General features: G+C 42.3%; 2 protein-coding genes across 3 annotated transcripts; one reads left to right on the top strand and one right to left on the bottom strand.

The window, feature by feature from the left end:
* Positions 1–21,695: 21,695 nt before the first annotated feature.
* LOC124544701 (UDP-glucosyltransferase 2-like) lies at positions 21,696–95,457 on the bottom strand. Its single transcript, XM_047123340.1, has 6 exons — positions 95,282–95,457; positions 77,384–77,618; positions 64,040–64,623; positions 44,020–44,242; positions 39,716–39,935; positions 21,696–22,430 (listed from the first exon to the last, which is right to left on the bottom strand). The coding sequence occupies exons 1-6, from the start codon at positions 95,294–95,296 to the stop codon at positions 22,130–22,132; spliced, it is 1,578 nt and encodes a 525-aa protein (XP_046979296.1). The 5' UTR covers positions 95,297–95,457; the 3' UTR covers positions 21,696–22,129.
* A 234-nt stretch (positions 95,458–95,691) lies between these two features.
* LOC124544802 (UDP-glucosyltransferase 2-like) lies at positions 95,692–226,226 on the top strand. 2 transcript variants are annotated; one of them, XM_047123487.1, is made up of 6 exons: positions 95,692–95,867; positions 173,614–173,857; positions 193,391–193,974; positions 207,017–207,239; positions 222,508–222,727; positions 225,605–226,226. In XM_047123487.1, the coding sequence occupies exons 2-6, from the start codon at positions 173,626–173,628 to the stop codon at positions 225,903–225,905; spliced, it is 1,560 nt and encodes a 519-aa protein (XP_046979443.1). In that variant the 5' UTR covers positions 95,692–95,867; positions 173,614–173,625; the 3' UTR covers positions 225,906–226,226. The 2 variants fall into 2 exon arrangements, with proteins under 2 accessions (XP_046979443.1, XP_046979442.1); XM_047123486.1 differs by lacking the exon at positions 95,692–95,867 and adding an exon at positions 141,619–141,779.
* The last annotated feature ends 5,956 nt before the right edge of the window (positions 226,227–232,182 follow it).

The raw sequence follows: 232,182 nt of genomic DNA, 5'->3' as shown, positions 1-232,182 counted from the left end.
CACTACTGTACATTTCACATGTCTATTTATTTATTAAAAGCACATAGTCCATGTGTGTCTAAACATTATTATTATTATTATTATTATTATTATTCTTTCTTTTCTCAGACATTATGTATGGTCAAAAATGGAAAGTGATGCGGACCTTGATCAAGCGTGACTTCCTTTTGACTGTACGGTATATGTTACATTGCATTTAGGAACTTTTGGGTAATTGAACATGTATCAATAATTACAGATTACTGTAGTTGTATATATACGTATGGATGTAGCTGTATTGTGTTCATGTACTGGTGGATATTGTCTGGTATGACTCCTGTAGTTGATAGAATAATTGGTATAATGTCAACTTTATCCTGATGCCACATGTCCTTGACTTCCTCAGCCAGTTTGATGTAATTTTTCAATTTTTTCTCCTGTTTTCTTCTATATGTTTGTCGTATTGGATATGGATATTTCGATTGTGTTGTTGTGGTCTTCATTCCTGAGACTGGTTTGAAGCAGCTCTCCATGCTACCCTATCCTGTGCAAGCTTCATCATCTCCTAGTACTTACTGCAACCCACATCCTTCTGAATCTGCTTAGTGTATTCATCTCTTGGTCTCCCTCTATGATTTTTACCCTCCACGCTGCCCTCCAATCCTAAATTTGTGATCCCTTGATGCCTCAGAACATGTCCTACTAACCGGTCCCTTCTTTTTGTCAAGTTGTGCCACATACTCCTCTTCTCCCCAATTCTATTCAATACTTCATCATTAGTTATGTGATCTATCCATCTAATCTTCAACATTTTTCTGTAGCACCACATTTCGAAAGCTTCTATTCTCTTCTTTTCCAAACTATTTATCGTCCATTTCACTTCCATACATGGCTACACTCCATACAAATACTTTCAGAAACGACTTCCTGACACTTAAATCTATACTCAATGTTAACAAATTTCTCTTCTTCAGAAATGCTTTCCTTGCCATTGCCAGTCTACATTTTGTATCTTCTCTACTTCGACGAACATCAGTTATTTTGCTCCCCAAATAGCGAAACTCCTTTACTACTTTAAGGGTCTCATTTCCTGATCTAATTCCCTCAGCATCACCCGACTTAATTCGATTACATCCCATTATCCTCATTTTACTTTTGTTGATGTACATCTTATATCCTCCTTTCAAGACACTGTCCATTCCGTTCAACTGCTCTTCCAAGTCCTTTGCTGTCTCTGACAGAATTACAATGTCATCAGTGAACCTCAAAGTTTTTATTTCTTCTCCATGGATTTTAATACCTACTCTGAAATTTCTTTTGTTTCCTTTACTGCTTGCTCAATATACTGATTGAATAACATTGGGGATAGGCTACAACCCTGTCTCACTCCCTTCCCAACCACTGCTTCCCTTTCATACCCCTCGACTCTTATAACTGCCTTCTGGTTTCTGTACAAATTGTAAATAGCCTTTCGCTCCCTGTATTTTACCCCTGCCACCTTTAGAAATTGAAAGTGAGTATTCCAGTCAACATTGTCAAAAGCTTTCTCTAAGTCTATGAATGCTACAAATGTAGGTTTGCCTTTCCTTAATCTTTCTTCTAAGATAACTCGTAAGGTCAGTATTGCCTCACGTGTTCCAACATTTCTACGGAATCCAAACCGATCTTCCCTGAGGTCGGCTTCTACCAGTTTTTCCATTCGTCTGTAAAGAATTCACGTTAGTATTGTGCAGCTGTGACTTATTAAACTGATAGTTCGGTAATTTTCACATCTGTCAACACCTGCTTTCTTTGGGATTGGAATTATTATATTCTTCTTGAAGTCTGAGGGTATTTCGCCTGTCTCATACATCTTGCTCACCAGATGGTAGAGTTCTGTCATGACTGGCTCTCCCAAGGCCATCAGTAGTTCTAATGGAATGTTGTCTACTCCCGGGGCCTTGTTTTGAATTTTTATATTTTCTCCTTTTGTCAATTAAGCTCAATATTTCTTCTGTTACCCAAGGAGTTCTACTAGCCCTCGTCTTTTTACCTACTTGATCCTCTGCTGCCTTCACTACTTCATCCCTCAAAGCTACCCATTCTTCTTCTACTGTACTTCTTTCCTCCATTCCTGTCAATTGTTCTCTTATGCTCTCTCTGAAACTCTGTACAACCTCTGGTTTAGTCAGTTAATCCAGTTCCCATCTTCTTAAATTCTCACCTTTTTGCAGTTTCTTTAGTTTTAATCTACAGTTCATAACCAATAGATTGTGGTCAGAGTCCACATCTGCCACTGGAAATGTATTACAATTTAAAACCTGGTTCCTAAATCTCTGATATCTTCTAGTATTCGATTAGTTGTGTTAATTTCTTCTTTTTATTGGTGAGTATGATGTCAGGTTTCTTATGTGGTGGTGTTTTATCTGTTATAATGGTTCTGTTCCAGTATAATTTGTATTCATCATTCTCCAGTACATTTTGTGGTGCATACTTGTATGTGGGAACGTGTTGTTTTATTAGTTTATGTTGTATGGCAAGTTGTTGATGTATTATTTTTGCTACATTGTCATGTCTTCTGGGGTATTCTGTATTTGCTAGTATTGTACATCAGCTTGTAATGTGATCTACTGTTTCTATTTGTTGTTTGCAAAGTCGGCATTTATCCGTTGTGGTATTGGGATCTTTAATAATATGCTTGCTGTAATATCTGGTGTTTGTTTGATCCTGTATTGCAATCATGAATCCTTCCATCTCACTGTATATATTGCCTTTTCTTAGCCATGTGTTGGATGCATCTTGATTGATGTGTGGCTGTGTTAGATGATATGGGTGCTTGCCATGTAGTGTTTTTCCAATTTACTTTCTTCGTATCTGTTGATGTTATGTGATCTAAAGGGTTGTAGAAGTGGTTATGAAATTGCAGTGGTGTAGCCGATGTATTTATATGAATGATTGCTTTGTGTATTTTGCCAATTTCTGCTCGTTCTATAAAAAATTTTCTTAAATTGTCTACCTGTCTGTAATGTAGGTTTTTTATGTCGATAAATCCACTTCCTCCTTCCTTTCTGCTTAATGTGAATCTTTCTGTTGCTGAATGTATGTGATGTATTCTATTTTTGTGGCATTGTGATCATGTAAGTGTATTGAGTGCTTCTAGGTCTGTGTTACTCCATTTCACTACTCCAAATGAGTAGGTCAATATTGGTATAGCATAAGTATTTATAGCTTTTGTCTTGTTTCTTGCTGTCAATTCTGTTTTCAGTATTTTTGTTACTCTTTGTCTATAATTTTGTTTTAGTTCTTCTTTAATATTTGTATTATCTATCCCTATTTTTTGTCTGTATCCTAGATACTTATAGGCATCCGTTTTTTCCATCGCTTCTATGCAGTCGCTGTGGTTATCCAATATGTAATCTTCTTGTTTAGTGTGTTTTCCCTTGACTATGCTATTACATTTGTCTTTTCCAAAAGCCATATTTATATCATTGCTGAATAATTTTGTTATCTTTAGTAACTGGCTGAGTTGTCGATTTGTTGCTGCCAGTAGTTTTAGATGATCCATGTATAACAAATGTGTTATTTTGTGTGGGTATGTTCCAATAATATTATATCCATAATTTGTATTATTTAGCATGTTGGATAGTGGGTTCAGAGCAAGGCAGAACCAGAAAGGACTTAGTGAGTCTCCTTGGTAATTCCACGCTTAATCTGTATTGGCTGTGATGTGATATTATTTGAATTTGTTTGGATATTAAGTGTGGTTTTCCAATTTTTCATTACTACGTTTAGGAACTGTATCAATTTAGGATCTGCTTTGTATATTTCCAATATCTGTAGTAACCATGAGTGGGGTACACTATCAAAAGCTTTTTGGTAATCAATGTAAGCGTAGTGCAGTGACCTTTGTTTAGTTTTAGCTTGATATGTCACCTCTGTATCTATTATCAGTTGCTCTTTACATTGTTGTGCTCCTTTGCAGCAGCCTTTCTGTTCTTCATTTATAATTTTGTTCTGTGTTGTATGTGTCATTAATTTCTGTGTAATGACTGAAGTTAATATTTTGTATATTGTTGGTAGGCATGTTATGGGGCGATATTTAGCTGGGTTTGCTGTGTCTGCTTGATCTTTAGGTTTCAGATAAGTTATTCCTTGTGTAAGTGTATCAGGGACTGTGTATGGGTCTGCAATGTAATTGTTAAATAATTTAGATGTGAATGTGTTGAGGTGAACTTCTTTAGCCAGAAATTTGCTATTTTATCATTTCCAGGAGCTTTCCAATTGTGAGTAGAATTAATTGCTTGGGTGACTTCATGTTGCAAAATTATCACTTCAGGCATTTGTGGTATCATCTTGTATGAGTCTGTTTCTGCTTGTATCCACCATGCGTGTCTGTTATGTTGTACCTGGTTTGACCATATGTTGCTCCAGAAGTGTTCCATGTCTGTTATGTTTGGTGGATTGTCTATTTTAATGTGTGTGTTATTTATTGTCTGGTAAAATTTCTTTTGGTTTGTGTTGAATGTTTGGTTTTGCTTCCTTCTGTTTTCACTTTTTTTGTATCTTCTAATTCGTTTGGCCAATACTTGTAATTATTGCTTCTTTTCATCTAATTGCTCTATCGCTTCTTGTTGTGAGATTTTACCTAACCTTTTTCGTTTTTTGTGTGATATTTCATTTCTTAAAAATTGTGTTAGCTGTCCGATGTCTTTTCTCAGTTTTTCTATTCTGATCTGTAGCCTGTGTTGCCATGCTGGTTTTGTGGGTTTCTTCTGTGTGTTGGTTTGTTCTGATCTCTGCCTAGTGTGTATATTTAGTGTAGTGAGTGCTCCTGTATAAACCAGTAGTTGTAACTCTTCCATAGTTGTATTTTCATTTATTTTGTTGTGTATGATTGTGTTGATGGTGGTTATTGTTGTTTCGACTTGTGGGTTATTTGGTGGTCTATACAAGAATGGTCTAATGTCTGTATTTGTGTCTTTGTATTCTATATATGTCAACTGAAATGTTTCTTCTATATCTAATATGTGTGTCACTTCATGTTCTATTTGTGCATGTTCTGGTGGCTGTCTTAAGATTTTGTTTTCCTCTGATTGTTTGATTGATGTGTGTTGTTCTTTGTTTGTTTGCTCTGGGATGTTTGAGTCCAGTACTGTATTTTCTTCTTCTTCTTCTTCTTCTGATTGCACATTATTTTGTTCCAGTATTTGTTGTACTTGTTTGATGTTTTCTAATTCTGACTGGGGTATCCTGTTATTTTTGATTATTACACGAATCTGATCAGCTAGTCGCTGTTCTGTTAAAAATTTTAATTCTGGGTATCTGGAAATAAATGTTGTGTATACTTGTGATCTGTATCCAGTTGTCTTGGTTCCTAAGTTTGTTGCTTGGTAATAACAGAACATGAGGTGTCGGTTAACTTCATCTGACCATCTCATCCTCTGTCTTTGTTTTCCTTCTAGAGTGGTTGCAGGAAGCATGTCCTGCAAAACACCTCTATTTGGATTTAAATCATTTTCCGTGTGGCTAGCAGTGTCGTTACGATTGTGGACGGGCATAGGGTTCAAGCGTCGTCCCCGACCATGACAGCGCTTGTCCAAGGCTTAATTAGTTCTGTCCTGAACCAACTAATCACACTAAAAGGGGGGTTAGCCCTATTAGTGGTTTGTTCTTTTCATCGCCTTTTACGACTTGCAGAATATACCGAAGGCCTATTCTTTTCCCGAGCCTTCACGGGTATTATTATTATTATTATTATACCTTTTTGTCTCCAGGACAGTGGTAAACTTGAATGTTGCATAATTATTCACTTTTTCCTTGTTTGGTTCTTCTTTTTCTCTCCCCAAAAACCTCTTCACTCTTTTGCTGTGTTCCTGTTTCCTTTGTTCTGTTCATATTTTGCTATTCTTCTTCCTTTCTTTTACTTCAGATTCTGTCCACAGCTCATGGTCTTGCGGTAGTGTTCTCGCTTCCCGTGCTCGGGGTCCCGGGTTCGATTCCCGGCAGGGATTTTCTCTGCCTTGAGATGACTGGGTGTTGTGTGTCTTTCATCATTGACTTGCAAGTCACGGAAGTGGCGTCAGCTGAAAAGGACTTTCGATATGGCGGCCAAGCAAACCCGTATGGGGTCTCCCAGCCAACGATGCCATACAATCATTTCATTTTTCACTTCATATTTCGTCTTCATAGTTTTGTTTCTGAATCTGTCTCTTTCATTTATCATTTTGGTACTGATCCCTGATTGTTTTAGGTCTTCTATTACTTAAAATCACCTCATTATATTTCAAGAGGGATCACTCTTCACTGCAGATGTGATGTCCATGGGTGGCTAGGCTGTATGTAAGGGACTTCTCGGTATGGAATGGGTGGCAGCTGCCGAAGTGGAGCTATTGCATGAGGTTAATAGGTTTGATATGGACAGAGGTACCAATGTAGCCATCTTTGAGGTTGAGGTCAACATCTAGGAAGGTGGTCTGTTGGGTTGAGTAGGAGCAGGTGAAGAAAATGGGGGAGAAGCTGTTGAGGTTCTGGAGGAATGTGGACAGCGTGTCCTCATCCTCGATCCAAATCACAAAGATGTCATCAATGAATCTGAATCAGGTGAGAGGTTTAGGATCCTGGGTGTTTGTGAAGGATTCCTCTAGATGGCCCCTGAATAGGTTGGCATATGATGGTGCCATGTGGGTGCCCATAGCCATACCCGAGATTTGTTTGTAGGTAATGCCTTCAAAAAAGAAGTAATTGTGGGTCAGGATATAATTGGTCATGGTAGTAGGAAGGAGGTTGTTAGTTTGGAATCCATTGGGCATTGGGAAAGGTAGTGTTCAACAGTGGTAAGGCCATGGGCATTAGGGATGTTGGTATAGAGGGAGGTGGCATCAATAGTGACGAGGGCACCGTGTGGTAAAGGGACAGGAACTGTGGAGAGTCAGTGGATGAAATGGTTGGTATCTTTTATATAGCAGAGTAGGTTCCGGGTAACAGGCAAAAAGTGTTTGTATATGAGAGCAGAGACACTCTAGTTGGGAGCACAGTAACCAGCCACAGTGGGGCATCATGGATGGTTCAGTTTATGAACTTTATGGGGCATGTGGAAGGTAGGAGTGCAGGCAGTGGTAGGGGTGAGCAGAAAGATGGACTCCAGGGAGAGGTTCTGGGATGGGGCTAAGGATTTGAGGAGAGACTGGAGATCCTGCTGGATTTCTGGAATGGGGTCACTGTCGCAAGGTTTGTAGGTGCTGTATCTGGCAGGTGGCGGAGTCCTTCTGCCAGGTAATCATTTCGTTTCAAAACAATAGTGGTGGAGCCTTTGTCCACAGGTAGGATTCATAAGATCACCTATCCTATCAAAGGCAGGGCTACCAGTGAAATAACTCATGTTGTCTACAAGCTAAGTTGCAACCACTGTGCTGCATTCTATGTGGGCATGACAACCAACAAGCCGTCTGTTCACATTAACGGCCATCAACAATCTGTCACCGAGAAACTACTGGAACACCCTGTTGCTGAGCACACTGCCCAACACGACATCCTTGATTACAATGACTGCTTCACAGCCTGTGCCATATGGAACCTTCTCACCAACACCAGCTTTTCTGAATTGTGCAGGTGGGAACTGTCTCTGCAGTATATCCTATGTTCCCTTAACCTTCCTGGCCTCAACATTCATTAGTCATTGTTCTCACCAATTCAGCCCCTTCCCTGTTTCCTCCCTGTGCCATCCACACACACACACCCATTTCCACAACTATCCTCTCTACACCCGGCACAAGACCACCCATGCCAACACTTCCAACTTCCAGGGATTGCCTCCACTCCAGGCTCTGCACTACCAGGAGGATGCATCACCAGCCAGAGAAAATGTCTTGCAGTCTTATCTCCAATGGCTGATGGGAGTAATTCAGTTCCCTCTGTGACTCAAGTCCGTTAAGTTGCGTGTCCTTCTATGTACTGAGTTTTTATAAAATAAAGTGTGTTGTGTACTCTGTGTGACTGTCTGTCTGTCTTTTGCTATCACTATTGTGGGCGCATAAACTATGGGGGAAGACTAGAGTGGCAGATTCCCGCTGCAGAACACATGGCTGGCAGTAGCTGTGGGGCCATGGCGAGTGGCTAGCATGTATGTGGCCTCGGAAAAACATGAATGGACGTTTGGCAGGGGCTCGTATGGCCATGTTTCCGCACTTGAAGAAATTTATATGCCACAGAATAATTGATAAAAACAAAACTGAGAGTGACATGAAGGTGCTAGTTGGACTCATGGATAGAAAACTGTGTAAAACTAAATTATCTAGACGCATCACAAAAATATATATTAGTTTAAAACTTACTGTCGTCTTAAAAATTGTAAATTTATGAAAGTTCAAAAGCTAGTATCTCGGCAATGCTTTGGCCGATTAATATGAACAAAGTGTGTACGAATGCGGCTAGTAGAGCTGCATCGAGCAATCGTAGCCAATTAGGAGAATCTATACCGTGTCAGAATATGGGATTCGTCTGAGAGACACTGTGTTTTTGGTAATAAATATGTTTAAAGAGATGACATTAGCAGCAGCATTCTAAAGTTTAAAGAGGTAAATGAGTAATTAGGTATGTGTTTTTATTTGTTTATTTATGTTTAGTATCAAAAATCCTGGAAAAGAAATATCATGCCACGAGAAAATTATTATTATTTTTTATTTTATTTACATTTTCTTTGCATGGAGCCATTGTAATGATGGCTTTTGCAAATGTCACTTAATATTATGGTTATATGTACACTTATAAAATACACTATATTCTGTAGCTGTTGCTTCTTATGTCTATTTTTTACATTCATCACATTACAACTGATATGCTAATGCCTCATATTACAATCACTATCTTAAAATTCTTTGAAAGAATATAATCATTTTTCTATTAGAAAAGATTTTAATTTTGTTTTAAAAACATTTCCCGTGTACGTTCTTAGAGTGTTTGGTAGCTTGTTATACCAAATCAAACCACTGATATATGGACTTCTATGAGTCATTTTTAACCTTGTTCTATTACAGAAATAGTTACTTTGTTCCAGTGTTGTGATCATGTACGTCACTGCCCTTGATAGCGTCTGTTCATTGACTTATAAAAATACAACTATTTTGAAGATGTACAGAGAATATATTGTCAGATATTTGTGCTGCACAAACACTTCACGACATGAATCTCTATGTCCCATCCCATGTATATGTCTTCTTGCTCTTTTCTGTAGTAGTAGTAGTAGTAGTAGTAGTAGTAGTAGTAGTAGTATTTTGAAATGTACATCAGCTGCACAGCCCCACAGTTCAATTCTGTAATTGAGAAAGGGGGTCAAGTGTTCCATAATATACTAATTTCAGTGCTTGGCTAGGAACTATCTTTGCGAACTGGCTGAGGAAATATATGGCACTACTGACTTTTCCATGTACGAAATTAATGTGGTATGTCCACCGCAAATTCTCATCAACACACACCCAGCAATTTACAGCTACCATTTTTTGTTGCAGGGATATTACACACACTATTCATATTGTTGTGGTGAGAACTGCCTGTTTTAAAAGTCAGTAGTTGAGATTTGGTGACATTCACCTTGAGTCCCTGATCATTGAAGTATTTTGTTACTTCTGTTACACCACTGATAGCAAGAGATTCTAACTCATTAGATTCACTCCCATAGAATAAAATTGATGTGTCATCTGCATAGCTTACAATATGGGAGTTAATGGGTTGTGCAATGTCGTTAATATATGTAAGGAAGAGAGAGGGTCCAAAAATTGAGCCCTGTGGTACACCTCGCAATACAGGTTCACTTGTGGACTGGGAGTTCATGATTTTATTATCTAGTTTGTATGACAATTTAGTGTTTTGCTTAAGATTCAGCAGGTACGTGGTTAGAAGATTCATGGCTTGATCCCCAATTCTATAAGATTTTAGCTTTTTAAGAAGTACCCTATGGTTTACCATATCAGATGGTCTTGTCAGGTCCAAAAATATACCTGCAGTCTGCATCTTCTGGTCCAACAGACGGTAAACTCTATGGATGAACTGTGTAACTGCTTTGGTTGTACTTAGCTCTTTCCTTAAGCCATGCTGCGAATCTACAAGCAGTTTGTTTTGTGAAAAAGGCACTTAGCTGAGAAAGGATAATGCCTTAGAATAACTTACTGAAAGTGGGAATTAATGATATTGGTCTATAGTTGGAGACGTCTTCCTTACTTCCCTTTTTATACGCTGGTTTCACTACACTCATTTTTAGAACAGTTGGATACATGTTTTCTCTAATGCTGCAGTTAATCAGGTGAGTAAAAGGTTTAGAGATTTCTTTAAAGCACACTTTAGTAATAGCACTGGATACACCATCCCATCCAGGTGAAAATTTTTTCTTTAGCATGTATATTGCCCTGCGAACCTCCTGCTCATTCACTTCCATAAATTCAAATTCAGTACACTGGGTGAGATGGCATCGGATCTCTACCTGTGAATCTATAATATGGGTTGATTGTTTGCCACAAATGTAGTAGTTATTCAAAATATTACAAATAGTATCTGGGTTTTTTATAATGTTACCATCATGTCTTATGCTGAGTGGTTCCATGTTCATCTTGTTGGGATCTTTTCAGTATTTGTCAATCAGCTTCCAAGATGCTTTGCATGTGTTGTCTGACTGTTCTATTGTTTTGCTGTTAATCTGCTTCCTTAGGTTAACAATTTCAGTTTTGGAAGTTTGCTTGGCCCACCAGCCATAGATGGACAGACAGCATCAAGTTACAACATTATCAAAATACATGAATACAACTCTACTATGATAGTAACTTAATACTGCAAGTCATATTTAAGTTATAAATTAGATTACAAAAATATCACAAGATTGACTCCCCCCCCATGAAACATGGGCCTTGCCATAGGTGGGGAGGCTTGCGTGCCTCAGCGATACAGATGGCCGCACTGTAGGTGCAACCACAACGGAGGGGTATCTGCTGAGAGGCCAGACAAACGTGTGGTTCCTGAAGAGGGGCAGCAGCCTTTTCAGTAGTTGAAGGCGTAACAGTCTGGATGATTGGCTGATCTGGCCTTGTAACACTAACCAAAATGACCTTGCTGTGCTGGTACTGCAAACGGCTGAAAGCAAGAGGAAACTACAGCCGTAATTTTTCCCGAGGGCATGCAGCTTTACTGTATGGTTAAATGATGATGGCATCCTCTTGGGTAAAATATTCTGGAGGTAAAATAGTCCCCCATTCAGATCTCCGGGCAGGGACTACTCAAGAGGACGTCGTTATCAGGGGAAAGAAAACTGGCGTTCTATGGATCGGAACGTGGAATGTCAGATCCCTTAATCAGCCAGGTAGGTTAGAAAATTTAAAAAAGGGGAATGGATAGGTTAAAGTTAGATATAGTAGGAATTAGTGGAGTTCGGTGGCAGGAGGGACAAGACTTTCGGTCAGGTGATTACAGGGTTATAAATACAAAATCAAATAGGGGTAATGCATGCGTAGGTTTAATAATGAATAAAAAAATAGGAGTGCGGATTAGCTACTACAAACAGCATAGTGAACGCATTATTGTGGCCAAGATAGACACAAAGCCCATGCCTACTACAGTAGTACAAGTTTATATGCCAACTAGCTCTGCAGATGATGAAGGAATTGATGAAATGTATGACGAGAAAAAAATAAATTATTCAGATAGTGAAGGGAAACGAAAATTTAATAGTCATGGCTGACTGGAGTTCGAGAGTAGGAAAAGGGAGAGAAGGAAACATAGTAGGTGAATATGAATTGGGGCTAAGAAATGAAAGACGAAGCCGCCTGGTAGAATTTTGCACAGAGCATAACTCAAGCATAGTTAACACTTGGTTCAAGAATCATGAAAGAAGGTTGTATACATAGAAGAGGCCTGGAGACACTTGAAGGATTCAGATAGATTATATAACGGTAAGACAGAGATTTAGGAACCAGGTTTTAAATTGTAAGACATTTCCAGGGGCAGATGTGAACTCTGACCTCAATCTATTGGTTATGAACTGTAGATTAAAACTGAAGAAACTGCAAAAAGGTGGGAATATAAGGAGATGGGACCTGGATTAACTGACTAAACCAGAGGTTGTACAGAGTTTCAGGGAGAGCATAAGGGAACAATTAACAGGAATTGGGGAAAGAAGTACAGTAGAAGAAGAATGAGTAGCTTTGATGAATGAAATAGTGAAGGCAGCAGAGGATCAAGTAGGTAAAAAGACGAGGGCTAGTAGAAATCCTTGGGTAACAGGAGAAATATTGAATTTAACTGATGAAAGGAGAAAATATAAAAATGCAGGCAAAAAGGAATACAAACATCCTTAAAATGAAATCGACAGGAAGTGCAAAACGGCTAAGCAGGGATGGCTGGAGGACAAATGTAAGGATGTAGAGGCTTATCTCACTAGGAGTAAGATAAATACTGCATACAGGAAAATTAAAGAGACCTTTGGAGAAAAGAGAACCACTTGCATGAATATCAAGAGCTTAGATGGAAACCCAGTTCTAAGTAAAGAAGGAAAAGCAGAAAGGTGGAAGGAGTATATAGAGGGTCTATACAAGGGTGATGTTCTTGAGGACAATATTATGGAAATGGATGAGGATGTAGATGAAGATGAAATGGGGGATACACTACTGCGTGAAGAGTTTGACAGAGCACTGAAAGACCTGAGTTGAAAGAAGGCCCCAGGAGTAGACAACATTCCATTAGAACTACTGACAGCCTTGGAGAGCCAGTCCTGTCAAAATTCTACCATCTGGTGAGCAAGATGTATGAGACAGGCGAAATACCCTCAGACTCCAAGAAGAATATAATAATTCCAATCCCAAAGAAAGCAGGTGTCGACAGATGTGAAAATTACCGAATTTTCAGTTTAATAAGTCACAGCTGCACAATACTAACGCAAATTCTTTACAGATGAATGGAAAAACTGGTAGTAGTCGACCTTGGGGAAGATCAATTTGGATTCCATGGAAATACTGGAACACGTGAGGCAATACTGACCTTAAGACTTATCTTAGAAGAAAGCTTATGGAAAGACAAACCTACGTTTCTAGCATTCGTAGACTTATAGAAAGCTTTTGACAATGTTGACTGGAATATTCTCTTTCAAATTCTAAAGGTGGCAGGGGTAAATTACAGGGAGCGACAGGCTATTTACAATTTGTACAGAAACCAGAAGGCAGTTATAAGAGTAGATAGGCACGAAAGGGAAGCAAGTGGTTGGGAAGGGAGTGAGGCAGGGTTGTAGCCTCTCCCCAATGTTATTCAATCTGTATATTGAGCAAGCAGTAAAGGAAACATTAGAAAAATTTGGAGTAGGTATTAAAATCCATGGAGAAGAAATAAAAACTTTGAGGTTCGCCGATGACATTGTAATTCTGTCAGTGACAGCAAAGGACTTGGAAGAGCAGTTGAACGGAATGGACAGTGTCTTGAAAGGAGGATATAAGATGTACATCAACAAAAGTAAAATGAGAATAATGGAATGTTGTCGAATTAAGTCGGGTGATGCTGAGGGAATTAGATTAGGAAATGAGACAAAAAGTAGTAAAGGAGGTTTGCTATTTGGGGAGCAAGATAACTGATGAGGGTCGAAGTAGAGAGGATATAAAATGTAGACTGGCAGTGGCAAGGAAAGAGTTTCCGAAGAAGAGAAATTTGTTAATGTCGAGTATAGATTTAAGTGTCAGGAAGTCATTTCTGAAAGTATTTGTATGAAGTGTAGCCATGTATGGAAGTGAAATATGGACGATAAATAGTTTGGACAAGAAGAGAATAGAAGCTTTTGATATGTGGTGCTACAGAAGAATGCTGACGGTTAGATGGGTAGATCACATAACTAATGAGGAGGTATTGAATAGAATTGGGGAGAAGAGGAGCTTGTGGCACAACTTGACTAGAAGAATGGATCGGTTGGTAGCACATGTTCTGAGGCATCAAGGGATCACAAATTTAGCATTGGAGGGCAGTGTGCAGGGCAAAAATCGAAGAGGGAGACCAAGAGATGGATACACTAAGCAGATTCAGAAGGATGTAGGCTGTAGTAGGTACTGGGAGATGAAGAAGCTTGCACAGGATAGAGTAGCATGGAGAGCTGCATCAAACCAGTCTCAGGGCTGAATACCACAACAACAACAGCAATATCACAACTATAAAATAGATAAAAGTGTATAATGAAATTAAATATAACGGTTTTGTTGGAGTCATGAAACTGAGCTGCAGCTCAAGTGAACACTATGCTATTACTAGAGAAGAATTCTTCAATATTGTGGAAGGGTTGCTCTTTTAGCTTACACAAAATAGTAGTTTCAAACTGCTCCCATGGTAAAGACTGAATGTGATCAGGTAGAGCACTAAACAATTTTAGGGCCACCATTGGGAAGCTGTTTTGTGTCTTTGCTAATAGACACCTTAGCATGTCGATACTGTCTTTGTTGCTAGTGTTGTATTTGTGAACTTCATTTCTCTTTCTGTAACTATCATGATTTCTCTTTATGTGGAAGAGGCAGTTCAGTATATACTGGCTGCAAACAGTCAGAACTCCTAACCTGGTGAAAACGGGTTTACAGTGGTCTGTTTTTTGCTTGAAGTAATGATCCTCATTGCTTTCTTTTGCAGTAAAAGCACATTCTTGCAGCCTGCAGAGTGGCCCCAAAGCAACAGCCCTTAACTGATGTGGCTGTGGAACATTGCATAGTACACAGTTAGGAGGTACTGTTCTGGTACTATACTTTTCAGTTTCCTCAAGAGGTACAGGACCCGTGAACATACACAGAACATACATGTTTCGTGCGCTGTTGCCAGGTTAATTTGGTCTCAGTGAGAAAGCCCAGAAGTTTAACATCTTCTGCGTTACCCAGTGCTCCAGTATTGATGAGGTTGCATGTCAGCCTCTGAGATTTTTCCTCATTAATTTTTATGTTGTTCATGATAAACCAGTCCTTAGCTTCATTGAACGAGACTTCTGCTTGGACTGCCTGTTCAACATTCTCTCCTTTTGAGAACAAGGTTGTATCATCCACAAACTGCAAGGTGTGCCCATTGGAGCCTATGTTATTTACGAAGATAAGGAATAGCAGGGACTCTATTACTGATCCCTGTGGCACACCATGCTGTAGCTTTTTCTCACCTGAATTAGCTCCTTGCTCAGAGATAATCTGTCGTCTGTTTCTCAGGTAGGATTCAAGAGTTTGCAGGACAGATCCCCCTATACCATATGTTTTTAGCTTTCTGAGCAGGGCCTTATGTGGGATGCAGTGAAATGCCTTACTAAGGTCATGGAGTACTAGTGCTATAGACTCTTTGCCTTCAAAACCCTGAATTATGCTTGTAACTAAGTCAAGTACAACTGTTGTTGTTGACCTGCCCTTCTGAAAGCCATATTGTGCATCAAAAAAGAGACTATTTTCTTCAAAGTAACTTAATAGTTGTACTTCCATTATCGATTCCATCGCCTTCGTTAGTACTGGTATTATAGATACGGGCCTGTAGCTTGACACTTCTTGTGGACTGCCTTTTTTGTAAACAATCACTGTGCGTGCTGCTTTCAGTAAGTCTGGAAATTCCCCTGCACGGAGGCTTTTATTTATTACTACTGCTAATGGCTGTGCAATTTCACTGATTATAGTTTTTAACATAGTACAGGACATGCCATAAATATCAGGGCTCCCTGAAGATTTGTAGCTTTTTACAATTTTTATTATTTCTTTTGGATACACTCTCTTCCACATTACCATGCTGCATTTATTCTTAAATTTCACAGCAGCTGCAGGATCTATTCCAAAGTCAGGAATTTCATCCACTGTGTTTTCCACTATTTTTATAAAATAGTCGTTAAACTCATCTGGACTGCAAGAATTAGAGCAAGAGGTGGGCTTTTTCCTGTGCTCATTAACCAGGTCCCATGCTGCTTTACAAGGATTGTGAGCTTCTTAAGTAAATCTGGCATTGCTTTCCTTCTTTGCTTTTTCTACTTCCTTCCTGTAGATCCTTTTGGTCTGTAAATAACTAGATTACAGTCTATCCTTAATATCTATATCTTTAGCAGCTTTGACCTTGTCATTTAGTATTTGGACAATACATTTTATTTTGGCTAGTCTAGGAGTATACCACATCTTTACTTTGTTAGTTTTTTGTCTACATTTTGATTTAGCATTTGAATATCTCTAGTGTTTTAATAGGAAATGTTCATCAAATTTCACTTTAAGGGTCTGGAACATGTGATTGAATGCAGAATTTGGTGGCAATTCATCAATTATTTGGTGCCAACCTATAGAAGACACTGTAGTTTTGAAATCATCTAAGCTTTTCTTTGTAATAACTCTATTTCGGAATACATAATTTGAATGCCAGCTGGGAATTTGTCATATACTTACTGAGTTTGTCCATAACTTCATGATTACTGCATGGTTATCTGCTAGTATAGGATCCACCACACTTACTTTGTAGTCCCAACTATTTAGGTTTGTCACAATTGTGTCAAGACAAATAGCTCCTCCTGTTGGTAGAGAGTTTCCTACAAATAGCCCATAGCTGCTTACTAAGTTCATGAAAGTTCTTTCTTTATCATTAAATTCTCCAATATGAATGTTGAAGTCTCCACATAAATCCCATTTCTCATTCGCTAGTTTGTCTTTAAGAGCATTAATATTTGAGGTATTCAGCACTTGTTTTTGTAGCACAATTTTTGTTGTTTTAGGCACAACTGAATTTTTGTATTCTGTCACCTGACAGAGGTAGTCAGAATAAAGAAAATCTAAGTTACTGTAATTTACCTTATCTATAACATCTTTGTTGATTATAGCATAAATTATTGTAGTGGAACATGTGTCTGTCATCCTGGTGTCAGAGTTCACTATATTTACAAGATTATATGAGATCAGTACAGTTTCAAGTTTACTATACTATTTGAGTTTGCATCTATATTAAAGTCACCTGATATAGTAAGGTCATTAGAACTGGCCTGACCAACAAAACTACTAAGTTTATCCGTAAACGACATTATATCAGCATTTGGTGGCCTATATACTCAAATCACTTTATGCTTTGGTAACTTAAGACCATTGCTGTGGAGTACAATACATGTAATTTCAATTGGTCCTTCTTTGGTGTGGTGTTCAATAAAAGGAAATTTTTTAGCTTCTATATCCTTATTGACATAAACATTTTGGCTATGGCGACAGACCATGCACAGAAAACTCCAACTTATTATGATAAGACACTTTTATTAAGGTTTGTATAATTACAGAAAACACAAGAAAAACAATGCAGAAATTCACGACACGCATATCACTCAGTCAAGTAGTAGACAGGACGCCCAAAGTATCTTGACTCTCCAAAGACCATTTACTATTTACTCTGCACTTCGCTAGTGGAGTTACTGGCGGTCGCCGCAGCCCCCCCCCCCCCCCCCCTGGGAGTGCGGAGCACTGGGGGAAGGATGTGGATGTCTTCCTGTGTAGTGGCGTTGTGGGATGCTCACTGGTTGATATCAGCGTGTGCTAAGAGTCCATACTGTTTGTGCAGGGTGGACTAGTGCTTGTATTGTCCACCATCCAGTGGGGTGGGGGGTGGGAGGGGGGGGGCAGACTGGTTGACCTGCACGTGTGAACTGGACTGGCACAGAAGATGTCGTCGTTGCAGTACAGGCGGAGACGGGGATGCAAATCTTGAGCATCCCACCAGTGCTGAACGTTGCAGCTATGGCAGATGTATCCATCCCATTTGGGTAAGGGACTGTGCACAGGATAGTGATATGTGACGTGGGTGTGGACCCACGTGAAGTTTCCCTTATGCGGAGGATGAAGATGGATCCGTCGTGGAGCTGCAAGGAAAGCTCGTCACTTCGGCACTCAAAGGCGTTTATTGAGATGCGAATTTCATTGACAGTGCATGTAGAGGGCACTAAGTGGGGTGGGAAAAGTAACGTAGTTATGGAGAAACACTGGAACACTCTGTGGGGGATTGGGTGCCAACACTTGGGATGGGGTAATGTCCCACACAACATGTGGTTGAGCCTGAGGTTGTGGATTATCACACCGTGTGAAACAAGGGTAGAGTATTGTCATACCTAACCACTGAGTTGCCCACAGGTGTAGGCTCGGTGCACATATGATAATGGTGGGGCGCAGGGGAGTGGGCAGTCTGTATGAGATCGAGGTCGTCACCTGATGGAAGAACCCTCGACTCGAGGGGGTGTGGTACAGGTTCCTCGATCGTCCAGGCTGGTTTCATGCATTGGAGGGAAACTGTCTGCTGGCAGACACTGACAAGGATGTCCATAGTACTGTCCGTGCGAGACACTACTCGATGCGGGCCAGAGTAAGGTGGCTGTAATGCCGGTTTGACTGTGTCACCCCGTAACATAACAAACTTGCAAGAGTCCAGTGCCGTATGCAGGAATACCTGTGGACGGGTATGTGGTCATGGAGGAGGTGTGCGGATCACGGCTATGTGTGTCCGGACACGCTCAACTATCGTGGGGAGGTCGGATAGATCGGCGATTGCTTCATCACTGACGAACTCTGCGGGGAGAACTAGGGTCTCACCATACAGGAGCTCTGCGAGTGAAGCCCGCAGGTCTGTCTTGTGAGCCGTACGTATTCCTAGCATAACCAAGGGAAGGGCGTCGCACCACTCACCACCGTGGCACACGAGTGCCGCTTTCAGAGTCCTGTGCCACCACTCGACCAGTCCACTGCTCTGAGGGTAGTAAGCCGTAGTGCAGAATCTATCAGCCCCACAGAGGATGAAGAATTTGTCGAACAACAGGAATTCAAACTGTCTTCCCTGGTCGGTGGTGATGGATGTAGGGCAGCCAAATCGAGCTATCCAGGAGGATACGACTGCGTGTGCTACGGAACCCGCTGTGATGTCCTGCTGGGGTATTGCCTCCACCCAACGTGTAATGCGGTCAATGATGGACAGGATATACCTGAAACCATCAGACACGGGTAACGGTCCTACGAGGTCCACATGTACACGTTGGAAGAGGCCTTTCAGGATGTCAAATTTACCTAGACTGGGTTGTGTGTGCCTGCCGACTTTGCTGCGCTGGCACAGTAAACAAGCACAAGCCCAAGTACGACAGTCCCTCTTCACATCTGGCCACACAAAGCGTTCTGTAACCAGACGTGTAGTAGCCTTAGCACCAGGATGTGCCAGGTTATGTAACGTAGGGAACACTTGACAACGCAGCACAGGAGGAACAATAGGCCGGGTGGTGCCCATGGCTGTATCACACCACAGTGGCGTGCCCGAGCCCGGTAGGTTGCACAAAACGATCTGAAGGGAAGTATCTGGGTCCTGTCGGAGGTTTTACAATTCGGTGTCACTGTCCTGTAAGTGAGCCAATTCGTCGAAATTAATGGCGGACGAAATTCCAGTGATAAGTGATAGGTAGTCAGCCACCACATTTTCTGAACCTCGAATGTAACGGATGTTTGTTGTGTAGTGGCAGATTAAGTCCATTTGCCAAAACCTACGTGGGGGAAGGTCAGCAGCGGGGTTACGGATAGGCTCCGCGAGGGGGCGATGGTCTGTGAAAATTATTATATTCCTTCCTTTGATGTCTGTGCAGAAATATTTTACAGCTTCATAAACAGCAAGCAATTCTCTGTCAAATGCTGACGATTTACTTTGAGCTGTAGATAGTTTTTTGGAAAAAAAAAAAAACCGGAGTGGTTGTGTCGAGTCATTGACATGCTGTTGGAGGACTGCACCTATTGCAAAATCACTTGCACCCGCTGTAATAGAGATGCAGGCATCTGGCAAAGGGTGGGTGAGAGGGACACCACGTGCTAATGCTGATTTAAAGTCTTCAAAAGCTCTCACCATGTTGTCAGACCACTGTACTCGGCGACTGCCCGAGATTTGTTTCCCGGCCAATGCATCAGTCAAAGGGGCTTGAATTGCTGCTGCCATCGGCAGGTTACGACGGTAGAAGCTGACAGTTCCTAAAAACCGGTGTAATTCACCAAACGACACTGGGAGAGGTAGATCACGAATGCAGTCAAACCGCTCCTGCGGGGGGGGGCCTATACCATCCGAAGAGACGGTGTACCCCAGAAAAGTGACAGTGTTGCAGCGGAGTTGTGACTTGTCATGATTGTTCTCGACTCCGTTACGTGTCAATAAGTCCTGTATCATGGCCGGGTGGAGTTCATGTTCCCTGTTGGAGAGGGAAAAAATTAGTGTGTCTTTGAGGTAGGCGTAGTAATATGTGGAGTTAAACAGGAGTGAGTCTATAAAACGCTGCCAAGGCTGGGCCTCGTTTATGAGACCATAAGGCATGTAACAGAATTCATACAGGCCAAAGGGTGTTATCACTACTGTCTTTGGTATGTCACGCTGTTCCATTGGTATCTGTAAGTATGCCTTGCGGCAGTCCGAGACACTGAAGATGCGTGCTCCACTAAGTACTTGCACAAAGTCTTGTATGTGTGGTATCGGGTAGGCTCACTCATTGTTTCCTCTTGCATAACGAACTACCCACACAATATGGTTGTGGAGCCAGACTGACAGTATCCCATACATTGGTGTAATGTTCCCTTCTTTTTGCACTCCCTACTAAGTATACTCTTTCAGAATCCCTAAATTTAATATTAGCAGAAGATTAATGGATGGCTGAACTGGTCCATAAAGTGGTTTATATTTTCAGATATAAGGTTTTGCTTCTCTCCTGGAGCAGGGGCAGGGTGGTTGTGGTTGGGGCCTCTCTTCATGTTTTCTCAGTCCGGGATCAATGACCACTCCCCCTTGCAAAGTCCAATCTTTTACCCCTCTGTTTTCCCAATTTTTATATTTTGGCTACCGTTTTTTTACCTCCTCCTGCATGTGTCTTAACTTCCTCATTTTTATAGTTTGACTCCTCTAACTGGAACCGTCCACTTTTAGCACACCCTCTCCCTTCTGCTTCGGATTTGCAGGACTAATGCCCTCACCGTTTAGTACTGTAACCTTCCTCTCAATTAATCGATCCTAATCCTCTCCAGTCCTTTTCCTTCCTCTTCAATTCTTCTGCCAGAAGAAAGAGCCTGGAGGAGAGGCGCTGTGTGGACCTCACCAGCAGTTGAGCTCCTGTGAGGAGATTGTATTTGGTATTTGGAGCTTGCTGTGAACAGTTATCTGTGTACACATGTTCATGTTGTATCTTCATTTTGTAATATAGTGTTTTGTAGCAACATTATTCCGCTTTCTGTGATTCATTGCAAACAATCAATCCAGAAACTCCACACCATTTTAAGAACCAAGAGTCTCTAAAACATTTGTAATCCATCGTTACATATAAATTTCGGAGTGGCAGAGTCAGAGTCAGACCCAACGTCGGCACATAGTATACTCTTCTCCAGAAGCACCAAAGGAGCCACAAACTTTAACTTCCCCTTCCTTTTGGCGATCATCATCTGTTGTCACGTGCATTCTCTCTGTTAGACACTGTGACAAGTTTTGGATTTTACCCGGGTTACTAGTGTGTAGTTAGACGTCAAGAATTGTACACTAAAACCTAGAATTGTGTACTACTACCTTTCTTCCTAGAGCCTAAGTAGTTTTCACCCACTATCAAGACTTGAATCACCACTTCTACTCTGAGAACCACCCCTCTAGCTTCATCTCAGCTGTAGAGATAAGTTTATTATAAGAGCTTTCGACAGATAAAACAATGTATGGATAGTTGCATAAAGACATTGTGATTTATGGAACATTTGAGAAAAGAAAATAACAGATTATTTTAAAATGTTGGTTTATATTTTTATTGTAATATTCTAGTGTTTCCACTTTTTGAATATTGTACATAGCACCTAAAACAATCTCAGTTATGTAGTAAAAAAACGTAATTACATACAAAACTTCTGTAAGTAAGTAGAAAATACGAAAAGTATTTTTTTTGAACAATTATTAATTAGTGAACAGTCTGTATTAGGTCATTCCATGGTTTTCTCTGATATTTGAGACGAACATAAAGTATTCTTGTACCACTTTATTTTGTGTCCGTTCTTATATCAAGAGGTAGTTTCTGTTCCAAGAAAATAAATAAATATTGAACATTGGTGTGTCATTTCCTCTCTAATCACTCTGCCTGCAGCTGGCAGACTTCACTTTGATCCATCCTACAGCTTGTTACAGTCTGTAGGTCCCTGGGACCTCAACTTGACAGCTTCTAATCCTTCTTAGCTCCTTTCCCCTTCTTTGAGGCTGAGCCACTCTTGCTGGAAATAAGCCTCACAATGACCTTCACTGCCACGACTGCTGCCGCTACAGCTGCTGCTGCGCACGCCAGCAGGAAGAGGATGACATCTAGCAGCAGGTACTGGTACCACGTCAGGTCCAGAGCCGCAGACCGCATGTGGCGCGCCCCACCGTGGCGCAGTACGTACTCTATGGAGTTGATGGCCGTATCCAGAGGCTTCTCCGGTCGGTCGTGGAACAGCCTGGAGTACTTTTTTGCGTTCTCCATATATCTGAAATAATTTTATACGTGTACCCAGTACAATTAGTGTGCAAGGAGAGATAGAAAAGAAAAAAAAATGATATAAAATTGGTTTAGGGAGTGTGTCAACAATATACTGACTGAAATAAATTCTCTGACCACGAATATCTTGGCATCAGCTGTACTAGATATACTACCTACTGGTGACACGCACAAATTTGTGCCGGACTGGGACTCGATCGTGGATTTCCTGCTTATCGCGGGCAGTCACCTTAACCACTTCGACTATCCGTGCATGCCTCGCAGACCGACCCAAACTTCCATGTGCCACACTGTCCACATTCCTATATAGTAGTCCCCTAAATTCATCATTTAATGCTCACAGCTTTACCCCGTACTTTATGCCTACAGTAAAATGTTGAAAGAAACAAATCTCATTAACTGTTGTTGAATTATATGAACAACATGCTTTTCAGAGAGATACTGATGTATAAGTAGGGTCCAGAATTTGAAAACAGCTTTTAGAACACTCTTGGCAACATCAATAATGTGTACTTCTGTCTTAATGACCACTACGAAAAAATTTCAAAAATGCAAATTTTGTTCATTGTTGGTTGACTGTTACTCTCAACTCATAAGTAGGGCCCTGAACCTCAAAATACTGAATACAACGTTCATTGTGGAAAGTAACATCAGTTAGCCTACTGAGATTTAAAATTTTGGTCTAAGTTTAACTCAAAAATTTAAAACCTCCGAATTTATAGGGAATCAGGTAGAAGGATTAATTAAAAACAATAAAATTAGAGGACTGACTCTGCTCTATTTTGTTGTACAATCACCGTAACTTATAAAACATATGATGACACAAATTACATGTAAACATGTTCAAAGGTTAAATATTCTATTCTATTTTATTTTATTCAGAATGGGAGAAGCCTGTACCACTCAAATGTTACTGGAAAGTGACATCAGAATGAGATGCACTTGTCCAGCACATTTTCCAACTGCTGTAGACTTTCGTGGTGGCATAGACTTTTACAGAAGTAAGGTGTGAGTGCTGATGAGCGGCGGTGGGGTGGGGGGGGGGGGGGGGGGGGGTGCGGGGGGTGTCATTTGTAGGCTATTCTGAGCTCAGTAGTGAAGCGGTGAGGCATCCCCTTTAACAATACAGCACTGTGATCGTGTTGATATGATACCAGCAGCTAGGCACAATAATTCTATTTAGTCCCACTGTGACGTGAAAGTAATGTTGCGTCTGCTCCGTGCTGTGAATGGAACTGATGAGAATGGTTGCTGTTTTCAATATTACAGTAAAGGTTGCGTGGTGGACTCCCCTTGCGTCAATGTGTCACAACTAACATTTTACATTCTTAATGCAGAAATGGAAATGACTAGTAGGTTATAGACCAGTGAATAAGTCACATCTTTGTTTTCCAATCAGACTCAAGTGTATACTATGCAAGAAATTGCCTCATTTCTTTTCCTGCCAAAGTAATTACACACCTTTCATTTTGATGTCAGTTCAGAAGGACAAATGTGTAGTTAATCATAGATAAATAATAAAGCCTTCTGTTGCATTCCAATTAATTATACTGTCTGTTGATTCATTCGTGGAACAAAATCTATACTATAAGTGTCTTCTAGTTATGTTTACAGAATATTACGTGGCCTCCACACCTCATAAATGCAATGCAGTATTAGCATGTGCACTCGAAAAATAGTGCATGTAGAATTCAAATATGTGTGTAGTTGCCTTGGCATAAAGAGAAACAAGGTAATTTGTTGCAAAGTGTACATTTCAGTCTAAAAAAAAAAAACGGAACTTGTCACACAACTCTAGTGTCACATCCATATATGTTGGTGAATATATGAACCTACTTACATTAGCACATTTTTAACTCATTTTCGCGTTACCTTCGCGATTTTCCCAGTTAATGTAGGTGGGGGTTCAGACTATTGTTCTTAGAATTTGTTCAGCCCCTTTCCCTGGCATCGTCAAAAAGTCGAACAAACTCAACACAGACAGGCAGAGATGTGTAGAACACCAAATATTAAACAACTTACTTCAATTAAATTAAAAAGAAAGTACCAGAATGTTTTACAAATACGTTGGTGTCTAAAAATATTTGAAAATAGCAGGACCCAAACCTGCTCCTTTCGAGTTGATAACTACATGTCTTTACCCACTATAGTGCAGTGTAGTCACTGAACTTCTGACACTGCGTCTCATCACAATCTCCTGAAAGCTTTTACCGGCGATGGGACATTAACAGAAATTTACTTCTAACAAATCGTATCGAAAGTGACATGTTTGCGATAAATGCTAAATGCACAGTTGCCGTGAAACGACATGGTGTCACATGACGTAACTTAAGTTAAAATACAAAAGCAGTGAAATACGTTAAGTAAAAACGACGTCTCCGGAGTTATTTATTAGTCGACTGCTATCGAGTTTTCATGGAAGACACGAGATTTTGAAGTCATTTCCCAGGAAGCTTCGAGTGACACTGTTTCCTCCCTTACAGAATACATCTGTTTTCATGTTGTATTTTCGTTAGAAGTACTGCATATCAATGAGTGACAAAGACGCCTCTCTTCCTAAATTATTTTCATTTACTTTTTTTGATATTTCAAACATCTCAAAAGTAAAGCCACTTGCTCTAATTTCGACTTTAATTTAGTTTATTTATTGATCATTTTAACCGAACTAACAGAACAGCCGCTGAGGCTAAATAATATCTTCGAGACGGAAGAAAACATCAATACATATCCGTGACATCAACAAGGTTACTTTGCAAGAGCAGTATTTGGTATCATTGAGAGGAGCAGAAAGGGTTACTTCTGTTCCCAACAGACTGAAAATTCGCAGTAAGTAGCAAGTCTAGTACAAATTTAGAAATGGCTGATAATGAAATTTTCACTGACATCAATAAATGGTCTAAAGGTGAAATTAAATTTTGAAAATACCCACTATATGCAATTCAGAATCTGTAAGATTTCCTTCCAGCATTGGTTTAACGTGAAGGCATGCAGATTGAAGAACTTGACAATGTTAAATTTCTGGAATTACAACTCGATAATAAATTCAGTTTGGAAGGGCATAACACAGAATTGCTGAAGCTCCTGAACAAATCTGTACTAGCGATGAGAATGATGTCGGACGTACGAAATACATAAAATAAACTTGCATACTCTGCTTCCTTTCTCTCTAGTATGCCATACGGGATCATATTGTGGGGTAACTCGTCATACCGAGCAAAAGTTTTTAGCGTGTAATAAGACTCACTTTTGGTGTAAATTCAAGAACATCATGTAGAAACCCGTTTAAGGAACTTTGAATTGTAACCACTGCTTCTCAGTATATTATTCCTTAATGAAATATCTCTATTTCCAACCAATAACTCAATACATAGTATCAATACCAGCAATAAGAACAATCTACATAAAGACCTAAAATCACTTAGTATTTCAGTTTTGACAGCACTTGGTCGCCGGCCATTGTGACCGAACGGTTCTAGGCGCTTCAGTTTGGAACCACGCGACCGCTATGGTCACAGGTTCGAATCCTGCATCGGGCATTGATGTGTGTGATGTCCTTAGGTTAGTTAGGTTTAAGTAGTTCTGAGTTCTAGGGGACTGATGACCTCAGATGCTAAGTCCCATAGTGCTCAGAGCCATTTGAACCATTTGAGCACTTCGCCACAACAGTCAAGAGGCTTATACCATGTGAGAATGCTAAAACTTTGCTATCGAATCCCTGTCTTGTATATTATGCTTTAATGCTTTAATCGACGTTCACTATTTTGTTTTGAAATCGTTTTAGATACTTGTTTCTCTTCTTCCATTGGCTATTCTAGCCACTGTTAATACAAGTTTGGAAATCTCCCACCAGAGTGCATTAGAATGCTGTAACGTAAGTATCCGTTCATCATAAGACAATGATTGGTCAGAAGCCGCAGCACACGTACTGTGGTGTTGTTACGCTCTTGGAAATACGTCCTACTTATGTATGAGATATCTTATTACTAAGTTACGTTAAATGAAACTTTAAGATATTCAACTGTATTAACAGTCATCAACGTTTTTCTTAATCTCGATTTAGCTACGTAGTTTTTATTTCAAAAATCGTGTAGTCACGGCTTCTGCAACGTTGTTCTCCGATTGTCGCGCTATTAATGTGCAGCATGAAAATGGCTGAGCCTGCTTTCTGTTCCGTAGTCAAACACGCGCGTGGAACACGGTTAAAAAGTGCCGAGAAATAGGCTGCTCTTAATCTTTTTCATAAATTTACGGAGATAATAGGCTTTGAAGTTTTCCCAGTGACATATATAATGCAGTTGTTACACAAACCCTCCTTGAATGTGTAGTGCAGTCGCTAGCGTAATGGAATGTGAACCAGTTGAGGTTAAAAGTGCGTTGATTAAAATCTTCATGGCATCATCGTTGTTTTTTTTTTTTTCTCGCTCAATGTGAAATACCCACATCTCGTAATTATAAAACTCATCATCATTTTTTATGAATAATGGACGTCTTCTTGTTTCTAATTACATAATGGACGCGAAATTCCTGTTTCCATTTCAAATACAAATTCTTAATTATCGTTGTTTTATGCAAGACTTCATAGAAGTTGTTGAAGAAAACATAACAATTTAATTTCCAGAGCGTCGAGTTATGGAGAGTCCAGTTTTCGGAGTTCTAATGTTGATCATATGACTAAAATGCGTAAAAAAACTTTAAAACTCACTATTTTTCATCTAAAATTTAGAAAATTTCCCAGGGCAAAACCCCCAGTATAGGCTCCCCCAATATTTTTTATAAGTCGGGGCCCCTGAGTCCTTATAATACCAAACGTGGCGTGATTTGATCCCTAGGTTGAGTACCATTGAAAATTGCTTAAACTTATGTCGTAAGTCCTATTTGCTGCCGAATCACAACATTAGAAATTGCCTGGATTGTTATGGGGACAACTGCGTCATACTTGGCTGAAAAAGTAGCTATCTTGAGTTCCCATTACAGCTGTATTGTAGCAAAAGCCGGAAAAGAACGAGTATAAGGGAAAACACATTGTTCGATAATTTTAAAACTGACAATGAGCAGAGCGTCATCTTGGTTTCCTACCGGATTAAAGATTACATGCTGGAAAAGACAGCATCGGAAACTGGACTGTCGATTACTACTGTTTGTGACTATTACGGTTTCTGTCGAGAAGTGTCTTACGTAATTGTGGCTAATGATGGTAGTGGTCCAATAGATGATGTCAAAAAGTTTGTAGAAGCAGATGAATTGCACATAACAACTCGAAAATATGGGAACGGACGACTTCTCAAGAACGAAACTGAACCAATTAGGGTACTCAGAGGCATAGAAGGAGCTTGAAGAAAATGTTTCATTGTGAAAGTGTATTCCAGAACTAAATTAACTTTAGTGCCTTTTGTTAAGAACTTAATTTGCCTGGCACCAAACTCATTACAAATGGATGGAAATCGCACAACGCTTTGAATGAAGAGGGATTTCACCACGAGTTTGTATTCCATTCTGTCTTCCGATGATCCGTCTGTGCACACACAGAACATAAAGCGATTATGGTAATCCCTGAAATCATCCGTCTGAAGAGAAGGACGATGGGGAGACCGAGATGATCTGTATTTTTCTATACATCTACATCCACAATTTGCGGTTACATGGTATAAAACTTCCCTGTGAGACTTGCCAGTTTCCTTAAGAGATGTTGCTACAATGCACCCTCGGAATTTCCCAGTACGAAGATATGGATGACAAGCAAGGTATTGAAATAACATGTAACGTCGTCATTGGACAATTTTCATGCATTGTTTTGGTTGTTGCCAACGCTATAACCGAAATCCACATCTTCGTCTTTTGTTCTAATAGTTCCGATCGCTGTAAACAAAATCGATGTCTTGTTCCAAAGACCTTGTAAAATATAACTAGACTCACTGATGGCACTGCAGTCGCGGGATAATTTGAACCTTCGGCTGGACGCCATTATAGTGGTTGTAGTCTGATGTGTTGTGTAGTATTGTTGTTTATGAAGACCCCTGATTCTACGTTGTATATTTGTTGGGGCGTACATACAGTATTTGTTACTCGTAATTCTACTGTCTGTACATTCCAATCAAAAGAAGTACAATGGTGAAGAGTTGTGCAGCGATTAATTGTACAAATAAATTCGAGAAAGGAACGAACATTACATTTCACAGGTATGTGGATTTTAAGTTGTTTTGTATGTCAGCGCACTTGCTTAATAAATGTTTTTGTAACACGGTATTAGCATAATGTCTGTGCATCTATTTGAAGGTTTCCTTTCTCAAAACCACAGCTGTTACAAAAATGGTTACACGCTGTCAAGAGGCAAGATTTCCGACCGACAGAATACCATTTTATATGTTCTCATCATTTTGAAGAAAGTTGGCTGATCGGTAGTGTTGTCATGGTCTAGGCTAGGTTGAAACATGATAATTTGGTCGTGAGTTGCCAAAGCACTATGCCATATATAACGCACTTCTCGTCATAAAATCTGAAGCAAGGTAGAGTCAGAAAATGTCTATATAGTGGGCAAATCTTCGAGTATTTTGATGCATTTTGCGTACATCTATCGTAAATGAACTACGAAAAATGCTAGGGGTCCAGTACATAACTCTTAGCTACGGCAGATTCCATGTAGTACGTAAGATAAATTCATAAACAGTGACTAGTTGCTGTTTGTTCATAAATTAAAAAGTATATTGTAGTAAGGTATTTAAATGAGGCATTACGTTTGTGACCTAACTCAACGGAAGGCATTTTATAACAAAAAGCGATGTATAAACATTCGAACTCCGCGCGTCAGTTTACCACTCTAATGGCCGCCGGCCAGCTATTCAATTTGTCCGCTCTTCACAGTCGACCACTCGTGCGGTTGTGGGGGCCTGTCTTGTTCCGCGACAGTCGCGCGTTCGATATATATCGCTTTCATACGTTCTTGGAAATTACCCAACAGCGATTTTCGAACAGCAAAGTGATGAAGTTGCGGTTGCTAGAGTTTAATATCTGCTAAACAACGTCCAATTGAGCTTCGTGACCAGTGAAAATCTTTCTAACGTGGATGTTTCGTAGCGAGTTGCAGAGAACAAGACGCAGCAGCGCTGAGTCAAGCGGTGCCACAGTACGAGGGGAACAGGAATGGCTGGTAGCGAAGTGTGCCCAGCAACCTCGCCGAGTACGCGGCGTGCGTGACTCAGCGGAGGCGCTAGGCCGCGGGCACTCAAAGCGAGATAACGTTTCTGGCATTGGGTAGCGACGCTGCTTATCTTGACCGTGATACCGGCCAAGGTCTCGTGATATCTTCTGCGGGGTCTCGAGGGAGCGAGATGGCGCGTGATTGGCACACTGGACTCTTATTTGGAAGGACGACGGTTCAAATTCGCGTCCAACCATCCAGATTTGTATGTTTTTCGTGATTTCCCTAAATTGCTCGAGGAAGATATCGCGATGGTTCCTTTGAAATGGCACAGCCAGTTTCCTTTTACATCCTGAAATCATTCCGAACGTGTGCTCAGTCTCTAATGACCTTTGTGTGGACGAGACGTTAAACCCTAACCTTTCTTCCAAGGCCTAGAAACGGTGCTATATGCTCCTTTGTCTCTATTCACCTGCGTCCACCCTTCAACCTCCCGGTCATGCCGCGTCTCGAAAGGGCACCCAGATGTGTTTGCTGTGCCATCTTACCCCCCACCCCCCACCGTCCCCACCACCGCGGCTCAATTATTCTACGTCAAACGCACGCATCGGTAATTTGGAAGAAGCATTGGTTACCGAAGTCGGGGACGCAATAATAGCGATACAACGAATGCCTCGCTGTCGTGACGGGCGAATCTGGATCTTGTTTTCTACGTTGCCAGGGGAATATCACACAATGGCGTAAATAGTAATGACTGAATCTGTTTTGATATCTACCAAAAGTAAACTTTTCTTGCCGGAAATTAATTCGTCGAATATGTACATTGGAAAAGTTCTTCGGGTTTTGTTGGAACTACAGCTTGTTGCCAAATGCGGAACAAAAAAAATTGCGTCGAATGGCACGGCCAGACATGCGATAATCTTTACAAGACAATCTGTGGTGTCGAGTTCCCCTTCGAGCTGCATTGGATAAAATGTAAGAAAGGGACATCAGCAAGGAAGAAGACTCGGTTTGACACGTCAAAACTGAGCACTGAAAAGAGTGTCATTATCTTTTCCTGCTTGGTGTAAAGTTATACATTAGAAGCAACTGCTTCTGAAAGTGAAGTGTCTGTCACGACTGTGGGGCTATTACGGATTCTGTCGCGAAGTGTGCTATGTCTGTGTTACAAACTAAAGTGTCCCCAAAGATGGTCATAACAAAACAGTAGAAACTGACGAGTCGCAGCTCGCGGCAAAGGACGGCTCCTGAGAAACGAAATCGAACACATGTGTGTCTTTGGTGGCATAGAGGGAGAATCGAAGAAGTGCTTTATACTTCGTTTGTACTCTCGGATAAGGTTCCTTTTAGTGCTTCTGATAAGGCATTTATCTGTTATGACAATCATAAGAGATGGATGAAAGTCGTAGTGCAATTTGCGGAAAGAAGGTACCGACCATTTTTTCGTCAGTTGCTCTACAGACCACGTGTCATCTGATGATCTGTCCATCAACACTTGTATGGAAATCCTTAAAGTCATCTATTAAGAGTGAACGTCATTCGCGGGAAGAGATGAGCTGCACATATTCCAGTACATAAACATTTCCATAACTTAACGCCGGCCTCAGAAATATCTTCCATCTGAAACTCTCCCCATATTTCTCAGAGATGCTGCGCGAGTTTATCCTGGCTACGGAAAACAAGAAATTCTGCTGCTTGTCTATACAATACGTTGCATTGTCCACAGTGAGGATATCGCTGACGAGGGAAGTACGCGTTCGTCTTTTGTCGTCTATGTTGACAACAGTTACACAGATATGCATTGTTATTCTAAATGATGGACGCATTAAAAAATTTCGTATTTATTCAAGTACAAATCAAAAATGAACAAGCTTTATACCAATGGAAAGAGGAAGTTTCAAGTTGTTTTCATAATGTTTGATATTAGTCTAATAAATTTAATAATTTGTAAATAATTAGGTTTTAATAATTATTTAACACTTAAAAATGTAATAAATGTTCAATGTGACCACCTCTGGCTGCACGGCAAACATCGACGCGGTAGCCAAAGCCGTCCCACACACGCGAAGGCGTGTCTGCTGTTACTGAGTGCACGGCAGCAGTGATCCGGTTCCGCAGATCGTTCAGAGTGGTTGGTAGAGGCGGGACGTAAACAGATTCCTTCACATAACCCCATAAGAAATAGTCGCAGGGTGAGAGATCAGGAGATCTCGGCGGCTAGAAGTGCAGAGCCAGGTCCTCAAGTCCCCTGCGACCGAACCAGCACTGACGAAGGGAGTCATTCAAAAAGCCTCGCACAACACGATGCCAAAGGGGGCGAAGCTCCATCCTCTTGGAAAGTGAAGTCCTTGGAATCTTCCATAACTCGAGGGAACAGCCATTCTCCCAACATGTCCAGGTACGGGAATCCTGTTACAAATCTTTCCGCAATGAAAAATGGTCCATAAACCTTTGTACGGGATACGGCACAGAACACGTTGAGCTTCGGTGAGTCTCTTTTGTGGTGTAATGCTGAATGTTGTGTCTGTTGACTTTTCTACTAAGGTGGAACGACGCTTCAGCGATAAATATTACACATCTACATTTATACTCCGCAAGCCACCCAACGGTGTGTGGCGGAGGGCACTTTACGTGCCACTGTCCCAGAAAGCCTGTGTGAGCGCTCGAATCTCTCTAATTTTCTTACTTTGTTTATCAGGCGATGGCGCGGAACTCTATCGAACGCCTTCCGTAAGTCAAGGAAAATAGCATCTACCTGGGAGCCTGTATCTAATATTTTCTGGGTCTCATGAACAAATAAAGCGAGTTGGGTCTCACACGATCGCTGTTTCCGGAATCCATGTTGATTCCTACAGAGTAGATTCTGCGTTTCCAGTAATTACATGATACGCGAGCAAAAAACATGTTGTAAAATTCTACAACAGATCGATGTCAGAGATATAGTCCTATAGTTTTGCGCATCTGCTCCACGACCCTTCTTGAAAACTGGAACTACCTGTGCTCGTTTCCAATCATTTGCAACCTTCCGTTCCTCTAGAGACTTGCGGTACACGGCGGTTGGAAGGGGGGCAAGTTCGAATTGGTATCCCATCAGGTCCGGCGGATTTTCCTCTGTTGAGTGATTTCAGTTGCTTTTCTATTCCTTGGACACTTATTTCGATGTCAGCCATTTTTTCGTTCGTGCGAGGATTTACAGAAGGAACTGCAGTGCGGTCTTCCTCTGTGAAACAGCTTTGGAAAAAGCGACTCGTTGTAGAAATGCGCCATCCTCCATCTTTGCTAGCACATAACCGCAAAATGCGAGATCCTTTGTCATTGCGGTTGAGAGCCTGCACACGTTGTAGTCGGTAGGGCTTGCACAGCAAACGCCGTCTCAGAACTATCCATACAGTTGGTTGGGGTCTTCCAAGTTCTCGACTGGCTCTATTGGTAGACTTACTGGGACTGCGCACGAAACTTTCTCGAATCCGTGGGACATTATCCTCTGACACGCGCAATCGGCCTGTGCTTTTTCCTTTGCCCACACTCCCAGTCTTTTTAAATTGCTTAAACCAATGGGTAATGCTTTTGCGAGTTGGTGGTTGAATACTGAATTTGGTACGAAATACCCGCTGCAGTGCAATTTGCGACTCACTTTTCGCGAACTCAAGAACGCAGAAAACCTTGTGCTCCACAGTAGCCATCTCACTCACAACTGACAATGAAACGAAATGACTGCCCTATTGCCGCGCGAACTCTACCGGCCGCTTCTGAAACCACCATCGCCCGCCCGCTGCAGCCCGCCGAAAACTTTGAAACATCCTCGTTTCATTGGTATAAAGCTTGTTCATTTTGGATTTGGACTTTACATACGAATTTTTGAAAATGGATCCAGCGCTTAGAATAATCCTGTATATCGCGCTCAGTGCACACGCGACTTCGATGCCCAAGGTTTCTCCTAAATTACCCACGCATCTATAGATGAAACCTCTGCTGAACTCAAAACCTCTTTCCCGCGCCCGGGTTCGCGGGTTCGATACCCGGCGGGGTCAGGGATTTTCTCTGCCTCGTGATGACTGGGTGTTGTGTGATGTCCTTAGGTTAGTTAGGTTTAAGTAGTTTTAAGTTCCAGGCACTGATGACCATAGATGTTATGTCTCATAGTGCTCAGAGCCATTTGAACCATCAAAACCTCTACCCAAGTGGACTATTGCCAACACACCCATACTGCTGTATCACGCACCCGTGTCTTCCCGCCACAGCCTGGCCCATAAAGGGCAGCCGTGATGCGGTGTTTTCAGGTACATACCGAAGATTTCCCTGAGACCTTTACGGCTGTGTCGCTTTCCCTTCTTGTCCAGTCCGATTTTGCGGCACATCTCTAACGAACTCGTGATGAACTGACCCTTTTTTGCAGCTGGTTTCAGTCAACATTATCATCACCTAACAACATTACATGTCATTAAAGCATATCTGATATTGGTACGTTATCATCCCTTGATAAATAAGGTATTAATGCAGCTTACGTTTATATAATGAGAAACAGATGTGTTTAAAACTGTTAGTCAGGATAATGGAAAAATCAGAATTGAAAACTGGTCCAGGGAAGGAGATCGTGAAATTCAAATTACTGAACTGAGAAAACAAAGAAGAAATACGATTTTTAAAAAAAGGTGCCTAAACCAAGAGCGTGACTAGCGAGGAGCAGGTAAGTGTCAATGCCCTTCTAGACCCCTTAGAAAAAGCGAACTCACACTCACTCCAATAAAGCTCACACAAGTGTAAATCAGCATCAGTTTTAAGAAATTGAGAGTATTTAATGGACACTGATTAGAAGCGAGTAAACTAACAACTATTTATCACGTAATCTCAAAATTATTTACTTGTTAGCTGAGTAACCATTCTATTAGTCCATCTCCCTCTTGCCCCCCTCTCTGCCCATCTCCTCATCCTCTATCCCGCTCTCTCTGTCCACTTCCTGCTGCTCCCCTTCTCTGTACATCACCCTGTTATCACGCCCAACACATCCCAATGAGAGTTGCTGCGTTTTACCTGCTTAGTATTTCTTTCCAGATAACAACGGATGGTGTACCAAGTTTCGTTGAAATCGATCCTGTAGCTTAGGAGGACATGTTGAATATTTATAATACTTGGAGATTTGCTGTTATTTTCACTGAAAATGGAGATTCTAGAAACTTGCAGTACCGTTGTGTCTTCAATTCGTTATATTGCTCCTATTTTTAACCAGTCGATGTCAAATAGGAAGTGCGTACATGTGTCACAACGTTACCTACCTGACAGCAAAACAAGATATACAAATCTCAGACAAACTGTACTCTCTCCCTTAAGAACGTAGTATGTAGTAGGAACCAACTATAAAGTTGTATCCGGAATGTGTTTGGTGATTAATAAGGACACTGCCGAGTTTTATTTCATAAGAAATTGTGTTTCGTTCCCTTCACTTCTCTTCCTGTATTGCCCCTCTCCCCATCAGTTCAGATCCTGGGCACGCTCTCGATTTCAACTACAGTTGTGTTGCTGATGAAATTGTATTGTTTGCCCTAGTATTGGTAAGCGTCGTTAGTGGAAGTAGTTAACAGTAAGTTTGAAAGAAAGACTGAGAATCAAGTCCACCAAGGCTGAAATAATGCATAATTATCGCGTCGAAAAGGAAATCGACGTGTTACTATTTTCTTTTTTTATGGGGGGGGGGGGGGGTATTGTATTTATAACCCTGTATTCACCTGACCAAAAGTCTTGTTCCTCCTGCCACCGAACTTCACTAATTCCCACTATATCTAACTTCAACCTATCCATTTCCCTTTTTAAATTTTCTAACCTACCTGCCCGATTAAGGGATCTGACATTCCACGCTCCGATCCGTAGAACGCCAGTTTTCTTTCTCCTGATAACGACATCCTCTTGAGTAGTCCCCGCCCGGAGATCCGAATGGGGGACTATTTTACCTCCGGAATATTTTACACAAGAGGACGCCATCATCATTTAATCATACAGTAAAGCTGCATGCCCTCGGGAAAAATTACGGCTGTAGTTTCCCCTTGCTTTCAGCCGTTCGCAGTACCAGCACAGCAAGGCAGTTTTGGTTATTGTTACAAGGCCAGATCAGTCAATCATCCGGACTGTTGCCCTTGCAACTACTGAAAAGGCTGCTGCCCCTCTTCAGGAACCACACATTTGTCTGGCCTCTCAACAGATACCCCTCCATTGTGGTTGCACCTACGGTACGGCTACCTGTATTGCTGAGGCACGCAAGCCTCCCCACCAACAGCAAGATCCATGGTTCATGGGGGAGACGTAGCAGTGTTAAATATGGTATACCTAAGATCGGCCATAAAGGGAAACATTTATGAAAACTATTTAATTCTGTAGTAATACAGGGGATCAAGCCACAGTAATTTTAATCTCCCATCCTCCATAAGTTTTCATGGTGATCCCAATAAAACTTAAATATTTATCATATCTATAATAGTTTAGGATTTACTGTTGAAGTGAAATTAACAAAGACCTGAATGCTAAAATTTGAACGCTTTGGTCGATCTTAACGATCGACATTTCAAATTGAAGCGCATCATTAAAATGACAACCGTAGTGAATATCAACTCTGTAACTTTATTTGTTTAAAAGATATAGTAAATTTAAATTATCAGTATTTAAGTTAAGCATCAGATCATCGTTTCCTCCACACAAAACACATTGAACGATGACAGCATGACAACTTATTCAATCATTAGGTAATAGAATACTTGTTGTAATGTTTAGTGCATAACAGTTACTTTAGTTCTTTATTTATTTATCAGAAAGCACATTGGTGCAAGGCTACTCGCCGTGACATTCAAAGTTTAGAAGGATATTATATTGGTTTTATGTAAAAGAATTTAACGTTTATTATCTAATGGATATCACTGTTACTTTATTTAGAACGTGAAAGTGGTCAAGATTTGACAATGAAAAGTAATGTAGAATAAGTTGTAGCCAATCAGATGGACGGCTTCAGGAAAGGGAACTGCCCTAGTCAGTTGAGTGACGATGTTCGACGCGCGCGGAAAACACGGCCGGACACGGGCAGAGAGGGGCAGTTCTGGTCGGGACACCAAAGGGGACGGTTCGGCTGGAGATAACAAAAAGAGACAGTGCTGGCGGAGACGCGGAAGCGGACGGTCGGTGTTTAGGTTGCTGAGAGATGAGACGACTTAGAAAATTTCGCGTTGTGTGGTACCGCGGGATTTAGTCTCTGAGCGCGAAGATAACGAGGTGGAATATTAGACTTGTATTTCGCGATGAGATTGTGAATGAACGAACTGTGTCAAATGGATATGCGTTCGAGTGTAACAGTAACTCTAAATACGACCACTTCCGCTATTAGTTTGCTTTCTGAATAAACATTATTCTAACCAAATCGCAACTGTTTGGCCTACATCATTTATGGGTCGTTAATTTAGTTCCCGATATTATTACTGCTGTTATTATATGTTACGTTAACTTTGTATTTCGCAAACTTGCCATCAGCCAGAAAATTTAACCAAAGGGTCACAAGTGTCTAATTTAGGGCGTGTAATGCGACACGTGCGGTTCACACCCTAGACGAGTTTTAGCCAAGACATTTCGACGAAGAGGAACCGCATGTGAGACCGAACATCTTTGGGATGTTAGCTCGCACGGAACAAGACCGGTTTATGACTTCATATCACACCTTCACGTGTACATACATCAGTAAAACATGAAGACCTGATACGGAAGGAGGGGGACTCTACCTTCTCAAAGTAAAATACTATTACCTTCAACAAGCAGGACTTAATAGTTCAAACTGAACAGTTGAGAAACTGACATGTTAAAAGCACATTTACTTCACACCAGGAAGCGGCGACAGCGGTTTATTTCAGAAACATGGGCTACTTCAGCTGCGGTTGTCATCAACAGAAAACTATTTGAAATTTTCTTGTCTCTTAAGAAATCTGCTTGCAACCTTTTTAGACAGGCTTTCTTTCCCGTACAAGCTTATTTTGTGACTCGATTTCTCTGATGGGCTGTAAGGAAGCATCTTCTTTACCCGGGAAACAGCTTTGCCAAGGGACTGAAGACATTTGTATGATCCTATCTGGGAAGCACAATTCTTCAACTCATCTACAGTGAGTACAGATTTTAGTTTATGCCAGTACTTCCTTTTTCTTTCAGTTTCCTTCTTACAATGAGTAATTAAATTTTTATCAGATGAGGATGCCTTTATCTTCGTGTTTTCCTATCTTTTTCTACCCTGTTTGCGTTCTTTTCCTTTACGGGTGCTGTATTTGCTGGCATCTTTCTGCAGCTTTTCTCGAAATCGTGTCTTATGCTTTGCTGACATTGTTTTTCCTTTTTCCTGAATAAATAAAAAGTCACTATTAGTATAAAGGATTAAGGCACTTGCTGTACCAACCAGCATAGCTTGAAAATGACAAGGAGTGTTAAATGGTTTAGATTTTAGTAACAACCCAAAAACACTGCCACAGATGGGACACAATTACTTTCAACATTCATACGTTGCCATTTACGTATTAAACACTACTTTATGTGTCACTGCGTGTATTTATTGAGTTTTCTCACTCCTATGCTAAAATCAATAGAATTTTTATAATTGCTTCTTCGTGTTTTTTGTCATGTATGGGACACTAGAAGCGTAGCTGTTTTTGTAAATTGCTGCATACTTTTCTTTAAAAACTGAAATTTGTTCAAATGGCTCTGAGCACTATGGGACTCAACTGCTGTGGTCATAAGTCCCCTAGAACTTAGAACTACTTAAACCTAACTAACCTAAGGACAGCACACAACACCCAGCCATCACGAGGCAGAGAAAATCCCTGACCCCGCCGGGAATCGAACCCGGGAACCCGGGCGTGGGAAGCGAGAACCTGAAATTTGTCTGAAGGATAACGTACTGCTCTTGAAACTCAAGAACTGAAACAACTGTGGCTGCAACGTAAATTTAGATAACTGCCAACGTATAAAGCAAACATTTTGTCCTCCATCCTCATCTACTGAAGTGCTGACTTGGTTTAACTGTATTTCCTCAAATGGTTTCGTAACTCCGGTAATTTTCTCACGACACGCAAATTGAACTTTTGTAGATTCAGAAAATTAGGACGTAAATTTAATTAAAAATAAAAATCAAAAAAGTCTCTGACTTTTTCACATGGAATCACCCATATGTGTTGGAGTTCCGTTCCTGTTTTGAACTTCATGTAGAGCGGAATGGAACGTCATATATGTGTCCACATAAATCTGTAATTCAAATACTGGCTAAGTCTGATGACCGTTAGGAAGATTGGAAACTGGCGGCAATAACAAAAAGTTAAGAGAATGTGACAACGGTTTAACACGACTTGAGAGAAATGCCTGCTAGCTATAGGGCGCTCCAGCTACAGAAAACGTATTCCAAAACTTACGTTGTCAGCCTAATCCAGATACATCAGTTCATTAGAACTTTTGTTAACTCAAATAATTGGGACGCTCTATCAGCGTTCTGCAAAAACTGCGCTTGACTTGGTAGATTAGAAGTCTCATAATTAGACCCAGTGAGCACTTTCGTCCATGGCAAGTCAGGACCAAATGATGGTAGAGAAAAAGGGAGGGGGAGCGAAACGAATATGCATTGACTCTGACGTGTCTTTCTCTCGTATCAAGACAGCTGACGATCGAACCGTATCGTGTTGCTGAAGCGCCATGTGTTATCCACAGTTTTATGTGGCAGAGTATTTAGAACTAGCCAGATGTAACACCAGGAAACCCTTAGGCAGCGTGTAGTTCAAATGGCTCCAAGCACTATGGGACTTATCATCTGAGGTCATCAGTGCCCTTGACTTAGAACTACTTAAACGTAACTAACCTAACGACATCACACGCATCCATGCCCGAGGCAGGATTCGAACCTGCGACCGCAGCAGCCGCGTGGTTCCGGACTGAAGCGCCTAGAACCGCTCAGCCACAGCGGCCGGCGTAGCATGTAGTACATGATAATTTGTTATTTACTGTGAAAGCTACATCCTAAGAGTTTCAAGCACCAGTTTCAACTGTTTGAGAGCTTCCAACAGCTGAGACAGCAATAAAGAAAGTATCTACTTACGTTCTTGTGCAAGCAGATTTAAAGTAATCTGTAGATACATTACCTTGGATTTGTGAGAATTTCTTTTAGAGCCCAACTCAAAGATTCTTCTGTGACATTGTTAAAGTTGAGCATAATGCCGTATCCAGAGTCTTGTGCTTTGATAAGATTTGGTGTTTGGTCACCAAACACAGGAAATCCAAGTAGAGGCACGCCATTATGGAGAGCTTCTTGCAAACCCATCATTCCTCCGTGAGTCATAAACAGCTTTATGTTTTTGTGAGCTGAGAAAGAAAGAAAGAAAGTAACATCAGCAATTGTCAAGCATGTTGATAAAAAGAGAAAACAATTTATGACCGTTTGTAAGGAATTAATAAGCAGCAACTGATAATTTTTTATATTTTTGTGAGCTGAGAAAGAAAGAAAGTAACATCAGAAATTCTCAAGCATGTTGATAAACAGAGAAGGCAGTTGATGACCGTTTAGCTGAGAAAGAAAGAAAGTAACATCAGAAATTCTCAAGCATGTTGATAAACAGAGAAGGCAGTTGATGACCGTTTATTCTTTGACATGTGAAATTATGTATGATTCTGATACTTCCATTTTCTTAACTTTTGCTGAGTACCAGTCTCTTTAGGATACAATGATAACGTCCATATTTTGTTTCGCCTCTGCTGACTTATATGCACGTTTAGAACGTTTCACCTGCGAGTTTAAGGTTCGGATTGGTACGCAATTTAAGAGAGAAGCCGCTCTTCCAATCTGTTCGGCAGACACTGTTACCGAAATAAATAATTTTGTTCCGTGAAACCTCCAGACACAGTTTTGTTCACCTGAAGCAAAGGTCGGTTAGCCCACGTCAAGCTAATCACGGCACAGTTGTTAACCCTGTGAAAAATTGTCTTTATGAATGAAAAAAAGACTTTACAACTTTGTAATGATATAGAAATTTATTGAGATAACTTACGAAATCGGTAGATGTGTCAATTTGTAGCAAGCAGCCACAAGTTTGTGAATCAGTATCCCATTCCGCCACCGGGAGCGCCAGTGTAGTGCACAGTTAAAATGTCTGCTTTCACTGCTGTGGAGCGTACTCGATGTGCGCTTTGAAACTTTGTTTGTTCCACAGATCGATGAAGAAGACCGAGATTGGAAGGTTTACTACCAGCAAGATGGTGCACTACCACATTTTCTCACGGAAATTTGATGTTTCCTCGATAACCGCTTCCCAGATCGGTGGATCGGCTGTGAATGTCCAATCGTACGGCCACCTCGCTCCCCAGACTTCACACCACTGGATTTCTTTCTCTGCGGTTTCGTTGACCGTGTGTGTGTTTCTCCTCTACAAAACAAGAGAGCCGACCTGAAAAATCGTTTTTACGCTGCCATGCACAAGTTGCACCCGATTTGCTGCGACGAATGTGGGAAGAAATTGATTACCAGTGGGAAGTTTGCTGCATCACAAATGGAAAGAACATATGTGATATAAAAAGAGAATTTTATCAATTTATACTATAATTTTAGAGAGACTACTCTTGAATCTCTTGTAGACAGCTCTTTAATCAGTTCAGTATACTGACAACAGCATCGCATTACATTTGCTACATTATGAAGTTTGTCACCAACCCATCACACTGTGCAAGCATTCTCTTTCATAAATATAGCACTAGAAGAAGAAACGACTTCACTATCCATCACTCAGTGTGGCTCAGAAAGGGGAGAAGTACTAAGTCATAAAAATCTGTAACGACCTAGATAGTGGTGCAAGAATTTAATATATTATAAAATTAAGTTCAGACATGGACTGAATTAGTTGTGACAACTCCTTCTCCATCATATAAGAGTGCCTAAATGCTTAATAATGTGACGTCTCTCTCTCTCTCTCTCTCTTTCTCTCTCTCTCTCTCTCTCTCTCTCTCTCTCTCTCTCTCTCTGTGTGTGTGTGTGTGTGTGTGTGTGTGTGTGTGTGTGTGTTTTAGGTTAGGTTATGACTCCATTACATGTAAAAATGTAGGTTACGACAATCATGCAAAAGGGGAAATGTTCTAAGTTTTTGCGTCAAGAAGATTTACAGTAACTATGAAACTCACTTGGAGATCATAATTGTGACCTATTGAAGATACAACAAATAAGTAAACTAAAGAACTGTGGTAGCAAGATCTCAAAATTCGGTTTGATTACAGAAGAATGTTGGAAAATGGTATCTGCAGTTAATGCTCACACAGTTTCGGTTCTAAGTTTTTCCCTGTGTAGGGGAACTCGGGGCAGAACGGGATAGCGGGGCACAATGGGAAATTGCTCTTTTTCAGATTGGACAGTGTTGCAACCTGTTGTATGGTCATGTAACTATTTCTCCGAATGGAAGGGAAGTGAGGGCAGCCATTTTGATTTAGTTTGAAGTTGCGTTGTTCTAACGTTTGGTGACTTTCAATGCCAGGTAAGCTGTTAACTGTTAATTGTATACCCTAAAATGACACATTCCCTTAAAGTGCATGGCATTTGTTATACTTTAGTTATTTAATGCGTTTAAGTACGTTAGTGATTACCCTCCATGACAGTTGTTAACCGCAAAAGTGCTCTTGGGGCGGAACTGGACGGGGCAGCGTGGTATAGTGTCCCGTGATGTTCATGGATACCAGACTCTCCCAACCAGCTGTGTTCGCCGAACGACTCAGCTTTCCAGATATCGCCCGAGGCTGTCATTTCAGTCCCATTAATCTGTCAAAATACTCGGTGGACTACAAGACGAAAAGGAAAAACCGTCGTATTAACAAATTCTCCTTATAAGAAGGAACTGCAGAATGCTGTCACACGTAAAGTAGGCCTACAGAAAGGAGGAGCGTGCAGAAATATGAACAATGTCAGGACAGAGACGTCAGGTGCAATGCAACTTGAGGCAAAAATATCAAACTGTACACCCAAAAAAACCAAAACAGAGGACATAAAAGGCCTTAAGAAAAATAAAAGGAAGAAGATGATGGAGAAGAGAGAATCAGAGAGAGAGAGAGAGGATGCTGAGTGTCTCTACTGTGGGGACTTCTACTCCGCTTCTAATGAGGGCTGGGTCGCATGGCACAGTGGGCACACAATTCATGTGCTGGCAGAGACAGTGAAGATTGAAGAGGAAATACTGATTTGTGGCTATTTTCGAAAGAGCTAGTAGTTAGTGGTTTCTTATTTTGAATAATGACTTTTTAATTGTTTAAGTTACACATTCCTTAGTGTTATACAACATTTTGTCATAATTTAATACGATATTCGTTATTCAAATTCAACGTTTATGCAATAATTTAACAAAAAATACCCTTACCCCATTCTGCCCCGTGGGTGGGGCGGAACGGGAAATATGCAAGACTGTCTTGAAAAAATGGAAAATGTATTGTTTTAAGTGATTTTAAAATAAGGTACTTTAGGTTACACTACAAGGTGTTTTTTTATCACTTTAAGAAGTGTTTCCTTGCGTTCCCTTATTTTATAGAAATTGTTCAACACTAAGTATCCCGTTCCGCCCCGAGTTCCCCTACGTAATGTTAATTGTTTCACTCGCACTCACTTGTCAAGAAGCACAAGGAGCAGTTTGCCGACGTCCTGTCGGTAGTCGCTACCTATACGCACTAACGCGTCAGTTGGACACAATTTGGCAAGATGTCCCTCGGGGAGCCATCCGACAAACTTATAAATCCATGCCAAGCCGAATAACTGCTTGCATAAGGGCCAGATGTGGACCAGCGTGTTATTTACTAACCCAATTTGTGAAGCTTTTTCTCCTGAATGGATCATCAAATTTTTCTGAAATTTTAATCATTGATTTGTCAATAAATGTACATCATATCTACCGAATTGCGTCCCATTTGGATAATTCCTTCGTGATGTGTCTTTTTTTGGTCTTACATTGTATTTGCTTTACTGTTGCTCGTAATGCTTAGTTTGCCAAATAGAACTTGGAGAATTAACTGGAGAATGGCTGACTGCCAGATTACGTACCTCACATAAATGTACATGAACCTAGTCGAGTGACTCAAAAATATTTAAAAACAATGAAAACAGTTCAATACGGTTGATGTACTTTGCTGGCGAGTAGTGTTGATCATTGATGTGATCGTCTCATCGACGCCATATTATCGATATGTTCGTCCACTCAGAAGTACGCTTGAGGATGCTGGAGAGAGTGGAAGAAGAGGAAAGAGAAGGTGATTCACTAGAATATTATTGATCTTTAATAATGAATGACAAGATAGGTGAAGAAGCAAACGTAGGAGAGTAAGAGGAGAAAAATAGACTCGAAGTGAATTTAAAAAAAAAAGGCAGGCGATGCTGAGGATGTTTTGTAATTCTTATTACAGCCAAACGGCAGGTATACAGACTTACCTAGTATGTCACTCTGAGGAAACCATTTTCCAATCTTGAGGTTGTGTGGCGGATTGGCGAGAGTATCTGTTTCAAACTTCCAGATGATTTTCTCTTTGAGCTTGGAGAACACACCGAGGAAGACGTTAATTATGTCTTCTGGCAAGTCTGCACTTTGTACGTTGCTACCCAAGCTAAAGTAGATCACACCGTCTGTTGCAGCATCCAGAAATTTTTGCAGGTCCTGGAATGAAACGCATCTCTGTAGACGACACATTGCGATAATGTTCGGTTCACAGTTTCGCTATAATTATAGTAAAATATAATTTTAAGTTTTTCCTCGCAGTACAAGTTACCACTCTTCACTCGTTGTGGTCTTTTTCGAAATTATGGATTAACGTAACTTTCAGCACCAATCTCTCCTGTGCAACTTTCTTCATGTCTGCAAAACTACTGCGACCTGCATACATTTCAGTTTGCTTATAGCATTCAGTCTTGCTCTCAAGAATTTACTTCCCCCCAGTACCAGGGACGCTCCATTACCAAATTAACTATTCCTTGATGGCTCAGGATGTATTCTTCTGATCAATTTTTACTATAAATCCATTCTCTCGCCGATTTGATTGATTATCTCTGGACTGGTTAGCCCATGTACCCATCTAATCTTCAGAATTCCTGTACCCCTCAAAAGCTTGTATTCTGTTCCTATCTGTTCTACCATAAACGTATCAGTTCCATATGACGAAAGTTTTACAGAAATGCTTCCAAAAAGATCTGCTAAAATTTATATTCTCTGTTAACGTATGCCTCTTTTTCAGAAAAGTTTTTTCTTGTTACTGCCGATCTGTTCTCTACTTTGCTGGCGCCAGTTAGCTTCCAGTCCAAATATCAACACCCATCTACTACATTTTGCCTCTCATTGCTTAACCTAAAACTCCCATACATCACCAGATCTAATTCAGCTACACTCATCATATTACTATTTAATATTCATGTTATCTGTTGATGACACTGTTCGGTTCTACTATTTTCCTAGTCCTTTACCATCTCTAATAGATAAACATTGCCATTGGTCTAGTTGAGCAATTTTATTTTTTCCCCCTAAACTTTAATTCCTTTTCCTTTAGTGCTGGCTCTGTTCACAGTCAGTAAGTTACACATCCAGAGTATTTCATGAACAGTTCAACATACTGCAGCAAGGTGAGAATGACCCTTCTCGCGACGACGTCCTTGTGTAAACGTTCTCCGTTTTCTGGCCACGTTAAGTACAACCTCAAGCTTTTGACGATCACCACTGTCACCTTTATCAGGAGCAACTGACTGCCGAGACTCCTGTTGTGGAGGCCTCCTGCAGCCGACAGTTGGCTGGTCGGCAAACGTGATCATTACGTCATGCCACGAGAGACTGAGTCAACGTTTACATCTATAATCTGTCAACCACTGTGAGATGCAAGCTAGAGAGTAACCTCCAGGATTTTTCCCCATTCCATTCAAGGATCGATCGGGAAATGACTGTTTCAGTGCCTCTGTGTATGCTGTAATTAATGTAATCTTGACCTCATGATCGCTATGGGAGCGATATGTAGGGCGTTTTAGTATTTTCCTAGAGGCAGCATTTAAAAGCAGTTATTAGAATTTATTTAGTAGGCTTTCCCTGGATCTTCAAGTGTGAGCCAGTTGTAATGGGAGTGGTCAGTCCACCTATTTCTGTCATATCTTGTACGATACAATACTCTAAAATTCAAGTAATGAAATAAATCTTGTTTCAGTCTTATGTATTAGTTCTGTTTATGAAATAATAGAGGGTGTATCAAAAAATATCATCCGATTTGGTACATCTATATTTCTGAAACTAAGAAACATATACAATCAATTTTGTTTTTTTGATTAATAGGGAACTCAAAAAGCTTTTTTTTTCATACCTTCTCACAGGTTTTACAATATGGCCCCCTTGAGATGCACGGCATATATCAAATCGATTCTACACTGTAGTGAGCATGTCTTCAGTTGGAGCTTCGACAGCTGCTGTTATATGATGTCTCAGTTCATTAATTATCGTTGGTAACGGAGGCACATAAACAGAATCTTTTATTACAAACCCCCACAAAAAATAATCACACACGGTCTGGTGCGGCAACCTTGGAGGCCAGTAATGTGAGACTGAATAAGTTGCTCCAGTGCTAGCGATCCATCATTCAGTAATACCTTGCTTTAAAAATTCCCGCACTTCCAAATGCCAGTGCGGCGGTGCGCCATGCTGTTGGTAGATGAAATCGTTCGAATCAGTCTCCAACTGCGGGAAAATAAAGTTCTCAAGCATAGCGAGACATGTGCTCCCTGTAACAATGTTCTTAGCGATGAAAAACGGGCCATACACCTTCTCCCTGAAACTGCACAAAACACATTAAATTTTCAAGATTGCCTCTCTTGTTGGACAACTTCATGTGGTTGTTCAGTTCCCAAATATTCTCACATTTATAACTGTTCATCTTACACTTAAACGGAATGTTGCCTCGTCACTAAACACTAAGCGTGGAAGAAAACTGTCATCCTCCATCTTGCCAAGAACGAAATTACACAACTCCTCACGTTGTTGTTTGTCACCTTCACTAAGAACTTGCGGTAGTGAATTTTGTGCCGATTCATGTGTAAACGTGTATGCAACACACGCCAGACGGACATCGGGGGCGTGAAGATCTGTCGAGCTGCACGGCGAACGGATTTCTGCAGACTCCTTGTGAAACTATGGCGGATGCTTTCAACGTCTGTGCCAGACACTCGGGGACGGCCCGGCGTCTTGCCTTTACGCAAACAACCTGTTTCTCGGAATTGTTCATGCCATCGTGTAATGACCTGTGCTGTAGGAAGATCCACAGCGTATCTAGTACGAAAGTCACGCTGAACAATTATTATCAACCGGCACTGCGCAAAACGTGGAACAACAAAACGCTCTCTGTTGTCGCAACAACATTTTTACCAGAACTGGAATGGGTGCACTCAGCTGCTACCTAGCGGAACCATCTAAAACTAGAGTTTTTTTTCTTTCCAACAGTACATTTTTCACGCACTTATCTCAAATAACATAATAGTTCCAATTTTTTTTTAAATCGGATGATTCTTTTTGATACGCCCTGTATAAGAATTAATTAGACTTTTATATCTACCATCATATAGAGATGACCCACTCTAATCAAAACTGTAGATCTGACATTCTAATTCACTCTTATATTATTTCAAAAACAGAACTAATATATAAAACTGACTCAAGATTTATTTCCAGTTTAATTTGAAGCTGTAATTACAATTTAAAATTGCTCTCATTATTTGTATTTGTATAATTATTCCGAAATACCTACGTTTCTAGAATTTGTAGTTTTAGAGAAAGCTTTTGACAATGTTGACTGGATTACTCTTTCAAATTGTGAAGGTGGCAGGGGTAAAACACAGGGAGCGAAAGGCTATTTACCATTTTTACAGAAACCAGCTGGCAGTTATAGGAGTCGAGAGACACGAAAGGGAAGCAGTGGTTGAGAAGGGAGTGAAACAGTGTTGTAGCATATTCTCAATGTTATTAAATCTGTATATCGAGCAAGCAGTAAACGAAACAAAAGCAAAATTTGGAGTGGGAATTAAAATCCATGGAGGAGAAATAAAAATTTTAAGGTTCGCCGATACATTATAGTTCTGTCAGAGACAGCAAAGGACCTGGAAGAGCAGTTGAACGAAACTCACAGTGTCTTGAAAGTAGGATATAACATGAACATCAAGAAAAGCAAAACGAGGATAATGGAATGTTGTCGAATTAAATCAGGTGATGCTGAGGGTATTAGATTAGGGAATGAGACACTTAAAGTACTAGATGAGTTTTGCTATTTGGGGAGCAAAATAACTGATGATGACCGAAGTAGAGAGGGTATAAAATGTAGACTGTCAATGGCAAGGAAAGCGTTTCTGAAGAAGAGAAATGTGTTCACATCGAGTATTGAATTAAGTATTGGGAAGCATTTTCTGAAAGTATTTGTATGGAGTGTCGCCATGTATGGATGTGACATATGGACAATGAATAGTTTAGACAAGAAGAGAATAGAAGCTTTCGAAATGTGGTGCTACACAAGAATGCTGAAGATTCGATGGGTAGATCACGTAACTAATGAGGAGGGGAACATTGGGGAGAAGAGGAATTTGTGGCACAACTTGACTAGAAGAAGGGATCGGATGTTCAGAGGCATCAAGGGATTACCAATTTAGTACTGGAGGGTAGCGTAGAGGATAAAAAATCGTAGAGGGGGACCAAGGGATGGATACACTAAGCAGATTCAGAAGGGTATGAGTTGCAGTAGTTACTCGGAGACGAAGCTTGCACAGGATAGACTAGCATAGAGAGCTGCATCAAACCAGTCTCTGGACTGAAGATCACAACAACAACAATAATTATTCCGAAAAAAAATAGATAGAAGTATTCGATTGTGAATGTATTGGAGTGTTACATGAATGCGTAGTGACTGGTCTTTCGAACATGTCGGAAAGAACAGACACTACGCGGTATCACCAGCTGTGATACATATTAAGGAAATTCAAGGTGGAGCAGGGAGAAAGGAGAGGAAATTGGACGAGCTGTTGATGTCAGCTGCATAAGGACTTTCTGCGGCATCGGCAGCGGAGAGTGAGAATGTGTGCCACATCAAGATTCGAACCTGGGATCTCCAGATTAAGGGCTGGTGTGTTAACCAGTGCGCCGTATGGACACAGTATGTACAAAAGCTGCGCGGACTTTCTCGGCCGACCCACATTCCCACCCGGGGTCGCCTACATGCGGTCCCCCGTCCACTTCCTCCCTGCTCGCTTCTGGTGAGATTTCCGCAGGAGGTCGGGCGTGTCTGGGCATTCGCACTGAAGGTGGTGGTTACATTGTGTCCATCGAGACGAATCAGTTATATGACTGCGGACAGGTGGCTCTAGAGGGAATGGGGGTCGGCCGAGAGGCGTGTCGAGGTAGTCCATAGTGGTTAACGCAACTGCGTAGTAAGCAGCAGATCACGAGTTCAAATCCCAGTGGGGCACACATTTTCACACGTCGCACTTATTCCGCATAAAGTCCCGATGCAGATGATATGAGAAGTTCATAGTTCCTCCTCCCCGCCCCCCCCCCCCTCCCCTCCCCCGCTACCAACAATTTACACAGTTTTCAAATATCTCTGAGCTGTAACCTATTGCTTGTTCGCAGTTGTTGATTTTTGAGTCTCAGTGAGCTATGTAGTACTAACATGGAGGAAGTAGTTGGAGGATGGTTGCTGACGGAAGCAGTAGGAAGTTGTCAACAGTGTGACATATTTTATTTGAGATGATTTAGTCTGTGACAAAAAAAATTGAGAGACTAAAACTTTGTGTTTTCTAAGAGCAAACACCAGTAACTGGTCATTTGATAGTGCGTATCTTAAACATCAGTACCTTACCTCCAGCATGCACTTAATCAACCTTAATGGACGGTGGGTAACAACAAAGGAGGAATCGAAATTCTTAAGTTAAGCAATTAGTCGCTCATCAGCGTTATCGCAAATTTCATTATACAGTCAACCTATCTGCGAATCCAGCTATTAGGTCTATAAGTTTGCTTCCGCCGTTTTGCAATAGGCGGCAGTAGTGGCCAGTGGGGTTCAGGTGGTCGGCCATATATGTAATACAATAAGCTTAGGCATCTTTAAACATAAGGTCCGCAGCTCGTGGTCATGCGGTAGCGTTCTCGCATCCTGCGCACGGGGTCCCGGGTTCGATTACCGGCGGGGTCAGGGATTTTCTCTGCCTCGAGATGACTGGGTGTCGTGTGTCCTTAATCATCATTTCATCATTATCATAGACGCGCAAGTCGCTTAAGTGGCATCAACTAAAAAGGACTTGCAATACGGGGGCCGAACTCTCCTGCATGGGGCCTCCCGGCCAACAATGTCATAATTTCATTTCATGTAAACATAATGCCATAAAATATTAGTCGATTTGTGATTGCATCGTAAGGTTATTCTCGATTAATTACGTCAACTTACGTACCCATTTTTCGCCGTTTGCGGGAAGTTTTAATTTTCTGCTTCAACATGAAGAAATCGTAAGACCAATGGCGAGGGAGCTATTAGTGGAAGAACGTGCCGAGAATGTTTTCAACGCCTTAAGAACGGGTGATTTTGATGTCGAAGACCGACAGAACGTTTTCGTAGCTACTGAAACAGACGAAGACAGTCACAGGACATCATTATCGAAAACAATTGATGCGTTCGAGCCCAGCACTGAAACAAAAACGACCACAACACACCGACACTCACGTAGAGGTTATTTTGCAGCATGTCAGGACTCGACCCCAAGTCGCATAACCCGTCAAAATACACATGGAAACGTTGAAACGACAAGTCGTATCCCTCCCGCCGTATTCTCCTTACGTTGCTCTCTCTGACTACCACCTTTTTCGATCAGTGGCGTACAGTCTGGCTGACCAGCACTTCCGATCATGCGAACAAGTGCAAAATTGAATCGATTCATGGATCCCCACAAATGACGACCAGTTCTTCCGCCACGGGATTCGTATGCTATCCAAAACATGGGAGAATGTAGTGGCCAGCGATGGGCAATACTATGAATCATAATTTCTTGTAAGTTTTTCACAATAAAGCCCCGAACTTCGAGAAAAAACGACGGAAGCAAAGTTGTTACCTTGTATTAGTGAAACAGTTAATTACGCTAACGCAAGTAGAGATACAATCTACAACGTTTGCAGTAGCAAAGAACTTTTATGATGAACTACAGTTTTCGGGGGGGTATTAGACAATTCAGTTCTTTCAACATCTCTGACACACTCTCCCGCGGGTCAAACAAACGGGTCACCCTCTCTATGCATTCAATATCCCATGCCAGTCCTGTTTGGTAGGAGTCTAACATACTTGAACAACAGTCTACGATGAGTCGCACAAGTGATCTGTAAGCAGTCTTCTTTGTAGACTGATGGCATTTCCCTAATATTCCACGAATAAACAGAAGTCCGCTTACCCGCTCTACCCACTACTGAGGATATGTGATCGTTGCACTTCATGTCTACATCTACATCTACATGATTACTCTGCAATTCACATTTAAGTGCTTGGCAGAGGGTTCATCGAACCACTATTATACTATCTCTCTACCATTCCACTCCCGAACAGCGCGCGGGAAAAACGAACACCTAAATCTTTCTGTTCGAGCTATGATTTCTCTTATTTTATTTTGATGATCATTCCTACCTATGTACGCTGAGCTCAACAAAATATTTTCGCATTCGCAAGAGAAAGTTGATGACTGAAATTTCGTAAATAGATCTCACCGCGACGAAAAACGTCTTTGCTTTAATGACTTCCGTCCCAACTCGCGTATCATATCTGCCACACTCTCTCCCCTATTACGTGATAATACAAAACGAGCTGCCCTTTTTTGTACCCTTTCGATGCCCTCCGTCAATCCCACCTGGTAAGGATCCCACACCGCACAGCAATATTCTAACAGACGACGAACGAGTGTAGTGTAAGCTGTCTCTTTAGTGGACTTGTTGCATCTTCTAAGTGTCCTGCCAATGAAACACAACCTTCGGCTCGCCTTCCCCACAATATTATCTATGTGGTCTTTCCAACAGAAGTTGTTCGTAATTTTAACACCCAGGTACTTAGTTGAATTGACAGCCTTGAGAATTGTACTATTTATCGAGTAATCGAATTCCAACGGATTTCTTTTGGAACTCATGTGGATCACCTCACACTTTTCGTTATTTAGCGTCAACTGCCACCTACCACACCATACAGCAATCGCTTTGCAACTGATACTGGTCTTCGGATGACCTTACTAGACGGTAAATTACAGCATCATCGCGAACAACCTAAGAGAACTGCTCAGATTGTCACCCAGGTCATTTATATAGATCAGGAACAGCAGAGGTTCCTGGACGCTTCCCTGGGGAACACCTGATATCACTTCAGTTTTACTCAATGATTTACCGTCTATTACTACGAACTGCGACCTTCCTGACTGGAAATCACGAATCCAGTCGCACATTTGAGACGATACCCCACAGGCCCGCAGCTTGATTAGAAGTCGATTGTGAGGAACGGTGTCAAAAGCTTTCCGGAAATCTAGAAATACGGAATCAACTTGAGATCCCCTGTCGATAGCGGCCATTACTTCGTGCATTCTGAAATCATGCTGATTACGTATCAATAGATCGTTCCCTTCGAGGTGATTCATAATGTTTGAATACAGTATATGCTCCAAAACTCTACACCAAACCGACGTCAATGATATAGGTCTGTAGTTCGATAGATTACTCCTACTAGCCTTCTTAAACACTGGTGCGACCTGCGCAATTTTCCAATCTGTAGGTACAGATCTATCGGTGAGCGAGCGGTTGTATATGATTGCGAAGTAGGGAGCTATTGTACCAGCGTAATCTGAAAGGAACCTAATCGGTATACGCTCTGGACCTGAAGACTTGCCCGTATCAAGTGATTTGAGTTGCTTCGCAACCCCTAAGGTATCTACTTCTAAGAAACGCATGCTAGCAGCTGTTCGTGTTTAAAATTCTGGAATATTCCATTCGTCTTCCCTGGTGAAGGAACTTCGAAAAACTGCGTTCAATAAGTCCGCTTTAGCGGCACAGTCGTCGGTAACAGTTCCATCGGCACTGCGCAGCGAAGGTATTGACTGCGTCTTGCCGCTTGTGTACTTTACATACGACCAGAATTTCTTCGGATTTTCTACCAAATTTCGGGGCAATGTTTCGTTGTGGAACCTATTAAAGGCATCTCTCATTGAAGTCCGTGCCAAATTTCGCACGTCTGTAAATTTTAGCCAATCTTCAGGATTTCCCGTTCTTCTGAACTTCGCATGCTTTTTCCGTTGCCTCTGCAACAGCGTTCGGACCTGTTTTGTGTACCATGGGGGATCAGTTCCATCTCTTATCAATTTATGAGTTATGAATCTCTCAATTGCTGTTGCTACTATATCTTTGAATTTGAGCCACATCTCGTCTACATTTGCATAGTCAGTTCGGAAGGAATGGAGATTGTCTCTTAGGAAGGCTTCTAGTGACACTTTATCCGCTTTTTTAAATAAAATTATTTTGCGTTTGTTTCTGTTGGATTTGGAAGAAACGGTATTGAGCCTAGCTACAACGACTTTGTGATCACTAATCCCTGTATCAGTCATGATGCTCTCTATTAGCTCTGGATTGTTTGTGGCTAAGAGGTCAAGTGTGTTTTCACAACCATTTACAATTCGCGTGGGTTCGTGGACTAACTGCTCGAAATAATTTTCAGAGAAAGCATTTAGGACAATATCGGAAGATGTTTTGAGCCTACCACCGGTTTTGAACAAGTATTTTTGCCAACATATCGAGGGAAGGTTGAAGTCCCCACCAACTATAACCGTATGAGTGGGGTATTTATTTCTTACGAGACTCAAATTTTTCTGAACAGTTCAGCAACTATATCATCGGAGTCTGGGGGTCGGTAGAAGGAGCCAATTATTAACTTAGTTCGGCTGTTAAGTATAACCTCCACCCATACCAATTCGCATGGAGTATCTACTTCGACTTCACTACAAGATAAACCACTACCGACAGACACAAACACTCCACCATCAGTTCTGCCTAATATGTCTTTCCTGAACACCGTCTTAGACTTCGTAAAAATTTCTGCAGAATTTATTTCAGGCTTTAGCCAGCTTTCTGTACCTTTAACGATTTCAGCTTCTGTGCTTTCTATTAGCGCTTGGTCAGGGACTTTCCCAGCACAACTACAACAATTTACAACTACAATTCCGACTGTTCCTTGATCCAAGCACGCCCTGTATTTGCCATGTACCCTTTGAGATTGCAGCCCACCCCGTACTTTCCCGAGGCCTTCTAACCTAAAAAACCACCCAGTCCACGCCACACAGCCTCCGCTACCCGCCAGAAAGTGTAGTGAACTCCTGACCTATTCAGCGCAACCCGAAACCTCACCACCCTATGGCGCAAGTCAAGGAATCTGCAGCCAATACGGTCGCAAAACCGTCTGAGCCTCTGATTCAGACCCTCCACCCGGCTTTGCACGAAGGGTCCGCAGTCGGTTCTGTCAACGATGCTGCAGATGGTGAGCTCTGCCTTCATCTCGTAAGCAAGACCGGCAGCCTTCACCAAATCGGATAGCCGCTGGAATCCAGAGAGAATTTCCTCAGATCCAAAGCGACACACGTCATTAGTGCCGACATGTGCCACTACCTGCAGCTGGCTGCACCCTGTGCTCTCCATGGCATATGGAAGGACTCTTTCCACATCAGGAATGACTCCACCAGGAATGCACACGGTGTGCACACTGGATTTCTTCCCCTCCTTAGCCGCCATATCCCTAAGGGGCCTCATTACGCACCTAACATTGGAGCTCCCAACTACCAATAAGCCCACCCTCTGCGATTGCCCGGACCTTGAAGGCTGAGAATCATCCTCTGAAACAGGGCAGGCAGCTGCACCTGGCTCAGCCAGAGACAGTACCTGAAACCTGTTTGGCAGACGCACCGGGGAGGCTTTCTGATCAGCCTCCGGGGACGTCTTTCGCTGCCTGCCACGCCTTGGAACGACCTCCCAATCAACCACAGGCGAGGGCTCAGCCCCACTGCGGGCAGCAACCGGGGCAACCACAGCGGCAGACCGATCTGGGAACAGACGGGATGAGGTTGACATCCCTGTGATACCCAAGTCCGGCTCCCCACAGTGGTGCTATCCGCTATCATATAATCGTACAATAATGGATCCTTCTTTCTACGTATTCGCAAAACATTACATTTATCTATGTTAGGGTCAGTTGCCACTCCCTGCACCAAGTGCCTATCCGCTGCAGATCTTCCTGCATTTCGCTGCAATTTTCTAATGCTGCAACTTCTCTGTATACTACAGCATCATCCGCGAAAAGCCGCATGGAACTTCCGACACTATCTACTAGGTCATTTATATATATTGTGAAAAGCAATGGTCCCATAACACTCCCCGTGGCACGCCAGAGGTTACTTTAACGTCTGTAGACGTCTCTCCATTGAGAACAACATGCTGTGTTCTGTTTGCTAAAAACTTTTCAATCCTGCCATACGGCTGGTCTGATATTCCGTAGGCTCTTACTTTGTTTATCAGGCGACAGTACGGAAATGTATCGAACGCCTTCCGGAAGTCAAGGAAAATGGGATCTATCTGGGAGCCTGTATCTAATATTTTCTGGGTCTCATGAACAAATAGAGCGAGTTGGGTCTCACACGATCGCTGTTTCCGGAATCCATGTTGATTCCTACAGAGTAAATTCTGGGTTTCCAGAAATGACATGATACGCGAGCAAAAAACATGTTCTAAAATTCTACAACAGATCGATGTCAGAGATATAGGCCTATAGTAGTGCGCATCTGCTCGACGACCCTTCTTGAAAACTGGGACTACCTGTGCTCTTTTCCAATAATTTGGAACCTTCCGTTCCTCTAGACTTGCGGTACACGGCTGCGGTTGGACAGAAGTCTAGAAACGCTGCGGGAAGTGAGTGCTCGAACATGAAAGCCAAGCCTACACGCTCCACCGTTGTGAACGGCACCTGCACGATGTGGTCAATACGTCTTAAGCGTCAGCCGTGGTCACAAATGTGTAGTAACTGAGGGAGCCGAAGAGTGTGGTGTTTCAAGAGGTACCGTATCGAAGATTTATACCGCATACGGGGAAAACAGAGAAACGTCATCCGCTAAGTCACAACGCAGACGAAAGTGTGTGTTGAGCGATCGTGACACACGGTCACGAAGAGGATTGTGACGAAAAGTAAGAGGATGACCGCTGCGAAAGTCACTGCAGAAGTGAGTGTCTCACTCCCGAACCCTGTCAGCACTTAAACAACACGAAGGTTTTCCAAAAGCACTCACCAGTGACGCAAATGCCCGTAACAGGAAGAAATGGTCCCGCAGACACAAAACCTCGGCTGTGGAACTGTGGGAGAGCGTCATTTGGTCGGATGATTCTCATGTCTCACAGCTTCCAACTTCTGGCCAAGTTTACGACACATGAGTGAAGAATGGCAGGGTTCGCTAATGATTTGGGCAGCTATTTGATGGTACTCCACGAGTCCCATAGTTACCTCTCCACATTCACATTACTGCCGAGGCTTAATGGTTCAAATGGCTCTGAGCACTATGGGACTTAACATCTATGGTCATCAGTCCCCTAGAACTTAGAACTACTTAAACCTAACTAACCTAAGGACATCACACAACACCCAGTCATCATGAGGCAGAGAAAATCCCTGATCCCGCCGGGAATCGAACCCGGGCGCGGGAAGCGAGAACGCTACCGCACAACCACGAGCTGCGGACTCCCGCCGAGGCTTATGTGACCATACTGGCTGATCAGGTCAACCCCATGGTATGAGACTCGTTCCCCAACGGGTATGCTGTGTACCGAGACGACAGGGCCCCAACTGACACATCCTGCATATTCCAGGACTGGTTCTGCGAACACGACGATGATCTGTCGCATGTTTCCTGGGCGCCAAAGTCTTCCCACTTCCGTCATCGCTACCTGAAACTGCGACTGTTTAGCAGGAAGAATTCCTCTTTTTTTATGTTTACATACTTTCCTCCATCCCCTGTATCTGTATCGCACAACCAAGTCTCTTCAACAACATTTTGTTGTCGAGAATTAAATACTGTATTTTTCCATTTCAATGTGGGTCATGTACCCTTGGCACCCAATGATCCTTTATTAATAAAAAGCACTTAATGTTGTTTACCACTCCTGTAAATAATTACCTTGTTATTTCAGCTAAAATAAGAGGCTAGCAGATTTAATGCCTTACAGCTGTATCTTGAATATGATAGAAAGTATTTTCCTACTGAAGCTTTCTTGACGAAAATAATCGTGTCCTTCGTAAGGAAAAAGCTACATGCTCAGTGATATCCAGTTGAAGGAAGAGGAGGTGCTCCCACCATCCATAGGGAAGGAAAAACTGAAATACAAATCACAAATTTTTGTTCCGTGGAACAAACTTTTAAGATTAACTCGACGTTATTTTCCAACACTGAAGCGCCACAGAAACGAGTATAGGCATTCGTTTCCGATTTCAGAGACATTTAGAAAGATAGAAGACTACGCTGCGATCGACTACGCCTATATAAGACAACAAGTGTCAGGCGCATTTTTAGATCGATTGCTGCTGCTACAGTGGCAGCTTATCAAGATTTACGTAAGTTTGAACGTGATGTTATAGTTGGCTCACGAGCCATGGGACACAGCATCTCCGAGGACATTTTCCCTTACGAGGATTTCACGAGTGTGCCGTGAATATCAGGAATCCGGTAAACATCTGACATCGCTGCTGCCGGAAAGAGATCCTCCAGAACGGGACCAACGACGACTGAAGAGAATCGTTCAACATCATGCTAGTGCAACCCTTTTGTAAACTGCTGTAGATTTCAGTACTCGGCCATCAAAAAGTGTCAGCGTGGAAACTATTCAACGAAACATCATCGATATACGCTTTCGGAGCCGAAGACCCACTCGTGTACCCTTGATGGCTGCACGACACAAAGTTTTACGCCTCGCCTGGCCCCTTGGACTGTTAATGACTGGAAACATGTTGCCTGGTCGAACGAGCCACGTTTCAAATTGTATCGAGCGGATGGACGTGTACAGGTATGGAGACAACCTCATGAATCCATGTCAGCAGGGGACTATTCATGCTGGTGGAGGAAGCCGAAAGGCTCGCGTTTTAGCTCACGCAGGCTGGCGTGAGGTCTGGAACAGGTCAAGGAAATTAGACTAGCAAAAAAGGACGTAGCTGTGGAATACTTAAATTTAATCCATAAATGGTGAACATCGCTCTTGACGGTACATGTTTTACAGCATCAATAGTAACTGGTAATGGCGCCTTGCTAGGTCGTAGCAAATGACGTAGCTGAAGGCTATGCTAACTATCGTCTCGGCAAATGAGAGCGTATTTTGTCAGTGAACCATCGCTAGCAAAGTCGGTTGTACAACTGGTGCGAGTGCTAGGAAGTCTCTCTAGACCTGCCGTGTGGCGGCGCTCGGTCTGCAATCGCTGACAGTGGCGATACGCGGGTCCGACGTATACTAACGGACCGCGGCCGATTTAAAGGCTACCACCTAGCAAGTGTGGTGTCTGGCGGTGACACCACATCCGCATCCTGTCTGATCACCTGCATCCATTCGTGTCCATTGTGCATTCCGACGGGACGGACTTGGGCAACTCCAACAGGACAATGCGACACCCCATACGTCCAGAATTGCTACAGAGTGGCTCCAGGAACACTCTTCTGAGTGCTGGCCACCAAACTTCCCAGACATGAACATTATTGATCATATCTGGGATGCCTTGCAACGTGCTGTTCAGAAGAGATCTCCACCCCCTCGTACTCTCACGGATTTATGTTCAGCGCTGCAGGATTCATGGTGCCAGTTCCCTCCAGCACTACCTCGGATGTTAGTCGAGTCCATTCCACGTCGTGTTGCGGCACTTCTGCGTGCTTGCGGGGGCCCTACACGATAGTAAGCAGGTGTACCAGTTTCTTAGGCTTTTCAGTGTAAAAGTAAGCTTCTGAAATATTCGGTTTCCATTACATTAGCATTAGTAAACTTGAGATTGTATTTTATCGTTTAGTTTATATTTACAGTCACATTTCTTTGGCCTGTTTCCCGCAATACTTTTATTTTCGCGTAACCTAGATTTGGGTTTACTGTCTCATTTTCTAATGAAAACCTGCGGTCGTTAGTGGAGCCGGTCTGCGTGCACGCCCAATATTACTCATCAGTGCTATTTGGTAGTGGTACCAGACACTTGAGAAATATTCTAGAGTGGCGAGTGGCTCGCAAGCGTGTTTTTGTGAGCAATCTCGTTCGTAGACTGGTTATATTTCTGGAGCATCGTGCCAATGAGCCGAAGCTTCCAACCTACGTTGGGGGCTACGAGATCATTTCATTTCGTATCCCAACTAATCGTCACACCCAAGTATTTGTATGAGTTGACCTTGGTGGTTACGACTTCTCGATACTGCTATCGTAGGATACTACGTTTTTCCTGTTTCGCAAAGAGCACAAATTTACATTTCCGAACATTTAAAGGAAACTTTCATTCCGTGCACCATTTCGATATTTCATCCACATTTGAATGTAAATCAGAGGAATTTTTTCAGGTAGTACCTCATCAAAGATAAGCAGCATTATATGCGAAGTCAGTGCAGTTCATGACTTACGTTAGTGGCTTGTAGAAAATAAACTAACGCCAAATCACAGCAAGACTCAGTTTTTACAGTTTCTAACACACGATTCAGCAAAACACGACATTTTAATTTCACAGAATGAGCATATGTTAGTGAAACGGAACAGTTCAAATTTCTAGCTGTTCAGATAAATAGCGAACTGTCGTGGAAAGCCCACGTTCAGGATCTTGTTCAAAGACTTAATGCTGCCACTTTTACTATTCGAACGGTGTTTGAACGAAAATTAGTCCACTTTGCTTATTTTCATTCGCTTATATCGTATGGTATTATATTTTGGGGTAACTCTTCGCATTCTCAAAGGATATTTCTGGCTCAGAAACGGGCAGTTCGGGCAGTAAGTGGTGTAATGTTACGAACCTCTTGCCGACCCCTGTTCTCTAGTCTGGGTATTCTGACATTGACCCCTCAGCATACAGGTTGCGCCATTTATACTGATCACCCTAAGTAACTATTTGCGCAGATGCAGATTACAAAATGTTTCAAGCAAATGTTCTTTAGTCGTCAGGGGGACATCAATCAGCATGATTGCCTTCGTTGTAGCTTTCTTTTTTAAAAAGATATGAACAGCGTTATGACTTTTTTAAATGGCACCCTGTATTTTTTATTCGGTAATTCATTTCCTCTCCTAAAGACCTATTCAGAAATGTATCACAGTGTACCATTCACTAAAGCACAACGTTATTAATTACATAACACAACATTGACGTTGGCGCTCCCAGTGTTTAGTGCAGGTACTGGGGGTAATGGAACACATCCATGTGCTGACGTTGACAGAGGAGAAATGTAAACATTAGTAGAATGCACACCCGTCATTCCGTCAACCATCGTCAGTTGAAGAGTTGTGTGAGTAGAATTTAAGCCAACGAAGAGAAGGTACAAATGCTACTCATCTATGGGGAATTGAAGTTAGCAGAACAGTAATTGCAGTACTGTTTTCTTACGTACGGGTACATTTAGTACAGTGGTTTAGTTCTTTTAAAGACTGCTGTGTAGAGTAGGGATACAGTAAAGGCTGTCCTTCCTACAAACTGCATCGGAGCTGTACAGAGAGCGATATCCTGACAAGAACCCACCTTCCCGACGAATGTTTTCTCGTCTTGTTGCGACGCTTCAGGAAACGGGAAGTTCCAACCCACGACAACGCAATAGTCGTAGCACTCGCACAGACGAAGCTGCCGAAGTTACTGTTCTCGCTTCCGTTGCTATGAATCCACATGTGAGCACACGACAGCTTGAACACGAGATTGGCATTCCTAAAGCCAGTGTACATCGTATTCTTACACGTCACTGGTCGCATCCATACCATGTACACCTCCATCAAGAACTGCATCGGAATGATTTCCAGAATCGTGTACCGTTCTGTCAGTGGGCACAGCAGCAAATCCTCGCCAACCCGAACTACTTCTCCAATGTTCTATTTACCGATGAATGTTCCTTCTCAAAGGACACGTAAATACAAGGAACATGCATTATCGGTCCAGCGACACCCCACGATGGCTTAGACAGGTGGAACATCAGCGTCAATGGAGAGTTAACGTCTGGTGTGGGATGCTTGGTACTACAATTATTGGCCCTTATTTCATCAATGTTAGTCTAAACGGCACAGCGTATGCCAACTTCCTCAGACGAATTCTTCCTCCTGTTCTCGATGAAGTGCCGCTAAGAACCAGAATACTTATGTGATATCAACACGATGGATGTCCAGCACATAATGCCTTGCGTGCACGTCGTGTTCTGAACCGAAGGTATCCTGCCAGATGGGTTGGTCGTGGAGGAACAGTTACTTGGCCTGCTAGGTCTCCTGATTTAAATCCTCTGGACCTTTTTCTTTGGGGATGCATTAAAGACGTTGTCTATCGCGATATTCCAACAACTCCAGAGGACAGTAGGAACGTATCGCTCTTCAGCAGCCAACACTGGAAGCAGTATAAATAATTCTCTCATTCAATGAGTGTGTAACGCCGGAAATGCATATCCTCCTATTTCCATCTATTGCACTGCAAATTTTTTTCCTTATTTTGTTACCTGAAGATATAACATTTCTGTGTCTTTTTATATTATAATTGTTTTACTATTTGTATATATATATATATATATATATATATATATATATATGCATTTATGTTGATTTGTTTTGTGAATATTATTTGTATTTATACGCTGGGTCTGGCCTAGGGAAAACTATGCTATCGAACGAATACATCGATAGGTCGTGTGGAGAACAAAAGTGTTTAGGATCTTTAGTAGTGTTAACTCTGTCGCGTGGAGCACGGGAAGAGGAGTCTGGCTGGAGGACTGCGGTTGAGCAGGTGTGTTGTGTGACGCTCCCGCGAGTTGCCGCGCTTTCGGGGTTTGGCAGCGTGTAATTGCGCTCGACTTGCGATGATAGTTTCTGACATGATGTCGCGGACGGGAAGCATTAGCTGGCGCACATCAAGAGCCCGTTTCGTCTGGTGACCGTGTCGAGAAGAAGGCGCGCCAACATCCAGCTTCTGCAACAGCGACGGCCGACAATGAGTGACTGTCGCCACCTCCTCGATCGGCGGCTTAAAACCTTCAATCAACCAACAAGGAAGACTGGAAGCACGTAAAGTTTTAGAACTGTATGGCAGTCCTCAGCTTTTAAAACTGTTCAAATCACAAAATTATAGCACCGTAGCATGAACCTTTGTTGCTCATTGTCCCAATTGCATTACCAAGCAGGGTCCCTTCCTTTTCCGGAATGAACCCGAGTGTCGTTGAAATTCAAACGCCAGCATCATTCGATTTCACTGCTTTAATTTCAAAGTTCAGTTAAGGTATTCATAGCTGGCTACAATATTTAGATTACACGTTCACAAATTAAGAGTGCGAGTTTTGTTACCGTATTTTAGCTTACCTGTGACTGCAGCTCAGCTTGGTACGTACTAAATTTTACTACTGTTAATTGTTCAGAATCATTTAATTCAAGTTCAAAGTTAAATCCCTTATTTCTAAATTGCGTAGATTCAAGTAGCTTTTGAAATGATTGTTGAGGTAGTCCAAGACTAACCGTATTTTACTGAATTTCGATGTGCTTCAGAAAGAAAGCTCACTATTAACTTCAGTCACTAAATTAACTTTCGATTTTCCCGTTTTATTAATTCTTTTGCTAAATTAAGCCAGAGTGTAGCGAAATTTATTACTTCTGACAAACTTTCAGTTTTCACACTGCACGTGTCAACCTTCAGTTGCCACGCTTCTAGTGCTAATTATATGTGTAATAACCTTTCTTTTTCAGTTACTATAGTAATTGTCCTTAGGACTGGCGACCGTAATTTTCCCCAAATCTCAAATATCTAATTACCGCTAGTTAATTGTTAACGTAACGGCCGCACATTTACTTTCTTTCTTAACTTTACCCCTTTTCAAAATTAATTTCCACCTGTTTCATTAGCATTTTTCCTTTAATTTAGATGTAACCCTTTCCTCCCTCTTTACCGACAGATTAACTTCGGTGACGATTGCTTTTTCCCAAATTTCCATTAGGTACACGCGGTTTAATTTTTCACTGTCATTAAGGTCGATAAGTGAGGGGAAGGTTACAAGTGCACCAGTGTATCGGTGTCCAGGGTCACCACTTTGAACACCTTTGAATGTTCTACACCTGGGCAATGGTACAGGAGAGTCAAAGTAAATTTTGTGTTATGATTTTACTTGGTTTTCATTTGTTTTCTGACAACTCCAGCAAGTGAACGAGTTTTTGATTCCGGGCTCAAAGTCAATGTTTGTTATGTAATTAGTAACTTTGTATTTCAGTGAGTGGTACACTATGATACATTTTTGAATAGGTCTTTAGGAGATTATATGAATTACCGAAAAAAAATACAGGGTGCCATTTAAAAAAGTCATACCGCTGTTCATATCTTTGTAAAAACAGAGCTACAACGAAGGGAATCATGCCGATTGATGTCCCCCTGACGGCTTAAGAATATTTGCTTGAAACTTTTTGTAATTTGCATCTGCACAAACAGTTATTTAGGGTGGTCAAGAGAAATGGGGCAGCCCGTATATGTATTATTTACTGTCGTTTCTTGTTAACGATATCCACTTATTCCCAAGAATTAGCAGCTTTCACTCAGTTAATTCTAGACAGAATTCCAATCTGCCATTTTGGATCGCACTTTCCTAACTCTTGTGCAGAAAGGTGTGCAGTACACTGCAGCACTCATCTTCAGTAAGGTAGCAGAAGAATTTAAAAATCTTAGCAGTAATCCACGCGCTTTATAATCGAAACTGAAGAGTGTCCTCATGGGTCACTCATTCTATTTTGTAGCGGAGTTGCTTGAAGAATTAAGCTGATTCCTATGTTATATTGTTGATGACGTTCACGTAAACTTAGGGGTTGACTTTTTTTGGGTTCATAAGCATTTTATTTTAGCTGTTGTTACTTTTATGTTGTAATTTCATGTACTGACACGTTCCATGACCTTGGAGGTTTGCTCCTCAATTTGGTTCTACGGAACTAGACGTGTAAATAAAATAAATAATACCATTAGTATTTTTGGCTAGGTCATTAACGTACAATATGAGCAGCAAGGAATCCAAAACACTTCCTTGGGGCACATCCGAGAAAACATGCTTTGTCTTGCCTACCAACAATAGGCCGTTTGCGGTCGTGTGCCTTGGTCGCATAGTTCCGTTTGTAGCTTCATTTCCCGTAAGGAGTAAGTATTAATACGTGCTAATGTTTACAGATATGAGAAAAATGTACACAACTTACTTGTGGAAGTTTCTTAGGGGGTCTGATGTGCATACCGGCGACCTCCACGGCGTTTGGTACGAACGGCCTCGCGTATTGGAAGCTGAAGTGCGAATTGAGCAGCAAGAGGGAAGTATTGCGCTCTAGTTCCGCTATAGGAGGCACCGTGATGTCTTTGATGTACTCCTTGACCACTCTGTCCATAGCTGGGAGATAAAAGAACTGGCGGTAAAGCCTGAAAAGCGATGCGGTGAAGACGTTGTTGGCACGCTGGAAGAGGTTCATGTTGCTGGTGTACGGTAGGCAGGTTTCAGGGACGTAGGCCAGCGGGTAGGGGTTCCCGACCATGTCGTTCATCCAGCTGGCTCCACCGCCTAAAGCGACCGCCTGCACGACTGGAGTCCCAAACTTGTGCGCGAAGGCGAGCAGACACTCGTTGAAGAACGTCTCCAGTATGACGAGGTCGAACTTCCGGTCCCGGGAGTCGATCAAGGTCCTCAAGGCTTCGTCTTCCATATACTTCCGACACTCGTCGGCAGAGCCGTAAAGCATAAACATGATTAGCAGAGCAGGCGGAAGCCTACCGAAGGAGAAAAAAGTGAATCCTGCAGAAAAGAGAGAGAGAGAGAAAAATTAGCATATTAGTATTCTGATTGTATCGACCCATCATAATAACGCAGTTCATGCAAAGTCTGAAGGAAAATAAGAGTTCAGTGTCCCGTCGATAGTAACGTTTCTAAGGACCGAGTGCTTGACGATATCTGGAAAGAAAATCGGACGCTGCTCCTTGGCTTCGCATGAACAGCTAATGTGTTAGCGTCACACAATATTAAGGAAACTGGAAAAGTCAGTGATAGCCGAACGAACGGACATAAGATCTCGTACGAAGATACGAATTTCTTCAAATGTTCAAATGTGTGTGAAATCTTATGGGACTTAACTGCTAAGGTCATCAGTCCCTAAGCTTACACCCTACTTAACCTAAATTGTCCTAAGGACAAACACACACACACCCATGCCCGAGGGACGAGTCGAACCTCCGCCGGGACCAGCCGCACAGTCCATGACTGCAGCGCCCAACACCGCTCGGCTAATCCCGCGCGGCCGAATTTCTTCACTTGTCCTCAGTCTTAATGAGGGCCTTACAGTGAAATTAACTGTAGAAATTCAGAGGTAGACTTATAAATATAACAAATGAAGTGGCTGCAATAGTAGGGGAGAACGTGCCACGCACAGACGTTCAGAGGAACCGAAATCTGCACGAGTTTGTCTGCGGAAAACGCAGAAAATCTAACCTACATGGTAGCGTGGCAATTTTAAACTTACTCACGAGTAGGGTGCGTGCACCATCGCACCATCTGTCCATTTCATAAAGATCGACCCCTGACTATTAAGTCATTAACGTACAATATGAGCAGCAAGGAATCCAAAACACTTCCTTGGGGCACTTCCGAGAAAACATGCTGTGTCTTGCCTACCAACAATAGGCCGGTTTAGGTCGTGTGCCTTGGTCGCATAGTTCCTTTTGTAGCGGCATTTCCCTAAGGAGTAAGTACACTATCGGCCAGACCATTACGACCACCGACCAACTACCAACACAGAACAGTCCAGGCGACAGCAGCGTCTCCTGGCGAGGAATGTCTTCTAGTTACATACACGCACGGTGCATGTAGTAACAGTGAGCGTGCTGTCCGTGTGTGGAATCGGGAAGGCGAGCCATTGGCCCGAAGGCTCGGCACGAGAGTTTCGGAAACTGCACGACTTGTCGGGTGTTCGAGGAGTGCCGTGGTGAGTGTCTTCAACAAGTTCCGAAATCACGGTGAAACCATGCCTACACGGCGTGGTATTGGGCGACCACCACTCTTTAGAGATGTCGGACGTCCTAGGCTGGGCAGACTGGTAAAACAGGACAGGCGGCGAACTGTGGCGGAACTAATACCGGACTTTAATGCTGGGCAGAGTACAAGTGTGTCTGAACACACAGCGCACCGAACACTCCTAACGATGGGTTTCCGCAGCCGACGACCCATGCATGAACCAATGTCAACACCACGATATCGGCAACTACGACTGAAATGGACAGGTGACCATCGGCACTGGACGTTGGCTCAGTGGCAGAGCGTTGCACGGTCTGATGACCCATGACACCTTCCTCATTGTGCCGACGGATGGGTGCGAATAGGCCTTCTTCCACGGAGACACCTGCTTGACATTTGTACTGCGGGACAGAGACAAGCTGGCGGCGGCTCCGTTATACTCTCGTTAGCATTCACGTGGGCATCCACGGGTCCAGTGGAGCTCATGCAAGGCAGCCAAGGACTATCGTAGACTGGCTGCAGACCACTTACAGTCCTTCAGGACGATCGTGTTTCCCGATGGCAGTGGCATTTTTCAGCAAGATAATGCGCCATGTCACAAATCCAGAAGTGTGAGGAACAATCCGTGAGCTGCAATTCAGACGCTGCCTCCCCCCCTCCCCCCCTCCCCCCCACAACTCGCCGCCAGATTTGAACCTGATCGAACAAATCTGGGATGTGACTGAAAGTGGCGTCAGAGCTCATCACGCCCCCCCTCCCCTCCACCCCCTCCCCACGAAATTTACGGTGATTAGGTGGCTTGTGTGTGCAGATGTCGTGACAACTCCCTCCAGCGATCTACGAAGTTCCCATTTTGCTTCCATGACACGACGCGTCGCCGCTGTTATCCATTTCGAAGGTGGGCATACCCGCTATTAAGTAAGCTTGTAACACCACAACTCTATGCATGATCATACATTTTCTACGTGTTTTGCGAAGTTTGCTGTATTACTTCTGCTGAATATTATTCTTGTAAATATGTTGTCAAGTTATAAATTCTGTTTGTTATTTAAAAAAGAGAATATGCATGGAATGTTAACATTTTGAAAGTAGACACGCTGGCCTAGTCAGGGAAAAAGCTATTGTCAAAGAGTGCAATCAATTGTAAAAGCATTATCGCTGGGCGTGCGAGCGCGCCAAAAATGTAGCAGTTGGGAGTCGCAAGGAAACGATTGGTGTCGTTGGTTGTGTGTATTCCACGGTGTGGCTGTGCAGAAGTGCGGAGACAGAAAGTCTGTTTCCGAAGTTCGGAGCAGTAAAAACTGAATTGGTTGTTTTGGCGGTTGTTTAATGCGGGCAAGCTATAGATTAATTGGACACAGTACAAATGCGGTAACAGTAATTCACATAACATCAAGAGTACTGAGGGCCCTTGTTATTGTCTATGGTATGGCAAGAAGATAGACCTGTGCCCTATTTACCGCTAAATGAAGTCACTCTGTAAACCAATGGCATCATGAAGAGAAGTAAGGTTTACACTTTTTATAGCTAGAATTGTAATAGACTGCCTAGTGTAGTTGGAATTTTATTGCTTAAATAACATTATTTTCGTGGATGTAACGTAAATAACTTTCCTAAGCCATTATCCAAGTAGTATCCACCCTATCCCTTTGTATGAACCGAGATAATCAGAAAATGAACTGAAATTGAAGTGAACATTAATTTATTAGACTATCAAAACATAATTTTTACAACTTTGGACTATTACGTGATAATTAAATCTTAGGCTGTAGTATGAATGATGTCAAAAATAGAAGATGCAAAAGCCAGTATTAATTCATTTGCTTCAAATAGAGCAACTTTCATAATAAAAAATTGGTAGTAAAACTTTACGGAATTTGGACACTGGATTTCACTGTCAAATCACAGTTCTAATTTATAACTTGTGGTATAATTTGTAACTTTTATTATAAAGAAATATCAAAGTAACTGCTAAATTCAAACAATGTTTCTCCTTTCTACAATTACGACATTGAGTATTACGGCGAGTAATGTAACAAAAAGTTTCTGTCCACATCCAGTAAACAATCTTACCTTAACTGATCTTTGAAAATTGATATGATATACTGTATGTGTTTGCTATTTGATTATTATTTGGCTACTGTGACGTGTGCTGTTAAGTTCTTGATAGTGTGCGTTAGGTACTGCCCACGCCAATAAATATTCTTACGTAAGATTGGTTACGAGTGTAAAGTTCAATTTCAATTTAATTATTCTTGTTCCGGTAAGGAACTGGCGACCGTTGGTTATTTCATTCACATATTTAGAAAACCTTTCTTCCAAATTTTCCACTAACTACTATTAATTAAAAAACTAGTTTATGTAATTAGAAATATATAAAGTTAACCGAACTTAGTTTCTTAACGTCATTGCTAAAATACTGAGCAGCGGCGATTCGGTTATAACTCCATCTACTTCCCTCCGTTTTGCATTGTTCTTCGGAGTAGATGCCTTTTCCCCACAGATTAGGGACTTTAGGTACATATAGAAGAGCCTAATTAGCCGGAGAGGTAGGAGGGTTATAGGCTATTGACCTGGATGATAAATGTGTTTTGGTTACATCGCATGACGAACATCAAAATGTTGTACCTTGACGGAATAGTGAATATGTATACTTTTACTTGTTCTGTGAGTATCACATTTTAGTCGAAAAGGGGGCGACATACGCAGTAACATTTAAGAGGTAGCGTGATTTTTCGAGCAATTTTTGGCTACTGTTAACTATGAAGAGACATCGAAGCCAGACCACAATTAGCAGAAAATATTCCTTTAACGGTTTAAAGATACTGCCACTCTCTCTGTACAGGCGGACGTTCGTTATTTTTTGATTGTTCGTTTGATCGCTATAACGTCAGGCGCAAAACGCTATGACTGAACTTACCGTTGTAGCTATTGCAACGGAGAAAGTATCGATGTACAGCTCGAACCGTCTTTTGTTACACTATGCGTCATTGCTAATGAGTACCCCTCGTGTTGTCAGTTAAGAGCTTGTACAGTAGTTGTTTTAGTACCAGGAATCCATGTGAAACTATGGCGGCGCGTAGCTGTTACACCAGCACGATGTCGTTTTCGACAGCGAAATGTGCACGAATCAACGCCCCGAGGAAAAAGGGGTGGTTTCATCGACGCCCTTTGTGCCACCGTCTGAGTGCTTTTCGTGTCAATTCTGAGTAGCGGTGTGTATCAACTGTTTTCCCGGGCCATCGGTTAGGAAACCGCGTGATATCGACGCTGTGTGTCACGGTTGTGAACTCCACTGTAGAGCTGTCGAAAGAAGGGATGAAACTTGGGTAAGAGGGGGTACGGCTACCGTCTCATCGTGTGACATGCCCACGATGGGCTTGGGCAGGATTGTGGTGAAATTTGGTGCCAATGTCAAATCACTGACCCACCTTATAGCTGACATGAACTTCTAAGCTGGGGCTTCCTTTTTCGCATTTGTCGACGCTTTGCTGTATGAAGCGTCATTGAGACCGATGGTGACGTCACAGGCCACCACGCTTTTGCGTCACTACAGGGGAAGGTTTATGGCACCTTGAAGCCAAATTTCAAACTTATGCGGCTCAGTGGCAGACATTTATGGGGTTCCGAAAAAGTGATACGTTTTTTATGCGCGATGTAGCTTTTTGCAGCTAAAGAATAGCGAACACATCGTCCCATTATTGTACCTGAAGACCGTGCACCAGGAAAAAACAGGGCGCGTCCTTATTTCAGTCAAAATATGAAGTCGTTTAACTTCTAAAAAATGTTTGAATGTGTGTGAATTTATAAGGGACCAAAGTGCTGAGGTCATCGGTCCCTAGACGTGCACACTACTTTGTAAGTAGGCTGTTTCAGTGTTGCCAACTCTAAAAAACCCAAGTCGCTAGATTCAATATCAAAAGTCGCTAGAAAGTCGCTAAAACTGATTTTACTAGGGGTGTACTGAAAATTTCGTGCTTCGAATGGTGCATGGTGCAATAAGCCAGTGCGGTGGGGGGGGGGGGGGGGGGGGGGGGTAATAAAATTTTAATAAAAATGTCTCATACGTAATTGCTATATTGTCTTAATTAAATGTTCAATCCCACGTCTGGCCATCCTGATTTAGGTTTTCTGTGATTTCCCTAAATCGCTCCAAGCAAATGCCAGGATGGTTCATTTGAAAGGGCACGGCCGGCTTCCTTCCCCGTCCTTCCCTATTCCGAATGACCTCGCAGTTTGCTCTCTTCCCCCAAACAATCCAATCCAATCTTAATTAAATGACGCATCGCTTGCAACAACATACATATAAAATACGCTAACGTTTAATTAAACATGTTATCATAATTGACGCAACACATATGTTGTTGACTCAATCACAGTAGTCAAATATACTAGAAATATACAACTATATTTGTAACAAAAGAAAGCAAGAACTCAAAATGGGTTACAAAATATATACATACCGGTATGAAAGCTATTCATCGTCGTCACTCAGAAGATCGAATAACTCTTCTGTGTCATGCTCTGACAGAACTGTAGTTGATGTAGAGGGTTGAACGTCGCTCAAAAGATGATGTTGCAGTTCGACTGGTTTTGTCGCAAAAGAGTAACTTCTGTTCGTTCCAATAAGCTCCAATACGTCTGACGGTATTTCACAAGATGCATAATCTTTATTTTCTTTGTTCAGCTGGTCTCTCAATATGATCAAAGCATTAATTGTCTTTAACGATAATCTGTTACGTTGTTTAGTTTTTATAATGTTCATAGAGCTGAATATTCTTTCCACTTCTGCATTGGAATGCGGTAGGCATAGCACAGTCATTGCTAGCTGTGAAATCAAAGGAAAAGGATTCTCCCCTGCGGCATTTTTATACTGCAAAACCTCACTCCAAAATCGAACAGTGTTGGCAGTGTTATTCCCCCTAATGAAGTTGATATTATGCAATTCTTGCACCATACGGTCTATGAAATCGCCACTAAAACCCAATTCTTTGGCTACATCCGCTACAGCATTATTTTTATTCACTTTTACTGTTTCTTCAACATTCAGCATTGACATTTTTTTCAGGATCGTAACGTTACTTGGCAGTCTTTGTTGAATTCTTTAATGAGTTTCAGACTAAACTGAATGCATCTCTTCTTCAAATAAACTTTATTTTCTTCAGACAAACTTGACTCTGACAATTTCAGTTCAAACATAAAACAAAGGTTCTGATTCGCGTGTTGTCAACAAATCAACAGTTGGAAAAACTATGTTTTGTCCGAGTGACTGCATGAGAAATACAGGTGTATCAGGTAATTTAGTGGGGTCATTGTCTTCTCCTTCAAAAGCTTTTACTGCTATTTGTACGTCTTTTAAAGCATGTTTAAGGTAAAACATGTAAAGATGATTTGAGTCTTCACAATACATCTTGTACAAAAGATCGGAAGTGTAACAATTGTCTTGAACCATGGCAAGTGAAAAATTTAGCTTTTGTTCTTCCCACTGCTCCAGAATTCTTCGTGTTGCTGGTTCAATTGAAAGCCAACGTGTTGCACAGACCTTCAAAATTTTTAGTGGCTGTTTTCCACAATTTATTGACTCATAAACCTTTTTATATTCCTCTTGTGTTTTGGGTGAAATGGAGAACCAATTGTAGGTTTCCCGTACAAGAAACTCTATGTTTCTAGGTATGGTATTCACCGAGGCGTGCGAAACTGCAAGCTGAAGAGGGTGACAAATGCAACGGATCAATACCAAATGCTTCAAACCATATTCTCTCTTGAGTTGTTCGAAAAGCCCATCGTTTATTCCAACCATTGCAGAAGCATTATCTGTGCCAATTCCTACCACATTAGCGATTGGAAGTTTGAAATCTTTCAAAGAATTCACAAGAACAGCAGCCAGATTTCTTGCATCTGCAGTTTCTACTACAGCGAGTTTGAGAATTGCTGATCTAATGGTTTGATTGTTTACACTATAGTACCGTATAACGGTACCTAGCATTTTAGATATTGATACATCTGTAGATTCATCTATTAGTACACTGTATTTTTGGTTACCTATATCTTCAACCAACGATTCTATAAAATATGGAGCCAAAACTTCAATTATAACGTTAGTGCACTTTGTACGATGTAATTGCATGTTTTTAGCGCCCTCATCAACGGAAAACACCTTCTTGCACAGTATTCCTAAATGATCTACAGCTAAAATAGAACAATGTTCAACAGTAAATAAAGAAAGGGTGCCTTCTGCTCTGCTTGCTATTCTAACTGTAGTTTTCGGAACAATTTTCACAGGTAAGGTGGTTTGTGTTTTTTTTTTAAGTCAATTTTTTGTTTCTGCTTAATAGTTTTCGAAAGCTTTCTAATATCACACAATTTAGCATAAAACTCTGTTGCACATACTTGACATCTTGCCTTGGATAAGTCTCCAACGACTGGTTTCAGCCACCCATTGAATTCAAGTTCTGCTTCCCACGCATCCCGATATTTCTGAGTGTACTGGTTCTTCTCCTGCGGTAAATCCATTATGTAAGCCACCACAACATAAGTTTCATCAATTTATAATCACTGAAAATACATTAAAACTCAGGCGAACTAGAGGTCATGAAACAATCAACTCACTCGGTAACTCGATATCAGTCTTATTGTTCATTGTTTAAAACGTAATAATGTCTGAGATACCCCCACCGAATTGTTCTTGCGTTACCACTGTGCATGTGCTAATAATTTAACTGCGAGTTAACATTTCGAAAAATTAGAGGTTGCTGGACAGAAATGTATTTTATTATACTTAATATTACGTATGTTATTTGTCAATTCGAAAAATAAAGGGAGTTCAAAAGTTGAGGAATTATAGATCGATACGTTATCGACGATAACAGGCTAGTGGGTAATGAATAATGAGTTGTTCTATAGTCAAGGTTTTCTTACTCTGTACGCAGTTCCCACATCCAGGTTTACTAAATGCTGAACAATGCTACATGATCTGCTAAGAACTTAATTTAACTTAGTAAATCAAGAACAAATTTAGTAAAGTACCTATTCTATGGTTAAAATTTTAGTTTTGTTAATGAAAACACTGGCCCAAAATAGTTTTGATTTGTACTTCAAAAGTCGTCAGTACTCCAAAAGTCGCCAGATAAGTAGCTAAATAATTTTTGTAGCTAAAAAGTTTTTTTTTTTTTTTTTGTCGCTAAGACGAAGGCAAAAGTCGCCATTTCTAGCGACAAAGTCGCTAAATTGGCAACACTGGGCTGTTTAGGTTTTATGTTGGTAACGCCACGTAGCGCTCTGTATGAAAATCACTGGCTGTGCTGTGTGCAGTCTGTGGCTGGTTGGCATTGTTGGAATACTCGCTATCGTAGTATTGGGCAGTTGGATGTGAACATCGCGTTGCGTTGCGCAGTTGTCGGCTCACCTCCAACTGCCCAACACTACAATAGCGAGTATTCCAACAATGCCAACCATCCACAGGCTGCACACAGCACAGCCAGTGATGTTCATACAGAGCGCTACGTGGCGTTACCAACATAAAACCTAAATAGCCTACTTACAACTTAACGAACCCAAACTGCCTAATGCTAAGAACAACACACACACACACCCATGTCCGAGGAAGGACTCGAACCTCCGGCGGGAGGGGCCGCGCAGTCCGTGTAATTTCTAAACAGGCCTACGTTCTAAACGTTGTAACTACTCCGAAAGCAGTAATCGGATTCTAAAGAGTGAAACGACTTTCAGTTTCTCTCCTGAAGGATTGCAGTACTAGGAGCATAAATTACTCCAGTTGCCCTCGAATAAGCAAAATTGATACCGAGATGTCTGTAATTAATGTAACTACACTGAAGCGCCAAACAAACTGGTATAGGCTTGCGTATCAAATACAGAGTTATGTAAACAGGCAGAATACGCCGCTACGGTCAGCAACGCATATATAAGGCAAGTGTCTGGTGCAGTTGTTAGAACGGTTACTGCTGCTACAATGCCAGACCATCAGGATTTAAGTGAGTTTGAACGTGGTGTTGTAGTTGGCGCATGAGGAATGGAACACAGCGTCTCCGAGGTAGCCATGAATTGGAGAGACTTTCCTGTACGACCATTTAACGAGTGTACCGTGAATATCAAGAATCCGGTAAAACATCAAATCTCCGACATCGCTGCGGCCGGAAAAAGATCCTGGAAGAACGGTATCAACAAAAATTGTTCAATGTGACAGAACTGCAGCCCTTCCGCAGATTGCCGTATATTTCAATGCTGGGCAACCAACAAGTGTCAGCGTGCGAACCAGTCAACAAAACATCATCGACATGGGCTTTCGGATTCGAAGACCCACTCGTGTATCCTTGATGACTATACGACACATAGCTTTACGATTCGCCTGGACCCGACAACACCGACATTGGACTGTTGGTGACTGGAAACATGTCATCTAGTCGGGCCAGTGTCGTTTCAAATTCTATCGAGCGGATGGACGTGTACGGGTGTGTAGACATCCTCATGAATCCACGGACCCTGCATGTCGGCAGGGGACTGTTCGAGTTGGTGGAGGCTCTGTAATGGTGTGGGGCGCGTGCAGTTGGAGTGATGTGTGACCCCTTATACGTCTAGATACGACTCTGACAGGTGACACGTACGTAACCATCCTGTCTGATCACCTGCACCCATTCGTGTCCGTTGTGCATTCCGACGGACTTGGGCAATCCCCACACGTCCATAATTGCTACAGAGTGGCTCCACGAACATTCTTCCGAGTTTAAACACTTATGCTGACCACCAACCTTCCCAGACATGAACGTTATTTAGCATATCTGGTATACCTTGCAACGTGCTGTTCAGACGAGATCTTACGTATTTATGTTCAGCCCTGCAGGATTTGTGCTGTCAGTTCCCTCCAGCACTAATTCAGACATTAGTCGAGTCTATGCCACGTCGTGCTACGGCACTTCTGCATGCTCGCGGTCTCTCTACACGATATTAAGCAGGTGTACCAGTTTCTTTCGTTCTTCAGTGTACGAAAAGAAATAGTGTGTCATTTAAACAGGACTTTTTGACAGTTAGATCTGAGTGTAAACAGAATTATGGCGTCTTTACCGGTTCCGGCATAACACTGCCGGGCAAAAAAAGTGGAACATCCACATGACACGGTCGAGTGCCAGTGTAACTTGGTACAGGTACTCACCATCCGCGGGTGTGTCAGTGGTGGTCTGTGACAAGCAGAACGGCCACCAGACTGCATCACTGTTGTTCTTCTTTAGTGTCGATACAGGCCTGCTAGGGCGTATAAAGGGCGTGAGCAGCGCCAGATGTCGAGTGATCGCTGAGAAAGGCGCGGGGATGCCACGTAGCGTCTGAGACAGCGTTATGAGCACCTGAGTGACTCTGAAAGGTACCCCCATATCGGTCGTCCGCCGGTCGAACCGACAGTATTTAGATTTGTGGGGCATACAACTGTGACTGGTCCGTTAGTCCAGGAGTTTGGTGTTTTTACCTGGAAAGTTTTCCCAGAGTCTTAAAAATTGATATTATTGTAGATTTTGACGTACTCTTTCCAAATTTTCGCTTTGGTAACTTATAAACTGAAGAGGCAAGGAAACTGGTACACCTGCCTAATATCGTGTAGGGCCCCCGCGAGCACGCAGAAGTGCCGCAGCAGGACTTGGTATGGACTCGACTTGTGTCTGAAGGCGGAGGTAACTGAGTCTATGAACCCTGCGGGGCTGTCCACAAATCCACAAGAGTACGAGAGGTTGGAAATCTCTTCTGAACAGCACGTTGCAAAGCATCCCAGATATGCTCAATAATGTTCATGTCTAGTTAGTATGGTGGCCAGTAGAGTGTTCCTGGAGCCACTGTGTAGCAATTCTGGACGTGTAGCGTGTCGCATTGTCCTGCTGCAACTGGCCAAGTTCGTCGGAATGCACAATGGACACGAACGGGTGCAGGTGATCAGACAGGATGCTTACGTACGTGTCACCTGTCAGAGTCGTATCTATACGTATCAGGGATTCCATACCATTCCAAATGCACTCCTCCCACGCCAGTACCGAGCTTGAACCAGCTTGAAGAGTGACCTGCTGACATGCAGGGTCCATGGATTCATGAGGTTGTGTCCGTACCCATACACGTCCACTCGACACAATTTGAAACGAGACTCGGCCGACCAGGTAACAAGCTTCCAGTCACCAACAGTCCAATGTCGGTGTTGACAGACCCAGGCCAAGCTTAAAGCTTCTTGTCGTGCAGTCATCGAGGGGACAAGAGTGGACCTTCGGCTCGGAAACCCCATATCGATGGTGTTTCGTTGAATGGTTCGCACGCTAACAGTTGCTGGTGGCCCAGCATTGAAATCTGCAACAATTTGCGGAAGGGTTGCACTTCTGTCACAATGAACAATTATTTTCATTCGTCGTTGCTCCCGTTCTTGCAGGATCTTTTTCAGGCCGCAGCGATGTCGGAAATTTGATGTTTTACCGGATTCCTGATATTCACGGTACACTCGTGAAATTGTCGTACAGGGAATTCCGCACTTTATGGCTACCTCGGAGATGCTGCGTCCCATCGCTCGCGCACTGGCTATAACACCATGTTCAAACTCACTTAAATCTTGATAAGCTGCCATTTTAGCAGCAGTAACCGTTGTAACAACTGCGGCAGACACTTAATGTCTTAGATAGGCGTTGCCGGTCATAGCACCGTATTCTGCCTCTTTGCATATCTTTGTATCTGATTTCGCATGCCTATACCGATTTCTTTGGCACTTCAGTGTATAATCAGTATTACAGTCTCATAAAATAACGATAATACTCATAGCCTGAAAAATTTAGTTTTCTGCCCGAAACACTATCGAACCGTTTGTTTTTACCCCTCAGAAAATATAATTTTACCCCTCTGGGGGCAATCATACCCATGTTGGGAAGCGCTGAGCTATGCAGTACAGTGATAAGGATTCGGATCTCTTGTCGATTACACTCTTGAAAAATGGTTCAAAATGGCTCTGAGCACTATGGGACTCAACTGCTGTGGTCATAAGTCCCCTAGAACTTAGAACTACTTAAACCTAACTAACCTAAGGACAGCACACAACACCCAGCCATCACGAGGCAGAGAAAATCCCTGACCCCGCCGGGAATCGAACCCGGGAACCCGGGCGTGGGAAGCGAGAACGCTACCGCACGACCACGAGATGCGGGCTTTACACTCTTGACTCGCGTGGAATCTCCATTATCACACTTCACTAACCGGCTCTCTTGTACGAAATTATGTGGCATACATTTCGGTTTACAGTGGTTACTGCCCAAGGCGACGTCCTGCCTTCCACTAATCGCCTATGCTAATCGTCATTACTCGGCTGTACAAAAGTCTTATGGCTACTTTGCAGGCCTGTGTTGTATACGAGTACTAGATAGCATTACGAAGGAAAAGCATGGGAGTGGTGGGTCTCACGTATTACACATCAGCAGACAAGTGATACAGGGCCGCCAGCTAGAAAACGGGTTTAATGGGGAGCTGTTGCCAATTACTCTCTAGATTACAGGTCAGAAGAGGAAGGAAATTCACGTACCTCCAAGATCAAAAACAGGGTCGGCCATTTTGAGAAGCTCCCAGTTCTCGTGTTCCTCCTTGAAGGGGGTCACCACGGTGAGGTGGTGGCCCCTCCTGCCCAGCTCCACCAGCATCTCTCGAAAGACGATCCAGTGGCTTTTGCCACCCATGGGAAATAAGGCCAGGATGTTGGCGCCATTCGATGGCAGCACAAAGCAGCACGCCAGAGTAGCCGAGACCAACAGAGCCACACCCTGTAACGACAAGATCAGCAGGTGGCAACCACTTCTGCACCTGTACTCTCCAAACAGCCTTAAGTGCCTGCTCCACAATGTACCCCAAACACATACTTGTCTGGACACACATTAATGGACATTACACTGAGGTTACAGAAGTCATGGGATACCTCCTAATATAATGCCAGACTTCGTTTTGCCTGGTGTAGTACATGCAGCTCGACATGGCATGGACTCAGCAAGTCTTTGGAGATCCACTGCAGAACTATTGAGCCACGCTGCCTCGATAGCCGTCCACAATTCCGAAAGTGTTGCCACTGCAGGAATATGTTCGTGAACTGACCTCTCGATTGGGCCTCCTATGTGTTCGATCGGATTCATGTTGGACGATCTGGGTGGTCAAATCATTCACCCAAACTGTCCACAATCTGTTTCAAATCAATCGTAAACAACTGTGGTTCAAAAAAATGGTTCAAATGGCTCTGAGCACTATGGGACTTAACATCTATGGTCATCAGTCCCCTAGAACTTAGAACTACTTAAACCTAACTAACCTAAGGACAGCACACAACACCCAGTCATCACGAGGCAGAGAAAATCCCTTACCCCGCCGGGAATCGAACCCGGGAACCCGGGCGCGGGAAGCGAGAACGCTACCGCACGACCACGAGCTGCGAACGTAAACAACTGTGGCCCAGATACATGGTGCATTGTCGTCCATAAAAATTCCATCATTGTTTGGGAATATGTTGTTGTTGTTGTTGTGCTCTTCAGTCCTGAGACTGATTTGATGCAGCTCTCCATGCTACTCCATCCTGTGCAAGCTTCTTCATCTCCCAGTATCTACTGCAACCTACATCCTTCTGAATCTGCTTAGTGTATTCATCTCTTGGTCTCCCTCTACGATTTTTACCCTCCACACTGCCCTCCTATACTAAACTGGTGATCCCTTGATGCCTCAGAACATGTCCTACCAACCGATCCCTTCTTCTAGTCGAGTTGTGCCACAAACTCCTCTTCTCCCCAATCCTATTCAATACCTCCTCATTAGTTATGTGATCTACCCATCTAATCTTCAGCGTTCTTCTGTAGCACCACACTTCGAAACCTTCTATTCTCTTCTTGTCTAAACTATTTATCGTCCATGTTTCCCTTCCATACATGGCTACACTCCATACAAATACTTTCAGAAACGACTTCCTGACATTTAAATCTATTCTCGATGTTAACAAATTTCTGTTCTTCAGAAACGCTTTCCTTGCCATTGCCAGTCTACATTTTATATCCTCTCTACTTCGACCATCATCAGTTATTTTGCTCCCCAAATAGCAAAACTCCTTTACTACTTTAAGTGTCTCATTTCCTAATCTAATTCCCTCACCATCACCCGATTTAATTCGACTACATTCCATTATCCTCGTTTTGCTTTTGTTAGTGTTGCAAGGCTAGATCAGTCAATCATCCAGACTGTTGCCCCTGCAACTACTGAAAAGGCTGCTGCCCGTCTTCAGAAACCATATGTTTGTCTGGCCTCTCAACAGATACCCCTCCGTTGTGGTTGCACCTACGGTACGGCTATCTGTATCGCTGAGGCACGCAAGCCTCCCCACCAACGGCAAGGTCTATAGTTCATGGGGTGGTTGGGAATATAAAGTGCATGAATGGCTGCAAATAGTCTGCAAGCAGTCGAAAATAACCATTTCCAGTGAATGACCCAGTCCAGTCCATTAAACACAGTCCACAACTTGTGGAACCACCACCAGCTTGCACAGTGCTGTGAGTTAACGAGCATTACGCTCTGATTTAAGTATATGACCAAAAGAGTCAGCCTACAGGAGCTGTGAAACAAACCCTGTCATTCAGGACCGTGTGCCAGAAAGGGCGCAGATTCACCACGAGTTGGGGAAACTCACAGCTGTCTATTGTCTACTGAGGCCTAAGCAATGTTGTGTGCGAGTGAGACAAACGAGAACCTACGTCATAGAGAAACCCAGGAAAAGGCTTTTGTGGTTAAGGAGACGTAGCAGTGTTAAATATGGCGGTCCTAAGATCGGCCATAAAGGGAAACATGTATGAAAACTATTTAATTCTGTAGTAATGCAGGGAATCCAGCCACAGTAATTTTAATCTGCCATCCTCCTTTAATTTTCATGGTGGTTCCAATAAAACTTGAATATTGATCATATATATAATAGTTTAGGATTTCCTGTTAAAATTAAATTAACAAGTTTTGTAAGAAAGACCTGAATCCTAAAATCTGAACGCTTTGTTCGATCTTAACGATCGACATTTCATATAGAAGCGCATCATTAAAATGACAAACGTAGTAAATATCAACTCTGTAACTTTATTTGTTTAAGAGATATAGTAAATTTAAATTATCAGTATTTACAGTTAAGCATCATATCATCGTTTCCTCCACTCAAAACACAGTGAATGATGACAGCATGACACCTTATTCAGTCATTAGGTAATAGAATACTTGTTCTAAGGTTTAGTGCATAATAGTTACTTTAGTTCTTTATTTATTTATCAGAAAGCACATTGGTGCAAGGCTACTGGCCGTGACATTCAAAGTTTAGAAGGATATTATATTGGTTTTACGTAAAAGAATTTAACGTTTATTGTCTAAAGGATATCATTGTTACTTTATTTAGAACGTGAAAGTGGTCAAGCTTTGACAATGAAAAGTAATGTAGAATAAGCTGTAGCCAATCAGATGGACGGCTTCAGGAAAGGGAACTGCCCTGGTCAGTTGAGTGACGATATTCGGCTCGCGCGGAAAAACCGGCCGGAGACAGGCAGAGAGGGGCAGTTCTGGTCGAGACACCAAAGGGGACGGTTCGGCTGGAGATAACAAAAAGAGACAGTGCTGGCGGAGACGCGGAAGCGGACTGTCGGTGTTTAGGTTGCTGAGAGATGAAACGACTTAGAAAATTTCGCGTTGTGTGGCATCGCGGGACTTAGTCTCAGAGCGGTGAGCAGCCGCACGCCTGGTGTGAACTCTAACTTTTCGCGAAGATAACGAGGTGGGACATTGACTTATTTCGCGATGAGATTGTGAATGATCGAACTGTATGAAATGGATATGCGCTCGAGTGTGGCAGTAACTCTAAACACTATCACTTCCGCCGGCCGGGGTGGCCGAGCGGTTGTAGGCTCTACAGTCTGGAACCGCATGACCGCCACGGTCGCAGGTTCGAATCCTGCCTCGGGCATGGATGTTTGTGATGTCCTTAGATTAGTTAAGTTTAAGTAGTTCTAAGTTCTAGGGGACTGGTGACCTCAGAAGTTAAGTCCCATAGTGCTCAGAGCCTCTGTCACTTGCGCTATTAGTTTGCTTCCTGAATAAACATTATTCTAACCAAATCGCAACTGTGTGGTCTACATCATTTATGGGTCGTTAATTTAGTTCCCGATATTATTATTACTGTCAAGTTATTTATGTTGTATGTTATATATAGAGGGGTCCAAAAAAAGTATCCACTGTTTAAAAGTCGATAACTGGCAAACTAATTGACGGACTTGTCTCATCTTTGGTAGTGTAATAGTTTGTAGTTCCGGCAATCGCCACACAAGCGTTGTATTGCGTTGTTTTGTTTTGTCAGATGACAGTCGCCAGATAGTCAGTGTTTTGTTCTTAGTTACACCTAATTACTCGAGTAAACATAGCTGGCGCAAGGCTTACATTCGATGAAAGGAAGTCAGTTTTGAAGTGGTATTTTAAGTACGAAAACATTAATGAGGTTCAACGGTAATGGCGAAATGAATATCAAACAGAGCCACCGACACGTTTAACGATTCGTCGCATCCGAGACAAATTTGAAGCCTAAGGCTGTGTTAAAGATGTACACAAACAACCATCTGGACGACCTGTAACAGTAACAAGTCCAGCTAACTCCCGTCGTGTGTTACAACAATTCACTCGCTCACCATGGTAGTCTGTGAGACATTGTGCCCGCGAAACTGGAGTGAGTCGCTCAAGTGTTCGGCGTAGAATGGAGTACTGTGAGTGGTTTAATAACATGGTGCGCAACGATGAAGAGTTTGCAGAGATGATTGTGTGGTCTGACGAGGCACAGTTCAAACTCAGTGGTACAGTAAATCGCCACAATTGCATCCACTGGGCCGCCGTAAATCCGAACGTCGATGTAGACAAAACCGTCAATTTGCCAGGAGTAAATGTGTGGTGTGGGTTTTCTTACAGGGGCCATTCTTCTTTGACGGCACTGTTACCGGTGAGGTGTACCTTCAGAAGCTTCAGACATCCATTTTACCTGCCATCCGAGACTTGTATGGAGACAGAAGAGTTTACTTTCAACAAGATGGTGCCCCAGCCCACTACCAAAATCGTTTTAGGGCGTATCTCGACGAAAATCTACCAGGAATATGGATGGGCCGCAGAGGTGCTGTGGAGTATCCACCACGTTCCCCAGACATAGCTCCTCTAGACTTTTACCTGTGGGGAACACTAAAGGACGTCGTTTATCGACGAACGCCACGCACATTGGATGAACTTTGAGAATTTTGCACGGATATTTAGATGTCCATTGTAATGGCGAAATGAATAAAAGGACGGCGGTATTGAACAACTTCTCCTAAACTGTATGTTAAAAAAAAGAGACTGCAGTAAAATAACGATTTTTCCCATGATAGCGAATATGTGTTGCGTAAAGACCTTCAGTGCGTAGAATGTGGTATCACCCATTGACATCACCCGGAGGGCGTCAAAGTTGGCAAAGGAGTTGCAAGTTTCTGTCAGATGCCGATAGCTGTCGTGCAGAGTCGGTGGACCCAATGGCGCGCGCCTGCTGAGCCACATCCCCAGGACTCCGTACCACGAGCGGCCCCTGCCACTGTGATATGTTGTTGTTGTGGTCTTCAGTCCTGAGACTGGTTTGATGCACCTCTCCGTGCTACCCTACCCTGTGCAAGCATCTTCATCTCCCAATACTTTTTGCAACCTACATCCTTCTGAATCTGCGCAGTGCATTCATCTCTTGGTCTCCCTCTACGATCTTTACCCTCCACGCTGCCCTCCAATGCGAAATTTGTGATCCCTTGATGCCTCAGAACATGTCCTACCAACCGGTCCCTTCTTCTAGTCAAGTTGTGCCACAAACTCCTCTTCTCCCCAATTCTGTTCAGTACCTCATCATTAGTTATGTGATGTACCCATCTAATCTTCAGCGTTCTTCTGTAGCACCACATTTCGAAAGCTTCTATTCTCTTCTTGTCCAAACTATTTATCGTCCATGTTTCACTTCCATACATGGCTACACTCCATACAAATACTTTCAGAAACGACTTCCTGACACTTAAATCTATACTCGATGTTAACAGATTTCTCTTCTTCAGAAACGCTTTCCTTGCCATTGCCAGCCTACATTTTATATCTTCTCTACTTCGACCATCATCAATTATTTTGCCCCCCAATTAGCAAAACCCCTTTACAACTTTAAGTGTCTCATTTCCCAATGTAATTCCCTCAGCACCACCCGACTTAATTCGACTACATTCCATTATCCTCGTTTTGCTTTTCTTGATGTTCATCTTATATCGCCGGCCGCAGTGGCCGAGCGGTTCTAGGCGGTACAGTCTGGAAACGTGCGACCGCTACCGTCGCAGGTTCGAATCCTGCCTCGGACATGGATGTGTGTGATGTCCTTAGGTTAGTTAGGTTTAATTATTTCTTAGTTCTAGGGTACTGATGACCACAGCAGTAAAGTCCCATAGTGCTCATAGCCATTTGCATTTTTTTTTTATTTCGACCTCTTACGCCACTCTCAAGGGACAGATCACTATGAAGTTTGCCGATCCATAATCGTTCCTTTTCGGAGGACTCTGGCCTCGTGTCAACCTCGCTTTCATACTCCATATGCATATTAAGGGTAGATCACGTAACTAATGAGGAAGTATTGAATAGAATTGGGGAGAAGAGAAGTTTGTGGCACAACTTGATTAGAAGAAGGGATCGGTTGGTAGGACATGTTCTGAGGGATCAAGGGATCACCAATTTAGTATTGGAGGGCAGCGTAGTGGGTAAAAATCGCAGAGGGAGAGCAAGAGATGAAGACACTAAACAGATTCAGAAGGATGTGGGTTTAAGTAGGTACTGGGAGAGGAAGAAGCTTGCACAGGATAGAGTAGCATGGAGAGCTGCATCAGACCAGTCTCAGGACTGAAGACCACAACAACAACATGCATATTAAGAAGGTGGTATTCGTCATCTATATAAAGGGACTTATTATGCATATGGAATATGTAGACGTGGTTGACACGAATACGCTGTTCTGTGGAAAGGAGCAATTATGAATCGACGTACTTCATAGTGAGCCATCAGTTGAGAATGACGTAATAAGTCGAAATCGCGGTTGTGAATAAATACATCTCAGCCGGAAGATATTGTCATTTCTAAAAGTAAAAAGAAAATATTCAAATTGAATTACAGCACTGTAATAGAATTTTCCCTATCCAAAATTGCATGTTGTTTTCTCGCAGCCATCGTTTAGCACGAAATTCTTTTAACACGTAAGAATATTTGTTTTATGCCAGCAGACGACTATCTCACTGCTTTCAATTTCATCTTATCCTAGAAGCACTTACAACGTGAACCATATTCATGAAATCCGACGAGCTTTAGTTCCAGTTTATGTGCGACGGCAATAAACCGCCATTTATCTCACCCTACAGCAGGTCTTACGTGATATGTGACTAACGGAACTGGAGCCACGGGTCAAACCAAACGTATGACTGGCTGCCGAGCTCACTTGATTAATTTCCATCCTGAACGTCGTGGAACCAACGAAAGATGAACCTGTGAGCGTTAGCGTACGGCATACACCATTGCCTTAAGAAACACTACAGTACGTGAGATACAATTCTTACTCGTTCTAACTGAGAAGGCGACAAATCCGTCTGTATCCAAAACCGGAACATAATGTGTACCAGAACTAAAAAAGGCTCGTCTCACACTACAAAAAAGGCGAATATATCCTGAGCAGAGTTAGGGATGTAAGAGAAACAGACTAACTTTCTGGCTTATCTGATAGCTTCAAGAACATTTAAATCAAAACATCTTGATATAGTCGAAGTTTTTACTAGTTAGTATTAGCACTCATGTCATGTAATTTAAAGCGTCATCTCAAGTAAAGTGTGTCGCGTCGTATAACATGACACATGCCACGTTTACTAGGGCTGGCGAGTCTTCTGGATTTTGGGACAGGATCAGGGACTTATCCCACAAATTACAGGATGCACTGTGCCAACACCTTGCAGCTAAGACAGCTCACTGCGCTGGGGAAGTAGGGTTAACTTGAAGAAAGCGCGAGTATGTAAAGATGTTTTGATTTAAATGTCTTTGAAGCGGCCAGATAAGTCGAAAAGATACTTCCCTTCTGTTACATACCTTAACTCCGCCCACGACATATTCGACTTTTTCTTGCACTATGGTAAGAGCGTTTTTCATTCTGGTCCCCAGCTTTTACTGTACCATAATTTTGACATTAGTCCGCCACAGCTTGGCGACCGATGTAGATTTTCGTTGACGCGGGAGACGACTGATCCGGTACAGGTCTTTTTTTTATTTTCTTCCGTACCATGTTGCTTATATCGTGGCAACGAATAAAGCTTTCACAAACCGACAGGACAACCATTAATTACATGTATTTGTCTACCCTTAATTACGTGTATTTGTCTACCCTCTTACAGAATTTGAACCGATTCACACAAGTTTGAAACATATAAGTGGAACGCGTGAAAAAAAAACTCACAAAAACGTGTTTTTGCACTTAAAATACCAATGAAGCTAGATTTTTGAAAGCGAGTGTTCGACTTTAACGGAATGCACTTTTTATTTATTTGATCCACTTTATATCGTTTCCGCACATTCCGTTCGTATAAGAACAAATTTTACGTGCTGCATTTAGCTCAACTTTAAACCGTCAATATCTGGGCAATGGATAAAGATTATTCGATAAAATAATTCCTTATGACTTTTTCCTTTTAACTACCTTCGTGCAAAGTTTGGAACGATTCGTACAGGTTTAAAATATAGAACTGATGCGCGTCAAAAATCTCCCAGAAAAACTTGTTTTTTGGCACGTAAAATCCAAACGCAGCATGGTTTTTCAAACAGTTGAAACTGATTGTAGACCGGTGGACCATCAGTCTCGCTCCAGTCGGGGTGCTTGAAGTGTGGCTGTTTTTGCACTTAAAATCCGAACGGCGTACAGTACAAATAGTGCTATTAGCTGAGCGTTAATTCCAGCCCAAGTAAAATCTTTCGCGGAAGAAATTAATCGATTCGCTTTGCCTGGGCGTCAGCTCCGGTTCAAACCTTGCCTAATATACCGTAACATAGCTACAGTAAGAAGGATGTCAAATGGCTATACAAATGACCGCTGGTCCGGGCTGAACCGAAAACTTTTTACCCCACGTTCCTAGCTGAAATAGGAACCGAGCAACAAGATCCACCGAAACCGTAATTCTGCGCGTCGTCTTTTGTTACAGCGTTTGCCGCTAGGACTGTCTCAGAATTTTTGTTCCATCGATAAATCAGTCTCTCAAACTAACATGAAGAAAATGAGGAGCCAGGTCTAGGGGTCAGTTACTTAACGACATCCGGAATGTGGTCGTCGTTTCTGAAGTGGTGACGGGCCACATGTTTCCTTAGCGGTCCGAAGAGATGAGATTCACCTGGTGCAAAATCTGGTCTGTACGGGGGGTGTTCCAGTAGTGCCCATCGTAAACGCCAGAGCAAATCAGACACAACCGAGGCCGCTCGTGGCCGGGCGTTGTCGTGCAACAACAGGACACGTTTCCAAAGCCGTTATCTCCGAATCGTCTCCAGCTACTGTTCCAACGTGGCACAGTAACTGCCAGCATTCGCGGTCTCTCCATGGACGAGAGTGTAAACCAGCGGCACATGCAACGTGTCGCAAAAGACGGCGGCGACAACTTTCTTGGAGGATAACTTTATTTCGAACTTCTCGCGGAGGAAGAATAGGCTTGTATCGATGATACTGTTTGGCGTCACCTGGAAGCCTATCTAATTTGTGACGCGATTTATTCAACTGATATGAATGTAATGTAAACCAAGAAAGTAATTCCTGTAATATTATGAGGCATTTTACAAGTCTGATAAGAAGACTCTGAAAGGTGGCTACACTGAGCCACAGCGCCAGAGATTGCGCCAAAGAGTTTTATTCCGCCGCCTCCACTGGCAGCTCTTGTCGAGAAGTCGTGGTGGAGAGTGCTTGTCGAGATGTGGCAGTAGTCAGTGCTTGTTGAGAAGTAGTAGGAGTCAAGTGGTTGTTGAGATGTCGTCGTAGTGAGTGCTTGTGCAGATCTTGCTGAGAGGATATTGATAGCTGTGCTATTTGTGGCCATGTTGTATGCAATTGTTTGATGGGCTAGACAGCAGATGTTGTTCGAATGGACATATTGTAATGATCAGAGTGCTTTTCGTCAATATATATGAAGGTAAAAAAAAAATTCCTTTTTTTTTTCACTATGTCTTAAACAATGCTTCATCACAGGTTCAGTCAGCAAAGCATCTGGCTCGTGTTCTTGTATTAGAGTGTAATTTTGGTTTTCTTGCGCAATTATAGTATTTCTATTTTTTTAAATTACTTCAGTATAAATGGTATTTAAAATTTCTTGTCTTATTGAAGAAGAACCGTGCCAGATGTGTACGATGAATCACACTTCCACACACAGAACAGTTACACTTGTGCTTTGGTTTCGTACGTTTTATAGTTGCTGGGGACTTAATTAATTAATTGTGTTAACGAAAATTTTCTTTCATTCTTTGTTGTTATTCTATGCAGTCAGATTGCGTACTAAAACTAGTCAGGGCCAACCGTTTACGGGACTTCGTAATCGGACAGACAGCTACTAAATCAAAAAATTAAAATTATTTGCATTATATATAACTAAGCCCCCACGCAACTTCAAGAAGAATATAATAATTCCAATCCCAAAGAAAGCAGGTGTTGACAAATGTGAAAATTACCGAACTATCAGTTTAATAAGGCAAGGCTGCAAAATACTAACACGAATGGAAAAACTGGTAGAAGCCGACCTCGGGGAAGATCAGTTTGTATTCTGTAGAAATGGAACACGTGAGGTAATACTGACCTTACGACGTATCTTAGGAAATAGATTAAGGAAAGGCAAACCTACGTTTCTTGCACATCTAGTCTTAGAAAAAGCTTTTGACAATATTGACTGGAATACTCTCTTTCAAATTCTAAAGGTTGCAGGGGTAAAATACAGGGAGCGAAAGGCTATTTACAATTTGTATAGAAACCAGATGGCAGTTATAAGAGTCGAGGGGCATGAAAGGGAAGCAGTGGTTGAGAAGGCAGTGAGATAGGGTTGTAGCCTATCCCCGATGTTATTCAATCTGTATATTGAGCAAGCAGTAAAGGAAACAAAAGAAAAGTTCGGAGTAGGTATTAAAATCCATGGAGAAGAAATAAAAACTTTGAGGTTCGCCGATGACATTGTAATTCTGTCAGAGACAGCAAAGGACTTGGAAGAGCAGTTGAACGGAATGGACACTGTCTTGAAAGGAGGGTATAAGATGAACATCAACAAAAGCAAAACGAGGATAATGGACTGTAGTCGAATTAAGTCGGGTGATGCTGCGGGAATTAGATTAGGAAATGAGACACTTAAAGTAGTAAAGGAGTTTTGCTATTTGGGGAGCAAAATAACTGATAATGGTCGAAGTAGAGAGGATATATAATGTAGACTGGCAATGGCAAGGAATGCGTTTCTGAAGAAGAGAAATTTATTAACATCGTGTATAGATTTAAGTGTCAGGAAGTCGTTTCTGAAAGTATTTGTATGGAGTGCAGCCATGTATGGAAGTGAAACGTGGACGATAAATAGTTTAGACAAGAAGAGAATAGAAGCTTTCGAAATGTGGTGCTACAGAAGAATGCTGAAGATTAGATGGGTAGATCACATAACTAATGAGGAGGTATTGAATAGAATTGGGGAGAAGAGGAGTTTGTGGCACAACTTGACTAGAAGAAGGGATCGGTTGGTAGGACATCGAGGGATCACCAATTAAGTATTGGAGGGCAGCGTGGAGGGTAAAAATCGTAGAGGGAGACCAATAGATGAATACACTAAGCAGATTCAGAAGGATGTAGGCTGCAGTAGGTACTGGGAGATGAAGAAGCTTGCACAGGATAGAGTAGCATGGAGAGCTGCATCAAACCAGTCTCTGGACTGAAGACCACAACAACAACAATATTTTGTGACTAACATTGTCAATATTTTCCATTAATCGCAGAGATAAGGAATACGATATTTCAATACGTTCCATGGAAGCATGGAACTGCAAGTGTGATATATATACACAAGAGCCATGTCACTCGCCCCTGTTTGTTCTCTGCTTTTCGCCTGTTTGTTCTCTTTCGCCTGAAGGTCGATGTCTGTATGAGCTTTAAAGTTACAACATATTGTTAATTGGAAGTATCTTATGTTTCGTTTGAGAAATATTTCTCCCTCCAAGTGAAATTTATTTAAAAATGATAATAATAATATTGCAGTCGATTGCCCATCTCGCTTCGACTGTTTGGGTGACGCTGAGTCGGCCATTACGCATTCTAAAAGACTATTTCAGTGTTTGCGAGCTTTACTCGCAAAGAAAAATAATTCTAAGTGCTTTTATGAATTTTTACAGTCAGTTTTCAATATTCAAGTTAGTGAATATTTTTGATTACGAATCTTATTCAGAGATCTAACATTAAAATTAAATAACTTTCTGCCTACGTATTGAGAGTACGCCACGCTATGTATATTTAAGACGCATTTCCTTGCGCTCAAAATATGTTTCGTTCCAGAAACAATATTCACATTTTAAACTGCTACGTTACATTATCATTATTGTAGGTTGCGACCGACGCCTGCGCGCGATTTCAAACAACACGTAGCAATCGGCACTGACATAGACGAAATAACTAAATTAATTCCACAGCACAACAGATATGCAGAAAGGAGGTAATGGTACAGCTGATACTCTCTTCATCACGGGATCGAAAGAACTTGCCCCCCTTCTAACAGCCGTGTAGCGCAGTCTCTAGAGGAACGGAAGGTTCCAAATGATTGGAAAAGAGCACAGGTAGTCCCAGTTTTCTAGAAGGGTCGTCGAGCAGATGCGCGAAACTATAAGCCTATATCTCTGACATCGATCTGTTGTAGAATTTTAGAACATGGTTTTTGCTCGCGTATCATGTCGTTTCTGGAAACACAGAATCTACTCTGTAGGAATCAACATGGATTCCGGAAACAGCGATCGTGTGAGATCCAACTCACTTTATTTGTTCATGAGACCCAGTAAATTTTAGATACAGGCTCCCAGGTAGATGCCATTTTCCTTGACTTCCGGAAGGCGTTTGATACAGTTCCGCACTGTCGCCTGATAAAGTAAGAGCCTACGGAATATCAGACCACCTGTATGGTTGGACTGAAAAGTTTTTAGCAAACAGAACACAGCATGTTGTTCTCTATGGATAGACGTCTAGAGACGTTAAAGTAACCTCTGGCGTACCACACGGGAGTGTTATGGGACCATTGCGTTTCACAATATATATGTAAATAACCTAGTAGATAGTGTCGGAAGTTCCATGCTGCTTTTCGCGGATGATGCTGTAGTATACAGAGATGTTGCAGCATTAGAAAATTGCAGCGAAATGCAAGATGATCTGCAGCGGATAGGCACTTGGTGCAGGGAGTGGCAACTGGCCCTTAACATAGACAAATGTAATGTATTACGAATACATAGAAAGATGGATTCTTTATTTTATGATTATACGATAGCGGAACAAACACTCTTTGCAGTGACTTCTGTAAAATATCTGGGAGTATGCGTGCGGACGATTTGAAGTGGAATGATCATATAAAATTAATTGTTGGTAGGGCGGGTGCCAGGTTGAGATTCATTGGGAGATACCTTAGAAAATGTAGTCCATCAACAAAGGAGGTGGCTTACAAAACACTCGTTCGGCCTATACTTGAGTATTGCTCAATCAGTGTGAGATCCGTACCAGATCGGGTTGACAGAGGAGATAGTGAAGATCCAAAGGAGAGCGGCGCGATTCGTCACAGGGTTATTTGTTAAGCGTGATAGCGTTACGGAGATGTTTAGTAAACTTAAGTGGCAGCCTCTTCAAGAGAGTCGCTCTGCATCTCGGTGTAGCTTGCTGTCCAGGTTTCGAGAGGGTGCGTTTCTGGATGAGGTATCGAATGTATTGCTTCCCCCTACTTATACCTCCCGAGGAGATCGCGAATGTAATATTAGAGAGATTCGAGCGCGCACGGAGGGTTTCCGGCAGTCGTTTTTCCTGCGAACCATACGGGAGTGGAAGAGGAAAGGGAGGTAATGACAGTGGCACGTAAAGTGCCCTCCGCCACACACCGTTGGGTGGCTTGCGGAGTATAAATGTAGATGTAGATGTAGAGTCATGTGATCGAGACACGATTCGTGCCCTGTGACGATACGGTGCGGGAATGGAGGACCACCCTGCGCCTGATATCGCATCAGGTGGTGGAGAGTCCGTTTCCAACGGCTTGGCTCTGTTGCCGCCTGGGAGGTTGGGAGGTGCCCAGCGATAACAAGCCTTCCGCTAGTCCAGGCTGCCGTGGCGCGATATCTGCTACTCCGTTGGCGCAGCTGTGGAGTTGGTGCGTAGTCTGCCACTCGCGAATGCAATGGTCGTTTCGAGGGAACTATTCGACACGGCCCTAGTTGTCATCTCAAGAGCACCCACCTCGAAGCATGGTCTTTCCCTGTCTCGCCTATCCGTTCTGCCTTTATCAAATTCATGGCACCAAACACACACCTGTTTTTATGACACTATACTCATCCCGTAAACTTCCACTAGTTGCCGATGAAGTGCAACTGGCTAATGTTTTGTTCAAACGCTAAAAACCTACCTACACTTCGCTCTACAAACGCCGACCATCTTTCCGTCAACGCCTCCATCTTGAGACTGCGTATCAACACGCAGCGACACAGATACACAGGTACACACGTTCAACAATGGGCGCCGTTTGAAACCTTTTATCGTTTCTTGTACCGACACATTCACTTTAACTCGAACGGGGTATTTACACCTTACTTGCTGAACCAAAGTCTTAATTCTGCCTGCTCAACCAACAATAATGGTAAGGTCAGCTCAATGGTTTCTTACTGCCTTGTGACAACACAGCCCCACTACTTGCTACATCGCAAAGTAGAAAGACAACTTTGCACGTTTCTTAATATTAGTTGTACCATGTTAAAGCGAAACACCGAACAGTACTATACTTATTCGGGCTCGTATAACGAGAATGGAATAGATGGGAGAACCGATAGAGGTACTCCAGGTACCCTCCGCCACACACCGTCAGGTGGCTTGCGGAGTATGGATGTAGATGTAGATGTAGATGTAGATATATGACCAGGAGAAATTTAGAGGGCTTATCTACCCTTGAAGACGGAATTAGAGGTAAAATTCGCAAGCATAGCGTAAAGCGCAATTGCAGGGTTAGGCTCGCGATTGTTAGTCCGAGTTTGCAATAATCCCGTGTTTCGCTTGTCAGTCAAAGAAGCCTCCTTATCCTCCAAATAATAATAATTATTCTCCACATCTAATTCATAAATATGTAGTGGTTATCAAATGTTAATGTAACTTTGAAATTAAAATAATTTGTTAATCTTGCACCCAGCTATTATTGATACTTACAAGGTCATTGTCAGGCATTTCGCCATTATTAATACTTGCCAATCTGTTATTGTACATGATGATCCCTGAAGTTTTTAAATAGAATTAATTTATGAAATTCCTTCTTACAAGTTATTTAGTAGTGAACAGGACACAAGCAAACCCATTTTTATTAAATTCATTCTTAGTAACAATAAGCTTTAGCCGCTGCCGCTGCATGCTGCTGCGAACTGCTGTAAACCTCTTGGAAAAAGGTAGTCATCTAAAGAGGTGAGTGCAAAACTTAGGGCCAAAACGTAGACGCTAACACACCACAACATGTCATGTACTCTAATCAGTCAATTCCGTTGTACAAGCCAGATTCTGTACCACTTGCAAATTCTCATTCAAGTACGCAGTCAGAAAGCTTAACCAAATGTTAGTTTTACGTTTTTCATGTAACCATCTGATGAGGGTTTAAATGACAGTGAAACTGACGCCCATACAACACGCATATAGTGTTATGCGGGTTAGATTCCGATTACTGATAGCTCCGGGTGCTTATCGAGTCCATTTTCACAGACGATCATAGGCTTTATTTGTTGTAGGTACGTTCACTCGATACTTCAGGTTCAGTTGTCTGCTGTAATACGCCTTTCTCCCCTTCAGTTAAAGATTTACTATTTAATGTGTCTGGTACCTTATACATCCACATGCATCCTCTGCAAAGCACACTCAACTGCCTGGCAAATGGTTCATCGAACCACCTTCACACTAATTCTTCGCTATTCCACTCTCGAACAGCGCACGGAAAAAACGAATACCTGTATCTTTCCGTGCGAGCTCTGATTTCCCTTGTTTTATTATGATGATTGTTTCTCCCTATCTAGGTCGGCGTCAACAAAATATTCGTATTTTGTCATTCGGAGGACAATTTTGGTGCCTGAAATATCGTGAGAAGTTTCCGCCGAAACGAAAAACGGCTTTGTTTGAGTGGTGTCAAAAATGGTTCAAATGGCTCCGAGCACTATGGGACTTAAAATCTGCGGTCATCGGTCCCCTACACGTAGAACTAGTTAAACCTAACTAACATAAGGACATCACACACGTCCATGCCCGAGGCGGGATTTGAACCCGCGACCGTAGCAGTAGCGCGGTTCCGGACGGAAGCGCCTAGAACTGCTGGGCCACAGTTTGAGTGGTGTCCATCCCAAATCCTGTATCATGTCCGTGACACTTTCTCCCCTACTTCTCGATAACACAAAACGTGTTGTCTTTCTTTGAAATTTCTCGATGTAATCCGTCAATCCTATCTGGTAAGGATCCCATACCGATCAGCAGTACTCCAAAAGAGGACGGACAAGTGTAATGTAAGCAGTCTAGCAGATCTGTTACATTTTATCTAAGTGTTCTGCAAATAAAACGCAGTCTTTGGTTTGACTTCCCCACAACATTTTCTATGTGATCTTTCCAATTTAAATTGTTCGTAATTGTAATTACTAGGTGTTTAGTTAAATTTACCGCATTTAGATTTGAATGATGTATCGTGTAACCGAAGTCTAACGGATTTCTTTTAGCACTCATGAGATTGAGCTCACGCTCTTCGTTATTTGCGATCAATTGCCAATTTTTGCACCATACAGATATCTTTTCTAAATCGTTTTGCAGTTTGTTTTGATTTTCTTATGACTTTACAAGACGATAAACGTCAGCATCATCTGCAAACAGGCTAAGACGGCTGCTCGGATTCTCTCCCAAATCCTTTACATAGATATGGAACGGCAGAGGGCCTATAACACTACCTTGGGGGACGCCAGAAATCACTTTTGTTTTAGTCAACGACTTTCCGTCAATTGTTTAGAACTGTGACGTCTCTGACAGGAAATCACGAATCTAGTCACATAACTGAGACGATATTCCATAAGCATGCAATTTAACTAGAAGCTGCTTGTGTGGTACAGTGTCAGAAGCGTTCTGAAAATCTAGAAATACGGAATAAGTTTGAAATCCCTTCTCAGTAACACTCAACACTTCGTATGAGTAAAGAGCTAGTTACGTTTCACAAGAACGATGTTTTCTAAATCCGTGTTGACTGTGTGTCAGTAGACCGTTCTCATAACGTTCGAACATAATATATGTTCCAAAATCGTGCTGCATATCGAAGTTGATGATATGGGCTTGTAATTTAGTAGATTACTTGTCCTATTGCCTTTCTTGAATATTGATGTGACCTGTGCAACTTTCCTGTCTTTGGGTACGGATCTTTCGTTGAGTGAGCGATTGTATATCGTACTTAAGTATGGAGCTATTGCATCAGCATACTCTGAATCGGTGTACAGCCTGGACGAGAAGACCTGCTTTTGTTACCGTGTTTAAGGCGTTTCACTATTCGGAGGACATACGTTACTCTGCATGTTAATATATTCTTTTATACGTAATTTTAAGACGACACTGTGAGCTCAGAATGAATCTACCACTATGCAGAGGAATCGACGCTTGTCTGAAACTTCTTGTCGTGTTGAAAGTATTTGTCGGACTGGGATTCGAACATTGGACCTCGCCCCACGCTGGCAACGCTCTTCCTGGCCCAGAAATCAGGGCACGCCTCACGCCACAGGAAGTATCCGGGTTCGAATCACGGTACGGGCATTTAGTTTTAATCTCGCAGGAAGAGACGTAGTACTGTTGTATATGCCCCGATTCCTGTCATAGTTTTGTGACAGCATCGCTATATAAGCTTGCTTAACGAAGTCTGTGTATTGACTGTGGGAGCAATATTTTCTCTGTGGTGTAATTTTAGGTACCTCGATAAAAACGATAGTAAAATAAAATACAATAAAAAATATCTGGGGATATTACTGGTTCTGGAAAGGTCGGTATCAGGCATACAGTTTTAGCTTTTCAAACGTGATCGAGACGCCATGTCTTCCACCAACACCGAAACTAGATTATCCTCCGCAGGATGTTTCTTTGACGTACCTGTTTCCTCGTCATGTCTTCGCAAAAGGCGACGGAACGCTACTGATTTTCACCACACCGCGCACGAGAAAGATCAGTTCTGACGGGCAGCAACGTACAACGGAGCGACACTCGGATGCTGTCTGTACAACGCCCGCTGCTCAACGCTGAAGCACTGGAGATCGTCTCCCGAGTCCCTGACGCTGCGCGTATTACGTCAGGCTGCGGCAAGGCCAGACAGAATAACCGCACAGTTATGTAACGCCGCCGTGAGCGATAATTCTGAGATAGAGCTGGAACTAATGATAAGGTGTATGACGAGCAGAAACGAGTTGTATTTTCTGCGATAATCTGTGCGGTCTTTGCGACTGGTCAGGCAGCATTCTCAATATTAATAAAGAAATATACACAGTGCTACAAGTTCACTGCTGACGTCCATTTATACGCAGCAGTGTTGAGATTCGTGCCGAACGCGCCCTAAGCAAGCCGCAACGAGACGTTCAGCTGTCGGAAACACCTGAAACTCGTGGTTTCAGCAGTTAACCTGTCTCTTAGCTGCTCGCAGTTTCCACTTCCAAGAGTTTCCTCCAGCTTCGGGCAACCGGCAGTGAGTAGCTTTAGGATTAGACACTGTGTCGTGACAAGCTTTATTGCTGTCCAGTGAACACCAAGAAATACACTAAATCCAATGAATGACACTGGGGATGCCATATTCCTCAGTGCGATATTTCACGAGAATTGGAAAGAAGTCTCCAGTATTAACCCTGTTACTCCCTCGCTTCGAGAGATAATTCACTCCGTCCTATTGAAAAGTTAAATGAATAAATAAGTAATAAAGAAACAGGTTCTTCTCTTAAGCAGTAACGTACAATATCTGAAAAAAAAATGAGAGCGCGATTTACATCTACGTCTACATGTAAATCTATACTCCATTACGGTGTGTGGCGGAGGGTTCGGTCGTATCTCTACCTTAGCTCCCAATCACACGCCCACCCGCGAATATTGCGTGGGAAGAGTGACAGTCCGTAAGCTTCTCTGATATTTTAGTCACGGTCATTTCGCGAATCCTATCTGGGGGAAACAATATGTTTCCCGTATTTTCATGCAACGTACGCTATCGGAAATTCAGCAGTAGGTATCTCCGTGGTGCGTATTGCCTCTCTTGTAGCATCTACCACTGTAGATGGCTAAGCATCGCAGTAACATTCTCGGGCCCCGTGCCGAAAGGTTTCCCTTCCATTTCTCCCAATCTGCTAAAAGGTCGCAGTGCGATGAGCGATACTCAAGGACTCGTCGAACGAGTGTTCAGTGAGCCACTTCTTTTGTGGGTTAGTTACATTTCATGAAGTCCTCCCAGCCTATCTCAGACTGGCAAAAACACTGTCTGATAAAAAAAAAAAGTGGAACACCCCGAAGGGTAGGACGCGACGAAATGAAACATCGCAGGTTTAGAGGGTACGTGTTCTTGTTTCAGTGATTGCAAAATCGAGTAAAATTTACAGAGAAACTGGCAGTATGTGTCACTTTCCAGTATGATGATGCACTCCCTCTGGAATGGAGGTATGCGCTGGTTCAGTTGCGAAGGGTATAGGGCGTCATAAAGCAGTTACATCGTCTCTTGAAGCAAGTTAACCAAAGACTGTTGTCACTTGGTCCCGATATTTCCCATACTGGCACTGGACTGTAGTTCAAATCCAAGTTGTTCCCACGCATGTTCTATTGGGGCAGATCTGGGGATCTTGCTAACCATGGGCGTGGCTCAACATCACGCTGGCAGTTCATAGAGACACGTGCACGAGCATCGTCCTGTTGAAAAATGGCACCGTGATACTACAACGTGGGAGGCAACGCATGAGGACGCAGGATGTCCGTGGCACACCGGTGTGCTGTCAGAGTTCCCTCAAACACTACCAGCCAAGGTCTGAAGTCATGCAAGATTGGCCCCCACATCATGACAGCAGAACTTAACATTGTAAGGATGGGGCATCACCCTAGCTCACAGCACCACTCGAGTCACAGCCATTTGTCTTGGACGTCAATGACACCTTACACAGCCAGCCGGTTTGGCCGAGCGGTTCTAGGCGCATCAATCTGGAACCGCCCGACCACTACGGTCGCAGGTTCGAATCCTGCCTCGGGCATGGATGTGTGTGACGTCCTTAGGTTATTTAGGTTTAAGTTCTAGGGGACTGATGACCTAAGATGTTAAGTCCCATAGTGCTCAGAGCCATTTGAACCATTGAACACCTTACACATGGCATGGTAATTCCCGGGTCTGCCTCCTGCTAGGCTAATGGTGTGGCAGGACACAGAATATTGTTGCACGGAGCCCATTATTTGTTCTCAAATGACAGTCACAGATATGAATTGGTTACGATGTGCAGGGTGCACGATACTGTGACCCTCCCATGTGGTGGTCTGGCGTGGTTGACGGGAACCTTGACAACGAGTTTGCCTGCCCTGACATTCCCATGCAGTCCCAACATCACAGTACTGTCACGACCGAATGCCCTGTAAATCTGGATATTGCCCGATTGGTCCAGTTGGCCAAATGAAGCCCCACATTGTGGCCTCTTTCGAACCGCGTAAGGTGGTGGTTTTGGAATCACACAAGCAAGGGACTTCTCCGCATCCTTCATGGTAATCACTCGACATCTGATGCTGCTCACACCACTTACAGGCTCTGTCTCTTCCCGACCCTGGTAACAATGTGCAGTGCTAAAACATTGACTGCACACCGACCAGCGGAGCGCCGTGAAACGGAGTTGAGAACGCGCTGACTTGAGGGTCAGTGGAAATAGCAGGCTGTGCCACACCTCCAGCAAGACAGAGTTCAGCGCCCTCTGTCAACACTGATTTAACCAGCTGCTCATTGCTGGTTGGCACACTTCAATCGCAGACTTTGAGAGCATCGGTACTGAGTAATAGGAAAACATTACTTACCCTGCTTTCTGCGAGTAGTAATAGAGAGTAAAGTACTTGCAACAAGGAGGCACAGGAAGTCACTTCATAAAGAGAACTAAAGTTTCTTTTCTTTTTAGAAATACAGTTTTCAATTAATCTTCAAGCGTTTTGTACAAATGATTTAGGATTCCTGCCATAGGCTCTTCCTCCTTGTTTTGTGTTGGTGCTGACACAACACACCATACTAGTCCTGAACGACGCTAAGGCACTCTCGTGGCCATTCCACTGCTCAGAGGATATTGCAACTCGTACGTGCCCTCTAATGCCTGGAACTTGAAGTTGCGTTGACATCCGACCTCGCCTCCTGTGTCCTACACTTTGTCAGGAAAGTAAAATTAATGTGAAGATGGGATCACTTTCAAATCTGCTGCTTCACGGTGCACACACAAACTGAGAAGAGGGCGCCATACTCAGCCCCTGTTGTTATTGTGACATCACGTAACACCTTTGTCTGATTACGAGAACAGCTGCGAGAAGAGGCTGGTCCGTTCGCAGCTGTGAGGGCTGCCTGTGGTGCTCCACAGATGCGCTGCTCTCTGGACGTCCTTCGTCACGTAGAAGAGAACCTTACTCCAGTTACTCGAAACGTGGCCCGTCTCATGTGCTCTTACAGCGCAGCACAGGTCAGAACTCGTCTCCGCTCTGTGCATACCGTGAAGTGGGAGATTTGAAGGTGACCCCATCTTCAAACTTATTTTAGACTCAAACGTGCTTTTCCGGACATGGGTTCCCTACCAAAACTTCACCTACTGTTTCTCCTGGAAGACTGTAATGCGAAACTCTTTGAGGGTCGAGTAGAGATGACTGGGGAATCATTCTGACGACGATACGAGCAGTAGATACTAAAATTCGCCGATACTAAGCGACTCTGACAAAGGGCAACTGATCATCCAATGCAAGACAAACGGCCCCAGCAGAGGCAGAGAACACATCGCTTGTGGTTAAGTAAAGAACATTTGAGTTTTGGAGAGCAGTTAGGATGTTATCGAAGGTAGTGGTCTGACATGATGGCTTGAAGTCGAGAGTGCTGGTGGTAATCTGATTGAGCAAAGAGCGAGACGGGCAATAAGAGAAGTCTTACTATTTGACAGAGCACTGAAAGATCAAAAATGTTCAAATGTGTGTGAACTCTTATGGGACTTAACTGCTAAGGTCATCAGTCCCTAAGCTTACACACTACTTAACCTAAATTATCCTAAGGACAAACACACACACCCATGCCCGAGGGAGGACTCGAACCTCCGCCTGGACCACTGAAAGATCGAAGGCGAATCAAAGCACCAGGAAAAACTCAGCATTAGCACAGAGCTATTGAGGTCCTTAAAACAACCGAACAAGACAAACTATTCCACCTAGTGTGCAAGATATATTACACAGGTGGAATTCAGGGTGACAATTATTGAACTAAATGAAATAAAATAGGAAGTATTGGATAGGATTGGGGAGAAGAGAAGTTTGTGGCACAACTTGACCAGAAGAAGGGATCGGTTGGCAGGACATGTTCTGAGGCATCAAGGAATCACCAATTTAGTATTGGAGGGCAGCGTGGAGGGTAAAAATCGTAGAGGGAGACCAAGAGATGAATACACTAAGCAGATTCAGAAGGATGTAGGTTGCAGTAGGTACTGGGAGATGAAACAGCTTGCACAGGATAGAGTAGCACGGAGAGCTGCATCAAACCAGTCTCAGGACTGAAGATCACAACAACAACAACATGGTTTGTTTTAGTGAAGATGCCTACTTTCATTTGGATGGTTTCATCAATAAGCAAAATTGGTGCATTTGGGGGACAGAGAATGTGCATTTCGCGACCGAGAAGTCTCTTCACATTCAACGGGTGACTGTGTGGTGTGCATTGTCCAGTCAGGTAATAATCTGTGGGATATTCCATGATGGTAGAGTGACTACTGAACGGTATGATTTCATCCCCATTGTCCCAGCGACAAGATGTGGTTCAGGCAAGACGGAGCTCGACCCCATCGGAGCAGGAGAGTGTCTGATGACCTGGAGGAGTACTTTAGGGACCGCATTCTGGCTCTGGGGTACCCGGAGGCCACTGGAATGGGCCTCGATTAGCCGTCATGCGACTCCTTTTCGCGAGGCTGTATCAAAGACAAGGTGTGCAGCAATAACCCCAAAACCACTGCTGAGCTGAAAACAGCCGTTCAGGATGTCATCGACAGCATCGATGTTCGGCCCTTCAGCGGGTCATGCAGAATTTGCTATTCGCCCGCGGCACATCGTCGCCAATGATGGCAGGCATATCGAACATGTCATAACCTAAATCCGAGTATCTGTAGCGACGTTTACATGCTGAATAAAGTGCGTGCACGGCGTAGTTTGTAACTAATTTACTTTTTTTCATATAGTTCAATAATTGTCACTCTGCACCTTGAGTCCTTAAGAAGAATTTATGGATGCCAATTCCAAAGAAGTCCGGTGCTGACAGGTCTTAGCTACTAAAATATCAGCTTAATAATTTATTGTTGCTAAATAACGACACGAATTATTTTCAGAGAGAGGGAAAATGGGTAGAGGCCGACCTCGGTGAAGATCAGTATAGGTTCGGAGAAATGTAAGAAGACGCTACTGACGCAGCGACACATCATAGAAGACACTATAAAGAAAGCGAAACCTACTTTATAGTATTGACAATGTTGCCTGGGATACACTTTTTCGATTTCTGAAGATAGGATAAGATTCTCTACAACAGGTACACCAAACCACACTGCTGTTCTAACTGTCAAAGAACATGCAAAGGAGAATGAGAGTTGTAGAAGATGAAGATCAAGAAAAGTCAGACAAGTCGAAAGGAATACAGTCGAGTTAAATCAGGTAATCCTGAGAGAATTAAGTTAACAGATGAGACACAAGACTTAGTGGATGAGATTGTCGTATATGGGTTGCAAAACAACTGACGATGGCCGAAGTAGATAAGATATCAAATGCAAACTGCCAATAACAAGAAAACTGTGCCAGAAAGAGATAAATCTTTTAACATCGAATATAAATTTAACGGTTAGGAAGTTTCCTCTGAAAATATTTGGTGCGTAGCCTTACATGGAAGTGAAATGTGAATGATAAACGCTACAAAACAAGGAGGAGACAAGCTTGTGAAATCTACATCTACATCCATACTCCACAAGCCACCTGACGGTGTGTGGCGGAGGGTACCTTGAGTACCTCTATCGGTTCTCCCTTCTATTCCAGTCTCGTATTGTTCGTGGGAAGAAGGATTGTCGGTATGCCTCTGTGTGGGCTCTAATCTCTCTGATTTTATCCTCATGGTCTCTTCGCGAGATATACGTAGGAGGGAGCAATATACTGCTTGACTCCTCGGTGAAGGTATGTTCTCGAAACTTCAACAAAAGCCCGTACCGAGCTACTGAGCGTCTCTCTTGCAGACTCTTCCACTGGAGTTTATCTACCATCTCCGTAACGCTTTCGCGATTACTAAATGATCCTGTAACGAAGCGCGTGCTCTCCGTTGGATCTTCTCTATCTCTTCTGTCAGCCCTATCTGGTACGGATCCCACACTGCTGAGCAGTATTCAAGCAGTGGGCGGACAAGCGTACTGTAACCTACTTTCTTTGTTTTCGGATTGCATTTCCTTAGGATTCTTCCAATGAATCTCAGTCTGGCATCTGCTTTACCGACGATCAACTTCATACGATCATTCCATTTTAAATCACTCCTAATGCGTACTCCCAGATAATTTATGGAATTAACTGCTTCCGGTTGCTGACCTGCTATTTTGTAGCTAAATGATAAGGGATCTGTCTTTCTATGTATTCGCAGCACATCACACTTGTCTACTTTGAGATTCAATTGCCATTCCCTGCACCATGCGTCAATTCGCTGCAGATCCTCCTGCATTTCGGTACAATTTTCCGTTGTTACAACCTCTCGATATACCACAACATCATCCGCAAACAGCCTCAGTGAACTTTCGATGTCATCCACAAGGACAATTATGTATAACGTGAATAGCAACGGTCCTACGTCACTCCCCTGCGGCACACCTGAAGTCACTCTTACTTCGGAAGACTTCTCTCCATTGAGAATGACATGCTGCGTTCTGTTATCTAGGAACTCTTCAATCCAATCACACAACTGGTCTGATAGTCCATATGCTCTTACTTTGTTCATTAAACGACTGCGAGGAACTGTATCGAAAGCCTTGCGGAAGTCAAGAAACACTGCATCTACCTGTGAACTCGTGTCTATGGCCGTCTGAGTCTCGTGGACGAATAGCGCGAGCTGCGTTTCACACGACCGTCTTTTTCGAAACCCATGCTGATTCCTACAGAGTAGATTTCTAGTCTCCAGAAAAGTCATTATACTCGAACATAATACGTGTTCCAAAATTCTACAACTGATCAACGTTATAGATATAGGTCTATAGTTCTGCGCATCTGTTCGTCGTCCCTTCTTGAAAACGGCGATGACCTGTGCCCTTTTCCAATCCTTTGGAACGCTACGCTCTTCTAGAGACCTACGGTAAATCGATGCAAGAAGGGGGGCAAGTTCCTTCACGTACTTTGTGTAAAATCGAACTGGTATCCCATCAGGTCCAGCGGCCTTTCCTCTTTTGAGCAATTTTAATTGTTTCTCTATCCCTCTATCGTCTATTTCGATATCTACCATTTTGTCATCTGTACGACAATCTAGAGAAGGAACTACAGTGAAATCTTCCTCTGTGAAACAGCTTTGGAAAAAGACATTTAGTATTTCGGCCTTTAGTCTGTCATCCTCTGTTGCAGTACCACTTTTGTCACAGAGTGTCTGGACATTTTGTTTTGATCCACCTACCGCTTTCACATAAGACCAAAATTTCTTAGGAACCAAAGTGTCTTAGCTTGGTGCTAGAGAAGAATACTGAAGATTAGTTGGATATATCGAGTAACTGATGAAAAGGTACTGATTCGAATTACGAATAAAAGAGAAACGTTACGGGACTTGACTAAAGGAGAGATAGATTGCTAGAAAACATCCTGAAGCATCAATAAATCATCTGCCTGGTTATGGATGGAAGTGTTCGGGATAAAAATTGCAGAGGGAGAGGAAGGCCTGAATGCAGTAAGCAGATTCAGAAAAATGTAGGATGCAGTAATTTAATTATTCAGAGATGAGGAGACTTGCAGAGGATGAAGTAGCGTGGAGCGCTGCATCGGGCCAGTCTTCGGACAGAAGACCACAACAACAACAACGGAGAAATAGAACGATAGAAATATTTACTGAAACTAATATTTATGATCAGAAGCTATATAACCACGACAAAAGGGAAAATAAAATCGCTTCACTAAGATACCACATTACTACCATTCCCAAATTGGTCACATTAGTAAAGCGTCTTTGTGTCGTGAGAGAGCAATAAGAGGAAACTCACGATGAGGCTTTTTTTTGACATTGTACCGGAAGACTGTCTCAACTTGATTTCTAATTAAGAAGTTTACGATACAGAATGAAGAGGTGCAGCACTAGAAGCTTCAGAAGTAATCCAAAGGACAGTCAGCCGAGCTATGTTCTACACATTGTGAGTTTGGATTTTTACAGTTCTCAAACATCATTTGTGACTAAAGCATAGCGTTACTAAGTTCTTTGCCGATCGTTACTGCTGTTCTTGAAGTATGTGAATGATCTCTCTTCTTCTCTGAAACAAGAAGCAAAACTGACACTGTTTGCTGATGATACAAGCATCATTATTAATCCAGCAAAAGAGACTCCAATAGAAAATGATTCAAATAATGTCTTTGGAAAAGTTATTGATTGATTTTCTGTGAATGGACTGGCTCTGAACTTTGCAAAAACACGGCACATCCAATTTTCTACTGCAAGCAGTACAGTTCCTTCAATAAATATAACACATCAACAGAAGTCAGTAGCCAGGGTAGAGCATACTAACTTTTTGGGGTGTACATATAGATGAGAATCTTAATTGGAAACTTCGAATTTTGGATCTCCTAAAGCGACTAGGTTCAGCAACTTTTGCAGTCAGAGTAACTGCTAATTTTGAGGATATAGAAATTAGCAAGCTATCATACTTTGCATACTTTCACTCTCTGATGTCGTACAGAATAATATTTTGGGGTAACTCAACACTTAGGCAAAAAGTATTCACTGCTCAAAAGAAGTGCTTAGAATAATGTGTGGGGCTCACAGTCGCACATCTTGTTGGCATCTGTTTAACAGGTTAGGAATTCTTACAACAGCCTCACACTGCATTTACTCAGTAATGAAATTTGTTTCCAATAACATGGACCAATTTAAAAACAACAGTGACATTTATGATAATAATACCAGAAGAAACAAGGACTTGGACTATCCTCTACTTAACCAATCTTTGACACAGAAAGGGGTAAAACCTGGTACTGTAAAACTTTTCGATAAATTACCAGATGAAATAAAATGTCTGACAGACAGCAGTAATGGGTTCAAAAATAAATTGAAATCATATGTCCTTAACAACTCCTTCTACACCATATATGAATTGTTGAAAAAAAAAAAAATCTATAGGTATAATAGATGCATGTTGTGCCATTTAAGGGAATGGGGTAGGTAACAAAGATTTTAAGCTTAAAAAGAAAAGAAAACCTTGATTCATGTGTGCATTTCGTATGCACTTGAGACGTTCCACATCATAACGGTTGCCGTGAGACTGATCAATGGAACACGTAACTGTCTAACGGCCTTCAGACACTCCCGAAGACAAAACGGCTGGACAAAATGATACAGCGTGTGACCAAAAAAAAAAAAAAAAATCGCCGATATATCTTAGAATATTGTGCCGGGTGGCAAACAGGTAATACAGCTTGTTGACCAATAGGATTTCTCGCAAACGAACTGTACCAATTCTTTGACAGACGATGGCCCTTTAACGTTTCCCAGTACAAAGTACGACGCCTCGAAAATAGAATGTACCAGTACTTTTGGGGCCAGAAAGGAATTAGGCATACCTCTGCTGGCGAATAAGTATACCCACAGAGTCGTCACAGTACACGTGTGAACAAAAGGCAACGTGAATGCTGTACAGAGCAATCAGATAAGAAGCTGTGTAAAGGCTGTGTTTACTTCAGTGACTACACTCTAGTCTGTCGGATGCCAGCACTGCAGGCTTCTGTGAGCACCTGTAAGGCACGTGACCCGGTCATCCCCACGTGCCTCCAGATTAACATGATACGTATGCTCACCTTCATGTCTCGCCGTTTCGCCGTACCGGACTGATAAACTGCTCTGAGGGCTGCAGACTTTTATCGCTCTCAGCCGTGCAGATATGATACCGCTGGAGAGTATCTGTGACGGACAGGTTTCTCCACGCTATCGTCGCAGCCGATCTGTGAATTCATGTTAGAAGATATAGATACCAATCAACTACGAGCTGGTGTTCGCAGATGTCCTTATCAGAGCAGCTTCGTCATGTAGTGATCAACACGTTGCGTCAGATTTTCTTTGAGGGGAGGAAAAGAATGTGCGTGTGTGTGTGTGTGTGTGTGTGTGTGTGTGTGTGTGTGTGAGAGAGAGAGAGAGAGAGAGAGAGAGAGAGAGAACCGGTGTGTTCCTAGCATCTTGGGTCCAAGTAACAGAGTTCAAAAAATGGCTCTGAGCACTATGGGACTTAACATTGTGGTCATCAGTCCCCTAGAGCTTAGAACTACTTAAACCTAACTAACCTAAGGACATCACACACATCCATGCCCGAGGCAGGATTCGAACCTGCGACCGTAGCGGTCACGCAGTTCCAGACTGAAGCGCCTAGAACCGCACGGCCACACCGGCCGGCCAAATAATAGAGTTGTCAGCGCTTCAGACAGATTACTCTGAATTGTTGTTGTTGTGGTCTTCAGTCCTGAGACTGGTTTGATGCAGCTCTCCATGCTACTCTATCCTGTGCAAGCTCCTCCATCTCCCAGTACCTACTGCAACCTACGTCCTTCTGAATCTGCTTAGTGTATTCATCTCTTGGTCGCCCTCTACGATTCTTACCCTCCACGCTGCCCTCCAATGCTAAATTTGTGATCCCTTGATACCTCAGGACATGTCCTACCAACCGATCCCTTCTTCTAGTCAAGTTGTGCCACAAACTCCTCTTCTCCCCAATCCTATTCAATACCTCCTCATTAGTTACGTGATCTACCCACCTAATCTTCAACATTCTTCTGAAGCATCACATTTCGAAAGCTTCTATTCTCTTCTTGTCTAAACTATTTATTGTCCAAGTTTCACTTCCATACATGGCTACCCTCCATACAAATACTTTCAGAAACGACTTCCTGACACTTAAATCTATACTCGATGTTAACAAATTTCTCTTCTTCAGAAACTCTTTCCTTGCCATTGCCAGTCTACGTTTTATATCCTCTCTACTTCGACCATCATCAGTTATTTTGCTCCCCAAATAGCAAAACTCCTTTACTACTTTAAGTGTCTCATTTCCTAATCTAATTCCCTCAGCATCACCCGACTTAATTCGACTACATTCCATTATCCTCGTTTTGCTTTTGTTGATGTTCATCTTATATCCTCCTTTCAAGACACTTTCCATTCCGCTCAACTGCTCTTCCAAGTCCTTTGCTGTCTCTGACAGAATTAAAATGTTATCGGAGAACCTCAAAGTTTTTATTTCTTCTCCCTGGCTTTTAATACCTACTCCAAATTTTTCTTTTGTTTTCTTTACTGCTTGCTCAATATACAGATTGAATAACATCGGGGACAGGCTACAACCCTGTCCCACTCCCTTCCCAACCACTGCTTCCCTTTCGTGCCCCTCGACTCTTAATAACTGCCATCTGGTTCAAATTGTAAATAGCCTTTCGCTCCCTGTATTTTACCCCTGCCACCTTTAGAATTTGAAAGAGAGTATTCCAGTCAACATTATCAAAAGCTTTCTCTAAGTCTACAAATGCTAGAAACGTAGGTTTGCCTTTCCTTAACCTGTTTTCTAAGATAAGTCGTAGGGTCAGTATTGCCTCACGTGTTCCAACATTTCTACGGAAACCAAACTGATCTTCCCCGAGGTCAGCTTCTACCAGTTTTTCCATTCGTCTGTAAATAATTCGCGTTAATATTTTGCAGCTGTTGCTTATTAAACTGATAGTTCAGTAATTTTCACATCTGTCAACACCTGCTTTCTTTGGGATTGGAATTATTATATTCTTCTTGAAGTATGTGGGTATTTCGCCTGTCTCGTACATCTTGCTCACCAGATGGTACAGTTTTGTCAGGAATAGCTCTCCCAAGGCCGTCAATAGTTCTAATGGAATGTTGTCTACTCCCGGGGCCTTGTTTCGACTCAGGTCTTTCAGTGCTCTGTCAAACTCTTCACGCAGTATCGTACCTCCCATTTTATCTTCATCTACATCCTCGTCCATTTCCATAATATTTTCCTCAAGTACATCGCCCTTGTATAGACCCTCTATATACTCCTTCCACCTTTGTGCTTTCCGTTCTTTGCTTAGAAGTGGGTTTCCATCTGAGCTCTTGATATTCATACAAGTGGCTCCCTTTTCTCCAACGGTATCTTTAATTTTCCTGTAGGCAGTATCTATCTTACCCGTAGTGAGATAAGCCTCTACACCCTTACATTTATCCTCTAGCCACCCCTGCTTAGCCATTTTGCACTTCCTGGCGATCTCATTTTTGAGACGTTTGTATTCCTTTTTGCCTGCTTCATTTACTGCATTTTTATATTTTCTCCTTTCATCAATTAAATTCAATATTTCTTCTGTTACCTAAGGGTTCTATTAGCCCTCGTCGTTTTACCTATTTGATCCTCTGCTGCCTTCACTATTTCATCCCTCAAAGCTACCCATTCTTCTTCTAATGTATTTCTTTCCCCCATTCCTGTCAATTGTTCCCTTATGCTCTCCCTGAAACTCTGTAAAACCTCTGGTTCAGTCAGTTTATCCAGGTACCATCTCCTTAAATTCCCACCTTTTTGCAGTTTCTTCAGTTTTAATCTACAGTTCATAACCAATAGATTGTGATCAGAGTCCACATCTGCCCGTGGAAACAATTTAAAACCTGGTTCCTAAATCTCTGTCTTACCATTATATAATCTATCTCATACCTTTCAGTATCTCCAGGATTCTTGAACCAAGTGTTAGCTATGATTAAGTTATGCTCTGTGCAAAATTCTACCAGGAGGCGTCCTCTTTCATTTCTTACCCCCAATCCATATTCACCTACTATGTTTCCTTCTCTCCCTTTTCCTACTCTCGAATTCCAGTCACCCGTGACTATTAAATTTTCGTCTCCCTTCACTACCTGAATAATTTCTTTTTTCTCATCATACATTTCCTGAATTTGTTCGTCATCTGCAGAGCTAGTTGGCATATTAACTTGTACTACTGTAGTAGGCGTGGGCTTCGTGTTTATCTTGGCCACTATAATACGTTCACTATATTGTTTGTAGTAGCTTACCCGCACTCCTATTTTTTTTATTCATTATTAAACCTGAAAATTTTCATGATACTTGGTTGGCTCTGAGCACTATAGGACTCAACTGCTGAGGTCATAAGTCCTCTAGAACTTAGAACTACTTAAACCTAACTAATCTAAGGACAAGACACACATCCATGCCCGAGGCAGGATTCGAACCTGCGACCGTAGCGGTCGCGCGGTTCCAGTCTGTAGCGCCAGAACCGCTCGGCCATTTTCATGATACTTTACCTTGACATAAACCTCTGAATTAGGAAACGAAAAACTGGAGGAGTCCGGCGGTAGTGTATGTGAGACAGAGTGACTCAGCTAGACTAGTCGTGGAGGCGAACTCTGGTTAGTTTTCTGTACCGAACAAACGAAAGAAATCCCTGCCGTCCATCCCTCTGCTACTGCGACGTGACACTGCTGGATTCTCTCCTCTGCCTTTCGTAATCTTAGACCGACTACAGGCGATGGATCTGAATCTAACCGACTGCTTCAAGCGGAAGAATCTCTGTTCACTGTAATATAAATTTTCACGTGATAAAAGTCGGTTCCGCTGTGACATCACAGTCACTTTAGGCTACAGCATAAAACTGCTTAAAATTGTCCGTCTCTCTTTATACTAGTCACTTTTCTCATATTTACGATATCAGCGTTCATCTTCTGAATCGAAGTTTTCGCTTTTGGTTTCATTCTCAGAATTTCTACCCCGCACTGCCAACATTTGTAGAAACTCGGAACCACCTCTTATTCGCAGTGACGTAACAGGTTTTGTGGGAGATACCTTCTGTGAATCAGTGCCACCATATCTCACGTTTGAACACCGCTCTCCATATTATTTGACAGTTCCAGTAATAGCATTTTCAAACAAGGTATGTATCTCAGTCGAATCACAAGATCAAAGTATCTCGGTACAGGGAATTTGTTTCACGAAAAAGACAAAGTTCTAATTATTGTTAGTCAGCTAAAACATCGATAATTTTCAGGAAACTTTGCCTTGACATAAACCGATTCAAAATTTATAATATGCTAATCCGATGCAGTAATTTGACATACATACAGGAAACGTATTTGCAATTGCGAATTCGGGCAACCTCCAGCTGTGACTAGAGTGGAATGACGACATCGCAAATTTTTACCTGACCGGGACTCGAACCCGGATTTACCACTACTCGCCAGCAGTCGCCTAGAGCGTTTGTACTATCCGTGCACACTTCACTCGAGACCCAAACTTCCATATGCCGTCGTTTGCGCGTTATTAAACTGCACAAGTACACTTCCTATACAATTCCTGTACACGGAAGACATTTAATGGAAATTCGCCAGGCTTGTATCGGGGATAAATACGATATTTCAGTGCCTGTGATTTTAAGAAATTCGGTGCAATATTTTTTTCCGACATGCTTATATGTCCTAAGGAACATTGTATCGCTTTTCTGCCAAACATAGGTGAGCCGTACGTGGCTCGTGTTCGTACCATATCTCATTTGACATCCTGTTTTTACTGTACTACCATCTCGTTATGTTAATTACTTGTGTCACAGAGTTGCCGCCTTGCCTGCCCGTGAGCGGTAGCAGCGGCGCTTATCGATATAAGCCCCGGCATATTATCTTTGCTGACTGCTATTACTTCCCGGTTGTCGTGTGTTCGGAGTTAGTTGGGATCTGCCAGTGAGGTGGGAGGCGCTAGCAGTGCAGTTCGGACCTGGCAGTGTTTGACTTGGGACGCGGCAGAAGTTCAGTCGGGGCGCGACTGCAGTGAGGTCCGGACAGACATGAATCGCCCGACGGTTTCCAGTACATATCACTTGAGTGTGGACCACCTTGGCTGGTCGTCTTGTCAGACGACGTGTATGTTCGCCGGCGATCGCTTATGGATTGCCTGCGTGTGCCTACTCGTGATTCGTCCTTGTTATTGCACAGTCGCTGCCGTTAGTATTGTCTAGTCCTTCGTGCAAGTGTTCGTGAAACTGTGTGTACTTTGTGTGATTTTGACTGACAAGCTATTTTAAATGTTGCCGGCGTACTGGCTGCGAGGAGTCGGTCGGTTGGTGTGGATCAGCCACGAAGTCTCCGCGCAACGCAGTGGGCCGGGCCCGCTGGCGGTCTCTACACAGTGTCGGAGTGTGTGGGAGCTGTTCCGACTGCTACGAGGTTCGTGGCTCACCGACCCAGGACATCAAAGTTGAGTGGTGATTTAATTACCAAGGCCAGTCTGTTCACATTGTGCCGTTGGTTTTCATGGTCGGCTGTTGGGGGTATTCCCGTGAACAACAGCTAGTTGGCGAAAGTTTGGCCACCATCCGGTGGAGTTTAACTGTATTTTGGTTATTTGAAGTCCAAGTGGACCAGTGGAATTTTCTGCCTTGTGGCCGTTAGCATTCCGGTTACCTGGCCTGACCGTTGACGTGAAATTCAGGCAGTGTCCTTTCCTCGCCGTGTTGTCGCTGTCCAACACGTGTGTGTAGTTTTGACAGATTATGCATACTTGGTTGTGGGCGGCTACGCCTTTTACGTTTTGGCTTTGGAGTTCTTTGTGTACTGGTCGGGTGGAAAAGCAAGTCGTCTTGTCGGTGGGTCCGCTGACTGTCTCTTGGTTGGGTTGCTGGCGGATCGGATATAGTTGGGCCGACTACCTGTCTCCCCTAAGCGAACGTTAATATTCCGAGTGCAGACCGACCCCCGGAAACTTCTGAGCGCCACTGGCTGTACTGCCTTTTCTTACTGGTGTTTCATTGTGTATTTTAATGGCTCATAGCCGATGGTTTGAATTTGTATGCTTTTATTTGGGTTATAATAATAGGCCTTAAGCCGTTTTAAAATTTAAATTCCTTACTTGTTAAATCTTAGATTGTTTGGGCCTTCAGCCTTATTTAGAAAAAAATGTATAAGGATAAAGCCTTGGGCCTTCTGCCTTGTAAAAATATATTGTAGTTGTGTTTTGAATCATGGGCCTCCAGCCGTTTTAAAAGTAAAATTCCTTATTGTTAAGTCATAGATTGTTTGGGCCTTCAGCCTCCTTTTTTAAAATTATTTAAGGATAAAGCTTTTGCCTTCCGCCTTTAAAAATTTATTGTAGTTGTGTTTTTAAATCTCGGGTCTTCAGCCGTTTTAAAATTAAAATTCCTTGACGAAATAAATCTCGGGTGAACAGCCTGGTATGAGTGTGCATAGGATGATGGTAACGTGGTCGATTGCCGGAATATTGTGTCCTATGCACACTCATACCTGGCTGTTCACCCGAGATTTATTTCGTCATAAAATACGCCTGGAGAAATTAAACATACATTAAAATTCCTTTCAAATTCTGAAGGTGGCAGGGGTAAAATACAGGAAGCGAAAGGCTATTTACAATATGTACAGAAACCAGATGGCAGTTGTAAGAGTCGAGGGGTATGAAAGGGAAGTTGCGGTTGGGAAGGGAGTGAGACAGGGTTGTAGCCTGTCCCCGATGTTATTCAATCTGTATATCGAGCAAGCAGTAAAGGAAACAAAAGAAAAATTCGGAGTAGGTATTAAAATCCATGGAGAAGAAATAAAAACTTTGAGGTTCGCCGATAACATTGTAATTCTGTCAGAGACAGCAAAGGACTTGGAAGAGCAGTTGAACGGAATGGAAAGTGTCTTGAAAGGAGGATATAAGATGAACATCAACAAAAGCAAAACGAGGATAATGGAATGTGCTCAAATTAAGTCAGGTGATCCTGAGGGAATTAGATTAGGAAATAAGACACTTAAAATAGTAAAGGAGTTTTGCTATTTGGGGAGCAAAATAACTGATGATGGTCGAAGTAGAGAGGATATAAAATGTATCCTGGCAATAGCAAGGAAAGCGTTTCTGAAGAGGAGAATTTTGTTAACATAGAGTATAGATTTAAGTGTCAGGAAGTCGTTTCTGAAAGTATTTGTATGGAGTGTAGCCATGTATGGAAGTGAAACTTGGACAATAAATAGTTTAGACAAGAAGAGAATAGAAGCTTTCGAAATTTGATGCTTCAGAAGAATGTTGAAGATTAGGTGGGTAGATCACGTAACTAATGAGGAGGTATTGAATAGGATTGGGGAGAAGAGGAGTTTGTGGCACAACTTGACTAGAAGAAGGGATCGGTTGGTAGGACATGTCCTGAGGCATCAAGGGATCACAAATTTAGCATTGGAGGGCAGCGTGGAGGGTAAAAATCGTAGAGGGCGACCAAGAGGTGAATACACTAAGCAGATTCAGAGGGATGTAGGTTGCAGTAAGTACTGGGAGATGAAGAAGCTTCCACAGGATAGAGTAGCATGGAGAGCTGCATCAAAGCAGTCTCAGGACTGAAGACCACAACAACAACAACAATTGTGAAGTCTTAGATTGTTTGGGCTTTCAGCCTCATATTATGTAAGGATAAAACCTTACGCTTTCTGCCTTTTGAAAATTTATTGTAGTTGCCTTTTAAACCATGGGTCTTCAGCCGTTTTAAAAATTAAAGAGGTTGTGCCCTTAAGCCATAAGATTGTGTGACATATTCAGTCGATAGGTACGCTCGGAAATTTGCGCTGCAATGTTTGGATTACTAAATAAAGTTATATGTGTTCGAGTGTAGCTGACAGCCAATCATATTTGATCCCTTTCCACAATTCCAACTACCTGTCCTGTGCTGCGGATTTAACCGGGCGTTTCAATAAGCACTACAATATCGTATTGGATTCGATCTATATTTCAACTACGTTCTGGATTTTTTCTTTTTTTTTTTGCGTCTTAGTTTCGTATGTTTTTAGCTCATCGATCTCAATGTCATCTGTCATCGCGGTCCCATTGTACGGGGTGTTCAAAAAGTCTCTTCGCAATGCCGTATGATTGTTAGCCGCGCGTGCCGCATGCCGCAGTGAATATACCGAAATGAAACTCAATGAAATACAAGGTATTAATTTATTGAATATTCATTTTTACTTACAGATTTCCACATTAAATGTTGAAAGTGTCCCCCCTGTTGTTGAATACACAATTCAAATCGTCTAGTCATGTTTCCAAACACAAGCTATAACGTTTCTTGTGGATATTGCAGTTCTCAATTCATCGATGGATTTTGGACGGTTTTCCTAAAGAGTTGCTTACGCTGCGTCCCAGAAGAAAAAGTCAGGTGATGTTAGGTCAGGCTTTCTTGGAGGCCAAGTCACTGTGAAATTATGCGATCACCAAAAACATGAGAAAGCAGTGACATTGAAACGGGAGCTGTATGCGCCGTTGCACCATCTTGTTGAAAATAACCGTTCAGAATTTAACTTAACACAAGTTCTCTTATGAATGGGTACAAAATATCACTGCAGTATCGTTGTGCGTTTATTGTTTCGTTGAAAAATATGGGACCCACAATCCGTCGTCTAGAAATTGCAATCCAAACTCCTATTTTCACAGAATGAAGTGGCTCCTCATGAATACACAATGGTTTTGCAGTACTCCACATACGAGAATTTTGCGAGTTCACGTACCCGGATTAATGAAACAACGCCTCATCAGTGAAAAACGTTTCATTAAGAATATCTCTTCCATTTTGTTGAACGAAATTTTTGAACCATTGCCAATAATGCAGTCTCTTGCCATGATCAGTATTTTTCAGTTCTTGCACGACTGTCACTTTGTGTGGGAGAAGTTCCAATTTTTTCCTTAGGGCTGTGTGGGCCGTTGCGACACTAACTTCGATTTCCTGGGCGAGTTTTCCTACTTTCTTACTGACTTGTTCGGACTCGTTTACATTTTATCGGAAATATCGAGTAGTTTATCCCCAGACAAAACGCTAGGACGACCACTTCTCGGTGCATCTGTCACTGAACCCGTACTTCGAAATTTGTTAGTCAAATCTCGAACAGTATCGCGATGTGGGCGTGTTGTCTCCGGGAAAACTGAATTAAATGTTTGACGAACTGAAACTGTGTATTGACCGCCAGCTTTGAACACTTGTTCGACTAAAAACACACGTTCTTCAATGGTTAGCATTTGAACAGCGACAAAAACGAAACAAACGAACAAAGGAACTAAACTAAAACGTTTCACGTCAACAAGTAACGACACACACCAACGATACTACTAACGCTGTCTGAGATAAACGAAACAGTGGAATGTTGGGAGAGTCCACTTGAAGGAAAGTAATCCAGGTAGGCGAACAATCGAACGGCACGCGCGGCTAACAATCATACGGCACTGCGGAGAGAATTTTTGAACACCCCGTATGTTATAAATACGATTTACATGCGAACACAAGCGGCAATCAGTGAGGACTCCCGAATTTGATTTTGATGCGATGAAGCTTGCTTAAAACTGACATTTGATGTCATTTGAAACTGTATAAATAATAATTTTATTCAAAAGACACGCTGTCGTTCTGAGATAAGGCTTAGTCCTGGCGCCAGGTTGCGTGCGGCCATCGCGCATGACTTGAGGTCACGGCTTGAGGCGTTACCCCCTGTCCCACATTGAGAGTTAAAAATGGCAAAGGTTTCTCAAAGGTGCGGCGAGCGTTTAACAATTTGCAAATGGTACAGCTTTGTGTAATAGACCAGCCGTGACATGGAGGCAGCGTCCATTGAGGACGTATAATTTTACTAAGAAGAGCACAGTGTCGTACGTCACAGGAAACTTCGCTGCTTTTATACGACAGTTTTACCCTACATAAATCAACCCTCCTGCAGTTTGTTTTCAGATCTGCGTGGTATTAGGCCACTAACCATGCTGGCAGATGTCACTGTTCGGAAACGGAAACCTATCAGACCCGCACAGTCTTCATTGCAAATCATTGCATATAACTGGGAAACGATCGGAATAAACATCATAGGGAGGATCGGACACTTGACCGTTTCAGATTTGAATTTTTTTCTGGAAGACGGTACATTTTTCTTTATGTGCTAATGCTCGTTAGGTAATGTTGTTAATGATTTCAGATGCAAGATTTATGCAAAAATACGAGGGTTGCAACTTTAATAGTGGTAACTATTTATTTGCAGCTCGTACAAAATAGGTACGTGTTTCAAAGCTTTGTATTGTATTGTATGTTAACCGGTGACCTAGAAACGACGAAGAGGCTCCGTCCCCGCCGTTCAAAGCTTTACTGACCTTCAAAGCAGTCACCAGCATTGTGTATAACCCGTTGCCAGCGATGTGGAAGTCGTAGATTACTCTTAGCGGTGCCAGTTGTGTTGACAGTTCGAGCGGCGCTGTCTATTGCCCGACGAATTTGTAGCGGCTCTGAAGCGAAGAATGGGATTTTCACTCTGCAGCGGAGTGTGCGCTGATATGAAACTTCCTGGCAGATAAAAACTGTGTGCCGGACCGAGACTCGAACTCGGGACTTTTGCGTTTCGTGGACAAGTGCTCTACCATCTGAGCTACCCAAGCACGACTCACGCCCCCTTCTCACAGCTTTATTTCCGCCAGTACCTCGTCTCACACCTTCAGGAGTGCTAGTCCTGGAAGGTTCGCAGGAGAGCTTCTGTAAAGTTTGGAAGGTGGGAGGCGAGGTACTGGCAGAAATAAAACTGTGAGGAAGGGGCGTGAGTCGTGCTTTGGTAGCACAGATGGTAGAGCACTTGCCCACGAAACGCAAAGGTCCCGGTAGAACATGTGTGGGTGGCACCAGCTGAGACGTGAACTCCTTCCCAGGATATCGAGGACAAGTTGCGACAGTTGTGGGCCAGTTGTCTCGCCAGAGAAAAAACAGGCTTCATGACATCCTTCCCAATCCCACCATCCCAGGCCAGAGGGGGTTATACTGAAAAGGGGCCTCGTACTGCCAAATTCTTTATAAATTTGAATATTTGACTCTGTGTCGTAATCGCTGGGATAACTTCACATACTTATTCAACCGATGCTACTACGTTTCGTTTCCCCAACCTCTTCTGGGTGCCTTACTATTTTTTTTTATCAGACAATGAATGTTCCCACTGTACACCTCTGACGATGTTTTACACCAATAAAACTAGACGCGTATGGAGATATAAACACGCATTTCCTAGTGGTCATGCACAGGAATTTAAATATTTTTCGTAAGAGTAAAAGTGGTTTGACAGTCTGATGTTGTGACATTATAAGTGGGGAGTCCGCTGTGCAAGGTATTCTACAACAGCGAGTTTGGCTGAGTGGTGTGTGTATGTGGGGGGGGGGGGGGGGGGGGTTGTGTGTGTGGGGGGGGGGGATGTGGTGGTGGAGGGGGCATGTTGCAGATAGCTTAAAGTGTGCGCTAGGCAGTGCGGCCTGGGTTGTTTTACATTGCGAGGCGTGTTCAGAGCTGCGGGGTGCCGCACGGCGTCGCATCTCGGAAAACCCCGAGGTGGGAGGGGAGGGAGCGCCGCGGTGTTCTTGTAGAACGGTACCAATGTGACCAGGTCAGAACTGGAAACTGAGAATATTTACTGAAACCATGTCCACAAGGGCTACCAGAAATGTAACGACAGCGCTAAACTCGTGGTAGTGGGACCAGCTCAGTAAAATTATTACCAGATGTATACAGTCAACATTAACAAAGCTATCAACACTTATATGTATGGTTGTATATTAAATAAATAACTAAAGTTAGACACATTAAACGTGCATACAGCGTACAATTTGTTACGTCTTTAAGCCAGCTATAGAATGACTATGTTTATAATATTCTTAACGAATACACAAATTGTTACCAATAATGTATGGAATATTTTACACTTTAATGCCAAAGCAAAGGTTGCTCCAGTGTACAAAGTCTTTCCGCTCCCGGGATTGGAATGACTCCTTACCCTCTCCCTTAAAGCCCACATCCTTTCGTCTATCCCTCTCCTTCCCTCTTTCCTGATAAAGCAACCACTGTTTGTGAAAGCTTGAATTTTGTGTGTATGTTTGTGTTTGTTTGTGTGTCTATCAACCTGCCAGCGCTTTCGTTTGGTAAGTCACATCATCTTTGTATATATATATATATATATATATATATATATATATATATATATATATATATATATATATATATATCGACGATAAACAGCAATTTCTGACATACGGATGTAGCCAAATATATACTTGTCGAAATGTTACGAAAAAACTAATTACAGAATGATAATTTCGCTAACTTGTAGAAGTCTGTTAATTGGTAGGAACATTTTTTATAACATGCGTCATTTGCAATATATAAAAACAGGAAAACCATTGTCAATGAAACACCTTTAATGCATTTGTACACATATGAAATATAATATGCTTGTGGAATCAATTATGTATTTGCTCTATAGGAGCTATCAAAATTATTGAAATGCATCATTGGTTTTAGAATGACAGTTTTAATTGTAATTTTATTAAAAAAAACTTTATAACAGTACTGAGGATTGTTCGGATTTGTATATAAAGGGGCAGCCATATTGGCAAGGAGGGCAGTCTTATTTGTGATTTTGGATTGGAAGCATGTAGCTCGTAAAATTCACATCAGTATTGTAAGTATGTTACTAATTATTTGAGTTTTGTTAAGATGCTTCGATTTTTCGACATTGCAATAAATAATCAGTTGAAACATAAGACTTTATTAAATATTCATTGGACTTTTGAGTGTATTTTACGGTCGTTGTCTCAGAATCCAGGACCATGGCTGCGACAGATGAGTACAAACCTTGATTACAATGCTAAATTAGAATTAAGAAATGTTTCAGGCAGCGTGAATGACTTACCCTATTACCCCATTATCTTAATGTTATTTAGTAAAAATTGTCGTAATATAATGTTTTCAAGGTAGTCATTTGAGTAGTGTAGTGTCGCAGGGCCATGCTGAATAAAGGTCAGTTTAACTGGGCTCTTGAAGTTCCATCTTGTAGCGTGAATGGTTAATAAAGCCAATAACTTTGCTCTATATGAATTCAATTTCTGCACGATCAGAATTCAGACTAACCAGAAATATATTTCACACATGGTTAAGCCCTTTGCTGTTTCTTATCTATATAAACGATTTGGGAGACGATTTGAGCAGCCATCTTAGCTTGTTTGCAGATGACGCAGTCGTTTATCGACTAGTAAACTCATCAGAACGTCAAAACAAATTGCAAAACGATTTAGAAAAGATATATGTATGGTGCGCAAATTGGCAATTGACGCTAAATAATATAAAGTTTGAGGTCATCCACATGTGTACGAAAAGGAATCAGTTAAACTGATTACACGATAAATTAGTCAGATGTAAAGGGCCATAAATTCAACTAAATACATAGGAATTAAAAAGACGAATAACTTAAATCAGAACGATGGCATAGATAAAGCAAACCAAAGACTGCGATTTATTGGCAGAACACTAAGAAGATGCAACACATCTACTAAGAAGACTACCTAAACTATACTTGTCCGTCCTCTTTTGGAGTACTGCTGCACGGTGTGGGATCCTTACCAGTTAGGATTAACAGAGTACAAAAAAGAGCATCACGTCTTGTACTGTCGAGAAATAGTGGAGAGAGTGTTGCGGACATGATATAGGATTGGGGGTGGACACCACCAAAAGAAAGGTATTTCCCATTGCGGCGAAATCTTCTCGCAAAATTTCAACCACCAACTTTCTGCCCCGAATGTGAAAATATTTTGTTGACACCGACTTACACAGAGAGAAATGATCATCATAATAAAATAAGGGAAATCAGAGCTTGTACGGAAAGATATAGGTGTTCATTTTTTCCGGGCTGTTTGAGATTCGAATAATAGAGAATTATTGTGAAGGTGGTTTGATGAATCCTCTGGCAGGTGCTTAAGTGTGGTTTGCAGATTAGCCATATAGACGTAGACATAGATGTACAGAGCTACAAATAAACATATTTCTGTGCTTTACTAACAATTTTTTTAACCTTGTAACTGACTACATAGATACAAAAATTGTACAATGATTCACAGAAAAAGCTACAAATAATTGTATTGTGATTTACGATTTTCAGAGTTAATTAAACATATAACACGCAGTGACAGAAAACTGTTTTCGTGAGATAGCACTTTCTTGGTTCAAATGGCTCTGAGCACTATGGGACGTAACATCTGAGGTCATCAGTCCCCTAGAACTTAGAACTACTTAAACCTAACTAACCTAAGGACGTCACACACACCCATGCCCGAGGCAGGATTCGAACCTGCGACCGTAGCGGTCGCGCCGTTCCACACTGAAACGCCTAGAACCGCTCGGCCACACCGGCCGGCTTAGCACTTTCTCGCGGTGACGCCTCCATATATGTGAACGTATGTGAAAACGATTGTACCATTCTTTTGATGCTATTTTTGCAAATTGTCCTTACTAATATAATATGATGATATGTTATTTGTAGATAAAAAAATTGTGTTCGGGGTAACAAGAGTTTGTAGTTTATTACCCGTTGTAGATGGCATGACACCAGATTTATGGCACCACAAAATAAATAAAAGTCACGTGTATGGGCTGCCATCAGACCCTGTTGCGGTCATCGCACAGTGTGGCAACAGGCGGCTAGTCACTTCACCGTGAAGAGGTCGTGCATGCCCGCAAGTTTGTCTCCCACATCACGACCACCGCTCGGTCAAGACTGGTGCTGGTTGTGACGTGGGGAGACATGTGCACGGAACTGGCTCCTCTCATGTGTGACGTTACAGTGGTTACACAGATACAAAAAGTGCCAGGTGACAATTGGGTATCGTATGATTAGAACATTTTGCAGATGTGGAAAGTGAGTGAATGGAGTGTGGCATCGTTGCTAACAGGACCTCGAATACTTTTAGCATCGTGGCTGTCAATCAGTCATCAGAGAAGCATCGTTAAGTGATACAGAAACAATCCTGAAAATGACACTTACCTGCGTAAATACACTCCTGGAAATGGAAAAAAGAACACATTGACACCGGTGTGTCAGACCCACCATGCTTGCTCCGGACACTGCGAGAGGGCTGTACAAGCAATGATCACACGCACGGCACAGCGGACACACCAGGAACCGCGGTGTTGGCCGTCGAATGGCGCTAGCTGCGCAGCATTTGTGCACCGCCGCCGTCAGTGTCAGCCAGTTTGCCGTGGCATACGGAGCTCCATCGCAGTCTTTAACACTGGTAGCATGCCGCGACAGCGTGGACGTGAACCGTATGTGCAGTTGACGGACTTTGAGCGAGGGCGTATAGTGGGCATGCGGGAGGCCGGGTGGACGTACCGCCGAATTGCTCAACACGTGGGGCGTGAGGTCTCCACAGTACATCGATGTTGTCGCCAGTGGTCGGCGGAAGGTGCACGTGCCCGTCGACCTGGGACCGGACCGCAGCGACGCACGGATGCACGCCAAGACCGTAGGATCCTACGCAGTGCCGTAGGGGACCGCACCGCCACTTCCCAGCAAATTAGGGACACTGTTGCTCCTGGGGTATCGGCGAGGACCATTCGCAACCGTCTCCATGAAGCTGGGCTACGGTCCCGCACACCGTTAGGCCGTCTTCCGCTCACGCCCCAACATCGTGCAGCCCGCCTCCAGTGGTGTCGCGACAGGCGTGAATGGAGGGACGAATGGAGACGTGTCGTCTTCAGCGATGAGAGTCGCTTCTGCCTTGGTGCCAATGATGGTCGTATGCGTGTTTGGCGCCGTGCAGGTGAGCGCCACAATCAGGACTGCATACGACCGAGGCACACAGGGCCAACACCCGGCATCATGGTGTGGAGAGCGATCTCCTACACTGGCCGTACACCACTGGTGATCGTCGACGGGACACTGAATAGTGCACGGTACATCCAAACCGTCATCGGACCCATCGTTCTACCATTCCTAGACCGGCAAGGGAACTTGCTGTTCCAACAGGACAATGCACGTCTGCATGTATCCCGTGCCACCCAACGTGCTCTAGAAGGTGTAAGTCAACTACCCTGGCCAGCAAGATCTCCGGATCTGTCCCCCATTGAGCATGTTTGGCACTGGATGAAGCGTCGTCTCACGCGGTCTGCACGTCCAGCACGAACGCTGGTCCAACTGAGGCGCCAGGTGGAAATGGCATGGCAAGCCGTTCCACAGGACTACATCCAGCATCTCTACGATCGTCTCCATGGGAGAATAGCAGCCTGCATTGCTGCGAAAGGTGGATATACACTGTACTAGTGCCGACATTGTGCATGCTCTGTTGCCTGTGTCTATGTGCCTGTGGTTCTGTCAGTGTGATCATGTGATGTATCTGACCCCAGGAATGTGTCAATAAAGTTTCCCCTTCCTGGGACAATGAATTCACGGTGTTCTTATTTCAATTTCCAGGAGTGTACATCTGTTGTGAGTACTCACGTTTGTCTTGTAGTAGGATTGACAACAAGGTAGCAAATTGTTCATTTTACCCTACATCAAGATTGCGTCCTCTACGAGGTGCATTCGAGTTCTAAGGCCTCCGATTTTTTTTCTAATTAACTACTGACCCGAAATCGATGAAACTGGCGTTACTTCTCGGCGTAATCGCCCTGCAGACGTACACATTTTTCACGACGCTGACGCCATGATTCCATGGCAGCGGCGAAGGCTTTTTTAGGAGTCTGTTTTGACCACTGGAAAATCGCTGAGGCAATAGCAGCACGGCTGGTGAATGTGCGGCCACGGAGAGTGTCTTTCATTGTTGGAAAAAGCCAAAAGCCACTAGGAGCCAGGTCAGGTGAGTAGGGAGCATGAGGAATCACTTCAAAGTTGTTATCACGAAGAAACTGTTGCGTAACGTTAGCTCGATGTGCGGGTGCATTGTCTTGGTGAAACAGCACACGCACAGCCCTTCCCGGACGTTTTTGTTGCAGTGCAGGAAGGAATTTGTTCTTCAAAACATTTCCGTAGGATGCACCTGTTACCGTAGTGCCCTTTGGAACGCAATGGGTAAGGATTACGCCCTCGCTGTCCCAGAACATGGACACCATTTTTTCAGCACTGGCGGTCACCGGAATTTTTTTGGTAGCGGTGAATCTGTGTGCTTCCATTGAGCTGACTGGCGCTTTGTTTCTGGATTGAAAAATGGCATCCACGTCTCATCTATTGTCACAACCGACGAAAAGAAAGTCCCATTCATGCTGTCGATGCGCGTCAACATTGCTTGGCAACATGCCACACGAGCAGCCGTGTGGTCGTCCGTCAGAATTCGTGGCACCCACCTGGATGACACTTTTCGCATTTTCGGGTCGTCATGCAGGATTGTGTGCACAGAACCCACAGAAATGCCAACTCTGGAGGCGATCTGTTCAACAGTCATTCGGCGATCCCCCAAAACAATTCTCTCCACTTTCTATATCATGTCGTCAGACCTGCTTGTGCGAGCCCGAGGTTGTTTCGGTTTGTTGTCACACGATGTTCTGCCTTCATTAAACTGTTGCACCCACGAACGCACTTCCGACATATCCATAACTCCAGCACCATATGTCTCCTTCAACTGTCGATGAATTTCAATTGGTTTCACACCACGCAAATTCAGAAAACGAATGATTGCACGCTGTTCAAGTAAGGAAAACGTCGCCATTTTAATTATTTAAAACCTCATTCTCGCCGCTGGCGGTAAAATTCCATCTGCCGTATGGTGCTGCCATCTCTGGGACGTATTGACAATGAACGCGGCCTCATTTTAAAACAATGCGCATGTTTCTATCTCTTTCCAGTCCGGAGAAAAAAAATCGGAGGTCTTAGAACTTGAATGCACCTCGTACAACCTGCTTCCAAAAAATAAAAATACGGTATTTCACGTGTATACAAAATATCGGGCGTTGAGAGGCAAGAGGGGAAGGAACTCTTGCAGGCAGAAGTTGGTGAAAAACGGGTGTGAAGCGAGGCTGATATTTAATTTCCCTGTTACCTCCAAACCATACGACGTGTGCAAGGTATGGGGGGTTTTATTGTACAATTATCGATATATTGAAAAATATTTATTGGTAGTCTTAGTCGACCTTGAGTTGCTACCTGACTTAAGTTGGCTCTGTTTAAACGCGCGCTTATGCCCCCAGTATCGTTTGCATTCACATTATCATTACACTATAATTATTAAACAAAAATATGGTGATTGCTAGCTACGAAATCAATAATGCGGTGATTAGCATATGATACCAAATTAAGATTTATTCAGAAAACAGGATGAGCAATATTTCTAGCCTAACAGGCCAATTCAATACACTCGCTAACCTAACTAGCCTATCATTGGCACAATGTATCCTCTTTTCCTAGCTCCTTAAGTCAACACTGAACCTGCAAGTGACTCTGTTGAAGTTCTGCCTGAATGGACACAGACTCAGAGAGCGCCAGTCAAAGAGCTAGCGGAACACGAACTCGTTTAGAATTACAGTGCTCTACTTTGGCCGATGATTGCTAATATCACCGTAATGCTGCGTGATGATTACGACGGTCGGCCCAGCGAACGTCGTGATGCCGTCTTTCCCGTGAGAGAGCTTGGCTTTAATCTCCAACGTCGACGTGGTTTGCGTCCGTAAACTCCTGTACGTAAGTGTTCAATTGCGGAGTCCGTGACGAGTCAATACTCAAGCTACATGCAAAGAGTAGTTGGCGGCGCGAAATCATCTTTCTCTCTTTCCCATATAGCTCCTTCTCCCTTCTTGTTGTGATGGCCCAGCCTCTCCCAACGTCTTTGATGGCCTGAAGTGCCAGCCGACAAAGGGGTCCGGCCGTGTTCCAGCCTCTGCGGCCATCCAGTTAGTTTGACATGACACACACAACTCCCTTTCTGTGTCCATTCTCTCCTACCGGTGGGCCAATTATCTCGTTTTGTTAAATGGCCATCTCTGTATATTCGGTGTATTAGTATTGATTCTGACGTTACGGCTAATAATGGAAGCAAGGCTAAAGAAAAATCAAGACACTTTCATAGGATTTGTCGACCTGGAAAAAGCGCTCGACAACATAAAATGGTGCCAGCTGTTCGAGATTCTGAAAAAAGTAGTGGTAAGCTATAGGGAGAGACGGGTCATATACAATATGTACAACAACCAAGAGGGAATAATAAGAGTGGACGATCAAAAACGAAGTGCTCGTATTAAGAAGGGTGTAAGACAAGGCTGTAGCCTTTCGCCCCTTCTCTTCAATCTGTACATCGAGGAAGCAATGATGGAAGTAAAAGAAAGGTTCAGGAGTGGAATTAAAATACAAGGTGAAAGGATATCAATGATACGATTCGCTGATGACATTGCTATCCTGAGTGAAAGTGATGAAGAATTAAATGATCTGCTGAACGGAATGAACAGTCTAATAAGTACACAGTATGGTTTGAGAGTAAATCGGAGAAAGACGAAGGTAATGAGAAGTAGTAGAAATGAGAACAGCGAGAAACTTAACATCAGGATTGATGGTCACGAAGTCAATGAAGTTAAGGAATTCTGCTACCTAGGCAGTAAAATAACCAATGACGGACGGAGCAAGGAGGACATCAAAAGCAGACTCGCTATGGCAAAAAAGGCATTTCTGGCCAAGAGAAGTGTACTAATATCAAATACCGGCCTTAATTTGAGGAAGAAATTTCTGAGGATGTACGTCTGGAGTACAGCATTGTATGGTAGTGAAACATGGACTGTGGGAAAACCGGAACAGAAAAGAATCGAAGCATTTGAGATGTGGTGCTATAGACGAATGTTGAAAATTAGGTGGACTGATAAGGTAAGGAATGAGGAGGTTCTACGCAGAATCGGAGAGGAAAGGAATATGTGGAAAACACTGGTAAGGAGAAGGGACAGGATGATAAGACATCTGCTAAGACATGTGGGAGTGACTTCCATGGTACTAGAGGGAGCTGTAGAGGGCAAAAACTGTAGAGGAAGACAGAGATTGGAATACGTCAAGCAAATAATTGAGGACGTAGGTTGCAAGTGGTACTCTGAGATGAAGAGGTTAGCACAGGAAAGGAATTCGTGGCGGGTCGCATCAAACCAGTCAGTGGACTGGTGACCAAAAAAAAAACAAAAAAAAAGTATTGATTTAGCATCATGTAAGGTGCAAAATCAGCTACCCTACAAGTAGACCACTTCGTTGGACAGAGACGCAGGGTGAAATCTGCCTCAGGAATTTTTAAGTAAAGACCCTGGCTGGTCTATTAAGCGTTTCAGCCAAACTGAAAATGAGTTAATACAGAGAGAACTTAGAAGAGAATGATTCCAGCGTACTACAGTGAAACTGTAAGGATCGCTGCAAGTGACATATACTTCCCCTGACACATCGAATGAAATAGACAATTACTTCATCACGTTAACGTAAAGTCCCTCATCATAAGATAAGCTGTTCTAAGTATTCCTTATATAGATAGGCGTAAAATCCATGAAGCCAGCTATATGTGGGGGATGAGGTGGTCGCAGCAGCGGCTGATGAAACAAACATGTTTTTGAGCTTAAGTTACGCGCCGACACGATGACTCTCGATAACTCACAATGGATGCCAGATAAGGCACTATCAGCTGAACGTTTTTATGCTAGATAATCCTGCGGCATTGACCATTTTCTGGCCTCGGTTTGTTGCCCTTCATCGCTACCCATCCCGGACTTACATTTCAAAAAAATGGTTCAAATGGCTCTGAGCACTATGGGACTTAACATCTATGGTCATCAGTCCCCTAGAACTTAGAACTACTTAAACCTAACTAACCTAAGGACATCACACAACACCCAGCCATCACGAGGCAGAGAAAATCCCTGACCCCCCCGGGAATCGAACCCGGGAACCCGGGCGTGGGAAGCGAGAACGCTACCGCACGAGCACGAGATGCGGGCACTTACATTTCAGCATGGTAATGTAAGCGTGTACGCGGTAAGAGTATTTACTGCGTGACATCCTACTTCCCAAACAGCAAGGAAGTAGAATCTGCACTGCCACTTCATGTCATAGCAGGACCCAATCGGTCATTTGCGGCACTCTTACAACAAGGTGGTATATTGACGTTCTACCCTCGTTTAGTTGCCCTTCATGGCAGGTCATCGTGGAGTTACCGTTCACTAAGGTAATGTCGGCCTGTACACGGCGAGAGTTTTTACTGTTTGTCTTCGTGCTTGCCAAACCCTACCCTGACTAGCAGTGTCTTTCCACAATTCAGGACGCTTGGAGTATTATGGGTAGGGCCCTTCAACCGGCTCTGGATTTTGACAATCTAACGCTCCAATTGGATAGAATTTGGCACGACATCCCCCAGGAGGACAATCTACAATTGTATCAGTAGTGTCAAGCCGAACAACTGCTTGCATAACGGCGAGAGGTGGAACAGTGCGATATTGTCTTGCTCAATTGGTGAAGCTCTTACACTCCAGTAAATCATGCAATTTTTCTGAAATTGTAATTTTATTTTTGTCTGTACGTATACATCACATCTCTCGATTTCCGTCCTATTTGGATTATTCCTTCGTGCTACTTTTTTTATCTTAAGAGCGTATGTTCGGTCATCTTTCTTAGCTGCATACACACACACACACACACACACACACACACACACACACACACACACACAGAGAGAGAGAGAGAGAGAGAGAGAGAGAGAGAGAGAGAGAGAGAGAGAGGGGGGGGGAGGGAGAGAGAGCTGACACTTTTCACTCATCTTAATGCAGCTGAACTCTCTTTTATTTGTTGTAAGTTTAAAATGGCAAGAAATTAAAAAATGGCAGGAGTACCTGATTGCTACTCTTCTGCCATTTTTTAATTTCTTGCCATGAGTACCTGATTGCTGCTCCTAATAATCATTATAGCAGCAGAAAAATAGTGGTCTATGGTGTCACTATCAGAGACGGTGGCAGAAATAAAAAAAATGTGGCGAAAAAAAAATCACAGAAAGTGACGTCACTCCGTTATATGGTTGTTTTCCGTGATATAGCAGTTATTACTATAAGTCTATCTCTATTATATTGAGGAACACTGTAGCGCACTTTATCAATTGCGCACTGTGGGGAAGGCAGAGAACAAAATATTTACTGATTTTTTTCATTTATAAGCGCAGTCATACAGTCACGCCATTTGTAATTTATAACCCCAAATGTGTCGTTTTTCCCCCGAAAATAGTTGTTGACATTTTTGTAAACGGTGGGAAATTCAATTCGAAATAGACCTATGTAAAAACGGTGCACATGAACACAGATAATACCAAAAATGGCATTGTATGCGGGACTATTTTCACAGCACTGCTTCCTTCCAGGATCTCTCAAATAGCACATCGAATTTATGACACTCATTTTGTACATTCTGATAGTCTATCACATACATTATCAAATGTTCAATGGGTGTGTGAGCTTATGGGACTTAACTGCTAGGGTCATCAGCCCCTAAGCTTACACACTACTTAACCTAAATTATCCTAAGGACAAACACACACACACACACACACACACACACACTCTACCCGATGGAGGACTCGAACCTCCGCCGGGACCCGCCGCACAGTCCATGACTGCAGCGCCTAAGACCGCTCGACTAATCCCGCGCGGCCCACCCATACATTATTGATCAAAAACATAATGTGAGAGTTATTATTATCTGAGATACGTTTCATATCATTGCTAGGTTAGCGGGGTGCACAAATTGACTCTTTTTGATATGCTTCAATTGGATTCTGAATGGTTTGCTATTCTCATACTCGTTAACATACGATGGAGAACTGTGTAGGGTATACAATGATGCAATGTGGAAGATTGTTTACATTAGCAAACGATGATATTGTGCCTATCTTTGTCTGACAGCACTACATCTTTGACCCCAAACTCGTGGTTCTTAAATGTTGGTCATTTGTTTACAGGGATGTGTTACGATCAGTATGTAATCGTAACTTACAGGTTAAGCAACAGTTGTAGACGAGAATGGTTAGATCCTTTACCATACTACGCTATATTATTTAGACGTCTAAACTGTCTGTCTTATTTTGTCAAATAACTCATCTCAGTTCTGCCAAAACCGATATCGAAGCCACCCACCATTGTGGTGATTCGCCCTGTACTCGAATAAATTCCTAAGTTAACAGTCCTTGGGTGACACGTCATGTAGGTTACAGCCTGAAACAGCATCAGGTCACTGCTAGCGTAGCAGAAACGGCGGCACAAGTTGCCTCTGACGAGCTCTTCCCACATCGCAAAGCACTCGCTAACGCGTATTTAGAACTCACCTAACTAAATATTATCTGTCTCTGTACTTCAATGCGCAGTGTCCCACTTTAAAAGAATAAAAACGTCACATCCTTTAGCTGTATGTATATATATATAATTATACAGTATTTTTTCTTAACCCCACCATGTGAGGTCTAATACCACATAAACTCTACAGAATATCCAAAACACGGGCCGGCCTCTGTAGCCGGGCGGTTCTAGGTACTTCAGTCTGGAACCGCGCGACCACTACGGTCGCAGGTTCGAATCCTGCCTCGGCCATGTATATTTGTGATGTCCTTAGGTTAGTTAGGTTTAAGTACTTCTAAGTTCTAGGGGACTGATGAGCTCAGATGTTAAGTCCTATAGTGCTCAGAGCCATTTATCCAAAACACCTAGCCGCGTTTTGCATCACCCCGGTTCCCAGAACTCCTGAAGATAGACATTGACTGTGGATATTGTATCACACACACAGTCCCTTTGAATATTGAGAGTTGTCACTAAACCTGCCGAAAGATGTAAACAACCATGGATGAGCAGCGTCTATTAGACGCAGGGGGTCCGACAGCCGATCAGTTCCAGTCATTCCACCAGGAAGGAGGTGCACGGCTCGTGTTGTCTGTAGGTCAACCATGCCTACACGGTCAATACTGTGGTTCGATCGCGTCCGCATTCTTACTTTGTGCCAGGAAGGGCTCTCAACAAGGAAAGTCTCCAGGCGCCTCGGAGTGAACCAAAGCGATGTTGTTCGGACACAGAGGAGATACAGAGATACAGGAACTGTCGATGACATGCCACGCTGAGGCCGCCCAAGGGCTACTACTGCAGTGGATAACCGCCATCTACAGATTATAGCTCGGAGGAACCCTGACAGCAACACCACCGTGTTGAATGGTGCTTTTCGTGCGACCACAGAACGTCGTGTTATGACTCAAACTGTGCGCAATAGGCTGCATGATGCGCAACTTCACTCCCGACGTCCATGGCGAGGTCCATCTTTGCCCGTGTTTTGCGCGGTACACATGGGCCCAACAACATGCCGAATAGACCGCTCAGGATTGGCATCACGTTCTCTTCACCGATGAATGTCGCATATGCCTTCAGCCAGACAATCGTCGGAGACGTGTTTCGAGGCAACCTGCTCAAGCTGAACGCCTTAGGCACACTGTCCAGCGAGTGCAGCAAGGCAGAGGTTCCGTGCTGTATTGGGGTGGCATTATGTGGGGCCGACGTACACCGCTGGTAGTCATGGAAGCCGCCGTGACGGCTGTACGATACGTGAATGCCATCCTCCGACCGATAGTGCAACCATATCAGCAACATAATGGCGAGGCATTCGTCTTCATGGACGACAATTCGCGCCCCCATCATGCACATCTTGTGAATGACTTCCTCCAGGATAACGACATCGCTCGACTAGAATGGCCAACGTGTTCTCCAGACATGAACCATATCAAACATGCCTGGGATACATTGAAAAGAGCTGTTTATTGACGACGTGACCCACCAACCACTCTGAGGGATCTACGGTGAGTCGCCGTTGAGGAGTGGGACAATCTGGACGAACAGTACCTTGATGAACTTGTGGATTGTACGTCACGACGAATACAGGCATGCATCAATGCAAGAAGACGTGGTATTGGGTATTAGAGGTACCGGTGTGTACAGCGATCTGGACCACCGCCTCTGAAGGTCTCGCTGTATGGTGTGACAGCATGCAATGTGTGGTTTTCATGAGCTATAGAAAGGTCGGAAATTATGTTTATATTGATCTCTATTCCAATTTTCTGTACAGGTTCCGGAACTCGCGGAACCGAGGTGATGCAAAACTTTTTTTAATGTCTGTAGATAACCTGTATAACAATTCTGTATCTGGATTTTTGCCCTACTTTATATATTTATTTCCCATATTTTTCCATATTTTACGTGTATATGCACAAGGCTCGCTCATTCTACCAGGCTTCATTAGCATCCAACAGTCATTCTGTTTCCCCCCAACTCGCCCGAGAGAATCTATGAGGTGTCTGGTTGATCACATACTCCTCTTCTTCCAGATGTCGACCTTGAAAAACACAATGCTACTTGCCGAAGCGAATCCTTACATTTGCTCAAACACACATGATTACGGTGCAGGTGGTGTGCTGACACTAACTGTCTTAAATACAGCTTTAAGCCTACTGATTCTCGCAAAATATCACTCCATGACTATGTAACCATGAAGACGTCCATTTTTACTTCTAGCTGTTTGGAATATGATCAACTGCAGATATCAAAGCTTCTGTATAGCTATACACTAAAAATCCAATGTGTATGTGATAGATAGAAACTGTGTTTGAGGAGCTGACTTAGAAAATCCATTTACCTTTTTTGTGTGTGTGCATTTGATAGTTTCTAGCTTGGATCCCCATGGTTTGGAGTAGGATTCGGAAATGGATTCACCCATGTTAAGTCCGCGGTAGCATTCAGAGTTGGGTGCACACCCATTAGGTGTGGCACATTGTTCCAGGTGGGTCCACCAGTGCTACAATCGGGATTTTTGTGGAGTGGATTCACCCATCCGGGTAGCACCTGGAGGCAGTACCACCAGCGATACCTCCGGGGCAGAGGGTCTGGTGGTGGTCGGGTTGCGACAGGCATTGGTGCTGCAGTCCAGTCCAGTGCAATGTGTTCACGTAAGAGGTACCGGACTTAGCGTTGCCACCGATGAGAAACGGCCCATACAACTTGGGCTGTGGCACTGCACATAAAACCTCGTTCATGGACCACAGTTTCACAGGGATGTTCAGTGCCTCACACTTTCGCAATGTGGCGATTGACCTTTCCAGGAAATGGAAGGTTTCTTTGTTGTCGAGTACCAGCTCGGTGGTGAAATGTTCAAGTGCTTACTCCATTCTGTTGTAAAACGGATACCGCCGGCCATAATCTTCCGGTATTACTCTTTGCATAAGCTGCAGATGGTAGGGTTTCAAATGTAGCCCCTGTCCCAAAATCTTCCATAGTGTACGCGGTTTTACAATTTTGAGCTTATGTGGACCATCGGTTTTTTGAACTGCTTATAAAACTTTCCTTCACCCTCTCCAGGGTTACACCTGGCCCTCTTGATCGACCCACACTTTCCTGTTTGCAGAGACAACCAGGTTCGTAAATTGTCGATAACAGTGCACGATGCCCTGTTTACATGGTAGTACTTTTCCGTAATTCCCTCTGAATGTTTGCTGGACTGTTGTAACTGATAAACACCTCGCAAATCTTAACACACAAAGACTCTTTTCTTGCCTTGTCGCCATTTTGTCAAGGCACTGCACTCGTAACGCCAACTGGTGGGCACAATGCAAACTCGGCGGGTTTACAGCTCTATTCATGCATCGATCACATTTGTGCATGTAATGCTTTGGAAAATATATAACTTTGAAAACGAGTGAATCATTTACACACAGGTGACAAAAGTTGTGGGATAGCTTCTAATATCGTGTCGGACCTCGTTTTGCTTGCAGTAACTCGACATGGCAGTGTTTGGACGGCCTCTGCAGAAATATTGAACCATGATACCTCTACAGCCGTCCATAATTCAGAGAGTTTTGCCAGTGCAGGATATTGTGCACGAACTTGTAACCTCCTCCTCACTTATCGACCTTAATGACAGTGAAAAATTAAACTGCGTGTACCTAATGGAAATTTGGGAAAAGCTATCGTCACCGAAGTTAATCTGTCAGTAAAGATGGAGGAAAGGGTTACATCTAAATCAAAGGAAAAATGCAAATGAAACTGGTGGAAATTAATTTTGAAAAGGGGCAAAGTTAATAAAGAAAGTAAATGTGCGGCCGTTACATTGTCAATTAACTAGCGGTAATTAGATATTTGAGATTTGGGGGAAATTACGGTCGCCAGTCCTATGGACAATTACTATAGTAACTGAAAAAGAAAGGTTATTACACATATAATTAATACTAGAAGCGTGGCAACTAAAGGTTGACACGTGTAGTGTGAAAACTGAAAGTTTGCCAGAAGTAATGAATTTCGCTACACTCTGACTTAATTTAGCAAAAGAATTAATAAAACCGGAAAATTGAAAGTTAATTTAGTGACTGAAATTAATAGTGAGCTTCGTTTGTGAAGCATATCGAAATTCAGTAAAATGCGGTTAGTCTTGGGCTACCTCAACAATCATTTCAAAAGCTACTTGAATCTACACAATTTAGAAATAAGAGATTTAACTTTGAACTTGAATTAAATGATTCTGAACAATTAACAATAGTAAAATTTAGTACGTACCAAGCTGAGCTGCAGTCACAGGTAAGCTAAAATACGGTAACAAAACTCGCACTCTTAATTTGTGCTTGTGTAATCTAAATATTGTAGCTAGCTATGAATACCTTAACTGAACTTTGAAATTAAAGCAGTGAAATCGAATGATATTACTTTAATGCTGGCATTTGAATTTGAACGACAGTCGGGTTCATTCCGGAGAAGGAAGGGACCCTGCTTGGTAATGCAATTGGGGCAATGAGCAACAAAGGTTCATGCTACGTTGATGTAATTTAGTGAGAAAAATTTAACGGTTTGAAAAGCTGAGGTCTGCCATGCAGTTCTAAAACTTTACGTGCTTCCAGTCTTCCTTGTTGGTTGATTGAAGGTTTGAAGTCGTCGATCGAGGAGGTGGCGACAGTCACTCATTGTCGGCCGTCGCTGTTGCAGAAGCTGGATGTTGGCGCGCCTTCTTCTCGACACGGTCTCCAGCCGAAACGGGCTCTTGATGTGTGCCAGCTAACGCTTCCCGCCAGCGACAGCATGTCAGAAACTATCATAGCAAGTGGAGCGCAATTACATGCTGCCAAACCCCGAAAGCGCGGCAACTCGCGGGAGCGTCACACAACACACCTCCTCCACTGCCCTCCTCCAGCCAGACTCCACTCTACCCGCGCTCCACGCTGCAGAGTTAACACTACCAGAGATCTTAAACACTTTGGTTCTCCACACGATCTATCGATGTAATCGTTCGATAGCATAGTTTTCCCTAGGCAAGACCCAGCGTATAAATACAAATAATATTCACAAAACAAACCAATTATACATCGACATAAATGCATAAATATATATATATACAAATAGTAAAACAATTACAATATATAAAGACACAGAAATGTCATATCTTGAGGTAACAAAACGAGGGAAGAAAATCATAGTACAATAGATGGAAATAGGAGGATATGCATTTCCGGCGTTACAAACTGACCTCTCGATTAGGTCCCACAAATGTTCGATGGGATTCACGTCGGGCGATGTGAGTGGCCAGAGCATTTGCTCGAATTGTCCACTATGTTCTTCAAACCAGTCGCGAGCAATTGCGAGCCGGTGACATGGCGAACCCCATGAATGGCTAGACATGTTCTCCAGGTAGCCGAACATAACCATTTGCAGCCAATGATCAATTCAGTTAGACGAGAAGACGCAGTCCATTCTACGTAAACACAGCCCACACCAATATGGACACACCACCAGCTTGCAGAGTGCCTTGTTGACAACTTGGCTCCATGACTTCACGGGGACCGCCCAACACTCTAATCTTACCATCAGCTTTTACCAACCGACATCGGGAATCGTCTGACCAGGCCATGATTTTCGGTCGTCTAGCGTCCAATTCCCAGTAGAGGCGCAGCAGGTGATCTCTACATCTGCATCTACGTGATTACTCTGCTATTCACAATTAAGTGCCTGGCAGAGGGTTCAATGAACCACATGCTGTCGTGCTGTCAGCAAATGCACCCGCGTCTGTCGCCTGCTGCCATAGCCCATCAACACCAACCAAATTTCGCCGCGTTGTCCTAATGGATACGTCCGCCGTACGTCACACATTGATTTCTGTGGTTATTTCACGCAGTGTTGCGTGTCTGTTAGCACTGACGACTCTACGCAATCGCCGCTGCTCTCGGTCGTTAAGTGAAGGCCGTCAGCCACTGCATTCTCCGTGGTGAGAGGTGATGCCCGAAATGTGGTATACACGGCAGAGTCTTAACACTCTGGCTGGTGGAATACTGACTTCCATAACGATTTACAAAATGGAATGTCCCGTGCGTCTAGCTTCTAACACCTTTCGTCGTTCAAAGCCTGTGGTCATATTCAGTTTGGAAACTTTTCAACACGAATCACAAATAACAGCTGCGCAATGCACTGCCCTTTGTTACCTTGTGTGCACGATACTACCAGCATCTATATAGATGCACATCGCTATTCTCAGTGTATACGCTGAAGCGCCAAACAAAGTGACATAGGCATGCGTACTCAGATACAGGGACACGTAAAAATACAGATTAAGACGCTGTGGTTGGCAACGCCTATATAACACAACAAGTGTCTAACGCAGTTGTTAGATCGGTTACTGCTGCTACAGTGGCAGCTTATCAAGATTTAAGTGAGTTTGAACGTGGGTTTAGGCCTCTTAGAGGTTGTCAGGACCAGATCTTTAGCTTACGACAAATAGTGGAGAAATGTTACGAGTGGAACAGGGAATTGTATCTATGCTTTATAGATCTAGGAAAAGGTATATGACCGGGTTACTAGGAGGAAGTTATTGTATGTTCTACGAGATTATGGAATAGGAGGCAAACTTTTGCAAGCAATTAAAGGTCTTTACATAGATAGTCAGGCAGCAGTTAGAGTTGCCGTCTCGCGTCCTTCGGCCGTCGTAATTTCATATATTACTATTGTCATTATTATTTTTTGATTGTGCCGACTTACATGGTGGGCCTCAATAAAAATGATATTTCGTTTAATTTTGATTTACGATTAAATGCTTTCCTGAAGTTCTCCTTTTAAACAATATTAATCTCAAATTATTTGTTACGTTAACGAATGTTAGACTCGCTGAATCTTAAAACATGAGCATATAAGTTGAACGTTGGAATAAACCTTTCATATTAATTTCCTCGGCTAGTCAGTTCACTTTAAAGCAAAAGATCTTTAGTTATTAATTACAATTGCGGCCCACACACGCGCGAGAGTATTTTTCTTACCTCTGTTAACCATTGTATTGTAGTCGGAGTCCTGGCTCTGAGTCTCGGCTATGGTACTGAAAATAAGAATCTTAAAACAAAGTATTTTCTGCAACTTCGTGCGGCTGTGGAGAAAAATTAATATTATGTTAATTGCGGGTGAGTTTTTCGCTTCCGCTAATTTTTCATAAGTAAATATCGCCACGTAATGGCGTCGTTGGCTGCATCGGCCGCTGCGATTGTTGAACTGCAAATTACTCGAATGCAGGTTAATTCAAGGAAGGCGCACATGAAATCGGGATCACCTCTTACAAATTAAAAATGAACAATAATATTAAATCAATATATATATAATCTGCTTAACTCATACAAATATGCTTACATTTGCCAGCACTCGCAAGATGTCCGTCTATACACAATCAAGACAAGAGAAGAAGTGAAGTCGACTAAAAAAATTAACAAAAAGCGTATCTTGTCACCTCTTTAGATCATTTTGTCATAAATTATTTCTTTGTATTCGAAACTTAGACAGAGAAATTATTGTTTTACGGCTACATGGTAAAAATATATTATTCAATTTTTAAATGTCTCTTCTTTATAAATACTGTTTTTTAAGTCTTTTCGTAATATAGCACTGGGGACGCTATATTGGCGGTAAATTGAGTTCATGGTTCAGAGTAGTTTCAGGGGTAAGACAAGGCTACAACCTGTCTCCACTGTTGTTCATATTATTTATGGATCACATGTTGAAAACAATAGACTGGCTGGGTGAGATCAAGATATGTGAACACAAAATAAGCAGTCTCGCATATGCGGATGACTTAGTTGTGATGGCAGATTCGATTGAAAGTTTGCAAAGTAATATTTCAGAGCTAGATCAGAAATGTATGGACTATGGTATGAAGATTAGCATCTCCAAAACGAAAGTAATGTCAGTGGGAAAGAGATATAAACGGATTGAGTGCCAAATAGGAGCAAAAAGTTAGAACAGGTGTACGGCTTCAAGTACTTAGGATGCATATTCTCACAGGATGGCAACATAGTGAAAGAACTGGAACCGAGGTGTAGCAAAGCTAATGCAGTGAGCGCTCAGCTACGATCTACTCTCTTCTGCAAGAAGGAAGTCAGTACCAAGACTAAGTTATCTGTGCACCGTTCAATCTTTCGACTAACTTTGTTGTATGGGAGCGAAAGCTGGGTGGATTCAGGTTACCTTATCAATAAGGTTGAGGTTACGGATATGAAAGTAGCTAGGATGATTGCAGGTACTAGTAGATGGGAACAATGGCAGGAGGGTCTCCACAATGAGGAAATCAAAGAAAAACTGGGAATGAACTCTATAGATGTAGCAGTCACGGCGAACAGGCTTAGATGGTGGGGTCATGTTACACACATCGGAGAAACAAGGTTACCGAAGAGACTCATGGGTTCAGCAGTAGGGGGTAGGAGGAGTCGGAGTAGACCAAGGAGAAGGTACGTGGATTCGGTTAAGAATGATTTTGAGGTAATGGGCTTAACATCAGAAGAGGCACCAATGTTAGCACGGATTAGGGGATCGTGGAGGAATTTTATAAGGGGGCTATGCTCCAGACTGAACGCTGAAAGGCATAATCAGTCTTAAATGATGATCATGATGGACGTGGTTTTGTAGTCCACGTACGAGCGATGGGACACAGCATCTCCGAGGTAGCGATGAAGTGGGGGTTTTCCTGTACGACCATTTCACGAGTGTACTGTGAATATCAGGAATCCGGTAAAACATCAAATCTCCGACATCGCTGCGGCCGGAAAAGGATCCTGCAAGAACGGGACCAATGACGACTGAAGAGAACCGTTCAATGTGATAGAAGTGCAACCCTTCCACAGACTGTTGCAGATTTCAATGTTGGACCATCAAAAAGTGTCTGCGGGCGAACCATTCAACGAAATGAAACTTCCTGGCAGATTAAAACTGTGTGCCCGACCGAGACTCGAACTCGGGACCTTTGCCTTTCGCAAGAGCACTTGCCCGCGAAAGGCAAAGGTCCCGAGTTCGAGTCTCGGTCGGGCACACAGTTTTAATCTGCCAGGAAGTTTCATATCAGCGCACACTCCGCTGCAGAGTGAAAATCTCATTCTGCATTCAACGAAAGTTAATCGATATGGGCTTTCAGAGCCGAAGGCCGACTCGTGTACCCTTCATGGCTGCACGACTCAAAGCTTTACGCCTCGCCTGGGGCAATAAACACTGACGTTGGACTGTTGATGACTGGAAACATGTTGCTAGGTCGAACGAGTCTCTTTTCTAATTGTAACCGGGCGGATGGCCGCGTACGAGTATGGAGACAATCTCATGAATCCATGGACCCTGCATGTCAGCAGGGGACTGTTCAAGCTGGCAGAGGCTCTGTAATGGTATGGGGCGTGTGCAGTTGGAGTGATTGGGGCCCCTGATACTTCTAGATACGACTCTGACAGGTGACACGTACATAAGCATCCTGTCTGATCACTTGCATCCTTTCCAGTCCACTGTGCGTTCCGACGGACTTGCGCAATTCCAGCAGGACAATGCGACACCCCATACGCCCAGAACTGCTACAGAGTGGCTCCAGGAATACTCTTCTGAGTGCTGGCCAGCAAACTCCCCAGACATGAATATTATTGAGCCTATCTGGGATGCTTTGCAACGTGCTGTTCGGAAGAGATCTCCACCATCTCGTACACTTACGGATTCATGGTGTCAATTCCCTCCAGCACTACTCCACACATTAGTCGAGTCCATGCCACGTCGTGTTGCGGCACTTCTGCGTGCTCGCGGGGGCCCTACACGATATTTAGGCAGGTGTACCAGTTTCTTTGGCTCTTCAATCTATATGGAAGCCAAACTGGAAAAATGCGAACAACAGAATTGCGAAATGTCAAGCCGATAATACTCGCCCTCACACGCTCGATACATAATGCCTGTACTGAAAATATTTTGGGCTGCCTCAGTATTGTTCGTCGGTATTTCCAGTATTAACAATGCAGCTCCAGTCCTCACAGGCCCATTATATTGCTGTGTTGGCAGTAGTAGTGAACGTGCCAGGGCGCCGTTACTACTGTGTGACATTTCCATGTCCCCGGCGGAGTACAATGTGAGTACTTCGCTCACTCTACCAGAATTTCTACGGCGGATCGTCCATGGCGTACGAGTTGAGTAACTTATGAAACATCCCCTTAGAAAAATTTATAAATGACAGTGTTGGAAAACCTCTACGTTATTTGATTTTCAAACAGCTGAGCAAAACTGAACGTACTCAGACATTTCTCTCTTTACTTATTCTGATCAACACTAAGCTGACACAAAATATTTTTTTTAGCGCAACGCAATCTGACTTTCAATAATAGCTACAAAAGAATGGCCCTGACTAACAATAACCTATACCTTTCATGAATCACTTACCTCACAAAAATCTTTGTTACTCAAACTACTGCAATATAGCGAGCTCCAATACTGCCAGCTAAATAAAAGATTGTAACTACTGAAGGCACTAACTACTGATAGGCATAGTTAGCCAGTCAAAGAGTTTGGTGGAGAACAAACAAGGTATTTGTGGTGTCACCGCCAGACACCACACTTGCTAGGTGGTAGCCTTTAAATCGGCCGCGGTCCATTAGTATACGTCGGACCCGCGTGTCGCCACTGTCAGTGATTGCAGACCGAGCGCCACCACACGGCAGGTCTAGAGACACGTCCTGGCACTCGCCCCAGTTGTACAGCCGACGTTAATAGGAATGGTTCACTGACAATTACGCTCTCATTTGCCGAGACGATAGTTAGCATAGCCTTCAGCTTCGTCATTTGCTACGACCTAGCAAGGCGCCATAGCATTTGATAATTAATATTGTGAAGCATGTACACTAACGAGAGATGTTCACCAATTGTGGATTAAAGTTAAGTATTACATCAACTACGTACTTTATTTGCTACTAACAATTCCCTTGTAATGTTCCAGACCTCACGCCAGCCTGCGTGAGCTGAACGCGTGCCTTTCGGCTACCTTACAGTGGCTTGGCTGTCTGGCCAAGTCACTACAGTATTTACCTTAATAGTGTTCAAAAGTCATAATATATATATCAAGTTCATGACATCCAGTCTTACAAATTTCCTTTTTCTGACGGACACACGACCAGATCGTCCGCTCTCAAAACTCTGCCATCTCTCTCCCCACATCCACCACTGCTGGCGGCTCACCTCCAACTGCGCAACGCTACGCGCTGTTCACATCCAACTGCCCAGTACTACAATAGCGAATATTCCAACAATACCAACCAGCCACAGACTGCACACAGCACAGTCAGTGATTTTCATACAGAGCGCTACGTGGCGTTACCAACATAAAAACCTTAACAGCCTACTTGCACTTACTGAATCGGCCTGCTTAGAAGTCACTCAGTTATTTGCTAGGGATGGCTCGAATAAGAACGACTGGGAACTGAAGAGTGGTATCCTGGGGAAAAGTGCGCTCGTGAAGTTTTCCCATTTCCAAGATCAGTATCGTCTATTGTGGGGGGCGGAAGTGGCAAAAGCACTTACAAGGGAACCTCCCCATCGCACCCCCCTCAGATTTAGTTATAAGTTGGCACAGTGGATAGGCCTTGAAAAACTGAATCCAGATCAATCGAGAAAACAGGAAGAAGTTGTGTGGAACTATGAAAAAATAAGCAAAATATACGAACTGAGTAGTCAATTTGCAACATAGGCAACTTCAAGGACATTGTGAGCTCAAGAGTGCCGTGGTCCCGTGGTTAGCGTGAGTGGCTTCGAAACGAGAGGTCCTTGGTTCAAGTCGTCCATCGACTGAAAAGTTTAATTTTTTATTTTCAGACAATTATTATCCGTCCGCCCGATGCGAGGTAACTGCGCCGTAGTATGGGGACGCCACACCTAAACAATCATCGAAACACACGACGTCAGTCGACTACAGCGCACGGAAGAGAGAGTATTCCTGCTAACGAGGCGCCCTGGCTGGCAGTTGACTGTTCACTACTTTGGACGAGAGTGCATTAAATACGTGAGATGTATTCCGTGGGCAATATGAATCCAGCAAATACAGCTCCCGACTTCAATAACAATCGCACGGTTTTGCGGTTCGGTCGCAAAACACAGGCGCTGAACTTATTACAGTGAACAGAGACGTCAGTGAACGAACGGCCAGATTATAACTTTGTGAAAATAAAGAAAGTAAAATTTTCACACCAGGGAAGACTTGAACCAAGCACCTCTACTTTCACAGCGGCTCACACTAACCACGGGACCACGGCGCCTCTAACCTCACGCAGTTCTTGATGTTGCCTATCTTCCACATGGACTACTCAGTTTGTATATTTTGCTTACTTTTTTCATAGTTGCACACAACTTCTTGTTTTCTCGATTGATCTGTGTTCAGTTTTTCAAGGCCTATCCACTGTGCCAACTTATAACTAAATATGAGGGGGGTGCGATGGGGAGGTTCCCTTGTTAGTATGATGGCCGCGTGCGCCTGTAGTACGATTAGGCGTGACACACACACACACACACACACACACACACACACACACACAGTAAACTTTACACAGACGAGGAAGAGCGTGCTCGCGGAAGGTCGCCGGCAGACAGGCTGTTATTGGCTGAGCACACACGTGCTTAGTGAGCAGCTTCCCACCACACAAAGTGAGCGCAGACGTAATAAGTGTTCACGGAACAGCGGAGCGCGCACATTCCACGAAATCGCTGAAGGCGGGAGATGGCAGCTATTCTTAGAAACGGTGCTTTCGTCACCTGTAAGTTGTACTCTTTGCACGTGTACAGTGACAGCGGTCAGAACGTCAGTCGACAGAATGAGCTGGCAGAAAAGACACTGGCTGTAGGTGTGAAGTGAGCGCTAATTGACCGATCTCCCGCGCTAGCGACACGATTGGTCAGGTACTTTCCGACCCAACACGTGCTGCGCATGCGCATGTGACCTTGAGGCATACCGGCACACACAGACACACAGATATCTTTAACTGATACACTGGCCGACTGAAGCAGCGGTGTGCAATACCAAATTACACGCGTTCAGTTGCTGACGGCGTGTTAGCTTCGCTTGGATTCAGTCGGAAAGACCTGAAAAATGAAGGTAAGAAAACGTCTCATTTGCTACGCTCTACTTGCAGCTTCTTGCGGTCGGAATATACGCACTATAACGTTTCTATTCCGTGGAGCAACTGCTTCCCACATGCGTTTCATTATTTTTCCACACCTTCCAATATTGGGTTATCGTTCTCTTCCACATCATAGAACTTCATCGTCTCGATTCAAATACAGCATGTCCTTTTTAACGATAATATTGCAGTTTGATAGCAGAACAACTCTTACGTGTTCTGTGTTTACACTGAGCACATTGAGGGAATGCTTGTATCCAGAAACAAATACAGACCTGGTGTGTATTGAAGCTAGCAATTTCATTTTCGATGTATTATGACAAGGTTGCTTTATTAGATTCGTAATGTGCTTATTCGAGTTAAGTGTATTCTCTACTTTCTAACAATACCACCACTTGCAAAGTAGGTTAGAAATCAGATTAATAATGTTCCTCACGCAGCATATGTTCGCTTTATCGGGCAACAACAAAGTTATTGACTGTGGACGGTATCGTCAGAATGGAAATAATGAAGTCACTGTAAAAAAGTAATTAATATTGGCACTTATCTTGAATGGATTCCCACATAGATTTCGTCGAAGTTGTTATGGCTCATTTTGTTGATTCTAGGGTGATTCCACTTTGACTGCTAGAAGGTCCAGATCTGTATTTTAGCAATATTTGAAGACTTAACAAATGCGTTTTTCAGGAAATTCTTAATGATCAAACAATCCCAGATCAGAACAATGGTATGGTAGAAATAATTTTTGACTTGGTGTTCACGACCCACATTTTTATTAAACTTCTTGTAAATTCACATATACTTCTTCTTAATTGTCACATCATCAAGAAAAAGTTTTGTATCAATCTTCATATATTTAATTTCCACTTTAACCAAACACAAGACTTGACTGTTCTTTTACAAAGCGAAAAAACAACTTAACTTCTGCAAAGTGAAACAAAGACTGCTCTGTGCGCATTCGCGCCAAAACGGTTACAAGTAAGTCAAAGATTATGACAGTCTCACAAAAATGAATACACACAAGAACCATATCGCTGTAATATATCGATATATCGGAGTACCTATACATTAATAAAACCAAAAGTGAATATTGTCACAAAAATATGTCTGTTACTTCGCAGTAAAGTTGTACGATATTACTGGTATCCAGCACTGGGGTTGGAGTGCCGTAGTGGTCACGTAAATAAAGAACCATTACAACTTGAAGTTGCAAACAGTTTGTTCAAAATGTTTAAATCGGTAAACAGAATTGTAGTCCAAGTCTAAGAGAAGGATGCAAAACTTTAATTGTATTTGTGTCTTCTACGACAGAAGTAAACTCAGCCTTGCATATTATCCATTCCCGCGTTCTGCCAGAAGATAATTTCGTAGTATAACAGGCAGTTAGCGGTAGAGTCTTCGTGATCTGATGCGTTACAGGTGAGGCAATGTGGTGGGGGATCCCCCTGAATCTCTCCCTACATGTTTAGGTACATTCTCGTGTTGGAAAATTGTGTGCTTGACGTTCACCTGAGAAAAGAAACTTGTGTTCCTCTTCCAGCGAATGGAGCAACGCACAAGTAACAGCGTAACTTTTGAAAATGCGTCTGAAAAACAAATAGTAATGTGGCTACAACAATATTCTGTTAAGACACTGAAAAGAAAATGCTGCATATTAGCAGTGAAGACATAGAAGCAGTTCACTACTTTATGTGTTTGGGGTGGTTGAAGACAAGAAACAGACGGATACGAAAGGAAGTAAACAGAAGACTAAATATGGTCTGCACTGCTTTTCGTAAACAAAACAGTGTTCCCAAAACCAAAGTCGCGATATGTGGCAAAGGCAGAGGGTACAGTGGGTCTGTGAAAATGGACAGATTCGTGTTGGTAATCACAGGCAGTAAAGAGAAGAACAAATAAACTGCATTAGTGTACAGACTACAGTGGAAGCCTGCAATAAAAATGAAACGGTTTTAGGTGGGACAGCTCATGTAGCCAGGCGGGTTTATGATGAACGGGCTGAAGTAGTTTTCTCGTGCATTCCACGAGATACGGGAAGGTCGCCATGTTCCTGATGACGACCACCTTATGAACAGTATTTTGCTGACATTACGAAACATGCAGTATGTGAATAGTTGGAGGCCGTAATACATGGGAAAGTCTCAAGCGGGTTCTTGTCGAACAGTGGGTGTCAGGTAAATGACAATGTCTTCACTTATTACCTGCTGCCATTTCATTTCTCTTCCTTCTACGACTTCATACAATCATTTCACCTTTTCCCTAGAGTACGATCATTTCACCTTTTCCCTAGACATGCGTTTGTTATTCTTTCCGATAAGTGTGACTCTTTTTAATGAGTATTTTCGTCATGGACTCCTGGTTTGTTTCTGTTGTATGTTTTTGCTGCAGCATTCACTGAAAGAATTATTTGCATAAAAATGACAGTGATTTCAAATAATGCTCATTTACTTAAAAACGTACTTTGGAAAATTAAGGCAATAGTTTTCAAAGGAAGTTAAGTTTAAAATAAAAAGATCAAAGACTTTTAAACTTAAATTTCAGTTTCAGTGAGGTGAGTGGTACTGGTTCACATTTTCGCAGATACGAGACACTTAAGACACGTATTAGGCTGTATGGGTGAAAATTGACTTTCCATGGCAGGTTCGCTACGAAGCCTGTTGGAATATTTATTGTTTGTTCAGACGTAAGTTCAGAATCCTGTTTGGCACATATACAGGGAGACAATTACTTAATTACACGAGAAAAAGGGAAATTAGTTACGGACTACGGCGTGCACGCACTTTATTCAACGTGTAAACGTCACTAGAGATGTTCGGATTTAGGGTATGACATGTCCGATATGCCTGCCATCATTGGCGATGATGTGGAGCAGACGAATAGCGAAATTCTTTATGACCCACGTAAGTGTCGGAACATCGATGCTGTCGCTGTCCTCCTGAACGGCTGTTTTCAGCTGAGCGATGGTTTTGGGGTTATTGCTGTACGCCTTGTCTTTAATATAGCCCCACAAAAAGAAGCCGCACGTTTTCAGATCCGGAGAATATGGCGGCCAATCGAGGCCCATTCCAGTGGCCTCTGGATACCCCAGAGCCACAGTGCGGTCCCCAAAGTTCTCCTCTAGGACATCAAACACTCTCCTGCTTCGATGGGGTCGAGCTCCGTCTTGCACGAACCACATCTTGTCGTAATAAGGGTCACTTTGGATAATGGGGATGAAATCGTCTTTCAAGGATGAAATCATCTTTCAGAACCTTCACGAACCGTTCGGTAGTCACTAAGGAATATCGCACCGAGCATTCCGTGACTGGGCACCGCACACTACACAGTCACCCAGTGAGGCTGAAGAGACTTCTCGATCGCGAAATGCGGATTCTCAGTCCTCCAAATGCGGCAATTTTGCTTATTGACGAATCCGTGCAAATGGCAGTGGGCTTCGTCGCTTAACCAGACCATACAGCGCATACTAATTCCCATCATGCCTGCGGCCAACCGTGCAATTTGAACGTCCTAACTCAAACCGTTCAGATTTTATGACTATTTTATTTCGTTTATTGAATAACTGTCACCGTGTATGTAGTAGCGACGTGGTATTTTACAGTCCTTTGAACTGTGCCGGAATTCCGCTGAGGCATACATTTAAATACACAGTTTCAAGGCTTTAGTGGCCACTTGCTGACAAACCGCCTGTTGGCTCTTGTCTCGGGTTCTTCGGCCGACGTCTTTTTGACCGTTTCTCTGACGTTTCGCCAGCACGAGTGTTTGGCGCTGTCTGAGCTTCACCCTCCACTTATTTTTATTTCTCGTTCAGCTACAGGCAAAGCGTGATACACTTACAAACATCAACATAAAAATTTAAATTAACATTAACAATGATTTACAATAAAATTTTCAGGGTTTCCAGCCACAAAAGTGCTTGGTCACTTATCACATGTATGTCCATCAGATTTCCTCCCTTAAGTCCGTGTACGTCGCACTCAACTATATGCTGCATGGTTTGACTCTCTCCGCACTCACAATTGGGGTCCTGGGAGAAACCCCACTTTTTCAACAAATATCCGCACCGACCAACACCTGTCCGCAGACGATTTAGAGTTACCCACACTCTACGTTGGAGTTGGAAGCCTGGAACTCGTTGAGATGGGTCCTCAATAAGGAAACTGTTATTCACTTTGCTTTCCTGCCATTGCTGTTTCCACAGGTTATCGATATCAATCTGTTGTTTGAGTTCTTTCCAGAAGGGATTTCTTGACATCAATCTGTCAGGGGGAGGAGGTAGGTCCCTGAACTTTTCTTTGTACCTCTGGATTGCTCTTTAACGTCTAATCGAGGGTGGTTCGATATTGGCAAGGACGGGCAGCCAAGGTTTCGGGGTGGGTCTTACTGTTCCTGTTATGAGCCTCATTGTCTCGTTAAGTTGCACATCAATATATCTGACATGCCTACTGCGGGCCCAGACGGGTGCGCAATATTCCGCTACACTGTACAGAAGTGCCAGTGCTGATGTGCGTAGAGTTTCAGTGGAACATCCCCAGGTTGTTCCTGCCAGTTTCATTATGATGTTGTTTCTTGTTTTCATTTTTTGGGCGACTTCGTACAGGTGGCTCTTATATGTGAGAGTGCGATCTAGCTTCACACCCAGATATTTTGGCGTTCTATCGTTTTTCAACAATTTACCTTTTATTTGCACTTTTAGCTCACGATTTGCATCTTTGTTACACAAGTGCATTATTGATGCCACGGATTTAGTCGGATTTACTTTGAGGTGCCAGTTGTCATAATATTGTTGTAGTCGTTCCAGATCCCTGTTTAAAATTTCTTCCAGTTCTTCGAAAGTGTTGGCGTGAGCCGCGATAGCGATGTCATCTGCATACATAAAAGAACGAGATTCCAGGTTTGGGATGTCCGCTATGTATAAATTGAAAAGGTTGGTTGGTTGTTTTGGGGAAGCAGACCAGACAGCGAGGTCATCGGTCTCATCGGATTAGGAAAGGATGGGGAAGGAAGTCGGCCGTGCCCTTTCAGAAGAACCATCCCGGCATTTACCTGGAGTGATTTAGGGAAATCACGGAAAACCTAAATCAGGATGGCCGGACGCGGGATTGAACCGTCGTCCTCCCGAATGCGAGTCCAGTGTCTAACCACTGCGCCACCTCTCTCGGTAAATTGAAAAGGCATGGAGCCAGCACAGACCCTTGGGGGAGACCATTTTGTAGTGTCCTGTAGCTGCTTGTTTCCCCATTCAGAGATACCTTGAATCTCCTGTTTATCAACATATTTCTGACTACATCTATGATCTTCTTGCATTTCACGACTTTTCACAGTTTATACAGTATCCCTTTTGTCCATACAGTGTCGTATGCTGAGGTGAGATCTAATAATACCATGCCCGTTTTCTTTTTGTTTTGGTAACCTCTTTCAATGAAAGTGGTTAGGGCGAGAACTTGGTCGCAACAATCTCTTCCTTTTCGAAAACCGCCTTGCTCTGGGGGAAGAGCAGCTTCTATTTTACTTTCTATTCTGCCTAGGATAACTCGTTCAAACAGCTTGTAAATGGTGCACAATAAAGATATCGGTCTATAATCTTTAGCATTCTCTCCTGTTTTCCCTGGTTTCTGGATGGCTATGACTTGTGCGTTTTTCCATTGCTTTGGTAACCGGCTGGTATCTATGATATTAGAGAAAAGAGAAGACAGCCATGCTCTTCCCTTTGGCCCGAGGTTCTTCAAGAATTCTGGAAGAAGGCCGTCACAGCCAGCTGCTTTACCAGGTGACATTTTCTTTAGTGCTATATTTATCTCTTCTTGTGTTACCCAGTTCGCTAAACCTGCTTCCTCCTCGCTAGCATCTAGCTCTTCGTTCATCAGTTGGTGCAGTTCTTTTTTCTTCGAGGCGGAGGCATGGATTCTGGATGTTTGTAGTATAGAAGAGCATATCTTGTTAGGGGTCATTTTATTATTGATGTTCCGTCCCTTGAATTGTGCTCCGCCAAGTTTCCTCAGTAGACTCCAGCTCCTCTGTGAGGAGTGCGTAAAGTCCATTTGTTCCATCCGCTTTTGCCATCTCTGTTTGCGTTCCTCGTCCATAGCTCTTATGAGCTGTTCTCCTAGTTCTGGATTCTCTGTTTTGTTATATTCATCGAGTAGTTGTTCGCACTCCTTTGTCCAGCATGGGATGTATTCTTTCCGCGCTCCTCTTGGTATTTAGTTATGTGCCGCTTTAATAATTAACTTCGTAAATCTGTCGTAATTTTCTGGAATTGGGGGAATTCTGTTTACATTATTTTCAATGGTATCTTTAAACTTAACCCAGTTAGCCTTCCTGAGGTTCCAGCGGGCTATAGGGGGGCTCTTTATTACTGGTATTTGGATCCCAAGGTCTATAATAACTGGTCTGTGTTGGCTCCGAGGAATACGGCTCAGTACAGTTCTATTGGACGGAAGTGCTATTCCAGTTTCTCCAGATGAGACAAAACAAAGATCGGGCGTTGATGTTGTGCCCCACGCTCCTGAACAGAAGGTGGGGGTATCTTTTGCATCGTATATTAATGTATAATTATTTATATCTGCCCAGTCTGCCAGCATGAGTCCTTCTTTGTCGCAAGACTGATAGCCCCATCTGGGGTGGTGGGAGTTAAAATCGCCAATTATGACTGCAGGGTGTTGTGGGTTAGGTAAAACAGGTTGTTCCCATTTTTCTGAAGGTGGCTTGTACACGTTATACACAGTCATATCGTTTAGTTTGATTCCCACGGCAAATTCGTGGTGCATAGTTTCCTCAATATTATCAACCAGTTCTTTCTTGATCAGTGTTGCAATACCGTGTTTATTATGGGCTTTATAGCCCACAATTTCATAGCCTGGTATTAGAAGTCTCGAGATATTTTCTTCTGATAGATGTGTTTCCTGCAAGGTCAGCACATCAATTTTTTCTTCTGTTAGTAGCTTTGTGAGGATGTCTCCTTTTGTCCTCGTGTATCCTTCTATGTTAACTTGGCATATACGTATTCGTCCACGCACTTGGCTCCGGGGGGGAAACTGAGGCATTTGTCTCGCTCTCTTGCGTAATTTCGCCTGTGAGGGCCGGGAGGTATTACTACGTCCGGCCGCCGTTTGGTGGTGACATTTGCTTCTCGTGTCGCAGCTCGTTCTGAGCATTTCGAGTTTCTTCTCGCAATGCGATCGTTGTGCGGCACGATACTGGGGGGGGGGGGGGGGGGGGTAGGCCACGTCGAGGCTGTCACCATCTACCCTCCACTGCCGGCGGCGGACTAGAGCCGACCTCGCGGCCCTTCAAGGGCCTGGCACGACAACGACATTTGTGGTAAGGTCTTATGGGACCAAACTGCTAAGGTCATCGGTCCCTAAGGCTACACACTACTGAATCTAAATTAAACTCACTCACTCTATGCCCGAGGGAGGACTCGAACCTCCGAAGGGGGGAGCCACACGGACCGTGACAATGCGCCTCAGACCACGCGGCTACCCCGCGCGGCTTAAATCCACAGTTCATTTTATGTTTAATCTGCTGTTCGCCTGGGAAATGGTGATTAAAAGCTTCAAAAAAAGCATCTCTTATTTTTAACTCCTTAATCTTCTGAAAAGTCCTTAATCGTTCAGAAGCAATCAAGTCCATTGGAACGCATACAAATCACCCAAATATCTGTCATTTTTCCTGCAGTGAGGACGAAAAGTTCTTTCACCCGTCCTATACACAGGAGTCACCTGCGATTTTTTTCCAATCGCTTCCGAGTTTCCGCTGGGCAAGAGATTCGCGATAAATGCAAGCTAAGTAAGGGGCCAATACCGAAGTGAACTAAGTGATATTGCATCCGGACCTGTGGCCTTGTTTCTTTTCAATTCTTTCACTTGTTTCTTTACGGGATGCCTGTTGCTATGTCCTCCATGAGGGAGTCTGTACTATTGGTCAAATGGCGGTATGCTGACAATCCTCCAGCGTGAACAATGCCTTAAACACGAAAGTCAGATGTTCAGTATGACGGTGGAAGTTCTCCTACGATGATTTTATAGACGTACGAAATTCTAATATCTTTTGCCTGTCTACATTCCCGCGTTATTTGTTGTACTGAGAGTGCTTCTTCAGTGTTTTCTGAATTTTGTTATTAACCATGGTGGGTATTCTGCGCCATGAATCCATTCACTCGGCACATACTTCTCCAGGGAGCGGTTTACAATCTGTTTAAACTTTGCCAATCATTCCTCCACGTCCATCATACTGGAACATACCCTCTGCCAGGCTCTTAATTACGAATTGCAGGATACTCGTGTAGATATAGCTGCAGCTGTCAATTAATTTTCTAAGTGGGACGTTAAAAACTGCTCATCTGCTCTTTCCAGCAAAAGTAGTCTCCTAGCCTTCTTGAATTTATTGACTGTCGTAATCGTCGTTGTTATGATCACATCATGTTCACTAATCCCTTTCTCCATATTGACACTGTCGATAAGGCCAGGCCTGTTTATAAGTAAGAGGTCTAAAACATGTCTGTCGCGTGTGGTTGTCAACGTAAATGTTCAAGAAAATTTTGGAAAATTTGTTCAAATCTGCTCCACATGCCTGTCTGTACCACTTGTAATGTGTCAGTAGACTTTCCAGTCTGTACTCGGTATGTTAAATTCGCCCCCAACTGATACTCCACGATCAAAGTGCTTCCGTCAAAGTGAGCGTAGACTTTCTCGGACTGATTCTACAACTGCTGTGGCGGAATCGGGTGACCGGTAAAAACATCCGATGGTTAACTTGAGCTGACGGAGGCCTGTTACTTGCATCCGGAAAACTTCACGGTCACACTCAGTTTCCACCTCGGTAGACGCAGTAATTTTTCGATTGCAATGGACACTCTTCTGTTCTTTCGTCAGCCGTATGTTGGTTGTTGCTTCTTCCTCTCTCGCTGTGGAGCATGTGCCAATGTTGGGTCTTGATGTCACGTTGTTTTCTCTTCCTTTCCAAGTCTTATTAGTTTTTGATTTTACTGGGTTTCCTTTTTGATTTCCTCGATATATTTATTTCTGTATTTCTGTCCTCCGTACATTGAAATACTTCCATCTGTAATACTTTTATTCCAAAACTCTCTCTCTCACTGTTGTTTCTTCTTCCGTTACGACGTTTCTTTCTTAATATTGCTGGACTACTTGAATGCATTTCCTTGCTAACTTTTCTTACCAAAAGTTTTGAAAAAATATGTCAGTTAGAAATTCAAATCATATAATTTACAGCACAGTTTCTGTTGACGGTTGGGAAGTTCTCTCGAGTCCGTCTTGGGAAGTCCAGACATGTGCATTACGGTTGAGTGACTTACTTAGCTTTTCTTTCCAATTTTATTGGTGTAAAATGACCGAACCAACTTAACACGGCTACAGGATCTCAGTGAGTGACTATTCCGCCTTCACTAGGCCACGTTCCTTGTCATTCCATATGCTGCTTTTTTCGGATCTCACTTCTCGAGAATTTCATTTTCCCGGATTGTAGTTCGCTGGTGTCTCTGCTAGTTGGAGTCCTGTTTCTGTGTGTGTTTCTGTATGTGCTAATTAGTAGAAGAAAATGTGCAGATTACTTGTTCGGCGCTGAAAGGAACCATTCTTAATTCTTATCCTGCAAACTTAGCTGCATTTTGTCTCCACTAGGGGTCTCGTGTAGCAACCAGCTGCCTGTTTTTATTGTCCTAAAAAGACACTGCCCAAGAGGCGTTCTTGTTGCAACTTTCCTCAGACCTAAGGCGTTATTTGTAATATCAGCATTGGTGTTCTGTCGACTGGATGGATTATCGTTATGTAAATAGTATGACTGCATCATCTGTGTGATTCAGTTCCCACTGTAGGTAAGTTTCATTGTAGCTAAATCGATAAGTTTTAGACTCAGGGTTGCTGCTGAGACGCCAACTGTTCTTTACTTCGTACCAACTACAGTAACGATGAAGAGGGGCAGTTAAGCGTTGTCTTGTTGTGTGTGTCTTTTTGTCAATCACCTATGCGGATATGGCTTCAGTTATATTTGTAAACTGAGGTGACCGGAGTCATAGAGTACGCCCTGTCATCGATCTGACGTCCTCTTCCCCGACATAGTGCAGCAACTGGATGTGGAATGCTCTCTGCAAGCCCTTCCAAGTCCCCGGCACAAATAATGCGCCACGAAGCCTCTACAGCCATCCAAGTTGCGAAAGGGCTGCCGGTGCAGCTTGTTGCGCACGAACTGACCTGTCGATTGTGTCCTACGTCGGCCAGTCTGAGTGGCCAAATCAGTTGCTCGAATTTTCCAGAACGTTCTTCAAACCGATCGTAAACAATTGTGGCGCGATGCCATTGGGCATTGTCATGCATGAAAATTGCTTTGGTGTTTGGGAATATGAAGTCCACGAATGGCTGCAAATTTTCTCCGAGTAGCTGACCATAATCATTTCCAGTCAATGATCGGTTCAGTAGGGCCAGAGGACCAAGTCCATTCCACGTAAACACACAGCCCACACCATTATGGTGCCACTACCAGCTTGATCAGGGTCTTGTTCACAACTAGGATCCATGGCTTTGTGGTCTCTGCGCACACTCGAACCCTACCATCAGCTCTTACCAGCTGAAATCGGGACTGATCTGACCAGGGCACAGTTTCCCAGTCATCTAGAGTCGAACTGATATGGTCACAAGGCCAGGGGATGTGCTGCAGGCGATGTGGTGCTGTTACCAAAGGCACTCGCGTCGGTCGTCTGCTGCCAGAGCCCATTAACGCCAAATTTCGCCGCACTGTCGTAATGGATACGTTCGTCTTACGTCCCAAATTGATTCCTGCGGTAATTTGAGACTGTGTTGTTCGTCTGTTAGCACTGACAACTGCACTCAAACGCCGCTGCTCTATCTATCTATCTATATCCATACTCCGCAAGCCACCTGACGGTGTGTGGCGGAGGGTACCTAGAGTACCTCTATCGGTTCTCCCTTCTATTCCATTCTCGTATTGTTCGTGGAAAGAAGGATTGTCGGTATGCCTCTGTGTGGGCTCTAATCTCTCTGATTTTATCCTCATGGTCTCTTTGCGAGATATACGTAGGAGGGAGCAATATACTGCTTGACTCTTCGGTGAAGGTATGTTCTCGAAACTTTGACAAAAGCCCGTACCGAGCTACTGAGCGTCTCTCCTGCAGAGTCTTCCACTGGAGTTTATCTATCATCTCCGTAACGCTTTCGCGATTACTAAATGATCCTGTAACGAAGCGCGCTGCTCTCCGTTGGATCTTCTCTATATCTTCTATCAACCCTATCTGGTACGGATCCCACACTGCTGAGCAGTACTCAAGCAGTGGGCGAACAAGCGTACTGTAACCTACTTCCTTTGTTTTCGGATTGCATTTCCTTAGGATTCTTCCAATGAATCTGTCTGGCATCTGCTTTACCGACGATCAACTTAATATGATCATTCCATTTTAAATCACTCCTAATGCGTACTCCCAGATAATTTATGGTATTAACTGCTTCCAGTTGCTGACCTGGTATTTTGTAGCTAAATGATAAAGGATCTATCTTTCTGTGTATTCGCAGCACATTACACTTGTCTACATTGAGATTCAATTGCCATTCCCTGCACCATGCGTCAATTCGCTGCAGATCCTCCTGCATTTCAGTACAATTTTCCATTGTTACAACCTCTCGATACACCACAGCATCATCCGCAAAAAGCCTCAGTGAACTTCCGATGTCATCCACAAGGTCATTTATGTATATTGTGAATAGCAACGGTCCTACGACACTCCCCTGCGGCACACCTGAAATCACTCTTAGTTCGGAAGACTTCTCTCCATTGAGAATGACAAGCTGCGTCCTGTTATCTAGGAACTCCTCAATCCAATCACACAATTGGTCTGATAGCCCATATGCTCTTACTTTGTTCATTAAACGACTGTGGGGAACTGTATCGAACGCCTTGCGGAAGTCAAGAAACACGGCATCTACCTGTGAACCCGTATCTATGGCCCTTTGACTCTCGTGGACGAATAGCGCGAGCTGGGTTTCACATGACCGTCTTTTTCGAAACCCATGCTGATTCCTACAGAGTAGATTTCTTGTCTCCAGAAAAGTCATTACACTCGAACACAATACGTGTTCCAAAATTCTACAACTGATCGACGTTAGAGATATAGGTCTATAGTTCTGCACATCTGCTCGACGTCCCTTCTTGAAAACGGGGATGACCTGTGCCCTTTTCCAATCCTTTGGAACGCTACGCTCTTCTAGAGACCTCTCGGTCGTTAAGCGGAAGCCGACGGTCACTGAGTTGTCTGTGGTGACACGTAATGCCTGAAATGTGGTGTTCTCAGCACACTCTTAACACTGTGTATCTCAGAATATTGATTTCCCTTACCATTTCCGAAGCCTGTAATTGTGTAATTGCCGTCGTGCAGCCACAGTCAGGTCAGAAACCTTTTAACTCAAATCACCTGAGTGCAAATGATACCTGCGTCTATGCACTGGCATTTTATACTTTGCGTGCGCGACACTACCGCCATCTCTACACGTGGATAGCGCTCTCCCCAGTGTACGTCATTTTGGGTCCATTTGCTGCCAGTTCGGCTTCAGCACCAGCACCTGTTTCCCGTGACTCAGTGTGATCGGATGACGGTTAGCGTTCTTCGACGTGAAACGGTGTGGAATGCCTTACGGTAATCTAGGAAGGCGCTGTGTGACTGTTAAGCTGCACCCGTTGTCTGTTGCAAGCCGCGTCTGAATACGCCGGTTTGTAGCAGCTGACGGACGACGCGCAGTGCCAGCAGATGTTCGCCCGTCTATGTCATCGAGGCCGATGATTGGTACTGCCTTCTTTGCCTTTCCTAGTCTGCTTTTTATGTCGTGCTTGCTTTGTCCGTCATGCGTTATTTTGCTTCCAAGACAGCAGAATTCCTACAGTTTGTGGTCCCTAACTGAGACATTAAGTTTCTCATTACTTTCATTTCTGCTAGTCCTCATTACTTTGGTCTTTCTCCTATTTACTGTGAATCTGTATTCTGTAGTCAGTGGACTTTTCATTCCGCTCAGTATGTCGCACATGACTTTCCCTCTTTTACTGAGGATAGCAAAGTCATCAGCGAATCTTTATCACTGATATCTTTCCGATCACTACCGATGAATTACGATATTGAAACTTCCTGACAGATTAAAACTGTGTGCCGGACCGAGACTCGATCTCGGCACCTTTGTCTTTCGCGGGCAAGTGCTCTACCATCTGAGCTACCCAAGCACGACTCACGCCCCGTCCTCACAGCTTTACTTCTGCCAGTACCTCGCCTCCTACCTTCCAAACTTTACAGAAGCTCTCCTGCGAACCCTGCAGAACTAGCACTCCTGAAAGAAAGGATATTGCGGAGACATGGCTTAGCCACAGCCTGGGGGATGTTTCGAGCGGAATTAAAGCTGTGAGGGCGGGGCGTGAGTCGTGCTTGGGTAGCTCAGTTGGTAGAGCACTTGCCCGCGAAGGCAAAGGTCCCAATTTCGAGTCTCGGTCCGGCACACAGTTTGAATCTGCCAGGAAAGCTAGAAGCGTCACTTTGCTTCCAAGGTAGCAGAATTCCTACAGTTCGTAGTCCCTGTCATATTTTCTCACTACTTTCATTTCTGCTAGTCCTCATTACTCTGGTCTTTCTCTCAATCTGTATTCTGTACTCACTGAACTTTTCATTCCACTCAGCATGTCCAACATGTCTTCCCCTCTTTGACTGAGGATAGCAAAGTCATCAGCGAATCTTTATCACTATCTTCCCGATCACTGCCGATCATTTACACATTAATTTCACCACATATCTTTTGACTTTTCAGCACTGGTGTCACCCAATAACGACGTTTTTTAGATTCTGTCCGCCTTCATTTGATGGTAAACAATTCTGAAAGTATCTGAGACGTGCGTGGTTCCCGGTCATGCCGTTTATTGCTCGTCATCTTGTTTTTTATGGTTCTGTCGGCTCTTGTTCTTTTAATTCGATTTACTGCCGACACTAGCTTGCTGGTTTGCTTGCCCGTGAGTGGCAGCAGCAGCGCGTATCGATAGTGCACCGTCGTACTATCTGTGGAGCAGTATTTCCGGGCCGTCGTGTGTCGGGAGTTCAATCGGGGACGGAGCACCAGTGAGTCGCGGACCTCCAGTACTTGCCGACCGCTGGCCACACACATGAGCTGTCCGACGGAAGGAGATTGGAGCGGGAACGACCGCTGGTTGTCCATTCACTTGGTCGTCTCACTGGGCGACAAGTATTTGGTCTTTTGACCGTTTCTGGGCCTCGTCAGTTGGTCATCTTGCCGGATGTGGATCGGTTCCTTCCTCGTGCAGAGATGTCGTAGCCGATGAGCAAGAGTTACCTCTGCATGGTTGGGTCCGAGCCAGTGTGCCCAGGTCGTCGTGTCTCCGAGTTCCGAGCGGACACCGAGTTGAGTCGGCTTGGAGCTGCAGTGAGCTCCGGACAGCCAAGAGTCGCCCCACCGTTGCCGACACTCGTATCTTGAGTGGGGACGACCTGGGTTGGTCGTTCGGCCGGTCGCCTCATCGGAAGACGCGTATTTGGTCGCCGGCCGCTTATGGAAAGTCTCTGTGGGTGACTTGTCATTTCTCCTTGTTGTTCCACGGTGATTGTCGGAGTTCTTGGTGCAAGTGTTTACGTGGGACTGTGAGTAGCTACTGTTATTTCCGCTGAGCAGATGAATGCTGTCTGCGTACTGGATTAGTCAGTCGGTCGGTTGCGACAGGGGAATTGATCAGGTTGTTGGCTGGTTCTTCAGCCGTACCTAGGTCATGCTGGCACCCGGTTATTTAGTGTTACGCTTGGCTGCCTGTCTCACCTAAACTGTTGTTAAGAGCTTCCTCCCCAGGCCGACCCTTGGAACACTTCTGAGCACACTGTTCTGTTCTGTTCTTTGTGATTGTGATTTTCTTTTGTCACAAGTAGTGTACCAGGCCTTTTGCGGTGTATTAATTTTGTATGTTCTATGTTGAGTATATGGCCTTCAGCCGAACCATATGTGAAGTATTTTAAGATGAGGCCTTCAGCCGGGTTTTATTTAAAATTCTTGTTTGCTCTCTATTTAGGCCTTCAGCCGCGTTTATTTTAAAATCTGTGGCTTTAAGCCGTAATGTGTAAATTCCTGTCGGTAAGGCTTGTCTTTCATTATCTTGAATTCTTAAAATGGCCGTCAGCCGTACTGTGTAAATCCTTATGTTAAGGTTTGTTTTTAATTATTTTTAATAATTGTTTGGGCGCTCAGCCGTCAAGATATTTCAAGTTTTCTTAAGATGGTTTTCTGTTGTACTGTGTAAATGCTTGTCTTTAAAGGTTCCCTTCTATTATGTATTCACCTGACCAAAAGTCTTGTTCCTCCTCCCACCGAACTTCACTAATTCCCACTATATCTAACTTTAACCTATCCATTTCCCTTTTGAAATTATATTGAAATGTTATTGGGCTTTCAGCCGAGGAATTAATTTAAATTTTCCTTAATACGGCTTTTAGCCGAAATTTGTAAATGCTTGCCTTTTAAGAATTCCCCTTGCTGATCTGAAATTGTTCTGATCCAAGATGGCCGCCGAGTAAGTGACGCCAGAAACCATTTCCAGAAAGTTAAGTGATTTAGACAGGAATATAATTTAATTTAACGCCGACAACAAATTAAATACGTGCATTAGTGTATCGTTTAGTCTTGCCGTTAAAGGTTTGACTTTTCTTTGCGTATTTTTTCAGAAAACACGAAAAGATCGTAACTTCGCGAAGTCGTGCTTAGGCTTAAATTTTGTAAACGTGTTTGTTTCTTATTTCGCGGTAATTTAACTAGTTTCTCGGTAACAAATAAGTAAACTACCGTAAATAGCGTATAACTTCATTGTTTTAATACAGATTTCCGAAAAACAGCGTAACTTTATATCAGAAACTTGCCTATATACATTTGTTTATAGGCCTAATTCTCGTAACGTTTTTGGAGAATCAAAGTTAAAGTATCTCGTTTAATTGTCCTTTTTTTCATTCCATCAAGTGAAATATATAATAAATAGCGTATACCTTCGTTGTTTTAATACAGATCTCAGAAAAACAGCGCAATTTTAAATCAGAAACTTGCTTATATACATTTGTGAATAGGCTTAATTCTTGTAACGTCTTTTTTGATTTTCGGCAATTTAATTGATTTATTCTAGCTAAAGTATTATTTTTGCCATGAGTGAGAAGTGCCTGACTTGCCGTAGAATTGTTAGTTCCGGGGTTTGGTGTGATGGATGCAGTAGTTTTTTTCACTGGGGGGACTGCAGTGGCGTGGGTGTTGGGAAAGTGGATCAGGCTCATCAGTGGCTATGTAGGATTTGCAGCAGAGATAGGAAGATAGTGGAACAGGAGGGGAAAATTGCTGCCCTTCAGGCTGAGATAGATCAGGCTAGGGAAGATCTGGACAGGTTAAGGAGGGAGAAGGGCAAAGAGAGGTGGGAAGTGGCAACAGGTAGCAGAAGGAACAGGCCTAGAACTAAGTCTGACAGTTTTGTGGTGAATGTCAAAAATAAGTTTGACCTGTTGCTTCAGTTAGAAACTGATGAGCCTCAAGCAGAGGTAGGTGTAGACAGGACACAACAAACTTTCAATAGGAAATTGAAAAAGAATGTAGGAAAGTCATCGAAAAGGAAGAGAGTTTTGTTGTAAGGCAGTTCTCATGCCAGAGGTGTAGGCCAACTTCTGCAGGAGGAGTTAGGACCAGAATACCAGGTCACAAATTTTTTCAAACCAAGTGCTAGTCTGGATCAGGTGACAGAGGATTTAGGTTCACTCTGTAAAGGATTTACCATGGAAGACACCGTGGTTATTGTGGGAGGGCCAGGGAACAGCATCGACAGAGATCCTGGGTACAGTATAGAGTGTGACCTGGTAAAGATTGCGTCGGCATCGAGACACACCAATGTTGAATTTGTATCTGTCCTGAGACGCCATGACCGGCCTCATTTGAACTCTTCTGTTGGGAGAGTTAATTTGGAGTTGGAACGGCTGCTTGGGTCGGGTGCGGGGGCTCATATTGGTGTGGTTCCTGTTGATTATCTCAGTAGGTGGGACTATACCAGGCACGGCCTACATCTCAACAGGAAAGGGAAGGAGAAACTGGCTGGGGTAATAGCAGGAAATTTAAGGGGGGGAGGCACTGCCATGAATGGTAAAATACCAGTGGTTACAGGTGTTTGAGCAGTACCTTTTTTAGGATAGGTAAGACAGAAAGATGTCAAGTTCTACGAGAGGTCAGGATTGAAACAAATCTTCAGTTTAGGAAAGAAATTAAACAGCACAATTCTAGCACATTGGATCACCAATCACAGCTATCAATTATAAATTTTCACCAATCACCAGAAATTTTATCTCCACCAAGTTGTATCTCAGTCCTAGGTAATTGCATTGATGAATTAAAGTCACCCAACTCAGTTGACATAATCTGCCTCTCTGAACGCCATGTGACCACTGGTATAGGAACTAGGCCTAAGCACAATGAGAAACTCAGACAGGAGAGTACTGCAAATGTTAGAATAAGGAAAGGTTCTCATAAAAGTATAATTAAAAATAATGTAAGTATATTTCATCAAAATATTGGGAGTTTAAAGAATAAAGTAGATGAGCTTCTGGTTTGTTTAGAAGATTTAGAAGCTGAGAATGAAATAAATATACTATGCCTGTCTGAGCATCACATTGTTACTGATATGGATAAGGTAAATGTAAGTGGTTATAAGCTCTCTGCACATGTAATGAGAGAAAATATGGAGAAAGGAGGAGTTGCCATATATGTCAAAAGTTATCATTGTGCAAAAAGTATAGAAACAAAAAAGTTTTGTGTAGAGAAACATATAGAAGCATGTGCCTGTGAGCTTAAATTAAATTAAGGCACATTTATAATTGTAACTGTATATAGGTCCCCATCAGGAAATTTTCATCTATTTCTGAAAAATTTGGACTCCTTGTTGTGCTATCTGTCAGACAGGGGGAAGCAAATTATTATTTGTGGGGACTTCAATGTAGATTCTCTGAAAGAGGGTAATAGGAAAAATGACCTTGAAGTATTACTCGGTTCTTTCAATTTGACACCCGTCATTGATTTTCCTACTCGGGTGGTAAAGGATAGCAGCTCACTGATAGATAACTTCTTTATTGACCAAGATAAGTTTAACCAGATAAATGCTCAGCCTGTTGAGAATGGTCTTTCTGATCATGGTGCACAGCTAGTTACAATATATGACATAGCTCCATTCAGCAATACTAAACAGTCCTCCAAAGTAGTACATTCAGTCAACGATTTAACAATTGCAAATTTCAGGGAAAGCCTACAGCAGTTAGACTGGGATGAGGTGTACCGTGAACCTGATGCCAATTTAAAATATAATTTATTTCATGACATTTTTGTAAATGCATTTGAAAACTGCTTCCCCAAGAAAATAGTTAAATATACTCGTAAGAAACCTTGTAACAAACCATGGCTTACTAAGGGTATAAAAATATCTTGTAACCGGAAAAGGGAAATGTATCTGACGGCAAGAAAGAGTAGTGACCCAGAAACTATCAAAAATTATAAAAACTATTGTGTTATATTAAGAAAAGTTATTAAAAAATCCAGGAGTATGTGTATCATGTCTGAAATCAGCAACTCTGATAATAAAATTAAAACAATTTGGAATATTATTAAAAGAGAAACAGGTCAACCAAGAGCAGAGGAAGACAGTATTACCATCAAATTGAATGAAAACTTTACGAACAAAAAGTCAGAAGTTGAAAATATTTTTAATAATCATTTTCTAAATGTTGTGGATATAGTAGGATCCCGGTGTTTATTAGAAGATGCTAGGCTGCTAATGGAAGAGGCCATACCTATGCAATTTGATACAATTGAAATCTCACCCACTTCTCCCTCTGAAATTTGGAAAATAATAAACTTACTTAAAAGCAAAAACTCACATGGAATTGATGGCATTTCCAGCAAAATACTAAAAGCTTGTTCTCAACAGATAAGTAAGATTCTCAGCCACCTGTGTAATAGCTCTCTGGAACAGGGCATTTTCCCTGATAGACTGAAATATGGTATTGTTTTGCATAAAAAGGGGGATAGATCTGATGTCAACAATTACCGTCCAATCTCCCTTCTAACAGCTTTATCCAAAATTTTTGAGAAAGTAATGTATTCAAGAGTAGCTTCACATATCTGTAAAAATGAAGTAGTAACAAAAAGTCAGTTTGGTTTCCAGAAAGGTTTTTCCACAGAAAATGCCATATATGCTTTCACCAGTCAAATTTTGAATGATCTGAATAACCGAACACCACCCATTGGGATTTTTTGTGATCTCTCAAAGGCTTTTGATTGTGTAAATCATGAAATTCTGCTAGACAAGCTCTAGTATTGTGGCATGAGTGGGACAGTGCACAAATGGTTTAATTCGTACCTAACTGGAAGAGTGCAGAAAGTTGAAATAAGTAGTTCTCGTAACACGCAAAGATCAGCACATTCCTCAAACTGGGGAACTATCAAGAATGGGGTTCCACAAGGGTCAGTCTTGGGTCCTTTGTTGTTCTTATTATATATTAATGACTTGCCATTCTATATTCATGAAGAGGCAAAGTTAGTTCTCTTTGCTGATGATACAAGTATAGTAATCACACCTGAGAAACAAGAATTAACTGATGAAATTGTCAATACTGTCTTTCATAAAATTACTAAGTGGTTCCTTGTAAACGGACTCTCACTGAATTTTGATAAGACACAGTACATACAGTTCCGTACAGTGAATGGTATGACGCCATTAATAAATATAGACCTTAATCAGAAGCATATAGCTAAGGTAGAATATTCCAAATTTTTAGGTATGTCCATTGATGAGAGATTAAATTGGAAGAAACACATTGATGATCTGCTGAAACGTTTGAGTTCAGCTACTTATGCAATAAGGGTCATTGCAAATTTTGGTGATAAACATCTTAGTAAATTAGCTTACTACGCCTATTTTCACTCATTGCTTTCATATGGCATCATATTTTGGGGTAATTCATCACTGAGGACTAAAGTATTTATTGCACAATAGCGTGTAATCAGAATAATAGCTGGAGTCCACCCAAGATCATCCTGCAGACATTTATTTAAGGATCTAGGGATATTCACAGTAGCTTCTCAGTATATATACTCTCTTATGAAATTTGTTATTAACAACCAAACCCAATTCAAAAGTAATAGCAGTGTGCATAACTACAATACTAGGAGAAAGGATGATCTTCACTATTCAAGATTAAATCTAACTTTGGCACAGAAAGGGGTGAATTATACTGGCACTAAAGTCTTTGGTCACTTACCAAATAGTATCAAAAGTCTGACAGATAACCAACAAGTATTTAAGAAGAAATTAAAAGAATTTCTGAATGACAACTCCTTCTACTCCATAGAGGAATTTTTAGATATAAATTAAGAAAAAAAAATATTAAAAAAAAAATAACAATAAAAATAAAAATAAAGAAAAACAAAAAACACAAAAAATAAAGTTGTTATATTAACTTAAGTATGTTGTTAAATTAACCTAATTATGTCATGTATTGGAAAATTCGACTCGTTCCACATCATTACGAAATACCGTATTCATGATCCATGGAACTAGTATTAATCTAATCTAATCTAATCTAATCTAATCTAATGTACTTGGGCCCTCAGCCGTGTATTTGATCCTTGTCGCAAAGAGAAAACTGTGCATTGGTTTTCGAGGAATAAAGTTGTGTGTTCTTGTGTAGTAACTGATCTTGGCCCCTTTCCACGCCCTGGTCCACTCTGTCCCGCGAAACCAGATTTCAGTATCACTTGCGATTCTCAGAGTTTCGCGTTCCATTCTACTGGAATCATACTGCGAGTTTTAACATTTTAATGTTCGGATAATAAGTTGCCGTCTATTTAATCTAAGAATAGATGATCAATGCAGCTAGCCGCTATCTCTGTGTAATGTCTTGTCTGTATAGACGTGTATCTGTTGTCTTTAAGATCCCTTCAGCTTCACATGTAAGTCTATTCAGTAAAGTAAGGCCCTCCCAGTTCTTGGCTGATCCGTGATAAGACAGGCGAAAAATTAGACTAATGGAGGATTATTAGTATTATCTCTATTTTCATTCGCTCTCTCTCTTTCTCTCCTTTATCTATGTATAGTTTTTAATATAAGATTTCATTACGTGATATGGTGATAAAAAGAATCAGCCAAACAGAATCTTTGGTGGAGTCCTTCGTCTTGGTAATCAGCGGCTGGCTTGCTGTAAGAGATCTTTACATTTATTATTACTGTTAAACACTGCAGTCAGTCGGGAGAATCAATCGTTTGGACAATTTGTTCCTTTTACGAAAGATTGCGAATTCCAGATGTGTACGAAGCCTTTTTGGACGATTTAACACAGACTCAGTGATTGCAGGCTCTCTTCGACAAAGCTGAAACTTCCCCACTAATTACAGGGCCAACGTGATCAACAAATGATTCAGAAAAAAACTGATTCGTTCATTCACTCTAGAACAAAAAGGTCACAAACCTTGTTTATGGAGGAAATCGTGTATTAAATCCATCTCCATTACATGTCCAGATCTCCGGTGATTCCACGCCTTAATTATTTTCCTTTTACAATCTCTTTCTCTCCAAAACAAACCGCTAGCGGCACAAATGTTAATTGACTCGCTTTAGCGAGAAGAAAAGCAGAATATGTATCTCTCAGAAACACGTCAGTCCCTCAACCGATACTGCAGAAGCTGTCCTAGTTACCACTCTAACAACCATGGAGAATGCATATATGCATCTCTGTTATTTCAAAGAATAAATGCACTAGAAAATACTTAGGGGTCGACGAGCTGTCGCCGCATATATTACGAGAAAATCAGATCAGATAACTTTTCCAAAGTGAATGAATGTGGATGGTTTGATTGAAAATGATTAATTGGTGCGTGGTAGAGGGTATTTGCTGTGGGGACATTACAGAGTCTCCGAACACACTCCTGCGGTCTGCGCCGTTATAAGCCGCCGGTTTGTGCGCTGCGCGGTGACTGTGGTGCGGTCGCGCAGTAAGACAAACTTCATGACTCACCGTTGGTGCTGACAAAAAATTTAGCAGTGACTCGCGGCTTGCAAGCGGCCGCGGCGATACGTCTGGCAGACGCACGCAGGGGTACTGCTGCTTGCTGCACAGTAGAACCAGAACTTGTAAAGTTGTAAAGCAACAAAGGATTTATCTGGAGGACATCGACACGTCAGTCGTTCGTAAAACAGGTTTCTCGTCAGTGCAACCACAACACCGGCACCCGGCAATGAGATAATTACTTATTCAGTATGTTACCGGTCACACGCGGTTACGATAAGGTTAGCTTACAGTGAGGTGACAAATGCCATGGGATAGTGACATGCACGTAAACAAATGACGGTATTAACTGGTACACAAGGCATAAAAGGGCAGTGCATTGGATGGGCTGTCATTTGTGCTCATTTGATTCATGTGAAAGGTTTTACCATGTGGTAAGGGCCGCACGACGGGAACTGACAGGCTTTGTACGCGGTACGGTAGTTGGAGCTAGACGCGTGGGGTATTCCATTTCAAAAATCGTTAGGGAATTCAACATTCAGATTTTTCCAGTGTCAAGAGTGTGACGAGAATACCAAATTTCACGCATCACCTCTCACCACGGCTACGCAGTGGCCGAGGGCCTTCACTTAACGACCGAGAGCAGCGGCGTTTGTGCAGAGTTGTCAGTGATGACAGACACGCAACCCTCCGTGAAATAGCTACAGAAATCAATGTGGGACGTACGACGAACGTATCTACAGGGACAGTGCGTTGAGATTTGGCGGCCTCTCCTGGGGTCATGACCATATCAGTCGGATCGTAGATGACTCGAAAACTGTGGCATGTTCAGATAAGTCCCGATTTCAGATGTTAAGAGATGATGGTAGGGTTCGAGTGTGGTGCAGAGCCCACGAAGCCATGGAGCCAAGTCGTCGACAAGGTGCTGACCGAGGTATTGGTGCCTCCATAATGGTGTGGGCTGTGTTTACATGGAATGGACTGTGTTCTCTGGTCCAACGTAACCGATCACTGACTGGAAAAGGTTTTGCTGGGCTACTTGGAGACCACCTGCAGCCATTCGTGGACATCATATTAACAAACAAAGATGTCACGTCACTGGGTCACAGCTGTTCACGACATCTATCAAGAACATTCTGGACAGTTCGAAGGAATGATTTGGTCACCCAGATCGTCCGACATGTATCCCATGGAATATTCGCTGGAGATGGTCAGGAGGCCATTCGTGCACGATATCTTCCACCGGCAACACTTTCTCACTCATGGACGGCTATAGACGCAGCATGGCTCCATATTTCTGCAGGATACTTCTAATGACTTGTTGAGTCCATTCCACGTCGGGTTGCTGCGCTACGTCGGGCTAAAGGAAGTGTAACACGACATTTGGAGGTGTCCCATGACTTCAAAAAGAGATACTTTCGAGTACTTTTCAATCCACAACATAAAGAATATAACTTGAGTGTCGATATTACAAAATCTGTGTGCACTACTCCTAATAATGAACACAACTCATTACAAACGTGTCCATGTTAACGTGACAAGGCGAACTACAAGTGATATTTGGAACTTTTGTGCATCACTCCCTACGTTGAGGTCTCAGCTAAATGTCCTCAAATGGTTCAAATGGCTCTAAGCACTATGGGACTTAACATCTGAGGTCATCAGTCTCCTAGGCTTAGAACTACTTAAACCTAACTAACCTAAGGACATCACACACATCCATGCCCGAGGCAGGATTAGAACCTGCGACCGTAGCAGCAGCGCGTTTCGTGACTGAAGCGCCTAGAACCGCTCGGCCACAGCGGCCGGCTTAAATGTCCTAATTGCACTTCTTTTTAGAGAGTATCGTTAGTCCCGGTTACGATGGGAGGCGGCCCTCGTGCGAAGCAGCTGGCGTAAGAACGCGTTATCGGTTCATGTTGAGGCACCAAAGTGTATGATCGCAATGCCAAATTTCTGACATTTTCGTAATGTATTGTTTACTGTGGGTCGCATGCAAAGCTCTGTAACAAGCTCACAGTACAGAAAGACCTCTCTCCCCTTTAAAAAAGCACACCGATCGCTCTGGAGCGCTGTCGACGCTCTAGAACTGGTCACGTGATCCTCCACCGGTGGCTCAAGCCCTACCACTGCAGTGGTGTGTGCGCGCGGCGAATCACTGCTCTGAGGTGAGTACGCGTGGAGGCGTCACAGAATGGCAGATCGTAGCTAGCGTGTTTGCACATGCCCATGGCCACACCGCGAAAGGAGTAGCCCAGATTGTTGGCTTGTCAACGTGGGCTGTCCGATGTGTCGACAGGACATCGTGTACGAACCACAACCACAGAGCACTATGCTTGTCAAATGTTCAATGTGTGTGAATTCCTAAGGGACCAAACTGCTGAGGTCATCGGTCCCTAGACTTACACACTACTTAAACTAAGTTATGCTAAGAACAACACAGAAACCTATGTCCGTGGGAGGACTCGAACGTCCGGCAGGAGCGGCCGCGCAACCCGTGACATGGCGCCTCAGACCGCACGGACACTATGCTTTTGCGCCCTCTTCTGGAGTATTGCTGTCAGGTGTGGGATCCATAGAAGATAGAATTCATCCAAAAAGTTCAAAGAAGCGCAGCTCGTTTTGTATTTTCCCGAAATAGGGTAGAGACTGCCACGGATATGATATGCGACTTGGGGTGACAATCATCAAAATATTGGCGTTTTTAGTTGTGGCAGGGTTTTCTCATGAAATTTCAGTCACCATCTTTCCCCTCAGAGTGTGAAGATACTTTGTTGGCGCCCACCTACATAGGGAGGAATGTTCATCATAATAAAATAAGAGAAATTAAGAGTTCGCAAGGAAAGAATAAAAGGGTTCGTGTTTCCTGCGCGCTGTTCGAGGGGGGAACGGTAGAAAAATAGCTTGAAGGTGGTCCTATGAACGCTCTGCCAGGCATTGAATTGTGAATTGCAGAGCAATCAGGTAGAGGTAGATGCTTCACAAGCAGTCGAGGAGGTTTACGTCCCGCATTTATAACTTCAAATTTGTATCTGAAACCGATACTTCTATTTTTGACAGTTTCAAGACTCAAGAACGAACTGCAGAACCGCGTGTCGGCAAGAGAACTGTACAGAGGATAGTAAACAAAAGTGTGGGAGCTGTACAGAGAACAGTAAATAAAAGCGTCGGAGCTCTAGAAAACTCTAGAAATTTTGTTTTCGTGTTGCCTGAAAATCATCGAAATCGCAAGAAACCTGTGACACAAATAGATGGCTTTGACAACGATAAGAAGGAAATGCCCAACATCACAGAAACAATTATGGCTGAGGAAATTGGCTTCAAAGGTAGCTCTTCGTCAGTTTAAAGAATTTTAAAATACATTGGTTTTAATCATGTTAAGAAGAAAGTTTTTAATTGAATGAAGTTACATAGAAGCAGCACGAAGCACGCCCGTTATAAAGATGCACGATACAAGAGGAGGTGGTAGTTCTACAGTGTACTACCGTGATGAAACATGAATTAAAGAGAATCATTCCATGAATACCTGCTGTAAAATGAGTGATGGTAGTGGCGGTTTTAAAGTTCCCTTAGGAAAAGGTTCTCGGATACTTATTCTGCATGCTGACTCTTCTTCTGATTTGGTTCCTGAGAGTAGTGCCTACCACGCGCAAATGAACGCTGTCACTTTGAAGAAGTGATTCACCGAACAATTAAAAAAAAAATGGTTCAAATGGCTCTGAGCACTATGGGACTCAACTGCTGACGTCATAAGTCCCCTAGAACTTAGAACTACTTAAACCTAACTAACCTAAAGGACATCACACACACCCATGCCCGAGGCAGGATTCGAACCTGCGAGCGTAGCGGTCGCGCGGTTCCGGACTGTAGCGCGTAGAACCGCTTGGCCACTCCGGCCGGCACCGAACAATTCTTGCCATGCCTAGTTTCGAAGTCAGTCACTGTAATTACCGTGCCAGTTATCATTCAGCTTTTACAGAGAAATGACCAAGTACGAGCACCAGGAAACGGGGGTATTGAAAATATTCAGGACAATACAAGCCAGAATCGTGCACCTCGTTAATTTATAAAAGTCACACGACAGAATGTACAAATCTGACTTTCTTCTCATGTGAATGTGGTCATACAGTTTTGCGTTTACTCACATATTACTGTCAGAATAACCGACAGAGTTAATTTGCGCACAGGTTACAAGCTATGTGGGGAAAAAAAGCAAAACATTTGAGATAACAGACACTGAAAGGATTGAGCTTGAAGTAACAGATAGCATCCCTCTTCAGCGTGAGCACACTGTGTATGTCACACTGAAAAGTTTCAAAAGTAAGACTTTCACAGGGAGGTGAAGATGGATTAAAGCCTTGGACGTATCATCCTAAATTTACAATAAGATGGTTCCGACATGGACTCAGATAGTGGGTGGTATTACGATGTGGACTTTGAAACAAAGTAATGATCTTTCTTGGTTTTAAAGACTCATGTTTTAAAAACGTTCTTGTCGACATATCAATTGCATATACTGTACATTGAACTTCCTAGTTTTTATTGGTTAGGAATACGTAGCCTGTGAAGTATTCAGACTGCAATGTTCAACACACTTCTCAAGGAGAAATTAAGCTTTCCCCAACCTGATGTATTATTTCCGAGAATGCGGCTGGATAAATTCGTCAAAAACTCCAGTACTTTGACACGTAAACCCCTGTCATGTTCATGGCACGAATTTGAAAATCCCTTAAAATGAAAGGGAGGGTTACCTGTCGAGATTTTGGTAGTTTTTGAACGTTATGGGGCAGCATTCCGTCGAGTTAGTCACAGAAGATGGTTACTTGTTAGCTTGTTCAATGGATCATAAATGCGTTCTTCCACCGTAATGTCTAACGAGTTACTTTAAACTCATAATGACTGTTGGCACCGAAACATATGATAACGTACTGACAGTTTTTGCGATAATCTTTTGCTGTAGTGTTTGCTACCAGTAATTCTTTTTCACGCAGAGTGGTTTACACTGAACAGCAGTGAAACACACCCACATACGCACATTATACACATTTAAAAAATTATATTAAGTAGAAGCAGTTGTCTGACAAATATAGTAATTTCGGTTTGACTTTGAAGTTTATTTTGTTACGTATTACATTTTTACTTATAACACAGTCCAAATCGCAATAAATGGCAATTATTGCAACTGTTTTCGATGATCACGTCGTTAGACAATCGTCGTTTTGAGAAAAATTGCTCTTGACGTCTTCACAAACCTGTATCAGCTGTTCTCGCCTTCCGACGTCACACAGACAATTGCTGTGGAGCAGTGGACACATCCTCAAGACTCATGTAGACGAATGATCGAAATCGGTTGTAGAATGTATTATTCCCTCATAGATTTGAACATGTAATACGATGCACCGAAGGCAAATGAAATCATTGTTGTCCGCAGCAATACAGTTCGGCAACACGGACCTCGTTTGCCCCCACTCTGCCGCCACGAAAGCGCAAACTACATCCCCCCCACCCTCCCTGTCGCTCTGTCTCTACTCGCGGAAGCGCTGTCTTATGTGAGGCAGGCTATAGTCAGTTTGGGTAATCGAGTGTAATTTATTGCTAACTAGCGAACCTGGCAATGCTACACGATTGCCAAATATGTAAAGGAATTGAACGTACATTCCAAATCCCCCCCCTTTCTCTGCCCATCTTCTCAACCCCCCTCACTCTCTCTGTACATCCCCTCCTACCCCCTCTCTCTGTCCATTTCCTCCACTCACCTCTCTATGCCCATTTCCGTCTGAATGTTCCACAGAGTATCAAGTAAAAATAAGTATACCCGTCAAGATACTTGAAAGATTTCTCGGAACAACGGTTTCCATTTATATATTACATATCCATTTATATATGTAGTATATTACAAAAATATGTATCCAATGCCCGTTTGACAGTTCTTATTTATATATTACATATACATTTATATACATAATATATTACAAAAATATATAAGCTATGTCCGTTTTAATGTTCATTAGACAATCATGTAAAAATTGAAAGTAAATCGTTCAAGAACTATTCGAGAGCAATAGTAACTACGCTTTCCTATATATATATATATATATATATATATATATATATATATATATATACTGAAGTGCCAAGGAACTGGTATAGGTTAGAGAAGCTAGTATAGGCATGCATAATTAAAATTCAGAAATAGGTAAACTGGCAAAATACGACGCTGCGGTCGGCAGCACGTATGTAAAACAACACGAGTCTCGCGCAGTTGTTACACCAGCTACTGCTGCTGCAATGGCAGGTTATCAATATTTAAGTCAGTGTGAACGTGTTGTTATAGCCTGCGCACGAGCGATGGGACACAGCATCTCCGAGGTAGCGATGAAGTGGGGATTTTCCCGCACGACCATTTCACGAGTGTACCGTGAATATCAGGAATCCGGTAAAACATCAAATTTCCGACATCGCCGCGGCCGGAAAAAGATCCTGCAATAAGGGGAGCAACAACGACTTAAGAGAATTCTTCAACGTGCCAGAAGTGTAACCCTTCCGCAAATTGGTGCAGATTCCAATGCTGGGCCAATCAACAACTGTCAGCGTAGGAACTGTCCAACGAAACATCATTGATATCGGCTTTCGGAGTCGAAGCCCATTCGTGTATCCTTGATGAGTGCACGACACAAAGCTTTATGCCTCGCCTGGGCCCGTCAACACCGACATTGGACTGTTGATGACTAGAAACATGTTGCCTGGTCGGATGGGTATCATTTCAAATTGTATTCAGCAGATGGACGTGTACGGGTATGGAGACAACTTCATGAATCCATGGACTCTGCATTTCGGCAGGGGACTGTTCAAGCTGGTGGAGGCTCTGTAGTGGTGTGGCGCATGTGCTGTTGGAGTGATATTTGGCCCCTAATAGGTCTAGGTACGACTCTGACAGGTGACACATATGAAAGCATCTTGTCTGATCACCTGCACCGATCATGTTCATTGCGCGACACCCCACACATCCAGAACTGCTACAGAGTGGCTCCAGGAATACTTCTCTGAGTTGGAACACTTCCACTAGCCACTAAACTCCCCACACATGAACATTATTGATCATATCTGGGATGCCTTGCAATGTACTGTTCAGAAGAGATCTGCACTCCCTTGTACTCCTATGGACTCATGGACAGACCCGCAGGATTCATCGTGTCATTTCCCTCCAGCGTTACTTAAGACATTTGTCGAGTCCATGACACGTCATGTTGCGGCACTCCTGCGCGTCCTTGGGGGCTCTACATGATTTTGGGCAGGTGTACCAGTTTCTTTGGCTTTTCAATGTAGATAACTGCATCATCTGCAGAAAGCCTGATGTTACTATGGATATTGTTTGCAAGATCATTAATATATATAGTAGCATATAGTTACACACACATCAAAAAAACTTTTCTATGACCTCGGTTCCGAGAGTTCCAGAGCCTGTACAGAAAATTGGAATAGAGATCAACATAAACATTCCACCCTTTTTATTGCTCATGAAAACCACACGTTGCATGTTGTACCACCATACAGCGAGACCTTCAGAGGTGGTGGTTCAGATTGCTGTACACACCGGTACCTCTAATACTCAGTAGCACTTCGTCTTGCTTTGATGCTTGCCTGTATTCATCGTGGCATACTATCCACAAGTTCATCAAGGCACTGTTGATCTCGATTGTCCCACTCCTCAACGGCGATTCAGCGTAGATCCCTCAGAGTGGTTGGTGGGTCACGTCGTCAATAAACAGCCCTTTTCAATCTATCCCAGATGTTCGATATCGTTCATGTCTGGAGAACATGTTGGCCATTCTAGTTGAGCGATGTCGTTATCCTGGAGGAAGTCATTCACAAGATGTGCACGATGGTGGCGCGAATTGTCGTCCATGAAGACGAATACCTCGCCATTATGCTACCGATATGGTTGCGCAAGTGGCCAGAGAATGGCATTCACGTATTGCACAGCCGTTACGCTGACTTCCATGACCACCAGCGGCGTACGTCGGCCGCACATAATGCCACTCCCAAAACAGCAGGGAACCTCCACCTTTGGCCGTGCGGTTCTGGGCGCTACAGTCTGGAGCCGAGCGACCGCTACGGTCGCAGGTTCGAATCCTGCCTCGGGCATGGATGTGTGTGATGTCCTTAGGTTAGTTAGGTTTAAGTAGTTCTAAGTTCTAGGCGACTGATGACCTCAGAATTTAAGTCGCATAGTGCACAGAGCCATTTGAACCTCCACCTTGTTTCACTCTCTGGACAGTGTGTCTATGGCGTTCAGCCTGACCGGGTTGCCTACAAACACATCTCCGACGATTGTCTGGCTGAAGGCATACGCGACACTCATCGATAAAGAGAACGTGATACGAGTCCTGAGCGGTCCATTCGGCACGTTGTTGGGCCCATCTGTACCGTGCTGCATGGTGTTTTGGTTGTAAAGATGGACTTCGCCATGGGCGTCGGGAGTGAAGTTGTGCATTGTGCAGCCTACTGCGCACAGTTTAAGTCGTAACAAGACGTCCAGTGCGTGCACGAAAAAAGCATCATTCAACATAGTGGCGTTGCTGTCAGGGTTCCTCCGAGCCATAATCTGTAATTAGCTGTCATCCACTGCAGTAGTAGCCCTTGGGCAGCCTGAGCGTGGCATGTCATCGACGGTTCCTGTCTCTCTGTATCTCCTCCGTGTCCGAACAACATCGCTTTGGTTCACTCCGAGACGCCTGGACACTTCCCTTGTTGAGAGCCATTCCTGGCACAAAGTAACAATGCGGACACGATCGAACCGCTTTATTGACCGTAAAGGGATGGTTGAACTACAGACAACACGAGCCGTGTACCTCCTTCCTGGTCGAATGACTGGAACGGATTGACTGTCAGACCCCCTCCGTCTAATAGGCGCTGCTCAGGCATGGTTGTTTACATCTTTCGGCGGGTTTACTGACATCTCTGAACAGTCAAAGGGACTGTGTCTGTGGTACAATATCCACAGTCAACATCTATCTTCAGGAGTTCTGGATATCCACGGTAAACGTCTGGCTTCAGGAGTTCTGGGAATTGGGGTGATGCAAACTCTTTTTGATGTGTGTATATAGAAGATCTCACTTAGTAGCTCTTCCTTATTTGCAGACTAGCCCTGCATGTTACAGACGTTACCGTGAGGTTTGGCGCAGGGGACGGTAGTTGTAAGGACTTTTTAGTGGCGATGCTGCTGCTGGAGTGAAAGGATGTGTCCGTAACTCGTATTGTTGCCCAGGGAACGACTGGTTGAACTATGAACTCATTCTTTATATTCCTAATCGTGTAATCTTCCGTGCATTATACCCAGACATGTGTGTAACTAGATACTTGTTTCATGTATTCTATGTTCTTTTTGTTGCTTTGTATGAATCTTCTAACACGAATTAAAAATTTGCTGGGTAATTATTTAGTTTAGCTGCACTGGTTCAGAAGGAAAGTCAGTGAGACAGCGGGAAGTGTAGATATGCTAAATAAGCGAACATCCGTGACTAATGATACCTCTAAGACCAAAGCTTGGTGAACTGAGCCTCTCGCTTAATTTATCATTATTTTGACCCCACTTTGACCAATTACCTGCGGTCTAGGGAATCAGCAGGTGTCAAATCTTCTTCCTGTGTGACTCTTACATAAAGATTTCAGGTTGTATGTTGACGATGCACGTGGGTACGAGTAGCAGCTAGTGAATAATTTACCCCGTCCCCTTGCAGACGGCGTTGGTGATGCTGGTGGCTGTGTTGTGCCTCTGGGTGCAGCCCTCCGGCTGCGCCAGCATCCTGGCCATCTTCCCGCTGGGCGGCATGAGCCACTGGCAGGTGTTCAGAGGCCTGCTGGTGGAGCTCTCCAGGAGGGGGCACCGGCTCACCGTGGTGACGCCCTTCCAGCAGGAGGGCGACCCCTGGAACCACGTCCAGACAAAGTCCAGCCTAGGAGGAGGAGGAGGCGGCGGTGGAGGTAATGTAGTGGCGGCCACGTGCGGAAACTGCATTGACGTGATTACTCTACAATTCACAATCAAACGCATAACAGAGCGTTTATCGAACCGCCTTTAAGCTACTTCTCCACCGTTCCACTCTCGAACAGCGCACAGGAAAAAAGAACATTTAAGTCTTCCCAGAGGAGCTCTGATTTCTCTTATTTTATTATGATGATCATCTCTCCCTACGAAAGTGGGCGCCAGCAAAATATTTTCACAGTCGGAGGAGAAAGTTCGTGAGGGAAATTTCATGAAAAGGTCCTGTCGCAGCGAAAAACGACTTTGTTTTAATGGTTGCCATCCCAATTCGTGTATCATATCGGTAGCACAGACGAATGGAAAAACTGGTAGAAGCTGACCTCGCGGAAGATCAGTTTGGATTTTGTAGAAATGATGGAACACATGATGCGCGACTCGGGGAAGATCAGTTTGGATTCTGTAGAAATGTTGGGACACATGATGCACGACTGACCGTACAACTTATCTTAGAAGATAGACTAAGGAAAGGCAAACATACGTTTATAGCATTTGTAGACTCAGTGAAGGGTTTTGACAATATTGACTGGAATACTCTCTCAAATTCTGAAAAACGGTGGGGTCGAATATAGGGAGCGAAAGCCTATTTACAATTTGTACATAAACCAAATGGCAGTTGTAAGAGTCGAGGGGCATTAAAGGGAAGTAATGACTGGGAAGAGAGTGACACAGTGTTGTAGCCTATCCCTGATGGTACTCAATCTCTATACCATCTAACAATACCACCACTTGCAAAGTAGGTTAGAAATCAGATTAATAATGTTGCTCACGCAGCATATGTTCGCTTTATCGGGCAACAACAAAGTTATTGACTGTGGATGGTATTGTCAGAATAGAAATAATGAAGTCACTGGAAAAAGTCATTAATTTTTGACTTATCTTGAATGGATTTCGTCGAAGTTGTTATGGCTCATCTTGTTGATTCTACAGTGATTCCACTTTGACTGCTAGAAGGTCCAGATCTGTATTTTAGCAATATTCGAAGACTTAACAAATGCGTTTTTCAGGAAATTCTTAATGATCAAACAATCCCAGATCAGAACAATGGTATGGTAGAAATAATTTTTCACTTGGTGTTCACGATCCACATTTTTATTAAACTTCTTGTAAATTCACATATACTTCTTCTTAATTGTCACATCATCAAGAAAACAGTTTTGTATCAATCTTCATATATTTAATTTCCACTTTAACCAAACACAAGACTTGACTGTTCTTTTACAAAGCGAAAAAACTTAACTTCTGCAAAGTGAAACGAAGACTGCTCAGTACGCATTCGCGCCAAAACGGTTACAAGTAAGTCAAAGATTATGACAGTCTCACAGAAATGAATACACACAAGAACCATATCACTGTAATATATCGATGCATCGGAGTACCTATACATTAATAAAACCAAACGTAAATATTGTCATAAAATTATGTCTGTTACTTCGCAGAAAAGTTGTACGATATTACTGGTTTCGAAAACTGGGGTTGGAGTGCGCTAATGGTCACGTAAATAAAGAACCATTACAATGAGCAAGCAGTAAGGGAAACACAAGAAAAATTAGAAGTAGGAATTAAAATCCATGGAGAAGAAATAAAAATAGTTTGAGGTTTGTCGATGACATTTTAATTCTGTCAGAGGCAGCAAAGGACTTGGTAGAGCAGTTGAACGGAATGGACAGTGTCTTGAAAGGAGGATATAAGATGAATATCAACAAAAGAAAAACGAGAATAACGGAATGTAATCGAATTAAATCAGGTGATGCTGAGGGAATTAGACTAGGAAATGAGACACTTAAAGTAGTAGATTAGCTTTGCTTTTTGGGGAGCAAAATAACTGATGATGGTCGAAGTAGAGAGGATATAAAATGTAGACTGACAATAGCAGAGAAAGCGTTACTGAAGAAGAGAATTTTGTTAACATCGAGTATGTGTCAGAAAGTCTTTTCTAAATGTATTTGTATGTAGCGTAGCCATTATGGAGGTGAAACTTGGACGATAGACAAGAAGAGAATGGAAGCTTTTGAATCGTGGTGCTGGAGAAGAATGCTGAAGATTAGATGGGTAGATCATGTAACTGATGAGGAAGTACTGAATATAACTGGGGAGCAGAGGAATTTGGCTAGAAGAAGGGATCGGTTGGTAGGACATGTTCTGAGGCATCAAGGGATCACCAATTTAGTATTGAAGGGGAGCGTGTAGGGTAGAAATCGTAGAGGGAGGCCAAGAGATGAATACATTAAGCAGATGCAGAAGGAGTTAGGTTGCAGTAGTTACTTGGAGATGAAGAAGCTTGCACAGGATACAGCAGCATGGAGAGCTGAATCAAAACAGTCTCTGGACCGGAGACCACAAAAACTACATCGGTGACACTCTCTCCCCTATTTCGCAATCATACAAAACGAGCTGTCATTCTTTTTGATGTCCACCGCCATTTATATCTGATACAGATCCCACACTGCACGGCAATACTGCAGAAGAGGGTGGACAAGCGTAGTATAAACAGTCTCACTAGTAGACCTGTTGCACTGTCTCGGTCTTCTGCCATAAATCGCTGTCTTTGGTTTGCTTTCCCCACACTATTATCTATGTGATCCTTCTAATTTAAGTTATTCGTAATCCCTAAGTGTTTAGTTGAGTTTACAGCCTTTAGATGTGTGTGATATATCATGTAACCGAAGTTTAGCTGATCCTTTTTAGTGCTCTGTGGATGACTCCACACTTTTCATGATTTAGAGTCAGTTGCCACTTTTTGCACTATGCAGATATCTTGTATAATTCATTTTACTGTACGCTTTGATCACCTGATGAATTTACATGACTGATGATGACAGCGTCATCTGCAAACAGTCTAAGAGGGCTACTCAGACTGTCTCGTAAATGGATTATGTAGATCAGGAACAACAGAGGGCTTCTAACACTTTCTTTGGGAACCCCAGATATTACTTCCATTTTACTCGATGACTTTCCATCAGTTACTACGATCTGTGACCCTTTTGACAAGAAATCAAGAATCCAGTCACGCAACTGAGACGATAGACCATAGACGTGCAATTGGATTAGAAGGTGTTTGTGAGGTATGGTGTCAAAAGCTATCTGGAAATCTAAAAATGTGGACTAAATTTGACGTCACCTGGCGATAGCACTCATTACTTCGTGAGAATAAAGAGCTAATTGCTTTTCACACGAACGATATTTTCTTAAGGTCATAACCAGCACAAAAAAAGGATCTGTGACGCTGACACCGTGAGGTGCTGCCCTACATATTCCCTTCTCAATGTGATGTTTCCCAGCGATGGATGACTTGACATAGATGTGTGTTGTAGGAGTCTGCATTTTGGTTGTTCACGAAACGTTCCAGCACGAAACTCACCTCTCCATCATTCTGGAAACGGCTGCCATGCAATGGTTTCTACATCTGAGGGAAGAGGAGTAGGTCATTAGATGTCATGACAGAAGAATACAGATGTGAAACGAAACTTGACAGCCCAAAGAAACAGCACGTGTGGCTCTGTCCTGGGGCTTTATCGTGGAGGAAAAATGCGCCTCTTGGACATCTTTACACAACGCCTTGCCTTGAAAGTCTCTTGTAACCTAATCAGGAGATTTCAATAGTATGCTCTTGTGACCGTGTGCTCTGTATCGGATTAATCTGTCAACAATGCACCACGCCAGTCCCAAAAGACATCCAGTGACACCCTTCGACACACCAATGTTGAATTTGTATCTGTCCTGAGACGCCATGACCGGTCTCATTTGAACTCTTCTGTTGGGAGAGTTAATTTGGAGTTGGAACGGCTGCTTGGGTCGGGTGCGAGGGCTCATATTGGTGTGGTTCCTGTTGATTATCTCAGTAGGTGGGACTATACCAGGCATGGCCTACATCTCAACAGGAAAGGGAAGGGGAAACTGGCTGGGGTAATAGCAGGAAATTTAAGGGGGGGAGGCACTGCCATGAATGGTAAAATACCAGTGGTTACAGGTGTTGGAGCAGCACCTTTTTTAGGATAGGTAAGACAGAAAGATGTCAAGTTCTACGAGAGGTCAGGATTGAAACAAATCTTCAGTTTAGGAAAGAAATTAAACAGCACAATTCTAGCACATTGGATCACCAATCACAGCTATCAATTATAAATTTTCATTATCACCAGAAATTTTATCTCCACCAAGTTGTATCTCAGTCCTAGGAAATTGCATTGATGAATTAAAGTCACCCAACCCAGTTGACATAATCTGCCTCTCTGAACACCATGTGACCACTGGAACTAGGCCTAAGCACAATGAGAAACTCAGACAGGAGAGTACTGCAAATGTTAGAATAAGGAAAGGTTCTCATAAAAATATAATTAAAAATAATGTAAGTATATTTCATCAAAATATTGGGAGTTTAAAGAATAAAGTAGATGAGCTTCTGGTTTGTTTAGAAGATTTAGAAGCTGAGAATGAAATAGATATACTATGCCTGTCTGAGCATCACATTGTTACTGATATGCATAAGGTAAATGTAAGTGGTTATAGGCTCTCTGCACATGTAATGAGAGAAAATATGGAGAAAGGAGGAGTTGCCATATATGTCAAAAGTTATCATTGTGCAAAAAGTATAGAAACAAAAAAAGTTTTGTGTAGAGAAACATATAGAAGCATGTGCCTGTGAGATTAAATTAAATAAATGCACATTTATAATTGTAACTGTATATAGGTCCCCATCAGGAAATTTTCATCTATTTCTGAAAAATTTGGACTCCTGTTGTGCTATCTGTCAGACAGGGGGAAGCAAATTATTATTTGTGGGGACTTCAATGTAGATTCTCTGAAAGAGGGTAATAGGAAAAATGATCTTGAAGTATTACTCGGTTCTTTCAATTTGACACCCGTCATTGATTTTCCTACTCGGGTGGTAAAGGATAGCAGCTCACTGATAGATAACTTCTTTATAGACCAAGATAAGTTTAACCAGATAAATGCTCAGCCTGTTGAGAATGGTCTTTCTGATCATGGTGCACAGCTAGTTACAATATATGACATAGCTCCATTCAGCAATACTAAACAGTCCTCCAAAGTAGTACGTTCAGTCAACGATTTAACAATTGCAAATTTCAGGGAAAGCCTACAGCAGTTAGACTGGGATGAGGTGTACCGTGAACCTGATGCCAATTTAAAATATAATTTATTTCATGACATTTTTGTAAATGCATGTGAAAACCGCTTCCCCAAGAAAATAGTTAAATATACTCGTAAGAAACCTTGTAACAAACCATGGCTTACTAAGGGTATAAAAATATCTTGTAACCGGAAAAGGGAAATGTATCTGACAGCAAGAAAGAGTAGTGACCCAGAAACTATCAAAAATTATAAAAACTACTGTGTTATATTAAGAAAAGTTATTAAAAAATCCAGGACTATGTGTATCATGTCTGAAATCAGCAACTCTGATAATAAAATTAAAACAATTCGGAATATTATTAAAAGAGAAACAGGTCAACCAAGAGCAGAGGAAGACAGTATTACCATCAAATTGAATGAAAACTTTACGAACAAAAAGTCAGAAGTTGAAAATATTTTTAATAATCATTTTCTAAATGTTGTGGATATAGTAGGATCCAGGTGTTCATTAGAAGATGCTAGGCTGTTAATGGAAGAGGCCATACCTATGCAATTTGATACAATTGAAATCTCACCCACTTCTCCCTCTGAAATTAGGAAAATAATAAACTTGCTTAAAAGCAAAAACTCACATGGAATTGATGGCATTTCCAGCAAAATACTAAAAGCTTGTTCTCAACAGATAAGTAAGATTCTCAGCCACCTGTGTAATAGCTCTCTGGAACAGGGCATTTTCCCTGATAGACTGAAATATGCTATTGTTATACCTTTGCATAAAAAGGGGGATAGATCTGATGTCAACAATTACCGTCCAATCTCCCTTCTAACAGCTTTATCCAAAATTTTTGAGAAAGTAATGTATTCAAGAGTAGCTTCACATATCTGTAAAAATGAAGTACTAACAATATGTCAGTTTGGTTTCCAGAAAGGTTTTTCAACAGAAAATGCCATATATGCTTTCACCAGTCAAATTTTGAATGATCTGAATAACCGAACACCACCCATTGGGATTTTTTGTGATCTCTCAAAGGCTTTTGATTGTGTAAATCATGAAATTCTGCTAGACAAGCTCAAGTATTGTGGCATGAGTGGGACAGTGCGCAAATGGTTTAATTCGTACCTAACTGGAAGAGTGCAGAAAGTTGAAATAAGTAGTTCTCGTAACATGCAAAGATCAGCACATTCCTCAAACTGGGGAACTATCAAGAATGGGGTTCCACAAGGGTCAGTCTTGGGTCCTTTGTTGTTCTTATTATATATTAATGACTTGCCATTCTATATTCATGAAGAGGCAAAGTTAGTTAGTTCTCTTTGCTGATGATACAAGTATAGTAATCACACCTGAGAAACAAGAATTAACTGATGAAATTGTCAATACTGTCTTTCAGAAAATTACTAAGTGGTTCCTTGTAAACGGACTCTCACTGAATTTTGATAAGACACAGTACATACAGTTCCGTACAGTGAATGGTGTGACGCCATTAATAAATATAGACCTTAATCAAAAGCATATAGCTAAGGTAGAATATTCCAAATTTTTAGGTATGTCCATTGATGAGAGATTAAATTGGAAGAAACACATTGATGATCTGCTGAAACGTTTGAGTTCAGCTACTTATGTAATAAGGGTCAATTACAAATTTTGGTGATAAACATCTTAGTAAATTAGCTTACTACGCCTATTTTCTTTCATTGCTTTCATATGGCATCATATTTTGGGGTACTTCATCACTGAGGAATAAAGTATTTATTGCACAAAAGCGTGTAATCAGAATAATAGCTGGAGTCCACCCAAGATCATCCTGCAGACATTTATTTAAGGATCTAGGGATATTCACAGTAGCTTCTCAGTATATATACTCTCTTATGAAATTTGTTATTAACAACCAAACCCAATTCAAAAGTAATAGCAGTGTGCATAACTACAATACCAGGAGAAAGGACGATCTTCACTATTCAAGATTAAATCTAACTTTGGCACAGAAAGGGGTGAATTATATTGGCACTAAAGTCTTTGGTCACTTACCAAATAGTATCAAAAGTCTGACAGATAACCAACAAGTATTTAAGAAGAAATTAAAAGAATTTCTGAATGACAACTCCTTCTACTCCATAGAGGAATTTTTAGATATAAATTAAGAAAAAAAAATATTAAAAAAATAAGAAATAATAAAAATAAAAATAAAAAATAAAGAAAAACAAAAAAAAAAGTTGTTATATTAACTTAAGTATGTTGTTAAATTAACCTAATTATATCATGTATTGGAAAATTCGACTCGTTCCACATCATTACGAAATATCGTATTCATGATCCATGGAACTAGTATTAATCTAACCTAATCTAATCTTCCCAATGATGGCTGGGTCTTAATCTTATCAGATGGTGGCGAACCCACATGTTTCCGCTGCTTGCTTTGCCCCTTTGCCTTGAGGCTATATTGATACACTCGACACTCATCAATTGTGATTAGGCAACTAAAGAAATCATATCCACTGCTGCCTCAATTCAGTGGGCTTTTTAAATGGGTGTGAGAATTTGCAGAACTCAGTGGACAGTGATCTACGTCATGTTCAGAGGTCGCGCAACATGAAAACTGACCCGTGACTGATTTTCACGTTTTCCACACTCGCCTAGATTATGACCGAGCAGTCTTCGAGGATCACAGCCCGTGATTCTCAGTTACTCGCAGATGGATTGTGTGCCACTTCATTCTTCATCAATCAGGTTTGTTTGACCACACTGGAAGCATCAGAACCAGCTGACCACTGTGTCATATGATGGTGAATGTTGGCACACACTTCGAGCATCTCAGCATGAAATGTTGCAGTGTTGTTTCCCTCCAAATGCAGAAAACAAAACGTGCAAGATAATCTCCTAATGGAGGTTTCATGTCTTTTTTTTTTTCCTCCGGCCTCTCTAGGAACTGTATGCATCTGCATGGCGAAGAAACCCTATAAGGATTTCTGTGATCACCTTCATGGCATACACCAAATCCATATTTATAGCATTTATGGATTTAGAGGAAGCTTTTGACAATGTGGACTGGACTACACTCTTTGAAATTTTGAAACTTACACAGAAACCAGGCTGCAGCTGTAAGGGTAAGAGGACGTGAAAAGGAACCAGAGAAGAGAGTGAGACAGGGTTGTTGTGTATTACTGAATTTATTCAATGTACACTCAGCAAGTGATGAAGGAGAACTCTGGAAATAGATTAAAGTTCAGGAAGATGAAATAAAAACTTTGCTGTTTGCTGATGGCATTTGTAATTCTGTCAGAGATAGTTGAGATCTCGAAAAAGCAGTTGAACAGAATTTATAGTGTCTTGAAAGAGACTATAAGAAGGGTAATGGAATGCAGTCAGAGCACAATGAGGTGACAAAAGTCATGGGGTAGTGATATGCACATATCCAGAGAGTGATAGTATCGCGTACACAAGGTAAAAAACGGTCATGCATTGGTGTAGCCGTCATTTGTGCTCAGGTGATTCCTGTGGAAAGGTTCCCAGCGTGATTATTGCTGCAAGATGGGAATCAACAGACTTTGAATGCAGAATGGTAGTTGGAACTAGGCACATAGGGTATTCCATTTTAGAAATTGTTATGGAATTCAGTATTCCACAATCCAAAGCGTTAAGCGTCTGCCAAGTACACCATACTTTAGGCATTATCTCTCACCATGGACAACAGCCTTTATTTAACGACCAAAAGCAGCGGATTTGCACAAAGTTGTCAGTGCTAACAGACAAGCAACACTGCATGAAATAACTGCTGAAATCAATGTGGAAAGTACAAAGATTGTATCCGTTAGGACAGTGTGGTTTATTATTATTATCATATGCATCAATTACAGTAATACACATTTAGCAAAACAAAGAATTATATATGTAAAAATGAACGTGTGCAATTATATCCAGTACACAAGTTTTGAAACGGCTCAGACTATACTCGGATGTTGATGGACTCGATCCAGCAGAGTGTCTCGTGGGATGCTTGATGGAGCTTCTCAATGCCACCAGGGAAGCGTCTGATTGGACATTCATTCACAGTGTGGCTCATTGTTTGGGTGTCACCACAGTAACACACTGTCGCTTGAAAAGCCCCACTTGTGCATGTTGTTGTTGCACCTACCCTCGTCACTCCGATATCTGTTTAACTGCACACACACCTCCCTTGGTTGGTGAAAGCCTGGAACTGGAACTGTTGAATTGTGGTTTCAGGTTCTTGTAGCTTGCCACTCACATTTCCACTCTGTATCCTGGTCGAATCCTGTGGATAGCACTTGGACTCTCATTTCATATGCTGGTCTTTTTTGACCCTAAATGATTGGAAAACTGTGGCCTGGTAAGATGAGTCCTGATTTCAGATGGTAAGAGCTGATGGTAAGGTTTGAGTGCGGTGCAGACCCACAAAGTCACGGACCCGAGTTGTCAAAAAGACACTGTGCAAGCTGGTGGTGGTTCCATAATGGTGTGGGTTTTGCTTATATGGAATGGACTGGGACCTCTAAACTAACAACTGACCAAAATGGTTATGTTCAGCTACTTGGAGACCATTTGCAGCCATTCATGGACTTCATGTTTCCAAACTAAATGGAAATTTTATGGACGACAGTGCAACTTGTCACTGGGCCTCAGTTATTCATGATTGGTCTGAAGAACATTCTGGGTAATTCGAGTGTATGATCTGGCCACCCAGGTCGCCTGACACGAATCCTGTCGAACATTTATGGGACATAATTGACTGGTGAGTTCATGCACAAAATCCTGTCCCAGTAACACTTCTGCAACTGTGGATAGCTGTAGAGGCAGCACGGGTCAGTATTTCCACAGAGGACATCCGGCGACTTGTGGAGTTCGTGCCACATACAGCTGCTGCAGTACATTGGGCAAAAGGAGGTCTGACACAATATTAAGAGGTGTCCAATGATTTTTATCACCTCAGTGTAAACCAGGCAATGCTGAGGGAATGAAATTAGGAAATACGCGACTAAAAGTAGTAGGTGACTTTTGCTTACATATTATGGCCAAAGTAGGGACTATATAAAATACAGAGTGGCTAGAGCGAGATAAACATTGCTCGAAAAGAGGAATTTGTTACCATGTAATTTAAGTGTTGGAAGTCTTTTCTGAAGGTATTTATCAAAGCTTCTTTACAGAGCAACGGTGAAGATTATATAGGTAGATCTATTAACAAATGAGGGGTATTTGAATCGAATTGAGGAAAAAAAAATTGTAGAGCAGCCTGACTGAAATAAGGGATTGGTTGACAGAACACATCCTGTTTCATCAAGCAGTCATCATTTTGATAGTGGAAGGAAGTGGGGGGGAAGGGGGGGGAGGGGAAGGTAAAAGTTGTAGTGGGACACCAAGAGATGAATACAACACAATGAGCAGATTCAAATAGACATAGGTTACAGAAGTTATGCAGAGATGAAGAGGTCTGCTCAGGATAGACTAGCATAGACAGCTGCATCAAACCAGTCTTTGCACCAAAGACTGCATCAATGATAACAGTTAGGTAAACCAAATACTTTCATAGAAAGGGTACAGAGTTAATGAGCTGTTACATTCAAGTTGGAAAGGTACTAACTTGGTCTGACTCTCAGCGCATAAGTTCATTGTCTCAAAATTGAACTCTTTTTGGATATTGACCTATGTTACACAGTAAAGGATGCAACATCACAGTGTTTTAGTTTCAGCTGGTCATCTGCTGAACGATGAGGAGTGCACTAACACTTCTGTTCATACATTAGGGTAACAAGGCCAGACCATCCAGTCAGTGACAGTTTCAGTGCCAACACTTATCACGATTCTCTACATCTCATAAATCACAGTTTATAGAAGCAGACACTTGAACACAGATATTTATTAAAGTCAACATAAGCATTTTGTGTGCCCTCTTTCTCAAAACACATCCACCAACTGTAGATCAATAAACACAGTTTATCTTAGTAACAACCAAAAAAAGTTCACACAGATTGTTCTAACTAGGAACAGACAGCAAAACACTGCTGTAAAGAAGTTACAGTTTACTGGGTAACAGGGTGACATTAACAAGAATACTGTGAAAATAATGTGATTCTTGTTGATTGAACAGTCCACAGGTTCACAATGAAAGTAGTTTACAAGGCTCAAACACATTTGACAACTAAGGGACCAGAGGCCCGTGCATATTCTTATAAAGACACAACCCACTTCAGGTGTCACTGGTGTAGTGCTAAGCACACATCGCAGACCTGGTGACCGTGGTTGTTGATGAGGCTACTACTGGCAGCTGCCTCTGCTCACTGTGGGTACACCGTCTGAATGTTGGTGAGCATTACGCTTTCAATAGTGGCCTGAGTTATGTCTGATGTGGGCAGTAGGTGTAGTAAACGGTAGGTTACCACACTCCTCCTCCTTGTAGGGGGAAGGATCAGGCTACGCCATCCACAGTGCTGCGACTGAAGAGATGTCTGTGGCATCTTCTGCAGTCTGAGAGGCAACTGGTGCACAGGACTGGCGGCACGGGCAGAGTCAACGACAAGGGTCACCGACACAGGCAGACTGGAGAGGCTCTGGTGGTGGAGACCCAGCTTCTGTCCCCACTGACAGTGGTGCCTGCGTTGTGCAGTGGGACGTGGTCGAAGGGGCCACAGGAAGTGAGCCCACCATCGGTGCTGACGAAGCCCCAACTACCGGGGTAGGCGGGCACGACTGGGCCCGCTCGACCCCAGAGCAACTAGCGCCTGTGAAGAATTAGGTGCCGTGCCTATGGTGGAAGGAGGGGTCCCTGTCTCCATTCTGGGCTGCAATTGTTTCTGGTGGTGTGCCACAAGTCGAACTTTGGTGCAAACCACGAACTCGTGATGACTGCTCTGGTAGTGGATGGCGGCCAGAATACAGTGAGGGCACTGTACGAATGTGATCCAGATTGGTGTGGCAGGTGTCAACATTGACAGAATTGGTGCTTCTAGTGGGCACCTGCCTGGTGGCAAGAGGTTAGGCTGCCTGCACTGTTCATGGCCTTGCAGGAGCTTGGTGGGCCTCTTGGTCCCCATTGGCAATGTTCTATAAGATCTTCAAAGAATGTGAAAGCCTACTTAGTTGGGAAGTCTTCTTTATACTTGTGCATCTACATCACAAACATTCAGATGAGGTGCTCTGGTTCGCCATTTTACTGCGGATGGAAGGGAGGTGGCGTGATGTGGTGAATGCCATTGTGTGTAAAATGTCCTTAAAAGATTGCACTGCAAACTGAAGAACGTAGTCTGACAGGCAAGCCTGCTATGGAGAATATCTTCAACAGGGTACTGACTACCATGTCTGTGTCATAGAATGGACAACAAATGACATGAAGAAAACAACAAAAAGCATAAATTGCCAATAACCAGAAGCCAGCAAAATCAATGTGGACTCTTTCCCAAAGTCATTTAGGGGCCAGCCATGGCAAAAATACAATACAAGGAGCTGTCCTGACCTGAACACTTGTGGTAGGCCATGACATGTTGGCAGTGTGCAAATAGTTTTAAGTGAGAGATCCCCCAGTGACCCTGATGTAATAAGCAGAGGACCTCCCACCACAAAGCTGCTGGAACCATGATGTGGGGAGTAAGCCATTCCCTTGACAGGGGAATAATGCCATCAGTGAGGGAGAGGCAGTGGTGCAAAGCAAAAAAAAAAAAAAATTCTGAATTGGGTTTGAGGCTCAGCCTGGCAGATGGTCAGGCCACCCATGTAGCACCATGTGTATGACCTGTCAGAGCACAGGACCTGGTGCCACAGCAGAGGCAATACAGGAACTGGTGATGGGAAAGCCATCCACAATATGCCTCATCTCTGTATCCAGTTGAAAACAAAGCAGTTCCTCCTGGTTGAGTGAGAGTCAGTACCCATGGGAAGCCAGGATGTTGTGAGGTGGAATGAAAATGGATCTCATAATTGTACCAGGACAAAAAAGAGCTGATTATTAAGAGCAGGTTTGTCTGATAAGGCCACTGATGGGCTAAAAAGGGCAACCAACTGGTTTGGTCAGTAATGAAAAGAAATTTTGCTCCATACAAGAACAAATTGAGTTTTTAATGCTTAGGCAATAGCAAAAGCTTGGTTTTCCACCAGAGAATAATGTTGCTGAGCTGAGTAGAGAATTTTTTGATGCAAAGGCAATAGGCTGTTTGGAACCAACTGAATGGCGATGGGCCAGAACTGCAACCACCCCACCAAGGGACACACATGTAGCCAGGACCAAATGCTTGCCAGGCTGAAGTGCTGCAAGACACAGTGCAGAGTGTAGACTGTCCTTAAGCTGCACAAGAGCACACTGACAGGCTGCAGGTCAACCAAAAGGAGCACTTTTGTAAAGCAACAGATGCAAGGTGTGGGCGATAGTGGCCACTCTGGATATAAACTTGCAATAGTACACCACCTTGCTGAGGAATTCCTGATGTTCTCATAGAATAGATGGATGCAGCAAAGCTGTAATGGTGATGACATGTTGTTCCTTTGGGTGCATGACCTTCTAGGGAGTTTCATGATACAAATAAACAATGGAAGGCTGGAAAAAGTGAGACTTAATTAGCAAGATTAAATTTGAGGCATGTGTCCTGTAGAACAAAGAATGGAGGTTTCATAGGTGATCCTCCATGGTGGCACCTGCCACGATGATATCATCAAGATAGCTGCAAAGATGGACAAAAATTGTAACCTGGCCAAAGAAACATTGAAAGATGGCAAGTGTACTAGTGACCCCAGTCATTATCCATTGATTCTGATAGAGGCCAAAAGGCATATTAACCATAAGCAAATGTTTTGATGTCTCATTCAAGAGAATCTTAAGGCAGGATTTGGCCAAGTTGATTTTCAAAAAGAATTGTCTCCCAACCAACTTTGTGGTTAGTTCCTTAGGGTGAGGCAGGGGGTAAGCATCTGTGACTGCCTGTGCATTTATAGTGACCTTGAACTCGCCACAGAGCTGAAACTGATCAGGCAGCTTCTTTACAATCACTAAGGATACATCCCATTCACTTGAGGAAGTCAGTCTGAGCACACTCCTTACCAGAACCAGATAGCTTAGCAATAGAAATACAGCACCTACAATCAGTGTTTTGCAAGTGTGGATACACAGTCAAACAGATTGAGAAGGCCCTTCAACAACCCACTCTGCCACATGTTGTAGAAGGAGAGCAAGATAAGGCAAAGACTGTGGCATACCTGCCCTGTGTGGTATTTGTTTCAGCCAAAATCAGCAGGATTCTGAAGAAGAACAATATCAAATGACTGTTCTGTCCACTTACCAAAATAAGAATGCTACAGGGAAACATGAAAGATGACCAAGGACTATGAAAACTAGGAATTTATAATGTACTTTGCGACTGTTGCATTTCATACATTGACCAAACAACTAGGGCAGTGGACATCAGATAAAAGGAACATCAGAGGCACACCTGACTAGAACAGGGAACTAAATCAGCCATTGCAGAGCACTGTGTGGAACTCAATAATTCCATGAACTATGGTGAAACAAGGGTCTTGTACAAAGGCCCAGATACTGGGACCATTTTATAAGGGAGACTAGAGAGAGAAAGGTGTCAGAAAACCTTGTGAACCGCGACACTGGGTACCAACACAGTAGAGCCTGTGATCCTGCACTGGAGTTGCTGAAAACGCAATGGGGGCAACAGCAGAACTCCACAAACACAGGAACTGAGGATGTGCATAAGGGGAACAAATCCCAGACAGAGCACCAGGTGCACCAGACTGAAGGTGGGACATTGCAGGGAGCTTCTAGTGGGAGCAGACCACAAAGAGGTCACCTAGTACAGCACAAGACTGAAAATAGAACACCAGCATGCAGATGGGTGCATGGGACTGAAGACAAAACACCAGTGCTCAGCCTGGTGCACCGGACCAAAGAGGGAATGCCTAAGGGTGCTGTTAGCAGGAGCAAACTGCAGACAGAACGCTTGGAACCTACCTTAGAGGGGGAAGAACTTAGGTATAAGTACAGGACGTGTTCCACTCAACAAGCAGTCTCAGGCAGCACCTGATGAAGATAATCAGTCACATTGTTGAAGTATCATGCAAGAATGGTGCTGTTATCTGCCATAACATGCAATGCCTCAAGATACATAACAGTTTATTAAACTGTACGGTTGAGGTTTAGCAGTGTAGGTGAGCTGTATATTCAGGCAACAATTTGGTTTGCTTAATAAACTTCAGAACTACTTTGTGTGGCTACGCTGGGAATTACATATTTATGGCTACAGTTGTCACATTTGAAATTATGATAAAATATGCAAAATCTTAATTAGCATCTTAACTGACTGATGAATGCTATCATTTGGTCCAGAAAATTTGGGGCAACAAATGTTTAGTGAGTGACTTGGGAATTAAGCTGGTATAGTGGCACAAAAGGGAAAAAAACAGGTATCCAGACTTCAGCACTGTCTGTTAATCAGGCTCCAAAAAATTAAAACATGTTGCAGTCAAGTCTGGAGTCATAGCTTCCTGATGGGATACATGAGTATTTCTGAAACTACTGATTGGATCAATCAAAATATATCATTACAATTATTTGTTACTTTTAATTAAAATGGTTTCCAGAAGAAACTAAACACATTACTGTACTTACAATCTTCAAAATCATCCTCTGAATCATAAGTATACATGAAATGTACAGCAGAGTCCCGCTAATCTGAACATTCGGTTAATCCGAACATGATAATGTTAGTTTAAGTATGGAAAACTGTGCAGTAAACTGCTGTACATACACACTATTTTAATTTACACAGTACAGTTAATATGTATGAGAAAAACTGGCAAGAAAACATTAGGTTTAAACAATGAAAGAAAAGCTGTCAAACTTACTAAAACACAGTGGACATTTTATCCCTACTTTCTAGATGACAAAAACTCAATCAGTGTTTTTTGGTGTAATGAAGATAGTCTGTTATATGACGCATAGTTGCACCATCGTCTCATAAACATCAAATCAGCAGGTGTAGTAGTGGGTTGTTGCTCCAAATAACGTAGTGCGAGGTCAAGGGCTTCTGCTGCGTCACTGCAAGGCACCAGCTCTCCTTTGTCACTTTCAGGCTCATTGTCACTTCGTCACAGCAGTCCACTTCTTCCTGGTCTTGAATCACAGCAGCAACTAAATAAGCGTCAGTAAGGTTCTCCACACATGCCCCATCCGCTGCCAACCACTCATCTACATCTCCTTCACTAGCTTCTTCACATCCAGGGATTGTGTGGTGTCACCGCCAGACACCACACTTGCTAGGTGGTAGCCTTTAAATCGGCCGTGGTCCGTTAGTATACGTCGGACCCGCGTGTTGCCACTGTCAGTGATTGCAGACCGAGCGCCGCCACACGGCAGGTCTAGAGAGACGTACTAGCACTCGCCCAGTTGTACAGCCGACGTTGCTAGGAATGGTTCACTGACAAATACGCTCTCATTAGCCGAGACGATAGTTAACATAGCCTTCAGCTACGTCATTTGCTACGGCCTAGCAATGTGCAATAATCCTTTGCTATATATATTGTGATGCCTGTACCATCAGACCAATGTTCTCCAATTATGGATTAAAGTTATGTATTACATTAACTACGTACTTTATTTGCTACTATTAATTCCCTTAACTGTTCCAGACCTCACGCCAATCTGCGTGAGCTTAAGCGTGCATTTCGGCCTCCTTTAGCAACACGGTGTTGGCACTTCTGCCAACACTTCAGATTGTCTGTACCATTTGTAGTAGATTTTCCTCTTCATTTTCAGCTAGGTTGTCCTGAAATTCAAGAGATGTCTACAGTTTCCTCCACAATTTTCTCAGAGTATTTTCTGAAATATTCAACCTGCCAATAAACAACATCCTTCACATTGGTCCTTTTTATTTTTTCCACTAAAGGAATGCTATCATCTTGGATCAGCATTCTTAAAAATTGTTTTCTGTAAATCAGTTTTAATGTTTGCAGTATGCCCTGGTCCATTGGCTGTAGAAGTGGTGTAACATTCCACGGCAAAAACTCCGCCACAGTTTCTCCATCACAGAATTCCTCAGTGCTGGAGTCAGATAGCGTGTTATCAATCAAAAGGATTGCACAGCGAGACAAATGATTTTCCTTAGAAAACCATCAAACAGAGGAAACAAACTGGCTGTGAAACCATCTTTGAACAGCTTACCATCCATCCATGCTTTTTTCTGGTTGTGATAATATACGGGCAGGGACTTCACGTTGTAGCTGTGGGCCTAGCAGATTTGCCATTCAGCATTAAAGGCAGCTTGTGATTACCAGTAGTGTTGCTGCATGCTAATAAAGTCACACGATCTTTGCACATTTTCTGCTTTTGATGCCAGGCTTTTTGTTGGCCATGTCCTAAAATTAAGGCCAGTCTCGTCAGCATTATAAATTTGTTGGTGAGAATTCTCTCCTTCTCTTATCATTTTTTCAAACTCATCCAAGTATTCCTTTACTGCATCACAGTTAGAAGAAAGCTTCTCTCCAGTAATTGTTAGCTGGCGGATTCCATGACTTTTTTGAATGTGTCCAACCAACCTGTACTCGCACTAAAAGATTCATCACCATTCATTAACTTGTTAAGGTAAACAGTCTTCTCCTGAACCAGCGCTACACTCAAAGGAGTTCCCCTTTCTCTTTCCTGCATAAACCAAAGGAAAAAAGCTTCATCCACTTTATCTTACTGGGACTGTGTCAAAATTCTGCTGAATTTCAAGTGTTTTTCCCAAAGACGTTGCACGGGACTGTTCAAGCTTCACTCAGTTCTTCTTCCAATCCAAATGGTTTCTTTACCAAAACCCAGTTCCATTGCCAGTTTAGATAACTTTTCACCATTGTCCATCCACATCAAAACATTCAGTTTTTCTTTGAGAATTAATGTTGTATGTTTCCGTTTACTCATGACGAAAATACCTACACCACTACACCTGAATGAATACAATACAACTGTTATGCATGCCAACAATCAATAACTAACATAACCAATGCTTTGCGAGCCAACTGGCAGTGCACTGACCTCAGACACTACGAAGGTCTCAACAATGCACAACGACAATGGCAGGGAGTGAGAGTGAGCCATTGTTCCCACACTTGTTCCCATTTATTACCATGGTGTACCTACTTATCTGCTTGGTATACTTCATTCTAGAAACTTGTCACCATAATTCCAGCTAATCCAAACAAATCAGTAATCCGAACAAGGTCTGCTCATTAGTTCAGATTAGCGGGACTCTACTGTAGTTGTAATAATATTTTTAAAAACAAAGATGATGTGAATTACCAAACGAAAGTGCTGGCAGGTCGATAGACACACAAACATACACACAAAATTCAAGCTTTCACAACCAACGGTTGCTTCATCAGGAAAGAGGGAAGGAGAGGGAAAGATGAAATGATTTGGGTTTTAAGGGAGAGGGTAAGGAGTCATTCCAATCCCAGGAGCGGAAAGACTTACCTTAGGAGGAAAAAAGGACGGGTATACACTCGCGCACACACACACACACATATCCATCCGCACATACACAGACACAAGCAGGTAAGTCTTTCCGCTCCCGGGATTGGAATGACTTCTTACCCTCTCCCTTAAAACCAACATCCTTTCATCTTTCCCTCTCCTTCCCTCTTTCCTAATGAAGCAACCATTGTTTGCGAAAGCTTGAATTTTGTGTGTATGTTTGTGTTTGTTTGTGTGTCTATCGACCTGCCAGCACTTTCGTTTGGTAAGTCACATCATCTTTGTTTTTAGATATATTTTTCCCACTTGGAATGTTTCCCTCTATTATATTCATATCTGTAATAATATTTGATAGATTTGGGCATACACTACATACAAACAATGCAGAAATCTAGTTTCAAATAAAAAAATTATGAAGAAAGTTAATTGCTAATAGAAGAGCAATAATAACAGGTGGAAGAGTCCCAGCGTGCTCTATTACACAGTCAGCAGACTTCAGTACACTACCTGCTTATGCTTCCAATGAGTGAAACAAACAAGATTTTAAAGGATCTTGCATTCAGGAACCGATGAAATGTAGGGCATACAGCATGTTGGATGTTTCAATAACTGGAAATGTGGTTAACATATTCTTACCCTCTTCACATACAATATTGTGAGTCCACCATTCAGAATTAAGTATAGATGTATTTTAAAGTAGGCAGGTTTTAAAATTTGCAATACATGAATACTTCAATGTTGTTTGCTAAACTGAAGACCCACCCCACTTACTATATTAACCAGGAATAACGTGTATGAACATCCATGTGGGTAGTGTAGACAGTATTGTTTAATTTTTGGCTTATTTTACACATATGTTCATCAAAATGCAATGTATGTCTTATACAGGACTATAATTAATCAAAGGTGGAATTTTGCTCTTTTCTGTTACAGGAGTAAATTTCTTGGATTTTGGCAAGCTTTCACACCAACAGCAGTTCCTTCTCATGTTCAAGATAGGAGAGCAATTTTGTCAAGAGTTAATGGAAGATGAAGGTGTGCAAAGCCTTATTAATTCACAAGATGAGAAGTTTGAGCTCCTGATAATTGAAGCTTTTTTCCATGACTGTCTACTTGCTTTTGCACACAAGTTCAAAACTCCCATTGTTGGAGCATGTGCTACTGGAGCTGGTGCTACATGGACACATGCCATGGTGGGGAACCCCTACCCTCTGTCCTACCTCCCTGAGATAGGGGTTGCCTACACAACCAATATGAACCTGTTCCAGCGGACATACAACATTTTTTCTGCTCTCACGTTCAACGCCTATCGCCATTACTTTTACCTTCCAGCTCTGGACCAAATGGTCCAGAAGTACTTCAAGGATCCCAGTATACCTCCTTTGGCAAAACTGGAGAGCAATACTTCTCTCATGTTACTTAACACTCATTTCAGCTTTGACTACTCCAGGCCCTTAGTACCAAATATAATAGAAATAGCAGGCATGCACATTAAGACACCAAAAAAACTTCCACAGGTAAGTTATATTTTCTATACATCATTAATATAAAAACTTTAAACGCAAGAAATATCTTGCTCCTGTTACTGTACTTAGTTTATTGCTTAAAGAAGCTATGTATCTTCTTTTTCCTTAGATTGTAGTTTCCAGAAATGGCAAAAACTGCAAAGAATTTTGGAGTGATACGCATTTTGCAATATTTAAACATTTAAGATTTAGGTTTATCATTGAATCCTTAGTATGGAAAAATAAGATACATTATGCGACAATAAATGGGAATGACTTAAAAGAACCACAAGAAAAAAATTAAACAGTTAGTATATGTAAGAGGCATCATTATCTGCTTATGGCTGTACAAATGTTTATTCTGCTATTGCAGTTTTGACATTAGTCCACTATCAAGCATTTACATACACAGCACTTTACTTATCAGCAAAATACAATGGGAAGACAACAACAGTAAGAACACCAAACTTGGGAATGTGCCAACATGCATGTACTTACAGATTTTGGAATAAAAATTTAATGTATACCAGAGAGTTGGAAAGATGCATTAGCAAGTTATAACACATTCCCAAAATGCACTTTAAAGAAGTATTCATATTTGTATTAGATAATCTAATGAGTACTACTTTTTCCTCTTGTAACTTGATGGCTAAAACAATTGGCTGTCATTAGTATTTCTTTTCAGCAAGGAAATCTTTTTATAAAGAGATGCTACGTGTTCTTCATCCTCTTATATTTTCATTTGTTTCTTCAAGATTTTCATCATGCCAACTGACATCAGTTCACTAATATTTATGATGAATGCTTTAATTTAATTCAGCATAATATTCTGCTATATTTCTAATATAATTTACTTGAAACTCTACCCTTAATTTTAATGGCTGCCTTGTTCTATTTGAGATTTACTTCTCTTTTTTTTTTTTTTTTTTTTTTTTTTTTTTTTTTTTTTTTTTTTTCATACAAGCAAATTTTGTACTGTCTGACAACGTATCAGCATTAAACAATTTCTCCTTTTGCCTATGGGTACTCCTGTACATCATAGTAGACAGTACTAGAGACACACTTTTCAATTATATACACTTTATTAACAGCATCTTTACACAAAGCTCATGGAAAATAATAACAACAACATACAAAACATGGCTACAATAGTCAGAAGGAAAAGCAAGTTAAAGTAGTTCATCCTCACAGAGGTGGAGGTCGACTCGTGCCAAGTTGACTGCCACCACAGAGCCCCCTGCCCCCATAGTGCAGAGCACGGTGGAGGTCATTAGACGGAGGAGCTCCTGATGTGCTGAGAGACAGTGTCACCAGCTGTCATGAGGGGAAGGTGGAGCTGAAGTTGTTTTACAAGACAGGAGGAGAAGAGGAAAGCACGTAATCTTGGTGACAAAAAGGGGAGCGGAGGGGACAACATGCACAGGTTAAGGCTGTGCTGGCTCTGAGCACTATGGGAATTAACATGAATGTGTGAGATGTGTGAGCGCACACGCTCATCTATTGTGCATAGAGTGGAGGGGGAAGAAGATGAGAGCCCTCAACATACTCTGTGGGAAAGACCAACGATTCACTGTACAGTACCTTGGCTAAAGATGATTGAAGATCCTCTTTGAAGGCGGTGTATATGCCCAAGAGGACCCACAATAATGCTTCCACTCAGCCACTGGCATGACACACAAGCACCACTTTCAGAGTATTGCTAGAATTCCACAAGTCTGTTACTTTGTGAATGGTAGGCAGTGGCACAGAACTTGGCAGCACAACATAGATTACAGAGCTTAGTGCATATGAGTGATCTGAATTGTCGACCCTGATCTGTTGTGATAGACAGTGGGCAGCCGAAGTGGGCCACCCAGGTGTGAATGAAACCACAGGCTCCTGAGCTGGCTGATATGTTGGTGAGAGGGACAGCACCCACCCACCAAGAGGAGGTAGCACATGTTGACTGACATTGCTACATTTTCAGGGAATTCACATGCACACACAGCTGTGGCAGTCACTTTTGATGTGCAGAAATATAAAATGCTCAGTAAGTAGACACGTAGTGGCTTTGATATATGGGTCAGCCAGGTCGTGAATGGCTTTGAAAACTGTGAGTTGCAGTGTGGAAAGAACTATGGGATGCAGTGTCCCGGTAGACGTGTCACACAATACTGGAGTATCTGATGCAGGTAGCTGTCAGGATTTCACTATAGAGGACATATATGAGTCTTGTAACAAGTTCTGTACTTTGGGATTTTGCTGCTGCATGTGAGCCATTTTGTCCAGGTCAAGTGGTAAAGTAATGGTGTTAATTCTCAACAATTAGTCTGCGATGATACTGTCAGCAACTTTGATGTAACGGACATTCATAGTCTACTGAGAAATGAGGTCCATATGTTGAACACAGAGTAGTCACTAGCATCTGTGTTAAAAGAGATGCATGCATTGGTTACAGGGTGTGCAAGTATGACAACATTGGAGAGCACGGCATTGAGATTTTTAAAAGCTTGTAACATAGCACCCAACCAGTTCATTCTATGTAATCTGGAAGTGTTCTAGCCTGCTAAAGCATCAATGAAAGGGCTTTAAAGTGAGGCAGCATCAGATATATGGCACTTGAAAAAGTTTATCATACCTAGAAACCTGCAAAGATCACAGTAGGTTTCAGGTAGCAGTAGGTCAGGTAGATGAAGTGACATGGTCAGAAGTTGGGCGAATGACCTCAGTGGTAACTTCATGATCAAGGGAGGTGATGCTAGTGTGGTGAGTTTTATTATTGTTAATTCTGACACCAATTGTCTGCAAGGACTTGTAACCCATGTTCATCACTGGAAGAGGAAAAGATAAGGATGTCATCTACATATGCATAGCAGAATGATAGCGATAAAAGTAGAGAATCAATAAAGCACTGTCAGCTGTGGGTGGCTTTTTTCCTTCCTTAAGGCATGAAGCCATGTTCCAGTAGGCCAATTGGTGTAATGATGGCTGCTTAGGGGACGACGTCAGCATGCATTGGTATTTGATGCTAAGCCTTGCGACAGTCTATGATCCTAAACACATGCATGCCATGTGGCTGTTGTACAAAGTCTTGGATGTGTGGAACAGGACAATTGTCAGTTGTGTGTGTGATCAGTTTGCAGTAATCTCCACATAACCTGTAGGTACCGCCTGTTTTAGGGACCGGGTGGATAGGTGAAGACCAGGTACTAGAGGAGGGGTGGGCTATACCAGTGTCTAACAGTTCCTGCACAGTGGCTCGGGTGGTGCGGTTTGTTATCCGTCAGGTGCCTTGTCTTGTAATGAGTGGGAGGGACTTCATTGGTCTTTAACATATGACAAGTGTCATGTGAAATAGCCATGAGGTGTGAAAGTGAGAGGGAAGTTTGGGGGGGGGGGGGGGGGTGCCGAACATCACACGCAACATTGATACAAGAAGAGTCGTCTGCTGAATGGCAGTGTGTGTGTCGTTGGTCAGATGTGTAGCATCTGGTATCATGGCAGGAAGAGCATTGACCATGTGACTTGCATGCGTCAGGTTGTTGGAAGCGTCCGCGACTACCTGATGGAGCATGTTGTTGCTCGCATGAAGGACATCTATGTCACAACATTGGAGTAAGAGCTCAAACGAGGGAGTTGGCAAGTTGAGCTGTCAGAAGTATACACTCAGATGATGGATGGACAAGTGTATCACAGTGAGACAAAGGGGCTGTAGCCAGTAGAATGAGGGAACATAGTATAAGTGTGCCAGAAGTGTGATGCAATAGCACAAATGACTGGTTGTCCAGCGAGAGGCCAAAGTGCTTAAGGAAGTCAATTCCGAGGACAGGACTCTCGACATCTGCCATGTGGATGGCCCATGGGAACTGCAGATTTGGAGTGAGCTGCAGCTGTAGCATGGCTGCGCCATGGGCCTTGTCTGAATTATTGGCCTCATGGAGTGTACCAGGTGATGGGAGGATGCTTGATGGAGTGAGAGCATGCTGAATAACACTTGCTTCCACATCAGTGTCAATCAGGAAGCCTGTGTTGGTTAAAGTGTTAAGCAAATAGAAGCGTCTAGACGTGAGGTGGTTGTTGGATGTTTACTGACTTTGACGGCGGCACCCTGGGGAAGAATTTCAGGATGTGGAGCCTACTGCAGCCCATGTGGTGAGTTTTCCATCACACACAGGGGGTGGCAGTTACAAGCAGCATCCCCAGAGTTTGTGTTGAACCAACATACACCATGTGATCAAAAGTATCCGGACACCTGGCTGAAAATGACTTACAAGTTAGTAGCACCCTCTATTTGTAATGCAGGAATTCAATATGATGTTGGCCCACCCTTAACCTTGATGACAGCTTCCACTCTCACAGGCATACATTCAGTCAGGTGCCATTCTTCACAGAGGGCTGCACTGAGGATTGGTATTGATGTAGGTCAGTCAGGCCTGGCATGAAGTCAGCATTACAAAACATCCCAAAGGTGTTCTATATGATTCAGGTCAGAATTCTGTGCAGGCCAGTCCATAATAGGGATGTTATTGGCATGTAACCACTCTGCCACAGGCTGTGCATTATGAACAGGTGCTTGATCATGTTGAAAGATTCAACCACCATTCCTGAATTGCTCTTCATCAGTGGGAAGCAAGAAGGTGCTTAAAACATCAGTGTAGGCCTGTGCTGTGATAGTGACACGCAAAACAACAAGGGGTGCAAGCCCCCCTCCATGAAAAACACTACCACACGATAACACCGCCACCTCCAAATTTTACTATTGGCGCTACACACGCTGGCAGATAACATTCACTGGGCATTTGCCATAGCCACACCCTACCATCGATTCCCACATTATGTGCTGTGATTTGTCACTACACACAACGTTTTTCCATGGTTCAATTGTCCAATGTTTATGCTCCTTTCACCAAGCGAGGTGTCGTTTGGCATTTACCAGCGTGATGTGTGGCTTATGAGCAGGAGATAGACCATGAAATCCAAATTTTCTGACCTACCACCTACCTATCATAGTACTTACAGTGGATCCTGATGCAGTTTGGAATTCCTGTGTGATGGTCTGGATAGATGTCTGCCTATTACACATTACAAACCTCTTCAAATTTCGGCAGTCTCTGTCAGTCAACAGACGAGGTCGACCTGCATGATTTTGTGCTGTAAATGTTCTTTCATGCTTCCACTTCACTATTGTATCAGATAAAGTGGACCTAGGGATGTTTAGGAGTGTGGAAATCTCATATACAGACATATGACACAAATGACACCCAATCACCTGACCATGTTCGAAGTCCGTGAGTTCTGCGGAGTGCCCCATTCTGCTCTCTCACGATTTTTAATGACTACTGAGGTCGCTGATATGGAGTACTTGGCAGTAGGTGGCAGCACAATGCACCTGATATGAAAATCGTATGTTTTTGGGGGTGTCCGGATACTTTTGACCACATAGTGTAGCAAGTAGGCAGGATGGGTAGTAGGACATGAACTTCCAACACCTGTCTTTGCGATGCACAGGGAACTGTCAAGAGTAGAAGGTGAGGAGTGGGGAGGGGGATAGGGGAGGGAGTGCAAGTAGTGTGGCTGGTCTGCCGCTAACTGGCTGCACTGCTTCATTGCTTGATGTGTAAGATCTTGCATAACTTACTCTGGGTGGGCAAGGAGGAGGGATAGCCCTATCTGTATCAGGACTGCCAATGCAGGAAGCAGAATCAGGTCTTGTAGAAGTGACAAGCCCATGGTGTCACATGACTCCCAATCAGGAGACGTGAAGGCAGCGTGGAAAGCAACGTTTGACATACTTGAGATGACACTCTGTATTGCACTCAATTATAGAGGTTGGCACACGGCATCCAATGTGTAATATGGTGATGACACCCTGATCGTGGAAAACATTGTTGACAACAAACAGCAATAGTCACTGAGGAAAGTCAACGCAGCATAAAAATGCACAATAATGGAGTCATCACTGGGTACTCCAGTACTACATTGTAGCAGAAAGGACTAGAGACAAATTTTTCAATAATATACACTTTATTAACAGTGTCTTCACAGAAATCTTGTGGCAAATAATAACATTGGCGTACAAAATATAACTAAAAAATGCACGCAAGGATGAACAAGTCAAAGAAGTTCTTTCTCACAGAGGTGGTGGTTGATGCATGCTGAGCCAAAGAGCTGCCACAAGATTTATGATGAATATTGCAGTTTAATTTAGCATAATACTCTGCCATGTTTCTAATATGATTTTCTTGAAACTCCATCCTTAATTTTAACTGTGGCCTTGTTCTATTTGAGATTTTCTTAACATTTTTCTTTTTGGTACAAGCACATTTTGTATTGTTTAAGTGCCTGTATTAATCTCCTCTTGTCTACTCTGTATAATCTTGCTGCTTAATATGATCTAATACACAACCCCTTATTTTTACATAAATTCTTATCATTGTGAATATATTGAGGAAATTGCAGATAAAATGGCAATACTCATCACAAAATATTTTACATGGATAGCATGCCAGTTGATGCACCAACATACATTCTGATGAGGAGGGAGAAAAGAGCTCTGCAAAGAGGCACAGAAACTGCTAAGTAATGACAAATCTCACTACATGACAATAATGAGGCTCTTAAATGCAAAAGTAAGAGAAAAACTAAATGATGTTTCTTCAGTAGGCAACTGGGTATTATAGCAGAAATGATAGGGGTCAAGTAGAAACAGAACTTCCTGAGGACAACAAGTATGTCCTTAAGACAAACTGTCCAAAGAAAATTCATATAAACTGGACTTTATAAGGACAAAAATGGAATAAAAATTAACTGACAAAGTAAGGTGGTATTTCATGTCTACAACCATAGACATAATTGCAACAATGCCATTGTTTATTTAAAACAAAGCACTTAATGTTTCAACAAGAGAGTTCTATACAGAATAATGGTTAAATTTACTTATCTGTTGTGACATGGCCATTGTCTTGGTATTTTCAAAACTGCAGGAGCGAAATGCTGTCTTACAGCACTAGTTGTCATGTATTTTCCATTTTCATAATCGTGTTCACATCAATTACTGCTTTTTTTTCCAACATTGCCCAGATCTGACAACAACGGACTAGCAAACAACTGACTGTCTGCTAGCTACTTCCTTGGTCTAGCACCAGCCTTTATATCAAAGTTAAACAATACACTGAATTAACAGCACCATTAGGATATGATTCTTCAGTTTCTCCCGGTGTATTTGTTGCTTGAACAGTCCACGGGTATACCGCCAGTTCATAGTGCCCGTTGGACACTATGAACCGGCAGTATACCCGTGGACTGTTCGAGCATCATTAGAATACATAATTTTACAAAATTATACTTAGAAATTATATGTGCACAACAACTTGACTGTGTTAGTAGGTTTACAATTAAAAAGTAAGGATTTGACATTATTTGTTCCCCTGTACCATGTCTGTTTTATACAGAATTTTGTAAAATGTGAATTGTAAACAATTAATTTTTAAATATGTAAATTTCTAATAAATTTCTGTTACTGTGATTAGTAACGTTTATGCATGTCCCAAGTGTTGCGATTACACAACAGAAATAAGAACATGCATGAAGTACTAAATATTTTATTGCAAAAAGAGGTCTGATATTCCATGCAAGTCCACAGTACAAAAGCTATTCCTAGACAAAGATACAAAACTTGATTCATCCTGAGAGCAGAGTTAAAGCAACTATGAGTTCTTAGAGTTGCGAAATGAGAGAATCAAATGTGACTATACGGTTTCAAGACCTTTTCAAGTCTGAGACATCTGTGATTATACATATATATATATAAAAACAAAGATGATGTGACTTACCAAATGAAAGTGCTGGCAGGTCGACAGACACACAAACATACATACAAAATTCAAGCTTTCGCAAGAAACTGTTGCCTCATCAGGAAAGAGGGATGGAGAGGGAAAGACAAAAGGATGTGGGTTTTAAGGGAGAGGGTAAGGAGTCATTCCAATCCCGGGAGCAGAAAGACTTACCTTAGGGGGAAAAAAGGACGGGTATACACTCGCGCGCGCGCGCACACACACACACACACACACACACACACACACACACACACACACACACACACACACACACACACACACATATCCATCCACACATATACACACACAAGCAGACATATTTAAAGACAAAGAGTTTGGGCAGAGATGTCAGTCGAGGCAGAAGTGCAGAGGCAAAGATGTTGTTGAATGACAGGTGAGGTATGAGTGGCGGCAACTTGAAATTAGCGGAGATTGAGGCCTGGTGGATAACGGGAAGAGAGGATATATTGAAGAGCAAGTTCCCATCTCCGGAGTTCGGATAGGTTGGTGTTAGTGGGAAGTATCCAGATAGCCCGGACGGTGTAACACTGTGCCAAGATGTGCTGGCCGTGCACCAAGGCATGTTTAGCCACAGGGTGATCCTCATTACCAACAAACACTGTCTGCCTGTGTCCATTCATGCGAATGGACAGTTTGTTGCTGGTCATTCCCACATAGAATGCATCACAGTGTAGGCAGGTCAGTTGGTAGATCACGTGGGTGCTTTCACACGTGGCTCTGCCTTTGATCGTGTACACCTTCCGGGTTACGGGACTGGAGTAGGTGGTGGTGGGAGGGTGCATGGGACAGGTTTTACATCAGGGGCGGTTACAAGGGTAGGAGCCAGACCGTAGGGAAGGTGGTTTGGGGATTTCATAGGGATGAACTAAGAGGTTACGAAGGTTAGGTGGATGGTGGAAAGACACTCTTGGTGGAGTGGGGAGGATTTCATGAAGGATGGATCTCATTTCAGGGCAGGATTTGAGGAAGTCGTATCCCTGCTGGAGAGCCACATTCAGAATCTGATCCAGTCCCGGAAAGTATCCTGTCACAAGTGGGGCACTTTTGTGGTTCTTCTGTGGGAGGTTCTGGGTTTGAGAAGATGAGGAAGTGGCTCTGGTTATTTGCTTCTGTACCAGGTCGGGAGGGTAGTTGCGGGATGCGAAAGCTGTTGTCAGGTTGTTGGTGTAATGCTTCAGGGATTCCGGACTGGAGCAGATTCGTTTGCCACGAAGACCTAGGCTGTAGGGAAGGGACCATTTGATGTGGAATGGGTGGCAGCTGTTGTAATGGAGGTACTGTTGCTTGTTGGTGGGTTTGATGTGGACGGACGTGTGAAGCTGGCCATTGGACAGGTGGAGGTCAACATCAAGGAAAGTGGCATGGGATTTGGAGTAGGACCAGGTGAATCTGATGGAACCAAAGGAGTTGAGGTTGGAGAGGAAATTCTGGAGTTCTTCTTCACTGTGAGTCCAGATCATGAAGATGTCATCAATAAATCTGTACCAAACTTTGGGTTGGCAGGCCTGGGTAACCAAGAAGGCTTCCTCTAAGCGACCCATGAATAGGTTGGCATATGAAGGGGCCATCCTGGTACCCATGGCTGTTCCCTTTAATTGTTGGTATGTCTGGCCTTCAAAAGTGAAGAAGTTGTGGGTCAGGATGAAGCTGGCTAAGGTAATGAGGAAAGAGGTTTTAGGTAGGGTGGCAGGTGATTGGCGTGAAAGGAAGTGCTCCATTGCAGTGAGGCCCTGGATGAGCGGGATATTTGTGTATAAGGAAGTGGCATCAATGGTTACAAGGATGGTTTCTGGGGGTAACGGATTGGGTAAAGATTCCAGGCGTTCGAGAAAGTGGTTGGTGTCTTTGATGAAGGATGGGAGACTGCACGTAATGGATTGAAGGTGTTGATCTACGTAGGCAGAGATACGTTCTGTGGGGGCTTGGTAACCAGCTACAATGGGGCGGCTGGGATGATTGGGTTTGTGAATTTTACGAAGAAGGTAGAAGGTAGGGGTGCGGGGTGTCGGTGGGGTCAGGAGGTTGATGGAGTCAGGTGAAAGGTTTTGTAGGGGGCCTAAGGTTCTGAGGATTCCTTGAAGCTCCGCCTGGACATCAGGAATGGGATTACCTTGGCAAACTTTGTATGTGGTGTTGTCTGAAAGCTGATGCAGTCCCTCAGCCACATACTCCCGACGATCAAGTACCACGGTCGTGGAACCCTTGTCCGCCGGAAGAATGACGATGGACCGGTCAGCCTTCAGATCACGGATAGCCTGGGCTTCAGCAGTGGTGATATTGGGAGTAGGATTAAGGTTTTTTTAAGAAGGATTGAGAGGCAAGGCTGGAAGTCAGAAATTCCTGGAAGGTTTGGAGAGGGTGATTTTGAGGAAGAGGAGGTGGGTCCCGCTGTGACCGAGGGCGTAACTGTTCCAGGCAGGGTTCAATTTGGATAGTGTCTTGGGGAGTTGGATCATTAGGGGTAGGATTAGGATCATTTTTCTTCGTGGCAAAGTGATACTTCCAGCAGAGAGTACGAGTGTAGGACAGTAAATCTTTGACGAGGGCTGTTTGGTTGAATCTGGGAGTGGGGCTGAAGGTGAGGCCTTTGGATAGGACAGAGGTTTCGGATTGGGAGAGGGGTTTGGAGGAAAGGTTAACTACTGAATTATTGTGGTGCCAGATTGTGTTGATTGGAATTTTGAGGTTTTGGAGGGAGTGGAGCTGGAAGTGGGAGACTGAGTAGGTGGGAGAGACTGGGTTTGTGTGCAATGAGAGGTGGTTGAGGTTTGCTGGAAAGGTTGTGAAGGGTGAGTGAGTTGCCTTTCCGGAGGTGGGAAACCAGGAGATTGGATAGTTTTTTGAGGTGAAGGGTGGCATGCTGTTCTAATTTGCGGTTGGCCTGTAGGAGGATGCTCTGAATAGCCGGTGTGGATGTGGGAGAGGAAAGATTGAGGACTTTTATTAAGGATAGGAGTTGATGGGTGTGTTCATTGGCTGAGTTGATGTGTAGGTGAAGGATTAGGTGGGTGAGGGCAATGGATTGTTCAGTTTGGAACTGGTATAGGGACTGATATATATATATATATATATATCATACACACAAAATTCAAGCTTTCGCAACAAACTGTTGCCTCATCAGGAAAGAGGGATGGAGAGGGAAAGACGAAAGGATGTGGGTTTTAAGAGGGTAAGGAGTCATTCCAATCCCGGGAGCAGAAAGACTTACCTTAGGGGGGAAAAAAGGACGGGTATACACTCGCGCACACACACACATATCAATCCATATATATCATGTGGTCTACAAGCTAAGCTGCAACCACTGTGCTGCATTCTATGTAGGCATGACAACTAACAAACCGTCTGTCCATGAATGGCCACCAACAAACTGTGGCCAAGAAACAAGTGGACCACCTTGTTGCTTAACACGCTGCCAAACATGATATCCATCATTTCAATGACTGATTCACAGCCTGTGCGATATGAATCCTTCCCACCAACACCAGCATTTCTGAATTGTGCAGGTGGGAACTATCCCTGCAATACATCCTACGTTCTGTAACCCTCCTGGCTTCATCCTTTGTTAGTTGCTGTCCTTACCCATCCAGCCTCTTCCCTGCTCCCATTCCAGCACTAAACAGCCGTCATTTCAACACCACACCCAGTCTTTCTTTTTTTCCCCCTCCCCTACTACTCCACCCCCCCCCTCCCCACCTCACCCCTGCCTGCCATTGGCCGAAAGCTATAAGTGTGAAAATCTTTTTGTTGTGCCTATCTGTGACTCAACATCTCTGCTATATGGTGAGAAGCAACTTTCCTTCTCATAATATTGTCAATTAACAAAATCAAATTTTTAAAAATTGCTTAAATGCGCATCTCATAAAGAAATGTATTTACATATGAGTACTTAAAATGAAACTACATGTTAGGTGTTACATTGCAACAGGAAATATATAATAAGATTTTATGTGCCTGTAAAGTGTAATTTTGCTTACTTTTATTGTATACAGAGTGCTTCACAATGCATGGTATGCACTTCCTAGTGGTTGCAGAGGGAACTCAGTAGATCCAGTTTTACATAGGAACCCATGTCCAGAAACATCACCCAACAACAAGTATCAGAGTTATAGGTGCCAGTGCCTATAATTGTACATGTAAATGCAGGGTGATTCAGAGATGATGTTACAAATGTTCTAGCATGATGGAGAAGAATAAGGTTCATTGTGCTGGAAACAAAAAAGTCGGAAGTTATAAGAGAAAACCATTGTGATACCTGTGACAATGAAATATGTACATGTACTGGTACTGTTGTTGCTAAGATTTGAAGGGTAGGTAATATTCAAAGAGATAGTATGGAACAAAACAAGGGCTCTGAAGTGCATGCCATAGGAGCTATGAATGGTTGTTCATCTTCACTGCTTTGAAACATGTCTTCTGTATTGAACAAGTGCTCATAGCTCCTCAGGTATGCATTTTAGAGCCCATATTTAGAGGACATTTTGCCTTGTTTTGATCCGTACTTCCACCTCTGAAAGTTGCCTACCACACAGTCCTAGCAACAACAGTGCCAGCACATGTATTCCACTGTCAGAGCTATCAGATCGCTTTTCACTTATAATTTTCAACTTAGTTGTTACTGGTACAGGGACCCTTACCTCAAATTGATATGTTTATCCATCTCCATCATCCTTGAAAGTTTGTAGCATCAACAAGGGACACACTGTATATATAAATGCATTGACAGGCACCGGGGCCTATAACTTCGACGCTTGTTGAATGATGTTACCTGACAAGGGTTCCTAAGTAAAACTTGGTCTACCAAGTCCTCTCTACAACCTCTAGAAGTGTGTAACATGGATTGTTAAACACACTGTATATGCTGTAATGTAGTGTAACAAACATGGTAACTGCATCCAGAAGACAGATTTTACATCTCTCTTACTCTGTCTGCGTAGAAAAATTGTGAAACACACCCGTTACTCCCAGCTGAAAATCGTCAGCTTGAAACCACAGGCAAAGAGTAAATAAATAAATAGATGTTACTTTTACCGAAACGAGTTTGTCACATCTTTTCCCCTCGCACAGTAATTTTTCACAATTACTTTGGCTGCTTGATAATTGAGCTGGAAGAGATAATTAGACTTCATGCAACTTTATTTTGTTCACCCAATAGCAAGTAATTAATTCTTTCATTACCAATATCTGCAAACCTATTTTTTACAGTAAGTGTTGTATTTTAGGATCTACAAATATTTATGGACACTGCGACAGATGGTGTCATATACTTCAGCATGGGGAGCAATATCAAAAGCACAGACTTCCCAGAAGACATGAGGAATATGTTCCTCAAGGTATTCTCCAAGTTGAAACAAAAAGTTCTGTGGAAACTTGAGACAGAATCTCTGCCAAATCAACCCGCTAATGTGAAGATTAGCAAATGGTTGCCACAGAGTGACATTCTCGGTAAGTAGCCCGCAAACAAAGCCTATTCACTTTTGTCTGGCTTCCTGCCTGCCTGCATTAATTGACTGACCCAAAGTCTTCAGCTACTGACAATGAATTCTTATGTTCTCTGGTGGATTTTATTCTCCTTTGGTTATATGTTTGTATGAAATGGTGTGAGGCCTGCAAACCATTTAGAGTTTGAGTTGGTCCGTGGCATGTACTCTAGTAACAGCACTGGTAGTGCATGGCCCACAAATGGCTCATATGTAGGTTTAATACCTGCTCACAAACTCAGTTTTAATTGCATTAACTGACTGTCCCATTGGTTCTATGTAGAATATTTTATACATTAGGGATGAAAAGATGTGCAGCACTGGGGTGATATTCTTTAGTATTTATCATTTTACAAACTGGTTTTCAGCTGTTGCATCATTGTGAGGTACAAAGATTTCACAGCCAGATACATTTGTCTTTGTTCCTGGCAATAATGTAACAGCTGAGAACTGGTTTGGAGAAAAATAAATATCATAGAATATTACACCAATGTTGGGTGTTTTTTCATGCTTATCAGTTTTAATTCTTTTGCATTTAGGAGGATCCAGTTGTGAGCAAATATCCTATGGTTGACCATGCTAATGTTGGTACACTTTCCTGAAAAATTATTGGTTCTAATCAAACCAAATTTGTTACATTCATAAGTTGTCATATTTTCTTTGAAGTGTATAACTTATATGACAATAGTTTTGTTATCACAGTGCAAATGCTACTAAAGGTAGTGACCTAAAAAATTGGCATTTAAAAAATAACATCTAAATATTTGTCAAACCTTTTATTTGAATTCCATAATTCTAGTACATTTAAATGAAAGTGATGTAATTAATTTTTGTACCAAGTTTCATTGACATACCTGTATTAGTTTCAGAGAAAATTATGAAAATTATGTCTAAAGCTAAAAAGGTCATACTTTTGGGAAAATCCATTTCAAATTTTTGATACACTCTTTTCAAACTATATTCAACATTAAATCTCACCGGGTCTGTAGATGTCATTGCTGTAGGTTTCTATATCCTCCAGCTTATGTTTGGAAGTCCTCTTTTGAATTCTGGTCTCTTTCATTATTTGTAGGGCATTTTTCACAGCCTCACACATTCTCAGCATGTCGACTGGACAATAGGGCTTTCTTCATGTGCACCTCAGGTTCTGTGGCCATATCTATGAAAAGTTTCAGCCTGCTGGCTGATCCATCATTGAAACAGGACACTGCATCCAGACACCAGTTTTTAGAAGGTTTGAGGACCACAACTACTCTTTTAGGCAATCATTCCCACACACACAGTTATTGAAACTTTCTTTGGGATTTTGAGTTTTCCCATGAATGCATTTAGCAAGCAAGTTTTTGCTAGTTAAGTCTCTATAGATAGGTCTTACAACATCTGCTATTGACACTGGTAGGGATTGGTTATGTCTATATTCATCACCAGTTACACCAGACTCAGGGCTCACTGGACAGAGAGAATGATAGGGGTCCTCTCTTACCTTCAAACTTATTCCTACTGTTAAATTTCCTTATTCTGTCCATATTCATGATCTGCACAGATAAAATGTAACTATAAATATTACATGATTAGTTCCTAAAATCGAGTACTACTTGAAATCACTATGATGAGTAAAACAAAAACAGCGTGTTGCTTGATGTTCAGCTGTTACACTGTCCTAGCATGAGGTTGACCAACTAGTGAAGCAGTGGTCAAAGAATTTTAGAGTAAAGAGAAAGGGAGTCTGCTGCAGCCAGAATAAACACAGCTCGAGCAGACAGAAGGGGACATGTCACTGCTTAGAAAATGCGCTTTCTTTCTTATTACTATGCACCAAACATACAAAAACCATACTCATATTCTGGTTCATGAAGAAGTAGTGTAATGTAACACAATAAATAATAGTTCACTATTTTGACTGGTTTTTGCTGCCTGGTTCCCTTAAAGGCTTCTCGGTATGTTGGAACTGGGAACCAGGCACCCAGTCCTTCCTCTGCCTCCTGCAGATGACGCTCACACCTGCTCAGTTACTCAGACATGCCTCCTGACCCATCTGACACAGGTTCAGTCTGTAAGAAGCCCCCTCCAACTTTGGGAATCCCACATAAGGTCCTGTGCAAACTTTGCTACACTAGCATCCTTAATAGAAATGTTTTGGCATAAAAGTGACTGCCTGTGGATTGTTTCCAGTGTGAATCTTCCAGCCTGCTACAAAGTGTGCCCTGCCAGTAGTGTGCTGGTGGGTAGAGATTGTGTGCCACGCGGGGACTCAAATCGAGGCCCTTGCCTTCCACAGAAAGTGATGCAGTGACCACACATAGATTTTGACTAAGCCATTCCTCTGCCATACCCTTTCTCCCAAGAATGCTAATCCTGCTAGACATTTAGGAGACCTTCTGTAGCATATGGAAAGTAGCGAAGTGGCACAGAGAGGGTGAAGCTGTGACATGGCTGGTGAGGAATGCCTGTAAATTGTTGGGCTTTGAATTAGAGTCCTGGTTTGAAGCTCAGTTTTAGTCCATCACACAATTCATAACAGTAGCTACTCCACTGCAGAGTGTGAGATTCATTTCCATTGCATACAATCATTAACTGGTATTGGTTACAATTACTTAAATGAAACTATTTCACTGATTTATTTTGTGTGGCTTTTAATAAATTTATTGACATAAAAACTGAAGGGTTAAATTTTTGTTTATAAAATTATGAGAGAAGTCTGCTAGCCAGTACTTAACATCAAGAGGTGAAATATTTAGTGCTGCCAATAGCCGTACAAGTTAGTGATGACACTATCCTACCTTTCAGAACTATCAGTTCCTTCCTCCATGAGAGAGGAGGGTCAGTTTAGGGATGCAGAAGGAAGAGCTGGATACTTAGACACCAGGATAACAGGGACCTGCCTGTTACCAACATGTCTGTCTCTGTGTGTGTGTGTGTGTGTGTGTGTGTGTGTGTGTGTGTGTCTGTGTGTGTGTCACAATACTAAAGAAGCAGCCTGACAAAAAAAAGTGGATCACCCAGAAGGGGTAGGCTGGGAGGGTGTGATGCTATTTTAGTGTTTACAATATAAGAGTCAAATTGACAGAGAAAGTTGCAGTATGAGCTCACTTATCAGTATGATGTTGCCTGGATGCATGCTCTTATTTGATTGGGGAGGGTGTCATAAAGACATTGTATCCTATCCTGATGGAAGCTGGCCAACAACCGTTGTAACTAAGCCCATGATATCCTGGATGCTGGTACTGGGACAGAGTTTACATCCAAGCTGGCACCACACATGTTCAGCTAGGGATAGGCCTGGGAATCCTGCTGGTCACAGAAGTAACTCAATGTCACACAAACAGTTCACAGAGACATGTCACATGAAAGGTAGCCTAAAACATGAGGACATAAGATATCCATGACATACCACTGTGCTGCCAGAGTTCCCTCAGTCACTAGCAACCATGATCTTAATCATACCATATGGTCCCTCCAACCGAGATACCAGAATTAACTCTGCCATGCCTCTCGAAAATATTCGAAGAATGAGGCTTCAAATCTGCCTCAGTTACTGATTTTTACCCAGGTTTCAACTACAGTAATCTAGCCTTCTTCAAAAGCATAAAATAGAATAGAATAGAATATTTTTATTAGCCTTTCAGTATTTTTCATGCAATTGGCTTCGTCAAAGTTTACAGAGGGTTTTAGCTTCAGTACAATATTCATATAGTTACAGAAAGGGGAGAAAAGGAACTAAAGACCTTTTCTTCAGCATTATGTAAAACAATGTTTCATACAGTAATTAAATACACACATAAGAAAAGAATCACAGTAAATAACTAGCTTATATAATGTCAAAACATTTTTTTCATAACTTAGGTAAAACATATATTTCGATGATTAGTTTCTAAGAATTCTTCTGTTGTATAGAATTTGTTGTTTTTTAGCCGGGTTTGCAATGTATTCTTATATTTATTTAGTGGTACTGTATGAGCTGAGCATGGTAACTTATTGAAAAATTTTATGCTTAAGTACTTATAGTTATTATGGACTACCGCAAGTCTTGTGGAAGACAAGTCCAGCAGCTGACTGCTTCTTGTACTATGTGCATGCACATCGCATCTCATGTTCAATTTTTTCAGATTTTCTCTGGCATATATTAAACAGTTATATATGTACATGCTTGGCACTGTCATTACGCCAAGAGATTTAAAATAATTTCTGCAGGACTCTCTGGGTGCTAACCCTTCCATGCACCTGATTGCTTTCTTCTGCCATCTGAAAATACATTCAGTCCCTGGGGAGTTACCCCAAAGCAATATTCCATATTGCAGTTGGGAATGAAAAAAAGCATAGTATGAGTGGAGTAGCAATTGCTTGCTCACACTGTTTCTTAATTTATACAATAAGAAAAGTACTCGTGCTAGTTTACTACATAGATAATTGGTGTGTCCTTCCCATGAGAGCTTTTGGTCTATGATTATTCCAAGTAATTTCACTGTTTTGTTTTCATTTTTAGTTACTTTGAGATTAAATATTATTTCTTCTGTTTTTGTTTGATTTATGCACAGCTGGTTAACCTGACACCAGTAATTAGCCATTTGCCTCATTTCTCTATTTTTGTCCAGTACACTCTGTAAGTTCTCTCCTGTACTTATTAATGTCATATCATCAGTATATAGTATGTTCTTACACATTATTCGAGAAGTCATTAACATAGACAATGAACAAAAAAGGTCCAAGAACAGAGACTTGGGGTATTCCTCCTTCTATAGGGAGTATTTCTGAACTCTGCTTATTTGCATATACAAGTTGTAACCTTTTGCTTAGATAAGATTTGAATAGACAGTGTGTGTCATCTTCATTGCCATAGTATTTTAACTTTTTGATGAGTGTGTCATGTGACACCGAGTCAAATGCTTTACTTAGGTCAATAAGCGTTCCAAACATTGATACCCTTTTTTCATACCCTTCGTAAACATTGCTCACCAAAGCTTCTACTGCTTTTACAGTTGATAGGTGTGACCTGAAGCCAAATTGTTGTTCATTTAAAATTTTGTTGGTTTCAAAATACCTGTATATCTGCTTATGCACACAATTTCCTACTAACTTGGATATGATTGGTACTATTGAAATGGGTCTGTAGTTATTTGGGAGGTTTCTCTCACCTTTTTTATACACAAACAATGTAACTGTGAGCTTAAGACAGTCGGGGAATATTCCTTCATCAAGTACTCTGTTTGACAGTGAGAGAAGTGGCATTTCAATTTCTTTTGCTATTCATTTAATGATGAGATTACTGAGTCCATAATAATCTTCTGTTTTGGAATTACTTTATTTGTTTATTGATTTATGAATATCATTTAATGTGGTTCAGGTCCAAGTGAACTTCTCACTTCTTGTCTGTTTTGCACAAGTGAGCAATGCTTCTGCATCAGAGGCAGAATTGATGGGTGGGGTGGTGATGCTATTTACAAAATATTCATTGAGAATATTGCAGTCGATAGGGATACTCCTTTCTTTATTGGTATTATTAATTTCCTTTGTAATGACAGTCCAGGCAGCTTTACATTAATTTTTAGAATTTAAATTATATTCATCATTTGCACAGCACTTAGCATTTTTTATTTGTAATCTGTAAAGGTTTCTCATCTTAGTGTAATTTTCCCTGTCCCTATCACTGTCATGAGATTTGTCTTTCATAATCATCAGTAGTATTCTGAGTTTGTTAAGTTGTGGGGTGTACCACTTGTTAGTATTTTGTTGCTTATGAGTAATACTACTCTGGTACCTTTTGGTTACCAAGGGCATGTCATTTCTATATATGCTTGATCTCTGTCAGGAAAATGGAAAAACATTTATTAATCATTTTCTTGTTATCCATTACATGAGTCCAATCCATTTCTTTTAACTGGTTTATCATTTTGTTTACATTGGATTTGCCTAGAATTCTATATGTCACTTCTCTCTCTGTAGAACTAAAGGCTGACTTTTCTATTTGAAGCCATAGCCCTGCGTGATCTGATATTCGTAATTCTATTACATCACATTGTATGGAGTCTCTTTGTACATTGCTAATTATGTTATCAAGGCATGTGTTCAGTCTAGTGGGTTTTTCATTGAGACAGTAATAGTTTAATGACTTCAGAGTCATATGAATTACATTTTTTCTCTTTGCCCTTATATCTATGTTAATATCACCTACAATTACAATTCTATGCTGTTTATATTTTGACAACAGCAATATTGAAGTATTAATTTTTTCTATAAATACTATCTCATCAGAGCCTGGGATTCGATAGTTTGAGACAATTACAGTTTTCTGTTTGTGCATTACCACACCAGCTACTTCTATTGTAGCTTCAAGGCATATTCTACTAAGGTCTATAACTGAGTAATGCAATTCAAGGTTACTTTTGCCATATATTGAGACCGCACCATGTGTAATACTTTTTCTGCAGTAGCTTGTAACTAACGAATATCAAAGAGGAACACACAAGTCTATTTCAGTGTCTTTCATCCAGTGTTCATTGATGCATAGTACACTACAGTTGATTTTATCGAACCAGTATTGTAATTCATTGATTTTACACCTAAGAGATTGTACATTTATATGAAGGAGGAGGAAACTGTCACTGCTACATAATGGTATTCTACTTTCACAGAACCTTCTGTATTCATTTATTTTCGCTACATGATCTAGGGTTGCACAATTATCTAAATGAATTAGACTCCTGCAGTTTCCACTTAATGTGGTTTCTAACTTTCCTTCATCTGTAATGTCATTTTCTCTAAAAAAGGAGGTGTTCAGTCATGCTCTGTGGGACTGTCTTTTTAGACAAGGCTGCTGCGTGCTCGTATTTCATTTAGAACATTGTTTATCTCCTGACACAAAAATGTTTTCCCATGGTAATTTAGATGCTAACCGTGTTCAGTGTGCAAATTTCTTTCAAGTCTGCTAATATCCACTACATTGCATTTAGCATAAATGGAACATAGTTGTTTGATTTTAATATTTGTTTTGCGAATCTCTTTGTTAACACATGAATTATAGATCAAGTCATGTCTATGAGGTATCGTCACAACAATAGTGTTTTCCATCTTACTTACATGTAAAAAAATTTTCAAACCTGTTATACATGTGTCGGCTTCATTATGTGCTGCATCATTTGCACCAGTCACACAAACAACAAAGTTACTGTCCCTTGTATTCTTGTGTTCTGAGATGTCTTCAACAATATTTTCTGTCCTCGCACCAGGTTTTACGATGCCAGTTGCACGAAGATCCGTATTCACATCCTGTAGAATATTTGCTAGCTTTCTTCCGTGGCTGTCTGTTAGAAAAAGCACATTATGTTTCTTTGTTCACTGTTTCTGGCTGTTGGCGATGTTTTTGCAGCTTCTTACAATGTTTTTATCTTCACGTTGGGTGGCTTGTTCACTTTCAATGTTTATGGAGTTGCTGCTGCTTTCTGATAACACACTGAACTTGTTTGTGCACACAAGATTAGGTTTATTCCATGTATTTCATTGTGAGCAAGGCACTTTTTTAGTCACTTTGTTTGGCATTACACGAGAAATAGTTTTTGAATTGTTTACACCCCTTAGGGCACTGTTTTCACTTTGAAGGGCATTTAAGTTAGGCCTATTTACGTAATTTTGACCATTACTTTCACTGGAATGTGTGTTTAAGTTGTTTATGCTCTTTTGGCGTTTACTGCTCACAACCAATGTTATTTAACTCACCGTTTTCATTCTCAAGTTTAGTGATATCTCGTCTCAGTATATCAGCAACTAGCTGAAGACTTTTTAATCGTTCATTTAGCTTTTCGATTTCGCCTTTACCGTTATTACAAACACTATTTTTTACAACGTGGCTGTAGCTTTTTGTCTCGTTAATATTACTCACTTCTGCAGTTGACACGCTTTCCCTTAAATATTGTACATCTTCCCAATCCTTTGTAGTTCCTACCTCTTTCGACAGCTGAACATGTAAGGCATACTCGCATGCTTCACAACAAAACTTAATTCACTCTTTCGAATTTCTCACGAGACTTATTTCACTGTTGCTTAGACCAACACAATCACTGTGAAACTGTTTTCTACACCATAATCCACTGATCACAAATATTTCCGTGGTTTTTATTAATTTATTGCACTTAAGACACGATTTACTCTTGTCACTAGCCGCCATCTTAAATAAACTAATACGTGCCAGAATAAGGCATGGTCAAACATAAAAAGCTAAAGTACCATGCCAAGCTATGTTACTTAACTGAGGAACAGCCCCGGCCCCACTTCGTGGAAAGCGGTCGGTTAGCCACAAACGCTACATTGGAAGTTACTTTACCAGAAACCTGGGTAAAGACCAGTAACATTTAGCAACTGAGGCGGATTATTGACATATTAATTTATCACACTTGCTGACAAGGCTGCAACATGTTAAAAATTCTTAAATGAGGCTTCTCACCAGGTCACGATCATATTCTCCAACAAAGGTCATCTGGATTGTGCAGAACTGCCATTCATCACTGAACACATTGTGACTTCATTCATCAGCTGTCCGTGCTTCCCAGTCATGGCACCACTCCAAATGCACCCATTTGTTTTGTGCTTTTGACAGCACTGTATGCGTGGAATGATAATTCCCTAGTCCGGCTCTGCTAGTCTCTGATCAATGGCGTGTGATGACACAGAATGTTACAGAGAGTTTATTACTTGTTCTCAGTTGGCATACACAGTTGTGAAGGGGTTATAATGTGTGGTGATCCTCACTTGTGATGATCAGGGGTGGTGAACTGGAACCTTGGCAGTGAGAATGCCTGCCCTCACATTCTCGTGCAGCTGAACATTGGGGCACTGTCACATCTGAATGCCCCACAAATCTGGATACTACACGAGCCAACCAGCCAGCCAAATGGAGACTCACAATAAGGCCACTTTCAAGCTCGGTCACATGCTGAGGGCACTGCCTCATGCAAGACTGTGGCACCTCCTTTATTATATTTTTACTGCTCAAAAGAAGAAATTAATCTTTTAAACTGCTGGTAATATTAAATTCATTGTTACTGAGCTAGTTTGTGTAGTCTCTCTCTCTCTGTATGTTTGTGAAGAAAACTGTCTCGATTGGCGTTGACTACTCCCACAGCATACATAATTTCGTACACGTAAACAAGTTAATCTCACGGTGGAGAAGCAGCTGCCGACTCTGACGGTTGCCTGTAAAATTCTTGAAATGTAAGAGAAAGAAAACTTCTATAGGATCTTCTCGAACTCCAACACTGCGATTCACATTTAGTCATTTGATGATTGTCTGCGAGTAAAATAAGTTCTTTTTAGCAGAGAAAAGTTTCTCTATTCTTTTTACCATGTTATTGAAGCAGATTCTATAGTAAACATCAACCACCAAATGTTCGAAGTCCTATACAGGCTTGTAGTACATAATAGTTCATCACAGAATCATTTGCTCAAAACTAAATACCCGCATTTACCTTTGAAATGATACAAACTGTATTATGAATGTTACTAAACTCCACATTAACATCACATATCACTTGTGAGTCCAAAAAAAAAAAAAAAAAAAAAAAAAATTATACAATATGGCAGCTAACAATGACTGTCTCATAAATAAGTCCAGTCACATTCCAATTTTCTTACTTTTCTTCCTCGCCATGGAGCAACATAGAGTCAAGGAATAAACATTTCGTTCATGCAGGCAAAACGCGCTACCTTGTGATATATCTTCACTTTAAACCAATAACAATAGAAAGGTCATTGAACCAATCACTCTCTTCCGGCAGCTAGTATGGGCCAAGGGATATTATACTCCGTGTCCTCCACAGCGATCACTCAACATCTCATACTGTTCCTGCCCCATACATAGCCTCACAAGCCTGGTAAGCAACTATTAATCATTTACATGCTCACCAATGGTGAGTACGCATACAAAATTACTTTGACACCTGACTGTGTCTCCTGATTGCTGAATTTTTTTGTCAGGTACTGCATTTCACCTCCTGAGCATAAGTACCACTCAGCAATCCTGTCTGTCGATTTTTTAGTTATCTCGAGTGAATTTTCCTTTTGATGCAATTTATTTTTCCATCTATACATATATGTGGTTAAAATGTAGCATTTAACTGACTTAAATCCACCACTCATATCTTGCATATCAGTACATAGGAGGGTTCTGATAGAATAATTTAAAAAATATATTTAATCAATATACTTCATGAATGAAGTGACTAGAACACATCATGTCTTTAAAACTTTACAAAAGCTATATAAAAAAGGATGTCTGTCCTATGTATCAGTGTCAGTAAAACTGCCCTAGAACTTTATATCATATGCTGGTATTCCTCATGAGAGCACAAAAAATATCATGTTATGACTCTTTTGATACTATAAATAATTCAGTCTGCAACTTCAGTTATCCATTTAAGGATGGTAGGTAAATGTGGAATGCTTCTGGCACTTCACACATTTATGTGATCAGTATGTTGTCCATCAGTTGGGTTACATTTTTTGCATGTCCTTCAATGAGTCAACTACAAGGCTAATTACATGCCCAATTTTCTGAGGGGTTTGTTGTGAATAGGGCACTGTCTGTCCACTCTATTTTTTACATTCAGACCTTTCTGTAGTAAATGTTTCCAAGTGAAATTTGATTTTTACTGATTCCAAAAATCCTGTTGTGCATTTTTACACACAGGTATAGCAAAAGTCACAGTTAGGTTTTGTGTAGCCTATGTATTATAATTAATATTCTGTAGAATGAAATAAATTGGCTAAAAGCTTGTGGTATTGAAGAAAACATTTGACTTGGTTATTTTATGCTGACAATAAGCAAAGTAACAGTAACATATGTACAGTGAGTTAATCAGCTGTAAACTATTGGTACAGAAGAAAATATTTAACTTGGTTACTTTAGATTGGCATTCATAAATTCTTCTACAGCATAGAAGCAACTCTTCTGACATAACATTTTCACCTTTGCTTATTATCCTTCTTTACTCAACTAAGCTTTTGGGTTTCTTGCTGTATAAAAGAACATCAGTGTCCAGATGTGTCTTTTACATAACTCAGACAAAATATTTTAGCACAATGGATGTAATTTAAATTATTTGGTGCTTTCCACACCAAGCAGCAGACTGGCACTTCCTACAATTTGTAATAGTGGATAATGGGAATAAAATTAGGATATGGCAAAGAAGCCATAAAATGAAATTATTTTCAGCATAATTAGCTCCATAATTCAGAAGCATCATGCATGACACATATTTTACCTGCTTGCCAATATTATATTGTTTCTGGGCTGTAAGAAATGTGATATTGGTCTCTTCAAGTTTGGAGTCTTAATATAGACTTCAAACTTATGGGACTGAGTCGAGGAAGACTTGTTTCAAATTAAAATTATATAAAATACTACCAAGCACTTTAAGCAAGGCCACAGTCGCTCACTACCTTTTGGTAAAGAATGGTGCAAGGTATGACAGCAGAATTCAATAAATAATTGGCAATAAAAATGCAAAGGATGAATTACAAGACGTTTGTGAATTTGGGCATGCTGAGAAGGGGACAGGGTGTCATATTCAGCTCTGGGATATTAACCTCATGCATAAATTCTAGTCCAATGCCATAATGTACTAAAGTAGTACCAAAAGCCTATTACTATACTGTGTGTACACTCTAGTCTCTAACTATCAATGCTGTTTATCCACTAGTGGTAGCTTAATATTTACTTGATTACACTGGTACTTTTCAAAAACTTGTTTTAAGAACTCATTGTGCATAAATAAAGCTTTGATTTAGAAACTACTGTGTTCAAAAAATATTCTGCATTTAATTTTCTTTGATGCATGACATTAAGAAGACTAAGTGAATTTTCTCTCATTAGAATACAACAGTTCTCAAAAAATTTTGTTTTGTTGTTGCAGACACATATATCACTAATTACTCTGCTTTTTAGATTCCATGGATATGACACTCATTCTTTAGATTAGATTGGATTAGATTAGCTTTTTGTTCCATAGATCCGTGCTGCCGAGATCCTCATGGGTGTGGAACATGTCAATTCTTTTTTTTATCATTATTATTATTATTTTCATTTCCTCAGTTTTCACAATTTCATTTCTACACATTTCTCCCTCCTACCAAACTGAAAGACTAATAGTAAGAGTTTGTACTTATGAGCTACATGGAAATATTTGCTTAATAAAAGAAATAAGAAGAACAAGAGAAACATTCATACATAACATGCTATTTGCCACTGTGATTTACACATTTCTGTTATCATAGATCAAAGATAATTGCAGAAATATTGTCTGGTTAATGTACAACATATGACATTGACAGGAGGGGAGAAATTTGCACCTAGGAACAAACAATGTTTTTTGTCAGTACTTCAGTCTAGTGAGTGGTTTTAGAATCAGAAGCAATGCACACTGGAGACTACCCTAAGCAGTTTCAGTCATTTCCTACAGTTTTTGTTGTTGTTAGGTATGAGGTTATGTTTTGCACAGCATTTGTAAATATTTTGCATTCTAGACATTTAAGTGCTGTACAATGAACTAAAACTGTTTGAAATATATTGCTAATTTCTTCAGGTGTAGAATTTCATGGTGAGTAAAATGTTATATATTTTTAAAACTATTTATGTAACATGTGGAAAGTTAAGCTGTACTTTGGTCATGCATCATCTTGTACTTTGAAACAGAAGAAAATCTTTTACAGTGGAACATGTGTTACTTACAAATGATCTGAGTTTCTTTAATGTCTTAACATGTCTTGAAAATGGAAATTTGTGTTAATTTGCAATAGCTTCTATTTGAAATTGTGTATAACATGTAATTCATTTTTTATAATACTTCTGCTTAATTTGATTTCACTTAGTGACTGTTGGTGTGTAGTAGAGTAATAACATAACAGATAGACTGTTAAACACAGTATCGACAAGATTTTTTTTTTATTGCAGAGCTTTCAAATTTCAAGTGAATGTTTGTTTGTAGGCACATGATCATGTTGCATTTTGGAACATGTTTTTGCTTTTAAAAAAATAACACAATTTTCTGAAGTAACTGTTGTAAGTTCAGGAAAAGATTATACCACATAAAAAGTGAATGGCATCATTGAAAAGTGGAGCAAGGGAATATATTAAACTTCCATTAAAGAGCTGGCTAGAAACGAAGTTTGAAAAGGTACCAAGATACAACATCTTCCCCTACACAAAAGTACATATTTAAAATTGATTGTTTTGCAGCCCATTGAAATAACTGTCAAAACATACGAAGTATGATATCCAAATTCTAGAATATGTGATTCTCTTGTCTTTGTAGAAGTGAGATAATATTTGAAGTAAAAGGTGAAAGAAAATGTTATTTACTCTGAGCCTTAAAAAATATTTTAAACTGCCTTGTTCTTAAGACGTAGTCACATGAAGTACACTGAGGTGACAAAAATAAGGGGACACCTCCTAATATTGTGTCAGACCTCCTTTTCCTCACCAGAGTGCAGCAGCTCGACATGGCACCCACTCAAAAAGTTGTCGGAAGTCCCCTGCAGAAATATTGAGCCATGCTGCCTCTATAACCATTCATAATTGCAAAAGTGTTGTCAGCAGAGGATTATGTGCATGAACTGACCTCTTGATTAGTTCCATAAATGTTTGATGGTATTCATGCCAGGCGGTCTGGATGGCCAAATCATTCGCTTGAATTATCCAGAATGTTCTTCAAACCGTTTGCGAACAATTGTGGCCTGGTGACATGTTTGGGAACATTAAGTCCATCAATGACTGCAAATTGTCTACAAGTAGTCAAATATAATCATTTTCAGTCAATGGTTGGTTCATTTGGACCATAGGATCCAGTCCATTCCAAGTAAACACAGCCCATAACATTATGGAGTCACCACCAGCTTGCCAGTGCCTTGTTAACAACTTGGGACCATGGCTTTGTGGGGTCTGCGCCACACCCAGACCCTGCCAGGCCACAGTTTTCCAGTAGTCTACGGTTCAACTGATATGATCAGGAGAGGCGCTGCAGGCAATGTCGTGCTGTTAGCAAAAGCACTCGCGTCAGTCACCGACTGGCATAGCCCATTAATGCCCAATTTTGCTGCACTGTCCTAATGAATACATTCATCATATGGCCCACGTCGGTTCATGCAGTTATTTCACATGGTGTTGCTTGTCTCTTAGCACTGACAATCCTATGCAAATGCTGCTGCTCTCAGTCATTAAGTGAAGACTATCGGCCGCTACATTGTCCATGGTGAGAGGTAATGCCTGAAACGTGATATTCTTGTCTCATACTTGACACCATGGATATCTGAAGTCCCTAATAATTACCAAAATGGAATATCCCATGTGTCTAGCTGTGACTACCATTCTGCATTCAAAGTCTGTTAATTCACATCTTGCACCCATAATCACATTGAAAACCTTTTCACATGAATCAGCTGACTGCAAATGACACCTCTGCTAATTCACTGTCCTTTTATACCTTGTGTATGTGATGCTACCATCATCTGTACATGTTCATCTCTCTATCGAATTACTTTTGTCACCTCAGTCTATGTTTCTTATGTTTGGTGAGCAGGCCTTAAAACCAATTAGTAATGTGTCTGAGTAGCCACTGTTATCTTCAACAAAACTTTAATTTTCTTTTTATAATTTTATTTTTCAGCTGTTTACATTTATTTTTGAAGATCCTGAATATATTTCTTACATAATCATATGCTTGGAGTATTTTGGTAAGAAACAGATTATTACCCTCAGCCATTCACTTCATAGTGATTTGCAGAATATGAATGTAACAGATGTAAATTACAAATGAAGAGCACAAAATTGTGGGTATTCTACAGTATTAATTATTTAGTTAACCTGTTTTTTGGTTGCAAGGCCATGTAAGCAACAGATAAGTTATCTAATTGAATTAATAAATTAATACTATGAAGCAGTTACAGTTTTATGCTTTTCATTTGTGATCATGAAATTGTTCTACCTAGTGGTGAATCAGTCACATTATTAAAGCAATACTTTATTTCCCTGCAACTAACATCCATTTATGCACGTCATTTCTAGTTGCTCCATATATATTGTACTGTCAGAGAGAGAGAGAGAGAGAGAGAGAGAGAGAGAGAGAGAGAGAGACAGAATAGGATGGTGGAATGATGAGCAGGCATAAACTTAAAGCTGTATTAATGAAATCACTTGCTTCATATGGATACATGCCTTTCCAGGTTGTAATAATCATTTTTTTCCCTTGTAGCTCACAGAAATTTGAAGTTCTTTATCACTCATGGAGGAATGATGAGTGTTCAAGAAGCCCTTCACTTTGCTGTCCCACTTCTTGGAGTTCCTATATATGGTGATCAAGAACCAAACTTGTTGAAAGTGCAAAGTCTCGGATATGGAATTATGCTTCTGTTTAATAACATCACTGAAAAATCATTTCAATGGGCAGTAAATGAACTACTTCTGAATCCAAGGTAACGACCACATGTGAGTTGCAAAGCAGTACAAAACACAATATAATTAAAATTTCTATAAGTTAAAGCACTAAAACTTGGGTGAGGATTATTCCACTGAGAGAAATTTATGTCCTTGAGGAAAGACTGTAATTTTCAGGGAGAAAATGAGGAAGGTAGTTTTATAAGCCTGCTTCTTCAACAACATGAGTGTTAATTAACATCAGTTAAGTAAAACTAAATCACAGAAAATAATAGATCCTGATTCTCTTTAACCAAACAAAAACAAAGGCGTTTAAGGGTTTTTATTTATTTCATGTCAGAAGCAAACTAAAACATTATTGAATACATTTCTGCATTACTTTACTACATACATTATGGTTTATAAATTAAACCAGTCAAAGAATGAAATAGATATTTATACACAACAATTATATTAAGAAACATTGATTAATTTAACTATACAATGGGTGCCCAAAAATTAGCAACATCCAGTACATTTTGTGTAGCATATACAAGATCTTCCATAGTGCAAACAGTTGGAGGTAATGTGCATTGTAGCAGATCTGATGTCTGCATGGCAGCTCCACAGTCACTATCAAGGGAGTCCATCTGGATGCCCCACCTCTGCAGGTTGGTCTTTGATCTTGTGACACAGGAACTCAGGTGAATAAGTGATTTCCATGTGGACCATTTCTATCGGCATTTAAAGTACCCTGTAGATTTACTAAATAACTCAAACATTAGTGTTGGAGACCATTGTCACTTCATTGGGCTGGGAAGCTGTCTAATGTGAATCACTTTCTAGGCACAAGCACACACCATTAGTGCAGTCCTGTTACGCACAATATGCAGTCAAATTGGGACTGCCCACATTATTAAAATAGACGTGCATATGTGCAAGCCAAACACAGTTGGCAGGAAATAATGGAGTCCAAATTAATGTCTAGAAATAGCCAAGTATTGCAGAGTGGTCATAAATAATCCTGCCAGAGAGCAGAAAGTGGACAGTGTGCCAGATCAGACACCTGAGGCCATCTGTGGCTGTCCTTAAATTTGTCACCATTGTTTACCCTCATGACCTGGTGCCAGCATATATATTGCTCTGCACCACACCTAGTGACCTTGCTGGAGATATGCACAACTATATCACCTGATATATCCAGTGGGATTGCAAGATTTAACAGCCTTATGGGCCAAAAGCTTTATTTGATACAAAACGTGCAGATGTAACGAGGGAAGACTCCACGTTTATTTTGTATTCCAATGTGACATTCTAGAGTTTTCAGAAACAAACCAGCACCCAAGAAACCTCTATTATATGTCTAAGAATTTTACTTTATTGGTTTGTTTATTTTTAACTCTGAAAGAATTGGACTTCTCTTATTACAAAACATTGATTCTCAAGATTTTTTCATTCATTAAAATTGGCTGCAGTAGCACTACCAAGAAACAAGGAAGTACATTTCCTTCATGTGTCTCTTTTAGTTTGCATTTTATTTTTACTGTCGTGGGCAAAGTTTACACTATCCTATAGTTCAGACAGATTTCTTACTGTATGTATGGTGTAAAAGAGGACATTCTCTAACTACTATTTGATTTTATGGTGATGTTTAGTGAAGAGCAGATATTATACTATGTGCAAATGGCTAGAAAGTTCATTTAGAACATTTGTTTCAAACAACTGCCGTCTCTGACACCTAATAAACAATGACTGAGTTATAATGTTAAGAGAAATACCTCCAGGAAGAGTGCTGGAAATCTTTTGCAAAGTAGATAGTTTTTATGAAAAATTTTACTATTTTTCAAACATATTTCATTATAATTTAAGTCCTGATTTCCACTAAACAAAATGGACTACAACTGCATAGAAGCAGGACTAAATAATGGCTAGCATGGAGTTTTTACTACTAGAAAGAGAGGCCTCTACCTACTTAAGAGCACAACTCGTAACACCTAGTTAAAACATTATTTAATTATTATTGTGATTATTATTTTCCTTTCCTAGAATTGTGTCGTAAAAACAAACATCGTCTGACAGGTCTTGAAGACCAAACGGCACTGACCGGCTGCCATGTTATCCTCAGTTCTTAGGAATAACTGGATCCAGGTAAAGAGTGGTGTGTGGTCAGCACAGTTATCAGTTTTCGTGACGGCTGCCACTACTTCTCAGTCAAGAACCTCCTCAACTGGTCTCACAAGGGCTGACTGCACCCCACTTGCCAACAGCACTTGGCAGACCCAGAAGGTGACCCATCAAAGTGTTAGCCAAGCCCGAGAGTGCTTGACTTTGGTGATTTGACAGGAACTGATGTTACCACTGCAGCAAGGCCATTGGCCAGCATTGTGTCATAGTCTATATCAATTGACCATTGTTTCAACAATGATCAATCATGCTTCTGCAGTATTTTGCTATACTTATGTAGTGTCCTGCCCATTCGTCGAATATGGGGTGCCTAGGAAACCTGCTTTCTCAGATCGCTAGAGAACAATTGAGGCAAATTGCATTAATGAATTTTTATTACAGTAAGATAAATGACAATACTTAACATTGTGGATTTACAATGATCTTCAACTGGGTCACAGCCAGGCAATGTTCTCTTTGCCTAGAGGCCACTGCTGTGTCGGTGTCATCCTAGAGAGGGGCTGGTCAGTGTACTATTGTCTGACGTATTCTTCACAGCCCTCTCCACTTTTTAACATTCTTGACCAGCGTGCCGGCACTTGACTTACACTGGAACAACATAAACAAACATTAATTTAATTTTAACTTTCCAATACAACTGACTTGAAACTCATTTTCATAACAGTAGACAAACTTAATTTCAATATCTCTGATATTGTTCACCTCCATAGTGTATGTCTTAATGTAAGTGTGGTGTGTTTCAATTGTTTCAGATATGTAGAGAATGCGAGAAAGTATTCCAGACTGTTTCATGACCGTCCACAAAAACCCCTGGATACAGCTGTCTACTGGACAGAATATGTTTTACGTCACAAGGGAGCCTACCACATGAGGTCTGGGGCACTGGATCTGACATGGTACCAATACTTCCTACTAGATGTCATCTTCTTCCTACTGGTTTGCATTTTAAGTGCATTACTGGTAATGACAATAACAATAAAATATGTTGTTAAGTACATCTTTGGTACCAAACATTCAGCTTCTGAGAAGAAGAAAAGTGCAAAAAATGACTAGGTTTTTGACATTTAAAGAAAAATATTGATGATTTTTTGGCAGTAAGACAGTACATATAAAATAATTTGTTTGACTGGCATTTTCAGTGATCAACAAGATCACATATCTAACAAATTTTACAAAGCTGTGATTATTTGAATGAAAAATGTGTACACATGAGCTAACTACTGAACATCGTGCTTTACATATTACTATGATAGCATTCTATCACTTGGTATAAAATTTTGAATTTCATAACATGAACTGCAGAAGGCATATGTAATTACCTAGTTTTGATTGTCTGATTATTTAAAAAAGGCTTTAATACATTTGTTACACTTTCCTGTGTATTTTATTTACTATATGTCCAGTCATGCCACACTGATTGCCCACATGTAAGGTATGCATACATAATTAACAGCAATATGAGAAGAATAGATTTTAGCTTATGACACTGAGGAGGTGTTGACAGCTGCCAAAGAAAGAAAGACTGCTAGATGTTATTAACTATTAGATTGAGATGTAGACCAAACAAAACATGCATACATTCACACACCCATAACAAACATGCATAACTGCAGTCATCTCCAGGCACTAAGGCCCGACAGCCAATGTGTCTATGATCAGCAGCGGTCTGTGCTGGGGGGAGAGGGGGAGGGGGAGGGGGGGGGGTTTACAGAAGAGGTGTGGGATGTGAAGGGGGAGGATAGCAGGGTTGGGGTGGGGGAAGATGCTGTAGTGCTGCCTGTGAGAATGTGTTGGAATGTGGTAGGCACAAGGTAGTGGACTGCTGGATGCAGCATCGGAAGTCTATACTGGGTTCCAGAGGATGAGCAGTGGTGATGGGGGAGGGGGAGGGGGAGGAGAGAAGTATAGAAGGTTAAAGCGCTCTGATAGTGTGTGTAGGGCTGGAGCAGGAGCAGGGAAGGAAGTAGGTGGAGAACAGTGTAATGGAATATAAACCAAATCCTAATTCTTTGGTCAAGAATATCAATTCTATTGACGATGTAATGGATAGATCTCTGTCCTTGAACAAATGCAGTGTTTGATATATTTTGGCAGGAGGCAGTTGTGATGTAGTCGTAGAACCATTTCCTGTTGGGAGCTGTAACAGTTGGAAGTTAGCAGTTCTTGTTAGGACCTGACTTAATTTGTGAAAACTGTAAAATATTAAATAAAATAAACTTTCAAGTGAAGTTTCTGCTTCATCGTATTACTGATTTGATGTACAGATTTGTAGAACTAGTTAAAAAAAGTGAAATGATGTTTACAGTTTTTACAGCATTTTCATCACCATAGTTACAACTTCAGCTTTTTCATAAAAAACACAAATTTGAAAATTAAAAGGTATTTAGAATTTTTATGACATCATGGTGGGAATATGTTTATGATAATCTACTTCTATATGCTTACAAATTTTCATTTATATTATAAGACACATTTACAGAGGAGGTATGTACGCACAGATACTTTGAATTTTGCAGTCTGTTTAATTGTTCATCCTCATGCACACAAAACCAGTCCTGGGTTTTGCAAGCTGTGTGAGCAGGTGCTCTGTCTTCTTGGAACACAGCAACACCATTGGGAAACAAATATTGCACCATGAGATGGGTCTGACTGACAAAAATGATCACATAATCCTTGGCAGTAATGCAGCCTTCAAGGGTAATCGTGGGATCCACGGAATTCCCTGCTTATGGAGCTGCTTTCATGTTATTTTGGTATTGACAGGGTTCTCAAGTGCAACATTCAATTCTGCAGCGACTTTTGCAGCTGCCGTGCTCTTAGCTTTCATCACAATCTTCTTCAGTGACTGTCTCTCATGATCACTCAACACACTTTTGTCCACATTGTGACTTAACATATGATGTTTTTCCATTTTCCCTGTATGCATACAGGGCACAACAACACTGTGAACCTACACTGTCAGCACAAATATAAACTGTATGAGTCAATGGTAATTTGGCAACAAGCTGAGAGCTAAACCCCTGTAGAGGGAAGGAAACCTGATGTGTGAATCAATCTAAGGGGCAGCAGAGAATCCGAACACCACATAGAGATTGAGCATGGCAGAAAACCCTACACAACCAGTGCAAACTACTGACAACCAAGCACATAAAAACAAAGCATCGCGTGATGCAAAGGCTCAGTCTGCGGGAGTTGAAATCAGCATTAGAGCTGCCACTGTTGCTGCTGGCAGGTAAACAATTGGGCCAGGGCTCTGCCCCCGCCACCCACTGTGTCAGCGTCCTGTACTATTCCACTGCTATAAGTGTACCAGCTCCTCTGAATCCATCTGAATGTCTGCTGGCAGGGATATTGAATCCCTTCCCACTGGAAAGGCCATGTAGGGCTGAAAACAACCTAGGTTGTGCCTTGACCTGCATCACAAAACAGGAAAGGATGCGAAATTCCCTAAAAGCTGGTCAACCACTGAAGGAGACAATGCTTATGCCACTTGCTCTGCTGGAAGACCAGAAGATTTCAGAGGCCAAAGGCTGGAGGCTTGGGTAACGGTTGGGCCATCAGCACGGTCAGGAATGGGGAGCAGGGGAAGACTCTGCCACTGGTGAGCAGGGAAAAGAGTGCACTGGTTCAAATTCCATGGGCTCCACAGCAGCAGGCACAAGGGGCAGGTCCACTGTCACCCAGTTTTGTGGTTGAAGGCAGGATAGCAGAGGGCACAGCGGGGATCGCAGTGCATGAGCACACTGCCGCAATTGGGAGCCTCCAACCAGAACAGTGCGTCGACTGACCCTTTCACCCGTCAGGCTCGGAGTCAGCAGCATTGAAGGTCTGAAAGGTCGTGGCCATGAGTGACTGGAATGACTGATCTAAAGCTGCTGACTGAGATCAACCACAAGCAACTGCCGACCTGTTTTGCCCACCACTGTACCTGGCAGCTACACCTGCTACCAGCTGAATGAATGGGCACAAACATCAGCCCCATGAAGGAAATATTACAGGCCGGAACAGTCCAGGGCATGGAACTTGAGGTGCAACAAATCCCAAAGATCCTGTAGATGGTGCCCATGCAAACATTGTGGAGGACTACACCCACTAACCAGCATTTCCCAGTACGCATCCAAGAAAATTGGTCAGTGCATCTTTTCAGGATGAGGCAGACACAGACTTTTTCATCTGCGCCTTGTATATGCACAAAGCATTGCATCCCCCCAGTTCGATTGTGGGTGAAATGGGGAAGTAGTCAGTTACTGGACACCATTGCGTTGCTGATCATTATCAGATACAAGGACAGGGGGGTGCCCCCAACAATGAAATGACGGACAATGCACAAATATTTGCCATTGATGTCATGGAGGACAGCTCGGCAACATATGGGAGATCTCACAGCACACTGATCAACGACATCCACCACAAAGCCTAACTGCACTCTGTCCCAAGGTTGGTCGGAATTGGCCAAGGGGAATGTAATGTGGTAGTGCACCCTGGTACTGTGCACAGGCCATGCAAGCCCTTACCACATGTTCAGTACCACAGTTGATTGCTAGCCAGCAGACATGACAACATTCCAAACCATTTATACAAGTTGTACCCCAGTGTGATGCATGCAGCAACTGGAGTATGTGAGGAGATAATGCTGGAAGGGTGACCACTCAACAGCTTTGCTCTACTGTAGCAAGCACGGTAAAAACAAGAGCAGGTTGTTGGTTGAATTCAGCATCTACTACCACTATCAATCACAATAGAGCATCCGCATTTGCATACTGGTTGGTGATCAGAATCGACTGTCATAACCACAATTACTGAGGAAGATCACTCACCTCTGCAATTGGTGGACAGTCCTATACAGCAGCTTGGAACAAGTGACGAATAAGGAAACCCGTGACTTGTGGCTGGCAATGAGTAGGAACTTGCCCCATAAAGAAAACATGGAACTATTTAATCCCAAAAAATCATAGCTGATGCCTCCTTTTCCACTTTTGAGTAATTATGTTGCAGAGCATAAAAGTCTTTGATGAGTAAACTATGAGCTGTTCAGTGTCATCCAGACCCTGATGCAACAGAACCATGCCAGTACCATACTGGGGCTCATCACAGGTCAGGGTTGAAGGTTTACCTAAAGTAAACCTAACAGGGAGAAGCACAAACACTGAAAAGCTCATTGACAATCCACAGACAAAGAAAATTTGACATCCTTTAGTCAAAGCCAGTTAAGAGGATGGCAGAGAGGCCGAATGAAATCTTGCCCAAGAAGGACTGCAGCTCTTACAGGATTTTGAGCACTGGCAAGTTGATAATGGATTTGCTGAGCTTTTACACAGGGACAAGGCCATCTCTGCAAAGCACATGACCTAAACAATGTACCTTAGTGGAAAAAAACCAGTTTTCCAATTTGCAATGAAGACCGTTCTTCAGAAGTCAATGAAAACCACCTTCAGATTCCATAAATTCTCGTCTCACTTGGAGCCTGTGACTCAGATGGCATCGAGGATGTCAAAAGGAATGCCCTGAACTAACTTCTCCAAATATTGTTGATGAAAATTCAACAGGTAAGCGATTAAACTAATAAAGCCTAAATGGGTGTTGAGCAGTAAGGTCCTTCAAGAAATGGCATCCAGTGACAACTGCAGGTGTGCATCACTCAACTATGTGCATAGATGTATGAAAATACCGGCTCCCTGACAATGTCACCAACAACTCCTCTAGCCCTGGAATGGGATACCAACCCACAACACATATGCATTGACCATTTGTTTAAAATCACCACAAAACTTCTTGGCAGAGCTCTCGCCCATTGTCACTGTGATGGCCACATTTTAACAGTATCAGAAAAAAAAGTAGAGTATCACATACATAAGAATGTCTGATGTCACCACTTTAGTGTCTGTACAAGGTGTGACAATGATGCAAACCACCACTGTCATCCCGAATGTAAATTACATGAGCTGATGGTCACTCAACAACAAGCCTGGAGCTGAACTCCAGAAGAGGAAATGAAACTCGACGTGCAAGTCAATCTAGGGGAGAGTAGAGTGTCTGAACACCACGTAGACGTTGAGCATTGGGAAAACAACATCCAATCAGTGTGAACCACTGACAACTGAGCACATGTAAACAGAGCACTGTGGGAGATAAAGACTTGATCTGTGGGAACTGAAATCAGCATTAGAGCTGCCGGGCCAGGCCCATTGCCAACTGCAGGAAAACATCTCGGTCGGCTGCTCTGCACATCCCAGTCTCAACATTCTTCACCTGTGCCCTCTCTGACAGTGTTGTGTATTATTCTGCTGCAATAACCAATCCAGCGCCTCAGCAGCCATTTTGATGTCCACTGGTGGACCAAACACTGTGTCTACCTTGCTTACAGAAGCACCCACCATCCAAACACTTAGCTCTGACATGATGCACTCAAAGCTACACAAAACACTGTTGTGACCAGTGCTGTTTTTCTTAGGGAACGCTGGGGATGCGTACCCCTAAACTTATTCATTGACAAAGTAATTTTTTTGCGATGTTGAGAACCTGGAAGAGTGGCAAAGATTTATTTCATGGACATACATTTTTTATTTCATTTTTTCATGTTGGTAATTTCGAAGCTATGGCAACCATTCTCGACAACTGAATCGCTGGCAGCCAGTTCGACAAGCATGTAGTGCCCTCGCCCGCTAATAGTGGGCAATGGTAGAGCTAACGGATATGCGTACACTCAAATGCCGAGCTACCAATAGATGTCTCTACAGTCCCACTACCATCATCCTTCACAATTTATTGCCATCTTTGATTTGTTATTCTTCATTCGTTGGCATTTGCTGTTCCGTTCTTGTCTTCTTCTTCTTCTTCTTCTTCTTCTTCTTCTTTTCGTTGCTTATATCCAATGTTGGAGTACCCTCAAACTTTCTTTTAGAGAAAAAAGCACTGGTTGTGACCATGTCTGAAACAGTTTTCTGACTGTTACTGACACTTGCAATGTACTGAGAATACTAAGCAGGTGCCATTCATTGTCAAATACAATTGTGAAACCTGTGAGCTTGACTAGCATCTGCGTTTATGTTTGAACATGCAAATCTCTTTGTCCAACCTCTATGTACTGGTTGACACAGTTCATGTGTGTATGTAAAGTCATGAAAATGGATAAAAAAACTGGTTACAATGCAAATTAATTGTACACTTTGACACACAGTAACTGTTAGATGTTAACTGGTTGGTGACTAGGCACATATTTTAACACTCAGAATTTTATTTGTTGGTGAGTGAACGCAGACTGGCAGAGAGAAACTACTGGACTGATTACCAGTCACAGACTGCTAGAACTACTGTCCAGTGTTTTTATACA

This window comes from Schistocerca americana, chromosome 8, assembly GCF_021461395.2.
Source record: "Schistocerca americana isolate TAMUIC-IGC-003095 chromosome 8, iqSchAmer2.1, whole genome shotgun sequence".
In the NCBI taxonomy this organism is placed as follows: Eukaryota; Metazoa; Arthropoda; class Insecta; order Orthoptera; family Acrididae; genus Schistocerca; species Schistocerca americana.
The sequence above is the reverse complement of the archived record's forward strand: the minus strand, read 5'-3'. Positions and strand labels throughout refer to the sequence as shown.

Bases quoted from the DNA above. Each gene is read 5' to 3' on its own strand.
- LOC124544701 (XM_047123340.1), bottom strand. The intron at 39,936-44,019 runs GTAAGTCTGTAT...TTTCTTTCTCAG, and splicing joins TCCTCAGAGTGACATACTAG to CTCACAAAAACATAAAGCTG. The intron at 22,431-39,715 runs GTAATGTATCTA...AAATTATTTCAG, and splicing joins GAAATTCTCACAAATCCAAG to ATATATGGAGAACGCAAAAA.
- LOC124544802 (XM_047123486.1), top strand. The intron at 173,858-193,390 runs GTAATGTAGTGG...TTTCTGTTACAG, and splicing joins AGGAGGAGGCGGCGGTGGAG to GAGTAAATTTCTTGGATTTT. The intron at 222,728-225,604 runs GTAACGACCACA...CAATTGTTTCAG, and splicing joins GAACTACTTCTGAATCCAAG to ATATGTAGAGAATGCGAGAA.